The sequence below is a fragment of the Vulpes lagopus genome, chromosome 2 (assembly GCF_018345385.1).
Source record: "Vulpes lagopus strain Blue_001 chromosome 2, ASM1834538v1, whole genome shotgun sequence".
Classification (NCBI taxonomy): Eukaryota; Metazoa; Chordata; class Mammalia; order Carnivora; family Canidae; genus Vulpes; species Vulpes lagopus.
In genome coordinates this window covers 1,605,307-1,890,923 of record NC_054825.1, presented here as the reverse complement: position 1 = coordinate 1,890,923, position 285,617 = coordinate 1,605,307, and the positions used below count along the sequence as shown (strand labels likewise).

Genomic DNA, 285,617 nt, shown 5'->3' with positions numbered 1-285,617 from the left:
CCCCACTGTCCCCCAGGATGTCTCAGATGCCGGAGGCACCCGGGAGGGGCCTGGGGCCCTGCAAAGCCGCTGATTGGGAAGCAGGGAGTGCGCACCCAGCCTAATCCAAGAAGAAGTGTTCTGGATGTTTCCCTGCTGGCCTGACGAGTGTGCTCGAGCAAGATAAGGGAAGTGTGTCCAGAGACCCAGGGGCGTGCTGAGGACCTGGTGTGGGCGGGACAGACACGCTGGTAAAGACCCTCCAGGAAGCCTCCTGACAGCCCTGCCTGTGCCGCCACTTCCCAGCCGCCCTTTTGCCACGTGAGCCCGGCATTGTGCAGATTTCTGGTCCTCCTCCCACCCTTCAAGGCCAGACAGTAGAGCCGAGATTTCAGTCTTCCTGGGACTATGTTCTGTGAAATTGTCAACTGCATCCAAAGCCAAACAAGTGATATTTAGATCACCCACATGCCCCGCATTCCCGCGCGGGGGAACCAACGGACCGAGTGCAGAGCAGATAGGACTGGGGGGTCCGCGGGCGAACCCCCATACGAGGGAAGGGTGGATCGCAGACCCTGGGAGCTCCTTGTCAACACCCCGGCCCAGCAAGGAAGCGTAAACCCTACCTGTGCCCATCAGGACCCGCACTCGGGGGGCCTGGTGCCGCCGGATGCGTCTGTAGCCTCCCCGTTCCAGAACTTCCCCTCACAGTCTGGGCTCCGGACCAGCCAAACCCGAGCAAGCTGCTTACCAGGCACAGAAGTTGGTAAACACCCTCCCCCTGGCTCACTTAGTGATTTGGAGAGACGTCTGCGTGAGGTTGTGCATTTGGATGGAAACACGGGCTGCCACCAGGCCAACATGCGTGACCGCGTTTGCACGGTCTCCAGGGGTGAGGCTGCCCCAAGGTGAGCTGGGGCAGAGCCCGAGGGGCCCGCCAGCCCGCAGAAGGGGGCCCTGCAGCCTCCCGTAATCGCACGGCGCTTCCTTGCGCCCGTCCCCCCTGCCCCCTGCCCTACTCCTCCTCCCAGGACAGAATTTACCAAAAACACTCCGGGCCTGTCAAACACTGGGGAATGCCTTTTAAAATGGCAAGCTGTGTATCCAAAGACCCGACTCCCAGCTTCTCCCAGCTTTAATTAAAAACATTTGCAAACAAGCTGATGATTGTCGCACCAGTCCCATCTCCGAAGCGATAAGAGCAAGAACAGTCCACTCAACATATAATTGGGAAATAGTTTTCTTTCGAACTTTCCAGATGGGATTGGGATATGCAGTTTAATAGGAGATTATGGGCCGCATTACCCATTGAATACACAAATATTTGCGTTCTGTGTTCAGAAGGCGCTGTGGGGAGTCATTTTTCAATGCTGGGTCCTACACCATCCAGTCAGGAAGCAGTGCCAACAGATATATAAGCCAATTAATTCTGGACACATTTAAAAAACAAATACCAGCTGACCACCTGTTTTCTGGTGACAGCTTTATGCCACTTCACTGCTTTATAAACAGGCCAGCAAAGCATCTCCAAGATCCTGCACAGCACAGAGCCAGGCCAACTCATTATCCTTTTGGTCCAGCGTGGTCCCCAGGCAAGCTGCTCACCCAGGACTGTCAACATAACGCAATGGCCAGCTTTAAACGCTCTGCCAATTTGGGACAAACTTCCAGAATTACTTCCTTTTGGTGAACAGAGAGAAATTTGTAGGAAACAAAAATCAAAATCAAAAAGCTTCTTAAAGAGAAAAAAAAAAAAGCCCAATATGCCACGAGCCATCCACGGTGGACGTCACGGTGCTGTTGAAGTTCAAGTCTTTAGAAACTGCTGGAATAATGCAGCCCTGCTTGCAAACGTTCACAGAGCAAATCTTTCTATTCAAGGTTTACCCAGAAGGGTAAAGATTTCTGTCATCTCAATACAGATGAATCCTCGGAACATCAATAGGCTTTGCCACTAAGTCAATGATGCCGGAGAAAGGACAAAGGGGATGTTCCGGTGCCCATCAGAGTTGCCCAGAAAGGCTCATCACACTCGGTCGGGAAAGATCCACGCTTGCGTAAAAGGGACGATTACGTTGATAGACACGGAAAAGTACTGAAATCCCAGGATGGTCTGGTACGTAGTGGGGAGACCTCACAGAGCCATAGAAAGGAAAATTACGGATATGCTAAATACATCTCTTCTCCATGCACCTGCTGCGCAATATGCCTTGAGGGGACGTGAACACACTCCCGGAGGCCTGGATCCCACGCAGACGTACCGAGGTGTGAGTGAGAAATGGCCCAAGCCACCTTTCAGTGGGACAGTTCCTGCTCCTTATTGTATGTTTAGATGAAATACGGTGCCTTGGTATGTCTTTTGCACGTACACCCGCATACACATACACTTCTGCGTGCATGTCGGTGTGCGCATCATGCATCTGTGCACAACCGTGTGTGCAGAGCTGTAGGTATGTTAATAAACATGAGCGCTGTGTATGTGAGGCACAGAGCGACAGGACGCCATGGGCAATGTCACACACATGTGATTCTTCCGGCAGCTGGAAGGCTAGAGCGGCCACGGCACAGCTCAGTCTGTGTCCTTCACCTTACAGGGGCCTGTCGCCAATCCTTTATGGATGAGCAAACTGAGCGGCGCGTCCAGGTGAGCACAGCGTGGGCAGGTAGGGGAGGCGGGGCTCACCTGGAGGCCTTGCCCTTGGCTCGCTGGCACTCGCTGACCCAGGGCCTCCCGGGCGGCCGTGTGATCCCCTTCCTTTGACTGAAATTGTCTTTCTCCCTAATGGAACTGATGGCATTTGGGGTGGAGGGCACAGGGTGAATTTAGAGTGTGTTTTGTGCTTAAACAGGATGCCAGAGGCAGCCCGGGTGGCTCAGTGGTTGGGCATCAGCCTTCAGCCCGGGATATGACCCTGGAGACCCAGGATCGAGTCCCACGTCGGGCTCCTTGCATGGGGCCTGCTTCTCCCTCTGCCTGTGTCTCTGCCTCTCTCTCTCTCTCTCTCTCTCTCTCTCTGTGTCACTCATGAATAAATAAATAAAATCTTAAATAAAAAAAAAACATGATGCAGGAGAAATTTTGTATTTAGTATTTTCACTGGTCAAGGAAAAGGCAAGGAACACCTTCCCCGCCCACCGCCCCACGTCGGGGACGCCTCTCCACAGTAGTGCAGCTGATGGTTTAAAAAATGATGTTCGTTCAGATGACCCGAGCCAACAGTTTTATTATTTTGTCAATTCTATTCCTGGATTTAATGGCCTTGTAAATAGGGGGCGTTCAAGTTCAGCTGCTCTCCAAATTATTCTACGCCATAAAGGAGATTCGTTCCCTTTACGAATGACTGTCCACAAAGGGCCCAAGAGGGAGAGGGGCCCACACTTTGTGGAATTCCAGGAGGTGTGTCTTCATTGCAATTCCAGTTAGCGTGGGGGAATCCATCCCATTCCTTCTAAATGCCAACGAAGCACACTCTCACTTAAACCTCAGACTTGCTCTCACTTAGAAATTAATGATGTTTCACAGCGGCTTGACCGTCTTGTCAAAGATACCAGCTCGTACGTCCCCGTGGGCCAGCCCCTCGAGAACTGGCGTTTGCTCCCGCATCCGTCATGTGTGGTGAGTGACAGTCCCCGAAGGCATCTGGAGATCTCATCGGCACAAAAGAGCACCTGCGTCTCCCTGTCACCTGCTTCCGCGCATGAGCAGGTGGGGCCTCTGCTCTGTGTCGTCTCTGCTTAAAGACTCGGGCTGACGAAGGTCCTCCCCGCCTGCTTCCCAGTGGCTCAGTCAGGAAAAGCGGAACATGGCAAATTGGCTGCTGGCTCTTAACATTGCTGCCCAGACGTGACATATGTCAGAGCAAGCTCCAGGTCATGCTTCCTGACTTCGGGCCGGGAGCCTGGAAGGTACAGAGCTGGGGTATCTGCTGAACCGCAGGCAATGCTGGAGGTTAAAATAGACCCTAGTTAGAGACGGGGAGTTTACCCTCGGTGGCGGGAGTGAGCCCCGGGCCGCAGAGGGGCCGCGGCAGGTGGGGATCGGGCTGTGGGTGGGGGCACTCCTCTGAGAGCCCGGGTCAGCTGGGGGCAGCCTGAGCCAGGCCAGCAGGAGGAGGCTGACCTCCGGGAGGCAGCCCGTGTGGACGCTGCCTGCTAAGGAAGCCGTTTCTGGCTCGAGAATGCCAACGGCTCAACGAGTGAATCAAGTCAATAATTTACACTCGGAGGATTTGAGTCTTCCACTCAACATCCCATTTGTTAAATTTTTAAATGAGAACAAAACACCAGAAATGACATCGTTTCCCTCTCCTATTCACGAATGCACGTTCCCCGGTACCACCTGGTGGGACGACGGAGACCGTGTCAGACAGAGGAGTTGGACGCCGTGCAGCTGACACAGCTCAGGATTAAACACCTGGAAAGAAAAAGAACCTGGAATGTGAAAAGCCGGGGGTCCTTTCCAGTTAGGACCCTTTCCACGTAGGGCCCTTCCACAGGCTGGCCAAGCGGTGCTGTGAGTGGGGGACGACGGGGGTCCCAGCCCCACATGGCCAGCGGCTGCGACAGCCTCGCATCTCGCCCGTGAGACTCCAGAAGCAGTGCCCGGGGGCTCAGGAGAGATTTAAGGAGCCCGGTGGAAAATGCTTCTAATGAGGCACCAGAGAAGGAACAGAATAAACATTGACGGCAAACCTACCACGTGTCATTGTACCGGGCGCTGTTCTAGGTGCTCCCGTCCCAAACCCCTTCCGCCTGCGTTGTCTGTTTCTCCCTGGGGCTCTGGTGGTTTCCGCAGCGTGCATTTCGGGGCTGCATCCCGAGGCACACACACTTATAATTGTCAGGGCTTCCTCACGCATTAATCTTTTCACCACAAAATGTGATTTGACCTTCGGTTGTTCTTGTTCTAAAGCCCTGATTTGCAGGATACCGATAACATAGTCACTTCCGCTTTCTTACGATGAGTGTTCGCATGATATATAATTTATAATGTACACATATATAATTTATACGTATAAATTATACATAAACACACATATATATTTGCTTGTTTATCGTGGTGAATACGTATAACATAAAAAATTTCCATTTTAGCCATTTTCAAGCCTATAGTTCTACACTACCAGCCGATTACGTTGGCAAGGTTTTACGGCCGTCACCACCACTTCCAAAATCGCTCATCGCCCCAAACAAAAACTCTGTATCCATGAAGCCATAACTCCCCACCCCCTGGCCGCTGGTAGCCTATAATCTGCTTTCTGATCCTATCTACTTGCCTAGTCCAGATATTTCACGTACGTGGAAGATTAGGTATAAGCCTTAAACAATTAAAAATAGATTCGAGTAGATTGTTGTGCAGCCAAGTTCAGAGCAACACAATTCACAACAACCAGAAGATGGAAACGGTGCAGGTGTCCAGCCCCGTGATGGACGGGGGACGGGTGAACAAAATGCGGCCTCTCCATAAGGTGCGACATGACTCAGTTACGGAAAGGAGAGCCGCTACTCATTCTTCCTTCACTTGCTTTCATCCCAATGTCGCCTTTGTTTTTAATGTGTATTTATTGCCGAGAGCATCTGCTCGGGTCTTGCTTTTGAAAATCAGCCTGACAATCTGCCTTTTAGGTGAAGTGCTTACGCATACTTGCTGTAAGGGTTGCTACGTCGGGCTTAGGCGCACCGGGCTTGCGATCTGGTTGCTAATTTTCTCCTCTATTTCTCTTCCTCTACTTCTCCTTCCCCGCCTGCGGATTGGATTAATGCAATATATTTTAGTATTTCCCTTTGGTTCCGCTGGTGACTCAGTAGCTACGGGGCTATTGTACACTGTGGCTCGGCAGCCGCTCTCCAGGTTGTAACGCGGCCTTGAGATCGCAGTGGCCGAGTGCTCTGCTTCCCAGCTCGTGGAGACCTGGCAACACGGGGCTCTGCTCGCTGCTGCTACTGGCCTACAGGGCCCCCGACCACACGCTGCTGCGCCGTCTGCGGTGAGCCACCGTCATCCCGACCTCCGCCGCATCTCATGCCCTTATCGTGTTTGTGCTTATTTTCCTTCGTCCCGGACACTTTCTTCAGCAGCTGGCCGCTGACAGAGTCTCTTAGCTTTGGTCACCTAAAATGCCTTCATTGTAGCAGGTATGTTGGAAGGGTCGTTTCACCCGATACAGAATTCTGCTTCGACTTTTTATTCCATTCAACATCCTGTTGTCCTTCTCACCTTCATTATTTCTGGTGGGAAGTCGACCTCCTTTTGTAAAACAGTTTCCCTTATTATCGATGTGCTGGATTTCTTTGGAGGCTTTATGATTTTTCTCTTAATCTTTGGATTGGAGCAATTTGACCATGATGTGCCTGGGTACAGTGATTGATTATGTTTATCCTACTTAGCATTTCTTGATCTTCATGGATGTATAAGTCAAATTTTTTTACTAACTTTTGGGATATTTTTGGTCATTATTCCCTCATTTCTATCCTATTCCCTTTCTTCTTCTTCTTCTTCTTCTTCTTCTTCTTCTTCTTCTTCTTCTTCCTCTTCTTCTTCTTTTAGAACTTCAATAATATATATGTTAGTATGCTTGATATTTCCATACATGCCTTTGAGATTCTGTGTTATACTGTTTTGTTTTCTCTTTGTTTTATATTTTTAATCTCTTTTGTTTTGTTCTTCAGATTGAGTTATTTCTGCCCATCTAGCTTTAAGTCTGCCCCTTTTATGCTCCAATCTTATGCCTTCCTGGGTTTTCCTTTAATTTCTGTATTTCTTCAGCTCTCACTTTTCTGCTTTTCAAAATACTGTCTCCAACTCTGCTGAGACTGTCTGTTTATACATTGTGTATATATTTTCCTTTAAGTCTTTGAACATGTCAATACATTCCAAGTCATTGTCTGCTAATCACAACATGAGAGCATGTCCATGTCAATTCCTAAGGGCCCTTTCCTCTTGTGAGGTTGTGTCACAGTCCTTATTATGGTTAGATGCTGGGCATTAGTTATTTTCTAGGGACCCAGACCTTTATGATGTTACTCTGAAGAGTAAATCGCTTTGTTTTAGTAGACAATTTAACTTAGTGGGAATCAAACCACAGTCTCTGTTCCTCTATGGTGGGAAATAGCTGAAATCTCAACTCAGTTATTTCAATTCTTAATCTTTCTTTTCTGCCAATCCCCGCCCCTCTGTATGCAGAGGACTGGTTAGTTTGGTGGTAAGCCAGGCCGTGGCAGATCTTATACACAGTTTGGAGGCCGGAGCTCACACTGACCTCTGACCCATTCCCTGCCTATTATTTCCCCACTGATTTTATGGCTGCTGTGCCATCTGATATTCTGTTCACAGTCACTGTCTTACTGGGTTAACTGGTTCTTCTGGCATACCCAGCTGCCACAAGCTGTAGCATTTCCTCAGTCAAAAATCTACAATTTCACAAACCTCACCCACTGCAGTTCAGTGTTCAGCCATAGATTTCCCTCCATGTTATGCTTGCTTTGTGTCTTTCCCCATTGCTGCAAAGAGTAAGATTCTTTTTAAAAAAAAAAAATAGTTTTCAGCCCAAATTTTGTGATTATCGTCTGTGAGCAAATTAATTTCGGTAATCTAATATTTCATTTAATCTCTAATGGACTTTTGCTAAAATCTGATTAAGTAACACTGATTCTTGATTCTTAAGAAAGAATGCTCAAAATGTTATATTCAGAGTCTAGGCAAAAGCTAGAAACCCAGGGCAATGGTTATGAGGGACTTAATCACTTCCTCTATTGTCAGCTTAAAAATCATTCTGTGATTAAATTATGAGCTACTAAAATTGGAGTATAATTATTTTACTCACAAAAGATTGTTAAGGTTTTTGTACAGTTCCCTGGGGTTTCAATCAAACTATGTTAGAGACCATTCAATCCATTATTTTGGTTCTTGTGCTCCTTGATATATGTTACCTAGTGAGCTAGTCAATTGCTCTTCGGGGTTCAGATACTGCCTTCATGAATCACAGGGTGATCACAAACTGTGCGTGCCTGCAAGCTCCTTCCCAGGGTAGCAGAGAACTCTGGGCAACAACAAACACCCTTTGTTTATGGGACACCAGGTGGGCCACAGCACACAAGGAGGAGAGGCCGATATGTGATTTCCACCGGATGAGAATGTGAGCAAACTATACTCAGCTGAGGAGGTGGGATTTCACCCTGATGGCTGAGAAACCTCCTCCGCAGTCAGTGATGAGGAATAATCGGTGGATGGAAAGATTTGTATTTTTGTTTACTTTCTGTGTTTGTCCCTCCAAAGATGGGAAAGATGTTACTTTATTTGCTGAGCAGGATGTCATGAAAGGAGCATTTAGTGACAAAGGAGTAAACATTGAGAAATGCTCTGGGAAGGGGTTTGAGAGAATGGGATTCAGAACTTGGCTGGAGCATTGACCCCTAAGTGGGATGAGGGTTTTGCTCCATTTCAACAGAGGTGGAAGACGGAGGTAGAGATGCACATGGAGATGCTATCAGGTGAAAAGTGGGTTCCTGCCTTGTGTGTGATTAGGAGCAGCAGGTCTTCAACATGGATTATTGGGAAGGTAGAGAAGATGCCTGCCTTTGGTCTTTGTTGCTAGAGGTTAGAACAGGACCAAGGAAAAGGTCCCGAGCAAGTCCTCAAGTTGGAATTAAAGGGTGTAAGGGTGCAGTGAGATGCCCTCCAAGGTGATTCGAGGTAAAAGGTGAATGGACTTAAAGGGAAGACAGATGACCAGACTGTCACAGAACTAGACCTCTCTTACATCCTGTGGGTGAATGGCATTGCGCCCTATTCAGGTGAGGATGTCCAAGGTGGACAGAGGCAGTAGGCACCTGTCTCTGACTGAGAGAGATCTCAGACCCTGTCCAGTTTGGGCAAAGCTGCACATGGTTCCTCAGACCTGGCCTGGGCTCCCAGGCAGGGTGAACTGAGCTGAGACAGCAGATGCTCTGTTATTCTGCTGACCCTTGGCTCACGCCCTGCCTGGAATTCCCTTCCCCTCCAGTGAACACTCCCCCCAAACAAGGCTACACAGGCTCTGGGGGCTGTATCTCAAACATATCTGTTATCATGACTCACTTGTAGGCTGTCCCAGGCTCATTCCCAGCTGTGTGTGATGGGCCAGACTCTGTCCAGCTGTCCATCTGGGAGCCATTCACCACTCTCTATAAACCAGCCCCACTCTCCCCAAAGATGAAAGCCTCCTGGTCTGCCCAGGTCAGGTTTTCTTCCTTCTGACTATTCAACTGTTAGCAGCAGAATCTAAGAACGTCTCTATTCAAACCCGAGAGCTTCATCTTTCTCCACCTCATTGCTTATCCCCTTTCTCAAGAGGCAGGCTTCAATCTCTCCCCTTTCTAAAGACAATGTTCCAAGTCTTTTCCCAGATTATTTAAAGGAACACTGTCATCATCATAGGGGCATAAATAAATATTTTCTCTTTTTTCTTTTCCTGAGAGAAGAAGTCTTGCAAGAGGCAAGATTCATTTTCAAGGAGATCATGGAGGACACTGTGAAGAGGGACGGGGTTTAGAGGCCAGGCAGGCAGCAGGGTGATGCCGGAGAGAGTTCTGGAAGATCTGGCCCCTGTGGAATGAAGACCTGCTTTCAGGGTGGGGACTACAGGTGCCTGAGGACCTGTGAATGGACACATGTTGGCCAGGGATAGGCTTTGGTTTCAGAACGAGGGCTGTACCCTCTCTCTGTGCTTGGAATTCATCCTTGGTCTGGGCATGGTTGGGTGGGGTCTTCCCTTTGAAGAGTGGACCAGACTGGGCTCCCTCCTTCCCTTCTATCCCCCTCTCTGTGTCTTCTCACCGATGTGTTTGAGCAGGTGAAGTCCAGCCATGCGCTCTGGGTCTCTGGCTTCAGTGTTGGTCTTACTCTCCTGCCTCATGGCTGTGTCTCATCCTTTGTTCCAATGCTCTGAATCTTGCCAGCTTCTGGGGCTCCAGACCCCCTGCTTTTCTCCCATTTCAGACACAGTCCTCTCTGGGTTTAAGACATGGTGTTTTCACTTCCTTGCCAGGTGGACCTAAGGACTCAGACTCAGGTTGTGCCAGCATCCCCACCCACTGGGCCACCTGTTTGGTTAGCATTCTCTCTGGTTCGGAACCATGGTCAGATGCATGGGTAGGCTTCCCTGGTACCCAGTGTGAAAGGCAAGGTGCAGAGCAGAACAGGAGGTCTGCTGAGGTGCAGCCCACCCTGCCTGGGGCAAGGCCTGTGGGCCGATTGGCTATCCACTTACACCCTCCTGCCCCAGACTCCTTGCCCTGTGGGAGAAGCCATATGTCATGTGACTCTGTAGGGCCTTAAACTGTAGCACATCATTGTGTAAGTCACTAATAACCAGAACATCTTCCTAATGGAGCTCTACCAAGTGTTTGGGCCAGTTCAGACACCAAAGAAACCAAGCATCTGGCCACTACAGACCTGCTCATCTAAGCCTCATTTTAGAACAGAGCTGCCAGCTGGTTTTAGATTGTATGGGATCATCAATTCTGACCATGTAAGAAAAACGCTAGAAGCTGTGATGGCCCTGTTGCTAAACTATGGAATCCACCTTCATTAACTGGGGGGCTAAAAGGACCCTAACACCTTTCCCAGCCTCCTGATCCCAAAAGCTAAATGCTAAGCCAATGAGACACTTGCTGGGGTGGGGTGGTGGTGGGGCTCCATGTGTAGGTTCATCTCCTGAGTTTCTCTTTCCCCTCACCCTCAATCCTCCTGACGTGTATGTTGACTTGGTAAGAAGCTGCAACACCTAGAAAAGAGGGGCCAGGTGATGGGTTGGGGAGGAGCCTCACACCCACAGATAACATCCTTTCAGAGATAGCATCACGTCCAGTGATGTGTTGGATGGCCTCATGAACAGGTTCTACTGTAGGGTTGGGTAGTCAGAGAGCCAGGGGGCAGAATGGAAGGAGATCTGCTTTTTGCACAGGAAGCTACACCCACCAACTAATGACTGTTGAGATGGGGATTGGGTGCAAGTCGTACACGCCTCTCACCATCCAGGTGCAATCTGAAAGAGCAGGTTTAATCAAGGTGCAGACAGACAAACAGAGGACAGATGCAGGGTGAGCTCCTTCCTCTCTGTTGACTAGACTGCACCTAATAGGCCCCGAGCAAGAGTGGTTGACACAGCAGCGCCGGGAAAACCGGCAGCAGTCACCCACGCAGGCCAGCCCTAGACAAAAGGGAAATAACATCCTGAGAGCTTAGGCAACAATCCAGCCCTTAAAACAGTTTGACCACCTCCATTAGACAGACACACAAATATACCTGCACGCACATGCACCCGCACAAAACAGGGGGCCTTGAAACAAAAACAGAACGAAAACAACCTGAGAAACTGTTGCTAAATTGAAGGGAAGAGAAAAAAGAGCCAGAGGAGGCATCGGTTTCACATGGAGCAGCAAGATTCACACCCATGTTGGGACAAGAGCAGCCGCCCTGAAAAGCATGAGACCCGGTGGCGTGTGTCTGCGACTCTACTGACACAGCATGTCAGCAGCATCACAATGAGGGTCACGTTCTCAGCGCAGAACACCGGCGTTTGTAGGATGAACCTGCACGTGGAAAGAAAATGCGGGAAGGGAGACCTTGATCTAGAAATACTCCGGCGTGTGTGTGCGTGTGTGTGTGTGCGTGTGATACAAAAGACAAAATCCACAGTCCCTAGATGGGAGTTAAGATGTAAAGTCGCAGGAGGCGCACATGGACCTGGCCTAAGTCTCCTACTTTTCAACTCTGCCAGAAGCGACTCCCGAGTTCCTACCGAAATCCAGCAGGGAAAAGTGCCGCGCATCCCGCATCCTTGATTCGCGTGAAACAAAGACAGAAAATCACCCACCAACGTCTTCTGCTTGTAAAGTTTACCCTAAGATGCCCCGTGGGCAGCTGACGGTTGGCTCGAGTGTGATGGGCTGCTGTGGGCCCCGTGGGGCACAGGGGCCCGCAGGCCCTGCTGGCTCGTGGGCAGCCCTGCGGTTCCCTCCGCGCGCGGCTGCCTCGGCCAGTCCTGTTCGCCTCCGTCTGTTTCTCTGACCCAGGACGCCTGCTTCGTCAGGACCTTTGTACTCCTGCTTCTATGGGTTCAACTCTGCTCCTCCAATTCCCCGTGTGAGCGAGACCCTACAGAGTCTGTTCTTTGTCGGACTTCCTCCTTCAGCACAACGCCCTGAGGTCCGCCCACGTCATTGCAAACCCAAGGCTGCCTTCTTTTGTTGCTGAATAATATCCCGTTGCACCCACGCACCACTTCTCCTTTATCCGTTCGTCCACTGATGGACACTTGGGTAGTTTCCATGTCTTGGCCGTTGTCCGTATGCTGCAGCGAACACGGGAGTACAGGTGTCTCTTCCGGGGTGGGCTTTGTTTCCTCGGGCTGCGTACTCGGGAGCAGGGCTGCTGGATCATAGGGTAGATTTATTTTTATTTTTGGAAACTCCATGCTGTTTTGCCTCTGGCTCTTCCAGGATATCTGCTTCCTGTTGATGCCATGACTCAGGTGGATTCCCTCTCCGGGCTGACTGGCTGCTGAAAACAAGAGCTCGGCATTTGACCTAATGTTTCTCAGTCTTGGCCATACGTTGCACCCCGTGACCCCGGGAACTTTACAAAATGGTGATACCGGGGCCCCTCCAGAGTTTCCAATGCAATTGGTTTGGGTATAGTCTTCGGGACATGGGGCACTTTTAAGTGTCCCAGGGGATGTGACCTGTTGACACACCTTTCACCTGACCAGCTACAGAGCTTCCGGATGCATGAGTTTGAGCATTAATCACAAGAGCCCTGTGCACCATCAAGGGGAATCCTTAATTCAGTTGTCCCTCTGCCTTCTGGGGCAGATCTCATCTGCTCTATTTCATGCACATCAGCAAAGGGCTCCCCCACTCCCAGAAACTCGTACTTCCCAACACATCATAACATGGTGTCCTCCCCAATAAAGACATGCTTCCCTCCCCTGAAATTACTGTAGCTGGAAGGGCTTTGATGCATCGATCAAGGCTTTGAAGCCTCTGATTTCGGGCTGCCTGCAGTGGCTCCTCTGCTTGAATCTTCACATCCTTCCTGGGGCTGCTGGACCCAGCGGCTCAGAGCTGGCTGGTGGTGCTTGTGTGGGCGGATGGTGGGGGAAGCGGTCCTTTCCCTCCCTCCCAGCACCGCACTGCTCTGCACAGTGGTGCACAAAGCCCCCTGCATACAAAGCAGCTCCGGGAACCCACAGGGCACGGCGCTGTGAGGGGAGAGCCTCCCGATTCCTCCGAGGGCTCTGGTCTGTGTGGTCCCGGGGTGAACCCCATGCCTGACGTGAAGTTTTACTCAATTTTCAGAATATAAAGCTGTATCCTTACTGGCCCTGCAAGAAAGAGGAAAGAGTAATACAAGCATTCTCACTTTCACTTATTGAACACAAGAAAGACATCAGCAGGGAGTGAATAGTGAATTCTGGAGAAGACACAGGTTGGTGAGAACACATATTCCACCTGTTAAGCTGTGTGAGTCCAAGAGATTTACAGCAGTGGCTTTCTCTCCCTCACCAAGGCCTCCAGAGACTCTCTGGGGTGGTCTGGCCACACCACAGCCATTGACGTCCCAGCTTGGTGCAGAAGCGCAGTCTGGTCTCACAGTCAATTACGTTGAATTGGAAATCTCTTTAGCCTGAGGAGCCCAGCTAGTGGTCACTTACCTGGGGTGTCTTTGTGGAGGAGCAGTGCTGTGGGTACCCGCCCGAGGAAGGGCCCATCCCTGCTGCCTCCCATGCCAATCTGGATGCCCGGGTGTCTGGATGTCTCAGGCCCTATTTGCTGCTAGTTAAGACCCATTAGGGACTTAAAGCGATCCACACGTGGTGATGGGAAGAAGCTTGAGCACCAAGTGTCGGGACAAACATCACAAAGCCCCTCTTTCCTGCCTACTCTGTGCGGTCCCAGAAGGTTGACTTTCAGATCACATCACTGGAGGTGGCCTAAGACAGTTTCCTAGAACAACCATCTCGGTTCTTAAGTGGTTCTGCATCTTACCCCATCAGCTGGGCCCTGGTTTTGAGGACCGAGAGGTCAAGACCAGAAACCTAGCTGTGACGTAAGCCCCTGGACTCTGCACGTCCTGTATCCATCATCCGTCTCCGATTATTCTTGCCTGGGAAATGTGTGGTGAGAGATCTTTTCGTTAATACCCTTTCCCTCCTGCCGGACCCATTCTCTGCCAGCCTAACAGGAAATCCCAGGCACATTGGCCATCTATCCCAATGAAATAAGAACCTGTTCTGAGAAAGATTGTTTTCTTTGCATTAATCAATATGTTATTTAGTTATGAAGTTAAATTACCTGTACATTGACCTTGAGGTGCTAAAATATGGATGGTTTATACGAGCTGGAAATGAAACGTACAGACTCTCAGAGTAACACGTCTAAATCAAAAGTTTTATGATAAATGAATAGAACAAAATTAACTCAATATTTATGGCTATTAAGGGTCTGTTTTGTGCTGCCAGCCACAAGAAAGGAAATCAGATTTATGCTCCTGAGAAAGAGCACTGAGCCCCTGCCAAGGCCTTGAAGATGCCATGTTCTGTTTTCACTGAATCAGGGGCTTGCGTGGGTACGGTGAACAGACAATTGCAGGGGCCCCACACTCCACCTCTGGAGAAGCATCTGCCCTGAACACACTGGGCACTGGGCGTCAGGGCAAGGGGCCAGAGCAGCTTCCCCCAGCCCATGCTCACTCTTCTGGTGCAAAACTGTTCCTACAAAGCACTGTAAGACTTTGTAGGACCACTGGTTAAAGGCGCCCCGAACACCATTCTATTTTGGTTGACATCAAAGAAGCAGTGGTGTTGGAGGTGGGAGTTACAGTTCAGGAGGCAGGTTGTCCTCCATGACCTCATCTGGTTCTCATACCAACATGTGGAGAGGGTAAACTGAGGCTGGGAGGTGTTCAGAGGTTTGCTCCCGACCGCAGAGTGGCGGGGCTAGAACCTGCACCCATCCTCACCAGTCGCAGATCATACGCAGACACTGCCTGAGGGTTTGTATTAAATCCTGGGAACAATGTCAGAGCTTTGACACGCGGAGAGAATGTGAACTAGATTGAGCCGCTGTGACGGGAGGGGGATGTTAGGCCTTTACACAGGGCTTAGTGCAAAATTCCACACAATATCCATTTTGTGTGTTGCACAGAACCACGTTAAAAGCCCTTTTTGTTTGCACTGTCGGGCTGCCTCCCAGGGCACTCGGACCGTCATCGGAGCTGTTTTGCCTCCAAGGAGCTGCAGAGAGCATGGTCCCTGCCCACCTTCTGGGATGGGAAAGTTTCCCAGGCTCATAAACACACGAGACGATGCTCAGCACCAGGGAAATGCAGTAGCAGGCGTGGGAGGAGTTGAGGCCATAGGATTTCCTGTCTATCGCTGGTGGAGTATTAATTAGTATAATTATTTTGGAAAACAGTTTGGCATTATCTCCCAGAGTCAAACATTCATATGCTCTATTCCACAGACATTTTCCTCCTAGATAAATGCCCATGGGGAGGTCTTGCCTGTGAACACCTGGACACACGCATTAGTATGCTCTCGGCAGCACTGTTGACAATAGCAAAACCCTGCAAATGAACCACATGCCCATTGGTGGTAAGATGATGAGTAGCTGTGGTAGAGACGTACAGCAAGACGTTTTCTAACAGTCGAGGAGGATGCACGCGATAATACTACCGATATGGCTTAATCGTAGCAGTGCAATAGTAAGTGAGACATTTAAGTCCCAGAAAGTTACTTTCAGTCCCAGAAAAATACCACTTTTATAAAATTAAAAGTAATGAAAACAAAATGCATAATTTTAGGAAAAATATATAAATTAGAAAATGAAAGTGATGAATTTGGGATTGATGTTTACTTCAGGTGGACAAAGGCGAGAAGGGAATGAAGATGCTGTAAGTTAACCATAGACTTCTTTTGTCAAGATCTTATTTTTTGTTTTGAATAGTGGATTTACAAGTGTTTAAAATACTACACGACCAAATAAAAATATAACTGAAGGAAAGGGCTACACGTTCTAATGAAAGGTAACTCATAGAGTCTTGCCTACTACGTCCAAGGCAGTAGCTTAAGAAATAACGTATTTAGCACCACAACTTTCTTATATGGTAAAAACTCTAAATTCCAATGACAAAATGGGACACTGTCTGAATGCAGGCTACTCAGAGACACAATATATGTGCTCGTCCATAGTTGGGGGGTGTCATCCCAGGTCCCCAAAGCGGGGGCATAGGAAAACCAGAAGAAGCAACCAATGGGGGGTTCTCTACCATGTTGGTGTTGACACAAGTGGGTTTTCTCGTAGGTCCCTCCCTGAAGAAGGCAGAATGAATGTCGGGAGGCACCGGTGGTGGACCTAACGCAGGTGGGGAGGCAGGCCCACCGTCCTAAGGTCACAGAGCTCATCAGGGGCGGACGTGGGACTGGAATCCAGGCTCCCCAGCTCAGGAGCCCGCAGCCTTCCCCACTACACCATTTTGCCTCTGGGATGAGATAGAATCTTCATTTCCTCTCAAGTCAATGACCCCGTGGGGGAGTGGGGAGCTCAGACCCTCTCTGAGGAAGAATTGTGACCCTTTTCCTGGTTCCTTGGCATGATGATAGGACCGAGCTCTCGTTGGCTGGTGTATTCTTTGCTTTGCTTTGTTTTGCTTTGTTTTCCCAGCATGAGATAAACATGCCACTGCAACGATGTGTTCTCCTGTTTTTTCCAGGAGACTAGACTCCATGGCACCATTTTGCGTGCCTGGTGAGGTGTTCATGGATGAAGGAGAAATGAATATGAATGTTTCTGGATGAGATCTGTGTCACCATGCGTAGCAGCAGATAGCAGTGGACAGCGATGGCTCCAGAGGCAAGCATGCTGCCACCAGGGAAGCCCACTGCCCCGCTGCCTGAGATGAGATGTTCTAGGCTCCTTAAGTGCCACTGAACGAGGCCAGGTGCACACCAGTCCACGGTGAACGAGGACAAGTACACATGGGCACATTTGGCTTCAGTACTGCAGTCTGGTGATTCTGAACAACTCTTCCACTTCCATAGCACTAACCATGTGGGATAACATATAAATCAACAATACTTCTGTGCATGTCACTGGGTTGGCAAAGAAGTAAAGAAAAATCCTCAGAGGGAGACACCAAGGGAAGCAGAAATCAGAGAAAAGCCAACTCTGAGGCTACAGCTGCCAGGCAACATCAGCCAGCCCTGGTGACCTTGAGCATGGAAGACAGAGGACAGAAGGCAGGGCCCAACCCACAGGACCTGTTAGACAGGAGCTTCCTTCAGAAAACCAGGAACTACAAAGGCTACGCACTTCCTCAAAGAATTCACTGGAAAAAAAATAATTTACTCTGATAGGAAATAAGAGCAGGAATATGCAGCACTGCATTACTAGCACAAAACTTACTGGCCTGAATTTACACCATTGGTGATGGTCCCAAAAATCTCAAGTTAAAAATCTGCTTAAACGTAGTAGCAGGTTAGGGGATCCCTGGGTGGCTCAGTGGTTTAGTGCCTGCCTTTGGCCCAGGGTACGATCCTGGAGTCCCGAGATGGAGTCCCGCTTCAGACTTCCGGCATGGAGCCTGCTTCTCCCTCCTCCTGTGTCTCTGCCTCTCTCTCTCTCTCTCTTTATGCCTATCATAAATAAATAAATAAATCTTTAAAAAGGAAAAGTAGTAGCAGGTTAGTGGTGCCCCCAAGTGCCTGTCAGTAACAGACCTGCACTGTCTGGGGCAATGTGTCTTTGATCCAGGCCTCTGAGGATGCTCACTGGAGCCTCCATCAAACACGAGCTTATACTAACACAATGGAAACCACAAACTACACAAAGAAACAAGAAGTCAGGAGTAGGAGCTCAATGTAAAAGATGAGAGAAGTGCATTTGCAAAGCTCACAGGTGTTGGAATTATTGAAAATGAGGTGAAACGATGTGTTTTATTTGTTTAGAATAGTAGAAATAAAGAGAGCAAGTACTGAATACATGAGCAAGAAATTGTAAAAAATTAAAAATGACGAGGCAAGTTTGCAAACTAGCTAACCAGCACTTCAAGTGATTTTTAAAATACTAAATATTTAAAACTCAGTATGTGTATTAAACTGTAAAATGGAAGCAACTATGGAGAAAATTTAGTAACCTGGAAAGAAGATCCTAGAAGTTATATAGATTTTTCATGAGAGACACAGGGCTGGAAAGTATGGAAAGAAGGGACTTAGCATGGCAATTTGAAAACATGTCTAGGCACTCAGAGATCCAGAGGCAGTGATTGATAGAATGCAAAACAACATTTGGGGACATAAAACTAATATTATCTGGTACTAACTAGATAACAGCTAGTATTTTCTCCAAAGTATAAAAATCATGGGAATCAAAGGATAAAAAATAAAAATAAATAAAAATAAACAAATAAATAAAATCATGGGAATCAAGTATTTTCAAAGCGGGGTAACTGAAAAATTGCATATATAATTATAATAATATTTGTTATGTAAAATATATGTACACACACACATACGTATATGTATATATATATCCCCATTAGGTCACAGCTGAGGGAAGCCACAGCACAGTAATCAAAGAGAAAATTTTAAAAGCAGTCAGAGAAACACTACAAAGGAAAAACAGTAAGATTGACAACAGTTTTCACAATAGAAAAAATGGAATCCAGAAGACAATGGAAAGTGTCTTCAAAGTGTTGAGGGGGAAAAAAAAAACCCTAATCGGTTAAAAATTGTAGGCACGGCAAATTGATTGTTTTGAAAAACTACACTGAAATAACGGAATTGAACCAGGAAATCCTGCCCCTGGGAGCCCCGCTGTAGGTCACTCTAGGGGAAGGACCGCAGGACCTCGGAAGGAAGGTCTGGGAAGCAGCGAGCAACGCCGTGCCCCAGGCCCCGTGAACGTGCTTAGGTCTACGTAAAAATGACCCGGGCGCAAACCACAGAGCTGCTTGGTCTCTGGCAGCCACGCAGGCCTGGCCCGGGGAATAGCGGCAGAGAACTGGGGCAGCGATGAGAGTTCAAGTGCTTTCAGGACTCCGCATCGTTCGGGGAGAAGATGACCCCGTGGACTCACTGGAGTCTCTGTTGAGCGTGGAAGGGAGATTCCCAGAGCAGCCGTGAGGGGACGGCAGCCGAGCGTCGGAGGGATGGCCGGAGAGCCAGGAGGGGCTGGGGACCCTGCAGAGTGAAGGCTCGGGGCGTCTGAAGACTCCGAATCAGACTGGGGTTCTGCACCTCTCAGCTGTTGGATGAGCAGCTCCAGCGCCCGTGAGTGGGGAGCAAGGAGAATGGCCTTCCAGAAGGCTCTGCTGGTGAGGGTGGTGCCCCGGCGGAGGCCCAAGCCCTGTGCGCAGGAAGCACGCACTGCTCCAGCCAGGCACGCCGTTGGCATCTCTGAAAGTGGTGTTCTCCTCCCCGTAAGCAGGTAGCTGGATTCTCTTTTCCAACAGAAGGGTGACGGTGACAGGTGACTCTGTGGCGCATCACCAGTCCCTAAGCTATAAGGCGAAGTGCTCCGTGATTGCAAGGTCTGCTTGCACCCCAAAATACACGCCGTGAAGACCCCCTATTTCTCTTCTGTGTTGGTCATCACCTGCAGGGGACGGGGTAGTTTTATGTTCCCAGGGCTCGTCCCCTCTAGGGACAGTCTGTCTGTCCTTCCTTCTGCTAGCACGGTCGGCGGCGAGGAGGAGGAGGGAACACGTGCCACCACCATAGTCTCACACACCATCAACGGGACGTGCTGAAAAGGACTTTTGTTGTTGTGGGGTTTTTGCTTCTGTCATCGGAATGGGTGTTTCGGACCTCGAAGGGGCCTGTCGAACCCTCAGGGCCACCTCCTGGGGAAACTGAACCTCTTTTGTACCAAACCAGGAGCTAATCATCTTTAGTTATTTTCAAAATTAATTTTCTCCCCAGGAATAGGATGTACGTCTTCATGCATCCAGCTATGGTACAAGCTGTTTGGAGGCTGGAGGCCTCAAGGAGGCTTAGCTGGTGGGGAGAGAGAGAGAAATGGATCACGTGAGGCTGCAGGGATTTTTGTGCGTGCGTCTGTGCGCCCCACGGAGACGGCAAACAAAGTGTGGACGAGTTTCTGAGAAGTGTTTTCTCTGGTCAGAAATGGTGTTTTGGGGGATCCCTGGGTGGCTCAGCAGTTTAGCGCTGCCTTCAGCCCAGGGTGTGACCCCGGCGTCCCGGGATCGAGTCCCTGCTTGGAGTCTGCCTCTCCCTCTGCCTGTGTCTCTGCCTCTCTCTGTGTCTCTCATGAATAAATAAAAAAAATCTTAAAAAAAAAAAAGAATTGGTGTTTTTATCTTGGCCTCTGAGATGCTGTCAACAACCACTCACACGTTTGAGAACAGACTCTTGCGGGTGAGATAAGGAGAACACTGGTAGCACCTGAGAATGTTGTCCTTGATGTCAAGTAACTCACGGGGACGGAGAAGGGGTGGACATTTCGATTCTAAGTAACTGGTGATGCTTATAAATCAATTTGTTTTGAGAATTTTGAGGGCCCCTGGGTGGCTCGGTCGGGGAAGCGTCTGCCCTCAGCTCAGGGTCCTGGGATTGAGGCCCGCATCAGGGGGGCGTCTGCTTCTCCCTCTGCCTCTCCCTACTGCTCACTCTCTCTTTCTCTCTTCTCTGTCTCTTTTTCTCTGCTCTCTCCATCTCTCAAATAAATAAATACAATTTTTTTTTAAAAAAAGAAAATTTTTAACACGATAATTTTCAATATCAAGCTCAAGCCTATTAAGTCTTTCATTGTAATCAACGCCTAAGGCTCGAGCCATCGTTTAGTTCTAAGTAGAGCCCCTTTGGCCGGAAGAGCAGGATCTGTGTGGGTGACACCTGTTCCTGGGTCACGGTGCTGGAACCCAACCCTGTGGGTTTTTATCGCCTCAAAATCCGGGTGCTGAGCCCCTGCCCCCGAGGTGGTGGTGTCTGGAGGTGGGGCCTCCGGGGGCTGAGTCAGTGGTGGGCGTGGAGTCTGCGTGATGGGACTAGCACCTTATGACAGAGGCCCCAGGGAGCACCCTCCCCGCTCCGTCCTCGGGAGGCCTCAGCCAGGAGGGGCCGGCCACGATCAGGAAGGGGGTCCTCCCCCGACCCTGCTGGTTCATTGGTCTTGCACTTGCAGCCCGCAGAACTGAGAACAGCACGTTGGTGTGGTGTGCAAGCCCCGTCCCCCTCTGTGGTGTTTTGCTGTAACAACCAGAAGAGACTGAGGCACCCCCCGTGCTGACGCTTCCTGCAGCCTCAGCACCCAACTGCCTGTGTCCGTCTGCCGCCCTGGCCCCTGGAAGCTCCTCCACAGGGACGCGCTGCCCCTGGGCTGCCAGCACCTGCCTGCCTCCAGGTCTTCAGACCCCAGTGCCGTCCGCTCGCCCGATGCCATTAACCGGGTGCTGCCCACGTCAGCGGCCGTCCCCAGGCTGCTCCACTCCTGCCTCTCGTGTTCCCTGGGACCCGGGACAGGGTGGATCCAGAGTCTCGGAGGCCCCATCACGTCACCCACCAGGTGACGACACAGGACAGTGGCTGCCCTCAGCTAATCAGCAGGAGGTAGTTTCAACCCACTTTATTCTAAAAGCAATTGTTACAGTTCAGTTTTCATTTACAAAAAAAAAAAAATTATATCTTTAAGCCACATCATCGCTTAAATTCTATTAATTGATTCCACAGGCAATTTTATTTTATAGATGCAGCAATTAGTTTGTACGGAAAAGTCGGGAAATATTTTAAAATGATAGGACTTTAGAGATGATTTAAATGGTACAAGTGAACCTTTTTAAAGTGCGTATTTTACAAATGTTAAGGGACGTGGCCTATGGCATGTTTTTCTTCTTTTAAGTTTTTTTTTTCTGCCTAAGATTTAACAAATGAGTATTTCAAAAAGAGACTCTTTTGGCTGTGGTTCAAGATAATGCAGATGATGGAGAAAGCTTGATGGGGGCAGGGGTGAGCTTTCTTTGCTTGGAAGCAACAGAAACTTCCTTGGGATAATTGAAGAGAAAAGGGAATGTGTAGGCTAGATCCCGGTGGCTCACTGCCCCGAGGATTCACAGACAGCGGTAGCAGGTCAGGATATACAGCACATCATTCACTCTTCCGCAGATTTCAAACATAATTATAAGGTATTAGGCGAAAATATTCACACTCTAAAACCCGTGCTTGGCATAATCATGAAAATCACTTGGGGTGATGCGATTCTCTTAGTTGTTCGACAATTTTCTTACCTTGGATTCTCACCTTCACCCCTGAATGGTCGCCTGGACAAATCTGGCGCTTTGTGAGATTAGAAGGCAGATTGTGAGAAATTCAACACGGTCTTTACAAGTCGGGAGACACATTTCGTGAAGATGCACCTTAAAAGATTCTCTGAGTATAATTCTTCTGGCCTCTAACTGCTCAGCTTGTTCACTTGATAAGCATCATCTTGGGGGGCCCACGTGCATGGCTCGAGGCGATGTTTTCCCATATTTGGGTCTATTTATATGTCCCTTCATCTACCTCCCGGCCGAGCGCCCACCGCCCTGACTGCCGGGTGACCACCCGCTGGCGCCAGACGCACACCTGTCATCCCACCCCAAGGTGCGCACACGCAGGTCCTGGGGCAGAGCACAATGGAAAACATGATGAAAGTTGGCGGGAAGCAGCCGTCGTCCCATCGCGCGGGCCGGAGCCGACGGAGGGAAGACCACGGAGGGACAAGAGGGTTTTGTACGTGTGTAATGGGACATTTATTAGATTTCTCCAGTGAAAAATCGCGTTTACGTGATACATTCTCAAAAATTCTATTTAAGTGAATAACCGCTTCCCCTCATCAAACATATATGAACATCTTGACTCCTTTTGGTTGTTGCGGTTGTTGTTTGGTCAGAAGAGTCCAGGGGCCGGCCCGGACCACCCTTCTCCTGACGGGCAGACGCACAGCATGTTTTGCTCCCTGCTCTTTGCACGCCCGTGTTCTCGAGGGAGGTTTTCTATCGTGGCCCGGTTTTCAGCGAGGGAGCAAGTGAACCTCGGCGGCTGCGCCACGGAGGGCTGTTGCTGGTCGCCCTCGGCAGCCACGGGGAAGGCCTCCCAGACCCGAAGCTAATGACTTGGTGCCACGAGTCTATGAGCAAATGGCAGGCAAGACAAACTGGAATAAATGTACTTTAGTAAAGTGAGCTCCAGCCAGGGGTGCTTCACTCTCCATCTTAAATACCAGAGGCCGTCAAATGGGCGCCCAGAAATTGCTCACTTGCTCGCTCACATGCCGGTGCACGTGTCTGACGCCATGCGCATGTACACGGAGGCGCATCTTCAGCAAAAATGAAGAAACATGAACAGTGATGAGGCAGTGGGCACTGCCTAGGCTTTGAGGCTGTGCATGTTCGTGGGAAGCATCCCTCCAGCTGCGGCTCCAAGCCAGACGGACAGAAGGCAGAGCTTCCCTCGCTGCAGGGATCTGAGAGGCTCTCCCTCTACGGACGCCCTGCTATTTCCGACCGTGGAGCCCACACCGCAGTTTTCACGGGTTGTGGATGGCAAATCCCAGGGCCGCAGCTTGGCCGGAGGTGCCCGCAGCCCGTGGGCTCAGCAGCACTCACATCGCATGCCCAGGTGGTCTCGGGGAGGAGTCCGGTGTCCACTGTAGAGCTGAGCCAGGAGCACTCTGAGCAGCAGGAAACTGAGCAGGAAACGAGGGAGCCCACGGCACCTGCCACGGACTCGGGGAACAGGTGTAGGCCCCGGGTGGGGGGCGGGGGGCCCGGGATGCTGTCTGCAGGGTGGGCGTGGGCTGCAGCAACGCTCTCCTGGCGGGAAGGGGCAGGTGAGCACCCCACCACCTGATGATAGACTGACGCTTCTGTCCTCATTGGTGGTGTAGGCCCCACAATTCAGGCCACGATGTCCAGTAGCCCAAGGGAGGAGGTAAGGGGGGGAGCCGGTGCCAAGGCTACCAGCTTTGCCAAGCAGAGAAACCACCTTTCGGGCAAGATGGCTCACAGTGGAGGAGGTTCCAGAACACCGAGGAGTTGTGAGAAAGGGACAACCGCTGGGACAACCAGAAAGGGACAGAGTCCTCTGCTTGGTGGAGCGCTAGGGTGACTTCTCAGACTGCCACCATGAATCTGGACGCCTTCGGAGATGGTGGAGGTTCACACACCAGATTATGGGCTCGCTCTCAAGCCAGTGTCCCCTTTCTATAGCAGACAGTGTGGCAGACAGACCCTAGTGAGGCCCATGGCCCTGCCCCCTGGTGCTATCCCTGCCCTGGGGTGTGGGCAGGACAGGGGACTCCCTCCCAGCCACAGAGTACAGCGAAGGCAACAGGGGAGTGTGAGCGACTGGCTGTAACACCCCCTCCTCAAGACTCTCTCCTTTGTTGGCTGCAGGCAGACGAGCCACCACGTGTGAGCTGCCCATGAAGCGGGCCACCAGCCAGCAAAGTGCTGAGGCCCCATAGCCACGCTGGACTGAACGCTGTGACCCATGAGGAGCTCAGAAGCATGTCCTTCCCCAGTCGAGCTGCGGATGAGACCCCAGCCCCTTGCAGGACCCGGCTGAGCTGTGCTCAGACTCCTGAGCCACGGAAACCAGGAGAGGATAATGGGTCTGGTCTTCGGCACTGAGTGTGTGGATGTGCACGGCAGCAGGTCACAGCCGGCTGGTCAGTCCCCCTTGCGTCGAGTGGAATAACGGCTCATCACAGAACCAGTAGGGTCTCCTGCCTCCCCGTTCGCCAGCCTTGACTGACTGCTTGGGTCATCCTCGGCAGGTGGAAGTGAAGCCAGCCCCACATGCCCCCAGACGCCCTGCCCTGCCCTGTGCATGTCTTGGTCTTCGTGAGGGTGGCTGGCGGCCAAGGGTTCGTGCCTTACCGCATGCAGACAGCAGTCACCTGGCACGTCGTATTTTTGGCCAGACTCCCGTTTGTCAACCCCAACTGAAGACCAGTCTCTACGGAAGAATTAGTGGGAGACGTAACAACAGCAAAAACACCCCAAGAGCCCTCCACATTAAGTATTCACCTGGCACCGCGGGCCATAACATCACTTACGTTTTCAACCTTCTGCAGAATCTCAAGCCAGTGTGTGGTCGTTTCTGAAATGAGATGAGGAGTAAGAACTGGCTTTGAAAACAAAGTCACGGAGCAGGTGGTGGTCACCAGCGGCCCTTGGTCGGCTGCCCCCACCTCCTGGCAGGAAGCGTCCTGGAGCAGAGTGAGGGGACGAGGCCTCGTGGTCCAGGCGCCGAGCCGGGCACAGCTTCAGGCCCAGTGTGGAGGTCGTGAGGGTCACAAAGGTCACAGCTCTGAGTCCTGCTTTCTGGTTGACCATTGCTTCTCGCTCCATTTTATTTATTTATTTATTTATTTATTTATTTATTTATTTATTTATTTATTATTATTTTTGCCAAGGTTGTGAATTTTGGTGATCTCATGGTTTAAAATGAACGAACAAGCGGGTGTTTGCAGCTTTCAGGGATAAGCACCCCAGGCAGAGAGCGCAGGTCCTGGGTCCCCCGCAGCCCCTTCCTAAAGTGGTTCTTCCCACTGCTCCCTCCCTGCCGGTGATGGTGCAGGGCTGCGCGGAGGGCTGTGGGCTGTGTCCCTCTAACCTCCCAGGTGTCCCTCCCAGGGCATTAGCGGGTCGGAGAAGGTGCTCCTGTGACAGCAGAGCTCTTGTCTCCCCGCTAACAGCTGAACGTCCACGCAGCGGTCGCAGACAGATCCTCCACCCCACGCTTGCTGCTCCGCACAAAGGCCCCAAATTGTTGTTTTGTCATTTCTCAAACAACAGGAGGTGCCTACTACCGTCCGAGAGATAATACGTTCCCACCGTCTCCTTCACCAGGTGTCCCCGAGAGGCGCGGAGCCAGGGCTCTGAGGCGGGTGTTGGGTTTTCATTGACAGCGACACTGAGCAAAGTGACAGCGTCTCCCACATCCTGGGAGTGGGTGTTTGTTCAACAACTGGGAGCAGAGCGACTTGGGGGGACAGGGCAGGCCTCTGACACGCTCCAGGCAGCGTCCCCAGGGCACAGGCCTGTGTCTGACCCCCTCCGCCCAGCCGGGTGCTGCATCCCCTTGGTCCCCACACCCTGAAGGGCAAGAACACTTGAAGATGAATGGGCACCACCTCTGGGTGGCTTCGTGCAGCAAGCTCTGGAGAGTGGCCCCGATGGGGACCCAGGACACGTGGGAGAGGCCAGGCATGACAGTACCCCTTCTGGAACTGGTGCGGAGCGAGGGCCGGCACCCCTGGTACAGCATGGGGCGGACATCCCGAGGCGGTCCCCGAGGCCAGCAGCTCCCCGTCCGGCCAGGGCTCCTGTCTACGCCTGCAGGGCTTCGGATGGGACACCCCGCACAAGCGGGCCCACGTTCCCGACCCCACGTTCCCGACCCCGAGGTGCCTGCAGGGTGTGGGTGGTGCTCCGGGAAGGATCCCCCGTGCCGGGCTGGCCTCTGGGGACGCTGGGCTACCATGGGAGCACTGGGCGTCTCAGGAGGCCAACACCGAGCACCTGCTACGGTGACGCTGTTCAGGGACCTGGGATGTGACGACCCCGTCCTCCTGGTCGTTGTATTACAAGATGAGTGGACGTATCTTCCCCCCATCAGGAAACCAAAGTGCCTCCCCTGAGTCACGGTTCGCTCCCTGGCCCACCGTCCGCGCCCGGGGTCACACCTTCCCACACCACGCGTCCCCTTCTGTTTCTCCCGGGTCAGTGCAGCTCCTCGTGTGTCTGTGGCTGCGGGATTCTGGGGCCCCCTGGATGCTGCACCCCAATCCTCGTCCTGCCCTAGACGGGCTCCACGGCTCAAATTCCCTGCAGCCTTCTGCCCGCGTGGCCGTTCGCTTTGCCTGTCCCTGTTCAGGGCACGTGTCCCTGCTTCGCTGTCATGTAACCCTGACCGGGTCGCCGGGTCCTTGTGTGCCTGAGAGTCTCCCGAATTCACAGTCCCCTCTCAGCCAAAGACCCCATAGGCCTCTCCATCCCTTGTTCACTATCAGCCTAGGGAGTGTTAGGCCTTCCCCTGATGCAGCCCTGGCGATGTGACCGCAGACTCCGGGTGTGTTTCCCCTCGTGCTTGGGGGTCTGTGCCACGTGTGAAGAGACGGATTTTCTTGCTCCCCCAAGACCCATATCCTGTGACCCCGTGGCCCCCAAGGGGGTCGGACAGTAGGGCACGGCGGTTTCAGGAATGGGCCGTGTTGATGTGGGCAGGACAGGCTGGTGAGGCCCTGGGATGTGGTCGGGTCCGAGGCCCCAGCACGAAGGCCCCAGAGGATGCGGCCAGGTGACATTGCAAGGACAGCCCTGTCCCGGGGATATGGGGGCCTTCCTGAAACCCGGCCACCCTGAGAGCCGCGGCTCCACAGCCTGAGCCCGGGCCAGCAGCGGGCTCCCTCCTGTCCCCTGAGGTCCTCAGGCTGCGGCCCCACAAGGAGGATGGCAGTGGTGGGAGCGAGGAGGAGACGCTCCGACCCTCTGCCTCCATCCACGCCGGCCGGTCGGGGCCACCAGGCCTTTCCGTGCAGCCTCCCGCCACCTGCTCTGGACATGCCCACCGCTTGCTGGGACCCCTCCTCGGCCTTATGTCCAGGGGCCCCCGGGGAGCTGGATGGCAGGAGCCACACCCCAGCCGCTGCCCAGCCCCCCAGGGCCCCCAGGACCCCCGGCTTTGTGATGGGGTCGGCGCACCTGCCGGTTCCCAGGGATGCTCCACGTTTGTACCCAGGGTGCCGCTGAGATGGCCTGAGCCCCTGCGCCCTCTCCAGGGTGCCCGGTGTGAACAACAAAGCATGAGACTCCTCCACGAGGGACAATTTTGCAAGCGCGTCTCTTTGATCAGGACATCCCAGCCCGCCTCAGCCCAGGAGCCAGGCCCCGGATGGAGGACACGCCCTCGGCACCGGGGCCACCACTAGGGCCAGGACGCGACACCGCCGAGGTGGCAAAGCCACTGAAAACCACGGTAAGAGTGACCGCTCTTGTCCTTGCCTTGCCCAGGGCCCAGGGCTCGTGAGGCGGCGACGGGAAGCTGTGGGGGACACGGCCCCCAGACCCGCCTCAGGTTGAACCCCGTGGACTCGAACACAGCTCTTAACTGGGGTCACCCGCGTTTACACAGTCTGTGCCTTGTCTTCCGTGCTTGGCGTGTGGCCCTATGAAAACTTGTCACGCACACGGAGACGAGTCACCCTCGGTGGCCCTGGAAGCTGCCGTGGTGGCGCAGTCCCCCTGCAGGCTGCCCCGGGGCCACCCCTCAGCCCCCGTGACAGGGTCCCTCCCGGAGCATCACGGACGTGGAGCCGTGGAGCGTCCCTGCGCTCGCAGGAGCCCTGGAGCCCCGCGGCGCCCTCGTGGGCCTCATCGCCCTCCCGCCTTCCGTCCTGCCCATCTAGCACAGCTTACCGACCCGTTCGCCTCTCGGAGACTGTCCGGGCTGTTTCGCTTCGGGGGCAACTACAGATGAGACTGCTGTGAGCACCTGGGGACAGGTGCGCGTGTGAGCACCAGCGTCCATTTGTCCGGGGTGGACGCCCCGGCCGTCCCGCGGTGGGAAAGCCCCGGACAGTTGCGTTCCCCCCCGGCAGCCCACGGGGCTTCTGGTGCTCTGCATCCCCTTCGGCACATGCTGTCCTCCCTGCTGGTTGTTTTGTCCACCCTAGCAGGTGCCTCGGCTCGTTGGCCCCAGAGGCCACTTGGGTGGTGCCCGTGATGCGAAGCCTGAGACACACTCTCCACGTGCCGACTCAATGACACTCGGTCTCTAAAGAAGCGGCGTCTGTGGGTCTTGGATCAAGAAGTGTCTGCTCAAGTCCTTTGGCAAATTTCTGATTGGGTTCCTTGATTTCTTATTATTGTGTCCAGAAAATTCTTTATATATTGTAGACACAGCCTCGGTCACAGACATGACTCGAGCGTATTTTCTCCCAGTCGGTGGCTTCTGCTTCTATTCTCATGATTTTGCAAACATTTTCGATGACATCCCAGTTATCGGTTCTTCTCTGGATTGTACCTTCAGGGTCATGCCGGATACAGCTTCGCCTAGCACGGGGTCAAGGAGAATTCTTCTTTTTAAAAAAAACAATTATTTATTTATGATAGTCACAGAGAGAGAGAGAGAGAGAGAGAGAGAGAGAGAGAGAGAGAGGCAGAGGGAGAAGCAGGCTCCATGCTGGGAGCCCGACGTGGGATTCGATCCCGGGTCTCCAGGATCGCGCCCTGGGCCAAAGGCAGGCGCCAAACCGCTGCGCCACCCAGGGATCCCAAGAAGAATTCCTCTTACAGTTTCTCGTAAAACTCTTATGGTTTTCCATTCTCCACGTAGACCTATGATGCACTTTGAGTTAGTTTTCCTACAAGGTGTGAGGCAGTGGCTGCCGTTCAGATTGGCCTCCCCCCGTACTCGAGGACTACCACTAGGCGGCCCGTTCCCATTCCCCTTCTTTACCAGCTGTGGGTATTACTGAAGATGTGATGGCAGGAGGTGTGGCAGCTGTTCGGGGGTCACGAGGTGAAGTGCCTCATGGACCAATACCGTGGCAAGAACCGTGGAGCAAGGGAATAGGAGGAGCCAGCAAACCCAGCCTGGGACCTGGGACCTCCAGAGTTCTTGTTAAAGCCGACGTCCTTATAACTTAAGATGATATTTCAGGAGCGCCCGGTGGCTCAGTCGGTGAAGCGTCTGCCTTCAGCTCAGGTCACGATCCCGGGGGCCTGGGATGGGATTGAGCGCCCACATCCTGCTCCCTTCTCCCCACCCCACCCCACGCTCATGCTTCCTCTCGCTATTTTTCTAAGTCAATACAATATCTTTTAAAAAGACATCAATTATTTGAGTTTTATTCCACTTCCATTTCCGTGCATCCGAGGATCTCGGTGCACACGGCTTTGCCTTCACCTACCGTTCGGTCTGAAAGCCCACATTCATAAGCCAATAAAGTGCGGGTCTTTCCCGCTGTGTGTGCCTTCTGGAAGGTGAAGGAAGGAAGAGCTTCTGAGGCCACAGCCATCAGTTACGAACCCTGAGTCTACCCAACATTTCAAAATAAGGGTGATGGATACGTCAAGGGATGGAGGGCCGATGGCGGAGTCGTGCCTGAGTCCCCCCTAAACGAGAAAGCAGAGGCCTGGGGCGGTCACCTCGGGGCACGGCTGAGTTGGACTCTGCCCAGCTGGGCTCTGTAATAAGGTCTCAGCTCTGGGTTCCTCACCAGCCCTTCTTGGGAACAGGGTGGTGGCCAGGAGACGAGGCCGACCTTCCAGAGAGGCTGCCGCTGGACCCCCCAGCCACACCTTCCACGAGTCTATTAGTAACGGAGGTGAAAGGACCCGGGGCGGGTGTGGTCCTTGCGAACCCGGCCGCAGCCCCAGAGGTGCGGATCCGAGCTCGCTGTGCGCCTGCCCGGGGCTGCCCGGAGGGCGCTGGTGGACACACGCCAGAGCTTCTGCAAATAGCGACGCAGCCGCGGGGGGCGGGTGGGGGGGAGGTTAGTGCCCTGGGGACGCGAGCTCAGCAAGGCCATCCTCCACAGATGCGGGCCCTGCCTTCCCAGGGCAATTTAGGTTACTTTGTAGATTGGATGGAAATGCATTCTGAATATTGATGCTAATGGTGTCAAAGGTTCACCGTCAGCCTCCAGGGTCCTAATTTTAGACCTACTGGTGCATCTGTGGGAGAGAACAGGTTGGGAGTGTCTACGGCCATTGTCGTGGTCGGGGGCTCATAGCTCGGCTGTCCACCTTTCTGGCACCGGGAGCATCGGGACGCGAGGACTGCAGACGCTTGTGATGCAATCGAAGAAATCCTCCGAATACCCGGAGTCTGTAAAAGTCTGCGTAGCAGCAGCTGGGTCTGGCTCCCGAGAAGGAGTGGTGATGAGATCCGGGTTCGATCGACATACTGGGCAGGTCCCTTGGGACACAGGGGTGAGGAGGGGGACAGGGCTGGAGGGAACCTCAGCAGGGAGGGCGTCTGTTGGAGAGCGGCGTCACGGCAGTGAACCCCAGCAGCAGCCGGGGAGCGTGCACCTGCCCGGGGGCGGGGGGGTGCCAGGAGCCTGCAGCTGCCGTCCCTCCTCACCCTGCCCCCTCTTCCCACTCCTCGCATCCCCCCATTCCCGGCACGGCTTCTGCGGGACCCCTGCCAGCCCCATTTCAAGGAGGCTGGTTCACAAGAGCGCCGAAAGCTGCGCTTGGACCGAGGCCATCACGGGTCCTCCCCGTCGCCCTCCTCCACCCGTCGGATTCCCCCTTCCTCTTGGCCCGCGCTCTTTCCGCTGCTTTGCTTGGTGGGGTCACTGGCTGTCGTCCCTGAGGGGGCTGAGCCCCGGGTTGCCGGGTCTTTTTCAGGCCGTGGATGCCGTCCCCCCCGTGTGGAGTGTAAAGGGGGCGTAGGCTGGGCCGATGCTCCAGGGCTCCCCGAGCGCCCACATTTCTCTCTGTTCCCCTTGCAGGCTCCGGGGCAGGCAGGACGGACGGGAGGCAGCTGACGATGCCGGCTGAGGCCTGCTGATGCCTGCGAGCCAAGAGCGTCTCCGAATCCTCGTGGGTTTCCTCCAGGTCGAGGCTGGAAGGGAGACCAGATTGCAGAGTTTCGAGAAATGACAGCGGGTGGGGAAGACCAGCCAACGATCAGGACCCATTTTTTTAATGGAAGAATGAAAAGGGGATTTGAGGGGCTGGACTGTTCAATGCCCAGTGTTGAGCACGCCAGCATCCCATAAGCCACCGCCCCTCTCGGTGCCCTGGAAGCCTCCCTCAGGTCAAGGAAGATGGAACGACGGCTCCCTGCTGCTCAGCAGCCATCTAGCCCGTGGTGATTCCGTGAAGATGCGCCGGGACAGTCGCACCCTGAAGGATGTCTCTGCCTCGTGTCCATATGACACCCCGGAGTCAGGCGGGGCAGATGCAGAGATGGGAGCAGGGAGCAGGGAGGGGGGGGTCAGGGGGAGAAGGTACGAACCTGAGTATTAAGGCAGCAGAGGCACTAAGCTCCCCCGGAAAGCGTCACCCATGGGCCACAGCACAGTCGCTGCAGATGGGGTCTCCCAGGCAGGCCCTGGAGGCCCCCTGCCCCTCACTGCGGTGGGCACGTGACCTGGAGACTACTGGCCTGGGGCGAGCTAGACCACGAGGCTATGTCAGGGGGCCGTCTGCAGGATGCCTTCCAGGACCAACCAGGACTCCCAGATCAGGGAGGCGGAGGCGGGAGCTCAGCCAGGGCTGGTCGTGGGTGCTCTAGGCAGCGAGCAAGGCCGGGCTGTCAGCTGCCGGGATGGGAGGAGGACAGCGGGGCGCAGGGCAAGGGGGCGGCCTGTGGCCTGCACCTGGTGGGAGGACGATGTCCAGTCTCCTCACCTCACTCTGCTTCTCCTTTCCGGATGGTTCTGCAGAGGAGGGAGGCGGGGCCGGTCGAGACGAGAGGCTCCGGTGGGTTCTCAGGAGCGCCCCTGCCCCACCTGCAGGTTCCCAGCCAGGGGAGGAAGGCGGGCGGGGACGACCTGTCGTGGCCCCGGGACTCGCACACCGATTGCCCCAGCACAGGGACGGTGTCTCCTCCCCCGAGAAAGGGCACCTGGCATTGAGAAGGACCGACCCCGCGGGTTTTCTCCCCTTCGGGAGCTGGGGCTGCAGGGCTTGCAGGAGCTTGCTGGCCGCACTGCAGCGTGCCGTCCTGAGAGCTGGGGAGCCAGGCCAGCAGCCCGGGGGGCCTGTGTGTCCCAGGCTGACCCATGTGGCTCCCAGACCACTGGGCGCCCTTGCCTTAAGCAGCAGGACAGAGCTGGTTTTCAGGAGCCTCGCAGTTCCCTTCCCGAGGACCTGGGAGTCCCTGGGGTCCTGCGCCTGCAGAAAGATGCTGGTATGGAAGTGACCCTGGGGTCCCCAGGAGGTGACCTCAGCCTCCCCCATGGCTGCTCCCAGGGCAGCCCTGCTCATCCTGCACATGCTGGGTGGACTCAGGGCGGGCTTCCACCTGTCCTCCCGCACCACCATCCTCAGGGAGCCAAAGGCTCAGGGTTAGGGAACCCTAAGGCATAAGAAGCCGCAGCTCCTGTTGCCCACCCCTCTTTCCTACAGTCACCATGGCAACAAGAACAGATGCGTTGTCTCCCTTCTTCACCTGCCAGAGCACTTGAGTGGGGACAGCTGAGCTTCTCCTGATCCCTTACCTGCAATAGAGCACTAATTATAGTCGCAGGGGGGGTCAGAGGGCGGGAGGAGGAGGAAAGCCAACATCTGTGCAGATGTGGGACCCAGGCCCGCTGCTGGTCCCGGTGACCCGGGATGTCCTCGGGTCTGCGCCAGGTGACCCGGCTCTAGGAAAGGCTTTTTCTGCAGCTCCCAGGCCTGTAATGGGCAGCTCTATCCCTGTCCTGTGGCCTGGGGGACCTCACCTGAGTCCAGAGCAGCCCAGGGCGCCTGCGTGGAGACCTCAGATGGCAGCAAGGTCCCCTGACTCCCAGGGAAGGCCTGTTCCAGCCCCTGTCATGCCACTGGCCCATGTCTATGGTGTAAGGAAGGGTCACCATGTCCTTCCTTGGGATTGGGATTGGGATTGAGAGAGGGAGAGAGGGGCATAGGGAAGGAGAGAGGGAGAGGGAGAGATAGAGAGAGGGAGGGAAAGAGACAGAGGGAGGGAGAGAGGGAGGGAGAGAGGGGGAGAAGGAGAGAGAAAAGGAGAGAAGAGGGGGTGGGGGAGGCAGAGAAGGAGGGGAGTCGGAGGGTGAGGAGGGAGGCAGGGGGAGCAGCAGGAGGAGGACGGAGGAGGGAGAGATTTCTTGCTTGGCGTCCCCCCCCTTCAGCTTCCTGGAGGTACAGCTTATAAATGAGAGCTGGAGGCGCCGCACAAACAGCTCTCAAATACGGACCACAGGTAAAATTCACCTTGACATGTGACTGGGAAAACAGAACACATTTTCTATGGTATTTTTTTTTTTAAGTTTTTATTTATTTATTTGAGATCGAGAGAGAGAGAGAGAGAGAGAGAGAGAGAGAAGGAGAGGGAGAAGCAGACGCCCCGCTGAGCAGGGAGCCGACGTGGGACTCGATCCCAGGACCCCGGGATCATGAGCTGAGCCGGGGCAGACGCTTCTCCCACGGAGCCCCCGGGCGCCCCCGTCTTCTGTTTCCTATTCGGTGCCTGCTTCCTGCCTGGCGTGAGCGGATCACCCTGGAGGTGCCGGCGACGGGATGAGACACGGCTCCGCCCTCCTAGTGTCTCGGCTCCGTCAGCAGCGGATGGACTTTCACAAAATACATGTCCAGCTAATTAGTAATCTGACACAATTATGCAAATGGCCACAGTTTGGCCAGAACTTTTTTTTTTTTTTTTTTTGGCCAGAACTTTTATTTTTTTTTCTGACTGGATTTTTTTTCCTGCTAAACGTGGAAATCGGCCACAGATCAGTTCCAGGTTATCGTGAAGCCCGAATAAGCCTGTATTTTTTTTTTTCCTATTTGCTTTAAGGTGCATCTCAGTGTGACCACACCCCTCAAAGAAATAAATTTGACCCCCAAAGCCTCAAAGTCTCAAATGAATATTCACGGGCGGCTTTCTTCTGGGGGCACGAGGACAAACTGCACCGTGTGTCCACAGTGGGGTCTCCCACTTCCCTGGGTCGTTATCTCCCCACAGTCCTGCACAATATGGGCAGGTGCCGCCAGAGCCTTGCTAGGGATGGGCCTCTCCGGACAAGAGGACCGTCACCCTCCTCGTGGCCCCAGGCCCCTGGCCACGGCCACAAACACACAGAACCGGAGTGCGGCCCGTCCTGGTCATAGCCGGGCTCTGCTCCCCTTCCTGGGGCTCCTGGGACACGGGGAGTGACGGGGAACAATGTGGGGGACACGGGCTCCGGGACGTCCCCTTGATGGATGGACACCCTGTGCCTGGAGCCTCTGTCACCCAGGCTGGGCCAGAAGGCCGCATTGGCGGGCGCTCTCCCGGCGTCCTGGACCCCAGGCCTGACCTTGCCCAGACCCGCAGCCTTGTCCCTTGGGAGCCGCCTTGTCCCTGGCTGAGCAGGAGGCGGGGACAGAAACGATGAGGCGGATGGAGGGGAATCGCCGCCAGAGAAGGAGAAACAGGAGAATACGGGACGATGGACGTCGAGTGAGGGGCTGCAGAAGAGGAGCTCGGGCAGGCGTTCCCAGGAGGCCGCCCTGGGGCTGGGAGGTGTCCCTCATGGCCGCGCAGGGGCTGACATGTCATCCTTGCCCAGCCACAGTCCACTACAACCGCAGGGGATGGAGCGAGTGCCACTGCCTGTCCCCTGCTGCTGCTTTCTCCGCTTTCTCTGGCGCAATGTTCAGAGCTCGGCTTCCCCTGCGCACCTGCTTGTCGGGGCTGAGGGGGAGGGGCTGTGGGCTCATTGTCAAGCAGCTCAGGGTGACCAAGCCCTTCCCCAGGTCCCCACTCCACGGAAAGGAAAGGAAATGTGGAAAGGAAAGGAAACGTGATCTGGACTGGCCTTGTCTTCCACAGCTATGGGTTTAGTGCGACATATTCCGAAGGTGAAGGCCAGGGGCAGCGGGGGGCAAGGAGCAAGCCTGGCTGAGCAGTGACAGCCCCTCCTGGCCTAACCCAGGTCAGGCACGAGCCGTCTTCCTGGGGTTGCATCCTTGTCCTGGCTGCACCTCCTTCCCTCGGGACATCTTCCTGGGACCCCAGGAGAGGGCGGATGCATCCAGAGATGCTGGGAACTCGAAGGACAGAAGACGGAGCGGGTCGGCGACGTAGTGGTTTGACACAACCCCGTGGATGACGTTTGAGAGGCGTGAAGCGACCAGGGCTGTCCTGCTGGGAAGGTGCACCCTGGAAGCCCCACCTCAAGCTCACGCACACGGGCTCGCCCCCCCAACAGGTCGTGGCCGGGTGGCCTGGCCCCCGGTGTGGCGGGTGGGGTGCACCGTCGACTCCTGAGATCCCGGAGCAGGTGAGGCGCCCAGAAGCTGCGCGCTGGTCCAGTAGGGGAGCCGGGACGTGGGAGTGGGAGTGCCTGCTCCCACCCTGGCCCGTGGCTGCTGTTGGCCCCGTGGGGCCCTGTCCCTGGGTCCCGGGCATGGGCTCTGACAACATGCGTGCCAATCAGGTGCCGTCCCGACTGCTGACCAGAAGGAGCACAGGCGGCGGCACAGATGTGAGAAGACCCCCCGAGAGGGAAGTGAGCGCCCGGAAGCCGGTGCCCAGCACATGCACAAACAGGCCACTCCGACGCCAAGGGGTAGTAGAGGCCATGGGGGAGGAGTGTTGGGGTGGGAGTGGGGGGTCTGCGCTTCCTGCTCCGTATCTGTAACGTGAAACTACTTTTTAAAAGTCTATTAATTAAAAATCAAAGACTGACCCAGTATATTTATAAGCATGTTGAATTTGTTTCTTATTTTCCTTACAACTGCTGTTAGCCCTCCTCCCCTAACTGCTATCATTTGTTCTTCATATTTGTTAGTAAACTTTTTAAAGATTTATTTATTAAAAAAAAATAAGATAAAGATTAATTTATTTATTCATGAGAGACACACAGAGAGAGGCAGAGACACAGGCAGAAGGAGAAGCAGGCTCCATGCAGGGAGCCTGATGTTGGGCCGAAGGCAGGTGTTTGACCACTGAGCCACCCAGGGACCCCCTTGTTAGTAAATTTTAAAAAAAATATTAGCCTGCATAAAGAGGATACATCCAAGGTGAAGAAAGAAAGAAAGAAAGAAAGAAAGAAAGAAAGAAAGAAAGAAAGAAAGGAAAGAAAGAAAGAAAGAAAGAAAGAAAGAAAGGAAAGAAAGAAAGAAAGAAAGAAAGAAAGAAAGAAAGAAAGAAAGAAAGAAAGAAAGATGGAGGGAGGGAGGGAGGGAGGAAGGAAGGAAGGGAAGAGGAGGGGAAAGAAGAGGACAGGCCACGGTAAGAAAGAGCTCAGAGGGTTTGTTTTGGGAGGTTCTCCTCACAGGGCACCGGGGGTCACATGCCAGATGCCCCAGAAGGCTGAGGGAAGGAGGAGCAGCGTCCACGCTGCACATCTTTCCCCCAGGGTTGAAGCCTCTTGCAGGTGTCAAGCAGAAGCGCGCAGGGGAAGGACGGCCTGACAGGAGAATTAGCTTCCAGGAGCTTGTTTCTGCAGGGAAGCGAAGGGCATGGGGACAGCGCCGGGCACCTGCTGCGGGAAAGAGTCTGCAGACAAAGGCGCTGGGGGGCGGGGAGGATGGGGAGGAGCTGCTGCAGAGGGCGGGGCTGCCATCGCTGAGCAGGCCTGGAGTCCAGCGACTCTGAGTGGAAAGGACCAGGCTCGCTCAGAAGGAGGGAGCAGAGGCCTGGCAGGACGGCCTGCAGGTTGGGTGCTGGGACACTGGGGGACCCCAGAAGGAGCCCCATGAAGCCACACTTGCTTTCGTCATCCTAGAGCCTGGGTGGGACCCCAGTGATGTGCTCACATGCTCACCCCCTTTTTGCAAAATTTGTGAAACTCTGCCACTCTCCCCCTCGTGCGTGATGGTAGTAGGTCAGATGCACGCATTTTTAGGATCCCACTAAGGAAGAATTAAAATTGGAAATCATTAGCTTAATGAGGCATGTTTGCAGATTTACACTTAGCTTCTGCCCTGTGGCAGGGATGGCTTTGAGGAGGTGTACCTTCCCATGTGACGAGTGCGCAGGTGCGCGGACAACAAGGCTCATGGCTGGGGCTTGGGACGAAGTAGATGTGGCTCACGGCCCTCAGCACTGGCAGAGTCTGGATGTGGAGGAGGAGAAAGGTTGGAAATGTACAGAGACAGAGCTACTCTGGGAGAAGTTCCCCCAACCATCATCCGGTCAAAACTCTAAGATGAGGATCAGCTCTCATGGATGCCTGGCGAAGGTTTCCCTCAGTGACTGACTGAGCGTACACAGTTACAGCGTGCACGTATATGTGTGCCATAAATATGTGTTCTCCATCTATCGATCAATAAATGCATACATAGATGATAGATGGATAGATGATAGATGGAGGGATAGATGGATGGACAGATAGATGGACAGATAGATGGATAGATAGATGGAGGGAGAGATGGATAGATGGATAGATGGATGGATAGATGGATGGACAGATAGATGGTTGGATAGATGGATGATAGATGGATGGATGGATGATAGATGGATAGATGATAGATGGATGATAGATCGATGGATAGATGGATGATAGCTAGATGGAGGGATAGATAGTCGGATAGATAGATGGATAAAAGGAGGGATAGATGGAGGGATACATGAATAGTTGGATGGATAGATGGACAGATGGATGGATTATAGATGGATAGATGGATAGATGGATGATAGATAGATTGATGGAGGGATAGATAGTTGGATAGATAGATGGATAGGTGGAGGGATAGATGGATAGATAGATAGATGGATAAATGGATGGAAGGGTAGATATATGGATGCACAGATAGATTGATAAATGGATTATAGATGGAGGGAATAAATGGATAGTTAGATGGAGAGATGGATGATAGATGAAGGGATAGATGGATAGATAGATGGATGGATAGATGGATAGACAGATGGATAGGTAGCTAGATGGAGGGATAGATGGAAAGATGGATGGATAGATGGATAAATGGATGAACAGATAGGTGGAGGGATAGATGGATGATAGATGAATGGGTGGATAGAAGGATGATGGATAGATGGTTGAATAGATGGATGGATGGATAGATGGTTAGATAGATAGACTATATTCACTCTGTACATGTTCTACCTCATATAATTTCAACAAAAATAATTATGTACATAGTAGATTATACAAACCTATGTATGCATAGAAAAGTATCTATAATTACTTTTGTCTGAAATAACATGAAATATAATTTATAGGAATTCCTATTCTATAGGACACGAATTAGCAGGGCTACAATCCACCCGTGCAAATCCTCAGTATCAACCCGACACATGGCATCATGCACCCACATAAACCCACTGGGAAAATACTTACATTCTCTGCTTATTTGACACGGAATGTTTCCATCAAAGAAGAAAACATAAGACCCCCCCGCCCGGCACCACCACAGGAGTCCGTCAGTGACACACTGGCCAACGGAGCCGGCGGGTCCTTGAGATTAATGGCTGTGGGACGTGTGAATGCCCCGAAGTACTACGGTCCTCATGTGAAAGCGGCCTGAGGAGACTCCCAAATTTAACAACTGTCCTAAAAAGGTACATGGCGTTCCCAAGAAGTTGGGAGCTGAAAGCAATGTTTCTAAGCTACCCATTAAAAAAAGAAAAAAGAAAAACAAGTTTTGATCCACCATGCTAGAGAAAAGACAGGTTCATGTTTCGATTCCCCGTAGGAAATGTCTGGTAAAGCCATGTCAAGGGACGTGGTGGAAGAGCACACAGCAGAAATGTAGTAAAAGGAAAAAGGGTTATGTAGGTGCCAGGCAGCTAATACAGACACGGTGGATATTTGGGGGCGAGCGGTCGTGTCTGTCTTGTCATTATTTTTAGATGTATAGTTCGTTGTAATTTGTCATTATGTATGTGCTCTTCTGTACGCTCCTTGTATTTGTAATTTATTGTCTTTTTTTTTTAAGATTTTTTTATTTATTCAAAAGAGACACACAGAGAGAGGCAGAGACACAGGCAGAGGGAGAAGCAGCCTCCATTCAGGGAGCGCAACGTGGGACTCGATCCCAGGATCACGGGATCATGACCTGAGCTGAAGGCAGACGCTCACCCACTGAGCCACTCAGGTGCCCCATTTGTTGTCTTCCTAAAAGGTGCTTCGTTCCCCCCACACACACACCCCACAGGGCCTGGCTGGTAAGGAAGGGGCTGAGAAAGCTTTTCCTGAGCAGCAATACGGTGGGACGTGGGGCTCAGACAAAGGGATGCATTGCTGGGCCCGACTAGGTGGGAAGGAGGTGAAGGTAAGCAGGAGAGGGATGGGGGACCCAGTGGGACCCGAGGGGCCGGTGGGTACGAGGCCGAGCAGATGTAGCCCTCGAGGACAGAAGTGGCGCCTGTTGGGCTTGGCGTTCAGAGGTGCCGGCACCCCAAGACGAAACGGGTGCAGGTGGCTCATGGGTGACAGAGGCGATGCGAGCCAGCGGGCGGGACGCCAAGGCCGCGGTCAGGTCGGCTCCCTCGCAGGGACCTGGGCCCCGGATAAGGCCAGAATCACGGCCAGGGAGAACCGCGTCTCCGGATGCTGAGGTCTCCGAGGTGACGGGAGGAAGGGCGGAGCTTCTCACAAGGGAACCCGGGATTCCCCGGGGAGCAGGGTCCTGTTGCTGCGTGAAGAAGGGGGAGAACTATCAGGAAGGAAAGTGGGGGTTCTCTTCCCTCCTCCGAACCCGGAGAAGCAGCGAAGGATTGGGGGAGACGCCCTGGTGTCCAGGCCCCTGCTGGCGACCTGACCCGGACTTCGGCCGCAGCGGGTGGACGGGCCACACATGCGGTGAGGACGGCCCGCCCCGCGGTCAGGCCCCGGAGCCCCGGCACCGGGAGCTGCAGGTGCCTGAGGCCCCAGCATCCAGGGACGGCACCTCCGCTCGCCCCGGGAGCCAAGCCCCGTCGGTTGGGTTCTCTCCACGCATGTACGGGGCCCGGCATTCGTGACAGGAGAGCAGAAGGCACGTGTGCCCGTGGCAGCGCAGGCAGGCGCACACACCGGGTGCAACGTGCGTCAATGCTGCGGGAGGCCCGTTCTCCGGGTTCCCCTCCTGTATTTGCTCAAAAGGAAAGACTCACTCCTTCTACTCTATGCAAACGCGGGGACTTTAGATTAAAGGGTAAATTCTCCCCCAGAGGAGCCGGGAATGTTTTATCTGCCCCGTTGGGGAAGGCTGCCTCTGCTCAGGGCACTGATGGAGGGTGTTCCCCGCCCACGCAGCCCCCGACAAGACCCTGAGTAACTCCTTTAGCACCACAAGCACAATAAGGAGGCCGCTCCTCCTCCCAGGCTGAGCCCCACGGGTTCATCGGTCTCCCCTCAACAGAGGGACGCGGCCAGTGGGCCCAGCAGGGCGCAGGGATGAAGATGGGGCCCATAGCCGAGTTTCTCAATGACTCACCCCTTGTGCTTGGATGACTCGGTCTAGAGACCCCTGTGGGTGCTGCTCTGAGCTGCGAGGGGGCCCGGGCTCCCCTCACGGTTCCGTCCTCTGGTTCTTCTCTTGGAGCCTCTCCTGCTCTGATTTTTCATGGCACTTTGCATGAAATTAAACACAACAGAAACACGACACAATCCCTTTGTATTTGGGAGGTCAGGATGTGTAGGGGCCCAGGGCAGGCGGCCCTGGGACAGGCCACCTTGGTGGGAAGACCACCCCGCAGCTGCAGGACAAGCCGCCTACGAGGAACTGAGACAGAGGACCTGCTGCAGGAGGAGCGCGGCCGGCCTGGGTGACCGCTGCGTGACGGGAACCGGGTCGGGGGACGGGGGCACCTGACAGTGTCCGTGTGTGGACCAGACCCCAATCTCCTCGCCCTCCCGGGACTCTCGCTCCATCCTCCAAAGTCCCAGACCCTCAGCCTCTCCTCCTGAGGTCATGCTGACACCTGGACCCCTGGGGCCCAGGCTCTGGAATTTCCACGTATGCGTGGATTCCCGGTCCGCGGGCCCTCAAACCTGGTTTCCTCCTATTCACCTGTCTCGTGTCAACGTCCTTCCAGCCAGAAGGACCTAGAAGGGGACGGGGATCCTTGCTCCCCGACAGACACAAGCCATATATATCATTCTTAAAAAAAAAAAAATTCTAACAGCCACTTTAAAAAAGCAAAAAGTAAAAAGAAATGGGGGAAACTAATTTCAATAATATTTTATGTCATTGAATTTACTTAGAATGTTCTCTTTAAAATATGTAATCAGTGTAAAAGCCACGAACGAAATAATTTCCGTGTTGTGTATATGGAGCCTTTGGTCTCTACCTGCATGTAGACCCCTAGCCCGTCTCTCCCTCCCTGTCCCCGGCCCCCGCCCCCCGCCTGGGTTCAGTGCCCCGCAGCCTCAGGTCTAAGGCCTTACTCACCACGCTCCCGTCCTCCAGAACCACTGATGCATCTTTGCCCTCTCATGGTTCAGAGGGTGGGTTGTGGGGTGAAAGCACCCAGGGTCACACCCCCCCCACCTCCTCACTGGTGGTGACCTTGGAAAAGCTCCAAGCCTTGGTTTCCTTGTCCATAAAAATAACGTCCCAACAGCATTTCCTTCATGGGCACAACAGGACATGGTGCTTGCTGCTTAGGAAGTGTTGAGTGGATGCTCCCAGAGTCCGTGGCTTGTGCACTCGTGTGGGTTCTGGGGGTGGGGACTTCAGGACAGAGCCTCGTCCATCCCTCAAGCCCTAAACACCAGCACGACCTGCTACGTCCCCTCCGGCCACGGCCACCTTTCCCACCTGTGGTCTCCTCCACCAACCTGACCTCTCCACTTCTGCCCCAAGCCTCCCCCGAGCTCTCTGTCATCACATTGAATCCCTACAATTTTCCGTATTTTACCTCCTTGTTAAGCTGTTCACTACCAAAAAGATCTTTCTCTTCTCTGAATTGCTCTGACACCAGTTGCTGGGAATCCCGCCATCGTATATTGAGTCGCCTGTGCCGCGTTCTCTGTGTGTTTTAAACGTACACGTCTGTCTCCAACGAGACTGGAAGGTTTGCTACCTGCCGTATGTGCCAGGGACTCGGGGGGGGGGGGGGGTTCCGTGTTATCAGCTACTGAGCGGTAGAAAGGACGACGTACCCAGGGCTTGGCATAATGCTGCCCCTGAATGTTGTTTATAAAGGAGAGATCGGGACACAGCATTTTAGTCATTTCTGAGCATGTGAATCCAAGCAGCTGCATCGTTGGAGGCGAGAGTCGTCGCTGACGGACCCTGCACTGCGGTTCTGGCGCTACCCACCAAGTGTTGGGGCGGACACCACGGGGGAAGGTCATGGTCCCCACAGGACCGCCCTTGCCTCAATGGCGGCTGCAAGCTCAGGGTCCCCGCAGCCCACCTGCACTTCCAACCAACAGGCTGCAAATCTGAGCTTCGCTGTTTCAGTTATTCACCGGAGTGACCGACTCAGGTTCCCCGAGCAGGTGCCACGCTTATGATGCGGTTTTGTCACAAAGGGTACAAGTCGGGACCAGCCTCGTAAAGAGGCACATGGATGAGGTCTGGTAAGGCCCCACACCGGGAGCTCACCCCATGGCATCGGGACATGCCAGCTTCCCGTCTGGTGATGAGATCGCCGACCAGGCAACTCACCTGAGCCCAGGTATCCAGAGTTTCACCGGCGGGGAGGGGGGTCCCGCGGTCGGGGTGGGGGGCTGCGTTTTCTCACCGTGCCCCCACCTGCAGGAAATGCAAAGGGGGGAGGGTCTGTGCTGGAGACCTAGGCCCCCCACCGCCCCCAAGTGACTGCAGCTTAGAGCATTTGCGTCCTTAGGATGGAGGGTTGGGTCCCAGATCCCCTGTGACCGCCCTGTGACACAGCCTCCTGTTCACAACCTTTGCCTCTGAGCCTCTGACTTGAGCTCTATTTTAGAGGAAGTTTATCTTGGTGCATGAGCATCGTCCCAAAGAGGGACATGAGGGCGCCCGGTGGGCTCCGTGGTTGAAACTTCTGCCTTCAGCTCAGGGCGTGATCCCGGGGCCCTGGGATTGAGTCCCGCATCAGGGTCCCCTCTCAGCGGGGCGTCTGCTTCTCCCTCTGCCCCTCTCCCTACTCATGATCTGCACCTCCCCCCGCCCCGTCAAATAAAATTTTTGAAAAACAAAACAAAAGAGGAAACGAGAGTCCCTTCCGGAAGGTGCGCTGGGTGCACGCACCTCACCCACAAGTGTCACAAACGGCAACGTCGAATAATCTCATTAATTCGGGCCTCATTTCCGAGCGTGCGCAGAGTCGGTGACATGGCAGTCCTTAGGGCCCTGCTGCTGCCCCTTCTGACCTTTAGGACCCGAAGCTAGGGGTTAAGGAAAACCATTTCACCATTAGTGATGCTTCCTTGGACAATCCCTTGGATGGGATGGAGGGAAACAAGGACAACAATAAACAAACAAAACAAGCACAAGGGAATGAAAGTGTCCCTTGAGTTTGAGTTTGCTTTTGTCTGGAGTCTGATGGGAATGGGGAGGCAGGGGGGCAGGGGATGCCTCCAGCCCCTTTATATCCCTGCATCTGCATAAATGCACCCAGATGCTGATCCTCTCAGAGGACAGTTGCTCTCTTTGAAAAGACTGTAATTTAAATAAGACTTGATTGGCCCTAAAGCAAAACCTGTGCTTTGACACCTCCTGGGGGCTTCCCACCTGGGGCCCTGGGGCAGGTGCCAGTGATGGCTGGACCCGGACCCTGGATCCCTGCAGAGTGTGTTTGTCCATGGGGGTGGGGACAGAAGGGACGCCCTTTCTCTGTTCAGGGATGCACCGTCTCAGAACCCCTGCCCTGGCGGGGCGTACCCCGGCCTGGCCCTCGTCCTGCACCCCAATCCCTGGCCTGGCCCTCGTCCTGCACCCCGATCTCCGGGCTCCCTTCACGCAGCCGCATGGCTCTCCGTGGCGTCCCCTCTGCCCTCACAGAACCTGCGTGCTTTTGTGCCGGTCTCCCTCCTGCTGCTTCTGTCCACGTCCCAGGATGTGGTGTCTTTGGAATTGTGGAAAGTCCCTCTTCGAAGCGTAAGCTGGACGTAACTGAGGGGGGCTCCCCGGGTGGCACACAGAGGACGTGCCCGCGCCCGGCCTGCACTTGGTGCAGAAGCGCCAGGGGCACTGGGAATCCTCACGCTCCATCACAGATGACGCTCAGACACCATCGAGAGTCTGGAAAAGGTCTCACGCGCGACCGTGGCGTTTATCAAGCTCACGAGAGGTAGTCTTGAATGATGGCCTTCCGGAAGATTTTTGTCGAGAAATGGGGGTAATTGGGGTAGGATATAAGATTTTGGTCCGCAGAAATCCCTGTGCTCCTTAGAGAACCCGTGCTTCGCAGCAGCTTCGTGGTGCGGGAGACAGAGACGCGCAGGCTTCCAGGATAGGTAAGTCACACCCGGCTGGGCTGGTGGCCGCGGCCCGCAAGTGGGCGGCTGGGCCCAGGATTGGAAGTATTTATGCTGCCAGCACAGGAAAGAGGCCGAGGGGCCCCGGGCAGGCCTCACACAGCCCCGCGTGGACCCCCTGACCCCGGCCAGGTAGGAGCCTGCCTCCACCCTCCCCCACGGACGTGAGGCTCCCGGCCCCCAGCAGGTGCGTCGGGAAGGCCAGGCGGGGAGCCAGGCTTAGACCTCGCGGGGCTGAGCCCACACCTGCCCCCACCCCGTGTGCTGTCAGCAGAGGCCCTGCCCGGTCGCACCCCTTCCAGCAGCAGCAAGGCGCCCTTCCTTGCACTCCTCTCGGGGGTGGTGCAAGAGGAGGTGTGGCGGCCACGGCACCAGCGACATGTGATTCCTCCCACTTGCAGCTGCAAGGGAACCAGGGAGCCCGCAGGAGCCAGAGCCCCGTGCCCCGGCGCCGTGGCAAGGCCCCCACCTCGCGCAGGATGGAGCCAGTGGCACATGCACTTCTGGCCCCACCTGCCTAGGAGACGCTGGCTTCTCTCCCTCCTACGCAGAGGGGCCACATCGGTCGGTGGAAGCAGCCAACGCAGGGGATTCAACAGCATCGAGAGTCTCCAGAGTAAGACACCAGCGGCCGGTTCCCGAAGAAAATCATTCAGAGCCCCAGGACCCAGGGATCCCTCAGGCTGAATCAAACCGCGGACTCAGTAGATGCGGAGGTGGAACGGCAGCGTGGGCGCTAGGCAGAGAGTCTCAGGCGTCACAAACACACCTCAGTGAGCGATTAGGGACCCTCTTCAAACAAATGGAAGAAGAGAACATTTTAACAAAGAAACGCATGATTTATGGAAGCAACGAAAGGAAATCCTGGGACCGGAAAACACAAGGAGACTTGAACCACTCAGCAGCAGTAGCAGCAGCACGGAGGGGAGGGGGTGGGGGCGGGGCGGGGGAGGAAGCAGGCTGCCTGGTGCCTAGAAGGTTCCCTGCAGAAGCAGAACAGCACCGACATCTAAAGTGCGTGTCCGGGCGAAAAGCAATGGGGAAGCCGCGCTCGGAGCCAGAGCATCAGCATCCGCGTCCACAGGGTCCCGGGAGCAGCCCCGGGTGGGCGCTGGACAGGCGCCCACAGATGCGGGGCTGGGACTTCCCCATCGGCCCAGAGACAGACTGTAGATTTGAAACCTGAGCACAGGGACATCTGGGGGGCCCAGGGCGTGACCCCGGGGTCCCGGGATCTAGTCCTGCGTCGGGCTCCCCGCAGGGAGCCTGCTTCTCTCTCTGCCTGTGTCTCTGCCTCTCTCTGTGTCTCTCATGAATAAATAAATAAAGTCTTTAAAAATAATAAAAAATAAATATAACCTGAAACCTGAGCACATTGTGAACGAATGGGAAAAACCAAAAGAAATCCGCATGGAGACACGTCTTGGTGGAACTCAGCTCAACTAAAGGCCGGATGCTGAAAGCAGGGACATGTGTGGGGAATGACTGGGGTCAGCGGGGTTCCCTCCAGAAGCACAGAGGCCACCGGGGCGGGTCTTCAGTTTTCTTAACACGACAAGCAAGAGCGACCCCCCCACCCCAGCCCAGGATCTGCTACCAGCAGGAAGGTCCTTCGGGAATGAAGGGAAATGAGGTCCTGTCCGTCCCAGATGGTGGGACATGGAGAGGACAAGTCAACCCTGCAGAAGGACGTAGGGACGTCCTCTGAACACAAGGGGACCAGCGGGAGGGGAGCGTGGGGCCCGGAGAGGAGTCACAACCCCACGGGGATGCGTCAGCAGGGACAGTGGGCTGCCTGGCAGTTTCTTTATAGGAAGAAAGGAAGGAAGAAAAGAAAGGAAGAAAGGAAGAAAGGAAGAAAGGAAGAAAAAGAAAGAAAGAAAAGAAAGAAAAGAAAGAAAAGAAAGAAAAGAAAGAAAAGAAAGAAAAGAAAGAAAAGAAAGAAAAGAAAGAAAAGAAAGAAAAGAAAGAAAAGAAAGAAAAGAAAGAAAGAAAGAAAGAAAGAAAGAAAGAAAGAAAGAAAGAAAGAAAGAAACATGTAGCCCCATGACCCAGCGGTTCCGTGCAAACCCACAGCGCACATTCGTGTCCTCCGCGACCCGGGTCGGGGGGAGGCGGGCAGCCCGGGTGCCCCCCCAGGGGTGGCCAGAGGACACACCGCCCCCTCCACACGCCGGGCCCCGTTGGCAGGAGGTGAGGGCGCCCCATGCCACATGCAGAGGCCCATTGAGCCTCCAGGAACCCCTGCGGGGGGGACGAGAAGGCCCAGCCCTCAGGGTGGGCCGTGGGGCTCAGGTTCTGGGCTGGGGCTCCCGGGGGCTGCGGACGGAGGGGACGGCCGGGAGCGTGGGGTTTGGAGCCGTGGCTCTGCGGCGCCGGGAGCCCTCGGGGACTCACCTGTGTCGGTATCATCAGCTCACCTGTGCCGGGCGGTGGCTTTGGGAGAAACAGGCGCTGTGCGTGCGCCCTCTGCGGCTACCCCGAAATCGGCAGTTTAACCCACCACGGGGGGTGTGTCTGCAGGGCCCGGGCAGGGGCGGCTGGCTCCCACTGTCCCCGGAGATGTGGGTCCCCGCGGCACCCGGCGAGGCGGAGGGCACCCTCCTGGGAGCCCAGCGACCCGTCCCCACGCTGAGCTAGGGGCCCTCGGGCTCCGGACCACCGCAGGCTCTCCCGAAAGGGAGGCTCTGGAAGTCCTACGCCTATCACCCACGGAGGTCTTTGCAAATCGGCATTTTCAGCATTGACGCCCGAAGATGAGGGGTAACGTTTCCTGGGCGTCGGAGACGACAGGTCGCCGTGCCCACCTGCGGCCTCCTGGGCCACGCCCCCCGCCGGGCACGATGAACCTTCACTTTCTTGTGTTATTGGCCCCACTAGGATTTGTGTCGATTATTTTACATGGATTGGAAATCAATTGCTCCATGAGAAGATGAAAGCTGCGGGTGCTGCCTGCGCTCCGCAGGGTTCATCTCCGGCACCACCAAGCACAACCGCGCGCCAAGGGCTCTGGGCGAGCCTCGGGGGACCGGACCTCCCGGGGGGCTCAGCGCCCGAGCCCAGCAGGGCCGAGGAGGAGGCCCTGGGCTGTGGGGTGTGTGTCACTTCTATCCCCAAATTTCCAAAAAGGAATCGTTTGTGGAGCCTTTTGTAGACTGGCCTGCGTGTGACGTCCTTACGAGGAGAGACGGCCAAGGGCGGCTGCCCTGGGAACCGACACCGTGCGTGGGCTTGGGAGCAAATTCGTGGCCGGGGGCCCAGGGGTCCCAGGCTTTGGTCCCCGTGTAGAGTGCCCCAGCTGTAAAATGGCCACGTTGGAGGGGGGCGCCTGGGGGCTCGGGGGTCAGCAGTCTGATCTCAGGGTCCTGGCGTCCAGCCCCACACCAGGCTCTACACTCAGTGGGGAGGTTCCTTGATTCTCTCTGTCTCTGTCTCTGTCTCTGTCTCTCTCTCTCGACCAGGAGCAGGGGCTCCCATCAGCCGCCAGCCCCTCACTCCCCTGGCCTGACCACGGGCACTCAGGGTGCCCTCTCCTCCTCCAGCCTGGGGGCCCCCTTCTGAGCTCTCTGCTCCCACACACGGCACAGCCCAAAGCAACCATTCCTCTGCCCGTGCTGCTGCCTCCGCCTGGAGCTTGGCCCACTTCTTGTCCCCCCGGAAATCTCCCGTGTCGCCCGCAGACCCGGTGCAGACATGGTCTTACTGGAAAAGCTTTCCTCGATCCCTCAGTGCCTGCCTGTGTCCTCCTCCCCATGTCCAGGCACAGCTCACACCACGGGTGCCCCAAAGAGCATTCTCGAAGATAAATACCTGTGAGCAACCTGACTCTCACTGGTTCAGAGGGTCTCCAGGTGAAGGCCCCAGGTGAGGGTCTGCTGCAGGTGAGGGTCCCCAAGTGAGGGCCTGAGGTGAGGGCCTCCTCCAGGTGAGGGCCCCAGGCCAGGGCCTGATGCAGGTGAAGGCCTGAGGTGAGGGGCTGCTGCAGGTGAGAGCCTACAGGTGAAGGCCTCCTCCAGGTGACGGCCCCAGGTGAGAGTCCTCAGGTGAGGGTCCCAGGTGAGGGCCTCCAGGTGAGGGACCTAGGTGAGGGCCGCCCCAGGTGAGGGTGCCCAGGTGAGGGCCCCAGGTGAAGGCCTGCTGCAGCTGAGGTCCCCAGGTGAAGGCCTGCTGCAGGTGAGGGCCCCAGGTGAGGGACTGCTCCAAGTGAGGGCCCCAGGTGAGAGTCCTCAGGTGAGGGTGCCCAGCAGCTGGGGTCTGGCCCCTATGTGGGAGGGACATGGAGTGTTCTACAAAGGAAGGAGGAGGAACGGGGGATGTATGGAGGCTCCTGCCCACATCGCAGGGGCCAGACCCGGAGCAGGTGCAGTCCCAGGCAATGCCCCCGTGGCTGAGGACACTGAGTGATGCACCCCTTGGTGGAGGGAGCACAACCTGCAGGCACCCTTGGTTCCTACAGGACCACGACCCCCGCCTCTTGGAGCCGAGGTGCAGATCCCAGCAGTGAAGGCCCTGGCCTGTGGCTGGCCCCTCCTGCTCATCCGCTCCTGCCGCTGACCAGGCCCCGAGGTGACGGGAACAGGAGGGCATGGGGGTGCAGGTGGCAGTCCAGCTGACAGCGTCCAGAGCAGGGGTGGGCCCCTGGGGGTCAGCTTCTGACCTCCCGGGGGAGAGTGCTCCCCCCACGCCAGGCCTTCCGGCCAGCAGGGTTCAGCCGGCCTGCTGACAACGGGGCCCTTCCAGAACCAGCACCCAGGGTCCTCGTCCTGAGAGGTGTCTCTGTCCCAGGGTCGCCCAGGGGCCCCAGACCCAAAGACCCACCTCCCCTGGTAAGTCAGGGTGGAGCTGCGGCCGTCCCTCGTCCGACACGTGTGCGGTGTAGGCGTCGGCGGGCAGCTCCCATCTGGGTCTCCAAAACAAATCACGGTGGCCTCGCTTTGTTCTCCTGGAGTCGCTGGGCCACCATCCGGAGTCCCAACAGCCACGTCTCAGAGGTTATGAAATGCTTCCCACCGGGACCTAACTTTACCTCCTGGTAATTCTCTCCCCACGCAAGGCAGAAACGAGGGCTCTTGGCCTCTGTCCTGGCCTCACGGTGGGCCGTCCCTAACCTGGATCCAGGGCTGCTGGCAGGTGCTGGGTGCGGAGCACGGGTCTCCCTCCCCCGACGGCCCCAAGCCCTGGGCTCTCTCTGGAGGACACCGCACAAGCCCCCAGGGGCCAGGCTGTCCTCGTGGGACAGGACTGAGTCTCTCCTTCCCTCCGGAATCCCCGCCCCTCGCAGGATTCCAGGGGCCACATCTGCCTGGTGGCCGATAATGCTTCATTTCTAAGGAGGAAAAATTAATAAAAAAAATCAAAATTATGTTTCGATCATAAACATAAAAATAAATGAATCACAATAAACCAAGAAAGGGGAAAAACAGCCTGGAAAATTAAGATCTATAAACGTGTAATGATGTATGATGCGAGGCTCCTCTCGTCAATTGAGAGCGGAGCTGGAACGTTTGATTTTTGCAGGAGGCTGATGGAGGCTGCAGCCCTGGAGGAGAGTCTCAGGGCGGCTTTGGGGGTTTGAAGCCCAAGCACGCTCGCTGGCTCAGCGCGGGAGCCCGTTCCGCTCTCCACGGGAGGCGCTCGCTGGCTTCCTCTGTGTCACTATTATTTTTGGAAAGTGATACATCCTCGTGAGAAAATATAAAGAAGAAACATGTTTTAAAGACCCACAGCGCCATAACCCAGGGGTAAGCACTGCTAAATTCATCTGCATTTTCTTCTGGTCTTATGCACATATATTTACATAATTGAGATTATACCGCATGTGCAATTTTATAACTTGATTTTTCCCCCCCGCTTAATATCGTGCAGTAAAATTTTTTACGAGTCGTTGACAATTTTCAAGAACTATTGTAGTGGTTTTGTAATTATCTGTTGTATGATCTAGCAGACTTTAATGATTCCCCTGTCGTTGGACACGCGATCTTTGCCTTTTCCCGCTGTGGTGGATGATATTGTGACGGGCACCTGGCGAGGACGTGTTCTCCGGTCACTGAGACCAGCTTCCTGAGGACAGACACCAAGACCAGGAGCCGCGGAGCCACATTCTCCAAGTCAAAGAACACGCCCCGCCTGGTCCCCCCAACACTCTTCCCCGAGGGGCAATGAGCAGTCGCATTATTCGTGAACTTTGGTGGTTCACTCTGCCGGGAAGCATCGTCTCTCCCGATTCACCAGCAAATTTAAATAATTTTTACGTTTGTTTATCAGTAGCCTCCTTGGGAATAATCTACTCATGTCCTTCGGCCCCTTTGCAGTTAAGGAAAGCGAAAGACATTTAATGTGTTAATTGTTAGTGGGGCGCCTGGGGGGCTCAACAGGTGAGCGTCTGCCTTTGGCTCAGGGCGTGACCCTGGGGTCCTGGGATCGAGTCCCATGTCGGCTCCCTGTGAGGAGCCTGCTTCTCCCACTGCCTGTGTCTCTGCCTCCCTGTGTGTCTCTCATGAATAAATAAATAAATAAATAAATAAATAAATAAATAAATAAATAAAGATAGATAGATAGATAGATAGATAGATAGATAGATAGATAGAAGATAGATAGATAAAATTTTAAAAAATTGTCAGGAATCCCGGGTGGCTCTGTGGTTTAGCGCCGCCTTCGGCCCAGGGTGTGATCCTGGAGACCCGGATCTAGTCCCGCATCAGGCTCCCTGCATGGGGCCTGCTCCTCCCTCTGCCTGTGTCTCTGCCTCTCTCTCTCTCTGTGTCTCTCATAAATAAATAAGTACAATCTTTTAAAAAATTAAAAAAAAAAAGAATTGTTTTTTTAAAAAAAAATTGTCCATGCGCTTTTGTCTCTCTAAAAAGCGACCCCTTGTCTGGCATTTTTATAGAAGATCTCCGCCCTGAGCTCTGGCCCTGGGATTGCAAATCATTTAATATGCTTTTAAAATAATGTTTTAAATATTCATTTAGTCCTACCCAGAAGCAAGTAATCTTCTTGCAATTTATTTTTTTTATTGTTTACATACTTCCACCAAACACACATCTAACAAAAACTTCCTGCCCCTTCAGATCTCAAATAATCTCAAGCTCCTCCCTTTTGCCTTCCTCGGGGCTGTGTGCCTGCATTTCCCCGTAGCATTTATGTTATACAACCACAGGTAGTGTAAGAACACAAAGGCCCTCCTTTTTCCCCCTCCCTTTTTCTTTTCTTCCCCTTTTATTTTGCAAAATAAGGAATTACCTGGGGGAGCACATTGGCCAATGCATCCCTTCCCGACAGCCAGCTCGGAGGTTCTCACTACATCTGGGGCCCTGTTGCGCGGACCTACCAATTCCTTCAAAAGACATCACCCTCTGCCAGTTACTACAGGGTTATGGCGTCTGAAGATCTTGTCCCAAATGGTCCCAGCTGCTCCCACCTTTTGATCCTGTTCAAATTCATATTCTCTAGCAACCAGATCTGAGGAACCATCCGGGGTTTGGGGTGGTGGTGGCAGTGGAGGCCCGTAAGAAGTGACCTTTGCCCCCCTCGCCCCTTACCTGGATTGCACGCCAGCACAGGGGAGTGGATGTTCCCGCTGGGGTCTGGCCCCTATGTGGGAGGGACATGGAGTGTTCTACAAAGGAAGGAGGAGGAATGGGGGATGTATGGAGGCTCCTGCCCACATCGCAGGGGCCAGACCCGGAGCAGGTGCAGTCCCAGGCAATGCCTGGGGACATGTTGGAGGCATTGTGCATCTGTCCAGCTCTTAAAGCACACCCCCCCTTGAGGCTGTGGACTCGCCACTTGCCCCTGCCCCTCTCTGCCCTCTGCCCGGGAGAGGCCCCGTTTGTGGCCACTCTCCTGGGGACCCAGGGCTGCTCTCCGCCCCTGGGGCTCCCCCCAGGCACCGGACAAGTTGATTCCACCTCCCCAAGGACGTCTCAGAATCCAGGGAGCACAGGTCACAGAACAGAGGCTATCGAGGTGTGAGGCCTATGCTGCTGGACGATCCTTTCGCTTCTTGGACCTTAGGGTGATGCCCTCCAAGGACCAGAATCTGCTGAGAGCACGTTCCTTGATCCCAGCAGTGCACTAAGTGAGTCCTGACAGTGAGAAATGTCATTTCTGATACAGAAAGCAGGAAGAGCGAGTGTACACACTTGGGGAAATACTGCTCAGGATCGCTGAAGTGTGGATTTTCATCAAGGACCCCGGACACTCTCTTAAAATATCAACAGTGAAATACATACACCCTCCCCCGTGTCCTGTCGGCCAGTCACGGCACTAACACGATAACATCAACGACTAGTAAACGTGCAGGTAAGAGGTGGTTAATTAGTTCAAAAAGAAAAAAAAAAAAAAGGAGATTGTATATTTTAGATGAGTGAGTCCTTAATTTAGTTCAGAAGCAGAAACTGTAGGGCCAGCCAGTGATTCTTCAATGAAGTCACGTTAAATGCGAACATTCTGAGAGAAACACAGAAGTAAGAGTGTGTTAATGACTCAGAACAAAACTATACTCGACTTTATTCCGGGAGGGAGACCGGGGCTCCTGTTCAGCTTGTAATCCCCAATTCTGGTGTGTGATACACGCCTGACAGACGCCCGGGGACGGAGCAGAAAACAGGAGTCCTTATTAACCCCGATCTCCGCTGCGTACAGAAGAGGCTTGTCGCTTAGCAGCCGGGCTCCCCAGCAGGAAGGGGGTGTTTGCTATTCCGCACAAGTTCATGATGGAGAAGCCAACCACGGCTCCGGGACGGACCCCAGAGCCCCCAGGGCCCCCAGGACCGCAGCACCTCCACCCTCACCCATACCCACCCGGAGCAGGGTCAGCATCCTCTCCAGAAAGAGGAGCCCCGGGCTGTGGGGAGATCTCCCCCCCATAACCCCCCGGGAAACAGGTGTCTGGGTTGCCGCTGGCTGCGTGGGGTCCCCGGTGCCTGGGACTCCACTTCTCGGTCTCGATAGAGCCGTGGCGCCAACCTCGAGACCCACCAAGGCGGGCCTCTGGCATGGGGCTGCCCCGTGGGTCCTGTCCCCTCCTGCGAATCACAATGGCTGAGGCCACGTGAGTACAGCAGGGTCAGTGCTTTCTCCGCGGATTTCAGTGGACGCGGACGATGGTCAGACAAGGGATGACACTGGAAGCTCAGCCCAGGAAGAGCAGGTGCAGGGCCAGAGCGCCAGGAACAACCTCTGGGTCACTTCCGACCCCACTATTGGCCCAAGCATGTGCTCCAAGAGCAGCGGGGCCCAGGATGAAGGGAGATCTTGCCACAAAATAAAACCCGCGTGCAGCAGTGAGCCGGGAGTTAATGACATAGCTTCTCGAAGAGTTTTGAACCCTGACCTCTCGGTGAATGCAGTCGGTGCTTAGCCTCACCGGGCGTACCTCGAGGGGGATGCGCACCAGGGGACACGGCACACGGCACGCACGTCCTCCCGTGGGAACTCTGCGTCCCTGGGGCCTACTTCCACCAGAGTGTGTGCACCTGCCAGGGGCAGGGCCCACGTGCATTCGGGATGCAGACGAGCTGTCATCTCCGTTCTACTGCTTTCTGCCAGGTGGACCCAGGTCCCCCAGGACCAGTTCATGATCGGCTCGGCAACAACAAAAATGCTCGATTAAATAGGAATTGGGGGTAACATCCTGATGTGATAAGCATCCCTCAGCCCGACAGCCAAGCTCAGGCTAATGGGAGCACCTGGTGAGACAGGTGTGCCTCTCGCCCTCCCCCGTGGGGCACCAGCTCGAAAGTCAGACAGGAGAGGGCCGCAGAATCCCGGGGAACCCAACGGAACCGGGGACGAAGCTAAACTCCCTCAAACTGAAGCTAAAGCCGGAATGTACAGAAGCAAACAGTTCAGTGAAATACCAGGATGTAAAATTAAAATCATAAATAGCCTTCACATAGACAATGACTGAACAGGAAAGACAGCGGGTAAGAAATCATCATTTAAATAGCAATAAAAAGGGGAAAAATACATAGAAATCTTAACAGAACCATAAACTTATAAGAGAAAAAATTTTAAATGTATTTTAAAATAAAATTACACTTGGGGCCCCTGGGTGGCTCAGCAGTTGAGCATCTGCTTTGGCCCAGGGCGAGACCCCGGGGTCCTGGGATCGAGTCCTGCATCGGGTCCCCACAGGGAGCCTGCTTCTCCCTCTGCCTGTGTCTGTGCCTCTCTCTGTGTCTCTCATGAATAAATAAATAAATTCTTAAAAAATAATAAAATCACACCTGCGTACACACTCAGGCACCCCTGCTCTAGGGAAGGACTATTTAAAATCATAAAGACATCTATTTCTCAGGAGAACATGTAACTTTCTGGCATACCAATAAAAATGTGAATTAGGTCTTTTTTTTTTTTTCCTGAAACCAAATGAGTAGATAGTAAACTTCATATGAAACCAAATGCAAAAGACCTAAGAAAACAAAAAATCAAAAGGGAGACTTATTAGGTATTAAAGATATGATAAAGCCTCTGTGATTAAAGCAGTGTAATTCGGGGACATTAATCAACAGACCAATAGAAGAAAATAGAAATCCGTAAATAAACCCAATTGCACAAGGAAACCCAGCATGTATTAAATCCTTGGGGAAATTACAGGTGTTTCTCGGGCCACAGGGGAGCAGAGAGCCTCGTGGGAAACTGGCTGGTCCCTCTGGACGATCGGAGGGTAAGAAAGGACAAACGGGGTGTGAGGAGGAAGCCGGGGTGAGCTCCTTTTTGACCCGGAGAGGAGAGAAGCTTTTCGACGTAGCAACTCAAAATTTAGAGGCAATAAAATATAAAGGCACTGATAAAGGCCCTGGTGGGATTTTTCATCGTATAAAATCCCTACAAAATGCATCCAAGATAAACAGCAAAGTGCGAGAAAATATTCGCAACTTTGCTCGTAATGCAGAATTAACAGTGAAACCATTCGTCAGGCGCGTTCGTCACCCCTCAGAGCAACCCTCCAACTGCAGACGCCCAGCTCCCACCCCCCACCCCGGGGCTGGAGCACAGAGTGGGCCTCCCTGGGGGATGGAGGGACACACCTGTAGGAACTTCCCTCAGAGACCAGCGTCCTCGAGCGCAAGTGGCACCTGCACGAGGGTCGCACGTGGGAGGCCACCCGGAGGGGACAGCAACGCGGGTGCAGGGACCAGGGCCCCCGACGGTGACGGGGACCCTCCACCCACACCGGGGGTGACCCGCGTTAGTCGTGGTGAGAAAAGCAAAGTGCAAAAGAGTGTGCACGGTAGGCAATTGGTTTGCTTCTACAGGTAGAGCTGCAGGAAGCGTCCGGTGTGCAGAGTGTGAGGAAACCGGGTGGGAGAGGACCCGGGGGCTTGCTCTGAGTGGCCCGTGTTACAGTTTTAATTCTGAACTATGTAGATATCTTACACATGCAAAAAAAAAAAAAAAGATAATTAAGAATGAGTGAGAGGAGGGGCGCAAAGTTGGCTCAGTTAGTTGAGCAACTGGCTCTTGACCTCAGCTCTGGTCATGGGTAGTGAGTTCGAGCTCTGTGTTGGTCTCCACCTAAAAAGAGAAAAAAAAGAAAAAAGAAAAGAATGAGAGGAAAAAAGCAAGCCGTTAAATTGAATTCAGACAGAACTACATGGACCCCCGTGTTTATCAAATTCATGACAAAAGCCAGACAAGAAATTAACACAAATCCCTATTAAATTATATGCTCCGTCCGCCCTTAGCAGGACACAGTCTGGGAACAGCGGCAACAAAGTTTTGGATTTTAATTAGGTTTATTGTTGGAGGGTCAGTGATGTGGTGTCTGGTGTTACACGGTGCATGGGGCACTGTGTGACGACCTGGGGACGAGGGCGCTCGCGGGCGGGAGGGAGATGATGCGCCGATGGTGGAGGCCTGGGATGAATCGGCGATGCTGTCCTTGAACCACAGGATCGGTGGGAGCCATGATTTTAAAGATGGATTTTTATTAATTAATTAATTTATTTATTTATTTATTTTAAAAGCAATTTTATTTTATTTTTTTAAAGATTTCATTTATTTATTCACAAGAGACACACGCACAGAGAGGCAGAGACACAGGCAGAGGGAGAAGCAGGCTCCATGCAGGGAGCCCGACGCGGGACTCGATCCCAGGACCCTGGAGTCACGCTCTGAGCCCAAGGCAGACGCTCAACTGCTGAGCCCCCCAGGCGCCCCTAAAGATACGTTTTTGAACTAAGAATACACGGTTCTGTAAGTAGCTAATGTGATCGTGTGTACATACGAACGATCTCCTCTATCCGCACGTAAAAGGCCCCGGGCCCCTGACTCCCAGCCCCGCAGAGCCCTGAGTGAAGCGGGACATCACACGGTTCCCCCAAGATGATGAGCACATGACCCGAGGACCCAGATGCCCCCTCGGGAGCCTCGCCCGGTCAGCTCGGGCCCATCTGAGCATCACAAGGCGTCTGGTGACAACGGGCTCCAACACACGGACACGGCGTTACAAATGACCGCTTCAGAGGAAAGAGGCAGAAAGGACCGATTATGTACCGATGCTCGAGTGCGCGCTCGGGACGTGGCCGCCTGTCCACGCTGTGGAGGGTCAGCAGCGCTGGAGGCCGGGCGTCAGGGACCAGGCGTCCGCGGGGACGATCGCCTCCCCCACCCCGACCCCGAGCACGCGGCCCACGGGGGGGGCTGCTGCAGGACCAGCACCGGGCGACGGCAGGTCCCGCGAGGACGGGGTGGCGGGAAGCCTGACGCCTCTGGGCAGAGATGCGGAAGCAGCGGTGACCGGCTGGGAGGCCACGCGCCTGCCTTCCACGGACCCGCGGCCACGAGAAACAGCCGGAGCGGGCCGGGGGAGGGCTGGGGTTTTCCGTGTCCAGGGGGCCTGGCTGCCAAATCTAGAGAGTAAGACGTGGTTGGATCCTGGGCCAGAAAAAGTCACGTGGAAGGTATTTTGGAAAATCAGCCAACCTAGAGCGTGGACGATCCGCGGGCGGCCGGTCAGGGACGGGCATCGGGGCAGACGGCGGGGCCTTGGCTCGGCAGGGAGCCGCGCGGGAGTTTTGGGCGCTAAAACGTCGTGGGGTCTCAAGGTCACCTTCAAATGACGTAGGAAACCGTGTGTTCGTGTGTGTGATGCACACGTGCCTGTGGAGGGAGCACGTGCCCGACGTCGTTGAGGACGTGCGGCTCTGATGGGCAGCGTGTCAGTCCTCGTCTCACAAATCCCTCCTGTTTTGTAGCTTTGACGTTCTGAGCGCAGAAGCTGGTAATGAGGAATGGTCACACGGACGCCAGGTGTCCACTGTCTCCAGTTCCTGACGTGACAGGTGAGTCAGAGCTGGTCCTGGTGGGAAAGGGCGGACCCGGCCTGGAAGCAGGGGGCTGGGGCCCGCGGGGTCGGGCCTGGAGGCGTCCCGGGCCCCCGCCCCTCCGCGCCCGGCTGCGGCCGGCCTCAGCGCCCAGGAGGAGGTTCTTCAAAAACACTCGCCTCCTCAGCCACGTCCCTCGGAGAAAATATGCCTGTAATATTGTTCGGCGCGGATCTCCACGCTCGTGATCCCATTTATACAACAGCTACACCATGTTCCCTGTTTATGTGCTCATTACAAAAATTTTATAGCAAAATAAAATTAATATTTCAAGAGGACTTTATGCATTTAATAATTTCTGTGTCCAAAATGATCTCACACTTGCATTTGCCAGCGCGTGGAGGTGTGTAGAAGCAGGGCGCACGGGGTCTCTTGGTGCATGAGCTCAGGCCCAGGCCCAGCCTCGCCGCCCGCTGCCCACCGTCCGCCCTGTGGCCCCGTCCTGGATGGATCGTCCACCCTGCGGCACTTCATGTTCCTCCGCGCCCATGCACGCACGCACTTGCACACACACACACGTGAGTCCTCGCTCCAGGGGATTTTCCATTTCGGGGTGCATGTCCAGCCTGTGGAGCTCAGACTGTGTGGGGATCCCTCCGGCCTCCATGCTTTCAGATCGTGAGAGCTCAAAGAGCCTTGACCCAGGTCCTGGGTTCTGGTGGGACCGTGGTCCCCGTGTGGTGATGGCCAGCGCTCAGCTCCTCCTGCCTCCACCCCAGTGCACCCGGCCCAGTGTCCGCGGCGGCCCACTTGTGCGCATCACACTCACTCAATGCCGTCCAGGTAATCGAGAAAAGCAGAATAAGATGGTGGGATGGGGCTCATGGCCACGAGGCATGAGCAGCGCCCCAGAGCCAAGGTCACCAAGGACAGGTGTGGCCCTGACCTGGTAGGAGACGCTCCACGGGAGACGGTCCAGGGAGCAGGTGCCCTGGCGGGGCCTCAGAAGGGGAAGGCGCCTTTGTAAGACAAAAGGGAGCCCTGTGGCCCCCGAGGACGGGCACCCGGGCTGTCAAGGATGGAGGGAGCCCAAAGACAAAGATTCCCCTGGAACAGGCTGGTCCCCCGCAGGCTCCGGGGCGAGGGGGTCAGCGGCAGCCTCAGAGGCCAGGCCTCCACACCACTCCCTCTGGCTTTGCTCGGCTCCCAAGGCATTTCCAGCTCCTTCCTCCAGAATTCCACACTGTCTTGAGGGACCCAGGTCACAGGGAGAGCGTGTGCTGGTGTCACCGCAGATCCCGCAGCTCCTCACGGCCGCCGGGCTGGGATCCGTCCCCCAACCCCGACCACAGGCAGGCACAGCCCTGACCGCGGCGCTGGCACACGCTGGCCCCGGGCGACCCTGGGGAGGCGACCCCCGCTCACGTCCAGGTGTCGAGGCGCACGGGCAGCCCTGCGGGCTCTGAAGGGCCATGCCACGTCCGGGCTCCGCATACCCTGGCTGCACGGACCTACCCCGCAGCCCACCGGAGACGCAAGCTCTGGGGCCCGGGACTTGGGGCTACACTCCTGGCTGTGGGGTGACCGAGCGCACCCTCAGTGCAGTTCCCTCACAGAAGAAAAAAGTCTTTCAATGGATCGATCCCATGTACAACGACTGCCTGGGCTATCAAGAAGTGTTTCTGAGGATGAGAATTTTATCCTGATTTCATTATTGGATTTTCATCACAAATGTATACTTTGAGTAGCTGATTCTAAAATCAGGAGAACATGGGCAGCCCGGGTGGCCCAGTGGTTGAGCGTCTGCCTTCAGCCCAGGGCGTGATCCTGGGGTCCTGGGATCGAGTCCCGCATCAGGCTCCCCGCATGGGGCCTGCTTCTCTCTCTGCCTGTGTCTCTGCCTCTCTCATGGATAAATAAGAAAAACCTTTAAAGAATAATAAAATAAAATAAAATAAAATAAAATAAAATAAAATAAAATAAAATAAAATAAAATAATAAAATAAAATCAGGAGAACAACAGAAAGTCTGCCTGACCTTGAGCGGCACGGGCCAGGCCACCATGGCGCAGGACCCCGCGGCTCACGTGGGTGGGCAGCTTCTGTACCTGCTGAGTCTCAGCCTCCCGGGGTACCAGGTGGTGGCCCCACACCAGCCGTCGGTGAGAACCAGTGTCCACCGCACAAGGGCCGCCTGAAGAACACACGCCAATAGGATTGGCACGGAGAGCAGGGGAGCCAGCCAGTGCTTGCGGGACCTGGCCTTCGGAGCCTGGTGGGTTTCTGCTGAGCTGCGGAGGATGCCAGCTTGGAGCGATACGGGCTGGGCCAGCTACCATGCACACGGCTGCCTGGAAGCTGGTTTGCACCGTGACGTCTCTGAGCAAAGGTGGAGCCTGGGCCCCAGCACCCAGGGCACGGCGCCAGCCCCCAGGGGAGCTCCCAGGTCCTGCAGCTGCTCACGGCCAGTGCAGCCAGGAGAGGCAGGGGGACCCTCCCGCTTTGTGCGCGGCCCCCTGGGAGCAGGTTCTCCAGGCTGAGGCTCCAGGAGACACCCGGGCACCCGTGCCACGACCCGGGTCAGGCCCCGAAGTATGACTGTGGTGTCTCACATGAGCTCAGGGGGCCTCCTCTGTTAGCACTGACCTTAGAGCCCAATGGGTGAGGCGTCTGGGGTCGGGGACTACACGGGAAAGGGGGCACCCAAGGGACCCAGCTTTAGAGTCTGGTGGCTCCTAGTAGAGGCTTGGGCGTCTAGGGGTCATTGTTCTCTGCCCACGCTTCCGTGTGTTTGGAGATCTTGTGCAGGCCCCGATTGGTCGTGGGCCAGCTTCCCAGCTCCCCACCCGAGCACACTGAAGCATTGTTTTGAGCAGCAAAGGATAAAGGGCCCCTCGCATCCTCCATCGGGTCTGAGTGAAGCCCCCCCCCCACCCCGAGGTGGGCAGAGCCTGCAGGCAAAGCACAGTCTTCGGGCGGCCCCATCAATCAGGGCTGGCCGCCCCACTCGCATCCCCTCGTCATCCCCTCACCGCTGTTTGGTGCCAGGATGGCTGGGAAGGTGATTCACGAAACTGGCACCAGGGCGTCGTCGAGCCCCGGGACTGTGTCAGGGTGGGGGCCTCATGTGCTCCCCCAGCGGTGCTGCTCAGGTCCATGCAGACACTCGGCACAGCACGAGGACCTGGGGATGGGCCACCGGTGGTGCTCCAGGTGCCGTTGGGCCCAGGCTGTGTCCCAGTCCTGCCTAGGACGGTCACTCTGCCTCGCTGGGCCTCTTCTGCAGACCAGGGTAGGGACTAAATCAAATCAAAACAAAACCAGAGGAAGGGACAGTGAGGGGGCCTCTGAGGGGGGCCAGAGCTAGGCCTCCATCCAGAGATCTGAGCTTTAGGGCCACGCTTGGGCAGACGTGTGGCAGGCAGGGGGTCCCCCTCTGCATGCCCCTTCCTGGGCCTCGAGGAGCTCAGGATGGGGCCCCGGCTATGTGGCTGGGAGGGACGCGGGTTGGCACCCTAGCTGGCCCGTCCCGGCTGGCTGACCCCATAGCCAGTGCTGAGCTTTCTGCTGCCCTTGGTGACACGGGGGAGGCCTACACCAGGGACACCTGTGAGTCAGGCTCAGCCAACGCAGGCAGCAGGGCCTCTGGAAGTGACAGATGGGAGGGCTGATTACCGGACGCTGACCCCACGGCTGCGGAGTCTGGGCAGCGGGGGAGGGAAGGCGGCAAGTGGGACGAGCAGATCCCCCCCACGGGCCGTGTGTCCCCCTCCAAGCCACCAACCTGAACACCAAGCGGGTGCAGGGCGTGGAGAAGGTGGAGGATGGAGCCACACGCAGAGCCGGCAGGTCGCGGCTACGTGTGCGCGCTCCCGTGCGGGCAGCCCCTGCTCTGTGGGGACCCCAGGACCGCAGGTCCAGCTCAGCGCTTGGCACAGTGCGCCCCACATCGCTGGCTTCGACCATGGCCGAGAATTGTGGAATTCAGAGCAGGAGGCTTAGATGTGATGGAGTCCAAACCCTCACCCACAGCTGGGTGGGGACTCGGAGGCCCGGCAGGTGGGGCCCTCCCAGGACGGCGGGTGCTGCTGGCCTGTGTGCGGGGGTGCAGGGTGGGGGGCAGGCCAGCCCCGTGATTCCAGACCTTTAAGGAGCCCGCCCTGTAGCCAGCCTGCTTTCTCAGCCTGTGGCGGAAAGGGACTTTTAAATCCTAAATATTTTCATGTAAATTTGTCTTTAGACTTAAGCTAAAAACACAATGGTGTTGGAAGGGAACACAGAGCTAAGAGGCTGATTATTTTTTTTTTCCTGAAGATATTTTCATTATTTGATAAGGATTTAAATGGATTTTAACTACCTCCCCAGATAGTTCTTTTTAAATGTTTTAATTTTAAGACCTTCCTGGCTTAATACATTATATGGTGCATAATCAGGTTATATATTCTCTATCCTATCTCAGCCTGAATAATAGGAAAATGGGATTATAATAATACCTCTGCAGGGGCAATTAACTGCAGCAATCATGGTGCAAAGCTGGGTTCCTCCCAGCTTGAGCTGGCTGGGGGGACTGGCCCTCCCCTGTCCCTGCCATCTCCCTGCCCCCCCATCTCCACCCTCTGCGTGCAGGGGCTAAGGGCACCAGCCACACCCCGGGGCAGCCAGGACGCAAGGGTCCTTTCCCAGTGACAAGGGCGTCAGGAGCAAAGGAACGCTCTCCTGCGTGCAGGTGGCCTGGACCGAGGCCGTTCTGTGCCAGCCGTCCACGCGCGGCTCCCCTTGCCCTGCACGGTCCCATGGACGGGAGCTGCTGTTTTGCAGCAGTGAGCTGCTGGGAAGTTCAACGGCTAGGCCCACACTCGCAGGCTGAGCACCAGACTCTGACCCCACAGGCTCTGTTTAAGCAATGCTGACCATCTGTCCGCCCTGGAGGGAAACCGAGGTCACGCGTGTGCTAGATCTGCGGCCCTGAGCAGCTGGCTTCTCCTGCCTGAGCCTCCAAAGGCACCAGGACAGGGTGCCCCGAGGGTGTTGTGGGTGCTGGAGGACACTGGAATGCAAGTGGAGCACTTAGCTCCGCGCCCCTGGTGATGTTACCTGCCATCCTGGCTCTGGGCGTCCCGTTGAGCAGCGGCCAGACGCCGAGGCCCCGAGGCTGCCTGCAGGCCTCCTGTCCCAGGCCAAGGGCTCGCGGGCTCTCTGTGACTCAGTTTCTTCATCTGAGAAGATGGGGGCAATTCGTGGGTCTCCAGCGGGTCCATGTAAGGATTAGGGCCGGGGCTTGACGTGAAATGCCCGGCAAGGGTCCCGTGAGCAGACGTCCGGGCTGCATCGTTGCCTCGAGCTTCACTCCAGCCCCAGAACTCGATGCGTGAGGCGGGCAGGGTTAGCGTCCCCCCTGCTGCCCGGGGTCTGTCCACGTGAGCTCCTGCGGGGTGGCCTCTGCCCCGTTCCCTCCCCCGGACATAACCTAGTAGGTCCTCGGTGCCTCTCGTCCCTTGGCCGCGCGGCGCCCGCTTGTTCTGCCGTCCGCAGGCAGAGAGGAGGGGCGCTCCGGGGGCCGGGGACCCGCCTGGACGAGGGAGTCCCGCGACAGCAGCCCGGGCCACGCTCACCTGACCTCACGGCCGCGCCCTCGGCCACCAGACTTGAGGCCGGCGGAGGAGGCGTGAGTTTAGGGAATCGGCTCGATGAGCTGCCGGTGGCTGGGGCTGAGGCCGCCCGCGGGGCAGAGCGAGCTGGACCCGCTTCCAAGTCCCGGCGCGACGTCGATGCATCTCTAGCGGAATCGTAGGGGCCTTTATGGGCCATTTCCATTCCTGAAATATGGCATAAGTTGCAAAGCGATAATGCCTGTGACAAGAAATATTTATTACGTGTACGACCGTGATAAAGATCTCTTTTATATCCTAAATAAACCCCCCAAACGTTGAGTGCTTTGTGGCCCTCTTTTATATCTTCCCATTATGACCCTGGTCCTGTGATTTAGCCAAAATTTAGTGGCCGCAAACGTGAGCTATGTGGAGCTCTCTCCGACCCCGGCAGTTGACACGTGGCGCCAAGAGCGGGTTCTACTGCTTTTGTGCGGAAGGGAGAGGGTCGGACGAGGCACAGAGGGGCAGCGTCTCTAAACACAGGGCCGTGGCCGCTTGGGGCGACACGCGGCTCGCTGCCCTTGGAGCGCCCGCCCGGCCTCTTTCTCATCCTGGAAGGCAGGAAAAGGCGAATGTGCAGAAATCAAGCAAAGCCACCATTTCAAAGACGTCTTGGGCTACCGTGTTTCTAGGATGTCTTAAACCCACACGAAGCCTTGAGCACTGAGTGCCCTGTGCACCCCCGGAGCTGCTCGAGTGCACACACGTGTGACCAGCAGCCGCTTGCTTTCCTCCCCGGGGTCTCCGGATCCGGCCTGCGCCGAGCTCAGCCGGCTGATGCTGGACGGACGTGGATGTGACCGGGTGTCGGCCGACCGACCATGTGTCTATGACTATAATAATAATCTAATTCTCTTAGGGCCAAAACCACGGTTAAATGAACTAAGATGGAAGTTCCCAAACCTTCGGGTGAACGTCTAGAAGTTTTCATAGAGGCTCCCGCGGCCTGTGTGTTTCCACGGACGGAGATCGTGAGTGTTCTCCACGTCCCTCCAGCACAGAGGTGCGGCTCCTCCGCCCCCTCCGCCCCCTGCTGATACGGTTGCTGGACGATGCTGCGTGGCTGTGGGCTCCGGGCAAGCTACCCGTCGAGTCTGCTGATGGTAAAGATGATGCGGTGATTCGGTCGCGCTGGCAGCCAGCAGACGGCCCCGCGCTGGAATCACTGAGCGGAGCTTCCGGGGGGCAGCGGGGGGATCGGGAGCGCACAGCGGAGTTGAGGGTTAGCACGCTCGGCCGTGTGCCCGGGACAGGGCGTGCCGGGGCCTCCAGCCGGCCTGCAGGAGCGGCGGGAGCCAGGGCGGAAGACGGGGAAAGCCGCGGCCGCAGGTGGGGCCACCCCCCAGGGCCACGTGGTACCCACCCGGGCTGAGCCAGAGAAGTGAGTGTGGTCATTGGGGCCACCGGGTAGGGAACGGGGTGTCTGGGAGGGCGTCCACCCCTGGACCCTGCAGAGCCCTCACTGGTCACGGGTGAAGACAGGCTCGTGGCCCCAGCGTGGCAGGCAATCTGAGCAGCACCCCCATTTTCATGGGGTGAGAGGCTAACAAATTCGGCCCCACGCCTGAAACCCCATGACCACCACGGTCTCTGGCCACGTGAAATAACAGGTGCAAGGAAGGGCGCGGAAACCCCGAGTAAACACATGGCGCTCCGGCCTCTGCTTCCGGAGGAGGTCACGGGACTCGGACTGTGATCACACCTTCCACCGGGCCACCCGGGCCCTTCACCCCTCCCGGCACCGCAGACCCCGGCTTCTCCCCACAAGCCCTCGGTGCCCCGGGGAGCCCTCTGGGTTCTGGACCCTGTCTTCCTTATCCCCACGAGGTACCGGAGACGTTACTTCCCTTCAGTCACTGGGTCACTGTCCCAGCAAGCACAGCCCATTGTTTCAGTGCCATGAGGCCTCCGAACGGCCAGGATCTCAGCTCCTAGGCCTGGGGTTGCAGGGATGAGGGTTACTGGGTATAAGAATGAGAGGGGCCATCCCTACCTCCCCTTTGTGGGGACCAGAGTCATGCCCCATGATTCCAGGGGGACAGCAACCTACACCAGCGGCTGGTTGGAGGCCAGCAGGTGACCCCCTACAGGACACCACCCACCCTCCCACGGCCTTGTCCCGCGGATGGCACCGGGCCTTCGGCACTTTATCAGCCAGCTGCCTCTGGTAGGGTTCACGGAGGGTTCGCGGAGTGCCCGTGAATTTGGTGGCCATGAGCCTATTGTTGCAACGACTATCTCCTAAAATGAATTTCTTGGCCAAGAAGACACTACGTCATGGGAGGCTGGGGGTGCAGACGCCATTCTGTGAGACTGCGGTGAAGGGAAGGGAAGGGAAGGGGAGGGGAGGGGAGGGGAGGGGAGTCTGCCTCGGAGACATCCATTTTTGTGAGGAGGAATCGCTCCCTGTTAGCAATGAGAGGATTTCACGGACTCAACCCTGGAGAGGGGTCTGTGTTGGACACTGAGCAAGAACCAGGAGGTGAGGGAGACGCGGGATGACGTACCCAGGGCTGCTCATCTTGTGACTCGGCTGTCGGAGCTTCGTACGAGGTGCTTGCCGCGTGTACACTCCCAGCCCCGTGCCTCCCGCAGCCCCCCAACCTCTTCATCGCCCGTGTCCCTATCTTGCGCTTTCTAAACCCCTGACCAGCGGCCAGCCCGGCCCACGTGTCGGTGTAGATCCCTCTCCCAGGGAAGTGTACAGAACTGTCCCTCGGTACAGACTCAACGCTCCCCCACGAAGGACCTCCCTTCACCTGCTCTCAGGGCCCCCCAATGCGGTGAGGCCAGCATGCAAGGACATGCGACCGTGACTCTGGGCCTACTCCTTCCGCCTTCCCTCCCCAGCTGATGGAGGATGAGGAGCCTGGTCGTCACAGGGAGAGGCACCAGCCAGGGGAGCAGGCGCCAAGGGAAGGGCCCACGCTGGCCTTCGGGGATCACTCAGGCCCAGTCTTATCTCCTTCATCCCCATCATCCACTAAACGCTGCTGTGCATGTCCACGTTCACACCGGGTGGGCCCCGTAACAGCTCACAGCTGGCAACGCAGGCTGCGATCTTCCTCATTCGTGGCCAGGCAGCCAGCCTCCGCCAGGGCAAGCGACAAGTCAGCTGGCTCTCGGGTGGACAGCACAGATGGCCGGAAGGGCGCTGCCTTTGTGATAAATCCCAGAGTCCCCAGAAGCCCCTGCTACGTGTCTTTGCCAGCACCCGGAGCAGAGCCCCCGCGGCCAGCACCCTCCCTCAGCCCGACAGCTCTGCGGTGCTGCTGCGCAGACGGCATCCAGCGCGGCCGCCACGAGAGCCTTCCCCAGCGCTCCTGGGGCCTTGGCCGTGCCTTCTCCAGCAAGCTCCCCGTCTCTGCACTGGTGGGTGGGTGGGCGTCCTCTGTAGGTGCCTCTCTGAGCCCCCAGGGTAACGGCTGCTCCGCTGTCACTCGCAGGTTCTCCTGAGGATCTGGGCTCCCTAATCTCATGACTCCAATGCCCCATTAAATCGAATGATTCTTTCCACTAATTCTCTCCGTCCAACTGGCAAGGCGTCTGTTTGTACTTCCAGCCTGGACCCTCCGGGCATTGGCTGCCTGCGTAGGCCCTGGATGCTCAACCCCACGGGGTCCCACCTGGACCTGGGCGATGGCGTCTGAGCCCAGAACCAGCAGAGAAGCTAAGCTAGCCACACTGGTGCCCCGAAGAAGAGAGAACCCGGCCTTGCCCAATTACGCCCTAATACATGTGGCAGAAAGTGTCTTCCTCATTATATGGTCTCATTCATTTGGGGAATATAAAAAATAGTGAAAGGGAATAAAGGGAAAGGAGAGAAAAATGAGTGAAAATATCAGTGAGGGTGACAAACCATGAGCGACCCCTAACTCTGGGAAACGAATAAGGGGTAGTGGAAGGGGAAGAGGGTGGGGGGTTGGGGTGACTGGGTGATGGGATATGAGGGGGGCACTTGGCAGGATGAGCACTGGGTGTTATGCTCTATGTTGGCAAATTGAACTCCAATAAAAAAATTTAAAAAAATAAAAATTAAAATAAAATGCTCACTGTAGGAAAAAAAAAAGAAAGTGTCTTCCTGGAGCTGATGGAGGACGGGGCGGGTGAGGAGGTGGTGTCTGTGCACCAGGACGAGTGCAGGGTCTCTGAAAAGAGGCCCCGTACGCCACGCACTAAACATGCAACAATTGAGAGAACACGATTAAAAATTAGCTGGGGTTTCACCCCACATTGTTCCACCCAGGTTGAAAAGCCAGATTTTTATTTGTCCTTACTCAGCCTTTATGCTGAATATTCATACCAACATCTGCATGAATCTTTCAAAACAGAGCGTCTTCGTTGAAATACAGCTATGCCGCCAAAGATCGCGTCGGAAGTCTTACCCACAAAACCACACTGGTTTAAAATATTTATTAATTTAAAAAAAATTTAAAATTCTTTTTATACAAAGATGATGAGAAAAATCTCATGCAAACTCTGGGCATACAATAAAAATAACGCAAATATTAATATGATGATTTTGTACAAAATAATTCCATTTTAAGAAGGACCTCCGACAGTGCAGCTGCCCTCTCCGGGCCCGACGCCCCTCGGGGACCAGGCGATCCCCTCAGACTCCTGCAGGGGGTCCAGGGTCCACGTGTGGAGATGCTCACAGTTGTCACTATGATTGATGATGAATATCCTATTGCTACTACTCAGAACACGGGACCGAGACCTAGCACACTCGCGTAAGGAGCTCAGAATCGAAGGAACGCACGAAGGTTTTCAGAAAAGTTTCAGATAATTGGCTCAACTCATGAAAATGCCTGGAGATGGTTATAGATGTTTCTGCCTAGTTACAAACCTGCAGTGGATTTATAATTTGTATATATTACAAGTAATTTGCATAATTAAAACAATTAAGGGAGCGACCTACCATGGCAATTAGAAATGCATCAAACCCGGAACGTCGTACAAAAGAGAGCTTCAATATGAAACAGTAATCCTCCGAGACCTGCACGCGGCCCCGCTCGCGGCCACGCGGACGCCCGCACCCCTCGCCGCGCCCCCTCCACTCTGCACCTGTCTTACTGCACTTCTTACACACTCATCTCATTTTCCGTAGCCTGAGTCTGTTTTCCTTGTCCCGTTTCTTAAGGATAAGTATGAATTGGTTGAAAAAGTGCTCCTGGTCCTTCTTTTTTTGAACGAGTCGAAACCTCTGATCCCGGCCGTACTTCTCCGCAAACTCCTTAAACGTGGTCCTGAAAGACAAGAGCTTTTCTGAGCCTCCTCTGCCCTGGGAGTGGGTCGTAGGCTTCCTGAATGCCGCGGGCTCGCATCCCCGCAGGGCGTGGACAGGCCTTCTCTCAGGCCCAGCTGCTGTCCAGCCTCAGGGAGACGAGGAGAGGGCACAGGGCAGGTCAGAAACGGGAGCCCGACAGGCCGGGGGAACAGGGCAGGACCTGGAGCAAGTCGAGGGACAGGGCAGGACACGGGGCAGGTGATGGACAAAGGGCTGTCACGGTGGCCTCCCAGCCTGCCGCACGTGCTCCCATGCTGGTGTCTCCACAGGGCCTGGTGGGGTCCTGACCCCACTGCACCCCCTTATTGCTACATGGCAGGGCCTCTGGGAGTGAGCAGGGCCCGCCTCCTCGGCCCCCATCACCCCGAGGTGGCCCCCGCCCCCTGCACGGCAGGCCCTCCCTTGCTGCACTGGCCCCGAAGCCTACTCCTCCCTGGGCGTGGCTGTGACCTGTTTGGGGCAACTTGCCCTTGGCCAGGGTGCTTCACAGCCCTCATCACGGCCATGGCCACGGTAAGGCCCCACGGCACCCCCTCCTCGGCCACCCCCACCCCCCGCGGCTGGAAGCACCCGCTTGGTTTCACAGAAGGTCCTGAGTGTAGGGCCCAGGGGCCGCGTGTAGAAGACCCTGGGCTGCGGGGCCAGGGAGTCCCACGGAGTGGGGGGGCCAGCTCACAAGGCAAGAAGGGGACGTTCCTCGCAGGGACGAAGGGCACCTTGGCTAGCACGGGGTCCCCAAGCTGCCCTGCTCCAGGCCCGGGCTGCCCGCATCGGGGGGCCGGGGCTCGGTCCGGGGCATTTCCTTACCCCCCAGCTCTCTTTGCAGAGAACTTCACCTCCTGTCGTGGATGGGAAATTCTTGTAATTCTGTGATATGATCTCCCCACTGTTCTACACGGGACAAGAGCGTGGACGACAGGCTCATCCCATTGCCACCAGCCTCCCTCCTCCTTGTCCGCCGCTCCCTCCCTGTCAGGCTTCAGGCTCTTCCCTGCTCACAGGCTCCTCAGGGGGAAAGCGCTTCTCTCTGGTGCTCTCTCCCCTCTTCCCGCTGCCCTCCTTGCTCCCGACTGAGGCCTGTGACCCCCAGAACCACAGGTTGGCCTCTCCTCACCCCCAAGCTCCACGTCGGGAGGTGGGGCCTTTGGGATGCGGGTGGAGCTCCCACACGGGGTTAGTGCCCTTGTCAAGGGACCCCTCCCTGCTCCGTCCCATGTGGGGACACGAGGAGTGGGGGTAGGCGGCCGCCTGGGAGCCTGGGTGGGCCTCACAAGACCCCACACCACTGGGGCCCTGACCTTGGGCTTCCGGCCTCCGGAACTGTGAGAACTAATTATGTGTTGCTGAAGGCCCCTGGTTTGCAGTACTTTAAGCAGCTCAGATGAGCTAAGGCCCTGCTTCCTCCCTCTCTCCCTCCCTTCCTTCCTTCCTTCCTTCCTTCCTTCCTTCCTTCCTTCCTTCCTTCCTATCTTCCTTCCTTCCATCCTTCCTTCCAAGATGAGGACCACAGGGGCTTGTTACTTTCTTCACTTGTGTGGATAGCAGCCTAAGCATTTTCCAGTTAGGCGCTGGGCACAGGTCCTGCCTACACAGTCCTACTCTGGGCACTTCCGAAAAGAAGTGTCCCTGAAAAGAAAGAGAGAGTGACAAACCTGTGGCCCCACAGCCATGCACGAGGGGACAGCCTGGCTTTTACTGGCCCTGATGAACTGTCCAGCGGGCCCGGGGAGCCCCGAGTCAGGGGCACGGCAGGCCCATCCTCCCTCTGGCACTGGGGACAAAGCCCACCTGTAGGTGAAGGAGGCAGCCACGTGGCCTGCCAGAGGGAGCTCAGGGTGCACATCCATCCCACAGCCTGACTGGAAGCCCACGGGGAGGTCCCCTGAGGCCCCTCGCCCCATCCCAAGGCTCCGAGAGCTGGGCTGGGTGGGGTGCTGGCTCAGACTGTCTCTGTAGCTGTGGTGACAGGGTCTGAGCCCACTGTAATGCCAGAGGTGCCAAGCCCTGAGAGGCTGCTTCTAGGGAAGCTCAGATGGCCTGTGTTTAGTTCTCCTGGCCGTCCAGTGTGCAGAGACTGGGACTGCACGCATTCTACTAGGATGCCTAAGGACCAGTGGGAGGAAAAGCTCAAGAAGTTGGAAAAAGTCTTGAAACTGTTGCAAAATAAGCTATTTTGACGTAAAAAATAGTTTAATAATCATAAAAGTACATATGCACAATAGTCACTGATTTTCCTTATGTGTGATCTTTCTCCTAACCGCTCAGTGCATTTTGAGTATTTTTTCCTTTGTCTTCATAACAGGAGGGGAAATGTGTTGGCTTATTGTCAACACTTCACCAATGGACAGACCGGGAACATTACTTAAGTGTTCTTGATGATGATGTGGTGACAGTGATGATGACGGCGATGGTAGTGATGGTGGTGATGGTGGTGATGGTGGTTATGATGGTGATGATGGTGGTGATGGTGATGGTGGTGATGATGGTGGTGATGGTGGTGATGGTGGTGATGGTGGTGATGATGGTGATGGTAGTTAGAGTGGTGGTGATGATGGTGGTGATGGTGGTGATGGTGGTGATGGTGGTGGTGGTGATGGTGGTGGTGGTGATGGTGGTGGTGGTGATGGTGGTGGTGGTGATGGTGGTGATGGTAGTGATGGTGGTGATGATGGTGGTGATGATGGTGATGATGGTGGTGATGATGGTGATGATGGTGGTGATGATGGTGATGCTGGTGATGATGGTGGTGATGGTAGTTAGAGTGGTGGTGATGGTGCTGATGATGGTGATGGTGGTAATGATGATGGTGATGATGGTGGTGATGGTGGTGGTGATGATGGTGATGGTGGTGATGATGGTGATGATGGTGGTGATGATGGTGATGATGGTGGTGATGGTGGTGGTGATGATGGTGATGATGATGGTGGTGATGATGGTGATGGTGGTAATGATGGTGTTGGTAGTTATAGTGGTGGTGATGATGGTGATGATGGTGATGATGGTGGTGATGGTTGTGATGGTGGTGATGATGGTGATGGTAGTTATAGTGGTGGTGATGATGGTGGTGATGGTGGTGATGGTGGTGGTGGTGATGGTGGTGATGGTAGTGATGGTGGTGATGGTGGTGATGATGGTGGTGATGGTGGTGATGATGGTGGTGATGGTGGTGGTGGTGGTGATGATGGTGGTGATGGTGGTGATGGTGGTGGTGGTGATGGTGGTGATGGTGGTGATGGTGGTGATGATGGTGGTGATGCTGGTGGTGGTGGTGATGGTGGTGCTGATGGTGATGATGGTGATGATGGTGGTGATGGTGATGGTGGTGATGATGGTGGTGATGGTGGTGGTGGTGATGGTGGTGGTGGTGATGATGGTGATGGTGGTGATGGTGGTGATGGTGGTGATGGTGGTGATGATGGTGATGGTAGTTATAGTGGTGGTGTGTGATGGTGGTGATGGTGGTGATGGAGTGGTGAGGTATGATGGTGGTGATGATGATGATGTGGTGATGGTGGTGGTGGTGATGGTGGTGATGGTGGTGATGATGGTGATGATGGTGGTGATGATGGTGATGGTGGTGATGGTGGTGATGATGGTGGTGATGGGTGATGTGGTGATGGTAGTGATGGTGGTGATGATGGTGATGTGGTGATGGTTGGTGGATGGTGGTGATGGTGGTGATGGTGGTAGATGGTGATGGTTGATGGTGTGATGTGGATGATGGTGGATGTGGGTGATGGTGGTGTGTGAGTGGTGGTGTGGGGTGATGGTGGTGGTGTGATGAGGTGGTGAGTGAGTGTGTGATGGTGGTGTGATGGTGGTGATGGTGGTGTGGTGGTTGTGATGGTGGTGGTGATGGTGTGATGGTGGTGATGGTGGTGGTGATGGTGGATGGTGGGTTGGTGGTGGTGGTGATGTGTGTGGTGATGTGGTGGTGATGGTGGTGGTGGTGATGGTGGTGATGGTGTGATGGTGGTGGTGGTGGTGGTGGTGATGGTGATGATGGTGATGATGGTGATGATGATGGTGATGGTAGTGATGGTGGTGATGATGATGATGTGGTGATGGTGGTAATGATGGTGGTGATGGTGGTGGTGGTGGTGATGGTGGTGATGGTGGTAATGATGGTGGTGGTGGTGATGATGGTGATTATGGTGGTGATGGTGGTGATGATGGTGATGGTGGTAATGATGGTGGTGATGGTGATGATGGTGATGGTGGTAATGATGGTGGTGATGGTGATGATGGTGATGGTGGTGGTGGGCATCTCTTTTACCAAACTCCTTCCACCTGACAGGCGCCATGTTTGTTTCCCTGCCTGTACCCCCCAAGGAGTCTGCTGCGGCTGTCCTGCCTACAGATGAAGCCGGAAGCTCAGAAAGGCGCAGTGCCTGCCCCCACTGCAGGGCTGGGGAGGGGCAGATTGGGCTGTGCCCTGAGGAAGATGCTCCCCATCAACTTCTCTCTCCTAGGGTCACCATGTGGGGGACACAGAAAAGCCAGTGTTCTCATCTCTAACGGTAGAAAATCACAATTTACAAAGGTGTAGGTGCACGCTTGCTTTTCTAGATTAGCATTTTGTGGTGGGGATAATTCATGCTACATTTTCTCCTGTTCAGAGAATATCTGCCCTTTAAATACTTGCAGTTTTATAAGGACCGTGTTACCGACACCCAGTTACCGACCAGGAGAACTAAACAATTATCGACCAAAATATGGGAGCCTCGGTCTTCATAGAAAGCGAACATCAACTAAGATCTATTTTAAAAATAAAGTTGGGTTTCCTGGGTGGCTCAGTCGGGAAAGCGTCTGCCTTCAGCTCAGGTCATGATCTAAAGGTTCCCGCTTAGCAGGAAGCCTGCTTCTCCCTCTGCCTGCTGCTCCCCCGCTTGTGCTCTCTCTCTTTCTCTCTATCAGATAAATAAATAAAATCTTAAAAATAATGTCATATTTATGCATTACTATTAAAATGGTATTTTAATACTAATGCATAAACGTCCATTTAGACATAATATCCCAACCCTAAATAAAACTAAACCGAAATCATTTTTTGGCTTATAAAAGTTATAGTTCTATAATTCTAAAAGTAGTACATGTTCATTACTTTTTAAATATCAGTCAGTGAAAGCCAATTTTAAGAAGAGTTAAATCCATGTGTCTTTCTAATCTTTAATCTTTAACGTCTACTTTCCTATCAGTTTATTGTATTTCATGGGAGTGATGCCAGGTTATTCTAGGTGAGTTTTGGCAGCAGGATCCCTTGGCCCATTGGTCCCGGGGTGGGTACCTTCTCTTTGCCCCCGGCCGGTGGGAGGGGGAAGGCATCTGGAACCTAGCCGGGGGCGGGGGGGCGTATTTTACTGCTGCTGTTTGTGTTCTGTACGTTTAGTCTCCGATCCCTAGTTCAGAAGTTAGACCTCCTCTCTGCGCGCTGACCTACTGATTAGGTATTTAGATCGTGGACTCAGGGCTGCCTCGCTGGAAAACCAGGCGGCGGAAGGAGGGACTGTGACCCATGGGGGAAGCTAAGAGCCCAGGGTGGAGCCAGAGGCTCCCTCACCCCCAGCCCCCAGCACAGAGGAGGCAGCTTCCCCCTCCAGCAGGTCCTCACGCTCTCGCGTGGGGCATCTAGGGGACATCAGGTGACGAGGTTGACCCGAGACAACCTGTAAAAAGCCCTCTCACAGTCACGGGCCTGTTTCCAGCCTGGAGAGAGCCTGGCATTTCTGTCTCCATACCTGGGTGACACTTTAGATTCCTCCAGAAGTTTTTTGAATTCTTCTTTGGCTAGCAGCAGTTTGCTTTTCTTTTCCTTGTATTCCTCTTTTATCCTTGTCTTGACAAACTGTTCAAATATCTTAAAACACACACACACAAGTATTACAAGGTTGCGCATCAGAAATGAAATCTTGGTTTTCAAACACAACACAGAAGAACGGCGAGAGAGTCTGTGGTCAAGCCTCTCTCCTCCCCATGGCGGGCTTGCAGCCGCAGCCCTCTCGCAGAGGCACGCTCACTGTCGCAGCCAGGCGCCTGCATAACAAAGTCCGGGTCCTCACGGTCCCCCCCAGGGCCTGTGGGAGCCCGTGAGGGTCCAGGCACCATGCCCCGCTGCCCCCGTGGTTCTGGTTTTGGGGCACCGTGAGCACCTCCTACCGTCATGCACTGTCTGGCCGACGGCCACATCACTACCAGTAGTCCCAGCGACACGTGAGATCGTCTAATCTGTTCTAGTCTATTCCTATAGTGACCCAATTGGCATCGGAGTCTCCAAACCTGATTTTACCTCCGTGAAAAGAAGGTCGACCCAGCATCTCTGTTTCCCCACCCTCTAGTCCCCATTTGTGAGGATGGGGGTCTGGTCACCAGGGGGCTCGTGTGGACACGGCAAGCATCCCCCGGGGACATCACGGAGCCTCCAGGTGAGCACACCCACAGGGAGACGTGACCCTCAGACACTGCACTAACCCCAGTCTGACAGGATGTGGATCTGGAAAGCTAACCCAACAGGAAAACCCCTTTCCCTGGCCTAAAGGGTTCGGCAGGCAGGTGCATGACGCCCCCAGGGCTGCATCTCTTGCACGGTGGCAGCCAACATAGTCACACGACGCCACGGAGACTCGAGCTCCACGAAGTGCTCCTCCCTCGATGGCATGGAGGCGGCTCATTGTTCCAGTATCAGAAAGTTGTCATTTATACACCAGAGCCTAAAGGGGGTGGAGACAGCTGTTTCATTCCTAATGTCATCGGAGCCTCAAGAGTGTTAAGAAGGAAAACATCAGCGATGATTTGAATGTGTGCACAAGCATAAATAAAAAGATCAATAAACACCGCACAAGTGACCCTGGAAGGCCAAGAAACTGCGCTTCTGTACCAGCCGGATCGGCGGCCGCTGCAGCCACAGCAGGCACGAGAGTCTGACCCCAGGGCTCTGGGCGTCCCCCGCGGCCCGGCCCGGAGCCACTGCAGGAGGACACTCGGCTCCAGGAGCCTCACAGGGCTGCAGATCCTGAAGCATCCAGGAGCAGGACCTAAGCTGAGGGCGCAGGCGTATTTAGTGAAGCGAGGACGGGCTCGGCTCATTTCACCTCCGAGGCACGTGGTGTGCAAGCTCTCCAGTTGTCTTATGATTTAAACTTGTAAAAAAAAAAAAGGTCCATGAAGGGTTATTATCCAAATAAGAGCATGTGGTTCCATCATTAGTCAGAGCTTTGCTCTATTAATTTTAAATCTGGACGGAAGAAACCCTGCCCGGCGGAGGGGCTGGAGGCTGCGGGGAGCCCTGCTCCTCTGATCCCTGCACCGCTCGCCCATCCGACCCCAGTCCTCTCGCCTTGGCTCTCGCGCCCGGTTAGGCTGCTGAAGTTTCACGTAGCGAGTTTTCCTTCCCTCTTTGACAAATCACCCTGGTTCCGTCCAACGCGGGACATGACTTTTTAAAAGAGATTCCGTTGGCCGTTACCGCCTCGTGGCGTGATCTGCCCTAGTAAAGGGAAAACTCTGATGCCGTGGAAACGGGTCTGATGAGCGTTGCCCGACCCCTTCTCTCTTTTTGGGCTCCTCACTTCTCCATGCAGCCCCCGGGGGGAGCGTGGGGGCGGTTTGCCCAGCAGGAGCTTTAGCCTCCTCCTGGAAACGCCACGTGACAGCAGGTCCGGTGCAGCTTCCCAGCCTGACACTTGCCATCAATGCACCTGTAAGCAGGGCTGGGGCTCCGGATGGTCCGAATATTGTTCCCTTCACGTGCGTGCACAGCCCCAGCCCCGGTGCCCAGAGGAGCTGCAACCTTCCCCGGGGTCGCAGGCGGTTCCTCTTGCAAACACGGGCACTTGATCGGAGGGCTCCCTGACGCGGCGCGCGTGGGCTGCTGGGGAGGCCGGCGTCCCGCTCTCCCCCATCGGGCCTCTGGGGAAGCAGGCTGCGGTCTGGCACCACCGGCCCAAGGTGTCCGAGGGGTGGCTCCACAGGGGTGTTTGAAGGAGTTCCCCAAATAGTGCACTCGGGGGGTGAGCTGACCTTCCAGTGTGGTCTGTGTGCAGGGCCAGGTCCAGGCGTGGCCTGGAGGCCCAGCCCCGTCCGGCCGGCTCCTGCTGCTCTGGCCACGGCTGGACCCACAGCCCCTCCGAGCTCCCGAGCCTGAATCCTGGGCAGGAGGACGCTCCCGAATCGGGAGAAACCAGTTCAACTCAACAGCAACCTGGGCCCGTGCATTCCACTTGCTCAGAGACGGGCCTTTTCTTTAAGGGTGTGGGGGGCCTTGCCTCCTCTGCTTCCTTCAAAGGGGCCAATGGCCTCTAACAGCTCCCATGAACCGGAGGGGACGGCGCTGACCACCTGAGTCGGTGAAAGCACAGTCCACAGACGCGCGACGGTCGCAGACGTGAGCCACAGGCAACCTTTACCGTGGCAGAAGAACCGAGCAAGCTCCTTACGTGTTTGCAGAGCTGAGTTGTCGGACGGGTCGGTCTCCCACATCGCAGCACCACGGTGACATGAGACCCGTGATGAACGTCTGCAGTTTCCTTCAGATTCTGTCCTAGTCTAACCTCACCTGACTCTGTTGTAACATTTTCCCCCCCTTTGGAGCCATTTCACACATTTTCCAATGTTTCTTTCTGACAAATACAACTCAGCTGGAACGCAACAAAAGGATCATTAATTCTACATTCTTCAAAGATGCAAGGTCTGCATCCTAAGGTGGCCAATCCAGGACCATCCCAACCGCCAGCCTGCGCCGGCCGGGGCGGGCGCTCTGCATCGTGGGGCCGTCGGGGAGTCCGCAGGCCTGAGGCCCTGACTAGTTCGCGCTTCGCTGACCGTCCCGGTGTGCTCTGGAAGGAATTTCACGCCAGGATGGAATGGGAAGTAACTAGCCCCTCCGTCCTCCTGGCTCCAGGCTTTCCCAGTCTCTGCTGTGCGACACCTCGCAGGCCGTGGTGACCGAGCCCATCGCTGAAGTGGCTCTGGGGCCTTGTGATCTCCGTGGTTGCTCTCGATGGCCACGTGCATCGTGTCACCCTCAAAGGGCAGCGGGAGGCAGAGACAGGAATGGAACGGGACCCAGAGACGTGGACGTCGGGCCCTTCGGACTGTGCCCCAGGGACCACCCGGGTCCCCGCTGGGCTGCACAAGCTTGTACATCACGGCTTCAGCTCCTCCCTTCGCAGTCGGCACGGCCTGGCCGTGTCTGTCTGCAGAATCTGGGAAGAGTGTGGGCTTCACGACCTACTTTGTCAACAAGCCAGGGTGGACCCATCAGGTTAACAGGTCCTCCAGGCCAGCTGCCTCCCCCCCATTCCTGCCCTTTCTGGGGACCTGTTTCTAGAACCTCCCTCCCTGACGTGTGCTCCTACCGTTCCCTGGACCCTGTTCGCATTCATTGCTATTAGGTAAGACCTTACGCCTTCCTCATGCCCACCCCCCTGCGGCGTGCTCAGTGTGCCCGGCGTGTGCGTTTCCATCTGTGAATGGGGCTATCTGTCCTATGGGGTCACCAGCAGCCGGGTTGCTAAGAACAGGTGGGGGGAACCTTCCTCCGCACCTGTCACCGCTGCCGCATGCAAGCTCACAAGCTGCAAACCCGCCCGTCCGACGAGTCGGACACGACAGGCAGCTGCGGGCCGGCACGCGTCTCACATCACGCCAGCGCTGCGTGTCCAGAGCCCGCCGCCACGCCCCGCCACCGCCACCGCCACCGCATTACCTGTTTCCGCTCCTCAGAGTTTAGCAGGAGGTAGCGTGGATCAAACACGATTTTATGTAATTCTTTCTCCCAGGTAGAAAACGCGGACACCTGAAGGAAGACATTCAACAGAGTTGCTTTTAGCATCTGCCGCTGAGCCTGACATCGAGCTCAAATGATCAACCGCGGAAAACAGCATCAAGGGGCCGTGGGCTCGGCGACCGGCTTGTGTGAAAGCCTTACACGCCGCAACCTCTCTGGGAAATCAATACTTAGAGCATTGGAAAATTTAATTTCTGCACTCACGACACTGCTTCTTCTGGATTTCTTCCAGGGCCACGCGGCCTTGATCGGAAGCCCCCGTCACACCTGCGGAGCCGGGCCATTCCGGAATGCCACGTCTCGGAGGCAGGGACGTTTGCAAGAATTTTCACAACGCCGCGGCCCGTGACCGGGGGCAGCTTCTTGCACACAGTCTGAGTTCAGCATAATTGTAGGTGGTTTTTTTTTTATTTGTAGGTGATTTTTAATCAATATTTAAACCTTCTTAGGTGGGTCTTTTTTTTTTTTTTTTTTAGACCAACTATTTTTACTTTACGGGAGTTTTAGATCTACGGACAAGTCATGAGACTATTACGAGCTGACCACGTGTCCTGCCCAGTTTCCTGCACCGTGAACACCTTACCTTGGAATGGACGCTAGATTCGTCTACGCTACTGTTAACCAAGGTCCACACTTAAGACTTCCTTCAGGGTTTCCTCCCCCCGGGGTCCCACTCGGGCCACCGCATGACAGCTAAGGTCCCGCGTCCGCAGGTCCCTCTGGGCTGGGGCAGCCTCTCAGACTTTCCCTGTCGTGTTGACCGTACGGTGCTGGTCAGGTTCATAAGATGCCCCTTGTGCTGGACTCAGCTTAGCTTGGCTCATGATTAGACTGGGGTTCGGGTGGGGTTCGGGTTCTGGGGGAAGAACCCAGAGCCAGGTGCCACCGTCATCATGTCGCCTCCAGGTACTTACTGTCGCCATGACTACGGCTGTCGGTGCGGGTCCAGCAACCTGGCTGAGGATGCACTGACCAGCTCTGCCCTCCTCAAATTCACCCTCTGTCCCCACTGCCGGCCGTGCTCCTGGGGGGACATCGCTTTGTGCAGCCCACTCTCGGGGCTGTGCTCCACCTCCCGAGGGGGACGTGCCCAAATCAGGTTATCTGGGATTCCGAGCCGCATGGCCACCCGTTTCCCCAGGGTTACTTATTTATTCCATCAGGTACTCGTATCACTACAGACTCATGGATATTTTTGCTCCAATACTTCCAGTGTCGGCCACTGAGCTTTTCTGCCTGGCACCTGTGTGCCTTGGGCAACCCCGTCGTCTCTGGGCGGGTCGGGGCCGGGGGGCTCCCTGATTTCCTGGAACCCCAAGTGCTCCGGCCTCACGTGTGTATCTCCTGCCTCAGCCCTAGAACCAGACGGTTCTCCAAGAACCCCCGGGGTTTTTGTTGTTGTTGAGAACGAATCAGAAACCGTGATCTGGTGCTGAGTGCGGGACGCGCAGCTTCTAGCCGCCCGCCCCCGCCCCTGCTGACAGAGCAAGGAAATGTTTAAGTCATTTACAGAATAATTTATTCACTTAAAAACATTGACCAAGTATTGACTCTGCTGTAGGCTCCAGGCTGCGTGAGAGAACTCGTGGGGGAGTCAAGGCCCCCGACACCAGAGCCCAGGATCTGGGCTGAGGCAGAGAAGGAAGCCTGCGGTCAGCCGGGGGGCCTTTGTGCCCGAGTGGAGACGTGCCCGGGCGCTGGGGGCCACGGGGAAGGGGCCCCTCCACCAGCCCAGGGATGCATTTCTGGGGCAGCCCCCTCCTGGAGCGTGCACACTCATCAGGCCTCTGAAGGGCTGGGGGCACGTCCAGGACGGGCTGTCTGGGGTGCAGAGGTCAGGTCCATGAGCTGGGCATGAGGGAGCTGCCAGGGGGTGAGTGCGGCCGGGGCTGGAGGAGCGTCCCGGGCACACAGAGGAAGCTGCGCCTCATCTCGGGAGCCACGGTCCTGTGTGACGTGCACTTCAGGAAGGCTCCTCGGGGGCCTGGGTGGGAATGAGCCCCTGGGCCCGGAGGAGAGCGGACGCCAACCTGCAGCTTACAGCCCCTCACCTCTTGCTTTTGGACACGTGCAAGGATTCCCGGTAAATTCTATTTTAATAAACATGTGCGTTACTTAGCACAGCACAACCTGCCAATTCTTTAAAATTGACACTTTCTCCCTTTACTAATAAAAATAGGGACGCCCAGGGGGCTCAACGGTGGAGCCCCTGCCTTAGGCCCAGGGCGTGACCCCGGGGTCCCAGGATCGAGTCCCACATTGGGATCCCTGCAGGGAGCCTGCTTCTCCCCCTGCCTGTGTCTCTACCTCTGTCTCTGTGTCTCTCATAGATGAATAAATAAAATCTTTAAAAATAAATAGATAGGGATCCCTGGGTGGCGCAGCGGTTTGGCGCCTGCCTTTGGCCCAGGGCGCGATCCTGGAGACCCGGGATCAAATCCCACGTCGGGCTCCCGGTGCATGGAGCCTGCTTCTCCCTCTGCCTGTGTCTCTGCCTCTCTCTCTCTCTCTCTCTGTATGACTAACAAAAATAAATAATTAAAAAAATAAAAAATAAAAAAATAAATAAATAGATAGATAAATAAATAAATAAATAAATAAATAAATAAATAATAGAAAGTGCGCCTTTTTAAAAAAATATTCACGAGCTCTATTCCTGGGCAGGAATCCAGAGATGTTCCTCCGAGGGCCGAGGATGTGGTAAGATGGGGACAGGCCCCAGGGACCGGGGGCAGGGTGCCCGGGGCCGCGGCCAGGCAGTCCGATCCCATCGTCCTCTGGCTCCTGCCCGCAGCTACTTTAAGGCAGTTACGGAGGGAAACTGTGGGCAGCCTCAACTCAGCCCAAACAAAGGGGCTCCTGTCCCCTGGGGTGGGGACCGGTGGGCACCCCAGTCTCCGCCCACTAGGGAAGGCCGAGCCTGGCTTAGAATCGCTGGTGTCACCTAACTAACTGCAGTGTTTTGAGGCTTTCTGTAGTTCTAGACGTGCAATAAAATCATTTAAAAAAAATTAATAACATATGGTTGCCTCTGAAGGAATTTTCAATCTGTCAGGCGAGACAAGCCGCCTCTACAAGGGCTGCAATCTACGGAGACAACAGGTATTGGCGTATTCCCGGAGAGCCACGCTACCGGGTGCCGTGGTTGAGAGAGGGACAGGCAGGCGTGGGACCTGGGGCCGGGGTCAGAGCAGAGGGAAGGAGGGAACAGGCCCCTTCCCTGCCTGCGGGGGGCACGGCCTTGTCCCTGAGACGCACCCACTCCCGGAGGACTCCGGGTAACCGCAGTTAGATGGAGCGTGAGGATTGCTTGGGATAAAAGCCTGACGTCGCTGGGCCTGGGCCTCCCACGTCCCCCAAGGTGGTGTCTGGGTGAGTGCATCCCACGGGGCGGGGATGAGGCCTGCCCCCTCGTGCTGGGTGCGGGCAGGGGCCATCCTGAGCCCCAGGGCCACCAGGCCACCGTGGCTCCTTCTCCAGAGTCTGCAGGTGAGACCGGGTCTGCGTCACGTCCTGTAACATCCTCGGGGACGACCCCGGCCTATTCACGGGCCTCCATTCTCCAGGGAGGGGATTATGCAGGGGGTGCACCCTGGGGGGACCCGAGGATCCCGCCCCCTCCCGGCAGGAGCGTGCGCTGCTACCCCTCACTTACATCTAAGCTCAGGCTTCTTTGGCTCTGGCACTTGCACACGACTGGGCGCTTGAGCAGGAAGCCGTCAGCCACCCTGCAGCCCTGTGTGCGGCCTGGCTGCGCCCTGAGCCCGTTCTGACTCCCTGCCTTCCCCGTGTCAGCTCCTGCCATCATCCGGCCACGTCGTGGGAGCCGGCCTCCGGGAGACTGGGTGCCGTCCGGCCCTCGCTGGGGCGCCCTCCTCGGCCCTCGGGCACATTCTTTATTTCCTGCACCCTGAGTGTCCCTGCCCACCCGGCAGCAGCGTCGTGGCCATGCACACTCGATGGGGGGGGGGGGGGTCCGCGTGGGCTGCACAGGGCCCTGCCTTCCTGCCCCCGCTGCCTCCTGCACCCCGCGCTCCTCGGCACATGCTCTCCCCTCGTCGTCTGTACGGCCTGAGTTTCCTGCCGTCTACACAGCGGAGGACACGGAGACGGTGGTTTAGACACAGGCATGGAGAGGGAGCGGCAGTGTGGCCGCAGCCAGGGCGCAGCCCCAAACCCCAGCGGATGCCCCGTAGCCTGGAGCTGTGGGCCGGCGTCGACCTGCGGGGAGTGGACGGAGGCGCCACGTGGCTGGCCGGCGCGGGGCTCTTCCCAGCGTGGATCGCGTCAGTCCCGGAGGACGACAGGCCGCGCCAGCCAGGCCCTCCCCTCCTCGCTGTCGTCAACGTGCTCTCTTTGAAAACAACCGTGTGTGGCACCCCCGACGTGCTCTGCCGGCGACGGCACCTGGTCACTGCAGCAGGTGGAGACGGTCGCCTGGTGCCCCGAGCATCACGACGGTCCCCGTCCTCCAGGGCCGTCTCCCGGGACCCCCGTGCCCACCTTCCGAAGCCCCCCATTCCCGAGCCCTCAGGCTGGCCAGCCGCCCACCAGGGCCCCGGGCCTCCCAGCCACCCTCCCGGCTTCCCCCTCCCTCCCCGAGCACCCGCCCAGCCGCCAGCATCCCCCGGGGTGTCCCGGGCACAGGTGAGGCTGCAGCTGCGTCAGGAGCCGCTGAGGGTGACCGTGGTCTTGGGCACCGGGCTCAGCCCCGCTTCACTGAGGAGAGGGCCCTGTGCGGGGTGCGGGCTGGGGCGTGAGGTGGCCCATGGCAGGGCACCCCGGAGGAAGGAGGCGGACGCGGCTTTATCCTCAGAGCCAAGGACCCGTGGGGCGTGTGACAGTCACCGGGTCTCACGCCAGGCCGGGGCCCGATGGACGAGGAGGAGGAGGAGGATGCCCCTGCGGCCCCGAGAGGCACTCGGCGGGACAGTGCGTCCCAGGCTCCTGTCTGACGCCCCGGGGCAGCTGTGAGCCAGGCAGGGAGTCCTGCGTCTCACAGGACGTGCCTGTGAACAGGGGACTGGGTCCGTCGTCCTTCGTCTGTCGGTCGGCCCCGTCCTTGTGGCCTCCCGCCGGCCCTGCTGGGGTCCCCCCGTCCCCGGCTGCGGGCCGAGCTCAGGATCACCCCTGGGTGATGTCAGGGCCTCGGGGGCTGATCTCCAGCCAGACACACCTGCACTGACGTCAGACGCTAATGTTTTTGCCCAAATGTGACTCTGAAACACGCTGCATTTACTGTTCCCTTGCTCTGGCTTGTAAACGGTGGCGTGGAAGCCCGCGAGTGGACTGTCCATCGGCGGGCGGCTTCTCCCCGGGGTTTCCGCGCCCCCCGCGTCCCTCGGGAGGCAGCAATGTGTCACAGGCTCGCTCGCGGCTCTGGGACAACAGCACCGGCCTCCGAAACACGGGCTCCACACCCGGGGCCCCGGTGCTCCCGTCCTGGGGCTGTGCCCGGCCCAGGTGCCATGGGTGGCCATTTGGGGGTCTCGGCAAAACACGGAAACCAGGCAGCAAGACCTCTCGCAGGCATGTGAGGGGCGGCCCACGGGGGCAGCTGCCCTAGGCGTGGGCTGGGCTGGGCCTCGGGGAGCCGTCCTGGGTGCCCCGGCCTCAGGGAACTGAGCCAAAGCCCCTGCAGGGGCAGCGGAGGCCTCTTCCCCCCGGAGGGACTGGGTAGCTGGGGAGCAGGTGCAGGGGCTGAGGGCACACAGACCACGGAGTGAGGTGGACGTGGTGCCTGCTCAGCCATACTGGAGGCCCCGTGGCCCCTGGAGAAGGTTCCGGAAGCTCCCTCTGGCTGGAGCCCAGCAGCCACCTCTGCCTCCAGGACCAGGGGCTGGACACGGGGGCCCTTCTTTAGGGCTTTGTCCCTGTTTCCCTGCCAGCTCATGCATCTCCCCTCCCCGCAGGGCCTCCCTCCCTAGCTCAGCCTCCCTGCCCCCTGAGCCAGGCGCCCCCACTCCACCCCCGACTCCCCTCCCAGGCCTCGCTCCTCCTGAGCAGCCCGGGCCCCCGCTGCCCTCCCCCACAAACCTCCCGGTACCAGGTCCGAGAGTCTGCGTAGCCGTCCTCTGTCCCCGCTGCACGTCCTCGCTCTGCCCTCCCCTCCGGCCGCCTCCCGCGGGCTCCGCTGGTGACAGGTACCACTCGCCTCGTTACCCCATTTCCCGGATCGCATCACTGTGTCCCTGGGGGTCCTGATGAGTGAAGGCAGCTGGGCGGCCGGAAGGGTGAGGGGTGCTCCTGGCTCATCCCCCGCCCGCCCCGGGGGTGACGCACCGGCATCCTACCCTGCAGGCTCCCTGCCAGCCACCCAGTCGGGGTGTGGTGCCCACGGTGCACCGCAGGCGGTTCCGGGCATTCTGGGACGCGACGTGTGGAAGGAGAAACGCTGAGGACGCTGCCCCAACGGGCCGGTGACCACTGTGGCCTCGGTGCCAGTCCCACCGGGACACCTTGGAGGACCCACGCGGAACAGGCCCACGGCTGCCTGAGGTTTCCCCGCCGAGGACGGTTACCTCCCGGTAGCGCACCCCCCCTCCACCGCGGCTGGAAATCACCCAAGGAGACGCACCATCCCTAAACTCGGACGTGGAGGCAGCCCGGGTGGCCCAGCGGTTTAGCACTGCCTTCGGCCCAGGGCGTGACCCCGGGATCCTGGGATCGAGTCCCACGTCGGGCTCCTTGCAGGGACCCTGCTTCTCCCTCTGCCTGTGTCTCTGCCTCTGTCTGTCTCTTATGAATAAATAAATAAAATATTTTAAAAATAAATAAATTAATAAAAATAAAAAAATACACTCGGACGTGGGAGTGGTCAACATGCACCAGTCTCCACGAGCCTGGGTGAGCCAGGTGACCCGCAGGTGAGTCCACAGGTCAGCAAGGGACACGTCGACTCCCATCCTCGCCTCCCAGGATGCACGGGGTTTTACTGACTTCAGCTTCTTTCTTCTATTTTGATTGATAAATATAATTTTACTCTGTCTTCCGGCAACACCCTTCACCGATTTACTTTGTGTCTGAGGGTTATTCCCGTTAGGGATGGACACGCTCCCATCCGGCACTGAGAGTGGGGGGCCCACCGCCCTCCACAACGCTACGCACGCGGCCCAGCCGTCCCCGTGGCCACCAGGTCGTACCCAGAAGAGCAAATTTGGAGAACATGAGACGCGAACGAAAACTCAGGGTTTTTGAATTGACAACGAATGGGGTATCGTGACCTCATCCAAAATGTCAGCCAAAGGTTTGTCCTAACACTCAAAAAAGAAAAATACGCTGAATGAGAGGAGACAGTACAGCGACTCCTAAATCCGGCCGAGCCTCACCCCATCCGGTATGAGGAACAGAACACTAGGCTGAGCCGCGTTCAATTACAGTTGGATCCTGGGTATGGTCTACGACAAAAATATTTATTATTGATCTTTAAAAATCTGTTCTGAGAAAGAAAGTCTGGAAAGAAATGTACCCCACTGATGACAACACTGCTCTCCTAGGATAGGATTGGGGGTGACTTTTCTTCTTGCTTAGTTGTTTTTTTGCTTTTTGTTTTTTGCTTTTTTGCAAGCGCACGTATCACCGCACAGCACCGCCGCGTGTCAGGAGAGGCGTCCAGCGCGCCCCGCGAGCTCTGCAGAGTTGCCGTTGGGACACGGGGCAGCTCGGCTCCCCAAGGAGCGCGGGGCAGACTGCAGGTGCCGCACGCCGCCCCCTCCGGGGCCGTGATGGGTGCTGGCACGTGACGAGGCCCGAGCCCTCCCAGCACGAGTCCTGGCCCCCGAGCCCGCTGCAGCTCTAGAGAGGCAGCGCCGTCCGCGTGGCTGAGGGAAGGGGGGACGGGGCCCCGGATGTGACTCACCAGCAAGGGGGGCCTCAGAAGCGGGGGGGCGAGGTGCCCCCCCCCCTGCTGCAGGGAGAAGGCCTCCCCGGCTGCCCTGTTGTCAGGAAGACCCTAACACCGTTCCTGGACACCGACAGCCTCACGGTGCACCCGTCTTAGCGCAGAGAGAGACTGGGATGGCCCAGTGGGCACGAGCGTGCGGCCCACGAGTTCCTCTAACGGACTCGGACCCAGACTCCGTGAGGCTCACCTGCGTAGCAGCCACAGTGCCAGCCGGTCTCCCCGAGGCCGCCCGCCCACGGAGGGGCCACAGAGACACAGCAGGTGCAGAGCCCGGAGTCCCCCGACCGAGACCCCGGGTCTCCGAAGCTCCTTCTTCCCTGGCCCCTGGGAAAGCCATGCCCAGTTCTCAGGGATACGTGGCAGGAGGAAGAAGTTGCCAATAAAATGTTTCTCCTACATTTGTCCAAATAGGCGGGATCACATTCATAATCTGCTGTTCAATTAACCCCCCCCCCGCCTGGCTGAGGGTTGTTTCGTTTTGTTTTGTTTTCCAAAAAGCCCTATTGTGGATCGTATAGTAAAACAAAATAAAAATAAAACCTCTCTTGAGCCATCAGATACACACTACAAAACCACAAAACCCAAGGCTCCTTCCCCGATCCGTAATCCCCGTGGAACACCCCAAACCATGCCCGTCTCAAACTACCAGAAGCCCGCAGGACCTTCGCTCCATCATTCTGTAAGTACATGAATTTCTGCACTGAAGTATTGAACAAATGCAATAAAAAAAAAAAATCTTATTAATCACTCAGTCGGTGAAAAAAGTGACCTTTCTGTGCCTCGTTTTTAAGCGACTAGAAATCTTATGGGCTTAGCCATCAAATTCTCTTGAGCATGAATAACTTATGAAATCTGCTGGCGTATTTTATAAAGTCAAAAAGTCATAAATGGTGGCTTTGCTTTATGACATCAGCAGTAAATTCGGATTGATCTTTCCTAGTCACGCACCCCGTGTGGGCTCCTTCTAATCCTCCTAAGGTGGGGGTTCAGGCTTCACCCCAGACTCTTTCTCCCGGGGGAAACTCACAACGCCGGGCTAGCGCCTTACGTTTCCGTGCTCTTTTTGCTGATGCTCATCTACATACGATTCTCCCAGAGAAGAATCTAAGAATCAAAGAGAGTCACCCACCTGGATGAGGCAAGAATGTGCCGAAAATCTCATTATTAAAACCGCTCAACCAGGGCCACGGGGATAAATTCAAGAAACCATACAAACCCGGCGCGGCGGCCGCCCTGGGAGGGGAAGGTGGGTGTCTCGGGAAGCCCTAGGCTCCCAGGGGTGGTTAGTCTGAGGCTGGTGAGCTGGGCCTGCTCGGTTTCCAAGACAAAGAGCTGGGCGAGGCGGGCACCGCAACGATGAAACGAATGCTCGCGGCTGCTTCTCAAAGGCCCTTCATGCCATCCTGCCTCCTGCTGCCTGATTCAGCTGGAACCGACTGGCCGGGTCGATGCAAACTCTCAGATGTGCACAGGGACAGGGAAGCCCCTGCGTGTCCATCAGCGCCTCGCGAGAGCGACACAAACCTCAGAAGCCACCACCTACATTTGCCAGTGGCTCTCCAGGGCAGAAGCAGCCTGTCCCGGAGATTGTGTGGGGAGAGGAACATGTTCTACCCGCCTCGGACCCGTCCTGCCGCGGCCTGGTGCCAGCGTGAGTGCAGACCGAGGGAGGGGGCCCGGCAGGTGCTTCAGCAGAGCAGCCCCCTTGTGGTGGGCTCTGGGGACCCCCTGCCCCCCACCGGTGGCACGGCCCAGGCCCGTGAAGCACGTCATCCGTGTGCACAGACAGCCCTGCGTGGGGCCCTTCCGGCACCTCTGCGTTACTCGGCATCGCTGTTAACCTAGGCCTTGCACGCTGCTCTGCATGTTCGAGGTCACGCCTCTGCTCCCTCCCAGCCCCTCTGGGCGGGGGCTGCATCTCCTCTACAAGCGGCGAACGAGATACAGTGATGCTCACGGCGCAAAGGAGGAGAGCGCTCCCCCTCGGGACCACCTCCGTCCACCTACAATAGCATCTCGGTGGCCCTGCACCCCCAGGGCTCCCGCCAGCCCGCCTCAGGGGCACCTGCAGGACCCCTGCCCTGGGGCGGGTGGGCTCCTCCTGACACCTGGCCTCAGCGCTGCTGCACCTGCTCCGGGAGAGCTCGGCCGGGGAGCCGGGGAGGGGAGGCTGCTCGCGGCCGGGGGCATTGGCTCGAGTTCCCAAGGTCGCTGCGTTCGGTACAATCCACACCGAGGCTCCCGCTACGGCCTCTGTGTTCAGCCTCATTTTGTGAGGAAATCCTACCGGGCTCTCCAGCTGCCTCACCTTATGCCCCAAAGGCCAAAGCTGGAAATAAAAGTCACTGGAAGGGGATTTCATTCTAAAATATTTTTCCTCCTAAGCTCAAAACGAGGTTCAGAAGTCAACTCTCATCCTAATCTTATTAAACTACTTGAACTGATCGCAGGTGTGCGAGTCCCCACTTGACGGAGCCGAGCACAGGGGACACCCCTCCCGGGGGCAGGGGCCCGACACCCGGCCATGGCGCGGGCAGCAAGCACATCCCCACAGAGGCTTCCTGTGCACCGTCCTGTCCGGGGACCGTCCCCTTCCCGTCCTGCTGCGTCTCAGGGGCCTGCAGGCCCAGGCGGGGACAGCCGCCCGGTGACAGGAAGCGGGGCCCCTTCTCATCATGCTGCCTCGGCCCCAAATCACCCGGCACCCGAATTTCACTCAGCCGCATCCCGGGAGCTCAGGAAGGAGCGTGTCCCTGGGCCGCGGGGACCATGCCTCCGTGACCCGCTCGGGGGAGAGCCGCTGCGTGCGCCGGGTCCTTACCCCTCGCTCCAGCAGCATGTCTCGGAAGTGGGTGACCCGCTCCTCCAGCGGCAGGAGGATCTGCGGCGGCGGCGTCTTGATGCTCTTGGCCTCTCCTTCCGCCTCCTCTGGCCCAGGACTCACGTGGCCTTCTGTCCTTTGGGGCACAAGACACGGAGAGTTAAATGTGCCCCCGGAGACCATCTGCAACCCCCGACGACCCTCCAGGTGACACTTTTAGAGGCGAAACAGTAACCTCAAGGCCAGGTGCTGGCAGCCCCACGACAGCGGTGAGTTTTGCTCCTGGACGCAGACTGATTGTTGGGTTTGGGGTGGAGCAGAGACGAGGCCCTGACCCAGGGAGCGAAGGGAGCGGTGGGCGCGCCAGGGCCGGGTGGGCCACCGGAGTCCCCTGCACTGCCTGGACCCCGCTGTCCGAGGAGGTAAAGGCCTGAGCTTTTCCATTTGAGCAAATCACTGGAGCCCACTTCCGGGCCTGTTTCTGGCATTTTGCTTTGTTTTAGGGAGGCCTTCGTTTTGGACAAATGCGGGAAGACGATGATCTGAGACTGTGCCATCAACATTCCGGAGACAGAAATGCTGTCCTGGGGTCTAACCCGACAGGGAGCTGTCAGCGACCACAGGGGGACGGGGACCCCGCCCCAGGCCATCGGTGCAGGGAAAGGTACAGAGTGGGGACCCCCCCCCCAGAAAGCCCTAGAGCTGGTCCCTCCCTCGCCCAGGGTGGCTGCACCCAGGCCCAGACACAGCGGGGAAGCATCGGGAGCAGGAGCCCGGGGGCACCTGGGGGCCCCACCAGCCACCCTAACCAGGCTGGCGGCCCTCTGACCAAGCCCCAGCTCGGCGCCCGGCCTTCTGTCACCGGCCGCCCGCTTGACCGCTCCCTCTCACCTGCCCACCCTCTTCCAGCAGCACTTGGGCACCTGCTTCTAAATCACCTCAGTGTTTGCTGCTGGAAGACGCTCAGCCACCTGCAGACACAGGTGCTCCTGGGACAACTCTTCCCCCCTGACATGGTCCGTGGGGCAGCAGGCCCTCCAGCCGCCATCCCCGTCCTCCCGTCACAGTCCATGTTCAGCCCCGAGGACAGAGTCCACGTACACGCACCGGCCTGGGGACACTGACCCTGTGCACTCTGACCCTGTGGACGCCTCTGCTGGGCCTCCGCCCGGCCCAGCCCTGCTCCTCACCTCCCCATAGTCAGGTCTCCCGGCACATGACACCAGCAATGAGAGGGGCAAATCTGTTGTGTCCTCAGACCCCCAGTTTCAGAGAACCTTCACTTTCTGATGGCACTGGGGTCGGGTCAGCTGGCAGCTGCAAAGGGAAGTTTCTGCAAAGCACCATGACGTGGCCTCCTGCATACCCACCAGCGCCCTGAAGTCTTGGAGACGCAGAAAGAGCAGAGAACACGCACCTAAAGAGCACGGTGCATCCCTGTTTCTTTGCAAAACCAGCCTCACCCTGGGAATTGGGTGAACGTCAGTCATGCCACACGCTTCGGGGCTTCCTGACACAGGGGCGGCACAGTGCTCCCACCCAGGGCGATGATGCTCCCGGGGGATGGTGCTCCCCGGGGACGTCTGGTGGTGTCTGCAGACACGTGCACAGGTTGTCACCACCACGGAGGTGCTACTGGCACATGGAGACGTAGAGACCAGAGATGCTGCAAATGCCCCACACGGGGGATTATTCGCCACGTGTGTGCAATCCCTGCACGTGGCGGGGAGGAGGCAGGCCCGTCCAAGGTCATACCCTCACTTCCGCGCCAGGACCAAGCCGGTCCCTGCCTCCTGACGCCCGCTTTTCCCCCCACTGTCCATCCAGGGCTCCGTGGAAATCCATCAGTCACCAACTCTAGGATGAGCTGAGAACAGGCAACGTCCTCCAGCACCCACCAGGGGTGCAGCATGGATTAGCCCAGCCTGATACAAAATGTACAAAGGAATAAAAAAGAAAAAACCAACAAAAACGTTTGCTCAGCCCATTAGGGACCCTTATTTATAGACCAACGATTTGAGGAGGACTTACATTCTTTGCTTCTTGTGTGATTATGTGGAATTTCACCAGAAGAAAATCACCAGTGGGTTTGCAATTGTATCACATTCCAGAGGGTATAATTAGGATTTCTTTGTCATAAATTTTCATTAGTTAAAAATAGAAGTGTGGAAACAAGACCTGCATTGTTGTAACTTGAAATAAGATTAATGGGAACGGCACAAGCTCAGCGATGATCACGTATTATAGCTCATTCAACACAGTGTTCCGTTCCGAGCTCCTGGATGCCTTCCAGGATGTGAAGCCCTCAGTTCAATTATAATTGGTCAAAAGTAAATGCAAACTTGCTAAATATATTTTTAATATTCTTATGGCTGAGTGAGTTGGGTGCCTTCAACAAAAAAAAGCAAATTCTAGTACCTTCAATAAAGCTAGCTCAGGCCCCCAACGACCAAGGATGCCAAGCAGCATCCCCGAGGGCACAGTAATTGGTACCCACGAGTCGTGCCAGCTGTGTGGGTGGAAAGGCCTCTCATCTGGCAACAGCTTTACCGCATGGCACATGCCTCGCCAGGTAGACACCGGCTTCGAGAGATTTTTTGGGTCAAGTGCACAAGCCGAAACGGGCTCCGTCTGGCCCAACCTTTCCCCCAGAGCAGGGTCCCCAAGGCCGGGCTGCAGCGCTGGGGTCCCTTTGCTTCGGGAGACAGCATGCTCCCCGGCTCCCATCTCCCATCCTTTTGGGGACATTATGGGGGCCACCCCGTGCCTGGAGCAGAGCGGCTATTTGCCCCCATTCCATCCCTCACCCCAGCACTCTGGCCGCTCCTGAGCCTGAACAGCTGAACCACCGATGGCCTGTGTGCAGGTGCACGTGTGGGTCCGTCCCGGTTGCTCACTATCGCACGGGGTTTTCTGACTTTGCCCATGTGCACAGGGCAGCAGATTATTTGGTAAAATTCACTAGACCCACACTCAGGGCAACTGGGTGGTAGACACAGCACATCTAGGTGCTAGTTGCCTTTTTTTTTTTGGACGACAGCATTTAATTCGTTTATCTGAGGCTGAGGGAATGGGGGCTGCCGGAGTTGGCACATCTGCTGTGCCCAGAGGTCCGCTCTCTGACGCCCAGACACCCCTCTCTCCACCTCCCGAATCCTTCCACGGAGAGGAGGGGAGACAGCTGGAGAGATTCGGGAGGCGGCGTTGTCTTCACAGCAGGTGCACGCTAGGGGGTACGTGTCCCAGCCGTCTGCGGCGCCTGCCTGCTGACCCCGTACCGATGCAGCAGTGGGTCATCATCGTGCCACCACGTGTGCAAGCTCACACCACGGAGCTGGACGCAGCAAGGCCCAAGCCTCAGTTTGCACCAGTGCAGGAGGTCCCCACACCTCAGAGTGCCCAGGTGGGGCGACCATACGCCCCCCTCGCCGAGGTGTGAGGATTCAGTGCGATAACGTGCATCCCTCCGGGCGCCCTCCTCCCTCCTCCCCTCCTAACCCTATCAGTCGAGAGGCTGCACAGAAACAGAAGACGCGGTCTGCAAGCACCGGAGCGAGAGGGAGGAGGTCAGAGCGGCTCAGGCCGCGGCGAGCGACCATCGGCTGCGAAGACGCCGCGGTGCGAGCGAGCGCCTGGGCCCGCGGAGGAACCACGCGCGGCTCTCCCGGCGGAGCGCAAAGTGCTTCCGAGCCTCCTTGGGGACCGCCTGCTGCCAAGTCTTGGGCAAACGACGGAAGCCCTCTGGACCCGGTTTCAGTCCAACACGCGGTTTGGCCGAGCCGATGTTGGAACGCTCCGCGCTGCCGCCTGTGCCGCAGCCGTGCTCCTGTTCTTTGGTCCCGCTGACAAACGTCTCGATTCCACCATCGGCTCATCAGCTCTGCCCCGACTTGGCAGGTCCTGGAGGTGTGAGAAGCAGGCCTCCCGCCTCTTCATCCAGCTTGCTCCTAAGTCCTTCGGCGGGGAGACCGAAGGCCGTCGTCTGGCCACCCCAGCCCCGCCCGCAGGCGACACCTCGGTCTCCCAGGTGGGCGACAGGCAGGCGGCCAAGGGGCTGGCTGGTGGCGGCGGTGCCCGCGTCTGCATGTGCCTTGGCCACCACCCGGGGCCCCCACCGATGGCCGCCTGGGCCCTGTCGGGCCTGCTCAGGGACTGCCCTTTGTCCCGCCCCGCCCTCGGGTCCATGTCCCTGGCGGAGGACAACCTGGGCGGCTTTGCTGTCTCAGCACCACTGTCTGCAGCCAGAGAGGCCTGGGGGCCACCGTGTGCCGGGCGCCCCCCAACCACCCACGGGATGACCACGACTGTCGGGCCTCTGTCCCTGCTTCCTCGGAGGACTTCCAGAGCCACGGGGCTGTCCTTGGTCAGGATCCTCTTTTGGCCATGCCTGAGCTCATGTTACGAGGTGACGCAGGGTGAGCCCAGCCACGTGGCCCGAGGGCCGGAGCCCTGGGAACCCTCAGGAAGGTGGGGGGTGAGTACTGAGCGGGGACTCAGTCCCTCCCGCCCGGGCACCGACTCTGACACAAATGCGGGGCACCGGGGCTGGGGGCGCTTCCCGGCTGGTGGGCCCGCTGGGGTCCAGGCCAGGGGGACAGGGGCCTGGGCGCTCGGGACGCTTCCGGGGCTCGCCCTTGGCCTCTCTTCCATCTGGCTGTTCCCGGGTCGCGCCCTTTATGATAAAACCGTAGCCTTCAGGATTCGCACTCTCCGGAGTGCGGGGGTCATTCTCGCAAATCACCAAACCTCGAGGGAGGTTATGAGCAGCTGGATTTCCGGCCAAGTCAGACAGGAGTGGGGATGGCTGGGGACCCCGCCTTCTGCTGGCGCCTGGAGCGGAGGCAGTGTTGCTGGGACGGGCCACCCACCCGGGGGTCTGCGCCACGTCGGGGCAGTTACCCTCAGAGGAGAGCCGCAGGACGCAGGTCAGAGCACTGCCCGAGGGCAGGCACCAGCGGGTTCCTGTGCCTTCCAGCAACGGGGCTGCCTGGGGGCCTGCTGCGAAAGCCCGGGCGCAGGGCAGGCCGTGCTCCTGAGCCCCCGCGTCCTTCCCGGTGGCCGTGCCCCCTCCCAGGCAGCGCATCTGTCCCCGGCCTGCCTGGCTCGGCGGCTCAGCAGCAACCTCCGGTGTCCCTGGGCCTGCAGAGGCAGCATCCAGGTCTCGGCCCTCATCTACTCATGGCACACCGCCCCCCCACCGCCGCCATGTGCGTTTGTGTCCAAATGTCCCCTCCCAGAAGGACACCACTCATTGGACTAGGGCACACCCTAATGACCTCATCCGAACGAATTGCATCTGCAACCACCTATCTCCAAATTAGGCCCCGTTCTGAGGTTCTGGGGCTAGGACTCCTGCGTCAGACTGGGGGCGGGCCACACGATTAAACCCATAACCTCGTCCCTCCTCACCGGGCGAGCAAGTGCCACATCCTCAAGGGTTGTCCAGGTTTGGTCAACATGAGAAGCAAGAGGCTCGAAATCAGGATCCTGAGGTCTCCCCGGGTGTGACCTGTGGGGCCGACGTGTCCAGCCCGACCCAGGAGCACTGCAGCAACCTCATGCTCCCAGGAGTGACCGACCACCTGGGTCATGGGCTTTCATTCTAGAACATCCGCAATGGTTTGTGCAGAGAAGTATCACCTCGTCCAGGACACGGGTCCCGTTGCCCACAGGGCGGCGGCGCACCCCGCAGTCCACGCCATGTCCCTGTGCTGGTGGCCCCAAGCTGCAAACCTTCCCTACTCTCTTCCAGCCACAGCCCTGCCACTCCGTCCTGGTAGGAGGGTCACATGTCTGCTCAGGTCCTCATTCCACCAACCTGGCCCACCAGCCCCATCCTCACGGCTCCCTCACCCCTGTGCTTCCTCTTCACACCTGCTCCTCCTGGCCCTGTCCACACACAGGCTCAGCTTGGCTTCGTCGGGTCACCTGGCCGTTCCCCCGGCAGGACATGCCCTACCCTCTGCACTCAGACTGTGGGGTTCCTGCACCAGGAGGGCCGGACACACGATGCTTCCGTTGGGGCCACTCCTGGGTCTGCCTCTACGGCTGCCGGGCAAGTCCCTGAAGGCCGCCTCGGGCTCGTTGACGGGTCCTTCTCCAGCACCAGGCGCTGTGCTTGGGGCTCAGGAGGCCGTAGATAAATTGTTGACTTAGATTTTGTGGCTATTGGTTCCTTGTGATTTCCTTGGAGACACATTAAATGTAGTGCAGCTCCAGGTCCCACTCTCTAAAGAGGACGGGCGTCACGGTGTTTGGACTCTTTCCTGCAGCCACGGATGGTGCCTTTCTGGGCTGTTCCTCCAGATTTCGTCCGGACGTAATTAGCACGTTCTTGCAAGCCTTCCGAGTGCGTGGCTGTTCCCCCTGAAGGGTTGTCAAAGGAATCTATAAAAAGGTGTTTCTGGGTGGCCCAGTGGCTCAGCGGTTTAGCATCGCCTTTGGCCCAGGGTGTGATCCTGGGGACCCGGGATCGAGTCCCACGTCGGGCTCCCTGCATGGAGCCTGCTTCTCCCTCTGCCTATTTCTCTGCTTCCCACCCCCCTCGTGTGTGTCTTTCATGAATAAATAAAATCTTTTTTAAAAAAAGGTGTTTCTGTAAATATGCTGTGGTTTGGTATCTACTGCTCTGGGTCATGTGGCATCGCTGAGAGCAACATGCCAGGACCCAAGGAAAACTGGACCCCCGTCATGGCTCAGGGTAACTGCCTTCTGGAGTTTCATTAACCTCTTCGAGCTCCATAATCCTTATCCTCAAAGTGGGAAGAGGAAGGAGGGGGAGGAGGAGGAGGAGAAGTAGGGGCAGAAGGAGGGGAGGTAGAGGGGGAAGAGGAGGGGAGATCTGCATTGTAGGGATGATGCAGGAGGCAGAGTGTTGGGCACGAACAGTCTGATCTCTACAGACTTCTCTTTGAACTTGCACTTTCATGCAAATGTACTATATATATTCAAGAAAGTCTCATTTCACTGATTTTTTCCTCTATAAAGTTCAAATTACAATAAACTTCCCACTTAATACTTTTTGTAAGAATAATTTTTTTAAGATTTTATTTATTTATCCATGAGATGCACAGAGAGAGAGGCAGAGACACAGGCAGAGGGAGACGCAGGCTCCATGCAGGGAGCCCGACGCGGGACTCGATCCTTGAACTCCAGGATCATGCCCTGGGCCGAAGGCAGACACTTAACCACTGAGCCACCCAAGCGTCCCATTTTTTGTAAGAATTAAATGGAGTAATATGAACACCTGATATTTGCTGACATTCTGTGTGTAAAACCCTGTCCTCCTACTTGGTGTCACTTCATTCAATCCTTGTCATAGCCCTATATGGCAGCCTCGGCTATAATCCCCATCTTACAGATGGGAAAACAGATGATGCATATAAAGTACTAAGCACAATATATTGATGATGGTGGTGGTGGTGCTGGTGGTGCTGGTGGTGCTGGTGACAATATAGTGATGATGGTGGTGATGATGGTGGTGGGGGTGATGGTGATGATGGTGGTGGTGATGATTATGGTGGGGGTGATGGTGATGATGATGGTGATGATGGTGGTGGGGGTGATGGTGATGATGGTGGTGATGATGATGGTGGGGGTGATAGTGATGATGGTGGTGGTGATGGTGGTGGGGGTGATGGTGATGATGGTGGTGCTGGTGGTGGTTACATGCTAATGGTGATGATGGTGCTGATGATCTTTCACCTTCCACGTCTCCGGCAGCCCGTGACCATCCAACCCTCCCAACACTGACATCCAGCTCCCTGCTTGGCGAGGTGATGCCTCATCTTTTATTTGATGTAATGGATGGGGAGAACTTGTTCTTTCTCCTGGCAAAGAAGGCTGGGAATTTATCATCAAAATACCGCCAGCCTATAACTCCAGTGTTAGACACAATATGAAATTCTGCAGGAATCAAAGTCTCTGTGAATCTCTGCCTTGTGGGGCCTCAGACATTCTATCACGTATTTGTAACAAATGGCTTTTGGATGAGGTGAACTTTGAAAGATCCGTACTCCGTAGTTTTTTAGGCCTGACACGGCAGTGTGGGAGCTGCCTCTGGCTGCTGTCGGAAGACCAGCACATCGATTAGGGGTGGGCAGGGACACAGGGTCTGCCTGGGGAGGTAGGACTTGGGCTCCAGGCTGGGGCCTGGGCTTCCGGGCTCTTGGTGCCCATCCCAGGACCTCAGTGCTCCCCGGCCGTCTCACTGACCCCCACCAGCTGGCAGACCTGTGCTGCCTGCCCTGCTCTCCTCACTTCTGCAGTTTTGGCCTGACCCACCCTCTGGTCCTGATGACACCTTCCCAGAAGGGGCCTGGGGATCACCCCGGCTGCGCCGAGGCCCGCAGACCTCCCCATGGCGGTGTGATCGCGTCCCTCCACGCCTTCCTGTGCGCACGCGTGCCGACTACGAGCCAGACCCCCGCGCTGCTCCTCGCCCGCACCTCCCCACACCCGCACCAGTGTCCGGCCACCCGGAAAATGCGTTTCCGCTTCACAAGCTGCGGTGATTTCAGAAATCCCGACTGTAACGGAGCCACTGCGAGCAGGTTTCTGACATTCGGGGGGTCACTCCCGGGGGGGGGAACAGCCGCCGACACTTCCCACCCTGGGAGCCCCGGGTGCCGCGGCCGATGGGACGGAGACGGGCCTGGTGGAGGAACCTCCCCGGACTCCGTTTAAAAGGGAGAGTTTCTATCATCCGGCATTTGGAGAAGAGGCAGACATGGAAACTGTCTTCTCAAATCAGAGAGGATCTCCGGGGGACAGTTCAGTCCCCAGGTCCCTGCCGAGCAGGTGATGGACGGCCCTCAGCGTGGAGGGCAGCGCCCCGCATCCCGGGAAGGCCAGGCCCCTGCCTCCCCTCGGCCTGTCCTGGCCCCGGGAGGCCCCAGGGCTCGCAGCGGTGCAGGGACAGGTCGCGTCTCCGCCAGCCGCTCCGTGGGTTCCTCTCCCCCTGTGACTGTGGCCGCCCTGACTGCCCCGTGTCCACGGGCCTCCTGGGAATCCGCCGGCGGCTCTCCCGCTGCATGCGACTCGGACGGGCCTCAGGTCTGGTGCCCGCAGGACTGGGTGACACGGGCGCTGGGCTGTCCCCTCCAGGGCAGGAGCTCAAAGCAACAACAGCAGCTCCTCCTGTCCTGCAGGGACCCCAGGCCAGGCCAGATGCCCAGGGACGGCCCAGAACCAGCCACCCTGCCCGGCCCGGGGGCCAAGGCGAGGGGCTGCAGCTCAGTTGTGGTTCATCATAGACCAGTTCAGGGGTAGAGGGTAGAGGGTAGAGGGGTGACACAGGGACGTGGAGCAGGATGGTGACCTTCCACGACCACAACCTGCCCCAGGGTGCCCTTTAACCCTCCCGGCCGAGGGGAAACTCCGGTCCGTCCAGTGGTGCTGCATCACGGTGTCTGGGAAGCTGGGATCGTGCGACACGCCGTCCACACTCCCTTCTCTAGGGCCAGAGCCACTGGGTACAGGAAGTGACCTCCAGCTGGCGATGTGTCCCTGGGCGCACGCAGTGGGTGGCAGTGGACGTTTGCTCAATGCAAGCCCGCAGGAGAAGGCGATAGCGGGGGAGAGCGGGGCTGGGTTATGATCTGGGCACGTGGCCCCTTGTCTCTCCATCTCCTCTGTCTGCCTTCCCAGGGCCACGGCCTTTCCCAGAAGGCCCAAGGCTCACGCCCATCGCTTGCCTTTGCCCAGAGACAGAGAAGGAGGCTTTCTCTCCGTCTTCCACGGTTGGCTCTTTCCAGATGTGGGCTCACATGGGGACAGTCCCAGGGGTAGAGTCTGTGAAACTTCCACATTTAACATTAGGCATTTTTGGTCTTTCAGATAGTGATTTGTTGCTGTTGCCGCTGCTGTTGTTGTTCTAGAAAGATTTTCTCAGCATTAGGTTCCCCCAGGTGAGCTGCAGAACTGCAGGCAGACAGGTCACAACCTCGTGACCCGGCCTTGTCCATGCCCTGCTCAGGGCATGCCCTGGCCGCTGTGGTTTGTCAAGAGAAGAATATGCAGGACATCCTTGGGGGAAGTAGAAAAACGACAGGCTTCTTCCTAAGGATTCTATCCTCGCTGAGGTCTCCAGCCCAAGCTGCATCTGACCCCAGCAAAACACCCCACTAGACATGAAGATTTTACAGTAAAAGCTCAGCTTTACCACTTACATCCAAAGCCACCAACTGGGCATCCCCCAAACCCACAGAATCCAAACCCTACAAACGTAGATATAAACAATAGATATAAACAATATCCCAAGCCCAGATCCTTTTGGTCATGCACAGGACGCGGAATCTATGCCAAAGCCACAGGGCCCATCGTCGCGGCAGGAGCAAGGCCACTCTCTCATGCTCCAGGAAGCCATCAGGTCGGAGGAACCTCCCAGCCTAGCAACTGGCCAGAGCTGGCTCCCCCTGGGAGGTCTGGGAGCCGTACGTGTCGCTGACAATCTCTTCTCTAATGTGTTTGGCAGATCATTTCATCCCGATTTCTAAACTAAATCGCTGGCTTTTGTTGAATCCTTCAAATAGTTCAATTATTTGCAATAAATCCCAAGTTCTTAAAATAGACTGCGCGTGTGACGAGCAAGTGTGAACCAAGAAAAGACGGCACATCGGGAAACTGGCAGTACCTCTGGGCACCGCACAAAACGCAAAGAAGCCATCAGCGTTCCGGGCCCGGGGGCAGGTGGGCTCAGGTATCACGAACGGGTTCCGTTAAACAGCAGGTAACAAGCTACTCGAGGTGGTGCTCGCCAGCTCGTTTAAAATATCTTAGCAATTTGAAAGCTTGTCAATGGGACATATTTCTCTTCCCATGAAATTCCCAGGGGATTTTAGGAAAAGTATCGTTTAGACTTGAATCACTTGATCAGTTGAGCTCATCCGATCTGCAGATGAGTGTGCAAAACGTCCATGAGAGGCGCCAGGGTCCGAGAGAAACGCAACGTCCAAAGGGAGCACGTGGCGTCTTCCCTTTCTTCCCGGACATGGTTGCTAGTGAGTCACACGTTTACGGGCTTCTGGATGAGGAAAAATTCTATTATTTATACAAAAAAAGGTAGGTCAAAGGGATTGATGTCAGCCAGTCCTCTGGAGGCCCGTTCTCTTACCATCTAAGCCAGGATCCACTAATTAAAGATACACAAAAGCAGTTAGGAGCTTGAGAAGAGCCTGAATTTATTGATCATAACCTTCTAGAAGACGAACATGATGCCGCGCTGATCATCGGCCCGGGGCGATGAGCTCTGAGCAACCCCACGGAGATCGGGCTGCCGGGTGGGGGTGGGGGCGTTTGGAAAAACCAGCACAAGAGTGAGGCTTCGGAAGAGAGCAGGCGGTTTGTGCGAAGGGCTCAGAGATGACTGAGCAGAACGGTGGAACGTTCTGGAACATTCTAGATCCCCAGGCTGGCTGCACCGCAGCAGGGGGAGCAGTGCCGTCCCAGGGCTCCGTGGGAGAGCAGAGCCGCCCCGACAGCGGCGCCCGCGGCCTGGGCTGGGGTCTGTGGGTGGGAAACGGGGCGGCTCTACCCATCGCCCCCGCGTCGGCTCCCGAGCCGCCGCTCAATCACGGAAGCCCCTCACATGGTTCACACGCAAACTGACGTTCTGACGTCTCTTAAATGCCAACTGATGGGAAGTCAAGGCCAGTCCTGTGGGAAAATGAGTGAAATCGGGCCACGCAGGCAGATGGCCCAGCTGCTCCGGATCCAGCCCAGCGTCTCCCCCAGCACGAGCTCAACAGCATCCTTCGGCGGCTACATTTCCGCATTTCTGGTGCCTCAGGAAGCGCGTCTGGTTTTTGAGATTCTAGATGCATTTATCCAAAGACGGACAGAGGCGGGCTTGGCAGATGCCCGTGGTCTGGACATAAAGAGATGACACTCTACCCTCTTTCCTGGAGCCCCTGTCCCATCGAAGGCACACAGCGTCCATCCTCTGTGGCACATGCAGGTGTCCTTTGACGCCCAAAAGTGACCTTCTAAAGAGAAGGTGGGACCCCAGCGCCACAGGGAGCCTCAGGCCCGGCCCAGCGGCAGCCTGGGTCCCCGCCGCCCCGGGGAGGGACAGCTCCCTCTCCTGGGGAGGACAGTGCTCACCCTTCCCTGTATTGTTTCTGGAACGTCCTGTGGTGTCTGCTTGTTATCAGTTAAGATTACAATATACCCGGGCCCCCGTCTGCAGAATGATTTCTGGAGGGGGTGCACAGAGGAAAGGCCTGGCGGCGGTGAAATGAGGGGACCCGAAGCCACTCAGGGAGAACTCTGCAGGCTTGTGCCTCCACGCTCGTCCGTCTGTCGTCTGTCACAGACAAGAGGCCCATCCCGGCGGGGTCAGGCGCCAGGCACCTGCTGCCCGGAGCCGGGGTGGGGGGTCTTGCTCTCTCTCCCACCGTCCTTTCTCAGGACGCCCCCCCAGACGGGCTGATGATGCCGCCTGGGCACGGGCTCTGAGGCAAGGTGCATTTTCCTTCATTACTGCGCACAGGTGCCACTGCGGGACCTTGCTTCTTCTAAGAAAACTTTTTTTTTGTTTGTTTGTAAAAATAATATTGAGACCATATTTTTAAGACTTTACACAACATAGGGTCAAAGAATAATTGGGTGACATAGGGGCGCCTGGCTGGCTCCGTCGATGAAGCTCACGAATCTTGATCTCGGGGCTGTGAGTTGAAGCCCAAGATGGATGTAGAGATTTGTTTAAAAATAAAATATTTAAAAAAAATATAAAAATACAAAAGCACACAAAGAATAATCGGGGGACATAAAAAAATGGTGACAGGGCAATGGTTTTAACCAGAACAAATAAATCGATGACATGAGGTCTGATTTTTTTTCAGATTTGCAGCGTACGGTTTATCTTTGCTGCTTTGAGGATCACACTTCCCAAGTGTGATGCTATTTTTTAAAATGCCCATTTTTACAAGTCGGCAGTGGAATCCTAGCCAACGCCGTCCCCCGTCGTCCTCGCCCCCGCAGCCTGCTGACCCGACCCCCCCTCGAGCCCTCGTGCCCGGAATGGGCCTCTTCCTTGCACCGCGTCTGCCGTCCGCAGAGCCTGCCGATGTCCTGACTTTCCGAGAGGCTTCAAACGTGAGGCTGTGCTGAACTGGGGCAGAGGACGGGGTGGGCTCCCACTGCACCACCTGCCTCCTGAACGCGCTCTGGGTTCTTAGGCACATTTTTTTGATAAAAGAGATCTTTATTTGAGAGAGAGAGAGAGAGAGAGAGAGCAAGCAGGAGCGGGAGGGACAGGGAGAGGGAGAGAGACAATCCCAAGCAGACTCCACGCCCAGCGCAGAGCCCGATGCAGGGCTCGATGTCAGGACCCTGAGATCACAACCTGAGCCGAAATCGAGAGCAAGACGCCTACTGACTGCACCACCCGGGCACTCTCAAGGCACATACTTTAAGCAGAACATACCCACGAGGGCTTCTGTGCCGGAGACGGCTGCCCAGCACCCGGCCAGGCCCTCGGCCCCCCTCCAGGGAGCTTAGACACTTGGATCCTAAATTTACCCCTTTGTGTGGGACTCAGGAGGAAAGAAGCCCCAGCACGTGGCCTGCAGGACGGGCTAACGGCGGGTCCCCGGCCACGGGGGCTGCCGCCACACCCAGAGGGCAACAGGCACGGAGGGCTGTGCACTCGAGGAGCGTGACTGTAGTCTCGCAGCGCCTCCCCCTCCCTCGCAGTCCCTGTCACCCCAAGCTGCCTTTGGGAGCTCCTGCCATCTCGTGCAGATGGGAGATCGGCAGTCAGGGTGGAATTACTTTGCCCAACATCACAAAGCAAAAGCAGGAGGCACCCAACTCCAACTCAAGAGCTGCCCAAAGCAAACCCACAGCCTCACCCATCCCATGGCCCCCCTGGCACCCTGACGGCTCCGTGCATGGGGCTGAGCACATGGGCACCAGGGAGGCCCAGCGCAGGCCAGACATGGTCCAACATCCACGTGCCCGGGAGCCACTGAGACACCTGCCCACGGAGGCCCGGGGCCCCCAGAGCAGTCAGTGAGACAGGACCTGAGGCCTCCCGCCGTCTGCTTGGTGGTTCGATCTGTTCTGCGCTCAGTAGGGTCAAGCGATCCCCCCTCCTTCTACACCACGTAACTGTCTGCTACGGGAAGTCACCGGCGCAAAAGGCCTTGTCACCTACCGGTTCCTCTTGGTTCTCAGGCTGCGGTCTCCCCTGCCGTCCTCAGACCGTGACCCGTCGCTGTGCTCAGCTGGAAGAGAATCAAGTTAACAAGGTTGGAGTGTCAGCTCCCGTCACTCCGGCAAAACACCAAAAAGTGCTCGTTTTCATGCGGAGTCATCTGGAAATTAAGGAAACAGACCTCAAGCCCGAGAACCCGCTACCTCCTGTACCCCTGGGCGTTCCAGCAGAAGAGACACCTGATTTCCTTGTGTGCGGAGGCTGCGAGATGGTCCAGCCAGGCCAGAGGATGGAGAACGGCAGGTGGGCACCTCCCCAGGCCTCCCCGGCCACCTGGGCACGCAGGCCCCCCTTTCCGGGGGGGACTTCACATTCTTGCCAGGGAACCAAGAGCCACCCCCCCGCCCCGCTCCCTCCGTGTCCCTGCAGGGAACCAGCACATCTCTCGCACATGCGGCATCCACTTCACTCCTGACTACGTGTCTATGTCAAAAACCCAAATTGATTTTGAAGACGGGTCCCCCCTTCCATCCCGAGGAGGTTGGCCTTGTAAATATTTGATGAGCTTTTGGAACGAAAAAGTGAAAAGGTGCTTCAGTGTTTCCTCTGTGTCTCCAAGAGGGGGAGAGGGAAAACGAGCTTCCACACGGTTCTAGAGCATCGGAATCTCAGTCCTGACAGATGAGTGATTCCCACACGCTCCCTGGCTTCACAGCTGCCTCTGGCCCTGCTTCTCATTCTGTACCCATGAGACCCAGGACACGGCTTTCTCACGCTCCGTCCTGTGCGGGCAGAGGTGCTGGGGGCGGGGCTCTGCTGAGCATCCCCCGGTCCCCGAGGCCCCGCCCCCGCACACCGGGCTGCCTAAGCCCACCCTTCCTGGGGAGCCTGCGCATGAGGACACCCCTCCAGGAATGTGCTGCTTGGAATCCCAAGGAGGGCTCCAATCCCCATCTAGTCAACGCTCTTGGAGTGGGGCTGGCAGCAAGATGAGAAAGTCAGGCTCTGGAAGCTCCCGGCTGGCCCAGTCCACCCGCATCCTGCTTCTAAGGCCCCTCCCACCCATGTCCCCCCCCCAAGCTGTGTACCCTACACCGTCGTGGGCCCCGGGGGACCCGGCCACAAGCCTGTGAGCCCGGTGCACCAGCAGGACGGGACACTGTGGAAGAGGCTCGCCCAGGGGGGAGGCCTCACAGACATGGACCCTGCCCAGACGGAGATGGAGCAGAGCGGGTTCCCTGCAGGACAGTGTGTGGTACGGGGGATGGGGGGGTGGCATCTGGGACGTCAGCCCAGGGAAGGCTGAGCATCGTAGCCTGAGCTGCACCGTTGCGCAGAGCCTCACACTCTAGTGACCCTCAGGGGTCCTGGGTGCTGGAGGGAGCTGCTCGGTAGGCGCCAGTAGCAGTGAGGACAGACCCCAGTTGTGACAACCAAAATGTCTCCAGAAATTGTTAAACATCCCCTAGGGGACAGAAGCCCCCTCCTCGCTGAGAACCAGAGATAGAGCATTTCTGATAAATGAGCTAACAGGGGGCAGGATTTGCCTTCTTCACGCCCTGCACGCTCCTCCCACGTGGCCCCCACCCCAGCATCGGGCATCAGGCTGCTGACCCCCAGAGGCATGCTCAGGCCCCTGCTCCTGGCCTCCCTGCCTCCGTGTCCCACAGGTACCTGCACCTTGCACACTCCGCCAGGTGCTTCCTATGCCCACCAGCACCCTCCCCGTGAGACTCCAGGGCTGGCTCCAGGCCCTCTGCCCCCACATGCGCGGGGCCCTCCCACGGGCTCCACCTCGGCGCCCCCACACCCGCCGTGAGTCTGCCTGTCTGCTCCGCGGGGTGTTTGCATCTCTCCCAAGGTGTGCTTCCTTCCCAGAGCGTCCAGAGGCCTGATGCTCCGGCGAGGTTTTCAAGAAAGAAGGGGGTCGTGCTTGCCATCTGCTTGTCCCGTGGGCAGAGGACAAGGGTGATGAAGAGCACAGAGCTATGGCCAGAATTTGAAACAAAGTGGAGGACGGGCAGGCCCTTCCCCATGGCCGCTCCAGAACACACTCCAGGGGAGACCTAAGGTTAGACGTGAAAAATTAAATATTTTTTTTAATTAAAGAAATGAGGTCGTACAATTATAAAGATGTTGGTTATTTTTTTTTTTTTTTGAAGATTTTTGTTTGTTGGGAATAGTCTCGTCGTAAAGCCTTCCTAAATCAAGACACGGAATCCAAAAGCCGTACAGGGAAATATCCAGAAATGTGACTGCCTTTAAAAATGCAAGTCTGGTGGGCAGGCTGCGTGAGGGGCAGAGGAGGAGCCCTGGGACCAGCAGGTCCTCTAGAGCAGCCACGGAGCTGGAGACGCCGCCCGACTCTGGCTCCAGAACTCGGGGCTCCGATGAGACCGTGGAGCCGCCGGGAAGAGCCGCCTTCCTTTTTTTTTTATTTTTTTAAATTTTATTATTATTATTTTTTAAGAGCCACCTTCCTACACGGACGGTGCAGAGACCCCAGGGACCACACCCAACAAGGATCACACTTAAGAAAACCAAAAATTTTGGAAAAGTGACAAATGGATGGTTCCAGCCCTTCGCCAGCCAGAACCCGAAGTCCCTTGAGGATACGAGAAGCTGTTTTCCAGACTCGCCGTGTGATGAACCCAGAAAGTCCAGTTCTCAACAACAACAAGAAAATCACAACGTGTACCGAGCAGTAGGAAAGCGTGGCCCATTCACAAGAAAGAAGGGGACAGAAACCACATTCACAGGCGTGAACTCCGAGGTCAGCGTGAGAGCTAAAACCAAGAAACTTTCCAGGGAAATCTTCTTGCCATTGGATTTGGTCATGGTTTCGTACCTTTGGCACCAAGACACAGGTGAAAAAAGAAAAAAGAAAAAAACACCAGATAAATGAAACTTCATAAAATTAAAACCTTTTGTACATCCGAGGACAGTACTAGCAGCAGAGTGAAAAGGCAACCCACAGAATGGGCAAGAGTATTCACAAACCAAAAAATAAAAAATAAAAAAATAATAAAAATAATAAAAATAATAAAAATAAAGAATATTCACAAACCACATGTCGCGTGAGGGATTGGTAAGCAGATCATATTTGAAACTCCTGCCACTCCACACCACCACCGCCAACCACGACACCACCAACCGAATTAAAAAAAAAATAAAAAAGAAGAAGGACAAGCAACATGAATAGACATTTCTCTAAAGAAGCCGTACGAACGGCCAGGAAGCACCCGAGAAGATGCTGCGCACGTTTAGTCTTTAGGGAAGCGCTAATCCGATCCAGAACGAGGCACCGCTCCCAGCCTGCGATGGCAGACACGGCAGTGGTAATACCTGGAGCCACAACAACAGAGGATGGAGGAGGAGGGGCCGGCGGGACGCCCGCGGACCCTGGTGGGCCCTCCCAAGAGCTCAGGGCTTGGAGGACGTCTTGGCTGCTCCTCAGAAGGTCAAACACAGAGCGACCCTGCAGGTCAGCAGCTCCACTCTTCTGTTTCTACACAAAACAGCTGGGAACCGGGCCCCAAACGGGTATTTGTGTGCGGTGTTTGCACGAGCACCACTCACCGTGGCCCCAAGGGGCAACAACCCAAGCGTGCTCCAGCAGAGGCACGGACCACCCAAGTGGGGTCCATCCGTGCGATGGGACATCTTCAGCCAGAACAAGGATTGGAAATCGGACCCGTTGCTCAACGCGGATAAGCCGCGAAGACGTTCTTCTCCGCGGAGGGAGCGGGACACCCATGGGCGGTCCTGTAGGACTGGGCCCGCACAGGCCGCGTGGACAGGCGGGGCCGCGGGGAGGAAGCCCCGGGGAGCGGCCGAAACCGGCCACCCGGCTCCTGGGCGGGGTGATGAGAAAGTCTGGGAGGCGGGAGTGACGGTTGCACAGCGCGGGAAGGCGGCCGCCGGCAGCGAATCGCACGCTTAGAACCGCAAGCTCCACGTTACGTGGGTTTTAAAACAGTGAGACAAAACTCAAGACCCATTTTTTTTAAATTGGAAAAAAAAATCAAAAGAGGAAGAAAAAACTGTTAATTGTAGCCGGAATGCTGATATTTGCAAGAATCTGCATATTTCAATAATGGAGACAGACCCGAGCACGTCCCGGGGACACAAAACAAAAGGAACAGCCAATAAGCCCTTGAAAAGGTTCCATTTCACTCAAAATTAAAGAAATGCCAACGGAAACAAAGGACGGGCTTTCAGAACTCAGTGTCGAGGATGCCCAGTGCTTCTGGAAGTGTGCGGAATCTACTAATGGGTGTGGGCACTGGGCTTTTTTGTTTGTTTGTTTGTTTTGTTTTTAGGATTTTATTTATTTATTTTGACAGTCAGAGAGAGAGAGAACATGAGCAGGGGGAGGAGCAGAGGGAGAGCAGGGAGCCCGATGCGGGACTTGACCCCAGGACCCGGGATTGTGAGCTGAGCCGAAGGCAGACGCTTCACCCACGGAGCCCCCTGGGCTCTCTTTTTGGAGGAAAATTTAAAAGGCATGTACCTTCTGCCCCGGTAATTCTAATAACATGAACTTGTAGGACACAAGTACTCGCAGGAACGCCGCTAAGACACCGCACGTGCACGAAGCTGTTCTCATCAGCACGTCCAGCTGGAGCAGCGGGAGGGAGGGAGCTGTGCTCGGCCGGGAGCATCTGGGCCTCAGAGCCAGGGTCCAGGCCGCAGGCTCCCTACAGACCCGCCCAGGACTCAGGGCACAGTGCTCAGCGGCCCGTCCCGCCCGCGGGAGCCCAGCTCGCACAGGGCAGCGGCCGCGGCGCACCCTACCCCCTGCCCTGCGCACAGCTCTGTCTGCACCTTCTAGATCCACGGAGTCTGTCCTTCATTTAAGGCTGTTTGTCCTGAGGCTCCTGGGGATACGACGGGAAGGGGAGGCGCCCTGCTTCCTCCTGGGGCCCCGAAGAGACGAAGACCCCCCAGCCCGTGGCTGCCCTGGGCAAAAAGACGGGCAAGGCGGGGGTGCTTGGCTGCTTGGACAAGAGGCCCCCGGGGGCCTGTCGGCGAGGCTGGGTCGGAGCGGCCCGAGGTGTGACGGCAGCGGCGGCGGGACGTGGGTGCGCTCGTGGGAGTCGGGGAGGGCTGCCAAGCAGCAGGGCTCCCCCGTTTCTCTGGGGCGCCCTCCAACACCAACAACCAAGCCTCAGATTCCCTGGGCGCCGACGGGGCCTGGATGCCAACGGTTCAGTTAGACTCTGACACCAACGGCCTGGGTGGGGGCAGCATCAGGTCCCCACCACCCGGGCTCCCCTCCTGACTGACCCGCTGGAGGTGCTCGGGTTTCCTGGAGGAGTCCACGGAACCCACGGAGACACTGGTCCCTGGGCAGGGCTCAGGACCTCCCTCCCGCCTGCCCTTCCTGCCTGCCCCTCCTCCTCCCTGCCCCTCCTGCCTCCTCCCTGCTCCTCCCGCCTCCTCCCTGACCCTTCTCCTTGCTCTTTCCTCCCCCCACCTCCTCCCTTCTCCCTCCTGCCTGCTCCTCCTCCCTCCTTCCTCCTCCCTGTCCCTCTTCTTTCCTCCCTGCTCTCTGCCCTTCCTCCCTGCTTCCTGGTCCCTCCTCCCTATTCTTCCTCCTTCTTTCCCCTCCTCCCCACCCTCCTCCCCTCCTCCCTGCTCCCTCCTCTGCAGGCCCAGGGCAGGTGGCAGAGATAGGTGGGGGTGTCAGCCTGCATGGAGCACACGAGGGATGGAAGAGGGAAGATCCAGGGCCTGGCCATGGCTCCACCCACTAGCTGGGGGCCTCTGGACACCCAAATTGCTGCCTGCATCCTTTGCTCCCTGCAGGTCATATTCAATTTCTGAAGGAAGGATCACAAAGTCAGGTGGAGAGAGAGCCGGAGCAGAGCTGGGGGGTGGTGCACGCGGCCCCAGGAAAGGGTAGGAGCCCTGGTAGGAGCTGCCGGGCCAGGGTCCGGGGAGCCGGGGGTCAGTCACCGCGAGAGACGAGCCTCTTGGTCCCTGGAAAGGCTGCACTGATGGGGCCTCCTCGCTGAGGTCCACCCTGCACCTGCCCGGGCTCTGACCCCTCCCGAGCTCCTCAGGACACAGGCTCTCCCGGGTGCCCTCCTCCCTGCGTCTGGTGCAGTGAGGGGTCCTTCCTCAGGGAGCACCCTGGCCGCCGGTCCGGGGACTGACTGTGCTCTGTCCACCCCGAGACCCGGCCCGTCACTGCCCGCCATGCCCGCCGGTCTCCCGCTTGCTGTCGGGCTCCAGCCCAGGGCTGGTCATCCAGGCCCCGAGTACAGTGATTGGTTTGGGAGGCAGCGCAGGTCCTCCTCCCCACCCTCCTCCTTCATTCCTGGGTCGGCACTGGGGGGGGGCAGCGTGAAGCCTCGGGTTCTGGGGACCACTTAGGAAGATGCTCTCCCAGCCTGTTGAAGGCCGTGCGGGGCCCCAGGCGCTGGCTCTGCCCCAGTATCAGCACTCGATTCGCTGGTGCACCTCGGAGGAGGCCCTGCCCCAATGTCCCAGCCCTGCCACCCTGCTCTGGCACCCTGACCACACCACCCTGCCCCGCCGTCCTGACCCCACTGTCCCGGTCCCCAGGCTGCAGCAAACAAGACGTGAGGGCTCCAGAGCATCATGAAGGCCCTGCCCAGGTGCCTGCTCCTTCCCAACCCGGCCGCCTGGCACCTTCAGAGCTCAACAGGCTCCCCCCGTGCGCCCTGGAGGGCTGGCCTGGCTCCACTCATCTGCCACGTCCAGGGTCCTGGATCATTCACGGAGCAAGGAGGGGGCACAGGCTGGGGGCACAGGCCAGGGGCCCCCCGGGTTGCCGGGCGGGGGATGCAGGTCCCACGGAGGGTCAGGGTCCCTCCCAAACAGCCGGGCTGGGTGAACCCCGCGTGGGGGGGCCTCCCCTCAACCTGGTCCTTGGGGCAGGTGCTGCCCACCTCGGGCTGCGAGGACCGGTCACAGGGACGCTGTCCGCGGAGCCCGGCCACCTGGTCACACCGTGGCTCCCAGACCTGTGTGCTCTCCCGGGGCAGACAGAGCTCGGGAAAGCCACCCTTTCAGCAGGCACAGCTGTGTTTACTCACAGGCAGGGCTTTATGTGCCACTCGCAAAACGAACATCATTATCACTGTACATTTGTCCTGAATATAAATGACTAAAATGTTTACAGAGGAATTGAAGCCGAGTGACGTCCGGGCCCCTCTGCTGAAAGGACAAGGCCGCCTGCACCTGACTCTGGGGGCGTCTGGCACAGGGAGTAAAGTGTTTCCCGGAGCCGCGTTCCTGTCACAGGCTCACAGCCCCCCTCGGATGTGGAGTCAAACCCACCAGGGTACAAATCCTGGACCCCCCACCTGAGAGAAACGTGACCTTGGGCAGGTTAATTCACCGATGTCCTTTAACTCCCTCTTCCGTAAAACTGGCCTGAAGCCGGCGGGTTGTAGAATGAGGGCCCCAGAGACGGCCACGCCGGGTCCCTGGAACCCGCGAGCATATTAGGTTCTGACCTGGTGCTGGGGGGCGTCCTGGGTCACCCAGGCGAGCCCAGTGTAATCAGAAGGACCCTCCCGGGGGAGGAGGAAGGCGGAAGAGTGGGCAGGAAGATCTGAGGGTGCTGCCCTGCTGCCTGTGAAGGTGCGGCGAGGGGCCCAGAGCCCCAGAAACCAGGGCCTGAGCCCCGGGGGCTGGAGACACCCACCGACTGGCGGGCCGTGGGCTGCTAAGCTTGTGATCACGTGTCCCAGCAGCACAGGAAGGTCACACAGAAGGCCCCACCCGGGGAGGCCGCGCAGGTGCCCCGTGCCCCACCCCCTCTCCCACCTGGGCTGCTCTCGGCCCAGGGAGCTTCCCACCCGGGCCCGGGCCTGGGGGCTCCCGAGTGCAGGTAAACGCAGGGACAGAGCCCAGCGTCTGGTGGGACTGAGGGCCACCCGAGGCCGAGGACACCGGGGAGCGTCCTCTCACCTGAGCCGCTGGCCGAGGCCCCGAACCTCAGGCCAGGTCACGAATGCTGCTTGTGCTTCCCGGTTCACCCTTGTTGGGTGGGTATTTACTCCCAACCAACAGCATAGCTACTGGAGCTATAAAAACATCTGGATACGGTGCAAGATAATTAGGAAATAATTCAGGTCTTTGTCTGAGTCTCTCAGCAACGCTAACTGAATGAAAAAGGGGATTTTTCCCTTATCTGCTGAGTGATGAGTGGCTTAGCGCTTTTGGCAGCTCCGTGTCTTGTACCACGAAGCCGCCTGACACCATGAGCTCCCACCCCGGGCCTCACGTCCCAGCACACAGACACACTTCCAGGACTGAGAGCCCCGAAATGTGGCAGCTGTCGTATGAGACTCATTTATTTCATTTGCCTCTTGAAAAATAATTGGTATCAATTGAAGAGCTTAATCGTTCTATTTCAGACCAGAAACAGGTAGGGATATATTCAAATCCAAAATGACTCCTGGAGGAACAAAATGTGAAAAACAAAATTCTCCACCAAGAACAATCTCCCCTAGAGCTGGTTCTTACAATAATTAGGGTCAAATCATTTGATGAGTCATGACGGATGAACAGCCAGGGAGAAATGTCACTTGCTGATGGCCGGGGGTCATCCACTCTGCCCACTAATCGCTAATTAATCCTCCAGAAACACCTTCTGTCCTAATTGTTTTGCTGCAAACAAAACAATTTGGGCGGGCGGATCTGAGAAAATCAGGAACGATGCACATAGATGTCAATTCTACCCCACAACAGGAAGTGAAGGATTGAGGTCGTTTGCATATCTTTAAGATTCAGGTTAAAAAAAAAATCCCACTGATTTAAGAAAATCTCTTCCTCTTTTTTTACAAGAGGAAGCAAGGTTAAAACTCGTTTTGTAACCACGTGTAACGTTTCATCACCTGTCTACCTAGAGTAGTTAGGGCCGTGGTTATGAGTTAATGGAAGACGAGGTGTCCTGATACATCAAATCTAAATTAATCAGATATTACTGGCTGTGGTTGTCAGACTTAAGGCCCAACTCTCTACCTTTTTAAAGATTAAGTGGTGAAATGGAGCACTGATCTCTGACCCAGGTAATTCAGATCCTGCTGTTAAATTAATTACACCAGGAGGCCATTAGGCCGACAGGGCTCCGATGCCTTGCAGGTCTACTCAAGCAAACTGAAACCCAAGCCCGTAAACGTCTCAGGTCACAAAATCCATCAAAACGCCGCGGACGGCCAAGCACAAACCACCAAGTGGGCTCGAAGCCACAGCCAGTGCCAGGTTCCCCTTCCCATACCCCTCTCCCGGGCTCCCATGGGCCCCAAGAACTGCTTCCCACAGTGTCGCTGCCCGGTCGGAACGGGCTTCTGCTCCAATAACCTCTTCGACTGTTTAATAGACCCCAGTTTCCGCTCCGCCCTGTCGTCCCCCTCAGTCCCCACAAGCCTTGGCAGTGGCAGGTGACGCAGTGGGGGGACCTCACGTTCTGCGGTCCCCCTCCGTTTCTCCCACACCCGGGCTTCATTACGTCCGAAGGAGAGAAGCCACAGAGCAGCCATGTGCTGACTGGTCATGAGTTCCTGTCTCATGCCTGCCAACACTTCGGGGGAAAAAAGAGGGAAGAAGGGAGGGAGGAAGGGGGGGAGGTAAAAACAACACCCAATTATCCACGAGTGTGCAAGCGAAGGAAGCTGCCTGCATCCCTTGGCTTTTACCAATCAAGTCCAATCACAGCTCCGATCACCGCACCTTTATCTTTCTCATGGGATTGGGGGCCTTCTCATGGGATTGGGGGGTCTTCTCATGGGATCGGGGGTCTCATGACGGGACCTCGGGAGATGAGGATTTGTTTTCAAACCTTCCTCCAAGAAAACATCCCTTTTAAAAACGGATACCAATCAAAGGAGGAAACAAAATCACAAACCCGATTCCTGCAGTCCCTCAATGCAGCTCCGTTTCTGCAGATTCAATTAAATACCCGCCTAAGACATTTCTCTTCCCAACATCCGTTGACTCGGGCTCTCTGGAGAATGTTCTCCGTTATCTCAGGTGAAACAAGCATATTAAACCCGCATCCCTCAATCTCAAGAGACCACCACCAGCTTTGGAAGAGCTGCATTTTCCAGTCCCTCGGCACCATTAAACATGTTAAGAAAACTTGTATAATTCCGTTTTCTAAAGTTCCAGTTCTACGCCTCTGCCTTTGACTAAAAATGTGGGTAGATGCTGTCTTGGGTTGACCCTCTCTGTGATGAGAATTGAAAACATCATTGCAAACTCAATAAAATACCCCATAAATATAAAACAAAGGCCCTCTTTCAAGGGGTCAAGAGCCAGTTTCCTGGCCGCTCAGCCAAGTGTGTGCATCTGAGGCTGGGACGGCGCCCCTGACCTCAGGTCTCTCCGGCGTAGCCAACACTATCTTAACCCACGTGCGCGGGGAATGGGGCTTTCCCAATACCGCAGCTAATAAAAAATATATTCCATTAATCGGAAAATATTCTTGCTGAAATGCTAACTATTCTTCTCTGACTCTCGGGGAGTGGGATTTCCACAGGTGTCCTCAGACACAGCTACCTCTCCGCCAAGCACCCCGGCCCCAGTCCCGGCCCCCGCAGAGGAACGCGGACTTCCCCGCACCCCTGCCTTTCCCTGGAGTTCAAGCACCTCCAAATCCACAACGCACGCGTCCCCTACAAAGCTCCAGAACGAATGTGCGAAGAGGAAGGAAATACACCCCTGTTTGTGTGCATGAGGTCTCCCAAGTGGGGTTCATGAAACATTTGGAATAGAAATTAAATGTTGGCTAATGATGATGGGGAATGAAGAAGCTGAGGGAATGAAAAACGTCTTCTCTGAGTTAACAACCTCACGAGAGGCGAAAAGAAAGTCCTGGCCAAGCCCCCCGGGAAGAAGGTGTCTCCAGCAGAAAGTGCCATAGAAACGTAATTCCTAATCCTAAGACGGCGGACACCATTCTTTAAAAATCAAGTTCCGGGATCCCTGGGTGGCGCAGCGGTTTGGCGCCTGCCTTTGGCCCAGGGCGCGATCCTGGAGACCCGGGATCGAATCCCACGTCGGGCTCCCGGTGCATGGAGCCTGCTTCTCCCTCTGCCTGTGTCTGTGCCTCTCTCTCTCTCTCTCTCTGTGACTATCATAAATAAATAAATAAATAAAAATAAATAAATAAAAATAAAAATAAAAATCAAGTTCCAGCATAACCGGGAAAAACACGCTTTCCCTTCGTGTCCCTGGGGAATATGCAGTTTAGACACTTAGGAAACTGGATGCGAATAGCCCAGTGGGTAGTTACGTGTTGGGGCCTCCAGCTTGCGCTTGTGGGGCGGGTCCTCGATGATCCGGTTGAGGTCTCCACGGTTTTTCAGGTCCATGGGCTTCTCCCACACCGACAGCTGCATCGTTGGGTTGAAGAAGAAGACGCGGTCATCGCCCGTCCAGACCACACACCTGCGCGAGTGGAAAACTCACCTCAGTGCCCCTCGAACACATTCAGTCAAGAAATCATCGGCCATTGAACACCAATAAAAAAAATAAGTCAATAGGAGAAGGACAAACATTATATGTTCTCATTCATTTGCGGAATATAAATAATAGAGGGAATAGAAGGGGAAGGGAGAAGAAATGTGTGGGAAATATCAGAAAGGGAGACAGAACATGAAAACTCCTAACTCTGGGAAACGAACTAGGGGTGGTGGAAGGGGAGGAGGGCGGGGGGTGGGGGTGACTGGGTGACGGGCACTGAGGGGGGCACTTGACGGGATGAGCACTGGGTGTTATTCTGTATGTTGACAAATTGAACACCAATAAAAAATAAATTTATTATTAAAAAAATATTGAAAAAAAAAACGAAAACACACAGGCCAACTCTGACTTACCACCTGCTTTTGCAAATAAAGTTATATTGAACACCCCCAAAATAAATAAATAAATAAATAAATAAATAAATAAATAAATAAATTTATATAAAAAATAAAATGTTCATTCTTGACCCTCAAAAAAATTGAACACCAATAAAAAATAAATTTATATAAAAAAATAAATAAAATAAAATGTTCATTTTGACCCTCAAAAAAAAAAAGAAAGAAAGAAATCATCGGCCTGCACCCGGACCCAAAAATCCCTTTGTGCCTGAACATCTGCACGTTTGCAAAGTCACTTACATAACGTATAAATCGTAACGACCGTGCCTGGCTTTTTAGGGGACTTTACAGAGCTTCTCCTGCTTTCCCACTTGACTAAGAGGCAGGTACTGTGCTGACCGTCCTCTCACCAGGAAGGACAGCAAAGTCGAGCAAAGCAAGGAGCTTGTCAGGGTCCCTGGAGGTCCAAGCTCCTCCCGTCTCGCCACCTGTCTCTGCTGTATCGTGCCCGCGCTCCGGGGCGCCTCGGGCCACCGACCCAGGGACCCTGTGACTCGAGGGGGCTTCCCGGTAAACACTCCCGACTCACGGGCCATCGGGCCACACGCGAGCCCACACTCCCGGCGTCACAGACAGTAAACGGGCGGCTGTGATGAGCAACCCTGGCTCCCACCGTCCAGTTTGTTTCTAGAAGAGCAAAGAATTAAGCTTTGTGTTTTCACACAGAAGAACCCAAAATCTCCAGAAGGAATAATATCCCAATTTTAAGACCCCGTCTCTGTCGAAGGCTATTAGAGAGGAGAAGAGATGATAAGAAGTGAAGACAGACACGAGAAAGAAAGGACGGGGTCGGTTCCTAAGCAGTGTGAGCGGGTCTGTAAGGTCGGCCTGCGGGAACCCGGGTCGGGCTGCACAGCCACTCAATGAACGTGGCCCCTCGAGGCCACCAGTCTGGCCTCTGCCTCCGTCCCGGGCTTGGGCCCAGGATGGAGCAGAGCAGCAGCCCTGTGCTGGCACCAAGGCCCGCCGCTGGCCTGGGCTCCCGGAAGGTTCCCCTTGGGCACGTCCGCCTCCCTCCCTGGGCCTCAGCTCCTCAGACTGGCCTTCCAGAGCCCCACAGCCCCAAGGGACCCCAGAGCTGGGACTGAGCAGGAAAACCACAGGTGCTGGGACCCTCCGGCCACGGGATTTCCTCTGACGGGGCCTCTGACCAACGGGGAGCCGCCTGCCGGGCACTGCCTTCGTCCCTGGTAACCGCTGCTCCCTTGCCCGGCTGGATGGGCACGGCTGTCTGTCTGCCATCGGGAGGAGCCGGCCGGCACCGGCCACTCTGCTCTGCACCGAGGAGATGCCTCCACCCCGGCTCTGCATGCTCACAGCTACACATTTCCCACGGACCGTGCCGAGGGCTCGGGGGCTGAACCCATGCTCTGGGAACTGTGAACAGGCCAGGCTCATTCCCAGAAGTGATGCTGCGACGGTCGGTCGGGTTCGCTGTCCCAGCCAGGCCGAGTTCGTGGGTGTGGTGGTCAGGGTGATGGCCCCTAGGACGTCCTCATCTTAACCCCTAGACCTGGGAATGGGTGACCCTGCAGGGCAAGGGGATGCTTTGCAGATGTGAGTAAGTTAGTGTCTTGAGAAGGGAGATGTCCCTGGATTGTCTGGGCAGGAGAGGCCTAGTCGGAGGAGGAGAGGTCACGGAAGCAGAGGTCAGACACCCATGGGGGTGGGGGTGAGGGAGGGAGATGGGGGCGCCCCAGGCTGAGGGGCTCAGGGACGGAGGAAGGACTAAGAAAGGCAAGTGGCCCCAGAAGCTGGAAGGAGCAGGGACCAGCCTCTCCCCTGGAGCCTCCAGAAGGAACATGGCCCGGCCCACACCTGGATTTTAGTCCCGCTGAGACCCAGATGGGCCTTCTGACCTCCAGAATTATGAGATGATCAATTTGTGGAGCTGAAACCTCTGGGTTTGTGGCAGACTGGTCAGGGGGCTCCCCTTGGGCCCTCTGTGTCCTGGGCTCCAGCCTTAGACCTGCCTCCAGGCCGCAGTGACCCAAACCCCCAGCGCCGGGCCCGCAGGCATTGGCCAGGGCTGGCACTGCAGGTGGAAGGATGGTGACCCACCCTCGAGCTGACCTCTTGCCCTCCCTCTAGACCTGTCCTTGACCCAGGTGGCCTCAGTTACACCGTGCATGTGTGTGGGGAGGTTAGAATGGAAATCTGCATTATTCTAACCGTGGGGACGTGGAAGCAGGACGCCAGGACCCCTGGCTTTGTTAGAGGCCGGAGGGCTGGGAATTAGGAAGCAGGGACGCTGGAGCACCCCCAGGGCTAGGCCGTGTGGTGTAGAGGGACCCCTGGGTGCCTGGCCTCCTGTAGTGCAGAGTCAGATGGGCGCCGCCCAGGTGGGACCGACCTCCCGCAGGGCCTGTGGGACCCACCTGGATTCCTCCCCGCATCTTGGCTTCCAACAAAAACCAACTATCACTTCAGCACAGACCAGAGCAGTCCGGGGAGGAGGGCTCTCCTGAGCGCCAAGCGTAGCCGCGGAGGGCTGCTAACCTGCTCTCCACCTGGTCCTCCCCCCAGGGAACCCGGCTGCAAAGGACCCAGTCCCGGTGCCGCAGGGACAGGCGTGAATTGAAGCCGAGAGCTGGTGGCGGGGTAAATAACCGTGCTCCCCCAAGGGACATCGGCCCACGCGCGGGCTGCGTCGCCTTCAACTGGAGGGAGCCAGCGGCGACTGCAAAATTAACCGTATGTGTCGTGTGTGCACGTTAATAGGTGTGCGTTCACCTTCCTCAGTCAGGCCGCGTAATTCCCGGACAGCGGCCTCATCCCCCGTTCTCTTGCACCCGCCCCCGTACCCCAGGGGACGTCACGGGCACCTCAGCGTTAGTTGAGTCTGGGGCAGAGCCCCCTAACAGATGAGGCTCGGGACCCCCTCGAGAGGAGCCGGGCTGGCTGCAGGGGACCCTGGTCACCTTCTGACGGGGCCCCCCAGGGCTGCTGGCTCCGGGCTGGGAGGGGGTGACACTTGCGTTGGGTCCCTCCCTCTGTGCACCTGATTTGCTCCCCTGCATGCCCGTTCTGGGAGGACTGTCCTGAGGGCACAGCGCCCGGCATCCCCTGGGTCTCACCCCAGGGCTCAGGGCTGGGGACCAAATAGCAGGGCCTGGGTTTGCTCCCCCCACCCCACCTCACCCCTCTGCGTCTCCAGGAAGGGCTGACTGTGCGCGTTGGGCTGGGGCTAGCGACACACAGAGGAGGGAGCACAGACCTCCCTCCACCTTCCCTCCTGTGACTGCAGGATCTGGGGCGAGAAACGCATACTTGGGCTTGTCCCCGTTCCCGGCACGGCGCTCCTGAAATCCTGGGGTTTCCTGACACAGTGGGACCGGCTCCTGTTACTGGCATCACAAGCTCTTTATGCTAATGGGGTGGCTCTGGGATCCTCGGGGTGGGGCAGGCGGCCAGGAGAACCAACCATGTGACTGTGACCAGGGTTGGAACCTCCCCACCCCTGGGGACGGGAGTGGGTCTGGGGGTTGGATCCACCACCCTTGGCCAATGGTCAGTCAATCCCGCCTACATTATGAGGCCTCCGTGAAAACCCAGAAGGAGGGGGACCAGAGACCTTGTGGGTTGGGGATCACGTGGGCCTGGGAGACAGTGCCCCCCGCCCGGAGAGGGTGTGGAAGCTCCCCCCCACCCCATGTGTCCCATCCGGCTGTTCCCAGGTTGTGCCCTTTTAGAATCACCCGGTCACCTAGTAAGGAAAATGCCGAGTTCCCTGAACGGCTCTAGCGCATCAGTCCAGCAGGAGGAGGGGTTGCGGGAACCTGGGATCCGGCGCCAGTCGGACCCAAGCAGAGGCGACAGCCTGCACTTGGACGGGTGTCTCCGGTGGGCAGGGGCAGTGCCGTGGGCCGGAGCCCCTGACCTGCGTGCAGGCCCTGAGCCGCCTCCAGGTAGACAGGGTCACGCGGGGTGACGCCTGGGCCGCCAGCGGGTGTCGGAGAAGGCTGGGCCAGGACGCGGGGCAGGGGGCGTCAGCAGCGAGGTCCTGCCCTGGAGTCTTGAGCGCCGGGAGACCGGGACGTGCTCAGCCGTTCCCCATCCCCCTGTCCCCGGCGGTGGCGCCCACCCCGTGGGGCCGACTCAGGGAGGAGCACACAGGGGAACACCAGTTCCCGCAGACGAGGGCTCGGCCCCCGTGGGGAAATGCTCGTGCCGGCACATGTGCCCGCCGCTCTAGGCCGGGGGCCTCGCCGTCTCTTGTGACGACCAATCAGGCTGGTGACATCGCTGTGTCATTCCAGACACTGGGAAGCGTGGCTGCCGCCCGTGGAAGTGCAAGAGGCTGACGGTGCACGGCCCCGATGGCCCAGACGGCCGAGGGGCCAGCTCGGCGCCCCAGGCCCGTGTTCCTAAGGGAGCAACAGGGCCGCGGCCCCCCGCCCTCCAAGGACGAGAAGCCGCAGCGGGCAGGAGAGGCAGGGGCGCCGCGCTGGGCCCAGGACGGGGCGTGCAGGTGATGGGTGGGAGGAGCCAGTCGCCCAGGTCCCCCCCACCCTGCACACCATCGCTCCACCCGACTGCGCTTCCTGCGTGGACACTTCTCTTCCCCCCTTCCCGTGAGCAGCGTGAGGGCACCAGGCAGGCAGCGCCGAGCTGGGCTCCCGCTGCGGCGTCCCGCGGCTGTCGGTCCGGCCTCCCCGGGGGCAGTCACTCGTTCTCAACCCTGGCACGAGGCCCAGGGCCGACCCCCGTTGCTCTCCCCAGAACGAGGGCCCCAGGGGCTCCGTGTTGGCCGTGCTTCAGGGCTTCGGGGGACGATCTTTCTGGAGATTCACGTTGAGACCCCCCTGCACCCTGGAGGCCACCAGGGTCCGGCTCCGGCAGCCGCAGGGCCCGCCCACGGCACTAGGGCTTGGCCCTCGTGTCCCCCCCAGGCGGAGCGATGCAGGTGCGGCTCCTCACACCCCGTGAGCGGCAGTGGCACGTCCGCCCCCTGCCCGGAGCTGCGGGCTCTTGGACGCGGATCTGAACGGCAGCCTCCTCCCGGCCCGACCCTCCGCCTGAACTACGCGCTCTGACATGTCCCTGAACCTCAGAGTCCCCCCCGCACAAGTAACGTCTCACCGCCCCTCCCTGAAAGAATCAAACACTCGATGATGCTAAGGGGACGGAGGGACATTTGGCCTCTCTTGGCCGCGTGTGCGAGGCAGTGGCGGTGCCAGCCCAGCACCCTCTTCGCTGCACTCTCCGATGGCTTTGCTCTCGTCAAACACCAGCCACACGTATGATGCTTTGGGACATTCTCCTTCCTTTCTGGAAAACTTCCACCAACTTCCCCCAAGAACATTTCTTTTTTATATTGATTCTTTTTTTTTTTTTTTAAGATTTTATTTATTTATTCATGAGAGACACAGGCAGAGAGAAAAGCAGGCTCCATGCAGGGAGCCGGACGTGGGACTCGATCCCGGGACCCTGGGGTCACGCCCTGGGCCAAGGGCAGGTGCTCAACCGCTGAGCCACCGAGGTGTCCCTATATTAATTCTTCTAAAGTCAAACGTGTCCACTACCTATAGTCAGAAAATTCTAGAGAATCTGCTTTTAAAACATCCTGCTCCGTGAATTAATAGTTATAAGTGAGGGCAGCCCGGCTCCCTGCATGGAGCCTGCTTCTCCCTCTGCCTGTGTCTCTGCCTCTCTCTCTCTCTCTCTCTCTGGGTCTCTCATGAATAAATAAATTAAATCTTAAAAAAAATATAGTTATGAGTGAATTAAAAGGTCCCTCAATAGGGGCTAAAATAGCGAATAAAGCCAGAATGAAAAGCACAGTGTTCATGTGAAGTCAGACGGAGCAGGGAGTGTGCCTGGGGGGTCGCGCCCCCCTTCACCTGCTCAGGGGATGCCCTCCCGCTCCAAGGCAGAAGGCCACGCACGCCGCCGGCTTGTCCCCAGGCCCCAGCCCCCTCCGCGGCCACAGCCCCCCACGCACTCGGGCAGCGTCCCCCCTTGTCCTCAGAGCAGCCGCAGGTGTGGGCCTCGCCGGGAGGTGCACCTGCTGGCCGAGTCAGCCTCCCGCCAGGGCTGCACACTGGTCTGTCCTGAGCGCGCTCTCGCCTCTTCCTGAGCTGCTGTGAAGAGGACTCCGGGTTTTGCTTGGAAGGCATCACGGGCGTAAAGCTTTCACTCTGTCAACCTCGACTTTTCAGAAAATAGTCTTGCTTCAAAACCACAGGTGCTTTTATTTATTTATTTATTTATTTATTTATTTATTTTTGCTTTCTTTTTTTTTTTTTTTTTTTGCTCCTTTTTGCTTTTTTTTTTTAAACAAAATTCACAAAAATAGTGAATTGCTTGTAAATCCATAATCTTCTGACGAATTTTAAAACTCTAATCATTGGCACCACCATTGATGGTCATTTGAGCCAAAAGCTCATGAGCTTTACACTTGAACTTTTTTTTTTATTATTATTTTTTTTTTCGTGTCTTCGACAATCCCGAGGAGCACGATCTAATTACCTTCCAGGAGCGGAGTAGCTCAGCTGCCCCCGGAGTTGCCATGTGGGTCCAAAGCCAGATTATACAAAAGGAGGAGGACGAGGAGCAGGAGAAATGGAGAAACAGAAATCGGTGAGACACTGAACAGCGCTGTTCTAGAACCAGCCCTCCCGAGGCAGGAGCAGATTGGAAAAAACAGCTCAGATTACATCGCGTCTCTCCCCACGACTCCCTCTTGCATTTCGAGGCGGATGGGATGTCACCTCCTATGAAGGTGCAGACGCAGGCTTCGCGCCCCAGGTGACGGCATCCTTAAGACTTCCCCGTGGCATCAGGCTACATGAGCTTCTGGGGAGCAGAGTTGGCCCAAGAAATTTTTCTGGGCTCTGAAGCCGCATCCAGGGGTCACGCTGGCAGCAGCTGGAAGGACGAGGGGTCCCTCTTGCCCCATGTCCACGGGTGTCCGGGCACTGACCTGGCATTTCTCCGGTGCTTCATGTGATGCTAACGTGATGAAGGCGGTGCCTCGGGCCGTGTCTCTTGGCAGAGAGGACAGACGGTCACACACAGTTAGGAATAATCATGGGAGAGACGCCTGGGTGGCTCCTGGGATCGGGTCCCGCATCGGGCTCCCTGCAGGGAGCCTGCTTCTCCCTCTACTGTGTCTCTGCCTCTCTCTGTGTCTCTCATGAATAAATAAATAAAATCTTAAAAACAAATAATCAAGAGAGCCGCTTCTTCGCTGGGGCGCCCCACCGCGCTCCTCAGCCCTCCTGCGCAGAACCAGGAGGTTTCCAGTCCAGGCGGTTTTCCCCGAGGTCCCCCAGGGAGCGAAGCTTTCAACCTCCCGCAGCAAGTGTGTCCTTCTCCACCACGTCGGAGCAGTTAGGCTCTGACCGACCCTCCGTCCTCCCACGCATTCAACTTCTCAGCTCCGATTTGGTTCAAAACGTGACCAGAGCAAAAAAGCGAAGAGAATAAGAATATTTTGATTTCCATTTTTACAGGTTTTGAGTAGATTCCAAAGCTCTTTACTTCTTTATTGTGATACCAGCTGCCTCCGCCCCCAGCTCTGTGATGGTCCAGAGGAGTCTTTTCCAAGCCTGTTGGGTTTGCCCCATGTACCCTGAAGCTTCTAGAGTCTTCTAGAAATCCCAAGTTTTCCCTGGAGAATGTTGGTCTGACGTCAAGGCTCAGGTCCCACAGGTGAGGTCTAGTTCTCAGATCTGACCTGAGCCCTCACCCTTCGCCCCGGAGGATTAGGAGGAGGGTCCACTTCTGAGGACAGCGGTGGGGCCTCCTGACCGATGGGACCACCGCGCAGAGCACGTGCCTTCGGGGCAAGAACAAGAACTGGATTCCCCAAGACTTGAGCAGGGAGCCCCGGCATCTCACCATGAGAAGTAAAGAGAGGTGCTTAGTGAAACCACAGAGCTCCTCGGGTCACCTGCCAGCACCTGTGGGACATGCCTGCATCCCCAGCTCAGGTCCAAGGGACCCAGTCACACCACACCATCCCCCCAGCCTGCGTCCACACGGAACACCTGAGCATCAAGCCCTCCTGGTCAGGGGTGAAGGTGCATTCCTGGAACCGTCTGCATCCGATGAGGGTGTCCACGATGCGTGAGGGCAGAGTCAGATGCCCTGACACACAGGCGGCCGGGAGGACACAGGTGACAGAGCCAGGGTCCCGTCCTCCTGTGGGGCCCCCTGCCCTCCGCCTGCCTGAGAACTGACTGACCCGAAGAGCGAGCCCAACAGCAGCAAAGCCCAGAACAAGGGGCAGCAGCGGAGGGAAGGTGAGGCCGGCCCAGGATCAAGTGTCACGGGAGAGGCTTCCTGGTGGCCGACAGCGGAGTGGGACACATGCGCTGCAACCAAGGCCCCCACATGTGACGCCAAGACGAATGAGGAGGTCAGGCCACGCCGACGCAAAGCCACCTCCCCACCGGAGCATGAAGGCGAGGGGGCCCCTTCACCCCCAAGGTCGGGGGTCCATCCTCCGCGTCGGGGGATGTGCAAACAGGCCCCTCAGGTGTGCGGGGGCTCCGTCAACATGCACACCCTTAACCCAAGAGCTGCCCCACACGCCAAGGAGCTCTGCTCCTGGTGGAACCAAGTCCGGGAAGCACACACGGAGGAGCGCAGCTTCTCTGCTCCAGCGGGGACGCAAGCGCAGGTGCCAGCCCGCTGGCCTCATTCCCACTCAGCAAGTGCATCCTCGGGCCGCGGAGCCCGTCTGGGCCCACGTGGGGCTCCGATGTCCTGCAGGAGGGTGACTGTGCCACCTGCCGCCCAGCCAGCTCGCTCAGGGGGTGGCCCCATCAGTAAGGGCGTTGGGAGAGCTCCTGGTCCCTGAACACTCAGGTCCTATGGGTGGTGCTCTGAGGGCCACGGGAGCTCCTGGACGGCCCCACACAGCTCCACCTGCTGTGGGGCTGTTCCTGAGTCCCATCCTTCCTAACAAGACTGTAACCACGGGTCAACCTTTCTCCTAAGCTCCGTGATCACACCCAAGGGAAGCTGTAGGGACCCCGCCTGGGCGATCAGCCGGGCCCATGTGCAGACACAGCCTGGGTCTGGGGAGAGGGGCAGCGTGGAGGGGCAGGGCCATCAGCCTCTGGGGTCTGGCTTGAACGGAGCTGCAGGACACTCCCCGCGTGAGGGGACGCCCGAGGGCTGAGTGTGCGCTGTGGGCGAGCGGAGGCAGGCTCTTCTCCGACAGCGTTTTCAGGGTGCAGAGCGGCTTCAGCTGAAGGCAGAGGGTGGGGGCTGCCAGTGCTGGCGACACTGACCACAGGCCGTGCAGAGAAGGGACGCAGGCTCAGGGCTCCGGGTGGTCAGAACATGATTGACCACAAGAGGCAGGTGACCAGGGCAGGTACGCGAGGCCCGGTAGGTGCCCAACGTGCCCTTCCTTCGGGCATCGCCGGTCACCAGGGACGCCGTGCAAGGCCGATGGCATGCGGGGGACCATCAGCAGGTGGCTGCCCCTACGCAGAGGCCCGTGCGGTGGACACGAGGGCACGGCCTCTGTTGTCTGGGCTAGCTGTTCCCTCCAGCTCTGTCCTACCCTCTCATCTTCAGGTTTTTAAAACTAATTTTTATTATAATAACCTTCTTATTCTGCTTCCAAATTACTCCATTATAAAAGGACATTTTTAAAAACCAAAGACAGTGGCTCCCCCGTGGAGGGTATTTTGAGTACAGCATACTCGAAGATCAGCAATCCTCACAGGGCAGCTGGAGAGAGCCAGACACATCTCTAATTAGCAGCCACCCGGTTACTATGTTCCTGGAGTAGAGGGAAAAAGGCTCCTTGAAGCGTGATGCGTGCTACGCTTTCTTCAGACGGCGTCTTTCACTGACATATATGCAGCAGCTCACTATTTTAATAGAGATGCGCAAATGCACGAGAGCAAGATACCTCAGCACTTAAATGCTATTTCTCTTTCTGCAGAATGTGACAACGGTGTGCAGCTGTCCCTGCCACGCGCCGCAAATTAATTTTTTTAAAGCACAGTATCACCTAAGGAACGTGCACGTCCGCTTTGGTGCCAACAAGCAAGCGTGGGGCAGGACGAGGCTGCTGGTCACTGGTCTCGGGGCATCTTACCAGGGGGATCCGGGCACCGGGGTAGAGGCCACGGGTCTGTTGCCCTCCGCCGCGCTGTCCTCTCTTGTGACGAGTATCGATGGAGGCTCCTTTCAACAGAAAGAGAACGATAGCACTTTTTTTTTTAATTTAAACGCTCATCTTCAGTTAGGCAAGCAAGTGAAGAATAACGTGTCTCCTGCAGACGGGCCTGCCCACAGCACCCACTCGATAACAACCCGCTCAGGGCGGCGAAGCAGACGGGCCTGAGCAATTACGCTGAGAATACGGAATTGAAGGCACAACAGACCGTGCTGAGGGACTCAGACAAAGGCATCTCCCTCATTACCCCAAATTGGCTAAACTCTCTGCAGAGTCCGCCCAGAGATTGCCTCCGGATGCCTTAACATCTCGTGGGTGAAACATCACGTGCCATTCATCTCCAGGAACGGGCTGGGCCCCCAGAGCTGCAAACTCAGAGGCCGCAGCCCAGAGCTTCCAAAACCGTGTCCCCTGGCGAGGACGCCAGAAGCGGCAAGAGGTCCCGGCGTGCTCAGGCCGGGCCCTGACGGCAGGACGAGGACTCCGGCCCGCCCCCCTGCAGCACCCGGTGAGGGTGGTCTCCCCTCTGTGAGCATCGAGCTGGGGGCTCAGCTCGGGGGGCCCATGACACGGTGCAGGGGACTCCAGGGGCAGAGCTGGGTTTGAAAATCTCTCTGGGTCGGCGTCTCTGTTGAGAAGATAAAGAAGGTTTGAACATGACATCACCTAGGAGAAAACGAAGATTTATTCTCTATTATTGGAAAGAAAACAATACATGGCTGGGGCACTTGCTCGTCGTTCATCATGGATACGATGTGGAGAGAAATGAAAGTGGCTGGAGGAGAGACGGGACGGGGTGGGGATAACACCAACGTAGACGCAGACGGAAGGTCCGGATTAACTTCTTTAGCTGCCTTGCTGGCTGTTGGCCAAACGGAGGGAAAACAGAACCGAATTCCTGCAGGTAGAACCGCAAAAGCCACAATGAGGAATCTTTTAAAAAGTGTCATCTCGACCCTGGAGCAGCTGAAGGAGAGAAATGGAGTGGCGGTGAGCATGCAAACCGCCGCGGCGTGGGGAGGACACGATTTTTCTTTTCCCAGCTCTTTGTACATTTTCAATCTCAAATGTAGAATGAGACTGTGTTCTCTCTCTTAAGAATTCAGGTGAGATTAAAAAAACACCAAGATGGTATTCAAAGCAACCACCAGGCTCTCAGCTGAGAATGTCAGGTGCTACTAAAGCTCAAGATTTGTTGAATGAAAGGGAAAAAAAAAAAAAAAAGAATGCCAACCCAGTTTCTCCCATTGCTTGTTACAGGACGTTACGGGACACCCTAGGGTGAAGAGATGGTTAAGCATGCGTTTGGAGGGTCTGGACTCAGCGCTGCCACATGAGGGGAGGGCACCTGCTGCAAGGAGGGCGCAGGTGCAAGGAGGGTGCAGGTGCAAGGAGGGTGCAGGTGCAAGGAGGGCGCGGGTGCAAGGAGGGCATGGGTGCAAGGAGGGCGTGGGTGCAAGGAGGGTGCGGGTGCAAGGAGGGCGCGGGTGCAAGGAGGGCGTGGGCAGAGAACCCCACATGCACCTGGGCCAGCGCTCGTGCAGGCCACGTCAGCCTCCGTGCAAGCCGGCGAGCCAGAGAGGCAAACCTAAATTCTGCGAGCACTGAGACACGAGATCTGGACCAAAAGTTCAGAGAAGCCCAAGTGTCACTGAGAGCCCAGGGCAAAGCAGGTCCCACGCACGGAAACGTGGCGCTCTGGGGGACCGCCCCCCGTGTCCAGCCACCCGTGCACGAGACGAGGACAGGGAAGGGCCCGTGGTCAGGGCCGCGGGGACAGTGTGCACAGAGCCGGCGGCCGAGAGGAAGGACGGGAGGCCCGCGCCGACAGTGTTCCTCCAGGAAGGTCCCCGCGGGTCTCTGGTTGAGGACAAACGGGGAGGGACGAGGGATGCCGGGACCCGAGGGGCCCTCAAGCTCGCACGAGTGCATCCTGGGCTTTCTCCAGGCTCCTCCTGTGTTCAAGCCCGGACACAGGTAATTACACAGAATGAACGATCTCTAATTTCTGTAACCATCCCTACGTCCTGAAGTCGAAGAATAATTCTGTTTAGAATTTTCGGGTAGGAAAAGATGACTTTCCCTCCTGTGAGGGGAAAAAAAAAAGTGGTCAGGATAAATAATGAACATAAACGGGGGCCAGAGGGCACCCAGAAAGTGGTGTTTTAAAAAAATATATATATTGAAACCAGAGTTTATATTACTGATCCAATTAGAAAAACAAGGGGAGATTTTCATTATGAAGCTAATTGAACGCTAGAAACCCGACGAGGGCCTCCGAGCAGCGGATTACCCCCAGCTAATTACTCACGCAGATTTGGCCGGGCGTGATTTGTGGCCGGGACCAACATTTAAATTTGGCAATGCTGGGTTCTCTACCGCTAATTACCCAGGTCTTCTCCATGTGGCACACGCTGCTCGTGATTTCCTGTTGGTGATAAAAATGGCATAAAACTCCCTTTCCGCGCTGAAGCGATAAAAGTGAATTAGAGGCGCGGGGCCCAGGGATCCAGAACGTAGTTAAGGCTCTAGAAAGGATATTTGTTTAATAAATACGTAATTCCGGCCCGGATGTTCATCTCCGACAGAGGGATCCTACATCCGGGAGCAAACGTGCAACGCGTGCTAACAGTCGTGACCACGAAGGCCGAGGGACGTTGGCGCGACGGCCGTGGAAGGCGCGGACACGCGGGTGGGTGATGCTGCCCAGCGATGGCCTCGCGGGGACACGGGCAGGAGCGCCCGCGGGGACGGGGAGGCTCACGGGGCCCGCGGCGGAGACGGACCCGGCGGAAGCAGGTTCAGGAGAACGTGCCCCGGACTCTGAGGCGGCCGGCCGGCCTCCAGGATCCTTGACACATCAGAGCAAATTAAGTGCCGTTTGTGATTTTCAAATGCAGCGATAAATGTAATCCCGTGGGTCATTCTCGGGAAGGTGAATGCGCCGTGGTCAATCCTCAAAATGCCGTTTGAGGATTTTAAGGAAGGCAAAGAGAAGCCTAAGATGAGAACGAGGGGAGGAAGAGCAAATGTGGGGGGTGGAGGGGTCCACACACGGATAAGATCACACGCAGGCGTGCGCAGGCCTCCCCGGGCGCTGTCTGTGTAGCTGCGGCCTGGAGCCCTGACGTGTGCAGCCCACGCACGCGGGAGCCGAGCTCGCCACCCACACTGCTCCAAACGGAGCCCCGACCCGCGAGGACTGGAGCCAGGACCCACAGGGCAGGCCGGGCGGCTGGGATCACGCCCTCGGACACCCGTCTGCCAGCTGTGCTCCGGGCCAACCCGTGGATTCGGCTCCGTTTCACGGGGCGGACGGGAAAGCGTCCCCGCACGTGAGCCAGGTGGGAAAACAGGTGTGTGCGTGTCCCTGGTCCTCCTAACCCACCGGGAGTAGGGGCCCGAGACCAACCTTGTCGTCTCCGTCCCTGGCCGGGCTCTTCCTCTCGGCGTGCAGCACCAGGGCGGGCGGGCAGGGCGCTCGGCTGCGCTCTCGGCTTTTATCTGCGGGACCAAAACAGCTGTCATCAGCATCCACCGGTCACTTCACTTTGGATAAACCAAACGGACAGAAAGTGGCCTTGAAAATTCCACGCCGCGCAGCACACGCCGCACATCCCCCAGACAGTGGTGCCGTCCCAGGCCTTGATCGTGGTCTCGTGACAAAGTCCCTCCGCTGGCCCCGAACACCCGCGGCAACTCCTCCTGGGCCCGCGCAGCACCCACCTCACCGCTGGCCGTGGCCGCTGGACCAGGCCCGTGGGCCATGGATTGAGGCCAGCAGCCGGCAGCCGGCGGGCTCCGTGACAAGGACGAAGGCCAGCGTGGGGCAGGAGGACCAGGCTTTCTTGGGCCTTGCTAGCTCGTGGCCAGGACGGGCGGCCCACCCTTGGTCCCCATCCTGACGGGTCCGCGCTGCTCAGACCCCCCCGTTACCACTGCGCGGGCGCCGGTGTCACCACCCCGGTGAGGGAGGGGGAAGTGACAAAAATGTGCCTTCTGCACACAGAAACCAAGATTAGGTCCCTCTTCCTCTGAACCGTGCGCACGGCCCTCAGACGTTCAGATGTGCTGAGACCCGGCGCCGTTTGCCGTGGGGCCGATGCTAAGAACCCAAATCCCAGGCCTTCCAACCGGACGCCAGCCCCGCAACCCGACAAATCCCCTCTGGAAGAGGCTGGAGGGGCCGGGGCCTGCCCTGCAGCTGCCGTCCGTCCAGCAGAGTCGCGGCAGGAAGGGGCAAGACCAGTGCCTTACACGCGCGCCTGCAGGCACGTGCACACGCGCACACACACCGAGCGGGGGTCAAACGAGCCCGCCGCACCTCCCCCACCTCCTTGGCCTGGGCCGCTCTGGCTTCCTCGGCCACGCAGCCTGGCAAGGGAGCTGTGGGAAGGGGCCCGCGGGCCGGGATGGGGTGCGGGCGTCTGCCCCTGGGGCCCTCGGGGCTGCAGAGCCGGGTCCAGCGGGCAGGGCGGCCCGTCCCTAGCCCAGAAGTGGGTCAAGGCCGACCTGCGGGCCCCAGGGCAGCCGTGTCCACCGCCGGGACACGTGGCAACACCAAGCACGGGCCCGTGTCCAGACTGGCCCCAAGGAAGGAGCCGCCAGCTTCCACTGAACCGGGGAACCGAACCCGAGCCACAAAAATTCTCACCTCAGGGCAGTGGGACATTGTAGCATCACTCACGGAGATCAGCAGAGCCCGGGGCGGCGCTAACGTTCCCGGAACCTGCAGGGATTGCTCCCCAAAGCCCACCTCCCGTCCAGGTGCCAGGAGCGGCCAGGAGCCCGGTGGTCAAGAGGGCTCCACTGGGGACGCCCCGCCCACCCGCGGCCCCAGCCCCACAGCACGGAGAGCAGGGCGCTCGCCCGCACGGCGGGAGGAGCTAAACGTGCAAAACAGTGGACGGGAAGGGCCACCTGCCCACGACGCGGCTGCAAAGCACGGCAGAAAGTGAGGCACAGCCTGGGGAAGCCAGGGGAAAGTCAAGCGTGCCTCAGTTTACCAGGTGTCTCCGGAGAGTCGGGGTTCCACTTTGAAATCCCAGGACCACTTCCGTCAGCGTCTCATGTCGTACGGGGGGACACGTCATCCTCACGGTAACCAGATGCTGGTTCACCAGCGTCCACGCCCAAGCCGCTTCGCCCACGCTTCCCCCCGCGGGGCCCATTTGAGCCGTGAGGGCTCAGGTCCTGGGTGTCCGGCAACATGAACATTTGCTGTTTGGGCTGGAACCAGCCAAGAAGCCAGGGTCGGCGCTTCAGTCAGGTCCAGGGCCTCCCCAGCCCCGTCCGAGGAGCCCATGGCTGCCACAGGACACCAGACCCCGGGGATCCCCGTCTGGGCTCCCGCCCACGGCCCCTCCACGTGGCCACCCACCCACCGACTGTGCTCGAGACCGAGGGGGCCCCCGAGATGCGGTTCTGGAGCCCCCGGCTCTTCTCGCTGCTGCGCTGGGCAGATGGGTCGGGACAGTGTGCGGCGGAAGGCGTCTAGGCGGGCCAGAGAGCCGCGGGGCCGTGTCGGGGGCCCGCGGAGGACAGAGCCACGGAGGGTGGGCGGCTGCAGACGACGCCAGAGGAGGAAGGCGGCCGCCCCCGGGGACCCTGTCGAGCCCTGGGGCACAGCTGAAGGAGCTCCCAGGCCCCGGGCAGGACCTCACAGCCACGAGGGGCCCCGGGGAACAGCGTGAGACCCGCCTCCCCGCGGAGACCCAGCCCGAAGCAGGCCTAAGGCGCAGAGAAGCCTCCGCTTGGCGCCGAGCCCCCTGCGGGCGGTGGCCCTGGACTCCCCGCACCGAGCGCCCGCGCTGGGGCCTGCTCTGTCCCTGGACCCGGGAGGTGGCTGCGAACGTCCCGCCCCAGCCGAGCCCCAGCCGTGCTCTGCGTTCCGTGCAAACCGGGAGGGGCCGTGCCAGGGCGCCACGAGGCTGTGGGGCCGCCCTGCACCACGGAGCACATGATGACCCCACGGAAGATCACAGCACCGTGAGCCCACGCGCGTGTCGGGGTCTCCACCACGTGTAAATGGTGCGCACCGCGAGACACGCGTCCGGAGGCCTGTGGGCGAGGCCGTGCGCGGGGCAGGCTCAAGGCACATGCGAGTCGCCTTACTCGGGGTTGGTCCCTCACGATCCTGAGAAAACATATCACGACCTTTCTTTTATTGAAAACGGTTGATCTTGGTAAAAACCAGCTGTTCAAATCTGGCTTTTGAGCCCAAGGATGTGCAGGGCTCCCTGTGACTGAGCCGAGGGTCAGGGCTCCCACCAGACCCGCCGCCCTGTCTTGAGCCCCGGAGCTGCCCTCGGCCATTCCAGGCCATGGGGGTGAGGACCGGGTCAGGGCCCCGAAATCCCCCAGACGCCCCGGGGCGGTGCCTGTGCGGTGCCCGGTGCAGCGTCTACAGGACCCACGTGTCCTAACAGAGGCAGGTTTGCAGGCGCCCCGGGGGTGGGGGGCCGGTCGCTGTGCCTCGGTCTCTCCCACGTAACGGGGTCGGCGTCTGGGCCTTTCCGCCGCCGAAGCGCGGTCACACGGCTCCCCACGGCCACTTCTGGGGGCGGCTCTGACGTGCAAGTTCGTGGAGGAGAATGCACGAGTCGTGATGCCACGGGCGCAGGGGCGCCTCGGGGTCACCGTGGGTTTCCGGGGCGGAGAGCTCTCAGGTGCCCCCCCCCGCCCCCCGCCCCGTCCGTCTGGCCCGGCTCCGCGATCTCAAGTGCTCTCCCGTGGCCTGCGGTCGATTTTCCTCCCGGTCGGGCCGAGAGGCCGGGGGACATCTGTAAGGGGGGAGGGGGTCTGTGCTGAAAATCACCACATCCGTCAACCGACAAGCACTTATTTGCGGCTCACGTGGAGCCCGGCGCGGCCCTGCTGCTGCGGGTGACACGCAGGGGAGGGTGCGACCCGTCAGCCGCTCCCCCCGTCCCCCGAGCCCGTCAGGGAGGCCAGCAGGGGCCGTAGCTCAGCCCCTTGAACAAACCAGGGTGTCAGGCCTCCGACCGACGGCAGCTCCGGGGCACAGCACGGGGCGGCGGGTCTGGTGGGAGCCCCGGCCCTCGGCTCAGCGAAGGCTGCTCCTATTGCACAAAGCGCTAGGATTTTCTTTAAGACATTCAAACAATTTTTTTTCAATTTATTAAAATGAATTGCAGACAAAAGTACGTAACGCTTCCAAAGGAGAGGAAAGCTGCATCGGTGCGTCCTAATTCAAAGGAAAACTCTACGTTCGATCGGATTCTAACTCGGGGAATCGTGGCTTCCCTGGGTCTCAGGCTTCCCATCCATGCAATGGAGCCATCTCTCAAGCTTCCTCCAGTTTGGGGGATTCTAAAAGTCTTCGGGATGCGGGGAGCTATTTGGAGGATAATCCCAAGGGAAGAGAAGTGACCCTGGGGGCGGGGGTGCAATCGGTCTCCTGGGAGAGGGGCCGACGCCGCAGGTGGATTAACCCCCGGGAAGAGGGCAGGAGACAGAACCCACCGTTCCTACTCCGAAAGCCAGCAGCGACCTCAGACGGACGGCTCCTCCGGTGGGAAGGTTCCTCCTAGGCTGAGGGACCCCGACCCTCCGTGTCTGCCCCCACGTGAGCCCGGTGGGGATTTCCCAGGGTGGCAGGATTGAAGGGCACAGCGGGGCCACCGGAGTCGTCAGGCCATCCAGGAAGTTTCCAGAGGGTCCACAGCCCTGCCCGCTGGGTGCTCGCTGGCCTCAGCCTGCAGCGTGCCGGGGCTCACGGGGAGATGGGCCCGCGGACGGCCGGTCACAGGGGCTCCGTGCCCGCAGACAGGTGCCCCTCCCCAGTGACCTCCATCCGCTGCACGCAGCAGGCTGTGTAGACGGGTGAGTGTTAGTGGATAATCCTGGACTCACGGTGGCTCCGTTTTCTGCATGTGCCAGTCCGGTGACCCCGTGTCCATATTTGAACATTTTCACCTCCAAGAACAGAGGATTCATCACTGACAAACAGAAACATCTCACAGGGAACAAGGAAGAGCGTTTCCCCCCCACCCTGGGCTCTGAGCCCCTGGCCCGCCGCCCGCCCACGAGCACCATCGTGACGTAATCCACCCCCACCCCCACCCCAGACGCTTAGGCAAAGCGGGAACCGTCACCTCATTTTACACGGAAGAAAAACAGACCAGGTGAGTCATTTTCCAGGTTGCAAAATAAACCATTAGGGAGGGAGGAAATTGCTTGTCAATTTAAGTGGCATCGAGCTCCCCTGAAAATTTGACAATAAAATAAGGAGAAAAAACGCAATTTATGTGTCGGGTAATAAAAATGACAGTCAGGCCTGTTGCACGTGTTTCTAAATGAGGCCTGGAGAACACGGTGGTTTGCAGAGTGTGCGTCCTGCGGACAAGCACCCCAGGGGGACCCCGACCCCGGGGCAGTGGGGGCGCCTGCCCTAATGCTGCCCCGTGGGGGATCAGCTGGAGCTGCCGGCCTGGGACACAGACAGACGGGCAGACGGACGGAGGGACAGACGGGCGGAAGTGGGTGGTGCAGGGATTCCAGGGCTGAGAGCAAACGGACAGAAGCCGGGTGCTGGGGAGGCACAGCCCCCTCCATCCTGTTTCCATGTGCACCCGCCACCCCGAGGAGGCCCGTGCACCCCGTCCCTGCGTCCCTGGCACCACGTGGCCACGGCCAGGCCCCGCTGCGGAGGACTGTGCCAACGGGGCAGGATGGAGCCGCTGACCTCGGTTCTCACCCCAGCCCAGGTGCTAGAAGGAGCGAGGCGTAAGCTCCCAGGGCGCCCCCCTCACCCCGGTGCCAGCTCAGGGGCCGCAGGGAGGCCGGGCACAGACCTGGCCAAGGCGGGTGGGCCTCGGGGTTTTGCTCTCCTGTCCGGTCCTCTCACCAGGGGACACACGGGTGGCGTGTCCCACCTCTTGGGGTGTGTGACTGCCCAGAGTGGCCAACGCCACTTGCGAGGCCCCGAGTCAGAGTAACCAGACCCCGGGAGTGGGGCTGCTGCGGGGAAGACGGGGCTCCGCACGTCCGCAGGGACACAGGTACCTGTGGCCAAGTTGTCCCCGCACTGAGAAGCGTAGCCCGGGAGCCCGCGGCCCGTGTGCCGGCAGCAGGGACAGGGGTGCCCCCGTTACGGGTGCTCCGGCTGCTTTCCCAGAGGCCCCCGGGTTGGAAGGACAGTCCCACCGCCCGGCCGTGGACGGTCCCGGACTATGACCTCATGCCCGCCCAGCGGGGAGAGTGTGGGGCGGCCAGGATGGCAGGTGCCGGGGGGCTCTTGGGCCTGGGGGGTTACGTGAAGGGCCGAGATGTCGGGCCCGCCTTGTCCCAGCCCCCACTTCCCCGCTCCCCAGCAGGGGCCGGTGAGTGAGGTCCCAGGACCCCGCTGAGACCCCGCGTGACTGAAGACTGTTTTCATCTCAATAGCGAATCATTTCCGAGTCCCGCCGAGTGTTCCGCGGACAGAGACCCCAGAGCCGACAAGCTGCAGAGAGAACTCGTTTCCTACCTGCTTGTAACGTGCCCCCCCCCCGCCCCGGGTGCCCAGACCCGGCGTCCAGTGTGGGGGGAGGGCAGGTCTGCAAGGGAACCTGGGCCCCGAGAGAGGGAGCGGGCAGCCAGGCGCAGCACCTGCGCGCGGAGGGACCAGCCGGGCGGTGCCCCAGGCCCCCTCGCTGACCCGGCAGCGTGTGCTCGGGGAGCCCTGTGCGACTGCAAAAGACAGGTTCACCGTCAAAATTATCCCGCACAAGTAGAGGGGCTGACGGTGACGGAGACACGGCGAGCGGGGGCTTCCATAGGAAAGGATGTTCTGAGCGCCGTCGGGCGTCAGCTGGGCCCTGCCACCAACGTGGACCGGGAGGGGGGGTGGAGCAGGGGGCAGGTGGACGCAGGGATGGAGACAGGGTGGGGGCGGGGAGAGGTGGAGGGGGAGTCCCGCAAACCTGCAAACCATCCTTAAAACCCCCCCCTCCGGCTCCGGTCGGACGTGCTGCAGAAGTACAGCACCCGAGCTTTTCCGAAAGGCGTGAATCCGTGTCAGGCTTCGGGGCTGGGCTACGTAGGCAGCACCCACCCTCCAGGCGGCGCGGGGCCCGGAGCTGCCGAGAGCAGGGAGTCGCCGCCTCGCTCCCCCGCCTCGGGAGGCTCCCGCGCACCCGGCCCCGTGCTCCGCCGTCCTGGCCGTGGCGCCCTGGGGACCCCAAGGCTGCCGCTGCGCCCCCTCCATGCACAAAGACTAGTACGAGGACCGTGGTGCCGGGTGGGCCGCGGCAGGAGACGAACACGGTGGCCGCGATCCGCCGCTTGCTAGGTCCCTGTCAGGCCTACACGCACCACAAAGGGGAGGAAGGAAACCCGACAGAGGTTGGAACAAATGAACACGAAGTCAGCTGCGACTTTTTCTGAAGGGGGTGGGGGGGTCAAATAGAAGTCCTCTGGGAGTAGCCCCGGGTGCGTCATTCCCCCGCCGCGGCGGAAGCCCCTCTTCCGGGTCCAAGGCTGCGTTGTCACCTCCCCTGGCTGGGGTGTTCCCGCTTCCCTGCTGGGCCGGGGCCTCTCGGAGCTGCACACCTGTGCACCTGTCCACCTGGCTGGCGCCCCAGAAGCAGGTGTTCGCTCAGGCCAAGGGCTCGGGAAGGCCCGGGACATGCTCCCGCGGGAGGCCGGCCGGCTCGCCTCCCCTTCTGCACCGAAGGCTGACGGCGCCAGGCGCTCACGATGCTTGCACCCCAAGACGTAGCCATCCAGCCCCCAGGCCTCGGGGGTCGTCGCTTCCACTTGTTTCCTCTGGAACAGACGGGGGCCCGTGGCCGTCTCGCATCTGTGCGGCCTGTCCGTGGTGGATGGGCACCCCCACCCCTACTCCTCCGTCTGGAGCCCTCTCCAAGCTTCCTCATGGTGCCCTGGGACTGAGTCCTAACACAACAGCCGCTTCCAGGGCCCGAGGTCCCAGGGACTCACGCGGTGACGGCACAGCTCGAGGACCCGCGTCCAGGCCCCTGCGTGGGCAGGAGGGCACCTGAGCCCTGCACTGGGCCTCGGAGCTGACCTCTCGGGGGAGCCTCTGCACCGTGGGCCCCCCTGCGTCTCGTCAACAGGACGATGAATCTGAAACAAGACGTCCCAGGGGCGCAGCGGAGGTTCTCCCCACCAGTGTAGAAAGGGGAAGCTCACGGGCCAGAGGCCCTCAAAGTGGTTTTAGAAAGGACGGTGTGGGTCTGCAGGGGGCACGTCCCGCTGCCCCACCCGCTGGGCTGCTGTGACGTGACCAGGAGCCTTCGGGGGTGCACTTCCCAGGCCTGGAGACCGTGGGGCCCCTTAACCTCGGGGCAGGACTCCCTGCCCCACAGGCTCTCGTCTCGAATGGGAACCGGCCCAGGAGACCCCCGGTCACCCCATGTGGAAGCCCCTGGGGGAGCCCCCGGCCCCCACCCCCGCCCAGGGCCGGCCTCCACGGGGCCCGCACACCCCCGCCAGGCACCCGCCTCAGCGTAAATGCTCCCCGGATGACTATCTGGTTTTCCACACGCGATGGCCCACTTTTATCAAGTTAAATAACAGAATCAACAGATGGGACTCCCCTGCACACTCCAAAGAGTCACAAATTAATTATTTAATGAGAAAACAAAGCAATTCTGATAGAGCCCACGACGGCGGTACCAAGAGCTCCGAGGTGCTCCCGAGTGGGTGTTCACAGCCCGCAGGACACGCTCCCCCGCGGGGCCCGCAGCGCGGCCTCGCCACCCCGACCTGCAGCGGGCGAACGACACGACGGGGCGCGGCCGGGGCTCCGGGCACACTCCCCCCGGCTCTGCCCACGGGAGGGACAGCGGGTCTGTGCGGGGCCAGGCTGGCTGCCCCCGGGCTCTGAGCGGCATCACGGGGGGAGGACGCCCCATCTTCTCCTCCGGCTCACGCTTACGGGCAGGACTGGCTTGAGTTATGAACATGTGTCTCATTTAAATCAGTTTTTAAACTTTTCTTTTAATTCGAGGATGCACTGAACAGGGCTATGAAGAACTGGCCCTCAGAGGCGCCGGCAGCCTGGGTCCGCCCTGCTGGCGGCACCTCCAACCTCAGGACCCTGCAAAGTTCAGGCAAAGCCCCCCCTCCACCAACTCTGGGGGGCCGGGGTTCTCAGCCGTTTCTTCCCGTCCTCACGCAGCATGGACCACGGATTTATTTCTTCTACTTTGGTTTTAAGGTTGGTGACAACTGCTAATCCAGAATCTACGGCAAGTGAACGGAACCTTAAGCAATATCGTGGCCCGGTGACGATTTCGTCACACGCGGATTATGGGACGGTCCTTCCCTGAGGCCATGGCCCACACACCCCTTCTCGTCCGGCCGCTGACAGGTGACCATTTCCGTCCCTGAGCCCTGGGCCAGCCGTCCCACACAAAGACAAGGGGTTTACAACTGTTTCTTCCTTTTTTGCTCAGAAGTATGTGCCGAGGGCACCCAGGGACTCAGCGGTGGAGCATCTGCCTTTGGCCCATGGCATGACCCCAGGGTCCCGGGATCGAGTCCCGTGTCCAGCTCTCTGCAAGGAGCCTGCTCCTCCCTCTGCCTGTGTCTCTGCCTCTCTGTTACTCTGTGTCTCTCGTGAATAAATAAATAAAATATTTAAAAAAGAAGTACGTGCTGCGCACTGTCCTGCTCCAAGCTGGGCACGAGACGTGGGGGTGTGAGGGAGAGAAAGGCAGAGTGTGAGGCCAGCGTGAGCGTCAGCGGCTGGCAGGGAGCGAGCAGCAGCCGGGGAGGCCGGGCGAGGCCAGGCCAGGCCCCTGTGCGGTGGGGCGGCCACTTGCACACACGAGGAACACGGAGAGAGTCTCCGGGACGTGAAACTGAGACCCCAAGACAGGAAGGGACGGGACCAGGGCCCGGGAGGGTCACCTAGAGATGATGGAGAGCAGGTGCACAGTCCCAGAGCTGAGAGACCCCCAACCCCAGTCCGACCCCAGGGGCCGGCAGGGAGCCAAGCGGCAAAGCGGCAGATCCCTTCCCTGCATTTGGAGGTTCAGGGAGCAGCCAAAGGTGGAAAACGTGTGGACAACGACATGAGGCCTTGATGACATAGACGCTGGTATCCCTGCTGCGGCACATGTAGCGTGTTCATGTTCGACACACGTGACCAAGGTGACTAAATTTTACTTTCACCCTGGAAATTTTTTCAAGGCCCCTAATTTCTGTTACTATTATTTCGTAGAGAAAGGACTCTCAAGAGGAGCCTACAGTACTGATGAAGCTGACTTTAAGGGGCGTCTGATGAAGCTGACTTTAAGTCTTGCGGCCCCAGAGTTCAAATATTGTCTTAGCACTTGGGTTACGTTAGCGTGAGTCGTCACGGTCTCAGACTTTAAAACGTCTCCAAACTTCCTTCTCCTAAGCTTTAGCTCCATATGGAAGAGGAATGTGTGATTAACTAGCTGTATTCGTATTTTAAGTTACATCATTAAATTTTATCAAATAGGAACATTTCTTGTAAAAGAATAGGATTCAGCATGAAAGCAATTGTAATATAATAGGGAGGTCGTGAAACCCATATTTCTTTTTTTTTTTTGAAACCCATATTTCTGGAGCAGGAATTACGGCCCCCCTGAGCCTGTTGGCTTCCAGGGGAGCCTGTAGCCGGTCTCTGGGTTCCAGAGCACCCCGAGAACACCCCACTGGTTGCATTCCCCTGAGGCCAACTTTAGGGCTCGGCCAGGAAGGGCACAGCACACCCCCCACAGTCCATTACCCCACAGGACTGAGTCTGTCTGCAGGATCCCCACTGCTGCTCGGGGCCTGCCCAGTGAGACACACTCTCCAGTCCTCCAGCCCCACCCCAGAGCCCTGGCCTGGGAGGGGGAGCTGCAGGGGGCTCAGGGAGGGACCCCTTTCCTCCACCTGGCCTGGGAGGGCCAGCAATCAGGGAACAGCAGCCACTGCAACCTGCACCCTCCTGGGACCAGGCTGGAGAGGGGCTCAGCACCCAGGCGGGGGCAGCCGGGCTGCTTTCTACCCCGAAGTATGGGGACCACAGGTCGAGGACAGGCCACCACTGAATGTGCCACTTTGGCATATGGATTATTCCCAGCTAAAGACCATTAGGGCCCAAAGGAGAAGAAGGCATTTTAAGTCCCTCTTAGGCCTTTGAGAGAGTTTAAATAGGAGGCCCCCTACCAGGAAGAGAGCTCTTACCAAAGATAACCTTTTTTGACATAAGAAAGACTTTTCCTCAAACACCCTGCTGCTCCCATTTCCTGTGAACTGTCTTCCCCCCTTGAGAGCCAGGCCTGCCCCTTGCTGCTAAGCTCAGGATGGCTCAGGGTGGCGGGTAAGCCTCATCTCTCTGTGGGGCTCCGGTAGGAACATAATTAAATGTGTCTTCCTCCTGTTAATCTGTCTTACGCTAATCCAATGGTCATTTCAGCCAGAGAACACAGACGGAAAGAAGGGACACGTCCTCGGCCCTACAGGGACAATGGCTTCCTTCCCTTCGTCTCAGATGTCCCCAACAGAACGGGACAAATGAAGCCTGGGCTGCCGCAAGAGATGCTGCAGTTGGGGTGGCTGAGATGTCAGGTAGGGGACATCTCATTCCTCACAGGCGCGGAGGCCAGGAGTCCTAGACCGAGGTGCCGGCGCTGTGGGGTTCTGCTGAGGGCCTCAGCCCGCCTGTGCAGAGGACCAGCGCGCCCTGGCTCTCTTCTTACGAGGACACTGATCCCATCCTGAAGGCCCCTCCCATGACCGCATCTAAACCTCATGAGCTCCCGACGGCTCCACCTCCAAATACCATCACGTTGGAGGCGAGGGCTTCAACACGTGACTCTGCAGAACACACGGGCCTCAGTCCATAACTAAGCCGCACGGAAGATTCTGGCTACGGGCATGTGCGCATTGTCTGCCACAGCAGGTGCGCGTGCAACGGGATTCCGGTGGTTCCAGGGGCAAAATCATCCTAAACCAGTTTCATCCGCTGCACAGAGTGGCCTGGGGGTGAGCAAGCGAGGACGACCCCCCCGGGTCAGGAGCAGAGGGGCTCTCTGGGTCCCTACTCTCCCAAGTGCAAACAAACCCAGGCCCCCCACGTCCAATTACCTTCTTTGACAAATGCAGCTTGGTGGTGTAGACATGTCTTCCAAAACACCATTTTAGCAATTATTCTAACGTGAGAAGTTTTTTTTTTTTTTAATTTTTTATTTATTTATGATAGTCACAGAGAGAGAGAGAGAGAGGCAGAGACACAGGCAGAGGGAGAAGCAGGCTCCATGCACCAGGAGCCTGATGTGGGATTCGATCCCGGGTCTCCAGGATCGCGCCCTGGGCCAAAGGCAGGCGCCAAACCGCTGCGCCACCCAGGGATCCCTAACGTGAGAAGTTTAAGGGAAGCATTGACTGTCTCCCAATATATCAGGGAAGTGGGTGCATTTCCCCCGAAACGTCATCGCTGTACTAAATCCAGCTGTAAACGGGGGTGCAGAAATCAGCACAGCAGGGCGTCTAAGTGCCCCTGTCTGCAGGCGCCTGCCCTTCCCGGCTTTGAATCAAGCCACCTGCTGAATATTCTCGACCCTTCCACTGGTCCTGGTCCCCTGTGAGCACACATAAGAGGAGAATCCTAAGAATTTTCTGTGTCCCAACTATCTGGCGCCGATGTCGTGCAGCAGAGATGAAGGATGTATCAAGGATCTATCATGTCCCAGTGACGGTGAGGGGCTGCCCGCCCCAGCCGGCGTCTTTCTGGCCCTGGCACCTGCCTGGGGGCTTGTCTCTACAGCACGAGAGACCTCGTTACATACAGATGCTGAAAGGACGAGCATCTATTTAAAAAATTCTCTTAGCTATAAATCATGGTCTGAGATACATCCATCGGAACCTACGTCATTTGCATTATTTAAATGAACAGGTACCTACAGCGGGAGACGCAGCGCAGCGGAGCTCAGGTGCACAAGAGGGGACTTGTGTTTCCTGCGACCCTACGACCCTACATGGTAAATAATAGTGAAAGGGAATAAAGGGGAAAGGAGAAAAAATAAGTGGAAATATCAGAAAGGGAGACAGAACATGGAAGACCCCTAACTCTGGGAAACGAACTGGGGGTGGTAGAAAGGGAGGTGGGCGGCGGGGGGGTGGGCGTGACTGGGTGACGGGCACTGAGGGGGGCACTTGACGGGATGAGCACTGGGTGTTATTCTGTATGTTGGCAAATTGTACACCAATAAAAAATAAATTGATTATTTAAAAAAATTAAAAATATTTTTAAAAAGACACAAAAGGTGATGTAAATGGAACCATCATCCTCCGCCACCCACCAGGTTGCGGTGGCCTCTTGAATCCTACGCCTGCCGTCCTGGCATTGCATCCTGCTTGCTCTCCGAGGAGCTCCTATCGAGTCAGCTCTGACTTTTTGCAGACTAATCTATATGAAAATGCAGCCCTCACCTAGCTGATTTATTTTCACATTTGGATGTAATAAAATTAATAGTGCAGTTCTCATTTCAGTTGATGAAATTAACTCAGACTTTAAAAAAAAAATTCCAACTTCCTTCAGTTATTTTCTTTATTTTCAAATGGGAAGTTATTCCAGTCATTTGATACAAATGGCTTTAATTAGTTTAAGGCAAACATAACCTTTAACGAATACGGGCTCGGGCTCGCGAGTCTGTGTGCTAAGGGATACAGAACGGTCCTGCGCTCACACATCGATTTGTAATGTCGGCCTGCACGGTCTGATCTGGTTAGGTCAGAGCAAACCACCCATCACCCGAAAGAATAATCCCCCTGCCGAGGCCACCACGAAGCCAGCGCATCCCCGCACACACGACGAGGCAAGTGCATTTGTGGAACGCCAGGGCGCAGGACACCCAACGCGGCGATGCTCTGCGCATCCTGTTCCGTGCTGCCCGACAGGGACGCTTGCGCCGGCTTGAAGGGTGGCAGACGTTTTCCAAGGAACTTGCATTTTTAATGACTACTTCTTACAAAGGAATTAAAAATTAAAAACCGTTAATCCTACTCCTACCATGGAACACCTGGTAAAGAGAAAGAAACCCTTTGTTTCAGAAATGCTCAAATGAAGGTGGTTGTCTTGCGTTTAGCTGCCGCCGGTTGTACTGGGCTGGTCACCACCTGGGTCTGCTCTTGGTCAGCTAGGATCAGACTCTGCATCAAGCAGCCCATGTGCCGCACATCTGGCCTTCGATCCCAGTGCCCTTCACTGGCGCCTCTAATCCCGTTCCTTCCCTGTCTGTGTCTGTCCCCCAGGAGCCCCCCCACTGCTTGAGCCCACTCCCCAGAACGAGCACGGCGCGCCGCGTTAGCCACCAGCCCCGTCTGGATCACCTGCTCCACCCCTCCCACACGCAGCTCGGGCCCCGTCCTCCCTGCGACCGTCCACGACTCTCCAGGGCGAGCGTCCTTGCTCTGCCCTTCGCTCCGTCCATGTCTCGTGTCTTTACAGACTGCACTGAAATTCTTGGCTGATGGATCCTTCTTGGAAGATGAACTCCCTCAAGGTGGACCATGCCACAGCACTGCCGTCCACCAGGTACCTGCACAGACATGAGGTTCAGCAGGGATCCCCGAGCCCCTTTAGCCAAAGTCACTTTTCCACCACTGCGGTGACCACGCCTCCCCTCTGCATCTGGCCAGGTCGAGCCGCGGCCTTCTCCAGCTCGCCACACTGCTGTGCCTGTGTCCCTACTGGACGCTCCTATGCCCTGGGATTTGTCTGCCTTCCTGACAGTCCTTCTCTTTGCAACAGAGGACGCCATCCTGGCCGAAGCCTTCACGTCGGCTGCTGCACAGGGTAAAGACCTTATTGTCCTGTGTCCAAATATATATACATTTCTATTCTAACAGGCCACGTTTAAATGATCTGTTTCACGTCTGTGAGCCCCCCGAAAACAGAAGCCACGTCTTTTCATCTTAAATCTACTTTAAATAAACTGTGTGATTGACACAAAGTAGATGCTTAATGAATGTTGGATGGCTGATTAACTGTATATTCACTCAAATGAATGAGCAACCGTCCCCTGGAAGAGATAAGTGGGCTGATCCATCTGCCCCCGCCCGTGTGCAGAGCAATCAGACAAAGAGAAAACAAATCAGCAAACAAACAAGAAACAGGACCAATACCTGGCAGATGCCAAGGCAGCCAGTGTGGAGATTTCGCACTCCGGAGCGAAACCCTCCATCCCAATCACCGAAGGGTCCCACCACCAAATGGCTAGCTCCTGGCACACCCAGCCCCGAGCGAGACCTGTCTCTGGAGGCTCTGCCTGGATACAGAAGTCACAGTCAACTTTGTACTGATTGATCCTGAAGAGGGACTGGGTAGCTCACGGCTGCCGGACACCTGGGCACATCTACAGCACGAGAGACCTGTAGGACCCAGGTCAGGAGTGGCAGGGGACCTCACGTGATGGAGAGGAACAGGTGACTAGGGTCTATTCATGCTCCGCATCATGTCCTCATGGGGCGTTAAGAAACTACTTTATCCATGAAACAGGAAGAAAATGCTACCAAAAATAACAATCAGAAAGCATAACTAAGTCCTAGGAAAAATACATAAAGTATGTAACACAGGTTATGTGATACGCATATTGCCTACTGCATGTGTGCACGCCTGTTTCCCAGGGAGCTCTTACTTTCCAGCTTATATGTATACATATAATATACATATGAATACGTATCGGTATATGCACATATGCACTTAAAGGCATCGGGGCACCCGGGGTGGCTCAGTGGGTTAAGAGTCTGACTGTTGGCTTCAGCTCAAGTCATGATCTCAGGCTCCTGAGGTGGAGTCCCGTGCCGGGCTCCATGCTGGGCGAGGATCCCGGCCTTGGTTTTTCCACTGTGGAGCGAACCAAGGGCAAGAGCGCTGCCCCCTTGCAAACACCCTGCACGGGCGCGAGTAGTGTGGCCTGAGGACGGGGCCAGTGCTCAAGGAGGCTGTGGGGTTGACTATCAGCAGAGCCGAGTATCCAGGCCGAGTGCTCCCGGCGGGGCCGCTTGGACGTCCATCGCCGTGTCCCAGGAGACAGGAGTGTCTAGGACGGCTTGAGATTCTCTCTCCCTCTGCCCCTCCCCACCCCCACTCATGCTCCCACCCTCTTGCCTTCTCTTTATTTATTTATAGACTTTATTTATTCATGAGAGACAGAGAGAGAGAGGCAGAGACACAGGCAGAGGGAGAAGCAGGCTCCATGCAGGGAGCCCAATGTGGGACTCAATCCCAGGTCCCCAGGATCATGCCCTGGGCCAAAGGCAGTGCTAAACCTCTGAGCCACCCGGGCTGCCCTTGCCTTCTCTTTAAAAAAAAAAAGAAAAGAAAAGAAAAGAAAAGAAAGAAAAGAAAAGAAAAGAAAAGAAAAGAAAGAAAAGAAAAGAAAAGAAAAGAAAAGAAAGAAAGAAAAGAAAAGAAAAGAAAAGAAGAAAAGAAAAGAAAAGAAAAGAAAAGAAAAAACACAACATTAAATACCTCAAAATAGATAAAATGTGATAAAGATTTCTGAAAGACAGAGACGTGACCTTGGGTTTGGCAGTGGATTCTTGGCTCTATCACCGAAAACATGAACAACAAAAGGAAAAATAGATAAATTGTACCTTCTCCAAAATGAAAAACTTTTATGCATCAAAGGACAACATCAAGAAAGGGAGAAGACCCACAGGATGGCAGAAAATGTTTCCAAATCATTTATCTGACAAGGGCTTAACATGCGGAATGCAGGGAACTGTAAGAACTTAGTAAGAAGACAAACAGCCCAATAAAAACATGGTTTGCTCAGAAGGCTCCAGACCCACCTGCCACTTCGCACGAGTGCCCCACAAGGGCCCTTCCCCCGGCCGCCCACTCCCTCCTGGCACCCGCACACGGCTCGGCCTGACCCCCAGGCACGTCCTCCAGAGACACACTCGCAGCTCCAAGGGTGGCCGGGAAGTGCCAGCCAGAGTGCCTGGCACGGAGGACACAGGTGTCTCCGGGTACGGTGACCTCAGTGATGCCATCAGGCCCACACAGCTCCCCGTGCAGGAAGGTCCGACGGGTGGGGGTGGGTGATGAGCGGCAGGTGTTCGCTAGAGCCCCGTGACCTCAGCGTCCAGGCCGACCCATCCGGAGCCGTCCTGGTCCTGGACGCTCCTGTCGCCTGGGACACAGCGATGGACGTCCAAGCGGCCCCGCCGGGAGGACTCGGCCTGGACACTCGGCTCTGCTGATAGTCAACCCCACGGCCTCCTTGAGCACTGGCCCCGTCCCCAGGCCACACTACTCGCGCCCGTGCAGGGTGTTTGCAAGGGGGCAGCGCTCCTGCCCTTGGTTCCCTCCACAGCGGATAAACCAAGGCCGGGATCGTCTGCCCCTTGCAGGCGGCAGGGTCTCCTTGGCTCTCCCTCAGGCCTGTGCTCTCCACCGCCTGCCTTGAGGTCCCCTTCGCTACCTGCCAACGACGACGACACAGCTCTGCGCGGATGTTTGGGCCACTGGGTTCCGTGGAGCTCCCCGCAGAGCGCTAGGCCCCCCGGGTGGGGTCACTCAGGGCGAGCAGCCACGGGAAGCAAGAGGCCCACGAGGCCTCCCGCAGAGGGCAGCGCCCCACGCATCCCGCACAACCACCGCTCCTTTCCGGGCTAGTGTCTGACCTGGTGCAAGGGGACCAACTTGGAAGCGTGTTAAGCGCACACCGCGCCCTGAGGTGCTCTCTCCCAAGAGGCAGCCTCTCCTCCGCTCTGGCCCCGGCACACGCCGCCACCGCCCACCTCTAGTGCAATTAGAGCCACGAGCTCCCGGCTCTCGACAAGAAGATGGAAGGCCTCGCCGTCCTGGCGGCTAATGGGCGGCCTTATTTATGTGTGCTGAACGCTCGTGAAGTTCCCTGGCTGTTTCTGATGCAATTAGTCTCGTTGATGGCAAGGTTTATGAGTTGAAATAGTAGGAATCAAAGGACCGCCTGATACAATAGAACACGATAAAAATGAGCATGCTCTGCTAGTTTCCATGCAGAACCCCTAGAAAACGGGTTTCAAAGTTTTTACAGGGAGATAAAAGATCCCTCTGGATTGCTCAGTTACTTTATCCACACTGGAAATATATAGGCCACAGTCAGAGGGCAACGAGCTTCTGAAATAAAAGGCAAATTTTACTCGTAGGCAGCACCAACATCTAAGTACTGCAAAAAAACAAACCTGAATTTCTATATTTCAAGGATTCCTACACTCCGTAATGAGCACATAATTAACATTAATTCAGGATAATTATCGCAGAAAGTGCCAAAGTTGTTTCACCCGATTGCTTCAATAGATCTTTGGGTGTTGTGCACGTGACAGGTGTGCGTGTACGTGGGACCTGACTCCGTACCCCTCTGTTTCAAATCCACTTAGATGTTAACATGCCCAGCGAGTAATTATTCAAATCCCCAAAAAGTACACGAGACTGTAACGCAGAACGTCTCCCTCCCCTCGTAGACCCAGACACAGAACGCTCTAGGGGATGAACGAATGCCAGGCGCCCCTCCCTGGAGCCCCGCAGACATTCTGCTCGTTTACACACAAACATACGAGTCCTCGCGGTTTTTTTCTGTGCACGGATGTGCCATATAACATCCACTCGCGTTGCACCTTTTCTCTTAAATCTAATAATGCATCTCTGAGATCCGGGTAAGGAAAAGTCCACCCTTGTCCTTTTAAGCAGCTCTGAATATCCGCTGTACGGACGCCCAGAGTTTGTAGGCCCGTCTCGACGCCCTGCGTGGGAGCTGGCCGAGCTTGCTCACTTTTATCGTGTTCTGCTATATGGACGTGAAGATTTTTCTAGTCTTTTGCTGTCACTGCTGATAGGGCCACGAGCAGCCCTGCATGCATGTCCCCTGCGCCCCCCACCCCGGCAGGTTCGGTGAAGGTAAAGGCTCGTAGGGGAGTGGCCGGCATGGAGGCCACAGTCTCTGTGATTCTGATTTTAATGCTGCCAAAGGGACCACCCCACTTCCAATTTTAATTACTGACCCCACCTCCCCAGGGGGCGGTGCCTGGCTTCTGGCTTCCTGGCCACGTGATGGGCGTCAAGCATCGCCTGGGGCCCATCCGAGAGGCCTTGCTGAGGAGACATCACCTACTTTGGGCTCCTCCGTGGAACACGTGCTTACTGAGCACCTACTGTGTGCCGGGCACTGTTCTTGGCCCCGGGGAGTACACGGGGAACAATACAGATGACCTTGGGATCCCTGAGTGGCTCAGCGGGTTTAGTGCCTGCCTTCGGCCCAGGCTGTGATCCTGGGGGTCCCAGGATCGAGTCCCACGTCGGGCTCCCTGCATGGAGCCTGCTTCTCCCTCTGCCTGTGTCTCTGCTCTCTCTCTCTCTGTGTGTGTCTCTCATGAATAAATAAATACAAATCTTAAAAAAAAAAAAAAACAGATGACCTTTCCTGCGCCGGGACACGTCCATTCCGAGGGAGACACACAAACCCAGGATCCTTATGACAGCGGGGAGCACCTGCCCGCAGCTGGGAACGCTCTCTGTGCCGAATCCTCTCTTCTGTGAACTCTATGCCTGTGACTGTCGCTTATCTTTCCTTCAGATTCTGGGTCTCCTTCTTAGAGATCCATGGGGCCCTTTGGGCTGGGAAGGGCAAAATGCTCTTTTCCTTTTACTTCCACTCTGACCACGGTGTCTATGGCCCACACTTTTATTTTTAAGGGGCCGGGTTTGCAATTCTTTTCACGTGGAGCTTCCGGGTTTTTGTGGTACCGGGAAGGAGCCTCCTCACTCCGACACCACGTAACTGGTTCTTGCGCAGTGTCGCTGGTTCCACGTGAGCTTCATCAGACGAGGGTGTGAGGTAGGGATGCACCTCGCATCCCACCAGGTGGCTCCCGTCTTCTCGGCGCCGTTGTCCTGATGACCCACGTCACCCTCGATCTGAAACGCCTCCCTCATATGCCAAGCGCTTCTGAAAAGCGGAGTCCACTCGCAGACACGTGTGCACTTATTAACATACCGATCGCACATTTTTGCATGAATACACACATACACATGAGCTATTTTAAGATCAAAGAGCAAAGAAAGTCGATGCGGCTGATGCACGCAGGCGGCTGAATCTGATCCCCCAGGGTTTCGCCGCTCCTCTTCCCAAGGCCCCTGAGAGCAGCAGAGACCCCGGGGGGGCTGCAGACCCTGCTTGAGTCCCGCTGGTCCAGGCCATGTCTCCTGGGGAGCAGGAAAGTACCCTGGTGGCATCGGCAAACCTCCCGGGAGCCTGGACCTGTGAACAGAAAGCCTGAATCACGGCCCGCCCGTGCTCGCTTGGCAGGTGGATGTGGCTGCCTTCCTTACGTGTGGGTCACCTCTGCTCCGAGCCCACAGACCAGAGCTGGCAGAGAGGCCTGCCATCCCACAGGCTTCCAGCCCTTGAGTAGGGCCAGAACCCGGCTTAGGAAATCAAACTCAGCCTGACGGCCAAGGTTCAGTAGCGTCAGGACTGCCTTCCTGAAATGTGCCTTGGAAATGCTGGCTCACCTCTAGCGCTGTTTTCCGGGAAGGTCTTCCCAGCTCCACTCCTCCAAGAGCTTCCGGGGGGGGGGGGGGGGGGTGCACAGGACTGTCAGCAGGGGCCGCGGTCCCTGCCGTGCTACCCGGAGCTATTCGCAGGCAGACAGCTTGCAGGGTGCAGCCCTGCCCAGGGCATCCCCTAACTCCCGTCTTGTGGCCGAGTGGGATTTCCACGGGCAGTCACGGCCCCACGGGGCATGCCTCTCGGGTGTGTGCTGCCTCGTGGAGTACGCCCCGATGGGACTAGCTGTGCTCACACAGGAACCCTCACCTTACAGTTGGACACATCCAACAACTGAGAACGGTTCGCCCATCTGTTTCCAACCTGGTCCCTTGCACCTGGGCGCCCACGCGCTCCCCCCGCGCCAGTCGCAGCAGGTCAGAGTGAGAGCAGAGGAGGTGGCTGTGCGTCCCTGGGAGCTGCGCCCACCTGGCAGGGCTGGTCCCGTCCTGCAAAAAGGGAGCAGTGGGCCACGGGGAAGGTACCCCCTGCACCTGCCGAACTACATGAACTGGCCCTTCCCTTCCCCGCGTTGCATCGTGGGTGCCCGTGAGCATCGCATCCCAGCCCCGCAGAAGCAGCCGAGGCCCGGCAGGCCGGACGGACAGACAGCACACCGCGGTCATGGAGGGTCAGGGTCCAGCCTCTCTGCAGACTTGACGGGAACATCGGTCGCACAGACACAAGCACCCGTAGCTCCTCCTTGCTCCTCGGAGCTTTGGCTTCACTCACGTGCCTACAAAGCCACCGCCGGAGCACGGGGCCGTTGGCCTTGCTTGCAGCTTGGACGTGCCGTCTCCCCGCCTCCAAAGTTCGTCTCGCGCACAATCTTAACAGCCGTCTAATCTCTCAACAGGAGTATAGATTGCAATTTGCTCGTCCCCGCTGTTGGGCACTTAGACTTGTATGATCTTTGATTGCCCTATTTTTAAACTATATTCCGTGGCGTGTCCTTGCACGTCCCCCCACCGCACCCCCGTGGGCCCGTAATCACGTTCTAAGTGCCCAGCGGCTCTTACAAGCTTGAGATCGACCCGTCACTTTGCTGAGGAGCTGACCCCTGCCTCACCCCACGTCGCCGCGTGCCCCGTGCTGGTACAACTCCCGTCAGCCCCTCGTGTGCAAGGAGAGAACGGGTCACGGGAGTGAAGCAGATGCCCCAGCCCCGGGGCCACGTGGGAGCCAGGTCCAGCAGGCTGCGGCCACATGTGGGATTGCTGGGGACAGGGCTTCTTAGGGTTGAGCCCCACGACTGGAGCTGCTGGACTCGGCTATAGGTAAAACTAAGCATCCTCATTTACATTAACCCATTTCTTTCCAGAAACATGGTGCCAAGTTACATCATCCCCAGCTACATGGGATACTTTTCCACCTGCTTGAGGACGCGTGTAGAGAAAACTCACCAAGGACCGTTTTTATTGGCCCCACCTTAGAAATACTACATGCCCCCCCCCAAAAAAAAATTAAAAAAAAATACTACATCGAATGACAAATAAATATGTGCACGGCCACGCCACGGAATATTTCCGGAGCGGTGAAGGCTGGACATACGTTCTGCGTCGCTGCATTTTGGCCTTCGAGGAATGTCGCACACGCCCATGCAACGTAGACAGGAATACACGTGTATGCACGTGCCGCACTGGAAATATCCTGATTATCACATGACCCTGAGAGACCTTTCCTTTGTGAGAAGAACAGGGTCGAGAGGAGGTAGGTTCTATACACTTTTCAATTGTTCCAGGGTCATCAGTAGAATACATTCACATTTTACAGTTTAATTAGGAAAAAGCAAACATTTAACTCATTAAGTCTCCAGTCCACGGACACCCACACCTCCGTCTGAGGCTTCCTGATGGTGTTAATCAACTGCCATCCTACGTGGAGGCCTGGGTTCCCCAGACGATGGGAGAAGGCCCAAGGCCACGCTGCCACACACAGGCCTGTTCACGGCGCCGACGCTAGGACCGCCACTTAGGAACCCAAGAACCGTCGTGACAGCCCTCGAGGAGTCTGGAACGGCTGGGAGAGGACTCCTCGAGGCGCCGCGGTGGGTGTGGGTGTGGGTGTGCTCACGCGGCGTCCGCGGCCCCAGACTCTGCGCGGGAGGGGGTGCTCCTTCCCGGCCTCCGTCTGTCCCAGCCGCACGGCGCGTGGCACTTGAGACCAGCTCGTCGGCGAAGGACCGGGTGTTAAATGATGCTGATGACACAAGTGCCAGGCTGCTCCTTTGTCAGCAGACCACCCGCTGCTGGAGCAACATCCAAACCGGCCCCACAAGCGCACTCGCTTCTACTTTAAGGAAACTCCCGTGCGTGGGACTCGCCAGCTCTCCCTGCCGAGCGACACCACCCAAGTGTGCAGATGATTCATGCGTCAGAGCCAATGAGTGTCAGCGACAAGGATTCGGGACGTGGTCCTCCCCCCCTCGGGGGCCTGCGTCCCCAGGGCCCGGCGGGGCCAGGGTTGGAAGGAAGGCAGGCGACAAGAGGTGAGGAACACGCGTCCTCTCCTTAGCCCGCGTGCCGGGGCCCTGGCACTTGTCACTTCTGCTCAGGTTCTGCGGGTCGGCCCTGCCCCAGTGTGTCCAGGGCCCGGCAGTCTGGTCCCAATACCTGCCTTCCAGCTACAACCCTACAGCCCAGAAGGGGTGGGAAGGCCTAAGCGGGGGCAACTGATGTCTCCACCACAGCAGAGCTGGGACGGGGGGCGGCCCGTGAAGCCACAAACCAGCGAGTGGGCTGGTGTGACCGCGTCTCCTGCCAGGCGGCCACAGCTCCTGCAGGACCCTTTGGGAGTCCCTCCTCAGGGTGCTGGTGTGGGTCTCCTGGACTGCGGCCTGAGGGTCCTGGGCACCAACCTGATGCTCTCCCTACTCACACTGTTGCTTGACGGGGGACGCGGAGACCTGGCTCACTCAGGGATAAGGTGGGTGTTTTGTAGGAGAGGATTAATTATAATGTTTGCTCTTAATTAGTCATTTTAATTGGGTCATTTGGCCTTGGGTGTGCTGCCTCCACCAGGAGTGGACTCCAAGACATCACAGACATCGTAGAGATAAGCGGAAAGGGGGAACATTTTGATGAAATCAGCCCTTGGCATGTGGCTAAGGATGTTTAACCCAACTGGGCTCCTCTGCTGGATCCCACCCACTGTGCCCATCACCGTGGCTCACGCTCCGCCGACGGTGCCGTCCAGCCCTTGGCAATAAGGAGCACTGGGGCTGCCAAGTGCACGCCAGTCATCTGTGTGGTGGGAAGGGTCCCGGTGGGGCCCTGGCCGGGGCGGGGGGTGCAGCATGAGCCTGCCCGGAGGGGTGTACCCCCTGGGATTCTGGGACGGGATTTTTCTTTCCCGTGGCCTGTGCAAACTGGCTGTGGTCTGGCGGATGGAAGTAAAGGGGCAGCTGAGGGGTGGGAGGCAGGAGAGAGCATGGATCTCGACCCAGACCCACCACTGACAGGCTGCAAAGCCTAGCAAGGTCCTTGTCCTAATCTCCGGATAGGTGGCTGAGAAATGGGGGGGGGGGGCATGGTTAGATCCCCCCAGGTGCCAGCAAGCGCCTATTAAGCTCTTCCTCTCAGATGCCAGCTGACCCACACTTCCGGCTTGGCCTGCAGCTCCCCTGCCATCAGCGCCCGTGCCGTGCGGGGCACGGGGTAACCCAGATGCCCGCGTCCTCGAGCAGAAGGCTTCGCCTACCCTTCCTCTTCTGCTGGACAGATGAAGCCAGAAGCTACAATGTGGGGAGGGGAAATTTGTCTTTGGGGCAGAAGCCTCCTTGGTAGGGGACGTTCTCCATCAGCGCCTTGGCTGCCCAGCCCCCAGGGTCAGCGGTCAGTGGGTCGGCTGCGGGTCAGATCTGCGACTGCCCGGGCAGGACAGTGAAGGGTCCAGCGGGAGGGGAGGGGAAGGCCACGCAGAGGAGGAGATGCAGCAGGAGGGAGGGGGCCGGGGCGTCCTGGGCTGTGTCATGAGCATCACACATTCCCCTAATACTTCCCCCAAATTTCCTTCTGCTCCTCGTACTCGTGTCCTGGGGCTGCCTGAGTAAATGACCACACACTGGCTTAGGGCAGCAGGAGTGTGTTCCCTCGTGGTCCCAGAGCCCAGGAATCCTCAGTGAGGCGTCAGCAGGGCCGTGCTCCCTGCGGAGGCTCCAGGGGGGACCCCTCCTGCCTCCTCCCGCTCCCGGGGGCTCCAGGGGTCCCTGGGCTTGGGGTCCCCGCCCCAATTACTGGCTCTGCGGTCATGTGGCTTTGTTCCCTGTGCATCTGTGTCTTTCTGCTCCTCTTGTAAGGGCATCGGTCCTCGGATTCAAGGCCGGCAGCAGCTCAACCCAGGGCACTTCTGCAATAGATTTCTTTTTAGAAGATGCTACGCAGGAGGCTTTCTGCTTCCGAGTTGTCACAGATTGAAGCCACCAAGGGGTCCGCATGGATACACCAATGGATACACCAAGACATTCAAAGGCTCAAACGTCACTGGAGCCTTCATACCGAGAGGAAATCCGGGGAATAATCTCACCCACCTCCCGGCTTTATCAGTGACTGGAGGGAGAGGCTGGTAGCAGGCTGGGGACATCCTGGACCTCCTGCCTGGCACACGTCCGAGGGCCCAGGGCTTGTGGGTCCGCGACCAGGGTCCGTCCGGGGGCCCGTCCTGCCTCTGCGCTGGCCGCGTGCTCTCTCGGGGACCCCGTAGGAAGCCATCTGCGTCGCATCAGATGGTTCATCTCATAACCAGACCCATCCTCCCTCAATCCAATCTCATCAGACCTGATTTCATTGCTTTTTGTGCTTGATAAGTGGTTCCCTTAAAAAGGGAAAGAAAATGTTGGTCTTAGCACTTGCTCCGCTCATCCCGGCAGGCCTCTTTGGGGGACCACTGCATAATTAAACAGGACGCCCGGCCTCGCTGTGCCGCGTGAATCACACACATCCTGGCGACCGGCTGCGTCACTTACCTCTGAAATGTGAGGCCATAAAACCTAAACAGGTTTTCAGTTCCTCCCAACGTCAAAAGAACGGCATAAAATCAAAAAGTGAGAGAACAGAAAAGGGAGTGAGGCTCTGGGACGGGCGCCCCCTAGGAAACCACGTTACAAGTGAATTATTCCCGCGGAGATTCCTGTGCGGTCTCCTCACTCGTGACGCTCTTCAACGGCCCCGAACTTTTTATTTGGAAAAAATAAAAATAAAAGCTTCTCCTACGTAGCTCCAGCGGCAGTGGGCACCACTTTCGGTGGCCTCCCCGTGTGGACCTCATGAGGGCCGCATCCTGGAGCAGCAGTGTGTCCCCCAGAGGCACCGGCCGAGGCCCCGCGGCCTGCAGGCCCAGCGCTGCCGACACCCACCCCCTACGTGCCCTGCACAAGCCATCGGGGGCTGGAGAGCCCGGGACGCAGAGCCCAGGACGCAGCTGATGTCGTGGGGCGGAGGCGACCAGGGCTCCCACCCCAGTCGGGGTCTCCCACTCCCACCCCCAGGGTCTGCAGGGCTGGCAGGTGGCTCTGCGCTCTAGAGTAACAGGCTCCGACAGCGCTGGGGGGACGCGCCGGGCACCAGGGGATCCGTCCTGCCAGGTGTCCAGCCACGGTCAGCAGAGAGGGTCCTCCAGGAAGGCTGAGGGGCCCCCAGCAGAACGACCAGGTCCAGGGATGGAGGGATGGTCCGTCCCACAGGCGTCAACCTTGGAGTAGACGGCGCAGAGGGGGCCGCGGTGGGGGGGCCTGGGGGATGGGGGTACGCTGGGCGCTCGTCACCCTGTCCACAGCCCTGGGGCATCCAGGAGGGCCAGACCCAGGGCAGGACAGCAGCCCCCAGACAGGCCTGCAGGGAGCAACGTGCCATAGGACAAAAGGGCAGATCCAGGTGGCAGATCTTCTGCGCCAGCCGCCAGCCTCCGCGAAGCCGACCACAAGCCCCGGCAGTGGGTGCTAAGTCCTGGCAGGAGGGACCCCGTGGCCCAGCTCACTGCTTGTAGCAGCTGCGGGGAGGGGGCGGAGGCACATGTGTCCCGTGTCTGGAGCAGTGACCGCGAACCGGACCCTCATGGAGTGAGGACCCGCTGCTCTGGGAGCCGGAGGAGACAGGAGAGCGCAGCCAGCGTGGACGGGGGCCTGGTGCTCCCTGGGGGTTGGCACGTGGGGGCCCCCGGGTCACGCTGCGGAGGATTGGGAACGCGATGGGGGCAGGGGGAGAGGGCGGGCGCCTGGGCTCTGCTTGTGGTCATGCATTCACGCCCATAAATTAAATTCCGGGTCTAATGTTAACACGGGAAGCCTGAGGACCAGCCCCGACCACGGAGGGAGCCGCCCCACTTAGCGCCCCGCGGACTCCAGGGGACGGGAGGAAACAGACTGACCTCATACGACGCCTCTGATCCCCTCGGAGGGCCGATCCCGCACCCTCCTCTGAGGCCCCGACCCCTACAGCTGGCCGTCCTCAGCTCCCACCCCTCCGGGGCTCCAGCTCCCCTGGCGCCGGAGGGACGACACCAGCCCCAGCAGCACGAGCTCCACGGGGACGCGCTCGGCCGGGGCTGCGGCAGTGGTGTGGGCCCCTCGGCCCCGGAGCTCCCAGTCTCGCGCCCCACCGGTGTCCGAGCAGACAGGTGCGCCGGCGGCCCCTGCCCGGCCGTGTCCCGGCGAGACCCTGCCCCTGCCGCCTTCGCGGAGACTCCCACGTTCACGCACCTGGAAACCGTGAACCATTTAAATGTGAACGAGACCAGAGGGGCACGGTGCAGACTTGCCCACTGTAATTATGATAAAAATAGGAGATTTGTTTCAAAAGCATTAGGGCACCGTTCTTAGGACTTTGAGGAACCGACCTTTTTATGCACACGTGGCATGACGGTAAAGCAATCCTAAGATCACGAATGTGAACGTCGTAGATAAATGTACTTTCTCCTAAATATACGATATACGATATCCTCCGTCCACGAGCCGGGCCAGCCTTTGGGGAGAAATCGCTCCATCTCTGCGGGCTCCGGCGGCCAGCACCCGTCTGTCCTCCTGCCGCCGTGACCGACACCACCGAGCGGCGGCCTCATGGCTACTACATTTTACGATCATTTCAGTCCTAACGACAATAAATTATTCAGGTAGCCACTTTATAATTATCTGAATAAATATAAGTAAATACCTTTAAGCTGAAAGACTTTTTACGGTTTTAATATTAATTTTCAAAGATAAATGCGCTCTAAACATAATCGTTCAATAAATCCGAATCCTGGCACTGCGGAGCCGAGGCGGTGGGAGCGCGGACTATTCCCACCGACACAGGAGCGCTCGCTGGGCAGGGCCTGTGGGGAAGCTGCCGCCCGTGATCTCACTGGGCCGCTCGTACCAATTAGACGGAGGATGAGAAATCGAGAGGCTGTTTTCCTCTTCCTGGTTTTCAAACGTGTGTTTTCGCCCAAGCGAGGGACGTCTATGAAATAGACTGGCTGGAGGAAAAAGGAGGACGCGGCCTGAACGTCACCCTGACAGCCTCTCCCTGCCCCACCCATGGCTTCAGGAGCGCCGGGAGCCGCGGGAGCCCATTCTGCAGATGGGGACTCTGGTGGCTGCGAGCACGCGGCTCTCTCAGCCTCCCGCTCGGCAGCCGGTGGCAGCGCACAGACCCTTGCCACCCCCTGCCCGCCACCACCCGCGGCACAGCTGAGAACCTGCCCGGCGTCCCGCCTTGATCCCTGCGGGGACCACAGAGCCCCCTTCTAGCAGGGAGACTCCGAAGTGACTGGGACTCCTTGGGCAACATCAAGGGGAAGACAAATCTGATCATCTGGGGAACACAAAATGCTGGGGGGGAGGCAAGATCCACCACCTCGAAGCGGGGTAGCTTGGCCCAGCGGACACTAGGAACACGAAAGCAGAGCCTCGCGGGCTGAGATTGCAGGTCAGGGGGACGCCAGCAGCTCCGTCCCGCGGGCCCATCCTCCTCTTCCTCACCCTCCTGCGGGCTCCCTCCCCTCCCCTTCTTATTATTCCTTCTTCCAGGTACCCTAACTACCCGATCAGGCCCAGGTTGCAAACATATTTTGCTTATTAATAATAAATTACATCTGCAGTCAATAACTCATTTTCCAAAAATTAATTTGGGAGCTACAGTACACAGTTTCCCATGTAAAATCAAGTAGGCATTGCAAACCACTGAAACCCCGAGTCATTATTTCATGTCCTTCCCATTTGTTCATTTTCCTCCAAGGAAGATTTACAATTTCCATGAGGAGCTGCCATGCACTTTAATGTTTTAATCAAAATAAAACGTCTAGAGACATTTCGTTCAATCTGCCCTTCTGACTCAGACCCACCTGGGGACATTCTAAATGTTTGTTTTCAGATGCTGTCTGCAGCTTATGCACCTGTGCTCTGGGGATGGCTGCAGAGGATCGTGGGGTGGACGGGGAGATAGGCAGATACTGTCTGGGCCGTGGGGCAGGCGGGCCCACCCTACTGCAGGCACCACAGCCCCTTCCCACAAGTGCAGGAACCAGGCCAGCCTGGAAGGGCAGGGGCCACGGGGCCCTCAAGCCCCACATAGGCAGGACTATAATTAGACTAGAATGCTCAAGCCAGGACAGTGTTTGGTGAGCCTGGAGTATGCCTGGGCCTTGAACATGCAGCCAACTGCAGCTCTAACTTAAATACCCTCATGTCTGGTGGGGGCAGGCTTCCTACTGCCATTCCCTTCCTGGTCTTGCAGGTCCACTCTTGCTGGGACTCTGCTCTTCACAATAATCCTACCTCCACTAGCACATGGCACCTACCACTGCCACCATCACCACCACCATCACCAGCACCATCACCACTGTCATCTTCACCACCATCATCACTATCATAACCATCATTATCGTCGTCACCACCACCATCATCATCATCATCACCATCACCACTACCATCAAAAGCACCATCACCACCATCATCATCATCACAATCATCTTCACCACCATCACCAGCACCATCACCATCATTATCACCATCACCCACCATCCTCACCATCATCACCAGCACCATCACCACCATCATTCTCACCATCATCACCACCATCATCACCATCACCATCATCTTCACCACCATCACCACCATCCTCACCACCATCAGTGCAGCCACAATCACCATCCTCAGTATAGCTCCTAACACTTTTGTAGCATCCCACTATACAAGGCCCTACCTTAATCATCCTTAGATACGGTTTCACTTAATTCTTCCACCTACCTTCACAATCCACATTTTATGGTGAAGAAACGGAGGCACAGAGAAGTTAAGTGGCTTCCCTAAGATCAGACAGCTCTTCTCTGATAAAGCTAGATTTTGAACCACAGATATGTGACTTCAAGACCATGACTTCCAAGCCCTAAACCACCTGTTAGAGACCTATGCTGACCAGTGCCATCCGCCCCATCCATGGGCCAGACGTCTCTTCTCTAGCACCAGCTGCCATCCTCAAGCCCTGTTAGCCTGCAGGCTGGACTCCCACCAGGTCCCATTCCAGAGCCCCCTCAACTTTTGCTCCACCACGCTGGAGGCATCATGGTCTGCTGGAAGGATGCTGGCTTTCCTGGAGGGAGTAAGCCACGCAGTCCAGTTCTACATGCCCACGGCTTCTCCTCTGAGCCTCCCCGAGGCTCCCTGAGCTGGGCCATGCCCACTCGAGTGTCATACTCCAAAGTGGTTCCCAGGGGACAACCCCCGACCAGGGAGTGAGCACAGAGCCACAGGGTCAGGGAGGATTCGAGAGCCACGAAGAGTACTGTAACTGGGAGCAGACCCAGGCAGGCCCCCAGCTTGGGAGCCAGCCAAGGCCGGCTGAGGCCCAGAGCAGCCTTGGGAGAAACAGGCCACCCTCCTCACCTAAGGCTCTGCAGCAGCTGGTGCTCCAGGAAGGAGAGCCAACATGAGCAACCCAAAGGATACGTGCCCTCAGAGTGTCCCCTGTGGTCAGCCTGGCCTCTGTGCCTCCCGGGTCCTCGTCCCTCTGTGTTTCTCTCCCTGCCTCTCTATCTCTCCTTGCACTGTGTGCGTGTGTGTGTGAACCTGTCCTGCCCCCTCGCTCCACTGCGTGTGTCTGTGTGTGTCCCCCCTGCCCCACCTGCTCACATACCCACACTGTACACAGGGGAGAAGAGCAGAAGGCCGGGGGGCAGGTTCCAACCAGAACCCACCACGACCCACTTGCAAAAGGACATGTTTTTAGAATAAAAGTAACATGCAAAGTGGTGCAGAGAGCCACAGCAATTCTTTGCTTTTGCACAAGTTAAAATCCCTCCCTGGGGCAAAGCTGGCCTGCTTCCAAGGCGCCGATGGCCCTGATCCAGCATCACCAGATGTGCTGGCAGCATCCCTTTGCCTTCTGCTCAGGGCCTCAGGGAAACCTTCGGCACTCGGAGGTTAGATACTGAGGAGCAGAGGCTCTCGAACAGAGGAAGCGGGACCCCCAGGGCCCCGGGGCAGCGAGAGGTTGGCAGACGGCCTCCCATGTTTCAGAGCCCGGCCTCACCCGCAAGGAGCCCGGTGCCAGCTCCCCCCTGAAACGGAAGAGCTCCGGCCAGGGACGGCTCTGGGTCACGTGGGACCACCAGGTGCCTGGTTCAAACTGGGAACTACGACAGGGATGCAGCTTATCCTGCCGCTAAACGTCCAGAAGGATCCACAGCGCGGAGGAGCAGAGTGGTGGAGCCTCGGGTGGCATAAGCTGGAGGGGCCAGAAGCTGTGGCAGGTCTGCCAGAAGCTCCCATCTGACAAACGGCATGACAGGGACACCGGGGTGCAGGGTGACATCTTTGCTCACCTCCCAGACGGGGAACGTGAACCGGGCCCTGCGTGTCAGCCCAGGAGGACCGGGGAGATCACAAAGGCTCCTCTGGAGCATCTAATGTGCACTAGGGACGTGCAGAGCTTCGGGCAGCGCAGCCGGAGGAAGGGCACTGCCTGCGCGGCCTCAGACAGCCCAGGAGGCCCAGGGCACTGGCCACCCCTCAGTCGCGCCCGGCCGCCCCTTGAACACGCGGCACCTGGCAACGTCTGCTTGGAAAGGATCATGCAATCACTGTAAAATAGCAAAGCTGTCCAATTAGCAGAGATTTCCACAGCATTAGTCCTAAGTGAGATTGCCTTCTCGCCTTTGCTGGGAAGGTGCTCGGCCATCCAGGGGTCTTATTTCTTTCCAAGGTCGGGAGGCAATGACAGATGATGAAACATGATGACTCTAAGGATTCGGCGCAGACGAACACCCGAACGCGTCCACGGCCCGGCGTCCTCTCTGCAAGAGCTGATGTGGTGTGCAGACGCACAGGCCGGGGCCCGGGGGGCAACCACGCTGCCCCTCTGGCTGTGTGGCTGCAGGAGAAAGGCGCGACCTCTCCCTCTCCGTGCCTCGACTCCCTCATCTGGGGAGGGGATTGTAAAAATACCTAACAGCGCCGTCTCCCAGAGCTTGCAAGGACCAGAGGAGTGAGTGTTTACAACCCTGCCTGCCCCAGGGTAGGTGTTACCGATAGCTGTTTAGTTATTATTCTGCGATGGGATTATGAAGAAGTCTAGGGGAATGGTTTTGCATTAATTTTGCTTAAAGAGAAGACTTGTATTTCTAGAAGGGTAAAGTCGCTCCCACCACTAAAATCTTCCAGCTGAATTTAAATCTGGGTGTTGTCTGGGTGGCTCAGTCCCTTAAGCATCTGCCTTCAGCTAAGGTCATGATCTCGGGGTCCTGGGATCCAGCCCCAGGTTGGGCTTGCTGCCCAGCGGGGAGCCTACTTCACCCTCTGCTCCCCTCCCTCACGCTCTCTCGCTCTCACTCTCATAAATAAATAAATAAATAAATAAATAAATAAATAAATAAATCTTTAAAAATTTTTTAAAAAATGAACCTGGGTGTTGTCCTAGGTCCAGCAAAGCTTATAGACACAGAGAACGAAGTCCAAGTCTGCGACTTAAGTGTGCACCAGACCATGTCACCCTCATTTCTAGGGTGGATAAGAGGCTGTCTCATCCCTGTGTGATGCATGAACCTGCAGTCGGGTCAGCTAATTGTGAGTCGGCCTCTCTGTCCCCTCTCTCCACGTGCTGACACCATCTTAACACAGACTCGGGGACTGGGCAAGAAGGCCGTCCTCTCCCCCAGGCACTCTCAGGCTCCCAGCACCATTTATTTTGGAAGGTGTTAGGGAAAAGATCTTATATGGTCTCATTCATTTGGGGAATATAAAAAAATAGTGAAAGGGAATAAAGGGGAAAGGAGAGAAAATGAGTGGGAAATATCAGTGAGGGAGACAGAACATGAACGACTCCTAACTCTAGGAAACGAACAAGGGGTAATGGAGGGGGAGGTGGGCGGGGGGTTGGGGTGACTGGGTGACGGGCACTGAGGGGGGCACTTGATGGGATGAGCACTGGGTGTTATGCTATATGTTGGCAAATCGAACTCCAATAAAAAAATATATAAAAAAAAAAGAGTATAAAAACCAAAAGAAAAGGAAAAGGAAAAGATATTGAAGGTCCTTCCCAGTGTTGCAGGGGCCCAGGGCAGGTGGCCCCTAAATGTGCCACTCTGGCATATTGATTATTTTAAAGGAAAGTTTACTTAGGAGATAGCACGTGGAAGGACACTCAGACCCCGCCCCCGTGTGCCCTGAAAGCAGGGAATAAACCTCCCGCATGGAAGGTGCCTCCCTGTAACTAGGAGGTGAAGAGACTTCCTTGTCACCAGAGGTGGGAAAGTCAGGTCTGGGAGGGGGGGCTGTATAACCCCCTTGTCACGTCTTCCTCATTTACTAGCCCAGCCCAATTCCCCTCAGCATTCTTTACTAACTGGAGGGTTGTTTGTCCTGCCAATGCCTGAGAGGCTTTGCTACATCTTTGCTTTAAAAAAAAGCATAAAAACTCCCTGCCTCGGTTATTTCTCTGGGTCTCAATTTCATCACTGGACCTCCTTGTGCATGTGATAAAAACTCAGGTTTTTTCCCTCCTATTGATCTCAGTCATCTAAATTTAATTCTTAGTCTGGCTGGAAGAACTTGAAGGGTAGAGGAGAATTTCTCCTTCCCCACAGCGGCCATACCCATAGCCCAAAGCTAAGAGTCGTCAAACGCGTGACGGTACACTTCACTCCTTCACCTCGGCTTCCGCAAGATCAAAAGTATGAAACCTCACCTAATGAGCTCATAATTAAATTTAGCCTCCAAAGTGAATGGCAAATAAGAGAGGCGAACGTTCCAGGTGATACATGAAACACACGTAGACCATTCTTTGAAGGGTCTCAGGCCCCCCTAGTTTACATGTGCGCACGTCGGCTGTTCCAAGAGTCTTCATTACACCTGGAGGTACCCAATCAGGCCTGTTAGCCGGGGGCTAGTAAAACAACCAATTAACTTGCGAATGCTGTGAGCAACCATAGATGCAATTAAAAGCTCATTTTACAATAGGATGAAGGAAGCTAAGGTGTGGGTGGTTCGGATGGTTGGTGACATGTGCCAGGGCGGGCGACAAAGGCACCCTGTATGGGGCCACACCCCTAGGGCCCTCCTGACAGACGCCTTCCAAGCCCCCTCTCCTCTCAGCCCCTCGGCCTTCATGTGTGCTGGCGCCGAAGACTTTCATGAAAATGCCCGTTTCTGCCCCTGCGAGGCAGGCGGCCCGGAGAGCCGTCCCCAGTGAGCCTCATCCGAGGCTGTACAGGCAGTGGCAGGGGGTGTGTGTGGGACTGAGGACCCGCTGCAGCCGGGGACGCTAGGAGGGGCCCCCTCCTGGGGTCGGCACGGTCCTGGCACCCAGAAGAGGACACACATCTGCACATCGATCCTCCCATGACCTCGGGAGGGCCTGGCATCCAGGCAGCCACTTGTTCATCATCTCTACAGACACGCAAACCCGGGCAACAGAGATAACTGGAACAATAGCTCCTATTGTAAAATTTCTCAGCTGGAACCGGGTATTTGTAAACTCCCACAGGTGTTTAAACGTGATTCTGATTCCTGGTGACCCGAGACAGCAGCTAGATGCTCACCTTCCCCGGGAGCCCTACAGCCTCAGCCCGGGTTCCAGCCCGGCTGGGCCACCCGTGGCCTGCGTGGCCTGGCTGTGCCCTGTGTCCCGGGGCTGCCTCCAGAGCCACTGGCCGAGAAGGTTCGATGAGCTGATTTATGCCAAGCACTCAGAACCGCACCTGGCTCCAGGTGAGCCCTGAACAAATGTGATTCTGTGTATCCTGCTCTCTGCTGTGTTTGCTGAACAAAAGCCTAAATGATAGAACAGTTTACACATCAGCGTGAGCCTGGGGCTACTGACGTGTGGAGCCCTGCTCCTGCCACCCTGGGCGCAAGACCCGAGCAAACCAGAGCACTGCCCCCGAGGGGCTCTGCGGGAGGACTTGGGTCCCAGGTCCCCAGAAGCACTCACGGGCCAGTCCCTCCTGCAGTGAGGACGGCCTGGGTGACAGTGGAAGTGCATTGATTTAACCCAGCAGAGGAGGTTCTCCTCCATCAGGATAAGATTACACTTTTTTTTTTTTTTAATATTTTATTCATTTATTTTAGGTAGAAAGTGTGAGAAAGAGTATGAGCAGGGAGCGGGGTGGGAGGAGGGGGTTCCCCGCTGAGCAGGGAGCCCGATGGGGGGGGCTCAACCCCAGGACCATGACCTGAGCCAAAGGCAGATGCTTCACCAACTGAGGCCCCCAGACACCCTGAGGACACACTTTTAATGTCAAATAAGCAAAACAAAACACAGTAATGTTGTTGACTGCAGATGAGGGCACTCGCTTGTGAATTCCCAGCTCCTTGAGAAACCCACAGGCTTCCTGATGTCCTGGCAGGGGAGGGGGCCCGCATCCGAGGCCGCGTGCTGGTCCTGGGGTCTCTCAACCTTCCCCCCTCGGCCTCTGCCTCTGGGGTTGGCCGTGTCCCCTCCTCCCAGAGTAAGGGCCCTCCTTCTAGAAAATCAGCCCTTATATTTGCTATTTAATGAAGGCCTTACCATCCCTGATGCTTCAATTTCCACTAAACGGTGCTTAACAGGAGGGAAAGGGGCTGCCTCCCTCATCGAAGGGTTTCCCACGAAGCTCATCCCTGAGAAGTGCCCAATGGAAGGGGGCGGGGGCGGGGGTCAGGCTTCGGTTCTGCCCCAGGAAGGATTCCCAACACTGGAGGTGGTCGGAGGAGGGCCTGGGTGCCCCTTCGCCCTGCACTTGTCCAGCCCCTGACAAATGCCTCACGAGTCCTCACCCCAGCCCTTGCGGGGAGCAGCTTGCCTTTTACTCACAACACTGTCGTCCTACCCACGGGTGATTTCTGACCCTGTGGGAACCTCCAGGCCACGCGTCACCAGCCCTTCCAGGCTGCCCTGCACACCCATGACCCCCCGTGAATCCACAGCCCCCCACGGGGACCCAGAGCACAGGCTAATCACAGAAGACTGTTCCTAAGTCAGGACTCACCCCTAGATGCCCATACCGACTGCTGAGAGCAAGTGGCCTTAAATGTGCATATTTAAGCAGATCGGACTTGGTAACTCCGATCCAGTTCGATTAAGATGGAACAAACATCATCATCGGTGAAAGCAGGAGGCTTCGAGTCTGTGAGGGTCCCCGTGTGTGGGCGAGATCAAGGGGCTCTAAGCAGGAGGGACGCTGGGCCCGAGCTGAGCCGCGCTGGGCAGAGCGGACGATGACACGTGGGTGCTGTGGGTGTGGGTCCCACACGAGCGAGCTGGTGACGGGAGGAGGGAGGGCTGCAGGGAGGCAAGACCGGGGAGGTGAGCCCGGGGGTGAGCAGACCACCACCGACCGGGAAAGAGCAGGCTCGCAGGTCAGGAGACCAGGCACCAGGCACCAGGCACCAGGCACGGAGCCGTGCAAGTAGGTGCGGATGATGGCAGAGTGGCTCGACCAAGACCAGCGATCAGACCCAAGCGCAAAGGGCAGGGCCATGTGTCTCTCGAGCAGGAGCCTGGGTCTGGGCAAAGCTCTGCCCTGTTGCAGATGGAGACGCAGGAAACCGGTCCCCACGGACGCACAAAGCCCGAGGAGCTGCGGAAAGTCAGAGGCGGGTCAGGGAAACGCAGGGAGGAGGGGGAGCTGGGCCCCGAGGTGCCGCGCAGGCTGAGACCCCCCGGACGCTGCAAGCCCGTGATCACCCGGGCGTCACCTGTCACCACAGAGCCGATGGCGGCGAGGCCTGCAGTGTGGACACGATGGTGCGTCTCCCAGGAGCCGATCGTGCCGACTTTGGAAAGTAAAGGTTTTACGGTGCGGTCCTCACAGGTTATGAAGGAGGAAACAGTCTCCTGTGGCCGGACTCAGGACAAGGACCGATCTTTCCAGGCACTCAACTCCCCTTCCGTCTTATGGGGTCAGGGGCAGCAGGAAACAGAGCTCAGGAAGCAGCCCGACGGTCAGCCCGGGACGCAGGAGTTTGCCTACAGCGGCCAGGGCGGCCCAACGGGCGTGGACAGCACCCACAGAGAGCCGTGCTCGGTGCCGGCCCCGGGCCATCCGTGAGAGCGGCCTCACGTGCATCCCCGGCACTCCCCAGGGTCACGGGAGGGATGGAGACAGGGAGCTCCCAGACGCGGTGGGCTTGTGGCCCCTTGGGGAGAGGCCTCAGTCTCCCCGCACGGCACTCGGGGGTCCAGAGACCAGGGCGGCAGCTACGTAGCAAAGCCACGTGAGAAGTGGGACGCGCCTGGAGGCCGAGGGTGGCTCCAACCTGGGCCGGGAGACACCTGGATATTTAAATTAAAGGAAGAAGTAGTACGAGCCCCTCAAGGCGGGTCCCCGCTGCTCGCAGGGTAGGGGCCTGCCCCCCCACCCCATGCCCCCCCTTCCTGCAGACACCACTCTCCCCAGGGCATCGATTTTATTGTTCTAACCGTCCGCGCGTCTTGTTGTATCTCTACGCGCCGTCCTGGGAAGTGCCCATACGTCGACAGGTAAGCGAAACGGCAGAAAGGCTGACTTTAAGGCACGTACACAGTAGAGCGCCCGTGGAACACCGTCGCCCTCACCCAGGAGAGCATCGCGCCCAAGCGCCCATCCCCACGGAGACCGCGGCGCCCTCCCGGCTTGCGAGGCGCCACACGTCGCTGCAAGCGTCCCGTTCCCGCTTACGTAGGAAACCCTGAGCAAGTTCAGATCCGGAGGAGCCTTCACCCACTTTTGAGGTTTCTTTCCTTGGAGAAGCCACCGCGTCTCCAGCTGTCGATTCCAGGCACCGGGTGCAGAACGTCAGGGCGTCCGTGGTCTACGCAAGCCAACGTATCATCTAGAACCGTCTTCTCATCCAGAAGCCGACCACCCAAGCACAAGGGGGACAGGCTGCCATGAAACAAGGAGGGTGCGGGGGATGCGGGGGACGCGGACGGTGTCGGGGGGCCCACGGGCTCGCAGCCTCTGGAGACACGCCTGAGCGTGACCGGCCGCGGCACCTGCCCCTGGAGGGCTCCGGTCAGGAGGCAAGACCCCCAAGCCCAGGAAAGCTCCCCCTTCTCGCGTCTTTTCATAAACACAAGGTTTGAGGGGAGGCCCCCAGCCCCAGCCCAGAGCAGTCACCGGGAAATTCCCATGAATCGTGATTCTCGGGAAGAAAGCACATGATGCCGTCTGGTTGCCAGTCGCGGCCCATCTTCCATCACACTTGGTTCTGCTGGTTTCCATTGGCTTATAAGCGTCGATGGGCTTTCTAGGGTAGACTCTGAGAATATATTTCTTTTTAATCGTCACACACATTTCTACGGGGTTTTCCTTCTAAGACACGTTCACACACGGATCCTGTAAAGCCTGGAGTCCCTTAGTTCTCTGCTCCTCATGCCACCACCCGCCCTGCCCACGGGGGCAGCGTCACGCGGACACACGTCGCACGGCCATGGGTCCTCACAACGGCCCGCGGGGGGTGCACGTCCTCACTGCCCCATTTATAAACGAGGGGATCAGAAGTACATGGAAGTCCCCGTGGGGTCCCAGAGCTGGCAACACCGCCCAGATGGGGGGACCCTGTAGGCCGGAGTGGGGGGACCACCCTGTGCCCCGGCCCCTCCTCAGCTGCAGGAAAGGGGCTTGCCTGACCCCGCGGCTCCAGCCTTGGCCATACTCACAGGCCAGGGTAAGGAAGGCCGTGGGGGGGGGGCAGGGCCCTGGGGGCAGACACCTGCTGTGCCAACTGCTCTGCGGACCAGTGAGTGCCAGAGCCAGCACAATCTAGGGTTTACAGAGCACTAGGCATTGGGTGGCCCTGCACCCCGCTCCCCAACAAGGGTCTTGCCTCAGTTTCCCTGCAAACCACAGAGGCAGCTGGGAAATATCTCCCACCTGATCTGACCAGGGGCATAGCCCCCTCCTGGCCTGCAGTGGGGCAGGGGAGTCTCCAGGCAGGAAAGGCAATGGGGCCCTCGGCCTCCCTCCACCCCGCAGCCCTGGCCAAAACATGCCGCGCCCTGTGCCCCTTGCTGGTGTATCAGGCCCGTGCATCAGTGGCAGTTATGAGGGGCCCGACGTGAGCAAGTCGCTGCGTCAGGGCTCAGGGACGCAGTGGTGAGAAACGTGCCCGTGACACCCAGTGCAGCTGCCCCGGGAGCTCCCACGCTGGGGGTGACAGCAGCAGGCACACTGACAGGTGCCAAGAGGCCCCCGAGAACTGCTCGGGGGGAGGGGAGGGGAGGCAGCCCCAGGAGGGTGGGGTCTTCTGACCTCGGCCCCTGCCTCCAAACGGGAGACTTCCCAAAGACCTACAGCGGGGATGCAGCATTCAGGAGTTCTACAGCTGAAAAAATAAGCCAGGCATAGGCTGGAAGTTACCTGTGTTGTGATTATTCATTAAAAACAGAATTATTGGGACACCTGGGTGGCTCAGGGGTTGAGCGTCTGCCTTCGGCTCAGGGTGTGACCCCAGGATCCGGAGATCGAGTCCGGCATTGGGCTCCCTGCATGGAGCCTGCTTCTCCCTCTGCCTGTGTCTCTGCCTCTCTCTGTGTCTCTCATGAATAAATAAATAAAATCTTAAAAAAAAAAAAAAAAACAGAATTATTGGCACAAGCTTCCTCGGTGCCGGTTCTCACAGCTGGCCGGGTCCCCGAGCTGGGAGTCGGGTCACGTGAGGCCAACCCCAGAGCCCGTGACGCCCGACAGGAGGGCAGTGTGCACCTGCTGCCCGCTGCCCTGAAGCCCGCAGGACGGGGAGGATGTGTCTGTGCAGGCTGCTCGGTCTGCCCCGTGCATGTTAGCTCAGGGGAGCTGTGCGGCCGCCCCAGCAAGTCTGCGCACCTGCAGCTAGTGGACGGGGCCCACCGTGCTTGGGGGTGTCCCCGTTTGTGCCCACGTCCTACAGCACGCCGGGGACGAACGCCCATGCCTCAGTCCTCAACAGCCCCTGACGGCGAGAGAACCTCGCCCGGCCTGGACCAGGACCGCGTAACAGATGAGGCAGTGACTGGGAAACGGCCGTACGGGTTCCAGGCCATTAAGACGGCTGTTTCCAGGGTGAGTTTGGCAAGTGTGACGACTCATCAGAGGAATGAATTAGTGACGCCCATCCAGGCACCCCGGGTGTCCAAACCCGACAAATGCCTCAGGACGATCACAGCCGGTATCCGTGTTGGGACAGCGATGGCTTGGGCCGCGCTCCGCCTGCTCTCCAGGTAGGACTCGGTGCCCCCCTCGCGGCCCGGGAGCCTGAACACGCGTTGCTCCTTCACGCGGAGTTCAGCATCCTGAGAAAGGCGTGTGGCTCGCTGCACTGTCTCCGCCTGAATCAGAACCACTCCGCCCGGCGTGGGTGGGAGCTCCGGTGCCGAGACTCCCTGATGAGAGCAGAGAAAGTTCTAGATGTTCAGGTGGTTTATTCAGCACAGCAGACCTTTGCAAAGGGCCGTGACAGGGCCGTGCTCTTGGGGGGTGCTGGGCTCAGGCCGCGGTGCCCCCGGCGTGTCACGCGGGCCTTTAGACCTGGTCCCCGCTGCCCCCTCTCACGGGAGGAGACGAGGCTGGACAAGGCCCCTTCCCGACTCAGGGCCTGTGGGCGGGTCACGGGAGACGCCCTGCAGATGCTCCGTGTGCAGCTCCCGGGCCTCGGGTCGTGTCCCTGATCAGGCCTCCGCCGTCGGGACGCCCCGCGGGAGCTGAGGCCTACAGCCACCTGGGCCGCGTCCCGCACAGCGGAGACCCGTCGAGGCACACGGGGGCCAGGGGCCGTCTCGCCATGAGGGGCACCCGCCAGCACCGCGGCTGAGCCTCGCTTCGCCCCAGGGAGGACGGAGCACAGCCCGCCGTGATGGGCTCCGATGCCCTGGAGTCCACCCTTCCCAGGCACTGCATTCCTGTCCGTTGGCTCTTTTCTCTTAGGGTGTAAACGTACCCCGGTGTCTTTTACCTTCAAAGCCGACAGCTGCAGAAATGAAACAAAACAAAGGACGTGCGTGCTCACCCTTGCGTGCACAGACTCGGACGCACACACGCTGACACGCCTGGTTCCGAGCCAGCTGGGGTCTAGTTACCCCTCGATGAACTTTTTTCCCAGCGAACCCTCCTGAAAGGTCAGGCGCTGTGTGCAGAGCCTGTGCCCGGCTCCTCTGGCTCCCACCGGGAGTCTGCCCACCGGACAAACCTTGCTCTCCCCGCTGATCTATCAGACCCCCACCCCCACCCCCAGGCTCTCCGGGCTCTGTCCACCTGGACCTGCCTCGGAAAGCATCTTCGGGGCCCATCAGCCGGCAGGTCTGCTTCGAGCTCCAGGTCAGTCCCCCTCGTCCCCCCGGGGAATCTCTGAGGCCCTGCTCCCCGCGCCCACTGCTCGCCGGGACCCACTGTAACCAGCTCCCTGAGGCCCCAGGCTCCTCACGCTGAGCACCAGCCCTGCCCCAGGCAGCACACCGGCCAAGCCCTGGCTGTCCCCTGGTCCTCCCCGTCCTGCTCCCACCTGGGGCGGGGAGGGCAGTCTGAGCCCATCCGGGGCTTTACAGAGGACACACGGCGTCTCGGGGATCCTTCCCATCATCTGCTGGGTCCTGCGACCTCCCCAGCTCCTGCAAACGCCACCCCAGTGCTCCCCAGGAGCTGGTCTGCAAGCCCCAGGGAAGCCCCCTTGCACCCACCGTCCTGGGTGCGACGAGGTCAGCGCCCCCAGCTGGGTCATCTGAGCCTTGTGTCTGAGACACACCTGAGAGCACCGGGCACGTCCCCAGGGCCTGGTCGTCTCTCTGCCTCCAGGTCTCTCAGGCGGGACCCAGGGAAGCACAGCAGGCGTGGAAATCGCAAGAAGGATCCTCTGCAGGTTCAAACCTTGATAAAACATAGTTTCTAATTATGCTCTAATTAGAGCATCTGAACTTCGGGCGCTCTGGGTACAGTAAGGGACACTGACTCATGGTTACGGGATAATTCGGAGTCAGTAGTGAGCACCGTTCCAGGTCATGTGCCCGCCATGTGCCAAGCACTTCGACGTGTCCCCCCGAGGAGGAGTCTGCGTGTCACCCCATTTCACAGACGGGCACAGTGAGGCTCTGGAACCCGCAGCGCTTGCCGGGGGGGCGGCTGGCAGCACGTAAACCCCCCGACACCAGAGCTTGCACTTCCTTCGACGTCGTGCCCCTCGCTCGCTCGCTTCTCGGAGGAAACACGGCTGCAGTCTGAGGCTCCTCTGTGACAGGCCGAACGACGCCCAGACACCAACGTCGGACGGCAACGCCCGGAGAGCAGGCCCCTGGCCGTGGGGCCCCCGGGAACCGGCTCCCTGAGGCCCCAGACCCTAAACGCTGTGCTACAGGCGGGATCGCCAGGAAGATGTCCGTGGAGGTCCTGCCTCTGCAGAGCACAGTGCTGTCCCCACACGGGGAAAGGGGGAACAGGCTTTCCTCCTGGTTTTGATGTCATGACCTCAGGACACCAGCTCAGAGGCTGCCTCTGCCCTGGAGCTGTCTGCACGCACCCGGTGCACGTTCCTTTCAGACCCGGGACGCCCTTTAACGCTGACACCAAAGCAGCACATCCGAGGGGAAGCCCCAAATCCCACGGCTGCTAGGAGGGGTCCCCCCGAAGTCGCTGAGAGGCTGAGGCAGCAGACGTCCCTATGGATGCACATCCCTGAAGCCGCCCGCCGGCCCCTCGCAGGATGCGGCCCTGACCTCCGCGCCCCAGGACACCCGGAGCCAGCACGAGGCCAGAATTGAGCCCAGTCAGCCTCATAAACGCAGACTCAAAGCTAATGACTTCGTTTTTAAATCATCCCACGAGATGAAATGACTTTAGGTTTCACACCCCAGAGGAACACTCTCTGGACCCTTTACTAATTCTCCCCGAGCATCTAACTGGCCTGATACTTCCTCGCCCCAGAGAGCCCCCTTCGGCCCCCCAAACGGGTGACTCCCCTTTCCAGAGGAGTGGGGAATCCGGGAAATGACTGGGTTTTCGACATTTCCTTCAGAACCATAAAAATTCGGATGATCCCCGTGAAAATCAGCATTCAGCAGCAGTAGGTTTCCTGCTCGGCGGCCAGGGAACTGAAGCGTGCTCTTATTAAGCAGACAACCGAGGGAAGTGGGAAATAATCAATGGGACAGCTGGCGTGAGAGAGAGAAAAACATCCCACAAATTCAATTTCAAGGCATTCAAGGTAAATTAGCCACATAGTAAATACATATAATCAGAAATAATTATGGTTTATAAGTTTTAAAGCCCAGGCAGCAAAAACTAGGTTCATTTTGAACAAAAATGAAACCTGCTCCTGCCAAGGGCAGATGGACAGATAAAATGCTGTGTTTTAATGTCCGCGTAAAACTTGGAGGGGACGACTCAGGTTTCCTGCTTCAGAGTAAAAGCACCTGGATGTGGGGATTCTCACCCCGCGGGCCTGTGTCGCTCCCTGGGAAGGACGAGCCGACCCCCCAGGTGCTCACCTGCTGTCCAGGTGTGTCCTCTGCCTCTGGCCTCCTCGCGACAGCAATGCAGAGAAGGGGCCTGGCCCTCGGGCCTCACAGCCCCTGCAGACTGCAGCTCTCCGTTCGGAGGCCTGCACTCCAGAACTTTCTGTGGGTGTGGCCACTGCCCACGGGAAGGGAGCTCGCTGGGCTTGGAGATGCAGCGCCCCTGCTCCCTCGGAGGGCTGCCGACCCTAAGTCTGCACGGGTGCTCTCGGGAAACCCCGCCTGGCTGGGCTCGGGGCTGCCACACGGTTAGGTGGGCCAGGGGGTGTGGGCAGCGGTGGACGGGGTCATGGCCCACCCGCAGGCCTCAGGCTTTGCCTCGTCCCAGGCGGCCTCCATCTCCCTGTTGTGGGGTCTTGGATGGAGTCAGAGGAGGATGCAGCCCTTCCCCCACCCTTGCAGGACGGGGCAGCCGCCCAACCCCGCACAGGCCGGCCCGATGCCCCCCTGAATTGTGCAACACCTCCACGGAGCCCCCTGAGCCCCCGGCTCAGGCTCTGGAGGAAGGACGGAGGCTGGGGCCACGCGCAGTCAGGAACCCCCGTGAGCTTCCTGGAGTGACCGCGCAGCTCGGCCTCACTAGCAGAGCAGCCCTGGCGCTGCATCGGCCAGCTGGCTGCCCCCTCGATCGGCCGCCGGGGACCCAAAGCAAGAACGGACGGGAGCACACTTCTGAGGCCCACGCTGTGATCTTTCGAAAGAGAGGACGGTCGTGTTCATTAAAATATTGATGGCTTATAAATAATGTTCTTTATCTCCCCATTACTAAGCAGAAAGGGGAACTGTTCTCGTGGTTCCGTGTGGCATCTTGGGTTAACCAGAGCTGTCTTTCAAGTCAGCGCCCCACGGCGACCCGGACGGGCCAGGCTGGGGCCCTGCTCGCTCCTGGATGGTCCTGTCGGCTGCCCGCCAGCACGCCCTCCTGCCCCCCGGTCTTCCCGGGTCCCCGCACCCTGACACCCATCTCACCGGCCTGGTGACGCTGTGAGTCTCCTGCCCAGCCCCCAGCCAGCCTGTGCTTCTCGGGGACACCCCAGGAGCATAAACCGGGACGGTCTCCACGTGCCTTGGAATGCAGAAAAGGGACTCGCTCCTTGTGGGTAGCCCCTGGGTCGCAGTAAGTGCGGGGCCCACCCTGGGGTCACAGGCACCACAGGGCCTGACCTGGGGTCACAGATACCACGAAGCCCGGACTGGGTTTGCAGGCACCGCGGGGCCCGGCCTGGGGTCACAGTAAGTGCAGGGCCTGTCCTAGGGTCACAGTCACCACGGGGCCTGCCCTGGGGTCACAGATACCACGGGGCCCGGCCTGGGGCTGCAGGCACTGCAGGGCCCGGCCTGGGGTCGCAAGCACCACGGGGCCCTGCTCCTCCAGCATGACCTACCTGCAGAGCTCATGCTTCCTTCAGAATCCCCTTTTATATTTCTTATTTCCTTCTGAATGGATGGACGGGGGGAGTTAAATGCCTTCACGTGTCATATCAAGATCTCTGAGAAGAGCAAGTCTTGCTGGTCGACGACATGCCCCTGTGTTTCGGTTCCCAACCTCAGCGCCGACTGCCCATCTGCCGCCATGCACCCGACGGCAGCAAGGCTGTTCAACCTCACGACTCCCGAGTGAAGGTCACCGTAGCCATAACGGTTAAGAGGCGTTAGGGACAATGCCAGCCGCTCCTTGGCACACTCATCAACTTCCGATTCTGGGAGGTGAAGGAAACCCCCAAGTAACCCACGATACGTGAGGCTCTTCTGTGGTGGGGAAGCCGGTGATGCAGAATCAAGGGATGGCCTGAGAAAGCTGCTAACCTGGGGGCAGCCCGGCTTCGGAAGGTCATGGCTGCACCTCCCTGCAGCTCCGCCCTCCCCGCCGCTGCCCTTTGCGGGGACAGGGAAGTGGTTTTCTCTCCTCCCCACCCAGACCGGTCCTGGGCCCCAAGGCGTCTCTGAAGCAGAGGGGAGGACAGTCACGGGCAGCCCACGACCTCTCCAGGCTGCTCCGCACGATGAACCGCCGGCCAGCAGACTCCGGCATGAGCACGGTGTAGCGGGTAGACGACCGCCATCCCGGGGAGCCGTCGCCCCAACCGCACGGGCCGTCCCGCCGCGCCGGAGAGCAGAGTGATGGGGACACGCCCCGGCCAGGGGAGCACACACCTGCCTGCGTGCACGGGGCCCCGTCCACACTCCCGACAAGTGCGCGGCCTAGTGTGGAAGGCGGCACTCGGGTTCGTGGGGGGGGGTGGCGACTCCTCAGTGCATCAGTGCACACGTTCACTGGACACGCCGTCAGAGACCAGCACAGTCTGGGAAAGTCGCCCGGGGGTTCTGCGGCTGAAGACACCCTCGTAAGACATCCTGTAAGAGCATCGGACCTGTCATACGTACGTTTCTACTTTCCCAGTTTTATGTCTACACTTGCGACAGGGACTGTGTGACCCTGACTGGGCCGTGAGGTGCCCAGGTGCATGACCGCACGCTGCCCTGGGTGTGTGGCCGGGGTGCTCCAGACGCCGTTAGCCTTTGCGTCCGGGGGCTGAGTGAAGAAGTCCCTCCCAGCGGATGGACACTGTGCCATCGGTCGAGGGCCCGGGCTGGAGGGAGTCTGCCTCAGGCCTGCCAGACTAAGGAGCTAGGGCTCCACCTCCCACCCTGGGCACCTGCTCCTGGGTCTCAGGCCTGGGTCTCAGGCCTGAGGTCCCGGCCTCTGGCTCTCCTAAGTCTCCGCTTACAGCCTCCATCTAATACGAGAGCCAGTTCCTTCTACCAAATCCCATTATGATCCTATAAGCTCAGGCTGTACCTCCCTAGTTACACAGACACGTGGATGTACCTGCATATCCTGTGGGTTCCGTTTCCCCGGAGAAGCCTGACACACATGCAGACGTGTGTGATGTGTGTGCATACACACGCGTGTGTGGCATGTGTCTAAGCATCCATGTGCATGATGTGCACCTACACTTTTATTGTTATTTTTTTTCAAGATTTTATTTATTTATTCATGAGACCCAGAGAGAGAGGCAGAGACACAGGCAGGGGAGAAGCAGGCTCCATGCAGGGAGCCCGATGCAGGACTCGAACCCAGGACCCCAGGATCACGCCCTGAGCCGAAAGCAGACACTCAACCACTGAGCCCCCGGGCATCCCTGCATCTACACTTTTAAAGCTTGACCTTCACTTTCACAGGCCATTTTGAAATTCTAATTGTTAATATTAAAATACATGTTGAAGGAAAACCTCACCCGTTTGTACGGGGCACTGAGCTGACCGTCCTTCCCGATTTCAGCCCCACTAAGGCCGATGCAAACAGTGGGCGCTGTGGCTGGGTGGTCCCTGCACCTCCCGACGGCGACGCCGTGCCAGGAATGCAGACGCCCGGGCCGCACACACCTGCTGAATCGGAAGCTGCATCTTAATGAAGTCCACGGGGGCATCCCCCAGGGCACGGAAGCGTGAGGTGCGCGGAGCAGGAGCACTGTCTGACCTGGAGAAAACTGCCCCCCACCGCCCCACCGCGCCCAGACCACGGCCTGCCTGTGCGCCCGCCACTGTCGGGGCCCGAACAACCCGGCCCCGGGCAGCTCCCCATCTGCTTGCCGCCCGTCCTGCTCCCCAGCACCTGGCTCTGCCTCCCTGAGGATCGCCTGCACCCGTCCTGCCCCTGAAGCCGCGGCCACGGTGCAGCCCCCGGCTCGGGCGGGATGGCTCAGCCGCAACCACCAAGCACCACGCGTGACCGACGGTTCGCTCAGCGCTGATCGTTCAACAACAGAAGAATAAAGGCCTCCCCCGCCGGGACTGCCGCTCAGCGAACAGGATGTCCTGTAAGCAGCAGGACCTCCCAGCCAGGTGTGTCCCTACCCCGTTGTCAGCGGGGCCCCCGGGGCCTGGGGGAGCCCTCGGCGTGCTGGCCCCCAGCACTGCTCAGATGCCGGCCTCGGGCTATTCCTCGGCTGTCGGCCTTCTCCAGGGCCCGCCCTCGGGGCACAGCTCGGGGACAGAGCTCCATGAGCTGCTGGGAGGGACACGGGATCCCAGGCCGCGGAGGGGGCTCCCGCCAGGCACGCGCAGCCAGTCCCCAGGGAGCAGCGAGCCCCACGGCAGTGCAGGGGGCCACCGCTGGGAGCAGGTGCAGGGCCACGGCGTGGGGCAGCCCTAAAGCTTTAGAAGATTGGGATTCGGCCTGAGAACCACATAGGCAGGTGCTGTCACTCGAGGGTCAGGCCCAGAGGGCGGCAGGTGGCATGAGCCTCAGGCTGCCCGGGCCAGGAGAGTCTGCAGGCGAGCACTCGGGGGTGGGAGGCGAGTGGCCCTGGCCGGGGTCACCATCGATCCGGGGCAGCCCGTGGGAGGCCGTGCTGATGTCAGCGTGCTTGGCACCGGGCGCTCCTGACACGCGTGAGCCGTCAGTCTACCCCGCGCCCCTTGGGTGACAGCCACGCTGCGATCCGTGCAACCTCAACGTAAGTCGGGCAGTGGTGCTCCCGTGTGACAGGCACACGTGCATCCGTGTGCAGCTGCACCCTCCGAGGCCAATGTCACTGCAATCACGTTAGAGGCGAGCTGCCGGGCCTTGTGCCCCCGGAGCCGGGCGGGCCTCGGCCACTCCTGGGTCTGCTGGACCCTGGCTGCAGAGCTTCCACCCTAAGCCGCTGCTTCCACGCTGCTGCTCGTTGAGGTGGCCCCGCTCACTCCTCTGCACCCCCCACCCCGGCCCACGACCCGCAGGGCCATCACCTGTCAGTCCATTCAGGGCCATCGGGTCCTACGATCGCCCTCCAAGACCATGGTGACCTGGAGCCGCTGCCCAGCTGACCTAGGTGGACGACCACGGACGCACGTCGCTCCCGACACCACGGCTCTGTCTGCGGCTCCAAGGGGGGGGGATTGCTGGCGTGTCCGCACACCCGGCCCTTGCACACGCACACCTGTGCCTCCCCGGAGGGCTTGGGGGAAGCCACACGCTGCACTGACCACATGTGCTTTGGTCCACAGCCTGTTTTTTGTTGACAATAAATAAATAAATAAATAAGTTAGAGGGTTGATGAATCCTGCAGTAAGTTTAAAAGTAGTTTTTGGTCTTTCTCTTTCAAATTGCAGCGTTCAGAAAACGGCCACGAGGGAAGCACCTGCATGCCCGGAAAGCCCTTTGCCCGGAGCTGCTGCAGAGGACGCCTGCTGAGTCCCCGTCCGCGCCTGCTGTCACGCCAGTGTCCTCGCTCAGGCTCCAGAGACGGCGGTCGGGGCGTGAGACTCGTCTCGGGGAAATGTCCCCGCCCGCCTCGCCTCTGCATCGGAACATGCCGCGTGCGGGCGGCCTCCTCAGTGGCTCTTGGGAAAGGCCGCAGAGAAGACTTACTTCGGAGGAGGATGTACAGACGCGCTCTGCTCAGGTCAGTTCCCTCCCTCCCGAGACTGGATTCCCCGAGGAAAACCGTCCGGTCAGAGGCCGTCAGCACGCACAAGGCGAATGACACGAGTCCACCCCCTCCCCCCGGCCCTTGTTTTCCAAAAGATACTTTATTTTGATAAAAGCAGCACCCGCACCCGTTCCAGGTCTGGAGCAGAGAGCCAGCCCTCGTGGGGGAAGGAGGCGGAAAGCATGTAGCAGAACACTGAGATCTCACTGCTCCACGCTCCATTTTTTATTATTAGGAAAGTTACAGTGATCCTGTGTTTTTATTAACTCATATATCTCTAGTCTCGGTCCCTTTATCCACTGGACTATGTTTTTCAAAATAAGGGCTCATGGTGACATGCCCGTGCGTATAATGTGTGTGTATATACGTATATGTGCACACAGATGCTTAGGGAAGTATGCATCTCCCATATCTGTCTTTTTGTAATGTTTTCCTTTCATTTGTACATTTTCTTTTTTTTTTTTAATTTTTATTTATGATAGTCACAGAGAGAGAGAGAGAGAGAGAGAGAGGCAGAGACACAGGCAGAGGGAGAAGCAGGCTCCCTGCGGGGAGCCCGACGCAGGACTCGATCCTGGGACCCCGGGGTCACGCCCGGGGCTGAAGGCGGCGCTCAACCGCGGAGCCACCCAGGCGTCCCTCATTTGTACAGTTTCCTAGTGATTTTATGTCTACACATTTTTCTCCCACTGGCCCTGGTTTTTATGCCATTTTAGAATCCATTTCTAATGCTATGTGAAAACGCGTTTTGAAACTTTGAAATACATATTGCAGTGGAAAGACGATCTGTCGTTTTAATTTTCGTTGAGCATTTAGGAAAGCACTTAATTCCTTAAAAACTCTCAAAGGCCGACCATCAGGTGTTTCTGTTTTGATTGCTTCCTGCTCCAATCCACCCCGATCCGTTGCTCCTCGGGGACCCCAGCCACCTTCCACACTGTCGGCAAAGGACTCCGGAGCAGGAGAAGCTAATTTTACAAATGTCATTTCATGAATGTTTGCTGTGATAAGTAATGTTTGTCTGCGGTCTATCACGGGCTGTTAGGCACACCGTTGTTAAAGTGGCCGATGAAACGCGAAGACCACGGAGCAAAATTATTAAAATCTTTTATGGGAAAGTTCAGAGAAAACTAGGATGGCTCCAGGGGGTCAGTAGAGCCGCCTGGAGGTCCGCTGGAGGCCCTGCTTCCCAGCGCGAGGACGGCTCTGTAAGGAGAGCAGGCGTCCGGGGGACGTGGCCACTTCCCGTCGGGGGCGGGTCAGTGAGCAGCAGGTGCTCCCATCCCTGTGGCAGGGTCCGCAGTGGCACCGAGGTCGGCTCCTACCCCAGCACCTGTGACAACACCCACGCCTACAGGGGCTCCTGGGCCAAGCGGACAAGCAGAGTTGCTCTCCGAAAGAATTTCAGCGATGACGACCCTCGTAAAGGGGCAGAGGACGGAGGGGCCTTCTGGGAGGCTGCTGGGCAGCATTACTTTAAAGTAAAAACTAAAAAAGCGCTTAGCTTGGGGCGCCCGGGTGGCTCTGCTGGCGAATACCCGGCCCTCAGCTCAGGTCATGATCTCGAGCCCCGTGTCAGGCTCCCTGCTCGGCGGGGAGCCTGCTTCTCCCTCTCCCTCCGCCTGCAGCTCCCCTTGCTTGTGCTCGCTCCCTCTCTCGCTCTCTCTGTCAAATAAATAGGTAAATAAAATCTGTAAGAAAAAGAAGCACTTAGCTTTTGGCCCAGCAATTCCAGCCCCGGGGAGGCCATCCTAAAGACAGCCACGCAAGCAGAGACGCGAGCACCTTGTTGGCAACGATCGGCACCGAAAGACGATGCTGACAGGGCAGCGAATCACGGTGGCTCCGATCGGAGAGCGCTCCGGGGCGCATTAGCAGAACCAGGAGGTCCGCGTGCGCCCTACGGAGCCGTCCCAGTAAAAGGGACCATGGTAGACATCCATCGTCCTGGAACCTATCGCTTCCCCACGCGGGCTCCCGGCGCCGTGCTGCCATCAGCTCCGTACTCAGGTTCACTCCTCTCCCTTCCACCCGCCTCTACGGCTGTCCTCACACCAGGACCACACTGTTCCTATGACCGTCACTTTGCGGTGTGTTCTATTATTTTTTTTTAAAGATTTTATTCATTCATGAAAGACACAGAGAGAGAAGCAGACACCGGCAGAGGGAGAAGCAGGCTCCCTGCAGGAAGTCCGACGTGGGACTCGATCCCAGGACCCTGGGGTCACACCCTAGGTCAAAGGCAGATGCTCAACCACTGAGCCACCCCGGCTGCCCTGGGGCGTGTTCTGAAGCCCCTGGCTTTGTTCTTTCTCAAGCCTGCTGGGGCTATTCGGGGTCTTCTGTGGCTCCCCATGCATTTTAGGAATTGTTTCTATTTCTGTAAAAAATATATATATTTCTCATTGGGATTTTGATGAATACAAGCACTGAATCTGTAGATCCCTTAGGGTCCGTGGAGATTTCAGCAAAAAACATCTTCCAGTCCGTGGACACGGACGTCTTTCCATTTATTTGTGTCTTTCATTTCTTTCACAGACTTTCACAGTTTCCAGTGTGGTCCCTTCCAGACTTGGGAAAACCGCCCACACCCCGTGGGCAAGAGTGAGTCAGACGCCCATGTCACCCATACACAGAAGTCAACTGGAAACAGATGAGAAATTTCCATACAAGACCCGAAACCATAAAACTACCTTAAGAAAACAGAGAAAGAGCTTCCTGCCACCGGTCTTGGCCTTGGTTTTTGGATCTGATACCAAAAGCACAAGCAACGAAGCACAAAGAGAGAGAACCCTTCGGCGAAGGAAGCAGTCAACAGGAGCCACTGAATTGAATTAAATTAAATTAAATGTATTAATTTCAATTAGTGGATTGAATTCATTGGAAAGGCAATCCATGGAGTGGAGAAAATATTTGCAAACCACACGTTAAGAGATTAATATCCAGAGCACACAAGGAAGTCCTACAACTCGAGGGCTGAACAAACGAACAACCGACTTAATTTAAAAAGTAGGCAAAGGACTTGAAAGGACATTTCTCCAAAGAAGCCCCACAAAGGGCCCGCAGGCGGGTGACGACGTTCGCTCGTCACGGGTCGTCCGGGAAGTCGAGGTCACGGGCCAGCATCTCTCCCCTGCGGGGGCGGCTGTTCCCGGAGAAGCAGGACCGTCGGCGCCGCTGGGGATGCGGAAACGTGGAAATCCTCGCGCCCCGTTGGCAGGAACGTGCGAGGGTGCGGTGATGCACACAGACGTGTGGGGGTTTCTCCCAAGTGAACAGCTCAAGTTCCCATGTTTTCCGGCCGTCCTACCTGTGGGTCCACGTGGGCGCCGAGGAACTGAAGCCAGGATCTTGAGATGTCTGCGCTCGTATGTGCTTGCAGCCGAGACCCAGAGACCACCTAGATGTGCCTTCACAGGGGGACGGACTGAGCCAGCCTGGCAGGTCCACACAACGGGGCGCCATTCGGCCTCACGAAGAAGGGGGTCCGGCCATCCGAGATGACAAGGGTGAGCTTGGGGGACATTACGTCATATAAGAGAAGCCAGTCACCGAGAGACAAACGCTGCCTGAGTCCCCCGCCATGAGCTATCCGACACGGTCACATCACGGAAGCAGAGAGAAGGGTCATCTCCAGGGGCTTGGGGTCCGGGGACACCCAGAGACACTCAACGGATATGAGGTTTCAGTTGTGGGAGACAGCCAGCCCCAGAGCTCTGCGGCACAGCGTGATGCCCGTAGCGAGCGGCGCTGCGTTGTACGTGTGACAGCACGTCGGTGGGTGGATCTCACGCTACCTGTCCTTTTTTTCAAAAAAAAAAAAAAAAAAAACACTCATAGAACAACACTGACCAGGCCCGTGCATGTTCGCAGAAGCTCTGGAGGGACCATGAAAGGCAGACGCGAGGCCAAAGCTGTGACGTCTTGCTCTGCGCACCTGTGCTCTGTATGAGCCTTATAACATGAAAATGTGCTTGCCTGTTACTTTAGAATAACAGATAAATCTCTAGGAAATCGTTTCTGAATTAAGGAACCGTACAGAAGGCACAGCACGAACGGGATGCAGTGTCCCTCGATGCGAACATGTCATCGCAAGGAGGTTCCCCAGGTGCTCCGCCCAGGCGGTGCATCTCCCTGCAATGCCTCATTAAACCCCAAATGCCAGGATGCTTCTTCCACCCTCCACATCCCAAGATACCACGTGTCTCGCTTTTGCGTGCAAAACCCGGCTTTTCTACCTTATTACCCCTGGCCTGGTGAGTGGTCCTCGATGCCTGACTGTACAAGGTCACACTCCTCCATCTATGACTCAGCCACAAAGACCATTAGGAGAGCTTCTCAGGAACTTAGTCATCACTGCCGTTGAGTCAAACAATTTAATTAAAACAGCCGTTCGGTAGTCGGCCGGAGATGTCGGCCTCGCAGTGAAAAGGAGCACGCGATGTCACGGCCCAGGAGGTCAGCTCTGCTTAGAGACGCACCTTTCCGCGTTCCCCTGCCGCAGCATCCAGCCCGTTTGTCGTTAAACGTGACGACTATTCAGTCACGGCCATCCCCACCGGGTAGAGGGGCGGTAAATCTTCATCAGCTGTCGCCCCACCTTGGATCACAGCTGTTGGCTCCCCGGGGGTGAGGACACTGAGCACCGAGTCTGTGTTGAGAGTCTGCAGGAGCGGGGGCTCCGAGGGGAAAGTCCTAAGGCAGGTGAGTGAGCACCTCATGCCCCCCAGTTAGTTTGATACGAATCCACCAACCGTCGTCGTTATAAATTCCTCGATGCGGACGGTTCCCTCTCGGCCGCCCGGGTGCCGCGGGCAAGGACAGTGAGCAGGGCTTTAGCCCGTGGACGGCCACCGTCTCACCCACGAGACAGGATTTCTGGAAGTTACGTGGGTTCCTACGTGGAGCCTTTCTTGGTATCCGTGATCCCTGGCCTTCGCTCGAGGATTCCAAGATTCTGCGAAACAGGAAGCACGCCTCTCTTTGCCACCCTGCAGCGTTAGCTCCAGCAAGGAGACCAAGGACGTTGACGAGGAGCACGCGCCGGGGAGGCTTGTAAAGATGGTTCCAGAAGTTCTGGCGGCTGCGTGCTGGCGGGGCCTGGGAGCTGCCCCCGGATGGGCCGCCGTCTCCTCACCAGGAAGGCTGGGTGGCAGGGTCAGAGGGTGGGGGTCTGGCTGCAGCCTCGGCCCAGCCCGGCAGCACTGGTCACCAGGGTGCCCCCCGGCGAAAACCCCACAGCAGGCCCATGCACCTGCCGCCCCGAACCTCCCGGCCTGCCGCATACATGGACTCTGCGGGCATGAAAGTAGCACATGTGCCTTTTCATCTGCTGTAAACCAAACAGAGCCCCTTCCCCTATGCAAGCAGCTGCCAAACGCCAGGGCTGGGATATAAGGCAGCAGAGCTGAGCCCCTTCACCCCCACCCAGAAACAGAAGTCGCATCTGCAGCTGACTTTCTGGAGCTCTAATTCCATGCCTGCACTTGAACGCAGCCTTTATCAGAATATAAAAGAAAAAGAAAGAAAGAAAGAAAAAGAACGGCCCCAAAATGGTTTGCTGATATGGGAACCAAAGATACGCCGATAGGAGAAAACCTGCCGCATAAGACATTGTGGAACACCCAGATTAATGATGAGAATTAAATGTCAACATACGTCTTATCTCCCAAAAATAAAAGCATGTCAGACAAAGGGTACATCCCCTTGTTATCTTACTTACTTATTTATTTACTACCCCGAAAGAAAGCATCTTTGCAGATTTGACTGTGGTCGAAGACGGGAAACAAGTTTGGTGATAATCAGACGCCTTTCCCAACCCCCACGCTCGGTGATTTGCGTCTGCAGGGCTGCGAACGCTCCGGAGCCCCCGAACCCCACGTGCTGAGAGGAAGAGTCCCCCGGGGTCGGGACAGCACAGCAGAGGCGTCGGACAGGGCGCACCTTGGGGGCCCGGAGCACCTGTGCCAAGCACACCGGGAGACAGGCCTTCCAGCTCCTCGGAATCTCTCCGCTTGCTTTCCCGTCCAGGCTCCTGCACAACAGGGGCTGTGGCTTCTCCCCAACCTGCAGAGACCCTGATAACTGGGGTCAGAGTCAGGCCCCCGCCCCCCCCGGGGGGGCTCCCCACGGCCCCCGGCACGGGCGGTCCTCGTCACACCTCCCAGGACACGGAGGCCAGCACCCCACCTGGACAGACCCAGGTCAGGTGGGGTCAGGCACGGGGTCGAGGGGAAGGGCCCCTCTGCAGACATCCCTGCTGCCCTGTCCCTGTGAAGGGACATGACGCTAGAACTTGGGATGCCTGTCCCGGGAGCCCAGCAACACCACGCCAACCCCGTCTTTAATTCCGTGCAGAGATGCATGGCCTTCTGGGGGCACACCGCCGCCTGCTGCAGCCCCCGCTGCACCCCGTTCTGAGATGGACCGTGCCCAGAGCGGCTCCCCTCAGGCCACCCGCAGTGCCCGTGTGACAGGGAAGACATCTGTGCCCTGCCTCTGCTGGCCGGCACACGGGAATTCAGGAACTGTCCTCCTGCTGCTCCGATACTTTCCCATCCATTCATTTATGCAGCACATTTAGGGAGCTGATTTACTGGGCTTACTATCTGTCTCCTCTGGCTAACCTGGAAGCTTCTGGAGAGCAGGGGCTCTTGGCTCTTCTACACACAGACAGTCTCAAGAACTTGGCACAATCCCTGGTATACAGTAAGTGCTCAGTACATGTCTGGTGAAAGAAAGGATGGACAGGGCAGCCCGGGTGGCTCAGTGGCTGAGCATCTGCCTTTGGCCCAGGGCGTGACCCCGGGGTCCTGGGATCGAGTCCCACGTTGGGCTCCCTGCGTGGAGCCTGCTTCTGCCTCTGCCTGTGTCTCTGCCTCTCTCTCTGGGTCTTTAATGGATAAATAAATAAAATCTTAAAAAAAAAGAGAGAGAGAAGGACGGATGGACAAATGAATGAGTGAACAAATGCACGATTGAGCATCCATCCCGGAGGCCAGGCCCAGGGCGAGGTGTGGGGAGGTGACAGAGCACAGCACAGTCCCACCTGGATGGAGTTTAGTCCATCTGAAGCGTCTAGATGGTGGGGGGCACCTCCTGACACCAACGTGAAAGAGCCAGAAAGGAGACGAGACGGGGCAGGGGCGAGCGTAGGGGCCGTAGCAGGTGACGGATGTCACAGGTTTTGGGAAGGAGAAGCACACAGGAGCCGGCCGGGGAGCTCCCCTCGAGGGTGCAGCAGGCGGGTCACTGCTGAGCCCTGAAAGGCTCTGCTCCGCTGCTCCCACACACACCCGACCCCGCACGGTGGCCCAGGATCTCTCCTTCGGGAAGAACGGCCGTGCGGACAAGGCGGGGGGTGGACAGGCCGCAGGTAAGAGAGACCAGGAGATCCAGGAGAAAAGTCCCCCAGGGGAGCCGGACGGTGGCCAGAGCCGCCTGTGAAAGCAGCAGGTCCCACCAACGCCGTGGGCGCCCCAGGGAGAAGGGCCCAGGGTGCGGAGCCAGCGCACCTGCTCCGGGACGGCAGAGACGCTCCGGGAGCTGCACACTCGCGTTCTCAAGCTTCACGGGATTTGGAAAACAAAGACAAGGAGGTCTCCCGGAACGTGGGAAAGTCAAAGAGGCAGAAAATTGAGAAAAGAAGAGACGAGGAAGCCTGAGCCCTGACTGCTGGCAGCCCCCGGACGCGCGCCCCGGACACCCGTGCACACTGTCCCCCTCCACGGGATGATGTGTGTCCGCTACCGCAGCCGGCATCGCCCACCGTAGCTCGGTTAATACGCCTGAGACGCGTGACACGTGATGGATGACGCATAACATGCAGCATAACGTGTAGCGTGACATGAAGACGGAACGTGCGACCTACAGGAGCACGTGTGTGACCGCGTGTCTGGTGCAAATAAGAATCCTCCAGAAGTAGAGAAGAGCACGAATCCTTCTACCGAATCCTTCTACCGAAAGGCTCACGGAATGTTCCGCAGACATCATTAGGAAATCGCTGGATGCCGAAGACAAGCGCGACGTTATGAACGCGCTTTTTCCAGAAAAACCAGCGACGCGGGCCACTGAGGAGGTCGCGCTAATGGGAACGAGCCCCGCTGCGAGTTCCGATTTCGGGAGATGACGGAGCAATTTCTTTAAAGTCTTGAGGGAAAATCATTCCGAGCAGCCTCGCAGCCCCCGATGGAGCGAGGAGGCGCACGAGAAACGTGGCCATCGAAGAAACGGGGCGACTTTCACTGGCCTGCGTCCTGCTCGCGGCCCAGGGCAGGTGTCGCAGCTGAACCCCGGGCCATGGCTCGGAGCCCGGAGCAGGGACGCCGGGGCACAGCACCCAGGGGCGGGAGCCGGGGAGGCGGGAAGACGGGTGCTCTGGGGGAGGAAGAGGAAGGCCACAGAGGTACAGGGAGGCCCCGGGGGAGGTCGCAGGCAGCATGGAAGGGCGAGGACAGGCGGAGCGGGGGCCAGCAGGCAGGCGCCCCGGGGAAGGCACCCTGACCCCTGACCACGGGGGCCGGGGGCCGGGGGCCGCTCCAGATGCAGAGAGGGGTCTGCAGCCTTTGACGCCACGTGTTTCCCCCGGGGGCGGGGGGCTCCTCCAGGGAACAGCAGCCACTTTGTCACAATATCGGAAATTTATGTCTTGTTTCCTTAATTATGAAGGTGAGGAGCCAGGCTACGAGCAAGGCCAGGAGCGCGGCCGCGCCTGCGGGCGGGACGGAGGATTCACAGCCTGGACGCCGGAAGAGCGGAGCCTTGGGCGCAGGAAGCGGGGGACAGATGTCGATCCCCCCGTGATGCTGACACAGGAGAACCACCCTCTTAGGGGAAAAACTCACCTTTTAATGGAGGAAAAATTAGAGATTTTTTTTAAGTATCGTGTTTACGCCAAAATTCACCCACGGAGTGTTTAGCTGGAACTACCCGAACGGCGGGAGCCTCGTTTGCAGGACGCTGATGGCGAGCTGCGTTCCTGCAGATGCTGCGGCGACGAGAACCTCCGGCTTTCTCCCCGCTTCGCCGCGGCGGCTGTGCCCTTGGGGAAGTCCGCCGTCACCTGCCTACGCACCCCCCCCCGGGGACTGACCATCAGCCCCCACTGGCCTGCGGGACAGCAGCCGGGGACACGGACACCTGCCCGCCGCCCGCCCCTCAAGCCTCGCCTCCTCTCCCTCCTGCTAGAACTGCAACCGGCACGGGAGAAAGTGGTCTCGCTCAGGACCAGCGGGTGGCCAGGCCCCTTCTCCTGGCAGACGGCTGCCAACTGGTATGTGATTTTTTTTTTTAAAAGATTTTGTTTATTTGTTTGAGAGAAAGAGAGAGAGCAGGAGTGGAGGGGGGACTAGCAGAGGGAGACGGAGAAGCAGGCTCCCCCCTGAGCGGGAGCCCGACATGGGGCTCGACCCCAGGACTCCGGGATCACGGCCTGAGCTCACGGCGGATGCTTCACCCACGGAGCCCCCCGGGCGCCCCTGGCCCATGATCAATGCCACCCTGGGGTGTCCAGCCGCGGGGCAGAGTGACACCTGAGGGACACCCCCAGAGCCACAGAAGACCGAGCGGCACCATGTCCTCTCCAGCTGACCAGGGCGTCAGGAGCAAAGTGCCGTGGGTCAGTTTATCACATGGCAGCAGACGACTGTCACACACATTGCTCCAGAAAGTGCTGCCAAGAACCTGAAAAGCGCAGCACGTGCGTAAGGACGGGTCAGACAGCGGGCGCTGCACGGTCCATGTGGCATGAACTCCCCGCGCCCGCGCCACCGCCTGCAGGACGTGGAAGGGGCCGGCGGGCCCCGGGGCGGAAGGAGGCCTTGCGGCCTGTCGGCCTGGGGTCTGCCTGTGAGGAGACACAGAAGAGCCGACTTGCGGAAGGGACACCTGCTGGGTTCGCAGGAAGGAGAAGGACCAGGACTCGCCGCATCTGTCGGAGGAAAGCGCTCCTTTCAGGTGACTCCCAACAGGCAGGGGAGCCCGAGCCCGAGATGAAGACAGGAAGTTCCCGTGAAAATGATGCACGACCTCGGGGACACCGAGCGCCCTGCCTGCTGGGGGTGGGGGGGCAGCAAGGGGCATCAGAGGGGGCGTCTGGGCGGCCGGGTCGGTGAAACCCCAAGTCGTGGTCTCTGCTCAGGTCAGGATCTTGGGGTCGTGAGGTGGGGTCCCCTGCTGGGGGGTGGAGCCTGCTTAGGATTCTCTCCCTCTGCTCCTCCACCTCTCTCCCTCTTAAAAAAAAAAGAAGGAAAGGAAGAGAAAGAAAGGGAAGGGAAGGGAAGGGAAGGGAAGGGAAGGGAAGGGAAGGGAAGGGAAGGGAAGGGAAGGGAAGGAAGGAAAGGAAAGGAAAGGAAGGAAGGGAAGGGAAGGAAAGGAAAGGAAAGGAAAGGAAAGGAAAGGAAAGGAAAGGAAAAAAAAAAGGAAAAAACAAAAGCCTTGTAAGAAATCTTGCAGGATATCCTGCAGAGGGCCAACCCTACAGCTGCTGTAACGGAAGACAGACCTTCCGCGGGCTCTGATACAGGGAAGCCGCCGCTCCGTGCCTGTTCCACCAGCAGAAGAACCACCCGCCTGAACCCAAACATCGGGAGTCACATACGGGGTCGCTCCGTGAAGCCGCTGCACACGGGGATATACCTCGCCGGTTGGCAGCTCACTTTTCTGTCCTGCAGCCACGGGGAACAGCCAACGGTCTCCGTCGCCCCCGCGGTGTCGACACACGTTGTCCAAAATCGACAATTCAAGGAATAAAGACATCAACAGTCTAGTTACGGCGGAAGAATTAACTGACAGAACTGCAAGCCGCGGAACAGAAGTAGAGACGCAGACGTGGGCAGCCTCTGGGGAGGGGGGGCCAGGTCCCTGGGGCGGGGACCCTCACTCTTCATCTCGGGCGTCAGTCCCCGTGAGCACAGGCGGGAAATCAAAATAAACGCGGAAAGGTCTGAAGGCAGAGGTGCCGGATGCAGCCCGTCCCATGAGGCGCGTGTGCTGAGCCTGGGGTTCAGGGCCGGGGGGGGGGGGTGGGGTGCGTGAGGGTGGGCACTCCGGGCAGCCTGCAAAGGTTATCTAAGGTCATCAAAGGTCACTCCGGGCACATCTGCAAAGGTGTGGTGGGTGCGACTCAGTAAGTGGGGGACGGCAGGCAGTTAACGCCCGGTGCTGTGTTGCCCCGAAATCCCAGCCCGGACTTCAGTCTCAGGGACGTGGGGGCACGTTGTGCTCAAATGTGCAGGCGGGGAGGGGGCTTCTCCAGCTCCGGCCGTTGAGATCATGGCGCAGCGTGAACGTCCCTCCCTCTGGACAAATCACCCGCGTGGCTTCGATGGCTCCCTGGACTGGGGGGGCCGGGGTCCTGGTGCTGCTCAGGCCCTGTGTACGCCCTCGGGGTCGCTCCCCGGGCGGGGGAGGGACTCACCAAAGACCTGGCCCGGCTCCCTTCTCCTGAGCACAGGTGGGGGCAGGTGTCTTCCTGCCCGAGACACCCGGGCCCTGGGGCAGCGGCGCAAGGAGCGGGAGGGCCTGTGCAGGAGCAACTAGGGAAAGACAGGTGCTGCGGGGAACCCGGATGGGGGACGCCGGGGAGACGGGGCGCCCCATCAGGGGGGCTGCCAAGGCCGCTGTGCAGGATGAGCCCGACACTGGTTGCCTCCTCCAGGCTGGAGACGGGGCTCCAGCAGCCCCTGAGCGCTCGCCCAAGGTCTCACAGCATGGTGACCGGGTGCGCAGAGCGGGGCCCCGAGCCACCTTGCGCTGCAGGAAAGGGGGGTGCAGAGCGAGCTCACAGAGCACAGAGCCGCGCCAGCGGGGGCCGCGGAGGGTAGCCGGCACAGCATTTAATCCTTTAGGCGCTGCTGCAGCTTAACCTCTTTGGAATTCTTATAGTTCATCTATGATTAATTATTTTTCGAAATCACAGCCGGCATCCTAGCTTGTTAATAGGCTTAAAATAATAAATTTTAAAGACGCCGTGAGAGGTTTACACGGGCTTTAGCTTCCAGAGCACCGGCAGTAACGTCACGCGCGCAGCCCATCGGCAGCCCATCGCCCGACTTGCGCGCCCTCCACGAGGGCCCGGCTCTCCAAACACCGCCACACCGGCAGCTGGGGACCCTCCCGGAGCCGGGGACCCCTGGTTCCGCCAGGGGCCCTCCGCGGCACCGGCCCAGAGCAGAGGGCGCCCCCCAAGCAGCTGTAATCCATTCCATGGACAGCTGCATCTTATATCCTCATGAGGAGCCAGTCAGAGGTCCGCGTGGGCCGGGGGGGGGGGGACGCAGTGGGTGTTGCTCACATTGGGGGGCCGTGCGCAGCCGTTGTTGTCTGAGAAGGGAGCCGTGTGTGCTGGGACCTCTGGAAGGCTGGACTAGAAATCCAGCAGGAGGTCCGGGCGGCAGGTGCGCTCCGCTGCACAGGTGTCGGGCGGAGGCCACTCTCGGAGGTCGTGCACCTCCAGGCTCCAACACCCCTGACCCTGAGCCACTGCTGGAGGAGGTGCTGGTGGCGCCTCAGCGGGATTCCCACCCCGGCCACTATGCTGACCGGGCACCTCCCGGCACTGAGCTGCCCGGCGCAGCGGGGAGGGTCCCCAGGAGCGCCCGGGCCGGTGGGGGAGCAGCGCCGCGTGATCCGCAATGACCGCGGGGCACGGCACAGCCCAGGGCACACGCGACTCATAACCAGTTTGCGACGGCCAGGTCGGGGCAGGTGCACTCAGGAAGGCTTCCCGGAGGTGATGGCGGCTGGAAGCCGGAGGGTGAGCACGAGTTGGGCAGGGCCACTGTGCAGGGGGCATGGGGGTCCCGAGAGAGGGCGTGGACGCCGAGCACGGGGAGCGAGGGTGGGAGACTCAGGAGAGGCCGGGCCGGGGGAGGTCCTCACACCAGGCCAGGAGCTGGTGCCGGAGACCCGGGGGCTGAAGGCTGGACGCCACTTGGTTTGGACGGAGCCCGGACAAGGTGGGCAGAAGCCAGAGGCAGGGGAGCTGACGCACGCTCCAGTCGGGGAAGGGAGGGTGGGAAGCAAAGAAGTTGGGGGGCCCACGAAGCCCCTCCTCTCCATCCTCCCCTGCCCCTGCAGAGAGCACCTACAGTGGCCGTTGACGCCTGCGTATGGGGACCTCACGGCCCCCGGGATGCCGCACGCCTCACGGCAAGGCCAGGGGCTCAGTCCAGAGGGGAAACCAAGGGTCCACCTCTGCCCCTCCTGGCTCGCAGACACCCTTCCCCGGAGCTCCTCCACCCAACGTGCCAGAGCGGGCCTCAAATTCCCAAGCCGGGGGGGGGACGCGTGGGGAGGCGGACACGCAAGTTCCTTCAGCGCGGAGCCCGGATGGAGTCGCGGCGCCCCTCAGATGGGAGGCACACGTGAATCAGGCCGGCGGGCAGCACGTGTCACCCACCATGCACGGCGACGGCGCGTTCCCGTCACAAGCAGCAGCTTGCACTGCGGCGCTCAGACCTGCCTCGTGTCAGGCGGGCGCAGCGTCTTGTCTGTACGTTCGTTCCTATTAATTACGGTGGATTAAGCATTGATGTACTTAAGTATTATCATGCAGGAGCCGTAGCAGGTCATATCTGTGCGCTCCTGCTCCCCATTATCAAGCTTTGCAGTACGTGCATGTAAGTCAGCGTCAGCTAGGCCCGGCCTGGCCTCATCGTCCTCTTCCTGCCCCAGGTCTCCCTCTCTTCGAGGACCCTGAGCACCCGAGGGACCCCCCGGACAAGGCCTGGGCACAGAACCAGCCGTGGGCAAGGCTTCTGCGGCAGAGGAGGAGCCTGGCCCCGAGCACAGGGGGGACGAAGACGCTGGAAGGAAGCATGAGTGAGCACAAGCCCTCAGTGACGAGGCTGCTGGCCCGGGGCACACGCCCTGCCCACAGCGCGTCCCGCGTCGGCCCACGTCGGCCCCTCTACAGTCTTCCAGGCTCTCGGATCCGCTTCTCAGAGCTACGTCCTCCCGTCCCCTGCCCCAGTGTCACCGAGGTCACCCGGCCCCGTGTACACGTGACTCACATGCACGCTCACACCCACACACGCACCTTACAGCTCACGCCTACTGGCGCACGCATCCTGGCACGTGTTTGCACACAAACCGGACTCTGTGGGGGTCGCTGGGCAAACCAGGGAAACGTGACGAGTTCTGGGCACAAACGCTGGCCCTGCGGACCCCTGTGCTCTCCCAGTGAGCAGGGGGGGATTAAGGAAGTTCCCCGTGCGGGCTCACGCGAGGAGGCACGTGTGTGCGTGTGCAGTCGCCCACGGGGGCAGCTGGTGGGCGCACAGCTCGGGGGGGGGGGGGGGCGGTCAGCAGCCGGCGACCGTCGGAAACACCGCAGGGAGGCACCGGGGCCGGCGAGCGCTGCAGGTAAGTGTCACCCGAGCTGCGGGGGGACGGCGAGGACCGTCCGCGGGAGGAGCCTGGGGGCACAGAGTTGGCGCATCAGCGAGGCCTGGGGGCAGGGACGCCTCGCTCCAGGGCCAGGATGTCCCTGACTCGCCGGCCTGGGACCTCATCATCGCCTGAACTTTCCTGAGAGGGCGTTTTCTTTCTAAGGAACAGCGTGAGCCAGCGAGCGTCCCCACCTCTGGGAGCCCCCGGCCCAGCGGCGGGGACAGGACCTGACCCGACACGGGACAGAGCAGCTCTGACTGGATGGGAGGGAACCGACGGGCTGGTACTCGGGGCCCCGCTCTCGAGGCAGAGCCGGGGCCGCCCGCGTCCTCTCCTCTGGAAGGAGCGCAGGACCCGGGAGGCTTTTAGCCGGGACCACCGACTGCAAAGCAAGGTAGGACATAGGTCACCCCCCGTGTTCTCACCACAAGAAAAAGACTTGCAAAACGTTCCCATAAACGTGAATAAGATAACTCAAAATTTTATGGGCATTTGGGAAAACAACGAAATCACAGACTCATCCATCACTAAGATGTGTCTGAGGACGTGCGTGTGATCACGTGGGGGTACGTGTCGTTCAGGCACCAGATTCCCTTCCTGCAGGTCGCCCTTCACCTTGTCCCAGGTGACGACTCACACTGAGGAGGAGAGGAGGGGGAGGCAGGGCCGGTCAGGACCCCACCCCCACGTACCTGCGTAAGAACCGCCACCAGAACCAGACTCAGCGTCCCACCCCTCCTGACCCCAATCTCAGGGCAGCAGAGGCGGGCACTGTCTTCCAGTCCTCTACCCTGCCCTCTGCATCCCTCCATCCCCAGACCCCCAGACCCCTCAATCCCCCATCCCCCAGACCACCACCTGTACCCCATCCCCCAGGCCCTCAGACCCTCACCTGTACTCCAACCCCCAGACCTTCACCTGTACCCCATCCCCCAGGCTCCCAGACTCTCACCTGTACCCCAAACCCCAGACCCTCACCTGTACCCCAAACCCCAGACCCTCACCTGTACCCCATGCCCCAGGCTCCCAGACCCTCACCTGTACCCCATCTCCCATATCCCCAGACCCTCACCTGTACCCCAAACCCCAGACCCCCCGGACCCTCACCTGTATCCCATCCCCCAAGCCCCACACTGTCACCTGTATCCCATCACCCAGGCCCCCAGACCCTCACCTGTACCCCAGCCCCCAGGCCCCACACCATCATCTCTACCTCATCCCCTAAGCCCCCAGACCCTCACCTATACCCCATCCCCCAGGCACCCAGACCCTCACCTGTACCCCATCCCCCAGGCCCCCAGACCATCACCTGTATCCCATCCCCCAAGCCCCACACTGTCACCTGTATCCCATCCCCCAGGCCCCCAGACCCTCACCTGTACCCCATCCCCCAGGCCCCCAGGCCCTCACCTGTACCCCATCCCCCAGGCCCCCAGGCCCTCACCTGTACCCCATCCCCCATCCCAGCTACCCAGGGACTGCTTTGCCTGATCCTGGGGAGGAAGCCAGAAACTCAAGATGGACAGACCAATGCCTCAGGACAGTGAGGGGTCTGAGACCTGCGCCCTCCCCCTGCAGGCCCAGGCCGGGCCTCTGATGGGACGATGACCACAGGCATGCAGACCCACAACGCTACTGGAAAGAGTTGAAAATTACTTGAAAACGTTCAGATAGAAAATTACTGAAATTAGTCGATCTGACAGATGCTCCCGCTCTCTCCCCGGGAGGGGCTCTTAACCGCTGGGCTCCGAAGCCGCTCTGCGCCGCGGTACTCCAGAGCGATTGCGGCCCACGGCCGTGCAAGGCTGTGTGTGGGCGTGGAGACGTCGTGGGTGCTCTGCACATGTTGGTTTTCCCATAATGGCTTTATTAGGACAGAATTCACACAGCATCCAGTCCGCCCATCGGAATGCGGCGGGGTTGTCACCAGACTCACGGTCGTGAAACCATCACCGCAAGTGGGGTTTGCATATCGTCACCCCAGAAAGAAGCCCCGTGCCATTAGCAACCACTCGCCCTCCCCGCCCGCCCTCCCGCCCGCCCTCCCCCCTGCACAGCCTCTAACCTTCTACTTTCTGTGTCTGGATTTGCCAGTCCTGGACATTTCGTGTCAACAGAAGCACAGACTGTGCGGTTTCCGGGACGGGCCGGGGTCGCTGAGCATCACCTGTCCAAGGCTCCTCCGTGCGGTGGCAGGTGTCGGCTCTTCCTTCCCTGCTACGGCCGAGGAAGAGTCACCTGACGGACGCCTGTTGTGCGTCACGCTGCTGCGGGCACCTGTGTGGATCCACGTTTTCCCCTCGCGTATATTCCCAGAAGCATTGCCCTGGAGCCCTGTGGCCCATGGGACCACCCGCGGCGCCGCCAGACCTCCTGCCCCCTTCTGCACTCAGCAGCGTCCGGGGGTTCCAATCTCTCCACGCCTTCACCAGCTCTGGTCACGACCCGCCTCTTTCGTTCCAGCAAAACGAAGTCCGAGGGTCCACCCCGGGGGGGACCCAGCGCGCTCACCCCACGGGCGGTTTGATGTGCATTTCTCGACGGCTGCACGGCGTTGGGCATCCTTCACGCACTTACCGGCCGTCCGCGTGTCTTCCTAGGACCAATGTCTCTTCGGGTCCTCGGCTCACTCACTGGCTTCTTTGTCTTGCGTGTGTTACTTCTACGAGTCCGAATGACTCTGGACCGAACTTGAGAATGGTGCAGCACGTGGAAAGCGACGGCCGCGTGCACATGGTTCACACGGCCTGGGTGGTTCCCGCTGAGCACAGGCTCCTCGCTGTTAGACCGCGAGCCCCGTAACAGTCTCCAGATCCCCTCCCGGAGCGAGGGCACAGCCTCAACGACCGCGAAACTCTAACAGAAGGAGCCCGCAAGCATCCCCGCTGCCCGTCCCTCAGCCATTGTCCACAGGTACCCTCTGCCTTTTCTTTCTTTCTTTTTTTTTTTATTCTTTTAAATAGTTTATTTATTCATGAGAGACACAGAGAGGCAGAGACACAGGCAGAGGGAGAAGCAGGCTCCATGCAGGGAGCCCGATGCGGGACTCGATCCCAGGACCCCGGGGTCACGATCTGAGCCAAAGGCAGATGCTCAGCCTCTGAGCCGCCCAGGCGCCCCGACCCTCCGCCTTTCCTACCATCCAGGCTCCTTCCATAGGTTCCCTTCCACCGGGTCAATCTCTAAGCCACGCACATCCCCGTGGAAACTCGACAGTGCTGGTTCCTGCTCACACGCAGGCGGCCAGGCTGCAGGGCAGTGCTCACGCTCACCCGCCGCTCATGCACACATGCTGGGGGTCGGCTTAGGGAGGGGCCCACAGCCGTGCCCTTTGTCCCTTCCAAGCCAAGGAACGCTCGAGCTGTCGGCCGGCACAGAGAACCCGGGCACAGGGGACAGCCCTCTACCCTTGCTCTTGGGACGATTCAGACGCGGGTCTCCACCCAGCAAAGAGGGCTGCACTCGCAGGGAGCAGCAGGCGCCCGCCCCGTGCCCGGCAAGAAGGCTGCACCGGGCACAGCTCCGGGGGTGCAGAGCTGCCGGGAGGGGTAAAGAGCTCGCTGTTATCATGTGCTTGACCGTGAGGCTAAGTGGGCTGGAGCTGGGGCCCTGCTGAGGCGATGGAAGACGCAGCAAGGGCCTCCCGCCCGCACGCCCGACAGGGCCGCCAGCAGAGCCCACGTGGCCCCCAAGCGATCCCGTTGGAGACCGTCACCTAAAACCGGCGAGCCCACCCGTCTGCGTGGGGTTCCTCAGGGGTCGTGCACGATTGTGAAGAAGTGGAAGGAGCCGCAGGTGCGAACGCCGGGTGCAGCCCTGTGCCCGTGGCCAATCCTGCGTGCTCGTGTGCTGTTTGCATTAGAGAGCAAGGTCCCAACGGCCTGCGGAGGCCAACGGATTAGGGGCAACTTTAATATCTCATTGATGCTTCTTGATTATTTTCTAAGTGAGCATTAATCACTTTAATAATTGGGGGAAATCTATGAAGGATATAACAGGCAAACAAGAGCCAAAGCAGATGCCTTCGGGGCACCAACCACTGTCCCTGGAACTCGGCCACCATGTAAGGTGACTGATGATGCCAGTCGTTGTCCCCAGAGCGGTTCTGAGCCCGTGGGTGCATTTCTTGCCGTGACCGGAATCAGAGCGGCGCTGGGGCATGGGCTGGACGAGGCAACGAGGAGGCAACGAGGAGGACGAGCTGCAGGTGGAAGCGTTGAGATGTGCATCTTGTTGGGCAGGGGACAGTGTGTGGTGGCGGCGGGCACGTCCAGCCTGCGTCTGGGTGTCCTGACCACACACGGCAGACGGCCTGGGGCATGCACAAGGAAATGCTGTCCTTCTGCAGCAAAACCCTTCTTTTTTTTTTTCTAAGATTTCATTTATTTATTCATGAGAGACAGAGAGGCAGAGACACAGGCAGAGGGAGAAGCAGGCTCCATGCAGGGAGCTTGATGCAGACACAGACATGCGGGACCCCGGGGTCATGCCCGGAGCCAAAGACAGATGCTCAGCGGCTGAGCCACCAGGCGTCCCAAGCAAAACCCTTCTTAGGAGAGCACATCTCCGCAGGCACGACGGAAACGCAAGAACCACGAGAAGCCTAGGAACACCTTTACATCCATGAATCTGCAAATCCAGGAGAACAGGACCAACTTCCAGGGAAGGAGAAATTTGCCAAAGTTGACTCGGGAAAAATAAAGAAAACATACATAGTCACGCGGTCAGGACAAAAAAAATAGTAAGCTATTACTTAAAAGTCTTCTAGCAACCTCGACCAGAGACGCCAGAGCCCAAGAGGCTCCTGGGAGGTCCCGTGGGGCTTCCCCGACCAGACCGTTCCTGCCTCACAGACGCGCTTCCAGACGGAGACGGGTGCAGCGCACAGGCCGCGGCTGCGACAAGCCCCCCGGAGCGGGGACCCCGTCACGGCAGCAGCACAGAGGCCAGGCGGGGGCCGGCGGGGGCCGGCGGTGGAAGGAAGGGCTGGCCGCAGCTTCGGGGTGCCGCGGGGGCGATGCCGATGTTCTGGAACTAGAAGCTGGGGCCGCGCCCCCGCGCTCGGTGGTGACAGTGGCCTGCACGCTCACAACAGCGGACGGTTCGCTGGACCTTGTGTGAATATTTACCCCACACAGAACGTGCCCGTCAGCCGCATTCAGGAAAGAAAGAGAAGACCTTCCAGAGGTTGTCGGTGGGGGTGTTTCTGAGCAGGGACCGGGGGGCCTTATGTCCAGCGACGAGGTCGGGGGCTGCCGAGGGGAGAGCGGGGCCGGGTCACCCGAGGGCACAGCAGACCGGCAGGGCCCAGGGGCTGTGTCGCCGGCACCGACAGCGGCCTGACCAGAGAAGAGATCACAGAGCCTTCTGGGGGGGGGGGCTCTGGACCGTGCGGTCGGCCCCTTCCACAAGATGAGGTGGGCTCCGCTGGGCCTCCCTGCTCTGCACCCCGGGTCCCCCCGCCGCCCCCTCGGACGGGGGGCACCTCCACCTGCAGGACCCTCCCCAGCCCACGTCAGCACACGGGATCCGGGGCGGCCTCCGGGAGTGCGAAAGTCAGTCCCGCGGTGGGAGCACCTGCTCCTTCTCGGGCTCCGAGCCTTTAACGGCACCACGCGATGAAACCGTGGCCGGGTCGGACCGTCTCCGGCCCATAAACACCCACCAAGGACACCAGGAGCTGGGGCACCGGCCCCAGAGGATCTCCCAGAGGCTGCCCATCACCCGAGCATCAGCCTCCCCAACGAAAGGACAGGGTCCCGAGAGCCCGCCACCCCAGGGCAACACCCTGCACGTCGTTCGCACCCCAGCCTGAGCCCAGTGGTCCTGAGCCACCTCGGGGAAGGGGTGAAATGACCCCGCTTGCTCTCAGTCTGCTGCAGGCAGCTGGGGACCTCTCCCCCACCGAGGCAGGGGCCGGGCAGCTGACTGACCTCCCAGGGACCGCGGAGCTCTGCTCTCTAGGACACCCCGGGGGAGCACCTTGTCTCCGCCTACATTCTGGGTGCTCGGCGTGGCCTTGATCCTGTCTCCTCACCAAGAAGGTCTGTTGGAGAGCAGAGGCCCTCCTGGACGTGCCCTGGTCCTGCTGCTCCCCCCCCCCCCGCCCCAAGCACGCAGCAGTGTCCCCCCCCCGACGCCCCTGCCGCGGGTGCTGTTCCCACGGCGCCGTCACCACAGGGGGAGCCAAGGGCCCAGGAAGGACCCGCCCGGTGCTCTGGCTGCGGCGCGCTCCCAGCACAAGGCTCCGGCCGTGCCTACGGCAACCAAGGCTCCTTGGAGCGTGTTTTCCATCGAAGCGACCATGACACGTGGCCTCCTTCTCCCTCCTCAGCCTCCCACCAGCCTATTCTTCTCCGGCCCTGCCAGGGTCTCCTGTAAGACGCGGACGACCACTGACGCGCAGGGCTCCTACCGCCAGCAATGCTGTGCGTGGATGTGGCTCTGCCGCCCTCCTCTAGCAGGGCTGGCCACGGACTGGACCAAGACCTCGGCTCGATCTGGCCAATGTCCATCCCCACGGTGCCGGGAGCCCCACCTCCAGGGTCCTGGCCCCTGATTTCAGCACCACGGCTCGACGGCCGAGTGTGATGGCCGGTGGGAGTGAGGGACGGCTGGCGGCACAAAAGGCCACTGCACAGGGGCTGGGTCCTAGCGGGTCCACCCTCCAGCACCAGGACCTCCCCACCTGGGCCTTCACCAGCCTCCCACCCTGGTTCCCGGCTTGAAGCAATGGGATCAGTTGCGTGGGGTCCGGAGCCTCTTCAGGCTGAGAGCGTGGGGTGTGGGGACCCGGAAAGTCACATCTCACAGGAACGTAGCCGTCAGGGCGTGAGGACCCCTGTGGAGTCCTCGCCAGCGATGCCGAGCCGACAAGCAATGTCAGGAGCAAGGTCTACGGCCCCGGCCCTACCGGGAAGGTCGGCCTGCGGGTCAGGCCTGGGCAGTGGGGTTGGGGTGTGCAGGGAACAGATCCCAGCAGCCTGTCACCTCTGCTAGCCGGCACCGCTCTGACCTGCCCTGCCGCATTCAGCAAAGAGGTGACGGGAGCAGCTTTACCTCGAGCGCCGGCCTTGACACCAGGCTCATGGTGAATAAGACACAGAAAGTCCCTGCCCTAGGATCTAACATTCAGGGTGAAGACAGACTAAGCAGCCCCAGACACCAAAGAGAACTGTGGACAATGAGGAATGCTACTAAGTGAATAAGCAGGTGAGGCGGGGTGAGGCGGGGTTTATTCGAGGGGAGAACCGGGTCTCCGAGCTGAGGCCTGAATGAGGGAAGAGCCACCAGCCCTGCGCAGCGCTGAGAGAAGCGCGTGGAAGGCAGAGGGAGAGGCCCGTGCAAAGGCCCTGAGGCAGAGTGGGGAATTGGGGAGCGGTGCAAGAAACAGGCTGAGGCCACACAGGGTGAGTCCGGGTGCTCTGGGTGGGGGTCTGAGGTTTGCCCCAAGCTCCCGGACACCCCCCCAGGAGTCCTAAGCAGGGGAAGGCCTGGTGTGCTATGTATTTTTGAGGCATGATCTGTGGCTCCGGCGTGGAAAACAGCTTCTCTGAAAGGGCGCGGTGGGAGCAGAGACGGCGCGCAGCAGCCGCAGTGCGCAGGTGGTGCTGGCCTGGACGAGGAAGGTGTGGGTCTTGGAGGGTGAGGGGGACGGGGTGGACGCGGGGGGGCAGGCAAAGGGAAGAGCAAAGGATGCTCCCCGGTCAGGCTGACTGAGGGAGGGGTGTCCCCAGGAAGAAGGGGGTTTACCCGAGGGCTGCAGGGGGAGCACGTCGTCGTGCTCTGTTTTATGAGCAGGACTGTGTGTGGAGAATCAATACTCCCCTTATCGGAGAGCGGGGCTGAGATGCTCATCAGAAAGTGCAGGTGCCCAGTGGGAAACCGGATCCATTAGCACAGGCCCTAGGGAGCCCAGCCCTGCACGTAAGGCGGGGCGGGGGCCTGCGGGGAGAGGCGGTCGGCTCGCTGGGGGCCCTGCGCACACGCCCCCACCCCTCCAGGAGCAAGCGGGAGGGAGGCACCGCGCTTGGCACTGGAGGGGACGGCCCAGGACGCGTGGTGTGGATTCCCACGAACGAGCGAAGGCTTTGCCAGGGGGACGCGATGGCATCACAGCTACAAGAGATGAGATGGCTTTAAAAAAAAATCATTTTGAGCAAAAAAAGGGCAATCACCGAAGAATGTATGGATTATGGTATTTATGTAAAATTCAAAAAAGCCTAAATGACAGAGTGTATTGTTTGGAGGTAACACGCGTACAGCAGGCATATTTCTAAGACACAGCGAAGCAGCGACTGGCACACGTTCAGGAGAATGATTACCCCCGGGGCGGTCGGGGGGCGAGGCTCCCGGAGCACGGGGTGGGCCCGGGTGGAAACTTCCACTTTCCAGGCTCAGACGCAGGTTTCGGGGCTTCTTCTTACTCGGCGCAGACACAGACATGCGTTCGTGCGCGTGATGGGTCCCCAGTGTTTGTCTTCCAAGAAGGGGTGAGCTGGCGCCAAGGGTGCAGACGGCTAATGGGGCTGAAGGGCCAGGCACCCGTCAGGAAGGCGGGGGGAGGGAGCCCCCGGGGGAGACGGGTCAGGGGAGGAGCTTCCCCAGACGAACGCGTTAGGGCACAGGCGCTCGCGGGAGGACTCACGGGGGGGGGGGGGCAAATCCCGGCACCCCCCCACCCAGGTCCCCACTGCGGGATCTCCATTCAGGGAAATCTGCACTTTCCAGGCCCGGAAGGCCGGGATGCCAACCTGAGTATCTGTGGCTTGTGCACCGTGGACCTCAGACTCTATGCAGAGCCTTTTTGGTTGTTTCAATCCCATAATTTTTCTATGAAAAGCAGCCTGATCCCTGTGTTGGCGGCACGTACGCCCTCCTCACGGAAGCCAGCTGAGTCCCAGGCACTGTGCAGTGTAATTTCATTGTTATAAGTATTTTTGTCTCTGAAAACCTCTAAAATGTGAATATGTATTATGACATTTTTGATTACAGCGGAGGAGGAGATAATTCCTGGATAAAAAAGGAAAGACGTCCTCCCCCACGGCCGGGCTACTGTTGTCACGAACCTGCGCCGGCATCTGCGGCCGTGGCTAACGAGGGCAGCCCGGCCCCACGGAAGGCCGCGTGGCAGGGGGAGGCGCGGGGCTTCCCTGGCTCGTGATGGAGCCCGGATGCTCCCCCCGATAGACGCTACAACAGTCACTTCCCAGCTGTTCTGTGGCAGGACACAATGTGAAATTTAAACCATTAAATAGTTCTGGAAGCAAAAGAACAGGTGGCAAATGGTTTCCAAGGCAGATGGTACTTTTTAATAGTTGTGTTCCACTGTCAGTGGCTCTACTCGCGGCTGTAACTATCACTCATATTTTACCTTTTTCACTTGAATGCTTGCAAAATGGGGGTGAAGGTGTAAAACTAACTACCTTCATTCTTTAAAACAAATATGAATTAGGTCACTTATTCCCTCAGCTTGGGGCAGTGCTGGAGTCAAGTTGTGCTGTGGCTTCCAGAGGGCAGTGGGCAGGCCGGCAGGTGTGAGCCCAGGGACCTGGTAGGTGTGAGCCTGGGTAGCCTGGTGGGTGTGAGTCTGGGGACCTGGCAAGTGTGACCCCAGGCAGCTGGCAGGTGTGAACCCGGACAGCCTAGTGGGTGTGAACCCGGGCAGCTGGCAGGTGTGAACCCGGGCAGCCTGGTGGGTGTGAACCTCGGCAGCTGGCAGGTGTGAATCCTTACAGCCTGGTGGGTGTGAGTCTGGGGACCTGGCAATTGTTACTCCAGGCAGCTGGCAGGTGTGAATCCAGACAGCCTGGTAGGTGTGAACCCGGGCAGCTGGCAGGTGTGAACCTGGACAGCCTGGTGGGTGTGACCCTGCGCAGCTGGCAGGTGTGAACTGGGTGGCCGGGCAGGTGTGAGCCCAGGCAGGTGGCAGAGGCCCCTCTGCAGCACAGCACATTATCCCCTGAGACCAGAGGGTCTCCTTAAACCCCAGGGAATAAACAGGATACAAGATCCATCTTTCCCCAGACGCTTCCTTCTTTACCTGAAGGTCTAACGTTTAAAGGAGCAGCTGGAACGGAGGCAAGTGCCTCCAGCCTCAAGCCCGCAGAGAGAGTGGACGGAGGCCGTGCGCCTTGGGTGCCCGAGCTGCCAGCCCGGGAACGGGGACGCAGTATCTCCAGGCGCCCTCCCCGCCTCACCTTCCCTCGACCCCACGGCTGACTTGGGGGCCAGCGTGTGCAGAGGTCACGGGCATCCCCGAATCGGCCGCACTCAGCCTCTGGACGCACTGCGTGGACGACGGCCACCAAGTGGGGGAAAGCGCAGAAGGATGCAGACTGTGGTACCCGACGCGGGCTGGGCAGGACAGGCAGACACAGCACAGGACTGACAGGCCGGGGAGGGGACGGACGCGTGGATGCACGTGAGCACGCGGTGCTGTGGAAGACACCGGCTCCGGGGGAAACCCCAGTTCCTGACGGATGTGGAGCAGCTCGCGGGGCTCCTGACACACGGCGTCTGATTCAAATGTGAAATCATGTTAAAGGCATAGAATTAAGTGTAAGTCCGACGGCTCATCTTCTTTCCAGCAATAAGCCCGCGTCCTTCTGGGTCCTGCGGTGACCGGCTCACAGACGCCCCCCGTGCACTTATGCACACAGCACTACAGGTGTTCACACCTTAAGGGGAGTTCTAGAAACCAGGGCCTCTTGATGGAAGCACTGCTGACATCTTGGACCAGGGAATTCCTTATCACAGGCTGGCCCGGGCGTCGCGGGGTGCGTGGTGGGGTCCCCGGCCTCTGCCCACCAGATCCCAGGAGCAACCGCCAACTTGTCACCACCAAAAGCCCGTCTTCGGCCACGGCCAGCCATCTGCCTCCGGAGAAGCCTAGAGCTCAACCCCGCAGGGCTGCTGAGCTTATCAGGCTCTCATGACCACGCCGAGAGTAAAAATAAAATAGTCCAGCTTGTTTACCTAATATGGGAATTCTCTGGGTAAAAACCAGATTATTCATCTGGGGAGATAAATGAAAATCCACATGGTTTTATGAAATCAGTTGCAATGTGGAGCACACTTCTCAGACGGGTGCATTCTTGGTCTGGGAGGCCCCACTCCCTGGGGACGCCGTCCTGCCTCGGCCCCACCCAGCCCTGACAGGAGGCTTCATCCTTCTCCCATCCCCATCCCCTCCAGTCGCCTGTGCTCAGGGGTGTCCGGAATTTGCCAGCTGGCTGCCCGAACCTGCACCGAGCACGCTCGTCGGCCCTGGCAACAGCTCAACTCCACAAACCGCGCTCCGTCCGGGCAGCTACTGACCAGGCCAAACTGCCCGCTCAGGCTCCTCCGAGCAGGGTTCTCAGGAAGTACTCAAGGAAATTCTGGAAGGTGCTCATCACGGGCACGGCCAGTCTCCCCAGAAGCCTGCTGCTGACGCCAAGGGCAACCCGGCGAGGTGGCCTTGTCTCCCCGGGCAGGGCCGCAGCCACCACTGGTGCCAGGACAGATGGGCACAGGGCTCAGAGGTCCCCTGCCCTGGGTGGGGGTGACGTATCGGGACCAGCCCCCCACTTTTATTTCAATTCCCACCCAGGCCCTCTGCTGCAGCGCAGGGTTTTCGGATCAATACGTCACGGGACACTGCCCGTGCCCGCTGCCGCGTTGCGCCCCCTCCCCTCCTCCTGACGGCACATTCCGGGGGTTACCTCCAAGACAGACCATGCGGACGCCGCCGGCCTTCCTCTAAGCGAATGCACGTTACGGCAGGTTTGATGATAGCACCTCATAAAATGCAAACACTAGAAAGACACCTAATTATTATGTCTCTTTATAAATCATTTGAGGCACGGAAAGCGAAGCCACCCCAGGGGTACACGGGTCTGGGCTCCTCCTAAGATTAATTTTCTCAGAAAACAGTAAGTCATCCTTAATAAATGCCAACGGACTGATGGATTTTAACTGAAATCTTGACACAGCTGTAAATTATGTTCCACACAAGAGATTATTTATGTGTTTTATTTATTTCCCCCATCACACCCTAAATGCATGTTCACTAACAGCCTGAAATAGAAATAATATTTTGTTCTTGAGAATACAATGTTCTACTGACCAGCTAATTTGTCAAGCCAATAGAGAAATACGGACGCCGGGGACCGCGTCTGATTTCCCAGATACAACGTCAGGAAACCAAAAGAGCGAAACAATAAAACCAGGTTTTTTCCTCTTTCTCCCATGAACCTGGATGTGCGTGCACCTCGCTATCTAGTGATGCTTCTCCTGTTACTGATAACCTAGCAATCCAGGGTACTAATGCGAACATTAGAATTCTAGTATCAGGTTAATATTAGAACCCAAAGAATTTTTTATTCAGGTTTCTTATCATCTCACAAGCAAACCTGACACTGAAGTCGTAGTACTAGCTCTCAAGATTTCAAAAAAGTCGCTCCAAATTCACGCTGCTCTCGCTACATTTGTGGGAAGGACCTAAACTCACGCTCACGGGTGCTTGGACACACGGTGGGCCGGTCACTGCGAACGGACACACCTACAGCTGGGATCACACACGTGGACGAGACTCGCAACCGGACTAGGAGCCGGGGCCCCCATCCCCCGCTGGGCCCCCGAACGCGCATCTCGGCTCCACTCGGGCTCTCGGGGTGTCTCCCTGCCCCAAGTCCACCCTGAAGATGCTCCAGAAGCAGCTCAGGTCTGTGCACTGAGGAACCCAAGGGCCTGGTGACCGTCTATGCCCCTCGCGGTCGGTCACCCGGGCACATCAGGGACTTCCCAAGGTCCCCACGCCTGGTTCAGAACAAGCCCCACCCCCAAGCCCAGAGTCTCAGTGTCACACTGTTCAGCGGTTTATTGACCTAGACACTCAGCTCTTGGGGTCTTTGCTTCCTCCCGAGCTCCGTGCCAGAAAACCCACAAACCTCTGGCTTTCCTGACGCTCTCACTTACTACATGACTCCCCCTAACAGGTCAGTAAAGGGACGTCTCATTTGTCCAAACAGAAACTTCACGGCAGAAAGCGCCCAGGCCCCTTAGCGGAGTCGAGGTCCGCTGCGCAGAGCCCGGGAGGCCCGAGCGCACGGCGCCCCCAGGCGCCCCCCGCACACGAGGCCGGGGCTCGCCATAGCCGGACGGACGCAGGCTGCTTCCCGCCCGCTCCCCGCTCCGCGAGCCCCCGCTAGCTCCTCGCTTACCTGAGAAGGGGGCGGTCCTCAGGGGTATCTTGATGGGCGCCAACGTCAGGAAGTGGCAGGGCTGCACGCTGGAGGGGGCCGGGCCCCCCAGTCCCTCGGGATCCACAGACACCACGGCGGCCGCGGCGGTGATGGCAATGCCCGGGCTGCTGCTGACAGGCTTCAGGCCGCCGTGACAACCACCTGCAGAAGGGGGACGGGGAGGTGAGCACGGGGGTGCCCGGTGTCCCCCGGGGGGGGAGCCACTTCATTAGGCAGCACACGAGCACCCAGAAACCAGGAACAGCACCAACCCGTTTCTTGGAAGCCCACGCCGTGTGCCAACATCCCAGGGATAACGGGTGTGTTCTCCATCTGTCAAAATGTTGACTGTGCGCAGAGCACACGCACACGCTGTGATGCTCAGTGAGTCACAACACTTAGTCACCAGGGGACGTGCGTGCCTTCGAGAGCAGTGACTTGGCCACGGTGCCCGCGGGTCTCATAGGAAACCAGGGGCGGGGGGACGGGGACGCGGCTCCTTGGAGCTGCAGGGGCTGAGGCCAGGGGCCAGCGCGGAAAGGTGGGAGGTGGGTTGGGCGGAGAAGGCCGCTGGGGTCAGCGCAGAGACGTCCTCGGGGCCCCCGGGGCTCGGCTGGTCCCTCAGGACGTGGCTGCACCTGCCCGGCCTCCGTAGAGGACAAACCCCTTCCCCAGGTCAGCCGGGGGCGGCCCCTCGTGAGCAGTCAGGCTCCAAACGCGGAATTCAGCTGGTCTCTCCTGGCATAACTGGAAACCCTCGGAAGTTTGCTTCTGTCAGTGACTTTCCTGTAAGGTTTTCTTTTTTTTCTTTCTTTCTTTTTTTTTTTTTTTTTTTTTAGGAATCTTCAGTCCCTAAAATAATTGTGGTTTCTAGGAAATACTCTGTAGACACCAGCTTCTATTAATGGTGCAAGTTCTGGAAAGCAATCTGGAAATATGTTTAAAAAATGTTAATATAGGGACACCTGAGGGGCTCAGCGGTTGAGTGTCTGCCTTCGGCTCAGGGCGTGACCCCGGGGTTCCGGGATCGAGTCCCGCATTGGGCTCTCCCTGCAGGGAGCCTGTGTCTCCCTCTGCCTGTGTCTCTGCCTCTCTCTCTGTGTCTGTCTCTCATGAATACATAAATAAAATCTTAAAAAAATATAAAATAAAAAAATAAAAATGTTAATATAGTTTACAGCTTTTGAATAATGTTTCCTTTCCTATAATGCCCCCACATGCCCGATGCCTGGAGATAAAGGTTTATAGTGAGAAACTAGAAAAACCAGCAAAGGCCAGATGGTTTTATAAACAATGGTGTGTCCGGTCAACGAGGCACTGAACAGCCAGCAGACTCGTACGAGGACGAACAGTCAGTGCTGTAGGGGGAGGCGCGCAGTAGGTTCAGTCAATAGAGCAAATTACAAAGTCATGTATATTCCCACGCTATAGAGTCACTCAGTCAACAAATCCTTATCGGGTTGACTAGATGCCAACCGTACTCTAGCTCTTAGGAACAGAGCAGTGCACCAAAGAGGTGCAAGGCCTGCCTTCAGGGACGACGCCTCCCACGTAAGGAAGGCGCATGGTCTATACTTTCCTCACTTTCCTTATTTGCTGTGTGTCGCAGGTTGAAGGGCACAGCGCAGAAACAGAAAGCACGGAACTGGTGGGCGGGTTTCACGTTCACACGGGGTGGCCTGGACGGTCTGCCCTGGGGAAAGAATTTGCCAGTGACAGCCCGCAGGAGGCGAGAGAGGGGAAGAGCGGGCCAGGGAGGGGTGGGGAAGTGCAAAGGCCCTAGCAGGTGCCTACCCAGTGTGTTCCAGAGGCTGCAAGGAGGCCAGGGAGGCGGAGTGGAGGGTCAGAGATGAGGCGATGTGGGCGTGGGCGTTGGGGGACAATGGTGCTTTGCAGGCACAGGGAGGCGTGTGGACCACAGGAGGGCAGGGTGTGGGGGATGGGGAGAGGGGTGCCTGGCCTGGCTGCCAGGTCCTGTGGAGTCTTTGTTTCTGTCTCTCCAGAGCATTCAAATTCCCTCTGATGGGCGTATGCAAACTTTGAAAGGTAATTTAAGTCTCACAGAGTAGCGTGACAGAAGGATGGAGCAGCAAGTAGAGTTCCCACACAGCCTGCTCCCCAGCTCCCTCCGGGGTGAACCTCTGGCATCAGTGAGGTGCCCGTGTCACTGCTGGTGAAACAGCACTGGCGTGTCGTGATTAACCAGAGTCCCATCTCTTACAGCAAGGTCCCATCCCTTACAGCAAAGCCCTATCCCTTACAGCGAAGCCCTATCCCTTACAGCGAAGCCCTATCCCTTACAGCGAAACCCCATCCCTTACAGCAAAGTCCCATCCCTTACAGCAAAGCCTCATCCCTTACAGCAAGGTCCCATCCCTCACAGCAAAGCCCTATCCCTTACAGCGAAGCCCTATCCCTTACAGCGAAACCCCATCCCTTACAGCAAAGTCCCATCCCTTACAGCAAAGTCCCATCCCTTACAGCAAAGCCTCATCCCTTACAGCAAGGTCCCATCCCTTACAGCAAAGCCTCATCCCTTACAGCAAAGTCCCATCCCTTACAGCAAAGTCTCATCCCTCACAGCAAAGCCCTATCCCTTACAGCAAAGCCCCATTCTTTACAGCAAAGTCCCATCCCTTACAGCAAAGCCTCATCCCTTACAGCAAAGTCCCATCCCTTAGCAAAGCCTCATCCCTTACAGCAAAGTTCCATCCCTTACAGCAAAGCCTCATCCCTTACAGCAAAGTCCCATCCCTCACAGCAAAAGCCCTATCCCTTACAGCAAAGCCCCATCCCTCACAGCAAAGCCCTATCCCTTACAGTGAAACCCCATCCCTTACAGCAAAGCCTCATCCTTTACAGCAAAGCTCTATCCCTTACAGCAAAGTCCCATCCCTTACAGCAAAGCCTCATCCCTTACAGCAAAGTCCCATCCCTTACAGCAAAGCCCTATTCCTTACAGCAAAGTCCCATCCCTCACAGCAAAGCCCTATCCCTTACAGCGAAGCCCCATTCCTTACAGCAAAGTCCCATCCCTTACAGCAAAGCCTCATCCCTTACAGCAAAGTCCCATCCTTTACAGCAAAGCCTCATCCCTTACAGCAAAGCTCTATCCCTTACAGCAAAGTCCCATCCCTTACAGCAAAGCCTCATCCCTTACAGCAAAGTCCCATTCCTTACAGCAAAGTCCTATCCCTCACAGCAAAGCCCTATCCCTTACAGTGAAGCCCCATTCCTTACAGCGAAGCCTCATCCCTTACAGCGAAGCCCCATCCCTTACAGCAAGGTCCCATCCTCACAGCGAAGCCTCATCCCTTACAGCGAAGCCTCATCCCTTACAGCGAAGCCTCATCCCTTACAGCGAAGCCCCATCCCTTACAGCAAGGTCCCATCCCTCACAGCAAAGCCTCATCCTTACAGCAAAGCCCTATCCTTACAGAGAAGTCCCATCCCTTACAGCAAAGTCCCATCCTTTACAGCAAAGCCCATCCTTCAGCGCTCTAAGCGAAGCCCATCCCTATAGGCAGCCCATCCCTTACAGCGAGGTTCCCCGATCTTGTGCTGCATGTTCTCTGGGCTTGGCCGCAGGCTAAAAGTCACTCACCATCACACAGTGAATCAACACTTGCTGCCAAACTATCCCATGTCCACCCGTTCATCCCCTCCCCAGCCAAGCCCTACCCCTCTGACACCGCAAGCTCTCATTCCTCTCACAGCAAGCCCCTTTCCAGAATGTCCGTGAATACAACTGACCTTACAGCAAAGCCTCATCCTTTACAGCAAAGCTCTATCCCTTACAGCAAAGTCCCATCCCTTACAGCAAGGTCCCATCCCTTACAGCAAAGCCCTATCCCTTACAGCGAAGCCCTATCCCTTACAGCGAAGCCCTATCCCTTACAGCGAAACCCCATCCCTTACAGCGAAACCCCATCCCTTACAGCAAAGTCCCATCCCTTACAGCAAAGCCTCATCCCTTACAGCAAGGTCCCATCCCTCACAGCAAAGCCCTATCCCTTACAGCGAAGCCCTATCCCTTACAGCGAAACCCCATCCCTTACAGCAAAGTCCCATCCCTTACAGCAAAGTCCCATCCCTTACAGCAAAGCCTCATCCCTTACAGCAAGGTCCCATCCCTTACAGCAAAGCCTCATCCCTTACAGCAAAGTCCCATCCCTTACAGCAAAGTCTCATCCCTCACAGCAAAGCCCTATCCCTTACAGCAAAGCCCCATTCTTTACAGCAAAGTCCCATCCCTTACAGCAAAGCCTCATCCCTTACAGCAAAGTCCCATCCCTTAGCAAAGCCTCATCCCTTACAGCAAAGTTCCATCCCTTACAGCAAAGCCTCATCCCTTACAGCAAAGTCCCATCCCTCACAGCAAAAGCCCTATCCCTTACAGCAAAGCCCCATCCCTCACAGCAAAGCCCTATCCCTTACAGTGAAACCCCATCCCTTACAGCAAAGCCTCATCCTTTACAGCAAAGCTCTATCCCTTACAGCAAAGTCCCATCCCTTACAGCAAAGCCTCATCCCTTACAGCAAAGTCCCATCCCTTACAGCAAAGCCCTATTCCTTACAGCAAAGTCCCATCCCTCACAGCAAAGCCCTATCCCTTACAGCGAAGCCCCATTCCTTACAGCAAAGTCCCATCCCTTACAGCAAAGCCTCATCCCTTACAGCAAAGTCCCATCCTTTACAGCAAAGCCTCATCCCTTACAGCAAAGCTCTATCCCTTACAGCAAAGTCCCATCCCTTACAGCAAAGCCTCATCCCTTACAGCAAAGTCCCATTCCTTACAGCAAAGTCCTATCCCTCACAGCAAAGCCCTATCCCTTACAGTGAAGCCCCATTCCTTACAGCGAAGCCTCATCCCTTACAGCGAAGCCCCATCCCTTACAGCAAGGTCCCATCCCTCACAGCGAAGCCTCATCCCTTACAGCGAAGCCTCATCCCTTACAGCGAAGCCTCATCCCTTACAGCGAAGCCCCATCCCTTACAGCAAGGTCCCATCCCTCACAGCAAAGCCTCATCCCTTACAGCAAAGTCCCATTCCTTACAGAGAAGTCCCATCCCTTACAGCAAAGTCCCATCCTTTACAGCAAAGCCTCATCCTTTCGCTCTAAGCGAAGCCCCATCCCTTATAGTGCAGCCCCATCCCTTACAGCGAGGTTCCCCGATCTTGTGCTGCATGTTCTCTGGGCTTGGCCGCAGGCCTAATGTCATGCACTCACCATCACACAGTGGAATGCAGAACAGCTTCGCTGCCCTAAAATCCCATGTCCCACCCGTTCATCCCCTTCCCCACCCAGCCCCTACCCCCCTGCCTGACAACCGCAGCTCTTCTTCCCATCTCTACAGCTTCCCCTTTTCCAGAATGTCCTAGAATTACAACTGTACATTATGTAGCCTCTTCAGACTGGCTCCTCCCACTTAGCAATGCATATTTGACGTCTCTCTGTCTTTTCAAGGCAAGGTTAAGTCCTTTCCTTTTATCACTGAGTAATAGTAAGTCGTCTGGAGGCCCCACGGTTTACTCATCCACTCACTTACTGAAGCACATCTTGGTTGCTTCCGACTTTTTGCAAAGATGAATAAAACAGCCGTGAAAATGTGCATGCGTGTTTTTGTTTGGCCGCGCGCTCTCTATTTGGGTAAACACCGGGGAATGTGCCTGCTGGATCGTATGGTAAAGCAGCATTTAGCTTTGCAAGACGCCGCCAGACTGCCTCTCAAAGCGGCTGCACCGTTGGGCGTCCCCGCCAGCCAGGAACCAGAGCTCCTGCTGCTCCCCGTCCTCGCCAGCATCTGGCGTCAGCGTTCCAGATTTTGGCCATGCTGACGGGTGTGTAGGGGTGTGTCCTTGTGGCCGTGTACACATTTGCAGTCGGGGGGAAGAAAAAAGCCCATTATCCTAAATATATTATCTTACTTGATAATAAAAACCCATTACAGAGAATTTATAAAATGGAGTGAATAAGTGTGTAAAAACGTCCCTATGGACTCCCCAGCTGAACACTGCTGATATTTTATTATGTAGCAAACCAGCAGTTTCCTGGCGGCACGGTCTGGCTGTCCTGGTGCAGTGTCATCATCAGACGACATGCACAGCTTTTTCAGGAGATGTTACAAAATAAACACTTCCCTTATCATTAGATGGCTCACCCAGCCCAATTATTAACTGGAGCCGAGCCTATTCCAGGCAATAGTCCTGCCACACAAATTTGCCATCTTCACTACTATGCCCCATCATAACAGGTGCTGCCTCCTATAAATAAACATGACATAAACAACGGTTTGCAAAAACGTTCATTTCTGCATTTATTGCTCTGGGGTAGATGCTCAGTCAGGGTCAAGACAGTGTGAGTATTTTTGGGTGTGCATGTGTCAGCTTAATGAGGTGATGTTGTGAAAGTCAACACACCGTAACAGCCCTCCACAAATGTTTCTTATTAAATTTGGCTTCTCTCCCTCAGGATTTACACATTTATATGATCTCTCCGTAGGTGTGTTCACTGGGGGTTGAGCACCCAGTTTGCACCGTTCAGAAGTAGACCAGCTGGTGTGACACGTTGACAGGATCCGTGACCTCAGCGACATGCTGCCTGGTGAGTTTGTCTAATAAACCCGACCTGCTGTTCAAAAGGAACATGACCTTTTAGCAAGAAATGACAAAGTAATTACTGGTGTTTTAAAAGAAGTGGATGCTAAGGCACAAGGGACTTATAGATAGACGTGCGGGGACATGCTTATTATCACGTGATTTTGTTGTCAAAAGTAATATGTCACTTCCTGATTTCAACTCTACTATGAAGCTATAATCACCCAAACAGTATGGTACTGGCATAAAAACAGGCAAATAAGCCAACGGAACTGAATCAAGAGCTCAGAAATAAACCCAACCATATGCTGTTGACTAGTATTTCACAACGGAGTCGGGGACACTCAGTGGACAAAAGACATCTCTTCAGTAGACGGTGCTGGGATAACTGGGTAATGACACTGGACCCGTGTCTTACACCATTCACAGAAATTAACTCAAAATGGAGTAAAGCCTGAAATGTATGACCTGAAACCATGAAACTAGAAGAAAACATGGGAACAAAGCTCCCTGATAGGGGTCTTGGTGATGATTGGTATTTTGTTTTTGTTTTTGTTTTTTTGAAATTACACCTAAAGCACAAGCAACAAAAACAAAATCGACAAGTGGGCCTGCATCAAACTCAACAGTTTCTGCACAGCAAAGGAAACCTTCCACAAGGTGAAAAGGCAACCTGCAGAATGGGAAAAATAGGTATTTGCAAACCATGTATCTGATAAAGGGTTAGTATCCAAAATATATAAAGAACCCCTATAGCTCAATAGCAAAAAAAAAAAAAAAAAACAAAAAACAAATAATCCAATTTAAAAATGGGTGAAATACCTTGATCCTCGATAGGAGTTTCTCCAAAAAGGTGTATGAAAGGCCAACAGGCAGGTAAACAGGTGCTCCGCATCACTCCTCATCAGGGAAATGCAAACCCAAACCATGATGAGGGATCGTCCCACACCTGTTAGAAGGGCCAGCACCCCAAGGATGAGATGACAGACCCTGGCCCTGATGTGGAAGGGAAGGAGCCCTCGTGCGCCGCTGGTGGGAACGCAGAGCGTGCAGCCTCTGCGGGAAACAGCACAGATCCACCCACACATCAAATATGGACCGAACACGCGATCCCGCAGTTCCACCTCCGGGAAGACACCCCAAGGTAATGGACACACTAACTCAGACATCTACACTCCAGGCGCATGGCCCGATCCACAACAGCCAAGGCGTGCAGACCACCATGCCCGTCGGTGGATGAAGAGCGTGTGTGAATACCTGGGCTGCATTTAAGTCGTAAAAACTAGGAAATCCCGCCACGTGTGGCAACGTGCACGGACGCCGAAGGCATTCTGAGCGAGCTCGGTCAGAGAAAGACCAATGGCACACGATTTCCCTGATATGTGGATTCTTAAAAGAAAAAAAAAATACGACCGTGAAAACAAAAACGCAGACTCCTAGGGGGAGAGGAGCACCGTGGCTGCCAGAGGCCGAGGAGCGGAGGGAGGTGTCCGAGGGAGAACTTCCAGGGGCAAGGGAAGTGCTGGGGCGTCGCAGCCAGTGATCCACAGAACGTGGTTGACAGGATAAGACCTGAGCGTTCCCATCACAAGGAGAAAAACGTTTTCCTCCTTTCTTTGCCGTGCATCACGCCCATACACGCGGGTGGGGGTTCGCTGGACCTACCGTGGTGACCGATTCACAATGCACGTGACTCAAGCCAACACTTGAGCAGTGACGCCTTACACTTAAGCAGTGACGGATGTCGGTTACTTCTCGATAAAACTGGAGAAACGGAATGAGGCAACTGCAAAAGGTAACTCGATACCTATACCATGTCTACTCTTTAAAGGAAAAAAAAAAGTCTAGAAAGACTCTTGAACCTGCTTTGAATTCACTGGGTTACATATAAAAATGCAGCCCCCTCCGGCTAGTTCACAAAAGCGACTGAACGACATCAGCGAAATGTTAGGACGTTGCTAACCGGCAGCAACAAAATTGGGCAGATTTGGTGAGCAAGATGGAAAGGCGTCCTGGTCTTCTGGCTGCAAGGGCTCCTTCCTCCTGCAGGGCCCAGGCGGCGGTGGGGAGCACCGCCTTGATGCCTGAGGCAGGTGCCTGGTGTGGGAGCAGAAGCTCGCACCCAGACCCCGGCAGGCCGAGAGCACGCGTGAGCCCGGACGTGCCGTGCGCGTGTGCCAAAGAGCAGAGGGCACTTCGGGACCCGGGGCTACAGGTGAGCACAGGGTAATAAAATTCGAGGAGCCCTGCTTGGGCAGGAAGTCGGCCGCCCTGCGTCTTCCTCTGAGTTCCTCCCCTGCACGCCGCGGCCAGCCACTCACCAAGCGCCGCTACCCGCCGGACGGCGCACAGCTCGGGAATGAAGGGCGACGTGAAAGGAGACACCTGTGCAAACAGAGAAGCGCTGGCAGGTGCCTGCTGCCCACGGACGCCAGCTGCTCCCCGAGGGGTGGCTCTTGAGCCAAGTCTTGGGAGATGGGCAGGCACTCAGTGAATTGCGTCCACTGATAATAATTATCATAACTTGCTTTCCCGAAGGACCGCAGAGAATCCCTGAGTTGAGTAAATAAGCAGTGAGATAAGAGGTCGGGCCAAGAAAAGCTGCTAAGCCAGCTAAGAGATAAGCCAGAGATGCCGTCCCATAAGGCTTCCTTATAAAAATCAATGTTTTAAGCAAAACTGATTAACCGTGAGCTTCCCTGGAAGACAGGCCGAGGAGAGAGTGCGGGCCAGCAGCTGGGGGCTCCGTGTGGCCAGACCCTCGCCCCAGGCCGCCGTTCCATCCTGGTCCCGTGATCCACCCCCTTCTCTGATCCCAAACTTGCAAAAGAGCTCGGCTTGCATGCTTTATCCTGCGTGACCCCCTAGTAGCTGGGTGAAGGAGAACTACGGTCTCTGTAGCCTAGGAGAGCGGGGCTCGGCGAGCTTAAGGAACTCCATCCACAAAGGCCCTGACAAGGACGGCACCCGAATGCCAGAGTCAGGGGTGTGTGACTCGCACCCTGTGCAGGGCTGGGGCTGGCGCCCACCTGGCTGGACGTGTGCCGCCTGCAGTCTGAGACGGCAGGGGTGAGGACCGCAGCGGCGGGAGGACTTCCTCCTTGCTCGCCAGAGCCCGCGGGGGACCCTGTGCACAGGGAGCCTGCGGTCACGGCCCACACGCCAGCTGGTTCCAGGTGCACGGGCCCCGGCGGCCTTGGAGGGCAGGCGGCCCGGGCGCTGGGCTGTGCTCGCGGGCACGCTGCTGTCCTTATCCCTCCTGCCCCCGCAACGGCAACCCGGCCAGTGGCTGGAGCTTGCTTTTCTCAGGATTCAATGTGGAAACGGGAGAAAGGCTGGTGGCCTTGGGAACAGGGACAGCGGGAGAGCTCGGGGCTCTGGGCCAGCCCAGCATCGGTGCAAGGTCCAGGTATGCACTGGGTCTGCCCTGGCTCCCCCGCTTCCGCCGGCCTCCGGGGTGCCCTCCGTCCAGAGGCCCTCAGCCACTGCTGCGTCCTGGAGAGGAAGAGCAGGGGCAGGCGGTGCTGGTGGGGACGCACCCCAGGGCCTGGCCTCTGCCACCCCGTGGAGGGATGCTCAGCCTCCAAGGGCTGCTCTGGGGTCAGAGCGGTGGCAAAAACCAAACCGGGAATTCGAACCAACAGGGAGACGCGGAGCGGATGCCTGCTAATGGGTCAGCTTCTGCACGTCCTCAGAAGGGCAGAAAGGAGGCGTCGCACACCTCGCCTGCCTGCGAGGACGCCCACAGGGAGCCGGGGACCCGCAGGTGTCCAGGGTGGCAGAGGGTGACGCGCCAACAACGGGACGGCTGGCGAGGCTTCTGCTGGGAAGGAAACCTCCCCTGACGAACGCCAGCTGCTCCCTTCTCTGTGCTGAGCCACATAGTCAAAAAAAATAAACAATCATTAGTTTATTATGTCTATTTAGTAAATGATTTCAGCTCCGGTGGAAATCCTTCCGGCAATATATCTACCAACTGGTAATTATTTCTGCAAAAACGACTGTTTGATCAGAGGAACGACTTCAGGCTCTCGGTGCACGTGCGCGACGCTCTTGGAGGCGAGTGCGGGGTCGGCGGCCGGCAGACGGGCGGGCTGCTGGGCTCAGCGTCGAGAGTCCAGGTCCCGTCTCCCTTTCCGGGCCCTGAGAGCCCGGACACTCAGCTCCCAGGGACGAGGACACCCTGCCAGCAAGATGGTGACGGGCCCCGCGTGTTCCCGTGATGAGCCAGCTTTTCCCAGGGAGCTACGTCGGACAAGGTGGCATTTTGTCTCTTCGTGTAGACACTTGCCAGCTATGGCGAATGCGGGCCCAGGTATCGGCGTCCAGCCCACAGCTGCGGGCACAGACCTTGAAGATCCACGGTGCTGCTGGGAGCCCTGCGCCCCATGATGGAAGGTCCCTCCGGTCGCTGTCCCCCGACAATATGATGAAAGATGTCCATGCTCCAGGCTCTCAGCACCGGAGGGTCACTCAGCTCCTCCTCCCCACAGCCCCAAAGAGAAGAGGTGGAGCTTCGATGTGCGGGGTGAGCTCGGGATGCTCGCTGGGTCCAGCAGGTCCACGTGGACCAGCACCCCGGCGCTGCCGCACAGAAGCGCACATACGGCAGCACCCCGCGCACTCGGCCTCGGCACCCTCGCTCCTCCGAGACGGGGACGCGTGAGCTAGCCAAGGCTGAGAGGGTGGCGGATTCACTTAGCTCTGCACATCCGTTTAGAAATACTAATTTGTTTTATTTTTATGATTCCATGTAACTTGGTACGTGATAATTTGAATATTCACTTCATTAAAACCAGAGATTAATTATACTACCCCAAAGAACAAATTGCTGCTAATACCAGGTAACCTAAGTGTCCTGATGGCCGTAACAACCCGCGTCAGAGAAGGGAAGGGGAAGAGAGAGCAGGTAGCAATTTTCTTTTTTTTTTTTTATAATAAATTTATTTGTATTGGTGTTCAATTTACCAACATACAGAATAACACCCAGTGCTCATCCCGTCAAGTGCCCCCCTCAGCGCCCGTCACCCCCACCCCCCGCCCTCCTCCCCTTCCACCACCCCTAGTTCGTTTCCCAGAGTTAGGAGTCTTCATGTTCTGTCTCCCTTCCTGATATTTCCCAACCGTTTCTTCTCCCTTCCCTTCTATTCCCTTTCACTATTATTTATATTCCCCAAATGAATGAGACCATATAATGTTTGTCCTTCTCCGATTGACTTACTTCACTCAGCATAATACCCTCCAGTTCCATCCACATCGAAGCACATGGTGGGTATTTGTCGTTTCTAATGGCTGAGGAATATTCCATTGGATACATAGACCACAGCTTCTTTATCCATCATCTGTCGATGGACACCGAGGCTCCTCGTTAAGGAACAACGGGCCGTTTGACAGTAGCTTCCACCGAGCACCGTGAGCCCCGCCGTACCTCCGAGCCAGCACCCGCCCCTCTGGAAGCCCAGAGCCACGCAGGACGGAGCGGGATGTGCGCTAGACCAGGCTGGGGTGCCCAAGGTGCCAGGTGGGTGGCGACAGCTGGCTCGGCAGAGTCCCTTTCCTCCCCTGGACTCACCTCCATCAGAACGTGCGAGACACGGCCACCCATACCACACACGTATGATCTCCCTGCATGCGGGACCATACCCATAGGACACGGCCAGGGGTTGTGTATGCCGTAGGTGCTCAAGAGATGCACGCCAACCGCGTGGCTCCCGGACCACTTTTGTCTTCTGAAGGACTCGCTCTACAAGTGGCTTGGTGGGTCCCACGGGTCGGTTCGGGCGCCCGCTCCTGGGGGCCCAGCAGGGCCTGGCCTGCGGTGCCCGAGCGAGCGTGCGTGGCTGGGACGACCCTGGAGGGAGAGCCTGTCTCTCCAGAGAGCGCTAGCGCTGGTGAAAGATTAACCTTTTGCCTTAAAATAAATGTCTTTCCGTCCCCGACAGGAAGCCTGAGGTTTGGCTGACCTTGAAGCAGGGCGAAGGCTTATTTGTTTGCACGACAACAAAAGTTGTGTGGAGGGTTCTTTAATGCGTTAAGCAAAACTATGCTGTTTATCATCAGGCAGCTGTTTCCAAACCCCTTCATTATGCTCAGCGCACACATGATTTACGCTCACCTCTTACCTGACTCATAATATCCCCTGGCAGTAATAAAGCTCAGGAAATTATTCTCAGCCCGTGTCTTTCTCTTCGGAGACACATTTAGACAGCGGTGCCATCAACCAGCTGACGATTTTTAGGAATTCTCCTGCTTTACGTGCCGATCTTCATTATGAAATTAAGATGATTGAGCGCCTCGCGATGGAGATGCCCGGCACGCCTCTCGCTCCACCAGCCGCCGCCGGCTCCGGGCCCTGAACCGCCCAGGCCGACGCGGCGGCCCACGGTGGGCGGCGGGCCCGGTGGCACGGCTCCCTCCGGCAGGGCACCCGCACCCGCGCCTGGCCCTTCTTCCGCAGGACCCAAGCGCTGCCCCGAAAGCCGGCCTCTGGAACAGGGTTCCCTACGGATCCTGGATGACGGCGCCCGGTTCGTCATTTTAAGACAAATGTTCAGAAAAATGTTCTCATCACACGGAGCTGTGGCTCAGCGGTGCCTACGGAGGTCCTGCTTCCCTTGCGGTGAACACGGTGCCGTCGTGTCTGTCCTCGCGGAACCCGTGTCCCGGTGTGGCAAGACCCGAGTGTCCAGGGGGCCGGTGCGGGCGGGAGCGGGGAGCGGGGGTGACGGCAGCCTCCCGGCCCACCGTGGTGGTGACCCAGCAGGCCCACCACGGACACCACCAAGGACATGGAGGACGGGGCAGCCCATCTTGGAGCCGCGGCCCCTGATCCTGAGATGGTCTGTGGGAAGTGGGCCTGCCCCAGGGCAGCGGCAGGAGCCCCGCGGGGAGCGGCCGCAGCTATGGGGACGTGGGGCCCAGGAGCTCCGGTGGGCTGGAGGCAGTGGCCTGGGCCTGGGCCTCCCCGCGCAGGGTCAGGGCTGTGTGCATGCACCCACTCGGTGCACACACGGGCAGCACCTCCCACACCCCGCACGCAGGCACCTCAGAGCAGGCCTGCCGAGGCCGCAAGGCTCCTGGGGGGGCCGACCTCCAGCAGGGGAAGATGGGTCCTCGTGGGGGGGCTGATCTCCAGCAGGGCAAGATGGGTCCTCATGTGGGGGGGCCGACCTCCAACAGGGGCAGGATGGGTCCTCGTGGGGGGGCCGACCTCCAGCAGGGGAGGATGGGTCCTCATGGGGGGGCTGATCTCCAGCAGGGCAAGATGGGTCTTCATGTGGGGGGGCCGACCTCCAACAGGGGCAGGATGGGTCCTCGTGGGGGAGCTGACCTCCAGCAGGGGGAGGGAGGATCTGTGAGGACCGGCGTCAGGTGTTAGGTGGGCAAGGACGTTTGGAGGACACAGAAGCAGGGGTGCTCTTCCATGAAGGGGGCAGGAGGCTAGCCCCTGAGGTCACGTGTCCGCAGAGCTCTGAAGGGAGCAGGGGGTGAGCCGCGAGGATGTCTGGATCCGAGATCCAGCAGGAGGGAACAGCAAGTGCAAAGGCCATAGGCAGGTGCTTGAGAAGTGGGAACAGCCCGAAGGGCAGGGGCTCCCTAGGTGGGGGGCGAGGGTCAGGGGATGGGGTTGGAGGCCACCATGGACTTGGGGTTTTGTTCCCTATGTGGGGGCTCTGGTCACTCACCAAGCCTCCGGCTGAAGGAAGGGCGCTCCCGGGAGGGGCCGAGATAACCAAGCTGCAGTCCCTGCCGGCCCCACCCTGGTGCACAGGATCCCCAGGGCATCCATCCGGGGACTCTGACCCCACAACTCAGCAGGGCCAGTGGGAAGGACCTGAACCCCCAGCTCCTGTGCGGTCTCCCAGCTGCACCTATCAGCCAGCACCACCTGCTCCTGGCGGCCTCTGTGCTGCACAGGCGCGGTGACTGGCCCTGCAGTTCATCTCCACCCCTGAGCCCCTGGGGTCTTCTCCACACTCAAGACTGACCAGGTCAGCTCCGTGGGCAGCATTACCGACCGCCTTCCTGCCTCCGGGCTGCCTACCCCGAGAGTGGCTTTCCCAAGGCTCAGGCTCCGGCCGGCCGAGGGCTGCATGGTGGCCTCCATCACCCCGCCCACTGCCACCTTCCTGCCTGCCCTGCTAGGACCTCAGGAGCTGCCCATGCACTTGAGTTCCACCGGTGAAGGCCAGTCTTCCTTGCAGCCTCAAAGCCATGACAGCCGGGAGACCTTGCACCCTGGCTCACCGATGTGCTTCTGGAACCCGCCTTTCTTGGACACAGCAGGACCAAGGGTCCCCTGGGAGGGGGACTGAGCCTGTGTGAGGAGCCGGTGACTAATCCCCCTGCACCGGGAAGGCCCTTACAAAATGCTCACACACAATCCACACTCAAGTAAAACCTGGTCATCATCCTTGCAATTTTAAGGCAGGGGTAAACTTGTGCTGACTTCACAAAGGGATGGGGGTGGGTGGCAGGGAGGCAAGCAGGGGCGTAAGATGCTTGGTGCGACATGTTCACCATCATCGCCATCCCTGCGCGTAAATCCCGGGCACCACATCATGCCTGGACTTCTTACCACCCAGAGTGTTCCCAGGAGGAGCCAAAGAAACTCAGTACCATCAGCATCAAGAGCAAGTGCAGGAGCCCTGGAAGACGTGACATATGGTGACACAGATGCATGTCGCACATTTCATGGTGCCCAAAGCAGAGAAGGCCATGGTCACCTTAGCCTGGAATCCGTGAAAATTCCCAACAAAGGAGATGGAAAATCAGGATGGACCCAGGAGAAACACAGGCCACCTAGTGTTCCCTGGAGGACAAGTCACCCTTCAAGAGACCCACCTCAATGTATTGGGCCCTAAACAGTCCCAACAGACCCACTTCAATGTGTTGAGTCCCAAAATAACCTGAAGGAATGGAAAACGGATGAGTTCAAAGCTATAGTGGGTCTCATGTGGCCCCAAAGCCCAAGGCAACCTGTCAAAACCCACTTCCAGCCACTCTGTCTGCTTTTCATTGCGCGGCTTGAGCCACACCCTCCCGCAGGGCATCCTGTTCCCACTGGGAATTCCCACTGGGAATCACTGGGTGAGTTTCTCCCCATGTAAGACCTAGCCTGCATCCTTAAATAGTAAGCCACCGTGGCAGCTGTACCTGCACAGGAACACACACACCTGTTCTCTCTATGGTTGCAAAGCATGGAATCGGCCACATGTTTACCTGGGTGTCCTCGGAGAGGCCCTTGTGACAGGTTTCAGGGCAGGCAGCAGCGAGCCTTGCCACCCGAGGCTCTGCAGCCGGAGGCACCCCGAGTCAGGCTATCCTGGCCCTTATCTTTTCCTTTCTCCAACATAAATGAAAGCAGTTTTGCCATCCATGGAATCCAAGCAAACCTTATGGTCCTGCCTTTCCTCGTCCATCTCAACACTCACATCTTGACCTTTAAAGCCAATCACAGCAGCTCACTTATAAAACTTGTGGTGCTCAGTGAGAACTGCTTTCTGCTTACACAAGCCTGCATCAGTATCTACACACCTCTTATGATCACCCAAAGGCAAAAATCTACCAACAGTCACAAATCTTCCTTCTCTTGCGAATCGTGAAACTCCATTCTCTGCGTTCCCAATTGCATTCAATCTTGCTTTTGCTGAATCAGCAGACATTTTTGGGGTGTCCATTATGTGCGAGGTCTTGCAAAAATGCATCTGAAGGATACCCTGCATTCCCCATGCTGGTTAAGTAAATCTGCTATGCAGGCTTGTCTCTCTATCATGAAGAATGAATGCAAATAGGCTAATTAGATCAGAAGAAATTCAAGGTTCATTTCCAATTAAAAAAAAAACCCACTGTATTGAAGATAATACTACCTGAAATGAATACTTATTTTCTTTAAATGAGTGAATAATGTATCATTTATATGAAAGGCATTTATATTGATGTAAGAAGGAGTCAGGAAGTTGCAAGTAAAACTCAGGAGCATCAGGTCATTATCACAAGAAGAAATACAAAGATTGGTCACAGGGAAACACTCATATATTTATTCTTTCCAAATCTGACTTCAAGTTCTTGAGGCTTAACCTCCTGGGAACTCACTCACACAAACTCTCTCTAGCTTCCATCCTTAATTCCTATTACTGACTTTGTCTTCTTTTCCTTAAAAAGAAAACCAAATTTGCATAAATGTCATGGTCCGAAACATCTGGTCTGCCCCTTCTTACCACCTTCAGTATCTAAAAGCAAATATTGCCCAATACAAATGAAAACCCAGTGCTTCTGCAAAGCCATTTGCAGAGAACTGGCCCCATCCCCATCTCCTGGAGCACACAAAAGAGCAGATATTCAAGTCTTAAGCTTGCAAGTCTCTCAGAATTCTAACTGAAATCACGTTTACATGAATTCAACAACTTTAACTATCTTTGCAGGGAATTTTAGAAACAAACGTCATTTTTTTAGGATTCCTGGTACAGCTTTTCTGTGGCTTGTTTTAATTTGCAGTGTTGGTAATAGCTGGTAAGCAAAAAGGACTTGATTCTTCATTATAGAAACCAGTGAGAGTAGCCTTGGGTGTCGTACTAGAAAGACTGGGTCTCCCTATCTAAAAAATTTCCAAAAAAAAAAATAAAAAATAAAAAATTTCCACCAAGGGTATTTTAATCTACTCATACAAGTGATACATTAAAATGTTAACAAAATCAGCTAGAATGGAGAATCTGCGAAAGCCAACTTTTTAATCTGTTTTGTTTACCATCTAATCCACAGCATATGGTATGTGGTGGGTGCTCACCGCACACTTGTGGTATTGATCGTTTAATATTTCCAAGCACTTGTTAGGGGCAGGACACGTTGCCAGGCCCTAGAGACGCAGTAGTAAACAAGACAGGGTTTTTGCTCCTGAAGAACTCACTCCTCACCTGCATGATGCTGATACTCAATGTTTAAAGGAAGAAAATTATGGTTGGGCAAGCTGAACATTTAATTTTTGTCAAAAACATTGTTTCTCTTAAGTTAATTCCTTATAGGTCTTAAACCTAACTTTTGGCTGAAACACCGTCCCGGTGATATTCATAATTCAAGAGAAATATATGATACTCTGCCTCACTGTTCAATCATAAGGGTATTTAATGTGAGAAAAAAAAAGATGAATACTCTGTTGGAGGAATCCTTATAATAATAGAAATACGTGGATATGGGTCACTGAGTTGGCTGGTCTTTTCAGTCAAAAGAGTTGGGTTGACTTATATTTCCAACAGTTTGATGAGTTAGGTATTCTAACAGACTCTCCAATCATTGAAAAGACAGACAGACTCCACCTTTGGATGCCTTGCTAAGCTTGCCAATAGTAGAAGTGGTCTCCAAAGATGGCATCTCTTCTCACCAGGAAGTATTTTGTCTCAGGTCTACTGGTGGCAGAAAGGAAGGGCAGGTTGCAGCAGGGGCACCCTTGGAGGCTGGCCTGCAGTGAGATGGGGGAGCTGGGTCCAGGACTTTGGATTTGGGTGGGAGTTGTACATTCATGGCGGGGGGGCAATCTCACCCTGGGTTAGTGGTGCCTCCTATTACTGCGTAAGGAAGTATAAAACCTTAGAAGAGAGCACAACCAACTCAGGCCCACTGACATTCCACATATTGTGATAAAGTGATAACCTCATAACTAAAGTACACCAGGTAAGAGGAGAAGCAGGCCACCATAGGGGAGGGTCATCCAAACAAACAACAAATCTGGATCTTCAAAGACCAGCAATATTGGAATTTCATGCACAGAAGATAAAATAATTGTGTGTGGCATATTCTCAAGAGGAGTACCTGTTAAGACACTATATGCAATGAAAAAGCAGCTTTAAAAAGAGAAGCCAATGGATTTCTAGAGATTAAAATTATGATTGCTGAAAGAGAACACTTCATGGAAAGCTGAAACAGAACAGCAGAGACAGATGAAGAGAGACTTAGCAACCGGAAAATACACCTGAAGAAATTGCCCAGAGCACAGCATAGAGAACAAAGAGATAAATAGAATGAAAGGAAAGATAAGAAATTTAAAATAATGGAGCTGAAAATATTCCTTGTTGACATTTTAGCAGCAGCAGAAGGGCAGCATTTGAAGGATGTCCCAGAAATGATGAAAGATGCAAAGCCTCAGAAGCATAACATTCAATGAGTTATGAGTTTTTAAAAGAACTACAACCATCACGTTGTGATGAAATTGAAATTGTAAATCCCAAAGTCAGAGAAAAATCTTAAAAATCTCCATTATACAAAAGACAGATGACCTACATGGGAACATTATCTAGAATAATGGAAAGCTTGGCAGAAATAAATAGATCCCATAAATCCCTGGAATAATATTTTTAAAGATTTGGAAAAAAATTACCCCCAATCAGAAAATCCATCCTTCAAATATGAAGAAAAATTAGTAATTGTTTAAGATGAGCAAAAAGTGAGAGATTTTATTACTTGCTGACCTTCCTTTTAGAAAGATTCTGAAGGATTTAACCAAAGAGAAAAATGATCCTGGAAGGATTGTCTTAGGAAAGTCAAATAGTTAATGAGTATAAAAAGCAATGTGCTTTTAAAAACTGAGGAATGAACAGTATAAGCACTTAACTTAGAAAAAGTAGGTAGAGGGATCCCTGGGTGGCGCAGCGGTTTGGCGCCTGCCTTTGGCCCAGGGCGCGATCCTGGAGACCCAGGATCGAATCCCACGTCGAGCTCCCGGTGCATGGAGCCTGCTTTTACCTCTGCCTGTGTCTCTGCCTCTCTCTCTCTCTCTCTCTGTGACTATCATAAATAAATAATAATAAAAAAAAAATTAAAAAAAAAAGAAAAAGTAGGTAGAAAAGGACGGTCAGTATTAAAGTATTACAATGCCCTTGTGTTGTTTAGGACAGTAGTGGCGAGATAGTATTCAAATTTAGACTTTTTAGGTTAACTATTTATGGTATAAATTTAAAAGTATTTTTAAATAACAGTGGGGCACATGGGTGGTTCAGCTGGTTGAGTGTCCAACTTTTTATTTCAGCTCAGATCGTGATCTCGAGGGTGTGAGTTTGCGCCCCTCATTGGGCTCTGTGCTCAGTGGGCAGTCTGCTTGAGGTTCTCTCTCTGCCTCTCTCTCTGCTCCTCTCCCCTCTCTTTCTCTCTCTCCCCAAGTAAATAAGTAAAATCTTTTTTAAAAGAGTATTTTTAAATAATAAGAGTATATAAATTCCAAAAATAGCAGAAAATAGAATTTTTAAATGAACAAAAAAATGAAAAATGAAATCAATAGCAAAGACAAGATAGGAGAACAGAAAAATTAGGAAAATAGTAATACAAACCTAAGAGGATGGAGCAAGTCCGGGTAGACATATACTTATAACAAAGGTAAACTGACCAACTGACCAGTTAAAAATGGGATTGCCAATTGGAAAAGAATCCACCTATTTAATGTTTTAAATGGAAAGGATGCACAGAAAAGTTGACAGCAAAGATATGGAAAAAGACATAGACAAGAAGAAAAAAAAGAGCATATGTGTATTACACTACTATGAAATAGGTAACAAGAAAAAGCGCCATAAGAACAAAACATTGAGTGTGGAGGAAATGGCTACATATTGGTAAAATTCACCATAAAAATAGAATACCTCAAAATATGAATTAATTTAATGAAATAGTGTCAAAATTTATAGAAGCAATAAAATTGGAGAACTCCACCACCACAGTACAAGATTTAAACATATATTTCTCAAATATTTTCAGAAGGAAAAAATATAATTAAACAACGTAATTATCAAGCCTATTCAAATGCTCAGGTATAGAACCTTGCATCCAACATTAACAGATGCACATTCTGATCACTCATGACAAATGGAACATTTATGAAACTAAAAATATATTAGGCCATAAAGCAAATCTCAACAAGTTCGAAAAGAATTGTTGTTATATAGGCCACATATCCGAACAAACTTTTTAAAGTTATAAATGAATAAAAAAAGAAAATTATAAAATTTGTAAATAAAATCAATTAAACAGAAATAACCTAAAAATCCATGAGACATAAAATTACAAAAATGCAAAATCTATAGAACTGAATGACAAAAATGCATTTACAAATTTATGGAAAGCAGTGAAAATGAAACGTAGAGAGAAAGGTATAGCTTTAAATCTTTTATTAGAAAAAAAGACAAAAAAATTAATGTGCAAATATATAACTTAAGAATTTAAGAAGAGAAAAAATCTGAATGAATCCAAAGAAAATGGAAGAAAGTAGAGGTAATATCAGAAACAAATAAGGATGAAAATATCTATAGAAAATATTTTTAAAGGGCAAAGTTGTTTCTTTGAGGCTCTAACAAAATGGACAAATCTCTAGCAAGTTTTTTGAATAAAGAGGTGTGAATAGTAATATTATACATTTAAAAAGATGTAACTATTAGCATAGTATATTAAAACAATAAACATCATAAGCAATTGTATACCAAAAACAATTAGAAAATTTTAATGCAAGTATGAATTCTAGGAAAAATATAAATAACATGTTGATCCTTGCAGGAATAAGAAGTAGAAAGCATGAACAGTCATATGACCAATAAATACATTAAATCGGGGGTTTAGCATCTTTCCGAAGACAGAAAAGTAGGACCTTAGATTTTAACAGGGAAGTCCTACGATTTGTTTAAGGAGTATCCCATTCTAATGTAAAACCTTTCCAAGGTTTATGCTATGAACCCAATATCACTTCTGCACTAAAGCCAGGTGGGCAGCGCAACAGAAAAGAAACGGCAACCAACGGAGGAGCGTGGATCAACCAACCCTAAGCAAAGGACCGGCAGGCATGCAGCGCCCTATCTAAAAACGGCAATTCGTAACGAAGAACTCAGTTTATCCAAGGAACGCAAGTTGATTTCACATTATTAATCTTGGTAATCGCATATACCATGATGACAAATTAAAAGGAGAAAAATGTGATTATCTTAATAGGAAAAGAAAAAAAAATTTGAAAAAAAAAATTTGCTTCTAAATCATGATAACAAGCAATAACCACCAGCAAAGTAGAAACAGCAGGAACTTTCCTGAGCTCCATAATGGGTAATTAATAAAAGCTGCAACACACATGAGTGTTAATGGAAAGGATTAAAAGCCTCCCTTCAAAACGGGGATGGCACGGAGTGCCCTACCATCGTTACTACGTTGGTTATTGCACTCGAGTCCCCGACAGCAAAGGCAAAACTAAAATTTTGGTTTTGTTTTTTTTTTTTTGAAACTAAAATTTTGTAAAGTAGAAGTAAAAAGCAAAAAAATGGAAAGGAAGAAACAAATCCTTTTCCTGATCATCAACACACACAAAGAGGTCTCGTGTCCTCTGAAGCAAGAGGAAGACTGTGACCGCTGGGCTTGGGAGGTCTTTAGGAAGTCTGGGGACGTGTGAAGAGGCGATGCTAAATGCCTAAAAGATACACATACCCAGGGAAACTGCGGAAATAATTTCCTCTGGTGCATTTATGTTAAGCAAACTCTGATTCGTCAGTCGGATTTTGAAAAAAAAAGTTTTTAAAGGTAACATTTATGGAGAAATATATACTAAAATATTAAGTCAGAGCAGAATGCAAAATGATGGCTACGATATCGTGTCACGTCGGGTGTTGCAACAACAGAGCAGCGTTGCTCGGAAACCTGTTCTGGAGCCTTTTGGTAGTTTCCAAATTTTGCATGCCTAACAAAGATGGGTAATTCTTCAATTGGGAAAAGTGAAATGTGTTAAAATGAAAGGCAACCCACTTTTGCATATAAATCACACATGCTTATTACCTCTTAAGTATCCTAGATGTAGGGGAAAATTGGTGCCTTAACTATTTTTATAAGATCATAGACATAGAAAGGTCATATTTGAATTCAAGTTGTTAGCAGAATGGGCATCAGGTAACTTTCTTTGAAATGCTGTCTTAACACCTTATTGACCAGCTTTTCTATAAAATATCCTGACAAATAGATCTTTAAGGTCTCCACCAATACATGTGGTTATTATCATTATTATTATTATTGGTTATTATTATTGCACTGCCCTGTCCCACACAGAGGACAGTAGCCCTATGAGGCCATCAAGCACTGGCTGGTCTGCACTGACGTGTGCTGTGTGTAAAATATACACCGGATTTCAAAGACAATACATAAAAAAGAAGATAAATATCTCATTAATATTTTATGCTGATTGCATCTTGAAATGACAATGTTCTGGGTATGTTGGATTAAATAAAATTAAATATTAAAATTAATTTCACCTGTTTCATTATACTTTTAAAAGTATGAGTACCAGAAAATGTAAGATCCTACAAATGGTTCACAAAGAAGAAAGAAGAAGTGTGCTTTAGAATGGGTACCAGCATCTGGAAAGTTCCCCTGAGAAGAAAGTAGGGGATAATCCTGTCTAATGTAGGTTTTGAGGTCCACACTGATCATGGAATTCTGACATTTCCCTCGTTATTTTCTGAATAGGCCCTGCACTAAAACAGTAATTCAGGATCAAGTCTGTAACCGACCACTCTCGTCTCTGAACAAACCGTCTCCTTGCTTTGTGGGATGTCACCCATAAAAAGGACAAAAAGATCACAGGATGCAAACCCCCCAGTTCTGTAAAAAGACATGAGTTGCGTTGGTTAGTGTCGTCCAAGTGCCTCGTCATCCCATCATCCAGAAACAGGTACTACTAGCATCCCAGGCCTCGTCCCCCCAGCGGGGTGCGTGCCAGTGAGGGTGTGCGTGTGCGAGCAGATCACCCGGTCTGTACACTTTGCAACCTGCTTTTCACACGTGCTGAAACAAAACAAGACCGTGTCCTTTCGTCTAAACAATCTTCCAACTATGACGTTATTATTAACACTTGAAGACTATTTATTTTTTTTTTTAAATACTGACATATCCTAATGCACTTAACCAACTATCGAGTCATGGATACTTGAGATTTTATTTCCCTTTTTGGTATCATAAATAATGACGCACTGAATCACCATACACACATATTTGTTCTTCCTTCAAGAGGTGGAATCACTGGGTGAAATTATATTAACTTTTTTAAAAGATCTGAAAGTCAAACTGCATGACCCATTACACACTACATTTAATAGCATTAGGAATGAGCGAGCGCGCACCCTACTGCACCACTGCAAACACTGAGCGGCGCCAAGGCTTTTGAAAGTCTGTGCTAATTTAATAGGAATATTATATTGGGCGGCTTCGATTTGCATTCCGTGAATTACTTATGAGTAAGCCACATGCTGCATAATGATCATTTATAATTATTCTGTGAGTCGTCTGTTTATGTCTATTTGTGTGTGTGTGACGGTATTAGAAGATTGTCCTATATACAGTTCTTTCAGCACTCACTGCATTCATCTATATGTAGATTAGTACATCGGCACCACATGTTTAAAAATTGAGGCAACTCATCTTTAAAAAAAAAAAAAAAGAAGGACTGCTTCTGTACACATCTTTAAAAAAAAAACTGGGGCAACTTTAGAATAAGAAGCTAAATCCATCTTATGGATTTTTTTTAAAAAGTATAGATTGGCCCATCTCATGTGTGTATCCCCCGATCAACGCTTTAAAATGATTTCCTCACATTTCAAAAAAGTAATATAGTCAGCATTGCATCTTGGTATCCTCACCATGCTCCGTTCTCCAAGCCAAACCCAGAGTGGGTCTCTCCCGTTGAAAAATGCCGTTTTCAGCAGATTCTCAGTTTCGTTTGTCCAGATTCCCGCACAGGTGAAGGACCCACCTGCCTGTGGCGATGGCGATGGTGTGTGCAGGCCCCCTCTGCATCTTCCGCGTGTGAAGAGGCGCGATGCCTACACCGCTGGGAACACGAGGGAAACAGATGATCTTGTCTAGGTCGAAATTTTATCAATCCGCTTTCCTGAGCTGCTTTTCCAATTCTGAGAACTTTTAAGCTGAATATCGCGGATTTTCAAGATATAAAGGAATGTGAACTTCGAGTAGAATTTCATATCTGTGTTTCGTTTCTTATTGCGTTGGCTGGAACTTCCAGATCACAGTCACGTAAAACATACGTGGTGATTGATTTTCGTGGGAATGACAGTGATGTTTGCTGGGTGCTGTGGTCGTTTTTTAGATAAATATTATGTGCCATGCGGAGGGTTTTCCCCTTCAGTTTCGAGTTTTCTCATTTTTTTTTTTTAAACGGCTGTTGAATTTTATCAAGTGATACATCTTCCTAAAATCCAATTAAAGAATACTTTTGTCTTATTAAACCTACTGACCTGGTGTTGTTGTCAATCCCTTTCTTACAAATTTCTTATACAATTTCTGCCACCGTGAAATGTACCCACTCCACTTGCTCCTGGCGGGTATTAGTGCCACCACACTGTTACATTTTCGAATATACTTTTAGGATTTTCACGGCAGCTTTTACAACAGAGATCTGTCCAAGTAATTTACACGCTTCTCTTTTTTTTTTTTTTCCTCCCGTTTTTGAAAAGCAAGCAAACGGGTAGCTGACTTTATAATCTACATCGGCATATTGCCATTTTCTATGTTCTGAAACAAGCTCGGTGTCAGGAGGAGTCTCTGGAATTTGGGAGGCCTGACAGGTGACCCCCGTGCAGTGCAGCCAGGCTGCAGAGGGACACGCAGAGGGACGGCTGAAGGGGAGGTCTGTAAGCTCGCAGCCATGCCCGGGGCCGGGACACTGTGGGCTGTAACCAGGCTGCTCCACCTCGATCCAACTTGATTAGCTCATTATGTCCCAGAAAACAGTTCATCTAATCACAAAAAAAAAAATATTGATATTGAACATCAATGTTTTCACCTAGTATGTTAATTTTTTTTCTGACCACGAGTGGGGTATACTTTTTTAAAATCAATGTATTTGCTTTTAAAATTGTGAAGGTCTGTCTTTATTTTTATCATTTCACTTATTTTTCTCTAACTCCCGAAGGCGTTGATTTGACAGCGAGTTTCTGCTGTGCCCGTAGTAACACCATCATCATTTTGGGGTTTAGGTTCACTGAGTGGTACCACTGGCCGCACCCCACCGCTTCTAATTCACGCACATCCTGTTCAGTTATTTTATAAAAGGTTTATTTTTGCAGCATTGATTTCTGCCTCCTTCCTTTATCTTTCGGGAGTCTTTTAACTTCACCGTGGCTGGAGCCTCTTTACAGCTCACCTGCAATTGTCCGATTCGCTGCGCTGGGGCAGGCAGGTGGGATCTGCACAATCCCTCCGTGATTGCTTGAATATGCTCCTGGTGTGACTGTTTACTCGTCTTTCTGCAGTTTTAATTATGAAAACTTCCAACAGTGATATACTAACGAACAGTGTGGCGAGGCCCACCTCCCCAGCACCCCCCCGGGCGCCGGCTCCCGGCTGGGCTTGCGTCCTGCTCACGCTCCCGCAGCCCGGCCGCCCGCAGTGAGGTAGGCCTCTCCCAACGACAAGGGGTCGTTGTAAAAGCATAAGCACAGGACTCTTCTAATTAACCGAGTTAACAGCAATTCCTTAGGATTATTAAATACCGAGTCAGCGTCCAGAAGTCTCCCGTCGTCTCACAATGTTTCTTGTTGGGTTTCAGGATCACACGAAGTTTACATGGTTCCCTCCTCAACAGGAAACAGTGGGGCGCCCTCAGATCCGACTGACATCTAGTGGAATTCACCTTTTTCGGAGTCCAGCTCTCTGAATCTCCGCAACTGCCATCAAGTAACCACGCCCAGAGTCAGGTAACTGTCCCCGACCCCACAGTGTGCCCTCTGCCCTTCTGAAGTCGATGCCCTCCTCCACCCCCAGCCCCCGGAAACCACTCATCTGGTTTGGGTCTGGAGTTTTGCTTTCCCTCGATTGTCATGAAAAGGGAATCACATATGGCACAAATGTTTGATTCTGGACTCTCAGCACCGTTTTCAGGACTCGGTCACGCGGCTGCAGGCAGCAGAGGTCCATTCCTTGCTCCTCCTGTCATCGCCCATTGTTTGGACAACGCCCCAGTTTGTTGATCCATTCAACAGTTAGTGGACATGGGGACTGTCCTCGAGTTTCCTGCTCACCAAGAAAGCCCGTACACACATTTGTGAATAGGTTTCTGCGCGGACGTGCCTCTTTGTTTCTCTTGGGTGGACACCGGGCAACGAGATCACGGGGTATATGGCATGGGCGTGTCTACAAGAAACTGCCAAACTGATTCCCAAAGGGACCCTATCCTGTTGCATTCCCACCAGCAAGTTAGGAAAGTTTCAGCTGCTCCACATCTTCGCAGGTACATGGTGCTGCAGTGTGTTTGGGGTGAAGTTACAGCTATTCTAATATGAAAGGGGAGGCCTCATTATGGATTTAATTTGCATTTTCCTAATGGTAGGAGCATTGAGCATATTTGCATGTGCTCAAGTGCCATCCCCATATCTTTGTTGATGATGTGTCTGGCCACATATTTTGCCCATTTTCTTATTATTAACCTATGAAAGTTCTTTGTATATTCTGGATACCAACTCTTTATCAGATTTAAGTTTTGTGAATATTTTCTCCCAGTATGTGACTCTTTTTTCATTTTATTAAAAGTCCTTTCAGCGCCTGGGTGACTCAGTGGTTGAGCATCTGCTCTCGGCTCAGGGGTAATCCCAGGGTTCGAGGATCGAGTCCCCGTGCTGGGCTCCCTGCATGGAGCCTGTTTCTCCCTCTGCCTGTGTCTCTGCCTCTCTCTGTGTCTCTCATGAATAAATAAATAAAATCTTTTTATAAAAAAAAGTCCTTTCAAAGAACAACATTTAATTTTGATGAAGTACATAGTATCGATACATTTTCTTTTATGGTTTAGGCTTTTGGTGTCATATGTAAGAAATCTTTGCCTAATTCTAGGTTAGAACATTTTCTTTTATGCTTTCTTTCAGAAGTTCTAGGGCTTTTATTTTATAATCAGGTCTATAATTTATTTTCACTTAATTTTTGTATCTGATACAAGGTATTGGTTAGGGTCTATTTGCTTCTTTTAAAAATGAGTTGTTCCTAAACCATTTATTGGAAGGTTATTAAAACGCCTTTGCACCTTTGTCAAAAGCAAATTAACAATACGTGCATGTCTATTTCTAGAAGGCCTATTACTATGTTCTATTGATCTTTGCTCCTATGGATTTGGCAATTATATAACACCTCCATTCTTGTAGCTTTATCATAAGCATCCAAATCAGTTATGTATGATTCCTCCACATTTTTTTTCAAAACTACTATAACTATTCTACTTTCTCCAGCTTTCCAGAAACCTTCAGCTTGTCAGTTTCAATAAACTGTGATTTTGTTTAGGATAACACAGTATTATAGATCGATTTGGAGAGAACTGATATCTTAACATCATGGAGTCTTCCAGCCCATTAATACAAAATATCCCTCCATTGATTAATGTCCTTGATTTCTCCAATCAATGTTTTGTAGTTTTCAGGACATACGTTTTGTTGGGCTAACCGGTAAATATTTCACAGTTTGGGTGCTTTAATAATCCTGCGATTTTTTTTTAATTTTCAATGTTCATTGCCATTAATACAGGAACACAACTGAATTTTCACATTGACCTTGTGTCCTGCAACTTGCTAACCTCATTTACAAGAGCCAGTAGCTTCCAGTAGACATTTTGGGATGGTCCATATGGCATTTTGTCTGGATATTGTCTGCATTTTGTATGCTTTCCATTTTTTTCTTTTTGCTTTATTGCATTGGTTAGGACTTCTAGTAAAATTTTGCATAGAATGGGGAGAGCACAACCCTTGCCTTGTTCACCATCTTAGAGAAAATACATCAGGGATTCACTACTAAATACTACATTAGCTTTGACTCTTTAAAACTTGTCCTTCCTTAGTTTGAGGACACTCCCTTTAATTCCTAGTTGATTTTGGGGCACCCGGGGGTTGGGGTCAGTTGGTGAAGTGTCTGCTTTTGGCTCAGCCCTGGGATGGAGCCCACATCCTGCTCCCTGCTCCCTGCTCAGCAAGGAGCCTCCTTCTCCCTGTCTCTCAGCCCCTCCCCCTGCTTGTGCTTGCACTCTCTCTCTCAAATGAATGAATTAAAAATCTAAAATAAGGAGTTCATAGTTGACTTAGAATTCCGTTTGTTGTTATTTTTAAAAATCTGAATAGAAACAAAAATCTGAATAGATGTTGAGTTTGACAAATGCATTTTCTGCATCTTTTGAAATGATCATATTGCTTTCCTTCTTTATCCTTTTGATTAAGTAAATCACATTGATTTGCAAGTGCTGAACCAGCATTGATTACATAGAAAAAGCCCTGCTTGGTCATGATGTGTTATTAGTTTTAAATATTGTTAATATCATGTTGGGGATATTTGCATCTCTGTTTATGAAGCATATTGGTCTGTAATTGTCTCTCTTTTCACTATTTTGTTCCCAAATCAGAGGAATGAGGACCTCAGAAATAAATAAATAAATAAATAAATAAATAAATAAATAAATAAATATTGGGCAATGTTGTTCCTGCTCTTATTCTCAAACAGGTTTACTTAAATTTGGTATCATTTCTTCTTTAAATATTTGGCAGAAGTCCACTGAAGCTGTCTGGGTCTGGAGTGTTCTCTGATGGATGGACTGAAATTATGAATTTAATATTTTTAATATAGAGAGTGCTAATCACATTTTCTACTTGAGCAAGCAAAAGTAGCTGTGACTCACAACGAATTTGTCTCTTTTATCCAAGCTGTTGAGTTTACTTTATTGTTGTGAAGTAATCTATAATATTTTTCTCTTTCGTTTTTAAGATCCATAGTTTTCTTATTCCTGATGTCAATGAGGTGTTATCCCTCTTTTCTTCTTTTTTATTGTTTCTTTTTTTTTTAAAATAGGATCTATGCCCAACATGAGGTTTGAACTCACAACCCTGAGATCAAGACCTGAGCTGAGATCAACAGTCAAACCCTGAACTGACTGAGCCACCCAAGCACCTCTCTTGTTTTTTTATACTCTAAACTCTAAACCCAGGGGTTTTTCAGCTGTACTGACCAGGAAAGAAAAAGAGAAAGAAAAGAAAGAAAGAAAGAAAGAAAGAAAGAAAGAAAGAAAGAAAGAAAGAAAGAAAGAAAGAAAGAAAGAAAGAAGAAAGAAAGAAAGAAAAAGAAAAAGAAAGAAGAAAGAAAGAAAGAGGGAAAGAAAGAGGGAAAGGAAGAAAGAGGGAAAGAAAGAGGGAAAGGAAGGAAGAAAGGGAAAGGAAGGAAGGAAGGAAGGAAGGAAGGAAGGAAGGAAGGAAGGAAGGAAGGAAGGAAGGAAGGAAGAAAGAAAGGAAGGAAGGAAGGAAGGAAGGAAGGAAGGAAGGAGGGAATTTGTTACATTGATTTTCTTTATATTTTTGTTTCCAGTTTCTTTGGTTTCTGCTCTTGTCAATACTCTTCCCTTCCTTCTGCTACTTTCCAGTGACTTAGCTCTCTCTCCTTTCTAGTTTTTAAACTGAAAGATGAGATCATTAATTTCAGATTTTCTTTTTATTTTCTCATTTCTCTTTTTTTTATGAGAATGTTTAAGATCTGGCCTCTCAGCAACTTTAATGCATCTTATGCAGCATTGTTGACTCTAATCACCAACCTGTGCATCAGATCACCAGAAGGTGTTAATCTTCTAACTGCAACTTTGTACACTTTGACCAACATGTGCCCAACCTCCCCTCCTCAACCCTGGTGACCAACTTACTCTGTTTCTATGAGTTCAGCTTTTTTAGATTCCACTCGGAAGTGAGATCATACAATATTTGTTTTTCTCCATCTGACTTATCTCACTTAACATGATGCCCTCAAGGTCCATCATGTTGTCAAAAATGACAGAATTTCTTTCTTTCTCATGGCTGAGTAATATTCCGTTGAGTATATACACCACAGCTTCTTTATCCATTAATCCCTGGGGTGAAAAGACACTTAGATTATCTCCATATCTTGGCTATTTTGAATGATTCTGTAATAATATGGGAGTGCAGGTATCTTCTCAAGATCCTGATTTCAATTCATTTGAATATACACCCAGAAGTGGGATTGCTGGATTTAGGGTAGTTTTATCTCTAATTTTAGGTTTTCCCTCAGTGGCTGTACCAATTGACATCCCCACCAACAATGCAAAAGTCTTTCCTTTTCTCCACACCCTCACCAATACTCATTTCTTGTCTTTCTGATAGTAGCCATTCTGATAAGTATCAGGTGATAGCTCAGTATGGTTTTGATTTGCATTTTCCTAATGCCAACTGATGTTGAGCTTCTTTTTATGTGCTGTTGGTCATCTGCATGTCTTCCTTGGGGAAAAAAATGTCTGTTTAATTCCTCTGCACGTTTTTTTAACTGGATTGTTGGTTGTTGCTGTTGTTGTTACTGGGTTTTAGGAATTCTTTATATATCTTGGATATTAACCCTTAATACATGTATGGTGTGCAAATATTTTCTCGCATTCCTTAGGTTGCATTTTCATTTTCTCGATCGTTTCTTTTGCTATGCAGAATCCTTTAAGTTAGAGGTAGTCTCACTTTTTTTTTATTTTTGCTTTTGTTGCTTGTGCTTTTGGTGTCATATCCAAAAGCTTGTTGACAAGACTAACATCAAGGAGATTTTTCTTTGTTTTCTTTGAGGGGTCTTTCAGTTTAAGTCTCATGCTTAAGCCTTTAATTTTTGTGAGTGTTATAAGATAGGAGTATGACTTTATCTTTTTCATTGAGGTATACTTGATATACAACATTAGAATAGCTCAGCTGTATGACATAGTAATTCAACATTTATATATTATGAAATTTCATTTTCTTGCATGTGTTTATCCAATTTTACCAGGCCTATTTATTGAAGAGACAGTTGTTTCCTCACTGAATATACTTGGCTCCCTTGTCAAATATTAGTTTACCATGTCTGCAGCAGTTCATTTCTAGGCTTTCTAGTCTGTTATATTGGTCTATGTGCCTATTTTTATGCCAGTACTGTACTGTTTTGATTACTGTAGCTTTGTGTTCTAGTTTGAAGTCAGGACACCTGATGTGTCTGACTTTGTTCTTTTTTATTCTCAGGTTTACCTTGGCTATTCAGGGTCTTGTGTGGTTCCATAAATATTTTAGGATTTTTTTTTCTATTTTGGTGAAAAATGCCACTGGAATTTTGATAGGGATGGCATTGATTCTATATATGGCTTTGGGTAGTATGGACATTTTAACAATATTAATTATTCTTATCCATGAACACAGACAAATGGGTTTTTTCCATTTGTTTGTGTCTTCTTCAATTTCTTCTGTCAAAGTCCTGTGGTTTCCATAGCACAGATCTTTCACTTCTCCGGTTAAATTTATTTCTAAGCATTTGATGGGTTTTGATGCTATTGTGAAAAGGATTGTTTTCTTTATTTCTTTTTTCAGATACTTTAATGAAATAGAAAACAGAAATTGTGAAATACAAGAGCAATTGGCTTCCGTATGTCGATTTTGTATCCTACAACTTTTCTGAATTTATTGATTAGTTCCAACAGATTTTTGGCTCAGTCTTTAGGATTGTCTATATATAAAATCATTTCATCTGCAAATAAAGACAATTTTATCCCCTATTTCTGATCTGGATGCTTTTTATTTCTTTTCTTCTTTTGCTTTATTTCTTTTTTATTTCTCTTTCTTTCTTTCTTTCTGCCTGCCTGATTGTTCTAGCTAGAACTTCCAGTACTATGTTGAATAAGAATGGTGAGAGTGGGTACCTTTGTCTTGTTCCTGATCCTAGGGGAAAAGCTTTCAGCCTTTCACCATTGAGTATGATGTGAATTAGGAGTTTGTCACATAGGCCTTTATTATGTTGAGGTATGTTCCTTCCATACACGGTTTGTTAAGGGTTTTTGTCATAAAAGGATGTTGTATTTTGTCAAATGCTTTTCCTTCATCTATTAAGAGGATGATATGATTTATACCTTTCAGTCTGTTGATGTGATACATCACATTTATTGACTTGTGGATCTTAAACCATCCTTGCATGGTGGGAATGAATCCCACTTGATCATGGTATACACTCCCTTTAATGTGTTGGATTCAATTTGCTAATAGTTTGTCAAGAATTTGTTTTTTAACATAGGCATTTTTAATGCTATACGTTTCTATCTAAACACTGCTTTAGCTATGTTTCACAAGAATTTTTAAAATCGACTTTCATTTGCATTCAATTCTAAATATTTTTAAATTTCCTTTGTCACTTCCACTCTCAGCAACATGTTACTTGGCAGTTTTAATTTCCAGATATTTGGAAATTCTCTGGACTATTTTTCCTGTTAGTGATTCCTAGATTAATTATATTGTGGCAAGAGAGCAAATTATATACATGTTATTAGTTAAATTCTGTTGACTTGTTTTCTGTCCAAGAATATGATTTATTTTGTTAAATCTTCCATATGCTCACAAGAAATACATATGCTATTGTTGTTAGGTAGAGTGTTCTATAAGTGTCAATTTAATCAAGCTGGTAGATAGTATTGTGTAAGTCCTCTCGATTTTTTACTGATATTTTGTTTTATTGCTCTGTGAAATCCTGAGAGATGAGTACCAGTGTCTCCAACTGCTATTGTGTCTATTTCTTTGTTCAATTCAATCTGTCCTTGTTTCATGCATATTGAAGTTCTCTCACTAGATATAGATACATTTAGAATTATTATGCCCTCTTGGTATGCTTCTAAGCATGTTTTGGTAGTTATGTTAAGTTCCTTTTTATCTCTCGTAATATTTCATGCTCTGAATTCCAATCTACCTAGTATTAATACCAGCACTCTCACCTTCTTCTGATTTGTATGTCCATGCTGTATATTTTCTATATTCTTACTTTTATCTACTCTATACTTTTTTATCATTTTCTAAATGAGTTTCTTGTGGACATCATATATTTGAGGATGAATATCTGCCTTTTAATTTGTGAGCTTATACCTTTGTGCTTTACCATCCTGTAATTATCAATTTTTTATTTGTTCCATCTATACTTTGATCCTCGTCTTTCTTTTCCTGCCGGCTTTTGTGTTATTTGTTATGATTCTGATTTTATCTACACTATTGTTTTATTAGCTACAACTTTTTAAATAATTTTTAAGTGTTCACTCTATGCTTTATGATATGTATTTACTTTATCAGAGTTTGCCTTCAAATAATATTATAACACTTAATATATGGTGTAATAGCCTTACAGTTCTATACTTCCATTTATTCTCTTCCAACCTTTGTGGTTGTTGACACACATTTTGATTTTACATATGTGATATACATACATTATTTCACTACTGCTTTTTCTTTATAGAGTTATCTTTTGGAGAAATTAAAAAGAAGGAAAAATATTTTTTACTTTACAGTATTTTATCTCTAGAACACTCTATTTCTTTTTGCACAGGTTAGTGTCTCCCTGTTATTATATGATTTCTGCTTGGTAAGCTTCTTTATAATTTCTTGGCCTACAGGCTTACTGATGATGAATTCTTTTCAGTTTTTGTTTGGAAAAAATATTTATTTCACCTTGTTTTTGAGAGTTGTTTTTGTTTGGTGTAAAGGGCCTGAATGAGAGATTTTTTACTTCAGTCTTTTAAAAATGTTATTTTGTGCCTTCTGGCTTATATAGGTTCTGACAATAAAACTCCTAGAATTTTAAGTTGTGTTTCTATCTATGTAATGTGTTTTTTTTTTCTTTAGATGTCTTCAAGATTTGCTTGTAATCTTTGAATCAGAAGTTTGAATATGATTTATCTAGTTTTCGGTGTTGAAGTTTGTAGAGTCTCCTAGAGCCATGTTTTTTGATAAGTTTCATAAATTTTTTGATCACCTTTAGTCATTATATCTTCAAATAATTTTTTCTGCCATGTTTTCTCTCCTTCTCCTCAAACTTCAATTATATGTATATTAAACCATTTGTTATAATGTCATAGCTCTGGGAAAGTTTGCCCTATTTTTTCATCTGTTTTCTCTTCATGTTACAATTTTAGCAATTTCTCATGACCTATCTTTAAGTTCACTCATTCTTTCCTTGGATGTATCACATCTACTCGTGAATCAAAGTAATTCTTCATTTCTCATACCATGCTTTTTTCCTAGTATTTTAGATTGATTGTTTCTTATATTTTCCATATCTTTAAGGAACTTCTCTACCTATTCATGCAGTGTGCCCTCTTTTTCCATTAATGAAGACCTCACTCACAGTAATTCACAGTCCCTGTCTGATAGCTCCAACATCTGTGTCATCTGAGGATCTGGTTCTGTTGCTTGCTTTATCTCTTGATATGGTTTATCATCTCTTGTTTTGTGTGTCTTCTAACTTTTTAATTGATTGCCACACATCATGAATAGAACATTAGAGACTGAGGTGAACAGGATTTACTCCTAGAAATGGGCACCCACTTTCTTCTGTGAAGCTGCTAGTGAATGAGGTGAGTCAGTATATTTGGGTGTTGACCTGGATTTGGTTCTGTTGCTGCAGTAGCCTTCAATGCCCCAGAGGCTTCAAAATCCTTTAACAATGCCTTTTGTTTAGGGTAAATTCTGGGGTATCTTACAGACTTTCTTGATATGTGTGCTTCCTCCTCTCAATTTTCAGCCATCCTCATATTCCTGCACCACAGAAAGGGGTCATTTTCCATGTCTTCCCAGAAACACTGGAAAAATCACTGTTGCTCTCACTCATCTGTGCTAGGCTGGTTAATGTGCAGCAGCCCTGGTCCAGTCTCAGACCCTGGTGACCTTGTTATCTCGGATTCAAGTATGAAAGTTTCCTAATGTTTCTGCTTCTTGTAACAAAGTTGAGGGGTTTTTAAAGAGTCTGTACTCATGTTTTTCACTTCTCTTCTCCCCGGTTATATCAACACATTTCAAGGCTATTTATTCAGATTATAATTATTATTGTAATTCCTTCTCCATCAAGAGCATTGCTTAGAATTTTTGACTCATTCTTATAACAAATTAACAAGTATTCTATATGACTGACATATTGATAATTACAGATATTTTGAAACCTGACTAATATCATTCTCAGTTCTTGTTTAATTTATCAGTTGGTGGAAGAAATTAAAGAGAGGCTATAAATTTTTATGACATAAACTTTTCCCAAATTTCCCGTAGTCTATAAAAAGGATTCTAAAGTGTCATGATTTTCTAAAGTGGTAGTGCTGTCATGATTTGGAAATTAGAGGAAATGTAAGATCAGGTCTGCTTTTTAAAATCTAACTGGTGATTGCTTGAGAAAAGAGGATCAGCACATTCCAAATTATCATATAAAATAAAGGTAAACACAAATGGCACAGCAAAAGAATAAAAATAGATTAAAACAAAGGAATTACAGTGAACATACTGATGGCTACCAGAGGGGAGGTGGATGAGGGGATGGGTTAACAGGTGATGGGGATGAAGGAGTGCACTTGTCCTTATGAGCACCAGGTGATGTTTGGAAGTGTTGAATCACTATATTGTACACCTGAAAATAGTGTAACACTGTATATTAACTAACTAAAATTAAAATAAAAACTTAAAAAAGAACAAAAACAAAAGAATTACAAAATATCATTTAAAACAAGATATAATAATATATAAGAAATACAAAAATAGGAAAGCAGATATAAATATGCTTAACTACATCTTTAAAAGGCAAAGGCAGAGACCCTGCCTTTAAATAGTTAATCTGAGCTTAAAACAAAAGACCAAGCAAAGCTGACACGAAAGATAACACAGGGATGTGGAATAGCTGTAAAAGTGGAATAGAAGGAACACGAACTTTAGACAAAGTAGAATTTGAGGTGAAAACGTTGGTGTGACAAAGTTGATCTGTTGCTTATTTGAGAAATCTTGTCCTTGCTTATGCGTGTGTATGACTTCCCTGTTGGACATACGTTTCTTCAATCACAAACTTTTGTCCTCACAATTGTCTAAAGCTTACCTCATCAACTAATCACGTCTGGTGCCGAGGAATGATGTGCTGTGTCCCCACCTGTGTTAAGCAGTGCCTCTCCCACTCGTATAACTTATCAGGAAATAGGAAGCAAGGTACAAGGCTCTACCACATTTAATGCTTCTGCTGTACTCTGTCTTCCATGGAGGTCAAATAAAAATAGATGTGTTGTTTGCTTTCTATTTTACATATCACCTCCTCTCATTGTTCTCATCTCTCCCTGTCCCAGATACCCATGCCTGAGACTTTCCCTGTGCTGTCTTCCCTCATTACATTCAGAATCAGCTCTTCTCCTTAATGATTTTAATTGCCAGTGTTCAAAAGTTCCATTATATTCTTTTCTCATTTCTTCAATCTATCTTTCCATGTGACTTTGCAACTTGGCCCCCTCCCTTTTGATCTTATCTTTTGTTGCTTTCCTACAAAACTCTTTTATTCCCTATTAAGGTAAACCAAAAGTTGATTTATCCAACATATTTACAAGCTCCTGTGCAAGAACCTGTTCCTAGGTTTCTTTCTCCTCCACATCTTTTGAGTAAATGAATCTTTTATGAAGCAGTGTATTTTCAGGCTCCGCACATCATCCTCCATTGGTTATCCCTCTCACTCTCACTGGTCATCTTTGAATGAGGTGGGTTTGTTTTTTCGTGGTTTTTTTTTTTTTGGTTTGTTTGTTTTGTTTTGTTTCCCCAACAAGATGTTGGTAGAATCAGGTTCTTAGATCTTAAGTGGAAGGGCAATGTTATCAGACAACTTTTAGACAAATCTCATGTTCCACCAAACTATTATTTCATGCATCTTAACTGGACAGAGGCTGAATTAATTATCTTCTCCTCTCATTGCTTGATACTCTGAATCTAAGTAATTTTATTTCTGAGCAGATAGAGGGACTCTGAAGTTCTCATTTTTACAAGTACAGTACAGAGACTCCTTAGTAAGCATGATTTCCGCGCTGGCCCTGCCTCCTTTTCGGCTTGCTATTATCCTCACGACTTAAGATGAAATGCAACTCCTTTCCCCCCCTGGGAAGAAGATGGGCTCCTAGCACCCTGTGGGAGAAGGGGGACTTTGGCAGAGGAGATAAAGCAAAGAGGCTGACCTAAGTGTGGATGAGCTCCTCAAGAAGAGAGAGCATCTATGCTGGTGGCACGCTGCCTCTCCTCCCCACCAGGCTTGCCTTGAATCAGTTTCCAAGGTCTGGGAATGAGTGAGTCCTGGCTTATTTCTCAATTCAACCCATTCATACTGTAATTAGGGATAATTCCTTAAAAAGCCACTAAATTATTCATTAAAGACTTAAGTTTCTAGTACAGCTGTAACTTTGCATGTTTTTAAATGCTTGGATTTACTTTGCAATGAGAAAATGCTCTGTCTTCTCTGTGTCTGCTCTGCTTCACTTTCCTGAAGGAACCATGGATCCTGAGCCAAGGAATGATGGAAAATTCTACAAAGCTCAGTAAAGAGCCTGGGGCTTAGCCACAGCATGGTTCCAGTGGGGAAATGGGGCTCATATTGCAGAGCCAGGGCCACTCATTGCCCCATCCCTGACCCTCCTCACCTGCTTCTGAGGTGTGGCCACACATAACTACACCTAATGACCAGACACAACACTTCTCACATGTTTGTGTCTTGGGATGTTCTAACTCCTTTCATTTGGAATTCCATTCCCCTCTTCCTGCCCTGTTAAAGTTCCTCTAAGTCTTGGAGATGTGTTTCGGGTGGCATCACTCCCCCGCCCAGGTGAGGCCCTTCTTGATGATTCCCCTCCTAAGAATCTCCTTAAAGGTCTGCATAGAGCAGACAGGATCCATGTTGTGTGATTTTATCTGGTGACTTGCCTGTTCCCCACTGGAGCTTGACCTCCTTCATGGCGCCTTGCGTGGCCCTGGGCCCTGCACCATGCCTGCGGGCAGCGGAGGGGTGGGGGGTGTGCCCAAAGACAGCTGTCCAGCGAATGAAGGCAAGAATCTGATATTAAACATTAGCTTCCATGCTTAAAAGTGGCCAATGAGCTTTTTTCAGATCTACATATGATGGCAAATCATGACTATTATTGTCAACATAAGTGAGTCTAGTATAGATCAAAATAAAGTTAAGTCCCTTATAATATTTATTAGACTTCAGATGACAGATTCAGCTTTACAGGTGTGCTAATATTACATGAGACCCTGTTGCTGCAGTCAATTAACCAACAATATATCAGGGGTGGTGCGATACTAACATGGGTCTCAGAGGTCACCCACACCAGCATCTCTACCTGTTCTGGCCTCTAATTCAGTTCAACAAACAACATGCTTATTCAAACAAAACTGCTTTCTAGTGTATATTGGAGCTCATGGTGTATATTGACATTGCACTGTGTACGACACAACACTGCATACAAAACATTACTTCGAAAATGATTATTACACAAAATTGCTATCTATCCAAGAAAGGAAAATGAGCTTTGCTCACTAGATCTATTTAAAATGGTGATTTGACTCATTCTTCTGGTTCCTTTGGAGTTCTGATACTGTTTCTTTGATTAATTGAAAACAGATCAGTAAAATATATCTATGATATGAGGCCATTTACTTATGAATATAACAATTTATAACAAGACTGATCAACTTAGAATATCAACTAGATAACATATTTATACAGGATATATTAATATAAGATATGCAATATGTTTTACATTTAAAATCTATAACTAGATAATAAAAATTAAATATAATATTTAAATTTATTGATCTATAATAGGCTATAAAATTTGATAGCAATTTTAATAATTAATTTTTTGAGAAAGAGAGAGAAAAAGTGCACATGTGAGTGAGGTGGGGGGGGGAAGAGGGGCAGAGAGAGAGAGAGAATCTCAGGCAGGCTTCATGCCCAGCAGGGAGCCTGACACGGGGTTCAATCTCATGACCCTGAGCCAAAAACAAGAGTTGGATGCTCAAGCAACTGAGCCACCCAGGCACCCCTTAATAATCACTTTTAACAATATTATGAAAATTGACATGTAAAATGATTCAATGCATTTTTATTTTCTTGTTAACTATGGTGAATCTGCAATGACGCATCTTATTTTTTAGCTGATCCAGAGCTGACCTTGCCTCCCGCAGTTACTAGCTCCCCTCCCTGATTCTCTGTTAAATAGTTAGTTGGTAACATATACACAAAGCCCCTAAATATGTTCTTTGGACAGAGGATATCTAATACATGCTTTCCAGAATAGTAATTCCTAAAATTTTGAAATTTATCAAAAAAATCATAATTTTCACATTTCAAGAATTCCCATCTCAAAACACATATATTTAACTGTTACTAAATTACCTCTGGGGCGGGGGGAGACCCATTTCATCCCAAAAGATAAATAAAAGTGTGTTATATTCTTACGGATTATGAGTCCAAAAAAAGTAAAAACCCCAGGGAACAATAAAAGCAGAGATTTGACAGATGATAGCCCAGGTCAGAATGATTATCCTATTATCAACCATGTTAATTAGAATTATTAATTTATTTCGTCCTTTAAAATAGATCAGTCAAAAGTCAGAGGTAGAATGAACATAAATACGCTTCGTATAAATATGAGATCAATAAACGATATCTGTACGACAGAAAAGCTGTAGCTTGCCATAAGCTTCTTCAACTAGATATTTAGCACATTCATAGTACAGGTTTCCTAGGAAGAGGAGTAGGAATCATGAAAAATGTCTCTGTGATGCTCAAGGATGGTATGCATGCCAGCTAAAGTCATGGAATCCTCATATAATACATGTGATCTGATCATCCTTTATGGTCCTTAAATTAAATAGGAAACAGGTTCATCTCAGTGTAAAAATGTTTATAAATGTATGTACGATATGCATTCAGATTTAATAACTCAGTAATGCACAATTACAAGCGCAGAAGACAAGTGTCAGTCAAGAATCATTAAAGCCTGTGAAAAACACAAATAGTTGTCCTTCCTGACTTCTTAGTAAACAAGATCTATAGCACATTAGAATACGTAGGGTAGGCAGGGAGAGAAGAAAATGAATGTATCTCCTAAACCAGCACTGCATTATCCACAGGAACATGTCCTTATTACTTAATTTTAGAGACACACATTGAGAAAAGCTTGGTAGGTAGGAAATTACAGGAAGATAATGTAATTCTGAAGCCATAAAATATTCCATAATGGAAGGCGTTGCTAGATAATCTTGGCATGGACAATGCTTGCTTTTATAAAATGATCTATGTTAAGGTGATTTTAAAAATCAATTTAAAAATTCATAAGATGATTTTATTCTCCTGTTGCTATATGGGTTTATTATACAATCTTTCATCCAGAGATTATTTCATGGGAGTCTGTTCCAGGACAAATGCTCTTTCAGGCCACTAGACTCCAAAGATAGAACAGAATCCATCTTCCTAACAGTGTATTTTTATAGGCCCTTCCCAATATCACCCCCAACACGCAGGCAAAATTCACAAACACCTTACACGTGCCCCTGTCCTGCAGACCAGGGGGCTTTGCAATGTGCACCTCACCCTACACAAGTAACATATGTAATGAATTGCCTGACCAATTAGTGCTCCTGTGAAAAGCTATCAGCAGGAGATTTGGTCCAATTCTAAAAATTGAGCACCAAAAAATAGGAGTCTGTCAAAACCCCCTCAGCCATACCTTCATCTTAAAAACAAGATGAATGAGTCTTGAACTCGTGGTCTAAAAACACAATGAATGAGCTACTCAACCCTCAATTTCTTTATAGAAAGGAATCATGCTCATGAAAAAAACATTATTAGTTGAAATAATCACTTTCGCTAAAGTGACAAATACAGTTTTCATACCCAAAACTAACTTACAACTAAAGCAGAAACAGAATACACGTATATACTCGGGGCACCAACCTGGTATTGGCTGAGGTGCTAACACCACGGTGGGAAGAGGCCGGGAGGCAGGAGCTGGTCTGGACAGAGACAGTGCGACTTGATTTGCCAACAAATGAGGCTTTTCGTGCCCATGGAACCACCTTGATTCCTCAGGATAGATCCACGAGGAGTCCAGAGCAAAGGAATTATTAAAGAAGATCTGTCCAAAAATAAAGCAAGCATAACATTTAAGACAAGACACATGATAAAAACTAAACACTGCTATGAAATATTTCTTTCCTTACATGGATCAAATATTGGAGATCCTCTAAGTAGGGAACTCTATAAAAGCATCATTCTAGAACCCCTAAAGACCCTTGGAGCTCTGACACCAATCACCTTCTAGATAAAGTCTCCCGGGCAGATCTTCAACCATTGACTTGGCTAATTCAGCCTAACAGTCAGCTTACAGATTCAACAATCACCCCAGTGAGGTAAATAGTGTGTTGTAGAACAAGTCACCATATTACTTGTCTTTAGCTTTCAAGTAAACCCAGTGTGGCCATTAAATCTGAATTCAAAAATTAAGATAAATCATCAGAAAGATGAACACTTAAAGTAATTAGAGCAAGAGAAACCACTCATAAAATTTATATTTCAATTATATAATGTTTAAGGCTAGACTTTGATCAATGGTTACAGATCTAAAAACTGAAAAAATTTTTTAAAGTAGATCCTGATTCGGAAGTAGAATTTGTATATTGTTCCATGGAATCTAAATTTTTCAGTTAAGACAAAATGACCCCTCCCCCCCCACACACACACACCTCTGCTGGTGTTTTTTAACAGACTGATCTTATTCTGAAAAGCTTTATGTCTAGCCCTAGATATTACAACTGGAAAACACACAAGTGTTTTCTGCCGTTATGGAAATACCCAACAAATTAATAATTAAAGGTCAACTTATCTAGTGAAACTACTCGCATTTTACCTTACAATTAGGAATCCTTTTGTCTATCCAACTTTTTCCAATAGGAGGTGGAAGAGCAGATGGGCAGACATGTGGGAAGATGGGCACCAACTCCACAGTGGACGAGGGGGACAGTCCTATGGCTGGAGAATGGCCACCGCACAGCCACTGAAACCCAAGAAAAGATAAGGGAGAGCTCATTAGCCTACGCAGATCAACTACTTTGTACCACAAGATGTTGGGGTAGCGGCTTCCAAAGAAGAATTTTTAAATGTATGTATTCGATTAGGAGGGAAAATCCTCCTTTCAACAGTGAAGAAAAATCATAAATATTCACAAACCTTAAAAACGTATAAAAGTTTTCATATCTGAATCACCACAAAGCTTCAACAACATTGCATTCTTCCATACTGAGAAAGAATTTCTAAGCACAAAGCCATGAGAAAATGGTAAGAAATGGGTTTCTCCCCTGAGATAATGAGAAACCACAGTGGAAAGATGAAATGCTGGGTATTCCTTTTATAATTCTTGAATTCCTTTCACAAGCTAGTAGGGAGGTATATCTTAGGATGACCCTTTCAATACAACATTTTGTATTAATTATACTTATTTAAGAACCAACACATCTAATACTTTAAAAATAAAATTAGCTCGGGGGTTAGGATTCAAAGTTTCCCAAGGTTCACAAATGCAAATACATTGCAAGGCAAAGAAAATGTGAGTGAGCTTATCACACAGCCAAAGACCCCAATGCACAGAATAAAATAGCAGACATTGAAAGGGGGCAGACCACTTAGGAGACAGTCTCCCTAATTTGAATTACTGAGTCTTCATCAGTAGAGAACGAATAAGATCATTGTTCAATGGTACGGAACAGTTTGACATCTATTTGTTTTAGAATCATAAAAGCATCTTTGATCTTCCTGTTAATGTGAAAATATTCTTCTGCCTCCCAATATTGTCATTAAACAGAAAATACGTAGCCCCCAAATATTTAAGAGGTAAGTTTTTTTTTTTTGATTTTTCTTTTTAAATTTACACACACACACACACACACACACAAATGCAGTGTTCTATACAGAAAAAAAAAAAAAAAATATTGTAGTTCCTTGACGTTATATACCTCTAGTGGTAGCTCTCTGAAATAACAACCCTTTCAAAACATGGAAAAAGCTACCAACGGTTTATTCAATAAAACCCAATATGAACTGCATCACACATCAAAATGTGATATCTGGTACCGCATACGCGATGTATCATTAAGTCTAAAGACCAATTTAGGAGGAGTTTAATAACATCTCTCAGAAAAGCTCACAAGCCAATATCGGAATTAAATTAATTAAACGATGTATTCTAACACACCGCTCATTTGAATATGCTAATGAGGACAGTCTTTGGAATAAAATCCGTGTTCTTCCCCGATTTAAATGCATCTGCATAGTTAGAGAGCAAACAATGGGTCTTGCCAAAACCAGCCTGCCTTGCTCCGTTGCACCATTAATCAAAGGTACAGTCACTTTCTCCTCCTCATTCCACGTTTTAAAACCCAAAACTCTTGTAGCGTGCAATACGGCATTTGCTGATTTGGTGGACTCGGGCTGACCTAGGCTGGGAGGGGGGGAAACAGCGGCGAGATTTCTCAATATTAAAGGCAGGATCTCCCTGCCGGCTTCCCTCGGTTTGAATCCTCTTGAAGCACGGTCCTGGGTCTATTTTCCAAAAAAAAAAAAAAAAAAAAAAAAAAAAAAAAAAAAAAGCCCAGATCCGAATCCGAAATAGCTATTGATTCCCAGCTTTGCTTTTCAAGTCTGGCGGAGACTGTAAAAGTATTAACTTCGCTGCTGGTAAGTGGCAGCATCTCCGGGCGCCGCTTCAGCACCGCGCTCTGGACAGCGCCCGGCCCCGCGCTCCCAGGGCCGGCCCCGCGCGCACCTGGCGCGCACCTGGCGGGCTCCCGGCGGGCACCTGGCGGGCACCTGGCGCGGGAGCCGCCGGCGGCCGGGGCGGGACGTCGCTGCCCCAACTTTGTTGCCGATGCGCGGCTGCTGGCTCGGGGAGCCCAGGACCTCCGCGGGGGGGGGCGCGGGCGCAGAGCTGGGCGCCCCGGGGGTGGCGAGGGCGGCGCCCGGGGGCGGGGGGGGTCGGGGCGCGTTACCTGCGCGTGCAGCAGCGGGTGCGCGGCGGCGGCGGGGTCTGGCGCGGGGGGCAGCGGCGGCAGCGGCGGCAGCGGCAGCAGGGGCTCGGCCGGGGCGCGCCATCCGGGCAGCCCGGGGAGCAGCGGGCCGGCGGGGGGCTGCGCCGCGGCGAGCAGCACGGGCGGGGGCGCGACCCCCGCGCCCAGGCGGAGCAGCCCGGCCGCGCCGGGGACCATCCAGAGCCAGGGCGGCGGCGGCGGGTCGGCGCTCATCGGCCAGAGCGGAGGCTGCCGCCGCCGGGGCTGCTGCTGCAGCTGCCGCCGCCGCCGCTGGAGCCTGGCGCCCCCCAGCATCCTGCATCCCCGCGCGGCGGGGGCGGGGGCGGGGGCGGCGGCGGGGCGGGCGCCCGAGTGCGGGCCGGCGGCGGCGCGGGCTCCGGAGCCAACTCACTGGGACCCGCGGCGCGGCCGCTCGCTCCGCCCTGCCCCGCGCGGGAGCCCCTCCCCCTCCCCGCCTCCGCCCCTCGGAGCGCGCCCGCCCCGCCCCGCCCCGCCCCGCCCCCGCCCCGCCGGGCTGGAGCCTGCGGATCGCGCCCGACCCCGCGGACCGGAGCCGCCTGCAAGCGCGGCGGCGAGGGGGGCCACGGGGCGGCGCGGAGCCGGGCACGTCCCCGCCGGGCGGGGCTGGGGGCGCCCAGGGCCGCGCCGCAGCAGGGCCAAGGCCCGGGGCCCCCGGGTGCGGTGCCCCCCCCCGACGCGACACCGGGCGGGCCTCCACCTGCCCCGCGCTTCCCCCGCCGCGCCTGCCCCGCGCCTCCCTGGCGCCGTGGCCACAGCGGGCAGGTCGCCCCCGGGCCTTTGCACGGAACGGCCCGCGAGCTGGCAGGCACAGGACCCCTGCACGCACCGCACGGGGCTTCTCCCGGGCCCCCCCAGCGGCCTGGCACTGGGGACCGACCCCTGCTCCTCCGAGGACCCCGGCTCAGCAGAGCACGGAGCGAGCAGGTACAGCGCCGGGCACACGCAGTCACCGCCAGGCGGCGCGGCCCGGCCGCTGGGGCCCAGCTCCCGCCGCAGCCCCGGGCCTGGGAGGCCGCAGCTCCACGTCCCTGGGTCCCTGGGATCCCGGCCCGCAGGCGCGGCTCTGAGCCCCAGCCCAGCCCTGGGCGATCCCAGTGCCAGCAGACCGCTGAGGTCCCGAAGCCGCAGAAGCCCCCGCGCCCCCGCGCCCCCGCGCCCCCGCGCCCCCGCGCCGCAGCCAGCAGAGCCCGAGCTCCTTTGCAGCCTTTAACGAAGGAGCTTCCAGCCCGCGAAAGCAGAAACGGGGGAGGAATTAGGGTGCGTGCGTTCAAGAGCATGCAGGAACGGCTCCCCCTGACCTGGAGGGACCGCCTGCACCACCCACCTGCACCCACAGTCGCAGCTGGGACTCCCCAGGCGCGCGCTCTCATCACCTCTGCACTGGTCTGCCGACCACCCCCCACCCCGCAGATAAGCCGGAGCACCCTGGATGCTTTCAATTTGCTTCTAGCCTTGTGCGCTCAACCTAATTTGCTTAATTTCCTCCTGGCCTGGCATGATTTCTTGTAGATCCGGGCATATGCTAATTTACATAGCTGGCATCCCCACACTTTCCTCCATGCAAACCAGTTTTCAATTAGCAAGTTCAGCTTTCTCTTTGATGCAAAAAAGTACTGGCAAGATTTTGTTTTTTTCTCACCTAGAATCCGAAAGCTCTGCAGATTAGAGGCTGTTACTATTTAGCTTAAGCCCTTAATTCATGTGCATACATTCGTATGTGCATGCACACGTGAACCAGCGTCTTGATCTTGATGGTCGCAGCCGGGTTCCGGGTTCCAGGCGGGCATCTTCAGGCAGGCCAGTGTGGACCACTTAAAGGGTCCTGCGTGAATCGGAGTTTTTTTCTCTTCTTCATCACCTGGAGGCTGGAGGCTGCGGACCACTGGGGGCAGTGCACGGCTTGTATGCTCACTTTGCTGTGAACGGAGGGCATCGACCCCATGCCCCTGGGGAGGCGGATTTAGCCACCCTCTGTGGGTGCTTCAGCTTCACCCCACTCGTACCCAGCACTGTCCTTGGGGTGGTTCCACTAAAGTCAGTGTTGTCACCTGGTCATATTAATTCCCTCCCTGGGCATTCCAGTGCCCTGAGTGCACGGTGCCATCGGCCACCGCTTGGCTCTGAATGACAGCTGGAAACATCACCATCGTTCACTCAGATAACCTCAGAGTAGCCCAAACTCCTTTGCCGTTTCCTGCCACGGGCTTCACCGTATTCGCTTATTACAGCGTTTTGGATTTTTTCCTGTCCTGTGCTAAATTCTAGGGACATGGCCTAGGACAACACAGATGCAGAGTGACTTCCGCTAATAAATGAGTTGATATGATGGGGGACCCAGGAGATGGGCTCATCTCCTCCTTCTGGCTCTTGTTTCAATTAGATTCATCTGAAGGTTTCTCTCGTGCTCCCCATTCAACCTATAGACACTGTAATCCCAGTGGGGATCTAAGGGACTCTCTTAAAGCAGGAAGCCCTGTTCTCCTTGAGGACCAGAAACCAGGGGTCCCATCTGCGAGTGGAGGCTCTGTGCCAGGTGGAGCTGCCCTGCTGGTGTACAAGTCTCCTTACCTGGCAGTGTCCCCGGCGGGTCAGCCCTGGGCAGGGCACATGGCTAGCACTAGCACCCTACAAATCAAACCTGTTTTCTCAGTGAGAAATGTTTTTGGTGAAGCATTTTATACACAATTAGGGTCAAGTCCTCCTAACCAATAAAAACAGCCTTAAGTCTGTCTGTGTATTCAGGGGGAAAACCGGCAGACATTTCCAGTTAAGATGAGACAGAGAAGCAGGAGGAGATTCACACCACGGAAAAAAACCCATGTGAATTATTGACGTATGCTAATGAGTTCTGAATTGTTTATTACCTTTCAGGAAAAAATAATGTTGGGCGGTAGGGAGAGATCAATGAAATAAGATTTTGCAGGCTGTAAAAGGTTTTTCTCTTTATTCCAAGTTATTTTACTCTGTTTTTCTAAGTAAAAGCTAATAGAATTCCCCCCCCCCAAAAAAAAAAGAAAGAAAGAAACAGATGAAAATCCTCCCTTCCAAGCCTGCAGTTAAAATAAGCCCCCGGGGAACAGGAGGGAGCAAGAGCCCAGGATGTCACCTCGGCAGTGCCCTGCCCCGCCTACCCGCCCACACTGCCAGAACATCTTCCCAAAACAAGCCCGGATGCCACCTCGTCCCTCCCTCCTGAACACTCACCAACTGTGACATGATGAGGCCCTGGACGGAAGCCAGGCAAGCCGCCACCACAGCGGGAGCCTAGCGGTTCCAGGAGGAGCGATTGGCAACGCGGCGCCTGACTCAGTGTGGGGTCAGAGGGAGAGGCAGCCGGAGTGGCCCCCAAAGTTCTGCTGAACTTGGGGGGGTCTGTACCCCTGAGAGCATGCATCCCGGAGGCAGGGACTTGGGGGTGACCAGCAGCGAGGACAGGGTGGCCTCCAGCACGGTGACTTTGAAGCCTCCGTAGTAGGACACCCGGAACGACGTGCTCTGTCTCAGCTGGGGACACAGTTGGGAGTTCCGGAGCAAAGTCGTGGGTGGGGTGCAGCGGGGAATCAGCTCAGGAGCAGGGGGCGGCCTCAAGCTGTCGTGGACGGGCTGGACTGCACCTGCCTGACAAAGGGCATTTTACCAAGTCATCTGTGTTTTTTTTTAAGATTTTATTTATTTGTTCATGAGAGACACAGAGAGAGAGAGAGAGAGACGGAGACACAGGCAGAGGGAGAAGCAGGCCCCACGCAGGGAGCCCGACGTGGGACTGGATCCCAGGACCCCGGGGTCATGCCCTAGGCTGAAGGCGGTGCTAAACCGCTCAGCCCTGTGGGCTGCCCTCAAGTCATCTGTTTTACTATAAATGTGTCACTCTAGACTATCTAGAAAACAGGAAAGCACAACGAATCAAACCCACTCAGGGAAAAAGAATGTGAATTTTTCGATGACCTCCCTTCCACACCATTTCATCCTGCTCGTCTCTCCCTATACATAATGGGGTCATGTGTTCTACATAAATATTGCAGAGAGCGCATCTCATGATATTGTATTTTTTAAGATTTTGTTTTCTATTTATTTGTGAGAGGGAGCACACACAGGTGGGGAGGGAGGGGCAGAGGGAGAGGGAGAAGCAGACTCCCCAGTGAACGAGGAGCCCAGGACCCCGGGATCATGACCAGAGCCAAAGGCAGATGCTTCACCGACGGAGCCACCCAGGCGCCCCCATCATATTGCATCTTACGTTAAATTGCCTCTTATCACAAAAGTTTTAATTCAGCTTGTGCTATATATGACTTTAAATCTCATTTTTCACTCAACTTCATAGCATGAGTGTTTCTCTACATTATTAAGAATTCTTGGAGGAGCCTGCTTACCAACAGCAGAGCAAATCCCTCACTGAGGATGTTTGGGAGTTAAGGCGCCTGTGCCTGAAGGGGAAGTCAGTCAGTAGCCAATTCCGGGACAGGAGGGCACCCCGCTTGGCCTATCACTCATTTTGTGCTTACAACAGCCACCTGCCTGCTTGTCTATCCTTCCACCGTTCATCCATCTGTTCATTCGACCATGACCGGTGTAAAATGTCCCAGATAATGGAGTGGGTAGAGGCGTGAGGAGCAGAGGGAGGCCACTGTGAAGCCGGGCCCGGGCCATGGCTGGAGGCCTGCTCCCTGGACTCCCAGGGCCAGGTGAGAACCGCCTCCACCCTCCACGGGGCGCGTCCACACCCACCCTGCGTCATGGCAGCTCAGCCGGGAGCCGGGGACGCAGGACCCAAGGCTCCTCTTCCCTCTCTCCGTCAGCACCCAGGGAGGCACTAGCAAGCCCAGGGAACAGGAGACCCAGGCTGGAAGCCCCATCCTAAGCCCCCTGGACTCGGAGAGCTGCTGCATGACCGTGTCCCCCCAACACACGGTGACACAGCCAGGGCTCCGAAGGCTGTGTCCACGGAGAGGGGAGGGCGCTGGGACCCAGCCCGGCCATCTGCCAAGCCAGAGGGGCGACTCCCTGAGATGCCCACCGAGGCGGCCTGGGTGGTGAGCTCTGCCGAACGTCAGGGAGAGAGACAGACAGAGAGACGGCTCCTCGGCGTGAAGTGACAGCCCCAGACGCGTGATTCTGCGAAGCCGAGGTCCTGGCGGGGGCGGCAGAGGTCCTACTCGCTCTGGTCCTACTGCAGAGCTACGGCGGGGCCAGGACGGCGGCGTTCTGAGCACACTGCACCCTTGTCCCTTCGACCAGGACCACAAGACGAGGCAGGGAGGTCAGAGGCCACGGGGCTGGCCTCACTCCCAGGACAGGCTCCCGGCAGCGTTGGGGGGCTCCCCTGCCCGAGCCCTTTGCTGTCCTCCTGCCATCTGGCAGCCTCAGCTGCTGTGTGAGGGGATGCGGGTCTTCGATCTGAGAATCTGATTCACCGGGTGCTTAGGATGAGGAGGGAGGAAGAGACACCAGCCCCGCACATTCTCACGGGCCGCACGATTTACCTGCCTTTCTCTTGGCACACGGCTGGTGGCGTGATCCGTGGGTTTGGAGACCCGAGTCCCCTCTCCCGACGCCGCCGTGTGTGCCCCGGGATAGCTTTGCTACCTTCGGTGAAAGCACGTTGACTTCACACCGGCTGGAGCCACAGCGCTAACCCTGCTCCGCCCTGTCCCGCACGAGGCGCTCTTGGTCCAGATTTCTTAACCGGGGGGAGGAAGGGGGCTGGGAATTCCCACATCCAGGTCCCTGCGGAGAGGCCCACATGGTCGTCGCTCGGCCTAATTGCACGGTGGCCTCGTCACATGCTGGCCTGTAAGAGAGGCCACGATCGGGAAACACGTTGCAACATCTCTGCTAATTGGAAATAACTCAGGAGGAGAAGCGGCGCGGTCTGAACTGGGAAGGACGTAGGGTATCGAGGGCGTTTTTAACACAGTCTGACGGTTTGGGGGCATAACCAGCAGCTCCGGGTAACGGGAGGTCACGGGGAAGCCCCGCCGGTGCCTGCAAGCAGGTGGGAAGCTCAGGCAATTAGCGCGCCGAGGGCACCCGGTCCTCCTGCAGCTAATCAGCCTCCGCGGCACACGGCTCACACCTTGCAGATTCCAGCCAGGTTCAATTAGCGCGAACTCCAAAGCACAGGGTCTGTATGCACGGCCTAGCCCAGAGCACATCTGTTTAGAGGCACAAGAACAACAAAGTTCCCAGGGAGCGGGCGGTGTGGACGGCTCCCGGGAGCTCGGCATCGGCCTGCACGTGTCCGAGCTGAACAGAATCCTAAGGATCAACGGCCTCGCTCCCCGTGAGCAGCACTGAGTCGCCCGGATGCAGCGCCCACCCTGCACCCACCCTGCACCGTGCTGTGTGACGGAGGCGTGAGGGCCCAGCCCGCAGTGTGGACTGCTGACCTGCTGGCGGAGCGCAGAGCCCAGGAGGTCGGGCGGGGGCGGGGGTGCTGCGGACCCAGGACCTGCTGCTGCTGCTCAGGTCAGGCCGATGGGTGGCTCCTTGGCCCCTGTGCACCATCAACCTCTGCTCCCCGGGAGCCTCTCTGCACAGTGTTTGGTTTCGTCCAGCGGCTCCCATCCCCAGGAGGTGACAACCGTGAACCTGGTGACCATAATCCTTCAAATCCAAATTCTCTGTTCCCAATAATAAATTATATTTCAACAGAAAAAAAAAAAAAAACGAGGAAAAGACGAACTGTGCTGTCTGCACCATTGATTGTCTTAATATTTTTCACCTTGATCAAATATTCTTAGGGCAAGAAAAAAAATAAGATTTCGTAGAAGATGGTCTGTGTTGGGTTTTTTCTTTTTTTTCTTCTTCTTTTTTTATTTTGCCCTGAACCATGAACTTAAATAATTCTGTGCATTCAGCAAACTCTGCCACTTAACCTTTTCTCTGACTCTTCCAACTCATTAATAAATATATTGAAATATACTTGCTTTGGGACCGGTCTCTGGGGTATCCGACTTCTGACCTTTCCTCCATGTACAGAATTAGACAGAGCAGAAATCTGGGTTATTTGAAGAGCTAAGTGGTAAAATAGAGGCACGTACACGAAGCCCCTGACCCTGTGAGTGAGGTTTCCCTGGGGTGCTGGGAGAGGGCTGCCCAAGGCTACTCCGTGAGCTCCCGGGGCTGCCACGAGGCAGGCGGTGGGGCTGACTTAGCGGAGCAGCACACCTGCCGCAGGGCAGCCCTCCCGTGACATATCCACCAGGGGCCGGGGGCCAGAGGCTCCAGGTGCCCCCTCCAGGTCCCCTCAGCAGGTCATAAAGATTCGGTTCCTCCCACGTGTCCCCTGGCCAATCCCTGCAGTGGCTGGACCTCAGGTGTCCACGCGGGAGAGGTTTGGTCCCGTCGAGTCTGGTCTGGGCCCCGAGGGGTTGGCGGGGGGGACGGTGACGCTTGGCCAGTCCTGCCGCCTCCATAGGGTCGGGTCCCCATTGGGAAGCCAGAGGAGAGTCGCACAGCCTAGCAGCGGGCCTGCGGAAGCAGAATGAGGAAGAGCTTACGGGGGCGTCTGCCGGTGGCCGGTAAAGGGCTGCGGGCCACCACGTTTCTCCATCGGGCCGCGTGTCTGCTGCTCCTGTGTCCCCACTGCCCAGAACAGCACCTGGAACCTAGTGGCTCAGTGAGAAGATACGCACGTGTCCCCGGCCGTCCCCGCTGCCGCAACAGAACGCTGTGGACGGGAATCGGGGAAACGTCACCCCTCAGGGTTCTGGGGCGCAGAGAGGAAAGGCAAGCTGTCCCGGAGCTCTCACAGCGCGGCCACCCCATCCCGGGCCCAGCTCACGACCTCAGCTCCCCCAAGGCCCTCCCAAACACCTCGGCTCCAAGTGCTGTCACCCTGGGCGCTAGGACCTCAGCCTGGGAATCCGGGAGGGTTGGGGCGGGGCACGTGGACCGGAGCAGCATGCACACCCAAAACTCCCTAAGCTCATCCCCAAATCAAACAAAATGTGCAAGGACCACCAGCAGCTGGGGTTGAGGGAGGGACCTTTGTGCCACAAGACAGTGATTGAGCCATGGCCTCTCTGGACCCCAACAGCAAAGCTGGCTCAGAGACTCACCCACAGCCTGGGCCCCTGGACGGCCTCCCCTGTCACCCCTCCGGGGCTTCAGGGAGTATCTTCCTCCACAGCCAGAGAAAAAGGCAAAATAGTAACAATAAAATAAATAATATAAACCTGAAAGAGGGAAGAGAGTGAAGTACCCCAGCTCTTCATTTCAAGAGGAAAGCTCTTTCCACGTTTCCCACACACGGCTCCGTGCATTCCAGAACCGAGCTCAGGGGGGACCCAGGACCCTCCTAGACGGAGAGCAGGGCCTGCTCGTGGGGCTCCCAAGCCCACCCACAGAGGGCAGAGCTGCAGGAGCCCCGATCCATCCCACCAAGTGTCCGCTGCTGCCCCCATGGCAGGCCCCGGGCACCTGAGCCCCTTCCCACCGCTGAGTCGGGGCCAGGGTCCTGGTCCCTTGACCCTCCATCCAAAGCTCTTTCTTCCGTCAGCAAGGAGACCACCTGCAGATGCACAGAGCTGTTTGGAGCAGGAAAGGCTGCCAGAGCCTGAGGGAGGGCAGGCCCCGGGGCCCAGCTGCGCAGACTCAGCGAGCTTCTATCCAGGGGCTCCCCTCCGTCCCTCAGCCTCTCCCCCCCTGCACGCTCTCCGACCAGTGACTGTTCGGATTTGCACCAGTCAAGTATTCACCTGAAGTGACAGCCCGCTGCGTCAGCGCTGCTGGCCGGGAGCCGGGAGCCAGAGGCTCCTGCAGCCACCGTGTCCTCTGCCCAGGGCCCCCTGAGCAAACCCACAGAGCCCGGCAGCCTCGTGGGGGGGCACGGGGCTGCAGGCCCTCAGCCCGCCCTGAAGCAGCCCCCAGCAGCGTGAAGCTACGTTGCTTCTCCTACTTTTAATAATAAAAGTGGGGATCCCTGGGTGGCTCAGTGGTTTAGCACCTGCCTTCGGACCAGGGCATAATCCTGGAGTCCCGGGATCGAGTCCCACGTCAGGCTCCTGCATGGAGCCTGCTTCTCCTTCTGCCTGTGTCTCTGCCTCTCTCTCTCTCTCTCTCTGTCTCTTGTGAATAAAAAATAAAATATTAAAAAGAAGAACAACTGTTGTTAGCAGTAGTTTTAAAATAATAATAATAATAATAATAATAACAATAATAATAAAAGTGTGTGCCGCAGGGGTACCAGCCCCACACCTGGTGTCTCCCTTAGCTCACCTGCCTGGTGGTGAGGAGAGCGGCATGTGAGCCGCGGTCAGGTGAGCCGACCGGGGCCTAAGCCCCACTGTGACCTCGTCTCCCTAACTGTGCAAGGCCCCCTGCTCCTAATTCTCAGGACAGGAGAGAGGATTTCCTGCTTCTCCACCGGCACGGCCTCCAAAGGCAGTTCCCGCACCCCCGTCCCAGCTCCACTCACCGGCTGCTGCCGAGCGTTCCTGCACAGCCCTGCCCTTCGCCCGGGGGCTCTGTCCAAGGGCCACCTGTCACCCCTCATCCTTCCTCCTGTGATGGATGGGAGCACCGTCATCCTCATCACTGGCTCCCAGCCTCCTGTCCTCACCCAGCAGCCCAGGCAGGGCACTCCCATGGGGGTGAGCGGGGGGCAGGATGGGGTGCTGGCCGGCCCTGAGTCCTCTGTCACCCTCTTCCTTCTGCGGCCAGAACCTCTGAAGTGTCAGGTGTGTACGGCTCGTGCTCAGAGCCCGAGCACAACTGGCTGCCACTCACCTACGCACTCGCTGAATGAGGCTCTTAGGAACCATGTGTCGTGAACAAAGTTTCTAGTATTTGAAACACTGGGGGAAAGTATGGTTGAAATTTCTGAAAAATACAAGGCTGAACTGGTTAAAAAAGAACAAGAGACCAAAAATGACAAGAAAACCCCCAACGGAGACATGACAGTGCTGCAGCCGTCATCTGGGCAGACGTTCACTGCCTATGGGGACATGTGTGCCTCTTGCTCTGTCGCCACAGAGACCAGGCGGGGATGGTGGGGACCCCACGTCGAGCCGGGACCCCAGGAAGGCAGCGGCTTCTGGGTGAGGCAGGAAGAGCATCCCCCAAGAGGGTCAGAACCCTACCCGCCTGCACCTGCGGAGAGGTGCCTTCTGGAAACGCATGACCCCAGACCGTCCTCCACGGGGTGGAGTCGGAACTCACAGCACCCATCGGACAAAATACGCATATTTGAAATGGCGTGTGAAGGGAGGTGGCCCAGGTGCTGGCAGTGAGGACTACAAACCTCTGAAAGAAGATGCTCTAGGCCCGGCCCCGGGAGATGAGCCACATAAGGAGATCGAACACACATCCGGGAGCAAGAAGCCGCGACGACAGCCGCCGTCATCGTGACCAAGCATCGCAGGAAAGAAATTAAAATGGAAAGATCAGACCCAAAACTCTGTAAAACCTATTTTTAAATGGTTGTAAGTAATGTCCTAAAGTTGCAGCTAAATAGTGAAAGATTATAAAACAAAACAAAGCAAAACAAAAAAAGAGGTGAATTTGTAAATTAAATTAATGGCTCTTTGAGACAGACCTGGCGTCCACGTGTGTGGATTAAAATGCCAAGGAGAGGGATTCCTGGGTGGCGCAGTGGTTTGGCGCCTGCCTTTGGCCCAGGGCGCGATCCTGGAGACCCGGGATCGAATCCCACGTCGGGTTCCCGGTGCATGGAGCCTGCTTCTCCCTCCGCCTATGTCTTTGCCTCTCTCTCTCTCTCTCTCTCTCTCTCTGTGACTATCATAAATAAATAAAAAAATAAAAATAAAAAAAAAAACGCCAAGGAGAGAAACGGCCCGAGAGAGGAGGATGCCGGGGGCGTGCGAGCCGGCAGGGAGGCTGGGAGGATAAGGGGAGTGTGGCTGGTGTGTGTGCCTAGTAGGAGTTCTGGAAAGTGACCGAAGGAAGAGAAGGGCGCGAGGCAACACTCAAGAGATAACGGGCCGACGCTGCTCAGAGCTTACGGGAATCACGAGGCCCAGCTGCAGGGATCCAAGTGCATTTCCCGCGCGTGGGGCCATCGCCACGGCCCGGAGCAGCTCTGATGGGCAGCAGGGCCCCCAGGGCAGGGACGTAGCTGCATCTCCCGCGGGGGCGCAGGTGGGCGGAAGCCTGGCGGAAACACAGGAGCCCGCCAGCCCTGCCCCGTCACCCCAACAGCATTGCTGGCTGCCATTTTCAGGGTCATATGCAATTGGCCAGGAATGCTGCATCTGGCAATAAATAACATGAAGGGAACATTCCTGGATCTAATCAAGAAGAGACGGTGTCTCAAATTGACCGAGAATCTTCGTGTGCGCTGGTCAGAGAATAAACCAACACATGGGTCCCTCTTGTCTACCCACAGTTCCAAATCTTCACAGACAAATCACAAGACCTCAAATGGACCTGCGGATTTTTTAATGCATTTTTAGGTCAATTCCATAGACAGGACCCCATATAAAATCCTTGCCCACGGTCCCACAAACACTCGGGGCAGCCCTCACACGAGCGGTAGCCAGATGAAAGATGGTTTAGGTACATGGGATATTGGAGAATATTTGGGGACAAGAAACATTATCAACGAGGTGCAAATACTGAATAATAAGATAGAACGGTTGCAAACATATACGCACCTAGTAACAGAAACTCAGAAAACAGAGAACAAATATTAGCAGGTTTTTTTAAATAGACAACTTAGTAATCATTGTGGGAAAGTCGAACCTCTCTCTCTCTCTGAGCAACTGATAGCACAGCCAGAGGAGTATGGAGATTAGCAAGGTGCACTAGAAGTGAACAGGATGACAGAGTTCACCTCTTTGATTAATATGGATCACAGGGCCCGTCATCTGTGGAATACAAAGGCAGGGGCAAAGTGAAGCTTTGCGGAAACTAATAAAAACTGAGAGCATTTACCCCAACAGACCATCCCTATTGGGAGCTACGGTGAGGATCTGGAGAGGAAGCAAGTGGTCGCAGGAGGAAGGCCAGAGACACCAGCAGAAGCAGTGAGCAGAGGAAGCAGAAGACACACGGGCTAAGTGTACACCTGTACCAACCTGACAATACAACAATAAAGGAATTCTTGGGGAGTTAAGGATTAAGGTAGGAATAACATACTGCACAAAAAAATAGCATGCAATTCTGGAAAGAAATAAAGATACTAAATTTTAACTTGGTTAAATTAAATATGCATGTTAGAATTTCTAAAGCAAATACTAAAAGAACAAAAATAGAGTTGGCAAGTTTTTAAAAATCGATATCTAAAGGAAAGTTATTTGCATTTCCATAATACAGGCAAGTGGAACTTAAAACTCAAAGATATGTAATGTTTAAAATAGTAATTAAAAGGATGAAGTCCCTGAGAGTAATATAACAGAAAATGTGTAATTTCTTTATGGATAAAATCATATAACTTTGTGGAGACATTGAGAAAAAAAATCTCAAAAAGTGGATAAGCCATATATATGGATATGAAGACTCGATATTTTAAAGCTGTCAGTCTCCCAAATTGATGTATAATTTTAATGCAATCAAAATCAAAACAATCAAAAGTTGTTTTTTAAGAGAAATGGTGGTGTGAATCCTCAAATACATCTATAAGTGCAAAGGGCAAGAATGGCTGGAATGCAACGAGCCAATCAGTCAGGAAACTACTCAAAAGTCTTTTCAACAAATGGTCTTGGAACTCCTGGATTAAAGTATGAAACACAACAAAATAGGACGCCTGGGTGGCTCAGTGATTGAGCAGCTGCCTTTGGCTCAGGGCGTGACCTCGGGGTCATGGAATCGAGCCCCGCATCAGGTTCCCCGCAGGGAGCCTTCTTCTCTCCCTGCCTGTGTCTCTTATGAATAAATAAATAAAATATTTTTTTAAGAAAGAAACAAAACGAAAGTTAAACTGTCACTCTTCAGAAGACATCGCTAGGAAAATTTAAAAGACAACCCACCCACTGAGAGAAAAAAAAAAGTTCATAGCACATATATCGGACAAAAGATCCAGAATATATAAAGAATATGTAGCACATATAAAGAACTTCTATGCATTAATAACAGAAAGAATAAGAAACGTTGACTAGACATCTCACAAAATAAGGTATATACATGCCTATGCCCACTAAATGTCGATAAGCTCTGAAAAGTCAACAAATGTCATGAATATCAGGAAAATGAAAATGAAAACCCAAGGGAGATGCACGGCACACATCCCCAGGATGGCTACAAGTAAAATTAACTAACAAACAAAGAAAACTGACCATCCCACGTATCAGGAGGCTGTGGAGTGACCAGACCTCACGCAGAAGAGAATGTTGATGGTCCCACTGGTTTGGAATTCTGTTTGCCAGTTTCTTTTGATTCGAACCTTGGTCATGTGACCCAAAATTTCACCCTGAGATGCTTACCTGGACTCACATAAACATGCCTGTAATAAGACTTGTGCAAAACGTGTTAGCAGATCAGTCATAAAGGCCCCAAACTGGAGACATCTCAAAAGTCCATCAGCAGTGGACAGAAAACTTTGACCTATTCCAACGCTCAACGACAAAATGGTGCAAGTTCCTGATGCCTGCCGCACCGACTCGTACGGAAACATTACGTCGGCTGAAAGAAACCAGAACATAAGAGAATCATGCTTAAGTCCATGTTTGACAAAATCCAAGCACAGGCCAAAAATAACCTGTAGTGATAAAAATTAGGGTAGAAGTTGCTATAGGGGTGGGGATTGACCTGGAGGGGACCCAAGGAGTCTCCTGGGGGGATGCAGATGTTCCACATCTCCAGTGCATGGGGTCACACGGGTGCAAACATCGATCAAAACTCGTCAGATCTTATCCTCAAGATACGTGTGTTTTACTCTCTGCAAATTCATCTCACAGACGCATAGGTAAATGACTCCGAGGGAAGATACGTTGTATTAGATAGAACCACCCGTTTTACGCTTTTAAAAATTACGCTTTTAGTTTGAGGTCATTGTTGATTCACACTCGAACTCAAGAAAGAGCACAGAGAGATTCCGGGCGCCGTCACCCAGTTTGCCCCGATGGTAACACGTCGGCATGTCCACATGGGTGCGGTCAAGAAGCAGAACACTCCCATCACCCAGGGCCCCCGCACCTGTCCTTCCAGCCACACCCACTTCCATGCCATTCCCACCGCGTCCTTAACTCCCGGTGGACACTAATCTCGTCTCCATTTCTACAGTTGTGTCATTTCAGGGCCACAGGTACAGACGGAGCCACGTGGCAGGTGACCTTTGTGACGGCTGATTGTCCTTCAGCGTAAGGGTCTGCAGATCCGCCCAGGTTGCTCTGTACGTCAGCAGTTCCCTCTTCTCAGCAGCTCGGTCGTAGCTCCTGGTATGAATATACCACAGTTTGTTCGACCGTTTACCCATCGACGGCCTCCTGGATTATTTGGCATTTCTGGCTCTCACGAACAAAGCCTGCGTGAACGCTAATGCGCACACTCTTCCATAAACACATCAGCATTTCCCTGGGACAAGGGTCCAGAAATGCAACTGTGGGGTCATACGGTTGCTCAGGTTTAAAGAAACCGTCAGATCGCTCTCCGGAATGGCTTTACTATTTCACATTCCCGTCTGAAAAATCCAGTTTCTCCCCATCCTCACCAGCATTTCGTGTTGTCACTTAAAAGCAAGGGCGATTCTGACAGATGTGAGGTTGGTGGGTTGAATTTGCATTTCCCTAATTGGTAGCAACGTTGCGCTTCTTTTCATGTATTTTTGCCATCTGTATATCCTCTTCAGTCAAACGCCTCTTCATATCTTTGCCCATTTTCAATGGGATCGTTTTTATAACGTTGAGCTTCAAGTGTTCTTTATACATGTGAGCCAGTCTTCGGTTGGACGGTGATTGGCAAACACCCCTCTCAGCGTTTACCTTATTGGCATCCTACTAACAAGATCTTTTATACAGCAAAATATTTTCATTTTCAGAAGTCTATTTTTTCCCTTTTTTGTGGGTCATATTTTGGTGTTGAGTCTAGGAACATTTAGCCTGGTCCTAGATATCGGACGTTTACTCCTATATTCTTCTCTCCCTTCCTGAGTTTCATGGTTTACGTATTACATTAAGCCTGTAATTCATTTTGAATTAATTTTTGAATAACATGTGGGAATTAGGTCATTTCGTTTTTGTTTGTTTTGCCTATAGATTTGAGCTGCTGCGGCACCGCCCGTTGAAAGGATATCTTTCCTCCCTTGCATCGTCTTTGCCCCCCTGCCAAAAATTAGTTAGGCAGGCAAAAACAACCCAAACGCCCGTCAGTCAGTGAAAACGGACACACAACGTGTGGCGTATCCATGTGATGAAACGTTGTCCATCAACAGGAGTGAGGCAGTCGTTCCTGCTACAACATAGGTGAACCGTGAAACTATGATGCTGAGAGAAAAAAGAGATCACAAGAGATCACACACTAGGATTCACTTCTTACGACTTGTCCAGAATAGGCAAAAAGGTAGAGACGAAGAAGAGATTCGTGGTTGGTTTCCTAAGGCTGGAGGGGATGAGGGATAGGGGACTAATTGCTAAAAAATGTTGGGAGGTCCTTTCCAAGGGGATGAGAATGTTCTGATACTTATTGAAGTGACGGATGCCTTGGCATCACTGAAGTATACACTTGAGCTGGGCGATGTACGTATCAGGGAGGCTGTTGAGGGTGTGAAGTCCTCTGGGCTGGATCATTGTCTGTGGGCTGTCCCGGCCATTGCAGGATGGTTGGCACCATCCCTAGCCTTTCTGCATAGGGACTAGGACCGATACCCCACGTCATGACCATCAGAAAATGTCTCCAGGCATCGGCAAATATCCCATAAGAGGAATCCTGTGAACATTGAGACCTAATGTCATAACAATAGAAAAGAGGAAAAAAAAAAAAGTAAACCCATCAATAGACCCATCGTCAGGAGAGCCAGCACGGAAGTCTCCTGGAATCAGGGTCAGTAGTTATTACGCACGCCGGCCTTCCAGCCTGGCGCTTACGTGACTGGGAGCAGCGTGGACCACTCTGGGAGCCTCCTCCTTGCAAGAAGGTTTCCTCCGTCCCGGGGGCTCTGTCTCTCTGTCCTGTGCTTGACAAGGAACCGAGCAGGGGCGAGCGAGCAGGTCCCTGAATCTCCCCGTTGCTCATTCAATGAAGAGACGGGCGTGACTGCACAGAGGCGCGTGCCGACACTCCTCCGCGGGCTGACTACCCCTCCAATCCATTTTAGCCAAGACGACTCAAGCTAAGGTGCTTCTATGCGCCACGGGGAAGACTGACGAAAGCATCGTGCTCTGAAGGTCCTCTGCCACCTCCGGTTTGTTGAAGAGAAGCTTTAGCGGATGCCACAGACCATCTCTACTCCCGGGGAACCTCGGGCTGTGCTCCTGCCACGGCCAAGAGGCCTTCTCCTGAATTACATCCTGAATTCCTAATCCGCATTCCTTAAGGAAGAGCATAAAGCAAAGCTGCCACCAGCCAGCAAGGATGCCACTCCTGTTATTTCATTCAAACTTGACCTTCCATAGGAAAAAGCATTAAAAAGCCATATTTCGAGATTGATGGGTTGCACCACAAGAATAATTCCACTTTTACTATCAAGTGGCAAGATGCTTTTAAATAACATCACTCATGCTGTGGTGGATGTCCCCTGGGAGCCTGCTTCATGAAGAGCCTATGAATAAAAGATGCAGAAGCAGCCTCGTCCTCCCCCCCCCCACCTCCGGGGCTCGGCAGAAGCTGGGAGGGCTGAGGGGTGAGGTGAGCCCTTGAGCACAAAGCTTGAGCGCCTTCCTAGCACCAAGGGTGACATGGGCATCTGCATGTGCAACCCCAGAGGTGCGTCCGCTGGCCTGGAGCCCGCCAAAGCAGCCCCTCCCTGCGCAGTGAAGGTTGCACCAGGGCCAGGTCACCCAGATGTGAAGGATGTGCCACCCCAGGCTCCGACTACGGCTGAGCCCACTGCCCCTTGGAAACCAGTCGCGCTCACTCCTGAGGAAGGATGTGAAATTCTTGCCTAGGTGAAGCACGCTGCGTGGGCACACACGTGTGCAACCTGCCTTAGAAGTCACGGAGAAGAACCGGTTTCAAACCAGCAGGCTTGCAAGTGGGTTTCAAACCCCTTAATTTTGTGGGGCTGGAATTTCTGCTCTGCTCCCCTCCAGCGCCCTGTCCACGGGACAAGATTCTCCACGAGCAAACGCTGCCAGCTGAGGAAGGACGGGAACCACATGACACCAGTGGAGCCTTGCTGAGGGGCCGTCCAGCCTCCGGGGTGAGAAGTCAGGGGAGATGCAGAAGGCAGCATGGCCCCTGCAGGTGGGAGCGGGGCGCAGCCTGGGCAAGGTCACCAGGAGCATCCCAAGGGTGATGCCTCCACCCGCTGACCTGGGCGCTGGCCACCCCCTACACAGGGGAGTTTGCTTTGAGTTTGGCCTTTACTGTCCTCTCCCGGACCGCGCTCTTCCATCGACGCACCCCCTCCTGTCTCTCCAGGGTCAGCCTCTTTTGTGTGGACCTGGCGCTTCCAGGCAGGGCGGTCACCATCTTTCCCACGTTCACACGACGTGGCCCGAAACATCAGTGCTGGTCACTCACTCCTCCCCAAGACCGGGAGAATCTTTGGTTTCTTCAGGACTCACTGCAGTGCTAGGCATACAGCAGGCATCAATGTGCGACAGAGTGATGGACGGATGAAGGAAAGAGTGAATGAGTGAGTGAGTGAATGAGTGAGTGAGTGAATGAGTGAATGAGTGAGTGAATGAGTGAGTGAACAAAACAACTTTATGCTGTCAGCATTCACAGGTAGCCCATGGCTGGTGACGCCGTCAGCTTGCTAGATGCACACCCTTGCCCCCCAGATCTGATTACATATAAACAAACAAGAAGATGCAAATATCTGAAAAATATTTTCAACAAATAAAGAAAATAAATGGCACAGCTACTCTTTCCACCTGTCAGTCTCTACGCAAAATCCTTCCTAGCAAGTGTTTAGTTGGCATCCACACAAGGATAACGCAGAATAATGCCCAGGCAGGCAATTTTAAAACCGAAAAGTATCCCAGGGGCCGCTCTGGGTGTCGGGTGGGCAGGTCCAAAGGACGGGGCACCCACCCACCCACCCAGCCCCACCGCCGGCACGGAGCAAAACCTACACTCCTTCCGTTGATGGGGAGAGAATCATATTTCATGCCAAGGACAGACTTTTCCTGAGGCATTAATTACCATCAACCCACACACTGTTTCATCGTTTCTCACAAATTGCCAAGAAGGGGTTGCCGTGTGAAGCCTCAGCATCGGAGGACAGTTGGTACTCGGATCGCTAGAAGTTATTTAGAATATTTTATGGGGGCGGATGGTGGGATGCAAAGACACGGAAAAATGTTATGAGCACCTATATTCCCTATCATTTTTAGTTACTTCTGTCCACTGAGTGGCCAACCCCACCTCAGCAAAACGTTAAGTGAGTTTCGGTACTTGCACGGCGCCCTGCACTGCCCATCGCTCGTTCTCAGGGTTGTGGATCTTTCTGTGGGGAGGCGCCTGGTGCAATGCCTCCACTTACCTACGTGTGTGCTTTTTTTTTCTTTTTAATTTAAATTTATATTTTTCAAGAGACCGTGGTAAAATACACAACACATCGCATCTATCATCCAGACATCGGATGGCGTGTACAGTTCAGTGGCGCTCTCGCCGCACACTCCCCGCCATCCATCCCCAGAACTCTGTTAATCTCGCAAAATGGAAACTCTGGGCCCATTACACACCAACTCCCCGTTGTTCTGTCTCCCAGCCCCGCTATGCACCTTCTCCTGTCTCTGTGACCGTGATGACTCTGGGGACATCATGTGAGCACACGTCCTGTTGTCACCAGGTCACTCCACTGAGCAACATGGCCTTGAGGTCCGTCCGTGTTGTAGCTGGTGCCAGGGCCTCTTTCCTCTTTAGGGCTGAACAAGGTTCTGTTGCGTGGATGGACCACATTTGGCTGGTCCGGTCTTCCATGGTGACGATTGAGTTGTTTCCACTTTGTGACTAATTGTGAATAATACTGCTGTGAACATGGGTGTACAAGTATCTTCAAGACGTCGCCTTCAAGTCTTTTGGGTCTACGCCCAGCAGGGGGATTGCTGGATCACATGGTGACTCTATTTTTAATTTTTTTGAAGAACCATTATGCTCTTTCCCATAGAAGCTGCACCATCTTGCATTCCCACCGAGAATGCTACAGGTTCCATTTTTTCCATGTCCGTCTCTAACGTGTTTTTTTTTTAAATAATGGTGCATGTGGTTTTAATTTCCATTTCCCTAATGATTGGGGAAGTTCGGCATCTTTCCACGGGCTTATTGGCCATTTTTATGTCTTCCTTGGAGAAACGTCCATTCAGGCCCTCTGCCTATTTTGTAATCAAGTTGTTTGTTTTGTTGCATCGAACGTAGAAGCTCCTTATGTATTCTGGGTGCTAACCCCTTATGAGACACGTGATTTCAGGGTATTTTCTCCTATTCCGTGGGCTGTCTCTTCACCCTGATTCTATCCTTTCTGCACAAAACATTCCTGTCTTGACATGGCCCCATTTATTTGCACTTCCTGCTGCTGCCTCCATTCCTTCCCACATCCTTCTTAGCTCCCTGCTCCGTCATCCTCTCCCGTCCTCAGCGAGCGGCTGGCTGCCTCCCACACCTGCCGTGCTTTCTGGAAAACACGGGTATTGGAGTCTGACCGCCAGGGTTGTAGCCCTGGTTCAACCACTTTCTGAGTGATACCTAGCGAGGCATTTTAGACCTGCCGCTCATCTTCTCTGGGAAGTTAGGAAGGAATCCTAACATTTACCTTCCCGTGCCGTAATGACGCACTCAAAACCAGGGTAAATATCCCCTCTCTGCAGAGTTCTTCGTACCCAGCTTTCAGGAGCACGTGGGTTGGGTCTTCGCGGTCACCGAAGCCCCGCGGACATGGTATATGTTCCCTAAACATTGGGTAAACAGAGAATCCCAACCCCCATCCCATCCCACGTTCTGTACTGATGACTTAGGCTCCTCTTTCTTTTCTTCCCTGGCCCCACTCCATTTGCACCCAAGATAGATGATTTTCTCTGTAAGTGCCCATGGTATAAATATTTCATAGTTAAGATTATCCTAAGGAAAAAAAAAATTCTATGTACTTTTTACCAATCACTGAAATTAGGTTCTGCTAAAAAGTAGCACAAATAAATCTCTCTCTGCTTTGCCTATCTATTTTATTTAAGCACTAATGTTTGGGGTTTCCTCTCTCCCACACAGAAGTGCTGAGGACAGCCATCCAGGGCAAGGGCTCTGCCCCTGAGCGTGAGCCCTACTGATATGTTCTAGACAGTCTTGGATGGAGTTCCAGCTGTAGGGTAAGCAGGATGAGGAAAGGGAGAAGAAAAGTCAGCAGGTGCACACCAGCTGATCTTTCAGGAAGTTCCCACAGACTGCTACATCCACTGAGGGCCTCCTGGCCGCGACTTTATCTCAAGGCCATCCCCAGCCACAAGAGACTCTGGGAAAGGCAATATTTAGACTTATGGGGGACAGATGTCTCAGCTAAAAAAACTCTATTACTCTGTAGGAAGGGAAAAGGCTTTTAGATGACAACCAACACCCTCAACCATGGAGACTATCTCACGAGAACGTCCGCTTCAGAAAAAGGAAAGCCGGTTTCCAGTAAGCTGCGTCGATGTTTTCAGAACAGACGTGGTCAATCTCACAAACGTGTTTGACTACACAAGAGATGAGAACGCGCTTTCGGGAGACGCTGCACCCTACGCTCGGCGGCTAAGTGCCAAGTGTGCATCCTGACTCCGAGGGTCATTACTCTGTGACCTTGGGCGATATCCTCGAGCCCTCTGCCCCCGGCGCACTGCAGAGACTCCTATGGAATCTGCGCAGCTTGCCACTGGGGTCATGGCCTTTGTCCTGTACGCTAAATGAGCGGAGGTTAAGAAGACCATCACCCCAGTCGTGCACGCGGGCTCAGAGGAGCAGCTGGGGTCGTGGTTGCCAGCAGGAGAGAGAAGCCTCCTTCAAATGCTCCAGCGCCCGGTACTTTGGTTGGTCACGTGTCTCAAGACCGCCCCCTTTCTGGCCAGACCTTTTGGAAAATGACTTTCCTATTTGGCGACATCTGTGTTCTGTGTGTGCCACAATCGGCTCACACAGCTTCCTGGAGGCTGCCACATGTTTACCCACGTAGGGACCATCGACAAGATATGCCTTATTCTCGACTGGTAGGTTCTCCCCAAATTTGGGGAAATACGTGGTATTTTTCCTGTTGAAGTTTTTGAATAGGTAAATTTGCTATAAGGAAACACTAATCATTTTGATTTTTGCTTTTTTATGGTATTTTTTTTTGCTTCTTATAAAATGAATCCATTTCAAATGTCTTTACAAATATTGTCCACAATCAAGATATAGGGTATATCCATCACCCCCAAAAGTGCCCTTTGAATATCATCCCACCAGCCACCCCACTACCCCAGGCTCCAGGCAACCACTGATCTGTGTTGTGCCCAATAATGTTTTATCTGTCTCAGAATTTCATATAAAAGCATTTTTGCGACTTTCACCAATTTATATCTTATGTCTTCTGCTCAGCATGATGTCTTTGGGATTCAGGCATGTTTTCATGAAGACTAGCAGTACATTCCTTTCCTAATAAGTAGTATTCTGCTGTGTAAGTACACCCAGACCTGGTTGCCAGTTCATCTGCTGATGGATTTCTTGAGTAGTTTCTAGCTTAGGGCATAATGAGTAAAACTGCTATAAACGTTTGTGTACGAGTGGACATAGGTTTTTATTTCCTTTTGGTAAATATATGAAGAATGAATTTCTGGGTCATGTGAGTGTGTGTTTAACTTTATAATAAATTGCCAAACTCTTCTCCAAATGGTTGTGCCACATTTAATCTCCCCAGAAGCGTATAAGGGTTCCAAATGCTTCTCACAGTCACTTAAAGTTGTTGAGTTTAAAATTTAACCCTTGCTAGTGCACCTGTAGTCCTAGCTCACTGGGCTTTAGTTAGCCTTTTGATGTTTACCAGTGATATTGAGCATCTTTTCATGTGCTTATTGGTCATTTTTTTATATTGTGTTGTCAAGTGTCTCCTCAAATATTTTGCCATGTTCATAATATTAATGTTTTAAATCAATTCTGCTGAGATTTAATTTAAGTAGAATAAAATGCTCTTATTTACAGTGTATAATCCAGGATGCATGGCATACTGCTTTCTTGGTTGAAGAGTCTGTCAAATCTTTGTCGCATTTTCCATTGAAATGTTCATCTCCTTTTTATTGGGTTTTATGAGTTAGTTATTTTTTAAAGATTTTATTTATTTATTTATTTATTTATTTATTTATTTATTTATTCATTCATTCATTCATTCATGAGAGAGAGGCAGAGACACAGGCAGAGGGAGAAGCAGGCTCCCTGCAGGGAGCCCGATGTAGGACTCAATCCCAGGACCCTGGGACGACCTGAGCCAAAGGCAGATGCTCAATCAGCGAGCCACCCAGGAGTCCCGAGTTAGTTATGTTTTGGAAACAGTTCCAAGATTCAGCCATTTTTCTTGAAGAAATTCTTCTCAGATTGTTGCAAGCCTATAGTTAATTTACAGAGTCCTGAAAAATAGGTGTTGATAATCTTTACCTTGTCTTCATCGCTTTTATGGAGTAGTAGACTTCCAAAGATCCTAGCCATTGTGGAAGTGGCTTCTAAAAAGACTACTCCCCACCAAATGACCTTGGCATCGTATTCTGTTCATTCGACCTATCAATCTACCCTGAAAGCAAATCACACATTTTCTTGATTAAGATAGCTTCATCGCAAGTCTTGAAATCAGATAGTGTGATCATTACAAAAACTAAAAATAACAAGAAGAGCCAAAATAATTTCAAAAAAGAACAAAATCAGGGAACTTATAAATAAACTTAGCGAGGTCAGAGAATACAAGGTCAATAGTTTATTTTAGATGCCCTTAAGCAGGTGCAGTAATGCTCTTCTATTCATGGTTTGTTGATATTATTCCTTGGGGACGGATGTTGGGTTCTGTCAAATGCATTTTCCACATATACCGAGGTCACTTATTTTTTACTCTTTTAATATGGTAAGTGACATTGGTTGATTTTTTAATGTAAAATCACTCTTGCATTCTGAGAATAATCACCTCTTGATAATAATATATTATTCTTTTATATATTGCTTGATTTGAATTGCTAATATTTAGCTAAGGATTTTTACATCTATATTCATGAGGAATATTGGTCTGTAGCTTCCTTTTCTTGTAATTCTCTTTTCATAAATGAGCTGGGCAGGGCTCCCCCTCCTCTACATTCTGAGGGAGCTTATGTAATATTAGCATGACGTCTTTCCTAAGCATTTGATAGAATTCACCATGAAAGCCATCTGGGTCTGCAGTTTCTTTTGTGAGTGGGTTTTAAGTGTAAATTTAACTACACTACTAGATAAGAGATATTTATTTTTGTATCATTTGTGTTACAGTACTGTTTTTCAAGGAAGTTTCCAACTTCACTCTTTTTATGTTTGTTGGGATATAGTCATTTTTGCCAATTTTATTGTCCTATTGCTTTCTGTAGGATCTATAGTGATATCACCTCTTTCAGTCTAGCAATTTGTATTTTTTCTGTTTTTAAACTAAGTCTACCTATAGACTCCTTGATTCTATTGATTTTTAAGAAATCATTTTGCATTAACTTCATCTGTTTTTATTCATTTTTTACTTCGTTTTATTCTCTTGTATTTATTGTTCCGTTTCTTCAACATTCTTTGAGTTTATATTGCTCCCTTTTTTGCTAGCCTCTTAATGTGTAAGTTTTGATGATTAATATTAAAACTTTCTTCTTTTTTGGTTTGAGTATATCAAACTCTTAATGCCTTTCTATGTCAGATTTCTCTGTACACCACAAGTATGGATGCATTGTGCTTCTTATTGCCAGGTTCAAAATATTTTTGCTCAATTTTCAAATATTTAGAATTTTCCAGATGTTTTTCTTCTTGATTTCTAACTTAATTCCAGTTGGCTCAAAGAAGATAATCTATGTGATTTCAATCATTCTACATTTATATGGATTTGTTTCAGGGGAACATACTGTTTATCTTGCTGATGTTTCACGTGTACTTGAAACGAGTGTATTTGCTGTTGTGGAGTGATGTGTTCAGTGAGCTCTGGATCAGTATGGCTGATGGCGTTGTTCAAGTCCTCTGTTCCCTTACTGTCCCGCGTCTACCTGTTCTGAGATAACCAAGAGAAGCCAAAGAATCTCTAACAGTAATTGTCAATTCCTATTTCTCCTTTGAATTCTGAGCTTTAGTCTTGAGGCTTTATTACTGGGTACATACACATTTAGGGACTCTATATCTTCTTGATGAATTGATCCATTTCTCATCACAGAAGTTTGTTATCTTTATCTCATGATATTCTCTGTTTCCCAAACATGTTTTATCTAGCAACTATAAAGCTGCTCCAGCTCTTTTATAATTAATACTTACATGGCATACTTCATCATTCCAGTTTAAATGGGGTTTTTTTTAATATATTTAAAGCACAATTTCTAAAGACAGTATAGATATTTGTTGCATTTTTATCCAGTGTAATAATATACTTTTTAGCATATTTATACCATTTACATTTGGTGTAACTGTTGACATGGTTAGGCTAAAGTACACAATTTCACCATTTTCACCATTTTCTTTTTGCCCCATCTTTTCTTCTTCAACCTTTTTTTCTACTTTCCTATTTTTTTTTTACTGTTTTTTTAGATTCATTGAGAAATTTCAGTATTCAGTTTCTCTTTCCCACTGGCTTCTTAGCCAAATCTTCCTGTTTGTGCTTTTAGGAGAGGCTATAGAGACTAAGATCACTAAAGTATCACAACCAGCCTTCAACTAATACACAGCTTCACATGTAATGTAAGAAACTTAGAGTCATATGCTTCAATTTTTCCCTATCTGCTCCCTATGTTACCTGCACTCATTTGACTCCAGTACATGCTATGAAGTATGAACCATTGTCTTTTTTTTTTATTTTTATTTATTTATGATAGTCACAGAGAGAGACAGGGAGGCAGAGACACAGGCGGAGGAAGAAGCAGGCTCCATGCACCGGGAGCCCGATGTGGGATTCGATCCCGGGTCTCCAGGATCGCGCCCTGGGCTAAAGGCAGGCGCCAAACCGCTGCGCCACCCAGGGATCCCTGAACCATTGTCTTTATTGTTGTTTCCATCTCATGTCTTTGATGAATGATCTGGTGTTAAACAAGGGAACCTTTCTTTCTTTGGCCATGCAGAATACAAACATCCTCCAGCTCTAAGTGAGACATGGGAATTGCTCATTTTATAGCCATAGGGCAGTTGTTCTTTAAGTCGTTCCAATTTTGCAGAGTTCCATATCATGGACATGTCGTTCAGTATTCAGCCAAACATACAAGGGGGATCCTATGAAAGTTCATGGGCTCCTTCTCTACAAAGTTTCTTCCTGTCTGGGGAGCTACTCTGCACATTCCAGACACATTAGCCTTGCTAAACTCTGACCTGTGTCCTCAGCTCAACAAGACGGTCATATACTGGACGTAGGTATGTCATGCTTACAGGCCTCCACTCCTTGTGTCACAGTCTGGAAAATATCTCCAAGGGAAAAAAAGATTCAGGTAATTGTAGGACTCACCTACTTTGTTTACCTCCTCTCAGGGACTGTAGTCTTGAGTTCCCAGTTAGTGAAAGACTCCAAATATTTATATATTTTGTCTAGTTTTCTAGTTAATGGAGTAAAGATAAGTCCTTATAAGCTAATCTGTCACAAATGGAGGTAGGATAAGAACCCTATAATATTATCTTGTGCTTTCCTTTACCATAATCTGGCTTTATTTAAACACGTCTTGTTTAAAATTACTATTATTTCTAATCATTATGTATTTCATCTTTAAAGACTATGGCCCTCCGGTCTTTTTACTGTCTTTTACTAAGTTTTATTTCTATGTTCTTGCCTTTTATATGCTATGAGAGTATTCTTCATACAATTTTGTAACAAACCTCAACTTTTTCCATATCACTAAACATTTCTGACAAACGTGATTTTTTCATTTTTAGAGAGGCAGAGGGGAGAGGCAGAGGCAGAAAGAATCTAAAGCAGGCTCCATGCCCAGTGTGGAGCCCAACATGGGACTCCATCTCATGACCCTGAGATCATGACCTGAGCTGAAGTCAAGAGCCATCAGACACTCAACTGAATGAGCCACCCAAGACCCCCTGATAAACATGACTTAAAACAGCCACATAATAGTGCATATGTGAGTGTCCCACATCCCCGTGTTGAATATAGAGGACTTCTCAATTCTGCTAATATACATAATACTGCCTGACTCTCTTTGGATATAAATCTCTTTCTTAAAAATAAATAAATAATCTCTTTCTTCAGATTGCAGATGGCCAAAGGGCACGGACTCTTCTAAAATTCCTGATACATAATGTGAAGTTTGTGGTGTGGGAGTAGTCAGTCCATCTCACGCTGCCATGGAGTGTTTGTCATTTCTGAAATCCTTCAAGTCTGACAGACAACTATCCCTTATTTGTAGTTTCAATTTATATATATTGGACTCTTACTGAGGTTGAATAATTTCTAAAAACATGTTTATTAACTAGTGTCCACGTGAGCCTTCTCTTGTGAGTTATTCGCTTACGTTCCCTGCTCATTATTCCATGGTATAAATGTCTTTTCCTTGCGCAAACTCTGCCAAGAAAGTTACCCATCATTTTTTTTTCTCTCCTCATACTTCAAGGCCTGAATCAATTATCTTCACCTATGAAAAGCATCTTATTACCTCTGTGGCATGTCTAATCCCACACCCTGCTCTACTCCCAGAGCTCGTTGCATGCCTTGATTGTACGATTATATCCTTTTATGTGATTTTCTTGAGGACAGGAATCCTATCTTATCTGTCCATGTATAGCAAGCCCTCAGCTGGATGGATGAATGAATGAATGAATGAATGTCTGCTGATGAGACTGAGGCTCCCGCCTCAGTGCTTATAGGTCTACAGCAGGAACAATAACAGGGATACCTGGTTCTTTATCCAAGAGGGAGCTGAGGAAACTGGCCAATGTCTTCGTGTAGCAAATTTGAGGCAAAATAAGGAGACTGGCCTTTGGCAAGGAGAGAGGCAGGAATAAGAATAAAACAAATTATCTGAGCAAAGAGTGTGGTTGGGAAGCTGACACTAGCTGCTTGGCAAGTTCAACAAGAGCAGACAGCTTGCTGATCGGGCTTCCATCACCATCACTGAGCAAAGCCACAGTCGGTGAGCTTGGAGATTAGGTGTGGGGACACAGGTAAGAAGTCCCACCACCACCCCCATCCTGTCCTTGCAGAGGCAGACGTTGCCCAACCTGTTCATGGGCTTGCTCTGAAACATTGGAGGGAGCAGAGGTACCGTTCTCCATGAGAATCCATCCGGTCTCAGTGGGGCCCCCCTTCCCTGCTGCACTTGCTGAAGGATCCCTGCACTCTGGGATCACAGCACTGTGGGAACTCTGGCTGCATGCCCCCCTTGCCAATGAAAAATGTGCATTTGCTCTTTCCTACTCTCCTTTCTTTAGATTATGGAAAAGCAAGATTAATGTGATATTTTTTCTTGATTCTAAGAAGTACATTTAAATGTCAACTGTCTAAAAGGAAAAATGCACTTCAGATGATATGGTGTACAGTATATTTCATATAATGCAAGGTTTCACGCAAGGTCAATAGTATATGTAAATTTTACTCATTAAAATAAAGTCATTTTTGTTTTCCTTTGGCACTGAATAGTTAAAAGAAAGCTGTTTTAAATTGCCAGCTTGTCTCATTTTCAAGAGTAATTGAGATCCTGAAATAACTGGATGAAACCTTTTAAAAAAATGTTTATAGAAATGAATTTTTCTTTAGTTCAAATAATGGGAAGTCAGTGTCTGTTTCAGTTTCAGATTTTTGTTTAATTTAATTCCACCAATCCTCTTCTTCTTTGGTTCATCACTGTCCAAATGTATCATTTTATCTTTTTAGTATTGATTATTATATAACCATGCTGTAAAAGTGTGTCAAATCATGCAGCCGCATTTATGGTGAGATGACACACTCCGTCTCAGAAAGAAAAATCAGGCTTTGCCTTGCCGAGATTCAAGACCGTGATTCATTCTTTCCCTGGACGTACCGTTCGCTCCCAGGAAGGTGCCACTCTCATTTCTTAAAAGGGAACACATCCGCTCCTTCGGCTATTCTTTCCCCATAAAGTACTTTGTGTGATCATTCAAGCCACAACACAGAAAAAGAGTCATTCCCAAAGCACACAAGGGAGCGTAGAGTGGAAAGACTTGGCAGGTGGCTTCCCGTCCCTGCCCGAATGAGCGGTGCCCTCTGAGCTCTGTCCTGGGCAGGGGCCGATGGAGTTGACAGCTCCCGGGTGCCCGAAGGCAGGTCTCTCTCACCCCAGCTCTCCTGGCCTCGGTGGGAGCCGCCCCTGGGCCTGTGTTTGTAGCTATTAGTTCAGACAGTGCAGGTGTATCCGTTACCCTCTGCCACCGTGTCCACCGTGTAACAGATGACCCCCACGCTCAATGGCCTGAAACACGAACATTTGTCTAAATTCATGAATCACGGGTTTCTGGTGGTTCTTTGGTCTTGGCTGGACTCACACATCTGGAGGCTGGGGCTTGTCAATGGGCCTAGAAGGGTTTCCTTGCACATGTGCTGTCCTCCAGCGTGCAGTGGGAACATGGTGCAGAGGCAGAGGGACAGGCAGAGAAGCCCAACCCAGCAAGAGCTCTCCAGGCTTCTGCCCGCCTCACGTTTGCTCACAGCCCCTTGCAGACCGTGTCCGTGGTTGAGTCTGGGGTCAGTGCTGGGGGGTGGGGGGACATCGCAATGGAGGGACCGTGGGTCATCGCAACGTTGGAACTCTATCACAGCAGGAGTCTCTTCTGGCCGGCAGATATGGACCTGCTGACGCCCCTTCCTCCGCAAGGAGAGCTTGGTCTGATGCAGGTGGGCTTGGGGGAGGCAGCCCATGTCCGCAGGACAGTCTCAGGGGCACCAAACACTTCCACGGCTCAGAGTAGCCACCCCTTAGCCTCTGTGTCCCTGTCGCATGGACCAAAAGGCCCAGCCATAGCGCACTTCACAGCACCTCAGTTCTCACCTGGAGATGCCGTGGGCGTGGCTGACCCTTGGGGGTGGGTGTAGGGGGAGGAGAAGACAGCACATGGCATGGGATGGATGGTCCATGGATGGGGCAAGGGGTCTGAATGGGGAAGCCAAGGGAAGGCGGCCAAGGTTGCAGCCTGAGCCTGACCCTCTGTAGGAGGGGCCCTTCCTCTCGGCCCCACGGCCACCCCCTGTTCTGCCAGGAAGGCTGTAAACATGGAGCCAGCAACTCTCTGTGAGAAGGGCCTTGTGTTTGTTCCCTAACTTGGCCCCCAGCCGCCTACGTTCACCCGCTTTCCCAGGGGACACGACCTCGGTCATTGTGGGAGGGAAAACGTTCCCTTTAGACTCAACAGTGGCTCCCTTCTCATTCCAGCTCATTCCAGGTCACGTGGTCTTGAGTTACTTACGTGACACCTGTGGCCCTCCTGTACCCCACCTCCCAAGTGGCAGCTCTAAGTCCTACTGGTCGAGGTCATTTTGAGGAATAGAGATTTTGTGCACATACTTATGTACGTGCGTCTACGCAGACACGTGCATGTACCCACTTGGCACGTGTCATCTAAACTAGCAGGGACATGTTCTGACTTTCAGGATCACGTGTCCTCGAGGCTCGCAGGAGGAACGTGTCGCCTGAGCTTTGGGTTGTCTCTGTGCTCGTCCTTGGTTGAACAAGGTGGGACGGAGGATGTGACCGGCTCGGGACAAGGTCACTCGTGTCCCAAGATGGGGCCTCACTGTGGACACTGGCTCTTCCCCACCTCGGCTGTGCTGGACCCCAGGGGCCCCCGAGGGAGCATCACCAGCGCTCACAGGGCCCCCACCGGCGTCTGCCTGAGGCGACGGATGCCCTGCCCTGCAAAGTGGGGAGTTCCTTGTGCTAGAGCGAGCCTGGGGGGATGGCGGGGGGCCCGGGCCGGCCAACATGACCCAGGGCTGGCGTCAGCTGCGCAGACTCACGCACCGGCGGCGAGCACAGAACGAAGGAAAATCAGTTAATGAGCGTTTGCTGAAGAAGTCGACGTTTTCACTTAACCAAGCTAAGTACTGAAGTGTTGGTAAGCACGTAACACACCTGGGCCCGGGGGTGGGCGTGGGTTAAGTACTCAGAGCACAGAGACGCAGGAGACAACATTGGGGAACCTGCCGGAAAACCAGAGGAGTGCAGGGGAGCTGTAACCTGCCGGAATTACGGGGGCAGGTGCGAAGGTGTGACGGCCCCGCAGCTCCCGCCCGAGAGCCCCCAGCAGGATTTCCAGCAGCGGGGAGGGCACGGCCCCTCCAGAAGACCAGGCCTGCGGAGCTGGGAGGCAAAGCTCATCTGTCTGCCCACTTGCCCCCTCGCTGCCCTCCCTCCAGCAAACACCCTGTTTCTCTTTCAGGCCGCCAGGAATCCAGGGTGGTGGTTCTCACAACGCTCCTGGCACGGAGCACCGGCATCACGTGGGAGCCTGTTAGAAAGAGGTTCTCGGGTCCCCCCGCCCCGAGACGGCCCAATCCAACTCCAGGCTGCACCCCTGTCTGATGCTGAAGGTCTGGGACCCATTGTCCCCCGATTTCCGGCCATCAGCGGGGGACCTGGAGCATGAAGTCCCCCCCAGATGCTGGCCCCTGGTCCGCTCCCTTGAGGACAGATGGCATTTCATTGCTTCACTGGTTTCCTGCAGTCTTGAGACTTGCTCAGGGAAACCCGTCCCCCCGGGCGAGGGGGCCGCTGTACCCCAGTCACCACTCAGAACGGGGGGTGCCCACACTGGCACGGGCCGAGGCTGACCCTGTGACCCGGGGAGGCTGGGAGATGACGACCAATCATCGTGGCCGCCCTGGCTCCAGGCGGGGACAGGAAGGTGCATTGCCTGTGCGCGGAGACAGCGCCTCCCGCCCCGGCCAGGGGGACCAGCGGGAGGACACAGCTGGCTAATGTCCAGACAGGCCCGTGAGGGCTTTCTCACCCCCAGGGGTGAGGCTTTACCAAAAATAACTTTCCGATTCCACAGAGAGAAAATCACATAAATACTGGGAAGCCGGACTTCGGTTCTCAGGGTCTCGTGGTAAAACTGTTTGGAGATAATCGTAGGTATTTACCGAGGCCGCAGTACGTGCCAGGTGCTGTCTGAGGCTCCTAAACGCACCACGGCCTGCAGGGCCCTGCTGACCGCGCAGGTGAAGAGACGCGGCCACGGCGCGGAGTGGCCTGACCCGGCTCACGAGACTGGAGAGAGGGACAGGGCGGGATTAAAGGGAAGCGGCCAGGCTCTGGGGTGCGCACAGCGCCCGTGACGCCGAGCTGCGGGGCCGGGGCGGGGGGGTGCCTGCACCTCCGGAAGTCACGGGGCGCACCTGTGCGGGGCGCTCACCTGGGCCTCCCGCGCCTGGAGCCGCCCTGCCCGTGGAGGGGCCCCGCCGGCCGTGTGCTGCCGTCAGCTCAGCCGCTCCACGTCCCGACGCGACGGTCACAGGGAGGCCGCTCTGGCCTCCGCTGGAGACAATCCTTCCAGCAGGGAGGCCGACGAAGCCCCAGCAGCTCTCAGGTAAATGGCGCTCAGGTTCAGTCTGTGTCACATCGGACGCAGTGACCGCGGGCACCGTGGATCCGTGGCGGGGCTCCCACGTGGCCGCCTCCCCTCACCGAGGCCCTGGAGTTCCCGAGAAAAACCGCACTGGCCGTGGCCCTTCCCGGAGGCGCCGGAGTTGGGGCCACGCTGAGCGGCTCCGGGCCATCCGGCCTCAGGCCAGGCCGTGCTCGGGCGCCTGCTGTGACCCGGGACCTTTGGCTTCTAGGGCTCTGTGGGTGACCCTGAGTGCAGCCCCTGACTCCCCTCCCTTGCCCCGAGCCGTGCTCACACGCAGGAAGTTCTTTCCCGCCATCTGTCCCCACAGCTGCCGAGGGGCCTCGGCGGGGAGCGGGGTCTCCCAGAGCCAGTGTGTGTCGTGTCCCCACCCCGGCCCTGCAGCCCGGCCGGCCGCCAGCCGCCGTCACCCTGCCCACCCCCCGCCAGCCCCTCCGGCCCTCGGCAGCAGCCCCCCTTCCAGGACCTCAGGGCCTTCTTGGAGCACGCACGCTCCAGGAGCCTGTCCTGTGTCCCCGGCTCTTTTGCCACCTGCCCATGTCCCCCCCATTGGATCCACCCACCTGGGTGTCCCTTAAGCTTTGGGGCCACGGCCTGTGCTTGAGCTCCCCAGGCGGCTACCGGGACGTCACAGCTGGAGGGTGAGCGCCCTGAGGCCTATTTCCCGGTCCAGGTCCTCGCTCCCACACCGGGGGGGTGGGGAGGCTGTGGCCCAGCACGCGGGGCGGGGGTCCCGGCCTGCAGCCCCGGCCCCTGGGCGCGCACGCAGCCGCACAAGCCCGAGCCTCATTTGGCCGTAGTTTTGCAGCAGAAAATTAGTCTAAATTCCCGCGTAAGTTATGCAGGTCACCTCTGAGGGGAGCCTCAGTGCTCGGTCTTCATTACCCGAGGAGCAACGGCCCCCCAGAGGCCTGCTGTTTGGTGTAACATTTATCCGCGGGCTCCGGGCGGGTGTGCCAAGCCGCTCCTCGGCGGAGCCCTCTGCTTGTCCTCCAGCGAGCACCATCGGCTGAATTATGATGCATTTACATTCCTCACCATCCGTGCAGACAGCACACCCCGAGGTTAAAAGGTAGCGGGGAAACAGAACGACGTCTCCGCTCTGCAGTCCGCGGCCGGACACGTCATGTGCCTGTTGTGAGCGTTTCTCCGTGTGCGTGACATTTTTTTATTGTCCATAAATCTCAAAGAGCCAAACTGCAGTTGTCCTTGCTGGAAGGAAATGATTTCCTGATAAAATCTCTGAGTCTCTGAGGGCGCCATGCATTCCCCAAAGTGGGAAACTAAGCGGTGGGCAGGATGGGGGGCGCCTGGGGTCGTGGGGTGTGGGGACCGCCTTCCTCGCGGGGGCGCTCTCCTAAGCCCCTGGGCATCACGGAGCAGCGGGAGCGGGGTCGGGCGGGGGTGCAGGCACCTGCCATCAGGAACGCCTGGGACTCGCACACCGAGCCGTGGGGAGGGGCTCAGTCCTCCTCTGGGCCCTGTGGGAGGAGGAAGGGGGGGAGCAAGGGTCACAGCCTATGGCACTGGGTCCCCACGATCCCAGCGTTGCCAGCGCTGTTTCTGGCGAGTCAGTGGCCCTCGGGCGAGGCCAGCGGGAGCTCGGAGCCCCATCTGTCCAACATTGAGCCCCGCAGGCCCGAGAGTCTTGCACTGGCTCCGGCCGCCCTTGCATTTGCAGAACGTGTGTCCCCCCCCTCAGAACCTGAGGACAACGGCCGAGGACTGACACACGGATGGGAACGGAGTCGCCGATGGGCACACGGCGTGTCTGCAGGTGCGCACTAGGGGACGGGCGGGCCCGCGGGCTCTGAGCGCTGCGATCTCAGACCCCCACCCGCCTGCCCCCCGTCTTCCCGCAGGGAAAGCGTCCGAAACATCAGGATTGCTTTCTGCTGTGACTTTGACCTGCTTGGGTCCTGGTTTTGTGATGTTAGTGAGAACAGGCCACGCGGAGCCCTGGGACATTTTTAGGTCCTTTGGGGGCGGCAGGGGGCTGTCACCCGTGTCACAGCCTGAGACGGGGCTCCCAGCTGTACCTGGGCTGCAGATTGGTGCCTGAGACCAAGCCACGGTTCATTTCACTCTAAATTCCAGATTCTCAAAACAGCGCCATGAAGAGCAAAGCCTCTCAGAACCCGGGGCCGCAGTGGGTCTCAAACGGTAACCGCGAGGACCCATCAGCGTTCAGTCGCGCCAGGCGCCGTCCGGACGCCTTTAAACACATGACCCCTCTGATCCCCCCGCAGGCCTGGGAGGGTGCTGCTTCCATTGCCGTCATCCGCATTTCCCAGTCGAGGAGCTGGAGCACAGAGAGGTTAAGCCATTTGGAAGGTCGCGCAGCTAGGAGGGGACAGCAAGGATTCACACCCGGGTTTTCACCTTCGCTCTCCAGGCTGCAAAGGTGTCACGAAGTCAACACGGGCCCGCCTGGGCCCAGCACCACTCCGGATCCGTGTAGCGGAGACGCGAACCTATGTGGTGCTCCGGGAGCGCGCCCGACCGGCGATGATCAAGAGTCACTGCTCTGCAGCTGCACACAAAGTGGCGGGTTTAATGCAGCCTCGGGGAGGCCCTGCTCACTGAGCCGGGGGTTCAAGACCACTGGCCTGCGCTGTCAGGGCGGCCCCTGAGGACGGGCTGCTCGAGGACCTGCAGTCCGGCTGGTGTTGGATCCCGCAGGCTCCGGAGCTGGAGACCACGGGGAGCACGGTGCACGGCTCAGGGGAGCGGCCGCGGGTGGCTGGAGGGCCCGATGTGGGGCCCGGGCGGAGCCTCGGGGCGGCTGGTGCGAAGCCCCATAAACCACCCTCGCTGGCATCCTTGGCAGGTCGACTCCTGAATATAAGAGAAAGCCCAAAAGAGCCTTCTGTGACTAACAGCACGGGAATTACGTGAATCTCATGGTTGTTTCGTCGTTTCTTCCTTTTCGGCTAATTTGTCAGAAGTGGGTGCATCACCGATGCACTAAATACTCCGTCTTCCATTCCTGAAACTCACACTGGACGTGGGACCCCTGACCTTGGCATGCGTCCGGCACCTGTCCACAGGGCGACCGCTTTTTACTCCCTTTCTCTCTCTAAAAAAAGAAATTCCATAAGTAAATTAGTAGTGGGAACATCCAATAAACATTAAACAAATGTTTACTTTATTGTGAAATTTGAATTTTCAATGGCAAAAAATCGCCTGGTAAAAAATTAAATGATTCGAGTCACAGCTCAGTAAAATCCCCCAGAGGCAGCTCCTGGGAAATAAATTAAGTAGTGAGTGAATTGGACTGAACAACATTCAAACAATCTATTTATTTATAATTTTGCTTTCAGAATTAATCATTTCACCTAAAATAATTCTCCCACATGAGGAAGTGGCTCAGTTACATGGCCCTTGCTGGAGCAGGTGACAGATGTCTTAGGCTCCTTTTGCCCCCAGTCCCTGATTGGATTCACTCTGTGACATTCAGGCAGATGGAGTGTGAGGTTCCCCCGAATATTTACCAAGAGAAAGCCAATCTGTGCCTTTGTGTTTCCTTGTGGCTTAACTGTAGCAGTTAGCGTGTTTTAGAGAAACACCCCCAGACTGTATGTGCTTGTGTACGGATACCTGCACCTGCCCCTGCACCACCATCTACACCTGCACCTGCCCCTGCACCACCATCTGGACCTACACCTGCCCCTGCACCACCATCTACACCTGCACCTGCACCTGCCCCTGCACCACCATCTACACCTGCACCTGCCCCTGCACCACCATCTACACCTGCACCTGCCCCTGCACCACCATCTACACCTGCACCTGCCCCTGCACCACCATCTACACCTGCACCTGCCCCTGCACCACCATCTACACCTGCACCTGCACCTGCCCCTGCACCACCATCTACACCTGCACCTTTCCCTGCACCACCATTTACACC

The 285,617-nt window shown here is 54.9% G+C and overlaps 1 protein-coding gene across 1 annotated transcript; it reads right to left on the bottom strand.

The window, feature by feature from the left end:
- Positions 1 to 68,416: 68,416 nt before the first annotated feature.
- Positions 68,417 to 250,219, bottom strand: TCERG1L (transcription elongation regulator 1 like). The gene is made up of 12 exons (XM_041743639.1): positions 249,887 to 250,219; positions 247,753 to 247,899; positions 246,801 to 246,981; positions 205,418 to 205,600; positions 129,385 to 129,476; positions 125,892 to 125,980; positions 115,198 to 115,352; positions 103,923 to 103,992; positions 89,765 to 89,900; positions 78,960 to 79,049; positions 74,995 to 75,113; positions 68,417 to 69,215 (listed from the first exon to the last, which is right to left on the bottom strand). The coding sequence occupies exons 1-12, from the start codon at positions 250,217 to 250,219 to the stop codon at positions 69,059 to 69,061; spliced, it is 1,752 nt and encodes a 583-aa protein (XP_041599573.1). The 3' UTR covers positions 68,417 to 69,058.
- Between the last annotated feature and the right edge of the window lie 35,398 nt (positions 250,220 to 285,617).

Bases quoted from the DNA above. Each gene is read 5' to 3' on its own strand.
- TCERG1L (XM_041743639.1), bottom strand. From the start codon at position 250,219: ATGCTGGGGGGCGCCAGGCTCCAGCGGCGGCGGCGGCAGCTGCAGCAG. The intron at 129,477-205,417 runs GTAAGCGAGGAG...TTGGTCCCGCAG, and splicing joins GAGGACCGCCCCCTTCTCAG to ATAAAAGCCGAGAGCGCAGC. The intron at 125,981-129,384 runs GTTGGTCTCGGG...TTCTGTTGAAAG, and splicing joins CCAGGGACGGAGACGACAAG to GAGCCTCCATCGATACTCGT.